This window comes from Moschus berezovskii, chromosome 3 (assembly GCF_049115385.1).
Source record: "Moschus berezovskii isolate FMDL1 chromosome 3, NW_MosBer_1.0, whole genome shotgun sequence".
Classification (NCBI taxonomy): domain Eukaryota; kingdom Metazoa; phylum Chordata; class Mammalia; order Artiodactyla; family Moschidae; genus Moschus; species Moschus berezovskii.
This window is the reverse complement of record NC_142462.1, coordinates 103012068-103249258: the sequence shown is the minus strand read 5'-3', so window position 1 is coordinate 103249258 and position 237191 is coordinate 103012068. Positions and strand designations below refer to the sequence as shown.

Sequence of the window (237191 nt, the reverse complement as noted above, 5' to 3'; positions counted from 1 at the left end):
CGGAGTGAGGGCTTGACTGGGAGACTGGGGATTGAGGGATGGGGTGGGGCGTTCTGGTGCCTTACCGAGTTGTTCCTGACCATCTGCCTTTCTCAGCTGAAGAGGGGTATCTTTCTCCTGGTTTGAGCTAGGGAGTAAATGTTGATTGGAGAGCAAGCCCCTACCCCAACCTGTTCCCCAGTCCTTTCCTTCATTCTAGGATCCTTCCTAAGGGCTGTTACCTGGGGCAGATGAGGCTGTGTGGTTTGCATAGTCTAGAATTCACCTGAAAAACATCTTATTGTAAATATGTATGCAATCTGGGATGGTGATAGAAGCCCCAAATGAGCAGCCAGAGGGGAATGGATGGAATTGGGGGAGGGGGGTTGTTGAACTGCCACTATGTTCCAGACATCGCACTTGACTCTTCGCAGATCTGTCGTATCTCTCTGACAGGTTGTTTTCATTAATCTAATACTACTGATAAAGAAACAAGAACTCTCAGAGACTAAATTACTCCTTGCTTGCAGCTCGCAAGCTCAGCTGCGAACTGAGCTTGTAAAGAATCTGCTGGTTCGATCCCTGGGTCAGGAAGATCCCGTGGAGAAGGGATAGGCTACCCACTCCAGTATTCCCAGGCTTCCCTGGTGGCTCAGATGGTAAAGAATCCACCTGCAATGCAGGAGACCTGGGTTTGATCCTTGGGTTGGGAAGATGCCTTGGAGGAGGGCGTGACAACCCACCCCAGTATTCTTGCCTGGAGAATCCCCATGGACACAGGAGCCTGGTGGGCTACAGTCCATGGGGTCACAAAGAGTTGGACACGACTGAGAGACTAAGCACAATGCAGTTCCCAAGGTATCATATTCTATCTCGTTTCAGTGTCTCTCACTGGAGGAAACCCTGCTCTTCTCTTGGCTAACTTCTTCCTTGAAAATTCTATTTAGTCATCACCTCCTCTTCCAGAGAGCCTATCTTTTGACCCTCCTCAACCCACTCAGGCTGTGCTAGTGTTAGTCAAGTCTGGCTGGATCCACTATCCTCATATTTTCTACTATATCCCCAAAGTAAGGGGCCGAAAGGAATTATCCCCCTTTTGGATCATTTCTCTCCTTCAGACCTTCTTCTGCTAATTAGTAAGTGACAGATCCAGGCAGAGTTGAGAGAGAGCACTCCTTCGAGCTTTCTGAGTTCCTTTCTCTCCCTGGTCTCCAATATCTCCTTACTCTTCCCACTCATAATTTTCCTTTCCTCTCCCCACCTCCCACCCACCTCAACCTCTATATAAGCCCTTTGAGAGTAGCTTTTGTTCATCTGTGTTTGCTCGTTTCTGTGTTTAACACAGGCTTTCCTCTGTACTATCGACTGAACAATGTCTTGTTGTGGGGGGCTGTCCTGTGTGTTTTAGAATGCTTAGCACAATCCCTGGCCTCTCTTCACAAGATGCCAGCAGGACCCTCCCCCTACTTGTGACAACCAAAAATGTCTCCAGATACTGCAAGATGTCCCCTGAGGGGCAAAATCTGTGCTTGAGACCCACTGGTTTAAACAGAATTGAATTGATATGAATTTCCAAGAAAGTCTCTGGCTCAAGGCCTAAACTACTTGATTTTGGATTTTTTTTTCTTCAGGGTCAAATTTTGTTAAGTTCTTAAAGATTCATACTCTGCTTTAAAATTCACAACCCACGCCTAGCTCATCACTGCTTCAGTGTGGTAGGCCTGCCACAGCACAGCCCATTGGGGCTTCTTAATGAAAGAATTAATTTTTCTACCTTCCCTCTTCCCTGTACCTCTCCTCCTAAGCAGTCAGAGCTCTAGCATTGACAAGCCCAGAACTTCACGTTCTTTTGAGTCTAGTCAATCAGCAGGATCCCCAACAGTGATTGCAGACAGGAGTGGCCCCTTTGGAGTCTTTATTCCTTTTCCAACCTATCTTGAGGGCGAAAGGGGCAGAGTCATCTTCAACTGGGAGTAGAATTGAGGACAGCAGTCAGGTCCCCTCTGGCCTCTCTGTAAACCCATTTGCTGAGCCTAGAGCTCCATCTCGGAGAAGGCAATGGCAAGCCACTCCAGTACTATTGCCTAGAAAATCCCATGGATGGAGGAGCCTGGTAGGCTGCAGTCCGTGGGGTCGCTAAGGGTCGGACACGACTGAGAGACTTCACTTTCACTTTTCACTTTCACACATTGGAGAAGGAAATGGCAACCCACTCCAGTGTTCTTGCCTGGAGAATCCCAGGGACAGGGGAGCCTGGTGGGCTTCCGTCTATGGGGTCACACAGAGTTGGATACGACTGAAGTGACTTAGCAGCAGCAGCAGCAGCAGCAGAGCTCCATCTGGCTTCACTTTGGGAGATGGGGTTTTAAAAAGTGGTGCTATGGAGATTACAAAGAATCAACATGGGGAGAGACCTCACTCCAGGATCTTTTCCACACTGCAGTCGAATGGGGGACAGTGAAGATCAAACATCTATCTGATCATTAGAGGCCCAGACTTTTAGAGCTTATTATAAGGAGGAAGATATCTGGAAAAAACTACTGGAAGAAGTAACAAGGAACCACAGATTAACTTAAAACTGAAACTGTAGGCCACGGAATTGGCACACACTCTATTTCTTTTAGCTTATTTGTCAACAAAGGAGTGGTAGCCATCAACATCATTGATCCCAGAGGTGCCCATAAATATACCTTGGAGCTAATTAGGGGCTGGTGTACATCTTGCAGAGATGGCTCCCGTGCTGAGTTATTTTTAAAACTACATTACCACTTTCCCTGTCCTGAAACTTAGGTATTATGAGGCTGCTGGCAGAGGGCTAGAAAGAGGTATAAATAGGTATAGTTACAAGGACCAAACATGACCATTTCCCCCATAAGCACTCCACTTTAATCCAGAGGTTGTATTTGTGATTAAATAGATAACACCCAGCACTGAAAAAGCTTAAAAATAAGATTGCAGGAAGTCATAAAATACCTAGCTTTGAGGATATCAGGCAGCCAGGATAAAATAGTAGGAAAAGGGTAGAATACCCGCCTCGCTCCATCAAGAACACATGTGGCTGTAGTAAGGCAATTGAGGCTGTAGGGCCCTAGACTGAGATAAGGAATTGGTATTTATACCAATTAGGTGTCTGAGTGTCTGCTGGGTTTTAAAAATGAAATCAGGTCATTAAATCTTTAGGAGATAAACATTATCCATTTGACAGGCAAGAAAACTGAGGCTCTGAGTGGTCAAATAATTTCGCTGAGTCACACAACTTGTAAATGGTAGAGTTGGTCAAGTCAGCCTGACCCCAAGCTCTTTCCACAATACTACAAGACAGAGAAACTGCACTGCAGTGGGTAGCCTGGAAGGACCCTGTGAACCTGAAACTAAGACCGAGGCACTCAAGTTTCCATCTTTCACAGAAGAGTCAAACCTTGCTGCAGCAGAGCAAACCCTATAGCTGGCTCACAGGCTCCATTGCTAGCTGCTGCATCTGCTTTGAGAAAGGGTCAGCTTTGAGCTATTACCAATTACCTTACTACGACATCTAGCCAAGGAGAAGAAAGGAACGTGGCAGAGAATTGTCTCTAAGGCAGGTTTCACCTGACTAAATCATAACCAGGGGATGAATCCAACTGCTTGTTCTTTCTCACCTCCCAATAGAGTAGCAAGATGGTTTATCAAGCCCCATGGCCCTTAGTTTAGATACAGAGGTCACAGAGGTGTGAGATTCTGATAGGGAAGAAACCATCTTGCATACAGGATGTAGAACTAGTTTAGGTTGTCAAGTAAAGAAAGTGGCTATCTTTAGTGGCTATTTCTCAAAATGAGAAAGAACAAGTAGCTGGACTGATCCTCTGGTTATGATTTAGTCAGGCAAAACCTTACTTAGAGACAATTTTCTGCTAGATTCCTTTCTTCTCTTTGGTTAGAGGTAGTAGTCAGATCCTCTAGTCAGGGTCTTTTGGTCCCAAGCCATAGGATGCTGCCTTTCTGTGCTCTCCAGCTAAGGGCAGCACAGAGAGGGCTTGGGAAACCAAGAACCAGACTTTATTTAGTTTCTCTGCCTTAAGCCTATATGTCTCAACTCCCCAGAGGGGTGGCTCCAAGAAAACAGGTTCTTTATACACATAACGGGGGGGAAGTGGGGGGAGGGTGACATCTATGACTGGAGTGATCCACCATGGGATAAGGGACTCGAGGCTAAGGCAGCCTATCGGTAAGTGCTTCAGCTTTCCATATCCTTGCGCTGCAGCGGGCTCTCTAGCCCGTTGCCCAGAAACCTCTCTCATCTCTGAATTCCTAGTTTACTGAAGCAAGGAATACTCTCAGTACCAGAATCCATTTTAAGAATATTTTATTTATCTTTTGAGATTACATATTCATTATTGCTGATCTAATACAATCACTTAGACATAAAGATTTCCAAGAGCCTCTCAGAAATGGCAATCATTAGAGGTTTTATTTCCTTTCAGTAAGATGACAATGAGAACTAGATGATTATTTATATATATATGTATGTATATATAGTTTAGAACTTGTCCACATATAATTTGCTGGTGTTGCCTATTTTTTTCTGTAATTTTCCTTTATTAAAAAAGCTTAATGCAACAATGCATTTTGATTTCTTTTTTTTTAAAACCATGACAAAGTTAATTTGGAGAAAACCACAGGAGCAGCAATTTCAGATCTGTTCAGAGAAAAGCAAGCAGCAGAAAAGCTTCGTAGGAGCATGTGGCCATGGGGAGCCATGGCCATGGGGAGCCGTGCTCATATAGGAGGGGAGGATTAGGAGCCAGGAGGGCAGAGGGAAGGTAGACCAGGTACCATTTTTTTTTTTTTAATGAGAAAAAATATTTCTATTAAGAAGCAAAAAAAAATCCTTGAAAACTAGCACAATTCATTGCAAAGAAAATGGTAAGACCTCACAGGCCAGGGCCACATATAAAGAGATTATTGGTCTTCTTTCCCAGGCTTCCATATACCTAGAAATACATTTAAGGTGAGAGCTTAAAATGCATCCAGATATCTAGGATGCAGGGGGAAGAAGACACTTTTGTTCTGATTACCTGGGCAGAAAGAATAATGACCAAATTCTAACACCAAAGTAGAACCCAAATACTCAGGAGGCCTGGGACCTCCTTCTCATTAATGGTTATGACACAGAGTCCCCAGAAAGAAAGGACGAGTGGTTACCTGAAACTCAGAGGCAAACACCTCACCATGGGCAGCAATATGGGCAACCTAATCTAGAAGTCCAGTGTGGCTCCTTTTTCATGTGGAATGGTGTCTTCACTATGGCAAGGCAGAGTATGCGCTGACAGAATCAGCACATGCTTGTGGGTTCCACAGGCAGCTGCCAGGCTTTGCTGAGAAACAGGTTATGACTTTTGGCTTAGGAACATAATAGGCTAGGGTCCAGATATCTGCCTAATGGAATCATCTATGGATATAAGATGAGATACAAATCTCATCTTTTGAATCTTCTGCAATTAATCTGGTTAATTAATACAAAAGCCAGAACTGGGTAGGCAAAAGGAAGAACTGAATGGTCTAGTGGAATTTTCAACATTTATGATCTTCTCCATGAAAAAATAAAGCCACGTATGTAGCATTTTTCCAGTACTTGCTAAGACACATGGCCTCTGAGGAACCATATTCTATGGGTTGAGACTGTATTATTTAATGAGGCAAATAGCCTAACCTAAGGTCCACCTTCCTACCTCCAAAAGGAAGGTCATTACCAGACTAGCTCTGCGGGTATATGTGAAGACCAGGATAAGTTAGAGAAGGTAGAAATCGGAGGGCAGAATTAGGTTGGAAAGGTTATGGTGATCCTGGGTGGTCTGGTGTTTCCTTGAGTCACCCTAGTCTTAAGACTTTGAGGCAGACCAAGATAAGGGAAAAAACAGAAAAACAAACAAAGAAAACTAAGAGTGTTAAACAGGGTTGGCAGAGGGAAAAAGGACTCATTTCATTCCAGATACCTAGGGCCACTCCAGACTTTACCTCTTGGAACCAATCTGGATCCAATGGAACCCTTGAGACTAATAGGACAGTCTCCAAAAGGAATTCAGCTCTTAGGTGGGACATAAATAGGCTGCTCATATTACATTTTCTTTTTGTAATTTCGGAGTTTTCTTAAGAAAATACCTCCAAAACACAGAATCCCAAGATGGAAAAGGGCAGAATATAAAGCGATATCCCAGCAGAGAAGAAAGACCACAGACTAAATTGCAGAGACATTAGATCTCAGTTTCATCAATGGCAATGGCCAAAGGGATGAATATTAGATGAGGTTCAAATTAGTCAGGCAATGGCAAGCCACTCCAGTACTATTGCCTAGAAAATCCCACATGGATGGAGGAGCCTGGTGGGCTGCAGTCCGTGGGGTTGCTAAGGGTTGGACATGACTGAGCGACTTCACTTTCACACATTGGAGAAGGAAATGGCAACCCACTCCAGTGTACTTGCCTAGAGAATCCCAGGGACGGGGGAGCCCGGTAGGCTTCCGTCTATGGGGTCACAGAGAGTCGGACACGACTGAAGTGACTTAGCAGCAGCAGCTGTGATCACATGGATTCAGTTTACAGTGTCTTCCCTATATAGCTTAGCCAGTTAAGCTTCAAAGCCCTTCCCAGGAGACAAATTAATATATTCTGCTTCTTTAGGGTGCTGAGCTGTGGGTTGCATTTCTGAAGCCCTGCACTCCCGGGCCCCTTGGAAAGTAAGCCACTTCCTGCTCAGCTTCAGAAGGAGCTTTAGGCAACTGAAGGAAGTTTCGGGAAGCAGTGTTTCACAACAAGCCTCCTTTATTTCTGAGATAGTGCCAATCTGGAGGGGGCCTCCCGGGAAACTATCCAGTTAAATGACAAGGAAGTAAAATTATGGGCCCCAGTGGGGCTGGCCCTCACTTCCTGAGCAGAGGCTAGGTGGGTTAGAAAGACAGCAAAACAAATGTCTGACAAACATCAGAGCTGCTGAGGAAATAGTAGAGGCACACTCCTCTTGGAACCTGAAAGTGTTAAAATGGACATAAATATTCAAGGGGAAAAAAAGGAGTCCTGGGTAAGGAAGGAGACTCCCAGGAAGCACAGGCACAGCTGAGATCTCGGTGCAGTTTGCCAAAGACGCAACACTCTTTCCTTCCCAGCCACTTTATAAAGAAGGCAGTGATAGCGAGGGTCAAGGCTGGGAACCCAGGCCGTGTTAACTCAATGGCTTCCAAAAGGCCTCACCTGGGGAAGGGCCAAAGCTGAGAAAGGCAGCTGCTAAAAATTTATTCCAGAAAACCTCAGAAAACAAGGAGTCTGGAATCCGCAGACGAACTCCTGGACTAGAAAACGATGACCAGTGCTGAGGATTCCGAGTCAGTGGGGAATGATGCAAAGATGCACCGGGAACCCCATTTCTTACTTCCTCAGCCTGTCCCCTGTGGCTCTCACAGCCCTTGGGACAGCAACCACACTCTGGGCCGAGGAGACAGGCACAGGATTCTAGATTTTAATAAATAAATAACCTAACATAGAGGGTGAGCACGGCGGGCGGCTTATTGGAGAAGCAGTTTGCTGGGTTCTTTCCTGTATAGGAGTGGAGAAAAGACTTGGCGTTCTATTCCTTAAAACTTCTGGCTTGAGTTACAGGAACTTAATACCTATAGGGAAAAAGAAAGATGAGACTGTGATGTTATCAGCTTGTGGGGATGCTGGAACCTGAAGAGACTGCCTAAAGGTGTAATGAGGGGACAAGCACTTTTCTGGAGTGTGTGGTGACGGTAGATAAATGCAGTGCTTTTATCAGACAGGGGTAAATGTCATATCAAGAAGATGAAATGACAAATCAAGAAAGGGAACACTATTTAATCTTTGGACATGGCCTGAAAGAATCCTTTGGGGGTGGCAGTGGGGAGAGTGGGTTTATTTTTCTGAGTTCATGGAAATATGGTGATGGATGCCAAGACCAATTCCAGTACAGGAAGCTCATGACTACCCAGGCTTCCCCATTTCTAGGGAGTTCAAGGTACCTGTAGTAATTGGGCTTGAAGGGCCCATTCTTGTTGAGCCCCAGATACTTGGCCTGTTCATCTGTTAGCTCAGTCAGGTGGGCATCAAAGGTGGGCAGGTGTAGGCTGGCCACATACTCATCTGAAACAGATCACACAAGACCCGGTATAAGCATTCATGCCTCTTGTCTGGCTGTTCTCTCCAATCTTAAAAAGTGGAAAGTGTCAGTCACTCAGTCGTGTCTGGGTCTTTGTGACCCCATAGACTATAGCCCGTCAGGCCCCTCTGTCCAGGGGATTCTCCAGGCAAGAACACTGGAGTGGATTGTCATTCCCTTCTCCAGGAGATCTTCCCAACCCAGGGATCAAATCTGGGCCTCCTGCATTACAGGCAGATTCTTTACCATCTGAGCCAGAGAATGTCCCAAGACACCTTCTAATTCTTGGAGCTCAACTTTTGCTCATTGGACCCCAATTCTAAGGAATGGTTGCTTGAGCTTATGCCCAGTGCTTTTCAAAGGCATAACATTTCTTTCTTACAAGCTATTTCAGCCTGGAGGCTTTCCTTCTCCACAGAAAAGTGAGAGAGAAATGAAAGCAGCAAATCAGCCTGAGAATGCAAAAGAAAGGATGGGAGAGTGGAGGGACTGAAAAACAGGAAGCTCCTACATTAGTTCTGCCCTAAACTTTATACTCTTGGTCACTCAGGAAAACTAACACCTGTGGAGCTCTGAAAAGAGTGACTGAGAAGGATCCTACACTATTGGCTTTGTTTTCAGCCCCCCTAGTTCTTAGGGGTTTCTATTTATATTCTCTTACCTAAATACATATTACTTTTTCAGAATTTTGTGTCACTTCCTATCTGTTGGTTTGGTCTCCCTAGCTTCATTAAGGGACTAGATCTGATAGATAGAGTGCCTGATGAACTCTGGACGGAGGTTCGTGACATTGTACAGGAGACAGGGACCAAGACCATCCCCATGGAAAAGAAATGCAAAAAAGCAAAATGGCTGTCTGAGGAGGCCTTACAAATAGCTGTGAAAAGAAGAGAAGCGAAAAGCAAAGGAGAAAAGGAAAGATATAAGCATCTGAATGCAGAGTTCCAAAGAATAGCTAGGAGAGATAAGAAAGCCTTCCTCAGCGATCAATGCAAAGAAATAGAGGAAAACAACAGAACAGGAAAAACAAGAGATCTCTTCAAGAAAATTAAGAGATTCCAAGGGAACTTTTCATGCAAAGATGGGCTCGATAAAGGACAGAAATGGTATGGACCTAACAGAAGCAGAAGATATTAAGATGAGGTGGCAAGAATACACAGAAGAACTGTACAAAAAAGATCTTCACGACCAAGATAATCACGATAACGTGATCACTGACCTAGAGCCAGACATCTTGGAATGTGAAGTCAAATGGGCCTTAAAAAGCATCACTATGAACAAAGCTAGTGGAGGTGATAGAATTCCAGTTGAGCTATTTCAAATCTTGAAAGATGATGCTGTGAAAGTGCTGCACTCAATATGCCAGCAAATTTGGAAAACTCAGCAGTGGCCACAGGACTGGAAAAGGTCAATCTTCATTCCAATCCCAAAGAAAGGCAATGCCAAAGAATGCTCAAACTACTGCACAATTGCACTCATCTCACACACTAGTAAAGTCATGCTCAAAATTCTCCAAGCCAGGCTTCAGCAATATGTGAACTGTGAACTTCCAGATGTTCAAGCAGGTTTTAGAAAAGGCAGAGGCACCAGAGATCAAATTGCCAACATCCGCTGGATCATGGAGAAAGCAAGAGAGTTCCAGAAAAATATCTATTTCTGCTTCATTGACTATGCCAAAGCCTTTGACTGTGTGGATCACAATAAACTGTGGAAAATTCTGAAAGAAATGGGAATACCAGACCACCTGACCTGCCTCTTGAGAAACCTGTATGCAGGTCAGGAAGCAACAGTTAGAACTGGACATGGGACAACAGACTGGTTCCAAATAGGAAAAGGAGTACGTCAAGGTTGTATATTGTCACCCTGCTTATTCAACTTATATGCAGAGTATATCATGAAAACGCTGGGCTGGAAGAAGCACAAGCTGGAATCAAGATTGCTGGGAGAAATATCAATAACCTCAGATATGCAGATGACACCACCCTTATGGCAGAAAGTGAAGAGGAACTAAAAAGCCTCTTGATGAAAGTGAAAGAGGAGAGTAAAAAGGTTGGCTTGAAGCTCAACATTCAGAAAACAAAGATCATGGCATCTGGTCCCATCACTTCATGGGAAATAGATGGGGTAACAGTGGAAACAGTGTCAGACTTTATTTTTTGGGGCTCCAAAATCACTGTGGATGCTGATTGCAGCCATGAAATTAAAAGACACTTACTCCTTGGAAGGAAAGTTATGACCAACCTAGATAGCATATTAAAAAGCAGAGACATTACTTTGCCAACCAAGGTCCGTCTAGTCAAGGCTATGGTTTTTCCATTGGTCATGTATGGATGTGAGAGTTGGACTGTGAAGAAAGCTGAGTGCCGAAGAATTGATGCTTTTGAACTGTGGTGTTGGAGAAGACTCTTGAGAGTCCCTTGTACTGCAAGGAGATCCAACCAGTCCATTCTAAAGGAGATCAATCCTGGGTGTTCATTGGAAGGACTGATACTAAAGCTGAAACTCCAATACTTTGGCCACCTCATGCAAGGAGCTGACTCACTGGAAGAGTCTGATGCTAGGAAGGATTGGGGGCAGGAGGAGAAGGGGATGACAGAGAATGAGATGGCTGGATGGCATCACCGACTCTGTGGACATGAGTTTGAGTGAACTCCGGGATTTGGTGATGGACAGGGAGGCCTGGCGTGCTATGATTCATGGGGTCGCAAAGAGTCGAACACGACTGAGCGACTGAACTGAACTGAACTGAACTTCATTTTACATTCAGTTATGGACTATTAGACTTTTTTATATTCATCCAAAGTGTCTATTAAAGGGAGAATATATCAACTGCTCACAGTTGCTGTACATCTAATGCTGAAGCAAAACAAAACCAGAAGCTGATTTACTCCCCTGATCTTTGATTTGGGAGTTTATAAACATACTCTTATCAGTTCAGGCGCTTGAGGCAGTATTCTTTAAAAATTTAAGGCAGTTTAATGTTTCTCTTATACGACACAGCCACATAATCAAACTCTTAACAGAAGCTGTTCAGAGTCTTTCCTCTGGCCTGAAATAACAGGGTCAGAGTTAGGAGGTGGGAGTAGAAAAGTTTGGTAGGGGCTATTCAGCAGCCTAGAACTGGAGTAAGTCAGATGTCACAAGGTTTTCCTCTCTCTTCGGGGGAGAGATTTTTTTTTTTTTCCTATGAGATTCTTTTCTTGTATAATAGATACTTTGGGAAAGTTCTGAAAATTCATAGACAGGTAAACTAAATCACAGCAAAATGTCCTGACTTCATCAGGGCAACCTATTTGGAAAATGTGATAAATCAACTGGGGATGGAGTCTAGCTCCTACTTTACAAGATGAAAATATCCTTTTTTTATTCCTAAGAAATATAATGTCCCCCAACTTCACTTAGTCTCTGACTCTGAGCTACTTGGTAAGGAAGAGGATAAAAAAGCTCATGCTTACCCATTTTCTTGGGCAACAAGTAGACATCTTGCTTATAGCGACCCTCGGGAGCATTGTAGAGCTCTATCAAGGCTAGGGCCTAGAAAAGCAGATATGGATGCTGACAGGCCACTCACAGCAACCTACCCGGTATGAAACCCTCATAGGTTAGTGCCCCTCTCCAGCCCACTGCTTCCCTGCTCTGGAAGCCTTACCTGAGTTGTAGCAGTGATTGAGAGCACAAATGTAGGCACTGTGGAGCAGCTTAGGTTCAGCAGACGGCCCTAGAGTGCAAGGGTTAACACACATAGGGGTTGGTTAGATGGAGTCTCTGACTTGGTGCAGTGTGAGAAGAACATGACTGCCATTTTCCAAACACTTCTCAACTAACATGCTGGACAAAAAGCAGTTGTTCAATCAGTGGAAATGAACTGATTGACCTTTGAGTGAAATGTTAAAAAGTTCTGGAAAACCTGATGAAGGTAACAAGATAAAAGATCTCTAGGTTTATGTAAAAAAGAATAGAAAAAAAAAATAGAGGTGGTCACTTGACACAGAGGCTTATGCCAAGGAAGGGTATATTTCCCTTGAATTTTTACTTTCTATTACAGAATATCTTCCTTCTGGGGCATTGCTATTCCTTTGAAAAAATGTCCTAAAAATGATCTGGTCAAATTCAAGGGCAATCTCTCCGGGTTGTGATGGGAGATACTTTTTGCTTTAGGGAGCTGTGACAGTTTCTCTGCTGCTTCTTCAGCCAGGTTCTCCTGAATTCAAGGGCAGTCATGTATTTCCAGTGGGTGATTCAGAGACTTAGAAGGACTAGAACCTTACCCCAATGCCATCCTTTATTCCTTTATTTCCTAGGAAGCTTGACCATAGTTTTTTGCTCAACCATAGTAGCCAAAAACAACTGTGGTGCTAGCTTTTGTCACCAAAATTACAAGACAGAACCTCTCAGGGCAACTAGAAGTAAGTCACCAGACAGTGGGCTGACTTTAAAGTAGTCAGTGAATATTTAACAATCTGCCATCCTCTCCCTGTACATACTCTTGTATATATGTTATAGATGCCCTAAAGTATTTGAGAAGGTGAAAAAAGGTGAAGAGAATAGGCAGAATACTCCAAAATTTAAAGGTCCTTAGGTGAATACAGCATATGTTTTACGTTTTTATATTGTTTCTTTAATTAAGAAATAAGACTGAAGATCAAAACTAAGGAAAGTATTGTATTCTCCTTGTAACCTTGGTATCTTTCCCTGAAGAAGAGAAAAGTGTCATGGTAAAAATAGGGGGCATTGTTACAGCTGTCAGAAATCTAGGATAAGGAAGAGAAGCTGTCAAGAAAGTGAAAGTGGTCAAACACTGACATGGAAGTCTAAGTGGAATGAAAAGGCAGGACTTCCCTGGTGGCCCAACGGTTAAGACTACACTTCCACCGCAAGGGTTGCAGGTTTGATCCCTGGTTGGGGAACTAAGATCCCACATGCCATGAGGTGTGGCCAGAAAAAAAAATGGAGTCGAAGTCAAGAGGAAGGCTGAACTAGAAGTCATGAAAGTGAAAGTCATTCAGTCATGTCCAACTCTTTGCGATCCCATGGACTATATAGTCCATGGAATTCTCCAGACCAGAATACTGGAGTGGATAGCCTTTCCCTTCTCCAGGGGATCTTCCCAACCCAGGGATCGAACTCAGGTCTCCCGCATTGTGGGCGAATTCTTTACCAGCTGAGCCACCAGGGAAGTCCAGAAGAAGTCATAGGGAACTATCAATCACACAACCAATACATAACTGGCTGGCTCAACTTAGGGGAATGGACACTCAGAAACAAGGAATCTATTAGCAAAGACAGGACCTTCCCAGAGTTTGCCTAAGACTGTCTTAGTTACAGTCAGGAATATCTACTTTGTGCCTACTGATTAAACCATCCCACAAATGACATTATCTCTTTGTAAGCATCACTCAAAGTGTCAATGGTTCTAGCCATTATTTCCTTCTATAGTAATGTCATTATCTGACTCAACCTGCAGAGTGACACGGAGAGACAGGATAATTGGTGAAAAGTGGGGAACCAAAATAGTTTTCTTAATTGCTGAATGAAAAGACCTTTCACAATTAGATATAAAATCCATTTGGTAAAGTGGTTAAGCTTCTTCTTAAGAGGAGTTGAAAGTATGAGAGAACGTGAGGGGGAGGAGACCTGGGTACTGCAGTTTCTCCTGCCAGGGGTGAATCTCTCTACCAGCCACAGATCTTACCTCAGCCAACAATACTATCCTCTTGCCGTCAGGCCATATTACATGGTCAACTTGGGATCTCACTCGCTCCCACGTCAGTTCTGGTGTCCGCAGACTAGCCTGGAACACATACAGCGAGCACATCATCAGCTGTGCCAAGTCCCACTTTTTGGATGGAAAGATGTTGACAGGAGCCATTTCAAATAGCAAGTTGAAAGAAGCAACCAACATGCCAGATGGAGAATACCTGTCCTGGGTTGGTTAGGACTGTTCCATTTCAGGGGATATAATCTTAGGCCCAGCCAGGGGAGGGATCACTCAGGATGTCATTCCACAACATATATTGTGCGCCCACTCTCTGCTGAGCACAGTAAAAGGTGCTATGGGAAATACAAAAGAATCCAAAGACATGGTTTCTGCCTTCAACAAGTTTGTACTTTGGTTCGGGACACAAAACAATACATTGGTGAGGGGATAAAAGCCTTTAATACTTATGAAGCAGCATGCAAACAGTGCAAATTAATACAGTGCAAACTGAACACGTAAGTGCTGAAGAGACATAGGAAAAGGAGGGTCAGAGCTGAGTGAGATTAGTTAGAGAAGGCTAAATGCCCTACAAAGAGCATGCGGGTGCCCAGGGTTCTGCCTTCATGTTCCAACGTCCCAGGTTCCACCTTCTCAATGAAGGTGGTTCACCCTAAGGTTACAGAAGCTTTGTGACCTAGGTGCAAATGTGAGGTAGCCTTTAGAGCAATGCTTCATGGTAGAGTAAAGCTCCCAATGGCTCACCCTCCTTCCATTTCTGTATAGTGTATATTCCGAGAACAAGAGAAGAAATGTTAATTTTACTAATGGCAGCAATCAAATAACAGTCACAGGGTTTAGACTTAAGACCACAACTTCCTTCTTCCAAGAGGCAATGCCTAAAATAGAAAGGGAATCTGTACTATAAGACTACCCATTGGCTCAAGTTGGTAACACTGAGAAGTTCTGCCAAATAGTAGTTTTCAGACAAAGAGAAACACTTTAGTTATACAACAATCATTTACTAGAGTATATACTATATTCTAGGCATTTTAGCAAAGAACACTATTATAGATAAGACTGTGGACTCCCCTACTGGACTATGAGCTGTTTATTGACAGAGACTGTATCTTTTCTTTACTAATCTGGTGGGAAATAAAGACATATAATTATATTCAGTATATTTAGGACTTTATTAACGGTCTGGACCATTTCTTTATTAGGTAAATGGGAAATATAAGGTCTGTTGAGATGTCAAGTTTCATAAATTAGTTCAACTTTTCTAGAGGGCAATTTGGCAGTTCAGTTCAGTTCAGTTCAGTTGCTCAGTCGTGTCCGACTCTCCGCGACCCCATGAATCACAGCACGCCAGGCCTCCCTGTCCATCACCAACTCCCGGAGTACACTCAAACTCATGTCCACAGAGTCGGTGATGCCATCCAGCCATCTCATTCTCCGTCGTCCCCTTCTCCTCCTGCCCCCAACCTTTCCCAGCATCAGAGTCTTTTCCAGTGAGTCAACTTGTCGCATGAGGTGGCCAAAGTATTGCAGTTTCAGCTTTAGCATCAGTCCCTCCAATGAACATCCAGGATTGATCTCCTTTAGAATGGACTGGTTGGATCTCCTTGCAGTATAAGGGACTCTCAAGAGTCTTCTCCAACACAAAATTATTTATTTACCTAATCTTTGCCCAATGAAATTCACTTTTAGGGCTTTTTCTTATAGAAATACTTGTTCAAGTTCAGAAATATAAGTGCACAAGAATGTTTAGCCCAACATTATTTGTAATAGCAAAAAATGTATATCAACATGGGAATGGCTAAGTAAATCATGGTAATTCCATACAATGGAATATAATGTAATTCTTAAAAAAAATTAGTAGATCTGTATTTGTTAACAAGAAAACTATACATTATTGTTAAGTGAAAAAAATCTAGTCGTATAAATAATATACTGTAACCTCAATTTTGTAAATTTTTTACTTCTTTAACATATATTTATCAATATATTGCTTGAATTTTAAATTAAGCAAGCATTACTTTAAAATTAGAATTTTAAAGATAAATTTTATAAATAAACACTGTAAGTAGAATTTAAAAAGAATTTCAACAAATAGGCCATTTTGGGAAGTTAAGGATATACAAAGTAACTCCTCAGCTTTCAGAAATGTTACCATGGAGGACAATAACCATGCAGAGATAAGAGATGCTCCCTGGCAACACTAGCAACTTTCACTGAGATAATGGGACTTAAAGTATTTCAAGTTCTTAGTGTGTTATATTCCTAATCTTCCATGGGACAAGAAGTCCTTGTGATTGGAAGTAAAGAGCCGACACAGTGACAATAAGAGGCTCTTGTTTTAGGAAGTATTCCCTGAAAAAAAAGATATGGTGGAATCAAGAAAAGGGAACTTCTTAGGAACATCATAAAATGATCAATGTTTAGTAGAGGTGACTTAAGACAGAACTGGGATGGCTATGATGCAAGCAAAAGACCTGAGGGTTTCAAATGGGGTTTGAAGAGAAACTTGGTTAAGTGACCCCTGGCACTGCCCAGGCAACTCCAATAATCTACTGAAGTCTATTTGCCATTCACACTTCTTGAGAGAAGCACTTAAGCAATCTACAAGGAAAAAGATTCCCTATTCTCACTCCCTTCCCAAACTAGGCATACATCCCACTTTCAAGCCAAGAACAACTGTGGTTCTAGTCCTGTGAAGCATGGAGTTGGTAGCAAGTCTCAGGTGTTAATTCTTTGGTTGGCAAAAACTTTCAAAGCACGTGCACATAATGGTTTAGCTACTTGAACTGTGAAGCTTACAATCATACACGCTGTCTGTGCGACACATATGGGTAAGCAGGTCTCTTTTCAAGAGAAAGGAAGTATGTGAAAGAAAGACTTGGCCAAAAGGCAGCTGAGAGCACAATCTCCATCACAGGTTCCCTGAGTATTCATGGTCTTATTTTTCAGAAAATAACATAGGTTTCCAGCTCTTCCCATGAGCAATTCCATCTTAAAAATGCAGCAGTCAACATTTCAAGGTTAGGTTAACTGTAAATTCTTTCACACAAAAGAAGACCCTTACATTTTTTATCACTAAAATATCTGGATAAAAATTTACCAAGCCACTCTCCTTTGCAGTTTTGCTGAGTTAACTTACAGCGATTCTCCTCCCTTTTTATCACACTCTGCATCCAGTCCATGTAGCGAATCCCATTGCTATACAATATATCACTTCTTCATAATATACTGCTACCTTCACAACACTTCTAACCACCTCCATTGTTTCTCCATCTAACCCAAGCTACTACCTTCTGTTGCTGGAAATACTGAAAAGAATTTTCTATCATCCCTATCACTACTCAAGCCCTGTTAAGTATTTTCGTCATATAACAGCCAAGGTACTCTTTTAAAACATAAGTCAGATTTCATCAGTCATCTGCTCAAAACCTTCCAATGGCTTCTCTTGTACAAAGAATAAAATCTAAAGTCCGAGCCATGGCCTAAAAGCACTACATAACCTGCTACCTCCTTGCTGCCTGCCTCTTATCCTCATCCCCTTATCCATTCTGTTCTTGCCACAGTGGCATCTTTTCTGTTCCTCAAACACACCAAGCATGTTTCTACCTCTTGGTCTTTACTCGTCATCCTCTCTGAACAGTCACTCAAGCTTTGTGCAAATGTTATCTCCTCAAAGAGCCTTCTTTGATTGCCTGAACTAAACAGTATCCTCAATGCACTCATCTTTCTGTTTTACTTCAGTATTAGGCGTTAACTGACATAACTATCTGTTTTGTCACTGTTTCCCACACTAGAACATAAGCTCTAAGAAAGCAGGCATATTGTTCACTTCTACTTCTTTAGCCAATTAGTACTAAGCACAGAGCAGAGCAAGAACTCACACGAATTTGCTAAGGAGTGAATGAACATTCTGGAATCCCTGATTACTTGAGTTTGCTATTTCCTTAAATTTCATTTATGTGGCCTGTGACACTACCGTTGAAGATAGAGTAAACTTTTCCAAAGTGATTCTGAACATCCTCCTTTCTGCACCACTTAGCTGAGTCATATATTTTCTGCTAAGAAAGCACAAAGAGAGTTGAAAGATGGTTCTTGGCAAGTATCAGTGGCAGATACTGGGTCCTACCTAGCAACACCCGCAAAAGTAGCTTGAGTCTCAGTGCAGCAGCTAGGGTGATCCTTTTAAAATAAAAAAAAATATCCTTTTAAAACACAAGTCATAAATCCGACAATGGTTCTCTACTCTCAGAACACATCAGGAACTCTCATAATGGCCTCTGAGGTCCTATAAGAACTGGCTCATCACATCTCTGACCTCATTTCCACTCTTCTCTGCCCCATGCTCTTCTGCTCCAGTCACACTGGCCTTATTGTTGATCCTCAAACAGACTAGGCAACTCATGCCTTAGGGCATTTGCTCTGGCTGTTCCCTCCTCTGGAAATGTCCTTCACCTGAAAGTCAACAACATGGCTAATTCCTTCAGCTTTGCTCAACCATCATCTTTGTGATGAGGCTTACCTTGATCCCTCTATTTAAAATTACAACCTAGCACTCTTGATTCCCCTTACCATACTCTACTTTTTCCTTTTTTTCCCTAGGGCTTTCACATTCTATAAATTTTACTTATGATGTTTATTGTCCTTCTTCTCACAAAAATACAAGCTCTTTGAGGGCAGAAATCTTCTCCTGTTTTGTGCACTGATCTCAAATATCTAGAATAGCACCTGGCATAGAGCAATCACATAATAAATACTTATGATTGAAGGCAAAGAGTCTCTTGGCCTTTATTCTGAGAAATTACCGTGTCTGGAGAGATTACCAACACAATTTGATTAATATAAAAAGCATGAGGAGATAATAGTGTAACACAGAAAAATAGGGAATTCCCTGGTGGTCCAGTGGTCAGGACTTGGTGTTTCACAGCTGGGGCCTGGCTTCAATCCCACAAGCCTCACCACATTACCAAAAAAACAAAACAAAACACAAGCCCAACTAACCAAAAAGAATACCCTAAACAAACAAACAAATACAGAAAAACAAAGACAAAATCACTGAACAAGAAGTTAAAGAAAACCCTGGATTCAGTGCTCCAATTTCATTTTTGACTCAACGTCTATGATTGAACAATACACTTAAGTTTTTAGTTTCCCATCTGAAAATCAAGAATAAGAATAATGCCTTGTGGGGTGGTAAAAGGATGAAATGAAATAAATTAAAAATATAAAACTTACATGACTACACTTGGAATTATCTTTATTTTAGAGCTTCTTAAGGGTTTAGAAGGGAAAATTCCACCCCTTTTCCTTACTCAGAAGGTTCCTCCTCAGGGCTCAGAGTACGACCACTTCCCTTTAAGCTTTTTAATCTGGAGGCTCTACAGGCAGATCAATCCAGAAAAAGACAAACATAGGCTAGACAGTTTAGAAATATTAATATCTTTGACCACTTAATAAAGGGGCTGCTGCTAAGTCACTTCAGTCGAGTCCGACTCTGTGTGACCCCACAGATGGAAGCCCACCAGGCTCCCCCGTCCCTGGGATTCTCCAGGCAAGAACACTGGAGTGTGTAGCCATTTCCTTCTCCAATGTGTGAAAGTGAAAAGTGAAAGTGAAGTTGCTCAGTCATATCCGACCCTTAGCGACCTCACGGACTGCAGCCTACCAGGCTCCTCCATCCATGGGATTTTCTAGGCAAGAGTACTGGAGTGGCTTGCCATTGTCTTCTCCGTAATAAAGGGGCAGTATCACACAAAAGTAAAACTTAACCAAAAACAAAAAACCCCAAAACCAAAAAAACCCCACAAACCTCAAAAATAAAAACTAAACAAATTACTCATTATAAGCAAAATATCACAGTAAGACAAAGTAATGGAGTCACGCCACTCAAAAACCTCAAGGGTAGAAAGAGTCTCCGGTAGGTTGTTTTTTTTCCCAGCTATTTTTAATAATAGAAGAACAGAACACAGAGTTAAAAAGAGAAACCATTTAAAATAGATGTCCAACAAGCTCCCAGTATATCCACTGATCCTTACCTGGCAATGCTGAAGCTCAATCAGAGCAGCCCTCAGTGGAGATGAAAGCATGCTTTGCTTGAGCCATTTACCCAGAGAGAAATATAGCTGTGCCAGAAAAGTGCCAGAAAAATTTAAAACCAGAGGCAAAGTCACACTGAGAGATACTTTGGTAAGTCTGAAAAGAAATAAATAGCACTTCTATTAACTATTACTTGGGCAACTTGGTAGGACCAAGTGTTCTGTTGGATCGGAAAATTTTTGATGACTATAATAAAATTAGAGAATCAAGGTGACAGATTTTCCAGGTTTGAGGAACACATGCTACTGAACTGATTGTGACACCTGGAGATCCAATACTATAGTTTGGAAAATACATTAAGGGAAGAGTTAGCACCATGAACGAGGGAGAGAAAGAAAAGAAACCACAATATTTGAGAGATACAGTCAATCTTAAGCAGTGTTCTCATTCCAGCCTATAGATTTCTCTGCCTTGACTTGTTTCCTTAGACCAATCTACTTGTCTCACTTTTACAGCAAATTCAAATATCCCCCAAATACTGACTAGCATACGGATTCACATTTATTATATCCTTTTTTGCTCTTGATCCTAAACACAAAGATGAAAAGGCTTACAGTACAAGTAGGCATCAAGCTTAGGTGGAAAAACAATCATTTGAAATGATTAAGTTGAGATGAAGAAGCTTTGTAGAATCCATACACAGAGGCCAAAAGGCTGGTGAGTGAACAGACTGAACAGGTCTGTCAGTACAGTCATGTTTAGGATGACTGGTGACACTGCTTCTTCTTCTAGTTTATGTTTCTTGGGAAAGAGAGAAAAAATAAAAGCCCCCAGAGATGAGTCACTTGATCTTACCACATCAATTTCCGTGTTGGAATGTCCCATGTTACAAACGATGCAGCTATTCTTCATACGATCTAAATGCTCTCTGGTTACCACATTCTTATTACCTTAAAAACAGAAGAGATATCCACATGAAAAGGAATGAAGTTCGACTCTTTCTCATAGTATATGTAAACTGAACTTAAAATGGGTCAGAGACCGAAATGTAAGAGTTAAAACTATAAAACTCTAAGCAAAGCATGGGAATAAATCTTTGTGACCTGGGTTAGACAATGGTTTCTTAGATAATAATACCTAAAGCACAAGCAACCAAAGGGAAAAATAAACTGACTACACTGAAATTAAAAACTCTGTGCTGCAAATGATAACAATAAGAAAATGAATTGACAACCTACACAAAGGGACAAAATACTTGCAAATCATATATGATAAAAACTCTTATAGATCAATAATAAAATTTCTACAGAACTCTTACAACTCAAAAATAAAACGACAATTCATTTTTTAAAGAAACTTTTTGGCTGCACCATGTGGCAAGCAGGATCTTAGTTCCCCAACCAAGGATCAAACCCTGCCTGCATTGGGAGCTCCCCTGCATTGGGAGCACAGAATCTTAAACACTGGACCACTGGGGACGTCCCAAAGACAACTCATTTTAAAAATGAGTAAAGGATCTGAATAAACATTTTCAAAAGAATATGTACAAAAATGTGTTGACATGTACATATAAAGATGCAAATCAATACCACAGTGACACAGTACTTCACACATACTAGGATGGCTATAATCTAAAAATCAGAAAGTAACAAGTGTTGACAAGGATGTGGAGAAACTATAACTCATGCATCGTTGGCAGAATGTAAAATAATGCAGTTACTTTGGAAGGTTTGGCATTTCCTCAAAATGTTAAAAGTAGAGTTATCATATGATCCACTTGTAGGTATACATCCAAAAGAACTAAAGACATGTTCACAAAAGCCTGCATACAGTGTTCATAGCAGCATTGTTCATAATAGCCAAAAAGTAAAAACAACCCAAGTTTCCATCAACTGAAGAATGGATATCACTGAAATGTGATACAATCTTAAAATGGAATGTTATTCAGCAATCAAAAGGAATGAAATACTGATACATGCTACAACATGCATGAAAGATGAAAATATTATGTTAGGTAAAAAATGCCAGTCACAAAAGAAAAACATATTGTAGGTTGTTTATATGAAATATCCAGAATATGCAAATCTATAGAGACACAAAATTTAATGGTAGCCTAGGGCTGGGGAAAGGTGGAAGGCAGAAAGATGAGTGACTGCTAATGATGTAAGATTTCTTTTGGGGATGATAAAAAATGTTGTGGAATTAGATGATGGGATGTTGTACAACTTTAGTAAAAATCACTGAACTGTATACTTTAAAAGGTGATTTTTACGGTATGTAAATTACATCTCAATAAAATAATTAGATTCTGATGGTATGACCCTGTGAGTTTGCTAGAAAACATTGAATTCTACACTTAGAGTGGGTATGTCATGTCAATAAAGTTACTTACAAAGAAAAGAGATTGAGGGGTTGATGTGAAACAAGAACAGTTTCTTATGGTCCCTCTTTGCCCCCAGCTCCCCCTTTGGCTATAAATAATAGTTTTATTCTTAAATATTCTGATTTTCCTCCTTTAAAATAGAGTTATAAAAGAAATGCAATATTCCAATGGAAAGATAATAGTATGTATCTCAGTATAAGGAAAGTAGCCATATCTCATATTACTCTCTAAAACTCAAAACCTACCTCTTTGGGAATTAGCACAGCTACCTTGCCCACTTTCTCCAACCATGAGAAATTTTGCTCTAGCCTTGCTTTAGTTATAGGGACTAGAAAGAAATACATATCACTTTTGGAAGTAACAGTTTTTAAAAAATGTACAGATTTAAGATCTGGCTTCCCAAATAAAACTCATTGGTAGCCATCTGCTAGGTAGCTGAGGATGGATAGATATATAAAACAGTTAAAAGGGCTAGAGAGAAACTTTCCTCTAGGGATGACCTAATGGTACACTTTTGGTCAGAGCTCTAAAGAGGTTGGAAGAACAGGAAATAAATATTGGTTTTGTGGACTACTATCTCTGGCTTTCAGAGTTTGGTTTTGTTTAGAGCATTTCCAGCCATTTTTCACCATTCCATGCAAGTGTTCCCAAATGCCATCCCACTGTATGTGTCACAATCATACCTGTACAGGTAATAACAATATCCACTTGTCGGATGACCTCATTTAATTTCACCAGTCGAAATCCATCCATACTGTAGAAATAAATTATGATCAGTTAACCTAAATAGGCAGCTGGGAAGCCTTCTTCCACATAAGCTAGTACCCAAGTTGCTTTGGTACCTACATCACTTTTTGATATGGCTGGACTATTCTTAGCAGTGAAAAATTCAAACTGCTTCCTTAGTTCACAAAGGACAGAAATAAAAGGTTCGTTCTACCACTGGGACCTAATTCTTCCTGATAATAGAGAGACAGGGTTAACTGTGAAACCCCAATCAATTTCCTAGAAAGTGTCATTTTACCTGAACCTAGTACCCCACTGAAACTGCTCTCCCCAAGATCATCAATGATCTCCTGGATGCCAAAAGCAAATTTTTCTTAAGACTCTAATATTACTTGATTTTCTCTGTTACATCAAACATTATTTGCCTTCTTAAAACTCTGTTGTCCTGGAGACCGTGATGCTGTTTTCTCTTGGTTTTCCTACTTTTCTGATTGCTCCTTCTTGAGCTCAGTCAATCCTTAAACGTTGGTACTCTATGGGGTGCTCTCTTCCTCTCTTCTTGCAGCACTTCTCCATTCCTGCCCCTTGGATACAAACGATGCCTCACAGGTGGCTTATTTTCACATTGATATCTTGAGCTTAGATCGCTCCAAAGCGTCAGAGCCACGGATCAAATTATCCACTGGATAGCTCCTCCTCATGTCCCACAAGGACCTCAAACTTACTATCTTCCCCACACCACCAAGCCTATCTGTCTCTTCTTCTATATTTTCTACCAACCCTATCTATTTCTTCTTCTATATTTTCTGTCTTAACCAACAGCATTGCTATTCACCCAACTCTACAAGTCAAACTATAATGTCCTAGCCTACTGCCTCTCCCTAGTTAAAACTGTCACCAAATTCAGTTGATTCTTTTTCTTTAATTCCTTAAAACCTCTTTAATCTATACTGACTCAATAGACCTGAGTTTGAACAAACTCCAGGAGATAGTGAAGGACAGGGAAGCCTAGTGTACTGCAGTCCATGAGGTCACAAAGAGTCAGAAATGACTTAGTGACTAAACAACAATCTATTCCCTCTTCTCTATACATGCAGGCCTAACATTCAGATTGTATTATTCCTTGCTATGGTAGACTCTGGCCCAATCTCATTGCCTCTAAGTTCATGTCTAATTCATTTTTCAGAGTGATTTCCTGAAATGCAGTCTGGATCATGTCACTTGCCTGCTTAAAATATTAATACTTCAGTGAGATTGTTTGGTATCAGGATAAGACAGAAAGACTTAAGTTGATATATGTGGGCAGTTCCATTAAGATACTTCCAGCTTCTTAAATATAAACATGTCATGCTCTTCCTAGGTGACCCTTGAAAATGTTCCCTGTACCTGGAACTTACTTTCAAACTAAGAAGTCACTTAAACAAGTTTCAAGACTCAGCTCTATTGACACCTCTTTCTACCCTGCCCCACCTTGCCCTATCTTTTATTTATTTTTAATGGTCATTTTTTTTAATTGGAAGTTTTTAAATCTCCTGTCCTCCTTTGTGCCCCTACAGAAGCATGTACTGTTTATCTCTGTCATTGCCCTTATTACACTGCATGCTGGTTATTTGTTTTTGTGCTTCTAAAAGCAGGAATTTGCTTCATTCTTCTGCTCATCCTATTTATCCTCACCACAGAGCAGAGTACCCAACATAGAAAAAGTGCTCAATTCATGTTTATAAGGTAGTTTGAATCAGTATCTCAATCAGTATTAAAGCACGTTTAAGTTTCTCTAATAAACCCTGAAAGTGCTAGAATGGTGACAGTTCCCCTTGTGTGCTGGAGCCTTGACTTAGACAAAGTCAACAACTCTCTTGGGGAGAACTGTGGGTTGATGGCTAGCGTGTGTGAGGAGTGGTAGGCTAGGGGAAATGTCATGCCTCATCTATCGTGGGTACCTTCCTTGGGTGGGTTAATGGTAAAGACTGGGTGGGTTATTCAGGCTACAGACATGGCGACTGTGCAGTTGTTTTCAGGGACAGTGGTACTAAGTTGGCCAAAAGGTTCATTTCATTTTTCTGTAAGATTTTACCCAATATTTCTATCCTGTTGAGGGTGGCAAGAGACAATTTTAATAAGTTACCACTGAGTGGGCATTTATTATGTGACAGCCCCTCTACACTTTGCATAGTTATATATTTAGTATATAATGTATGTGTTAGTCATTCAGTCATGTTCGACTCTTTGCAACACCATGGACTGTAGCCCACCATGCTCCTCTGTCCATGGGATTCTCCAGGTAAGAATACTGGAGTGGGTAGCCATTTCCTTCTTCAGGGGATCTTCTTGACCCGGGGATTGAACCTGGGTCTCCTGCACTGCAGGCAGATTGTTTACCATCTGAGCCACCAGGGAAGCATTATCATATGTAATAATTATATAATTATTTTCTGAACTTTCATAATTGAGGTGGATAAGATTACATACAATTTACAGATGAGAGAAGAACTATTTTTTTAATTTTAACTTTGGAATCATTTCAAGCTTAAGAATTATAAGCACAGTACAAACAACTCTTATGTATCCTTCAATCAGAGTTAGTAGATTTTACCCTTCATTTGATTTGTCTGACATTTCTTCCTGATCACACTGAGGTGATGCATCTGGGGGAGGCATGTGACAGAAGTGCTCTTTTAGGTGCATCACTTTGGAAAGGATCTGACGCCAGCCTATTTCTTTTTTGATCATTGTTTTCAAAGGGAGAGGGATGGTACATGGACCTGGGAAGGGGCTACCTGTTTTCTGACTCAAGGCGTCACGTGTTACTGCTTCCACAGGAGTTCCAAATTCTAGCTTCCCTGATAATATCTGTTCTCCCAGAGCAGAGCTCCTAGATCTTTGAAAGACGGGGGCTTACAGTTAACACCAGCCTCTCAGGGTCCAGCCCCCTCCAAGAGAAAATGTTGCGTTAACTAGGCCATTCTTTGAAGGCAGTTACAAGATCACATGTTAGACAGTGCTGCAAAGAAAAAAGCAAATCTCCTTGTGCATGCTTACCAGGCTTGAAGAGCGCAGATGGGGTCGATCTCAGTCACATACACAATGGAGCCCATAGCTTTCAAGGCAGCACAGCACCCCTTCCCGACCTGGAGAGAGGAGAGAGAACACATGATAAGGAAAGTCACGAAGAAAACACTCCTCCACGAAGTGTACCCCACTTTCCGCCCCCAAAGGGAATTTCACTGAATAGGTTCATGCTTGGGAGAAAATAGGGAAAAAAATAAATGAATGCATTTCATAAACAAACTCCTCAGCCCTGCTTAGCACATGCATGTGCACAAGTACACCCACACTCACGGTTTATAATCAAAACACAAGCTAAAAGAACTTCGCAAACAGCGCACTGGAGCCGTCAGAAAATCAACTTAAGGAGAAAACAGCAAAAATGCAAAGGGAAAAAGAAAGGTTTTACTTCAACCAGAGGGCTTCTGAAGTTACTTTTTCCCCATTTAAAATGGTAAATGAATGTAGTTTGATGTCCACAGAAGTGAAAAATTCTAGTATATTTCTGCAAAATACATTTTAAATTTCTAATAACTGAAAGATTAAACCTTACCTCTCCATAGCCACAGACCACCACCTGCTTCCCACCAAACATCATGTCTGTTGTTCTTTTAAGTCTATAGGGGGAGAAAAATTGAATCAGAAAAATCTCTAGTTTCTCCCTTAAGATTAGATTGAGTCCCTTTGTTTTCATAGTGGTTTTTTTTTTTTTTTTGGTTTTGGGTTTTTGTTTTGAATGTTGAAAGTAAGCCTGGTTTCTATTCTAAAGAAACTATTTAATGACTAGAAAGAAAAGTTCAATAAATTATGCATTTTCTTACTCCATGCTATCCAATCAATTCTATCTATATTGAGGGTTTTTTCTTTTTTTCCCCTTGTCCTGGGAGTGGTGCAAAAGGGAAGAAGCTATAGACCCCAAAGTAATTTTTAAACATAAAAGCAATATATATTTATTATATAACATTTAGAATATATACTATTTGGAAATAAAGATACAAAGTAAATAAAAATAATGTAAATTTACTTAGGAGGTGACAAAGCTCTGGCTTAATGTAAACTTTCTAGCTTACTGAATGAGATACATAAAATATAACGCTGATAAATGAGTCCTATATTTAGTAATATCAGAATGGCCAATAGGTCCCACATTAATTCAGGTAGGGTAACAGGCAACAAGGTGGAGAAGAGCCATGAAACATGCCAACATTGACTGCATAAGCAGTGAGTTTTCCGGGCTGAGTCCTTTTCAGACATGTTCTACTTCTTTGTCTCTGAGTCTCTATGAGGCTAGAATAAAGGTCCTTACTGTTTTCAGGTTCTCTTGGAAGAAGTTGTAGGAGCAGTTTCTGGTTTCTCTTTAGGTCTGGTTGATCTCCCTTCTCTAGGAAGCCCTGCCTAGGCAGAAAAAACTTTTCAACTAAAATCTGCCATTCTGAGACACTTCTGCCAAATATCTGTGGGTCTTTCTACTCATCTATCTGGTTAACCTCTCCTGTTGAAAAGAGTCTAAAAATGCCCCAAGGGAAAGTAGAAATCTATCTTTTTAACGACTTGACAACTCCACCCACTAGGAACTAGTATAACTCCATGAACCCCGATTAAGACTCAGTAACTATCAGTTAAGTGCAGAGGCAATTTCTGTTGAGTGATGAGGGTAAGTCTGGCTTGGCGACAACCATATTCAAAAGTCATGGCTTAGAATGGTCCTGGACTGGCTCAGCACCAACAAGGAAATCACTAGTGCCTGTGATGTTCTAAACTGCCTGATGTTCAGACAAGTACTGTGGCCCACAAGCCCTTTCTTCACTTTTCCACTAACCTATATATGATGGAAACCGCTTGGTTTGGCAGTATTCTAAACCAACTTAATGCTTCCATACAGGGAGTTACTGAGTCAGCAAGAAAGAAGAAATGTCAGGACACAAGTGTAGACAGCAACTGGGTTCTAGAAGAACACAGTTTTTGGTGTATCTAAGTAGATTTTTTTCAGACTTGTAGTTCTTACAGATTTGAAAAACTACAAATGCCTCTGGGAAATGACCCTTTGCTCACCACGATTTTCCACATGGCCAAAGAATTGTTATGATGGTTGTAACTTAAGTCATGACAACATGACCTGGAAGAGAAACACCAGGAACCTTTTCCTAAACCACCCAAGATACTTACTTATACTGACTTTAGTTACTGACTTCTAGGCCTGATAGGATGACAAAGTAAAAACTCTGTCACCAAAAGACAGGAGCTGGTCTGATTTTCTAAGTAAAATAGATTCACTTGCAATAGTGATAGCAATGGTAACTCTATGTCATAAAATATTGAGTATTGAGTATGATGTAATAGTGATAGCAAAGGTATCTTTGGGTTATAAAATATTGAGTATGATATGTGTTATAAAATATTGTGTCTGAGATACAACTAGTTTCATCCTATAAGGTATATATATAGCAACAAAGAATACATTTTCAGAGTCTGTATACAGCTTAGAGGTGCTACACAAATCATTTCCAGAAACAACCAAAACCAAAAAATTTAGACCCTCAATTCAACAACTGAAGTTCACTCCAAAGACAACAATCCATTACCCATCAAGAATTGATTCACGGCAACAATAGAGGTTGTCAAATTTCTGTTTCGTGACTGAGTCATTGACATTCATGGCTGGAACACACAGCTTCCCAGCTTTGGATAGCTGGTACAGCCTAAGGATAAAGGAAATAAAAAAGAACATAAAATAATGAGATATTCCAATCCATCAGTTTCATATCAAATTTTACAAAAAAGTTAATTGAGTAAGAATGAGAGCCTGAGACACAACTAGTTTCATCCTATAAAGTGTATATAGAGAAATAGAGAATACTTTTTCCAGAGTCTATATACAGCTTAGAAATAAAGATCTTAATCAAAAGGCACATGGGTAAAATCTTTGACCCACCTCCAACTTTTAATGATTAAAATGTAAAACTTTAAATTGCTTATTAATTTTATTTCTCTTTTTAATTATAAGAGAAACTTTTAAGTCCTGTTTTAATCCCACTACTCTAAAGCAACAATTTTAACTTTCAAATAGTCTCAATTTTATAATTTCAGTATACATACCTATAAATATGTATATCTACATTCATACTAAGTTGCTTCAGTCATGTCTGACTCTGTAACCCTATGGACTGTAGCCTACCAGGCTCTTCTGTCCATGGGATTCTCCAGGCAAGAATACTGGAGTGGATTGCCATTCCCTTCTCCAGAGGATCTTCCGGACCCAGGGATCAAATCCACACCTCTTACATCTCCTGCATTGGTGGGTGGGTTCTTCACCACTAGCACCACCTGGGAAGTCCATATATCTATATATAAGGGTTATTTATTTTTTTTTAATTCAGTCAACTAAAAATTAGAACCAAATGTTTTATTCAAAACTCACCCCTTTCTAAAAGTTTGAAATTTTGGGACAATTCATAGTTTTATATGTTCAAAAAGATCACAATATAATGAAGCAATGATAGTGGCTTATTCAGAATTTATTTCCCTAAAACTTTCATACTTTAGCTCTTTCTGAGTAAATAATAGGAAGCAGAAATGGTTACAATTGTATTCAGGGAATTAAGACTCATTTGAGAAACAGAACCCTAAATACTTGCTCTCTGTGTATGAATGTAAGCTCTCTGAGGGACCAGGATTTTTTTTCCCCACTTCAAGATCCCTAGCATGGTTTTTAGAGCAGTTATTGGTTCAGTGCAGAAGTTCAATAAGTGAATTTGTCCAAAAAAGACAAGCAGCCATTGTATTAAAATGCTAGAAAACATGAGGCCCATACTGTTCCCCTATCCACTCCTCACTATTTTAAGTTTGTTATTTGTGTTGTTAATTTAAAACACAAGTATGCAGATTCGGATCTCACCATTTCAGAGCATCATTTTAATTTTTAACATAATGTAGTCTATAAGTGGGCTTCCCTGGTGGCTCAGTGGTAAAGAATCCACTTGCCAATGCAGGAGACTTGGGTTTGATACCTGGGTCGGGAAGATCCCCTGGAGAAGGAAACGGCAACCCACTCCACTATTCTTCCTAGGAAAACCCCATGGACAGAGAAGCCTGGTGGGCTACCATACATGGACGTGCAAAGAGTTGAACATGACTTAGCAAATAAACAGCAACAACAATTCTGTAAGTAGGTGATTACATGAACATATGTCCAGGCTGCCTAAAGCTAGCACGCCTATGTCAAATCTTACCTATGGACTCCGGTAACACTCTCCTCCACTATGCCCTTGATTTTCTTAAACATGTTGGGATACTTCTTATAAATCCAGTGAGTAAGATCCCCTCCATCATCTAAGATCTGGAATAAGCATCAATAATGTCATATTTAAAATTTTGTAAATGGTTATACAAAGTAATTTACAGTTTTCATTATACAGAAGAAAACGACAGTGAGATGAAAGGTCAACTGTAATTCTCACAGCCAAATGAACTTCCCAAATGACATACCTGCTAGGATCAAACTACACGGCAATGCAATGAGGATTTTCTTATGGACTAACAGCTTAAGTGATTATCTAGACCACTAGCTCTTGACTGTGCTATAGATAATCAGAAAGCTTAAACCTAATAGCATATTTATATTAGTCAAATTCAGGACTTTGAATATAATCAGTGAAAGCTTAGTAAAACCAGATAATTAGTCTTTCTCCCAGAACAATGGCTTATAAAACTGCATTTGTTAATCCTTTACTTCTCCCAAAGTACAGGCATTCTCCTACCCAAAATGCTCAGGCAGCACTGTAGGGTTTTGCCTAGCACAACCTCACACTCTCTATAAACCAAATTAAAAATAACTAGGAAACTGTGCAGTATGTAGGTGTGCAAGCATGTCTCTGAACAGCTCATCACTATTTCAGGTTGGGATTAAAGACAAACACAAAGCTGTGCCCACTGGAGCTTTCATCAGCAGAGGAAAGTTTCTGAATTATAAATAAGCTAAAGAAAGATCAGCTTAGAATACAATTAGGCAGTAGGCTGTGGCATTTCAGCCCTTTACCTAGCTGTCAGAAATGCTTGGCAGGACTTTCCAAATTGTCACATCCACTCTCCCAGAAAGACTCACAGGACTGAGCTGCCCTCTGCTGGCACATGCCCATTTTGCAGTTCCATCAGTTAACTCCACTACAAGTGTCAAAGGTGTCATCCTGGATCCTTGCCTACACACAAGCTCCAACCTTGTGTCTAATACCTGACCTCTTTTTTGCTTCTGCCCTTTTTTTTTTTTTTGTTTTGTTTTGGGCTGCACCACTTAGCTTGTGGAATCCTAGTTCCCTGATCAGGGACTGAAACCCAGGCCCTTGGCAGTGAGAACATGGAGTCCTAACCACTGGACCGCCAGGGAATTTCCAACTCTGCTCCTGCTGTTGATCTATTTTCTCTGATTCCACCAAATCTTATTTGAGAGTAGAGATCCAAGGCTGGACTCACTCTTATACTTGCTCCATACTCTAAGTCAGTGCTCCGTTTTTCTTGCGGTAGAAACCCTCAGAACAGAGTCCCGAAGGAACAGAAAGGGTCCTCTGCATTTCTCTCTCCCTTTTTACATGTATGAAATCACTCATGGAGTTTTTCCTTGCAGCCTCTGACCCCTAGCATACAAAATGTGCTATACAGGAAAGACTATATCTTAGAATAACTATTCTCATCCACTTCCTTTTAACAAAGATTTCAAATACAGGCAGGTGGTTGCTATCCCTAATATTTAACGAATAGAGCCTATAATTCTCTGTCATTCTACTGCAGAAAATTCTTGTCACCCAGGTATCTTTCTGAGGTTGGCGAGCAAGTAAAAGTACTAGATCTTTACAGGATCCAAAAAAGATTATGAGTACTGTTTTCTGGGGTCACAGTTCTTATCCTTGTCTTACTTCATCAACCTTTCCAGCAGTTTGTGCTGATCTACAGTCTATAAATGCTTGCTATGTACAATACCCTGTCCTCCCCATGTTCATGACTATACAATTAATGTTTTATTCCCAGTAGAACCTCTGTCAGTCACACTCCATTCTGGCACTGCTAAACTCTGCTGGAATGAGCTGACTCATCGTGCAGCCAACTCATCTCTCTCTTTGAGGATACAAAGGTTTTAACACAGCTTTCCTCAAATCAACCCTTGGTGCATTGTGACCTGCATCAGAGAATCTAGAAAGACAGGCTGCTTCTCCCTCTGTCTCCCAGGTGAAGCCTGCTCTGCAGTCTTTAGCAGCAAGTAATAGTTGGACTAGAGCTTCAAGGATTCTTGTTTTTAGTTGATTCCCTTAATTTCTCCTCTCACTCCTATCCAGAAAGGTTTGCAAAGTAGGAGTGCATCGTACTTGTGCAGCTCTGTGCTTCCCCTTATGAATCTAATATGCTATCAGCCTTCAAGAACTTACAAAAAAAGTGAAACAAAAATAAAAACTAAGCAAAAATTAAAAGCCTCAATTTCCTAAGGTGAGAAATGAATAAAGAAGAAATTTGAACTTGGAATCCCTTCAGGTTTACTATAAATTTAGCATGTGATTCTAGAGAGAAAGCTATGTACCACAGGAGCTGTGTGTGTTGGGGGAGGTGCTGGTGAGCAGTGTTAGGGGACAGTAACTCATTCATCTTACTTTTTAACCAGTCATGTGTGAACCCGGAGCAGCATTTTAACGTTGCTGATGAATATAAGCGCTTCTAAGATCAGCACTGACAAGTATAAGCACTTTGAGGTGATAAAGAGGTTTAATATTCTTGGGATGTCCGAAGCATAAGCATCTAGTTCTGCTGGAAGCCCAAGTACATCAGATGAAAAAGGAAACATTTTCCTTCCTTCCTGTTGGGAAACCCTCTCCCAGACCACATCCTCCCTCCCTGTACCCCCAGGTCCCAATGAACTGTGCTAACAGCAATCTAACACACCATGTTTGGCTGCCAGCCCTCCACATTCACACATCTATCAATGCACCACCAGAAGTCATCTTCTGACTCTCCTTTCCAGGCAAACACAGGAAATCCTGAGAAAAAAGAACAAAGAGAAACCGTTAAAGCCTGAAAAAAAGGCTGACCCTCAGTTATGGCAAGAAGATGAGATGCTAGTTTTTCCCAGTTCCAAACTTCTTTTGCTGTACTTCTTGGGCTGACATTCTTTACTGATTAAATATTGTCTTCAGCCCCTTTTTCCATTCTTTTGTCTTTGGTGGTCATTTTATTCTTATTAGACCAAAGAGGACAAACAAAAGGGCCAAGAGTATGATGGATGCTAAAAATATGACTAAAGACAAAAAAGAGGAAACTAGAAGTATGTACTTTTTCATCTAGTCCAACCAGAATTCCCACCATTTCCCAACTACATTTTGATCTTTTTTCGCTTCTCTACCTTAGTCATTCCACCTTCTTCATCAGGAAAACTCTTACACTCTTCTCCCTCTGTTCAAATGTTGCTACACTTCACTGGCCAATTAAGTGTCATGTTCCTAATGAAGCCTTATTAACTCAGCTGTAAGTGATCTCTCATGGAATCTGATCCTTTATTAGCCCCATGCTGGTACACTGAATGCGGGTTTATGATCCGTTGTGGCATTATCATATATGTCCTTGAATTATCATTGTTTGTATATGTGTCTTTTCTCCTTAACTACAATATATGGTTCTGAGTGCAAAAACTCTCTTATTTGCCCTTAGAGTCAGTCAATAAGCATTTGTTGGGGAAAAAAAAAAAAGAAATAAATGTATATATACAATTAATTGAACTACATATTTATATATGTGTACCTTCTATACATAATTTATGCATTAATAAAAATTTTACAAATGAATAAATGTAAATGAAAGAACAAAATGTTGACAGTGTTTGCAAAAGGAGAGATATACATACACTATAGAACTTTCCCAGAATTTCTCAAGAGCTCTGAAGCAAATTTTTTGTACCCTGATCTGTGTTGTGCTATCAGAGAGGGAGCACAAGAAACCAGCAAAGTCCAGATTTCTCTATTTCTTTTTTTCTAATGCAGTCATTTATTTTTCTTGCCACTGCCAAACACTCCCCAAATCTTACTCACCAGAAATTAACAGAGATTCTCCATTTTCCTCCCTGACAATCCTCATGAATGGAAAGGGCTTTAAGGGAGCAACTGCCAATGACAATGTTGAGTGGATAGACCGTGTCCTTCGTTTCAAAACTACCTGTTCTGGCAGTATCCCAACCAGGTTTCAAAGCTCCTGTGTTTCAAAGTGGTCTTCACAAAAGCCCACATTCTAAGGCTATGTGGAGGAGCACAGAGAACAATTAATAATGGTAATAGCCTTTTAGATTTTGAAAAGGCAGTAATGGTCCACATCAGGTTTAAGGGTCTCTGGCTTTTAATGTGGTATAAGCCACAAAAATTGGCAATAATATAGAAGACCAATATTTATGGAAAAGGGGAAGAGAATTCAGAAATACAACAACAGAGCTGCTCTAATCAATGCTCCAGGAAAAGCCATCCTGAAGGAGAAACAGCCTAACAGATACTATTGGCTAGGCAAGAGGTTCAGAAAAAGAACTCTTCTTTCCAACTCCAGATAAATATCTACACCTGGTGTCAAAGTGTCAGGTTATAAAGAGCACAGAACACAATGTCTAAAAAAGAGGGTAGAGGACAACATTCTCAGAAAATGCAGAGAGACAGACCTTGGCTAAAGGGAGATACGAAGACTTAAGAGTGCAGACTAACGATCAGGTCAAGTCCAGGGGAGAAGGAATGTACACTTTGGCTACCAATCTTCATGGTAGTACCAGCAATATTAGGGTACTGTGTCAAATATCAGAGGCAAAAGGGTATTACTTCTCAATCCTCAAAACCGCAGGAACAAGATAAACTGCAGCAAAGTTGATCTGCTGCTGCTAAATCACTTCAGTCGTGTCCGACTCTGTGTGACCCCATAGATGGAAGCCCACCAGCTCCCCCATCCCTGGGATTCTCCAGGCAAGAACACCAGAGTGGGTTGCCATTTCCTTCTCCAATGTGTAAAAGTGAAAAGTGAAAGTGAAGTCATTCAGTCGTGTCCGACCCTTAGTGACCCCACGGACTGCAGCCTACCAGGCTCCTCCATCCATGGGATTTTCTAGGCAATAGTACTGGAGTGGCTTGCCATTGGTGGCATTTATTTGTGCTGCTTTCTTCTTTCCAGTCATTTTACGTGAGACATATTTCTCCTAAGGCTGCATATCATGCCTGTAGGTCTGGTTACTTACTGCCACCTGGGACAAAGTATTTCCCAGGAAAACTTGTGTCCAGCGGGTCTAGTTTTATTATTCTAAGTATTTTCTCACTTTTAATCCTAAAACCATAATGAGACAACAGCCTCCATAAATTCTGTCACCCAGGCAGACAGGGGAACTTTATTAAAGGAGTGACAACAGTTCTAGGTTCCAGGCTTGTTATATCACAAATACAAAATCATCAATTGGTATGGTTTTAAAAAGTTAGTTTGCAGAGAAGGGAATGGCAATCTGCTCCCGTATTCTTGCCTGGAGAATCCCATGGACAGAGGAGCCTGGCAGACTACAGTCCATGGGGTTGCAAAGAGTCAGACAGAACTGAGCGACTAACACAACTAAAAGCCCAGCTGACACCACATTCAAAGCTGAGCAGTTCCTTAGGTTCTTTGGTCTGTGGGCTGAGGGATGAAGCTGTTCACATGTGGAGATGTACTGGGTTTAAAATCAGCTTTGTAAAACTGTTCTGGAATAAAGCTCAACTAGAAAAATGAAAAAAGAAAGTTTGGAATCATTTTATAAGATGGATAGATGATGGAGTAACTATGGAATCAATGGCACTTCCAAGAACATTCTATACCTCGGTATGGAAAGGATAATCGAACAGGTTTCTTAGTCTTGTACAGGGCAAGAGGGCCTACAGTGGACCTTATAAGGGGGAGCTCTTTGAGCAAGATGAGAGAAAATAGGGGGACTCCAATGAGAATATCAGGAAAATCTACCAAAAAGAAGATGGGGGTGGTGGTGGTGGAGGGTTCACAAGAATCAATAGAAGAAACAGTGAAATTTACACAGGAGGAAGGAGCTGAGAGTGTCACAGACTTACACAAACAGCTGAAATAGTAAATTTCTCTTCACTCAGCTCCCGTGACTCAGGCCTCTCCACACAGGTCCCTGTGACAATAGCCTTCCATCCACTCTCCCCGGAGTGCTTTCACACTGACTGCCTATTTCTTTCCTCATTTATGACTCGTCTTTGGGGACTTGACTTTCTGGAACTGTGTGGGCACTGGCTCCTGCTCTGATTCTCTACAGTATGTACATCTCTACAGGATGTCGCCACTAGCAGTTCCTCATGATTCCTCCTCTGATCCTTCCCTACTCTCAGACGCGGCTCTGTCTCAGGAAGCTCAACGCCGGGCTGCTGCCGCCACCTTAGAAACCATCGGCTCCTGGGTTACCGCCTCCACTTCTCTTCTTCTTGCTGTCACTGTTTTATCTTCACCAGCTTCTCAAAGCTTTAGGTTGTTGTCGGGTTGACAACAAACCAATCCTCAGAGTGGACAGAGTTGATGTGATACCTGACACCACTCTCTGATACAAATTCTTTCTGTAAGAGAAGATACCTTATTTTCCAGCCACAAACGTTCCCAAGGTACAAGAGCCCAGGTGAGCTTTAAGACCGGATACACTACTGTAGACAGTCTCACAACCCTGGTTAGGACACTGAATGTGATGATACTTTTTGATATCTGACTTCTATTTGTGTAGTACTTCCTGGCTGAAGGTCGGTAGCCCAGGACGAGTATATTTTAACTTCCAATCATCAGGTACCAGATCCTCTTAGGCCATTCCTTGGCCAGTTCAGCAGAAGCCAGTTCCTGCAGGTGGTACACAGCTATCTGCCTCTGAACTCGGCCTCCACTCTTTGACTCCAAGCTCATGTCCTTCAAGCACTCTGGCTGTCCTGACTCTGGGAAGAAGGATATAGGACTATGCTCTGACCTCAGGTGATATACAAGTCCAGTCTTCAATCTACATGGCTTTCCACAGTGGTGACATTTCAGGGTCATCTTCTCCAGCTCAGCAGCCCCTTTGCCACATTTTCTCATATCGTACAGATATCCCATGATGCTGGTGAAGCTACTAGAGCAACTCTCATGCATGCATCTCAGCTTTCCCAGTTTCTTGAGAACTGTTCAGAGATGTTCCCTCTCACTTGGCTCATCTATTTCATCTCCAGCCTTTAAAATGGGGAAGCTATTATGATTTGCCATGACATGATACTTCATCCCTGCTAGTGAATGAAGCTGTTTCCCACAATGATGACAGGTAAACATTTCCTGTTTGCAGTTTCCCTGTGTTTCGTTAAGCCCTCTACGGTCTTTCTCCCCACTGCCTGGCAGGTAGGACAGGAGACACTGCCTTTATCCACAATTTCTAAGTACCACTGCTCCTCTAAACTGCCTGCTGCATAAGCTGGTGGTTCCTTCCAAATACAGTGAGTCTGGGCTTTGGGATAAGGCTGAGCTTTAGGCTGCTGCTTCCTCCCATAAAGCTTATGCTTCTTCTGAGGAAATTCTCTGATAGTTTTCATCTTCTTCCTGCCTGGGTTTCCTTTTTCCTTTGGTTGATACTCCATCTGACCCTTCTACATGGGAAGCAGCAGCTGACTTGATCCTTCTCATGTTCATCCAGTAGGTAGATTTTCAGAAGGATGCTAGAAAATCACTCACTGGTTCACGAAGCAGATGATGAGCCGCTTAAGGAGTCATCATGAGGGATAGTGTACTGGAAACTATTATCCTTTATGGAGCATTGGGTTCTGCTATTCTTAACTTCCATGATCCTCGTGCTTCTCTGCTGCTTAAAGGGTGTGGGTCCTGGGTTAGTGGGTACTGCACCGAGTCTGGAAGACATCACCCCCTCTCCTCGCCTAACAAATTCACCCAAGGGCTCCAGCCAGACCCGCGCCACTTCCGCTCTCCTCTCACTCCCGGATGTGGAGTCGGGGCCGCGAGCCCTCTCTGTTTCTTCTGTCCTTCAAGTGTCAGTGGCTGTTGTGTTCAAATATTAGTCTGCCAGGCCAAGCCCTGTTGAGTGCTAAAGCAGAAGCACCAAACGTTAACTCAGAGCACGCTGCTGAAAAACCAGAAGGACCACAAAATTATATCTGAAGCATTTTCTTTTCTTTTCTAATCCATATGACCTTGAAAGTGAAAGTTGCTCAGTCGTGTCTGAGTCTTTGCAACCCCATGGACTATACAGTCCATGGAATTCTCCAGACCAGAATACTCCTTTCTCCAGGGGATCTTCCCAGCCCAGGGATCTAACCCAGGTCTCCTGCATTGCAGGTAGATACTTTACCAGCTAAGCCACAAGGGAAGCCCCATATGACCTTAGACAGTGAATAGTGTTCACTGGTGCTCTAATATTAGCAAGGCAAGGCAAAGCATTAACTAATAATGGAATATCAGACATAAGAAGATATTTGTGACTGAAAAGCAACACAGTTACCTTGATCATATTTAACAAAAAGAAGTTCAGAAAGAGAGAAACCTCATCAAGAATAGGGACCCACCAAAATATGGAAACAACCTAAGTGTTCATCAACAGATGAATGGATAAAGAAGATGTGGTGTTTATATATATATATATATATATATATATATATAATAGAATATTACTGAGCCTTGAAAAAAGAATGAAATAATGCCATTTGCAGCAACATGGATGGACCTTGAGATTATCATACTAAGTAAATTAAGTCAGAGAAAGACAAATATTAAATGATAGCACTTATATGTGGAATCTAAAAAACAGTATACAGGAACTTATTTACAAAATGGAAAGACTCACAGACATAGAACACAACTTATGACTACCAAAGGGGAAGGTGCAAGACAGACAAATTAGGAGTATGGGACTAACAGATACACACTACCATATATATACATCAGATAAAAAACAAGGATTTACTATGTAGCATAAGAAAATATATTCAATGTCTCATAATAACATATAGTGAAAAGAACTGAAAAAATATATATGTGTGCGTATGTGTGTATACACAGTTTATTGTATACCTGAAACTAATGCGATATTGTAAATCAACTATACTTCATTTAAAAAAAAAGAATATTTCTTCCAAGACAACTTTAAATGTCAACTTTCCTTACAGATTTACATCGAAACAATGGAACTTTTTGGAACCTTTAGCCAGAGACAAAGAGAACGTGCAAAAGATCTCACCACTTTCTGCTAGAGCAGCAGCCACTTCGTTGAGGGTAGAATAGATGTTGCAGGCAGCCCATCGGCACTGTGCTCCCAGAGCTCCCAGAGTTTCCATAAGCACCTGTATTAAAGAGAAAGCAGGAGATGAGCAAGCACAGGCCAAACAGCTGGTCAAGGAATTAAGTTAATATATTTGACAATGAGAAAGTACATTAGGAATAACTAACCAATGATTTTCAACTTGTGCTTTACAGCAACTTCAGCACTTTGAGAATGGGGCAAGGGTTGAGGGTAGGCATGAGGAAGGCTCCCACTGAGCTGTATGTTTTTACTCATTTAACCTATTGGTCCTCCCTATAAGATTCAATTAAACCAAGGATTTCAGAGCCACACATCTTTTTAACAAACCACCAATTTATAATTCTGCTTCTCTTTAGGATGTAGAACACTGAAAGAGAGGCTTCCACTCTAAAAACAAGAAAAAGCTGCATAATCTACAAAACCATAACTTTTCTTGAGATTATCAAAGAGCCGAGGTCATAATGCAACCAAGGAACTCCAGAGAGTGGCAAATCCCTCTAAGGAGAGAGGGAACACAGTTTCATTCTTGTCAGAGTGCAGGAGGAAGAGGTGGCTGTCATACAACAAAGTAAGAAAAAATTAACTAAAATTTTAATGAATTAGTAAAGACTGTGTGCTGATCGCGGAAGAATTGATACTTTTGAACTGTGGCGCTAGAGAAGACTCTTGAGAGTCCCTTGGACTGCAAGGAGATCCAACCAGTCCATTCCAGAGGAGATCAATCCTGGGTGTTCATTGGAAGGACTGATGCTAAAACTGAAACTCCAATATTTTGGCCACCTCATGCGACAAGTTGATTCACTGGAAAAGACTCTGATGCTGGGAGGGATTGGGGGCGGGAAGAGACAGGGACGACAGAGAATGAGATGGATGGATGGATGGCATCCCCAACTCGATGGACATGAGTTTGAGTGAACTCCGGGAGTTGGTGATGGACAGGGAGGCCTGGCGTGCTGTGATTCATGGGGTCGCGAAGAGCTGGACACGACTGAGCGACTGAACTGAACTGAACTGAAAGACTGTGTGGGAAAGTATCAATATGTCAGTTTGGAACTTCTGGTGGCCTGAGCCACAATGAGATTTCATACTAACATGAAAGCTCTTTTCTAGGGGCTTCCAACCAGAGCTCACAAAAGAGACGGGGCAGGGAGCTGATTGCCTGTGCTCAACAATAAGCATGAAATCTTGGTACTTTCCCAGTCTTCTCTCAGAGGAAGCAAAAGTCCTAAACTGTAGCAAGAAGAGCAGGAACTATGCCTGCCATGAGGGATAAGACAAAGACCCACTGCTTCTGGGGGAGGGTAAAAGCAAAAACTCTCTGCTCCTTGGGGAGGAGCTGAAAACCCCCTTGGGCCCAGGACCCTATGCTGATACAAAGTAAAAATCCACTGTCTCTCCAGGAGGGACAGGAAAATATCTCTGCTCAAGACCTACCACAGGAGAACATTGGAACCCACCAAAAAGAGATACCCCACATCCAAGGACAAAGGAAAAGCCACAACGAGACAGTAGGACGGGCTCAATCACATTAAAATCAAATCCCATACCCACTAGGTGGGCGACCCACAAACTGGAGAACAATAATACCAAGAAGTTCTCACATTGTCGTAAAGGTTTTAGGTGCCACAACAGACTTTCCAATGTGGGGATCCGGCAAAGGGACTGGTAGTCTCCAGGGAATCTGACTTTGAAGGACAGTGGTATTTGATTATAGATCTACCACAGATACAAGGAAAAATTTGGCTGTTATAGACAGGATGGGCTGCCGTCTATGGGGTTGCACGGAGTCGGACATGACTGAAGTGACTTAGCAGCAGCTCAGCCGCAGACAGGAGTGGTGGGAACACTGAAAAAGTCCTGTCTTCACAGAGGCCAGCCTAAGACTGAGAGTGGACCAGAAAAATTTAAGAACCCCAATTGCTCTCACTATGAGCCTAGCTCCAGAAAACAAGGAGCAGCAGTCTTCTGCTGCAGGGGGGACATGCACTTGAAGAGAGAGCCCCCCTGTGGCAAGCATGTGCAGAAGCAGTTGACAGCCTGAGGGGGCAGCAGAAATACTGAGAGCCCTCTGGCTTGGAGGAATTTGTAGCCTTCTTACAGAACAGAATTGGAATCCAGACCAATTCATGACAATAATGGGAACTAACATACTACCATTCAATATAAAAGTTCAAGACACACCAAAAAAGTGAAAAAAACCCAACCCATAGTCAGGAAAGAAAGGATTCAAGAGAACCAGACTCTGAGATAAGCCAATGTTTGATCAGACAGGAACTTTAAATATGATTATTATATTTATGTTGAAGCAGTCGAGTGAAACAGATGGACATCCATGAAGAGATAGAGAATTTAAGCAAAGAGATGGAAACTATAAAAAACAAGTCAAATAGAAGTGTTAAAAATTTTTTTTAAGGTATCAGATTTAAGAATTCCTTCATTAGACTTATCATTAGACTTGGCATATCTAAGGATAGAATCAGTGAACTTGAAGATAGATCAATAGAAATCGCCAAACTGAAATAGAGAAAGAAAAAAAGAGTCAGAGAAAAATCAGAAGAGAGTATCTAAGATCTATGGGATGCCATCAATGGTCTAATTTACATGTAACTGGAGTTCTGGAAGGAGGAGAGAACAGGGCAAAAGATATATAGGAAGAGTTAAGGGCAATTATTTTTGAAAATTAATGAAAGAGGATCCAGGAACAATACTATTAACACTCCAGTAGCAAAGAGCACACTAGTGTACAGATTCACTAAAGGAGAAGGAACCAGCGCTCCATGGAGAAGAGGCTGATTCCAGGGATAGGACAGGGAATGTACAAGATGATCTTGGAGCCTCTTGACCAGAAGCAAGGAAGTGCTCAAAGAATGAAAGGGGTATGTCAAAAGGCAAGGCACAGAAGCAAGATTTAAGGGGTTCCTTCTGGCCAAAATTTCAATAATTTTTATCATAATAAATAATGATAGTAATGGATTATAATTCATTAAGTGAAACAGGAAACAATTACTCCATACAAAAAAAAACTGAATGAATAAATGGGAAGTTTGATGAAGAATGGGATATTCACACAGTTTCTTATATCTACCTCACAAAATACTTATTAATTACAAAGGGGGAAAGATAACTTTTACAATAGAAAAGTCTGACAGACACCACTTCCATTAAGGGATCAAAATGAACATCAGTTATGGGACAAATTGAGATCAAGTGCCAACTGATAGGATTAAGTGAGAAAAAAAAAAAAAGGCAGCATCATTTCCTATCAAAGGTACATAACCTGAATCTAATAAGGAGGAAGCATCATAAAAGTCTGAATTAAGGACATACTGCAGAATAACTGGTCTATAATCTTCAAAGTGTCAAGGTCATGAAAGTCAAACAAAGACTGATCAACTGTCCAGCACTGAAGAAGACTAAAGAGAGATGACAATTAAATGAGACATATAACTAGGGACCGGATCCTTTGGTTTTAAAAGTATGTGGATAATTAGTGAAGCTCAAATGGGACCTGAGGATTAGACACAATTATGAATCAGTGTTAATTTCCTAATTTTGAATGGTTGTATTCGTTGTATAGGAGAATGTCCTTGTTTATAGAAAATACACACTAAAGTCTTTGTGGAAGGCACCATCAGGTTGGCAACTTACTCTCAAATGGTTCAGAAAATAAAAAGTTATCTGGTACTGTATTTGCAACTTTTCTATAAGTATATTTATTTCCAGTTAAAAAAATTATTATAATAAATTTAATCCATTGATTTAATCCTGACTTTCCTTCACTTCAATCTGTAAGATGGAGACAAGTAGACGGGTTTCTTTTTGAGAAGGTAGTGTACCACCCCACTGCTTTGATTGAGTTATTTCAACAAGGACAAAGCTTTGGTGAAAAAGTTTTAAAATTTCCTGAGGGTAGTTAACTTTGGGTATTGATAATTTTCATCTTAAAAAATGTGTATTTTCTAATATTTATATACTAAATTAAAACTCTAATTAGAAATATGCTCTAATTAAAAAAGAACACTTGCAAACAGCTCCACTAACGTAGGCGAACATCCTCACAGAATTTATCCAAGGTCACAGAGTAAGTTAACAGCAGAACTACTCTAATGTCTTAATTTCCTTACCTTTCAATATTGGATCCCATTTTTTTCTCTCCTGTTTTGCTTTTCACCTTAAAGAATTTCTGAATTCCTATAACTAGGATTTCTGAGTGTGTCAAACAAAAGATTCATACTGAAACATACCTACAAGGCAATATAAATTAACTGGAAAAGTGACTGGGACCAAGAATACAAGAACTATTTAAAGAACTATGAGTCAAGACTGCTTGCTGGCTATCAGGGCTCAAGCAAAAGTGCAGGCAGGTGGAAGTGAGGGGGACAGAGTTTAGAAGCTGGTTTAACTTGACTTTAAATCATTACTGTTTAGAAAGAGTAGCTAAGAAATGTGATTGGGAAGAACTATAGAAATACACCTAAAAAATATAAGTAGATCCAAGTCTTAATGAAACATGGACAGGAAACTGTTAACTATGATAGTTATTTCTGGAGCATAGGATTATAGGAATCTATCTTTCTACATTATAGATTGTGGTAATGCTTGAATGGGCTTCCCCAGTGGCTCAGCAGTAAAGAATCCACCTGCAATGCGGGGTGGGAAAGATCACCTGGAGAAAGGCATGGCAACCCACTCCAGTATTCTCGCCTGGAGAATCCCCATGGATGAGGAGCCTGGCGGGCAACAGTCCATAGGGTCACGAAGAGCTGGACGTGACTGAAGTGACTTAACACACACACAATGCTTGGATATTGTAAAATGAACATGAACTACCTTAGTAATCAGAAAAAATAAAGAGATTAGAAATAAAACAAAGCAAAATTCCTTTGTAATTGTTTTTTAAAGGATAAAGAAAAACGTGGTGAGGGAACAAGAAAATAATAAAATTGGTAAACTAATTTTGATTACTCCATTCAGGAAAAAAAAATAACCTTGAAGAGTGGTAAAATTCAGTGAGCCGGGGGTAAAAAAGAAACTAGTGGTAATTTAGCAACATGAGACAGGACAGAAGCACTTACTATTTTAAGTCACTACACTGAAGTCTCATGTCCCTGACCGGGGAAGCCCAAAAAAGTTTCCAAGATGATTTCTGCCTTGATTTATCAGTCTACAGTTCCAAAAAGAGTAGCTTTTCAATTTATTATACTAATTTTGGGTCGCCAAGGTACTCTTCCTCAGAGAACATGTAACCCAGAAAAGTCTCACAGGGAAGATGCTAACAGCAGCTGTCTGTGTCTTGAGGAATCTCTGCTGTTCTTAATAAGTAATGTGAATATATAAGTGTTGCACTTAGGAGACAATCTTTCGGAAGTTAATCTAGCCATACAAGTGATCTGGATCTTATAAATCCTATAAAGATTCCAGACAACTTCTCAATACACTAATTTCCTGTAGTGGTCTCATTAGGGTAGGCAACTTATTATGTATTACAGCTTTGATGATGACTCTAAGTCAGTGGTTCTCAACAAAGCAACTTTGGTAGGCTGTGGGGGCATTTTTGGTTGTCACAATAATTGGTAGGGGAGCGTTACTGGCATTTAGTGGGTATGGCCAAGGATCTTGACATTTTGAAAGTGTAGAACAGGGACTTCCCTAGTGGTCCAGTATCTAAGACTCCATGCTCCTGATGCAGGGGGCCAGGGTTTGATCCCTGGTCAAGGAACTAGATCCCACATGCTACAACTAAAGATCCCACGTGCCATAACTAAGACCCCTTGCAACCAAATAAATAAATAAATATTTTTTAAAAAAGAAAAGAAAGTATAGGACAGTCTCCTAGAGCAAAAAAAAAAAAAAACCCATGCCATATCTGGTACCACTTTCAAATTTGCCAATGAAAAGTTCACATGAGTGAGAAACCTATTTATAATAATCTGAGTTTAGAACTTTATTCCACTTTACATATCAACAAAAGTATGGTTGTAGTTTTAATGTAAGAATGCAAGAGTTCTCCCAAGAATGCAACAAATGTATAAATCAAGAGAAAACACATACTTTTTTACTGTTGTTGTTATTCAGAAATTTTACAAAAAGTTGTTTATAATTTCATAAAATTATATAATCTGGCAATATTGCTCTGATACTCTGGAACCAGTAACACATTTCTAGTATATACATTTATATCACTCATTCAAATAATGCTATAAGTACAAATATTGGACTATACTTGTACCCAAGCACTTACATACTGAAATATGTTATTTTATTATAAGTTACTTTCCTTTTATTCTTCTTTCATATTTCAGTAAGGTTTTACATTTATTTTTCAGTATTACATGTACTTACTTAGCTATGTTATGTCTGAATTTCATTTCAAGAAATACGGGGGCACTGCAAGCTGTTTTTTTTAATGAAAAGGGGTTCATTGAATCTGATAAAGGTAAAAATTATGGATCTAAACCCATCATGGGTTTAGTTCCCTGCCAGGACTGGTGGGGCATGAGCATGTGATCCAGTTCTGCTCAATGACATGACAGAGTGTTCTGGAGGACCTCTGGGAGAGGTTTCCTTGCTCTTGGGAGAGAGGAAGAAACGGTCCTTCTTCCTCTTCATGTCCATCTGGGATGGCTTGAAGAGCTGTCACCATATTGCTAGCAGCCTGAGGATAAAGTAAGCACAGAGAGAAGGCAGCTCCAGAAGAATCACAGACAGGTGAAACTGGAGCCCTGAGAGCCTTCCCCTGAAGCCCACCTTGCCGCTGGACTTCTAGCTATGTAATGTAATGAGTTCCTTTATGCATAATCCAGGTTGAATCAGGTTTTCTCTTACTTGCAGCTGAAAGGAGCCTACACAGAGATGTTGGCTAGAAATGACACTGGAAGGGAAGGCAGGGGCAAGCAGTAGAGAACAGAGGAGAAAGAATAAGTTTGGGAATCAGATACGCTGAAGTTTAAATCTTGATTCTGTGGTTTACTAGCTGTATAACGTTGGACAAATTACTTCAACTCCCTGAGCCTCAGCTTCCTCATTTATAAAATGGAAACAGGAATATGTGCTTTTAGAAGGCCATTATGAGGGTTAATGAACTAACACTCATTAAGCTTTTAACCTAATGCTTAGCATGGTGCAAGCCCTCAATAGCTGGTGGCTATTATTAACTGTTGTTACGTGGAGAAAGGAAAAGGACTCACAGCAGTCTGAGCAGTGATGTGTGTGCAACCCACAATCTTGGCTCCAGCCAAAGGTTTCTCTCCTTGAGCTCTCTTCCGCAAAGCCATCAGTGCTGGCATTTCTGAAAAGGCCCAATACATACACAGCAATATTAGAGAGGGGGAATGAAACGCAAAGAATAAACAGAAAAACAGGTACTCTCTTAAGACCCTTCCCGATCAGGTTCTCTGTTATACTAGATTTAGGCTTCTCAAAGGATCAAGACGCTGCTTTTTCTGTTTTAAGGGATTTTCAGAGGTAAATACTGCAGTGTTTGATTCATGTATCTCAGTCCCCTCATCTAATCTCTCCCCTGTTCTTTGTACGGGGGTTCCTTCTAGACCCACTGGAGTTTACTCCCTCGCTACAGTGTTTTTTGAACTCGTATCTCTTTTGTTATAAGTTTCCTTCCAAATCACACTGAAATTTCACAAACTACTAGACCCCAGGACGTAAAAGGGAACTAACATAGACAAAAAGACACGGGCAACTCAAGAAGAAAAAGGCAGTTGCTTTCATTACCTTGCTCAGCAATTTCAATTTCTCTTCGTCCAAACTCTGCCTGTTTGATGTTCTTGACACAGAAGTCACTGTTCCCCTTAGAGTTCTTTTGCTGTTTATCTCTAGGAGAAGTCTCATCATCAGAGCTGTCTGTGTATGAAGCCGCTGGAAAGACAGAATAAAATACCTTCAGAGGAAAAAATGGCTTCCTCCCTAACCCCAAACCATGGAGTGAACTGAGGCTCTTTCACAATCAGCACCTTGTAAATGTACGCGTTTGGGAAGCACTTAAGTGGCACTGAGGAACTGTCTCAGTCATCACCTATCCACAGTCATCACCTGTGGAAAGTGCTATCCACAGGTCAGAAAAGGAAGCTGACAGAGATTGCCAAAGATATTCCCCCTGGGTAGCATTAACTTAAACTCTAGGGCCAACTTGATCTTCAGAACATGCACAGGTTCTTGAAAATGAAGAAAGAGGCTATTCCATGGTAGCAATAGGTTCAAAGTCTTAATTCAAGATGATGGTGATTAACCTATGGGTTTATGGGATCCTAGCTACCCTTCTCTGTTTGCTGCCTAAACACTGATGTAATTTGTGTTTTAGTACAGTAGCTGAACAAATAAGACCTAGAAAACAAGGAACCCATGAGAAAATAATTAAGAACCACACAAAAAGTGTTTGTCTGACAAAACAGAGCTTTCTTTTTCAAGACTGGCTCTGATGAGGCTGTATGCCTGTAGACCCAATTAGACATTGACAATGAAGTATTCAGGGTGCTCTCCCTTCTTGCTGGCCTTGGTGGGTCCAGCATTAGGCATTTGAGATTCCCAAAGAAGCAGATAAATCCTCCTTCAGTATAATTAAATGCTCTAATGACTAAGCCACTTAGCAATATACACTAGAGGGTGGAAGGTCTAAGACTTCTGACTGTGGCTAACAGGCAGCTGTTGCTCTTCCCACGTTTGAGGTCTTTTTAGTCTTCATAGAATTCTGTAGTTACTAATCATTGGCTGGATGAGTTGAAGTAATTTCTTTCTTTGATTTACATTTAAGTTCCTGAGGATTGTTTCTTCCTAAGTAGTCCTCAAGGTTTTGGGGTGGGGGGACATAAAGCACTGTCTATATAATATAAAGCATTACATACTTCTCAATGAGATAAGAAGTACTTCTTTCACTTTTATGGGGAGAAAGCTGCAAAAGTCCAGAGCTCCTAGGGTTGCCTGATCTGCTTATATCCAGAGAATTATGGCATTTCTGGGATTTCTTAGCAAAGGGTCTATCTCTCGGAGGGCTGGAAAAGGCAAGTCTGACCTTGCCCAGTTAATCAAGCATAATGTTTGGGTAGCAGGGACCCAAGTGTCTCTCTTGGAGCTGGAAAACTGCCCTAGGGCAAAGTCCTAACACAAAGCAACAAGAATGAACATGGGCACCAGGGGAGGTGAGAGAATTAGTAAATCCCCAAAGGGATTTTTGTTCTTAAAAGGAGCTAATCTGTACAAAAAGTCTATGTTTCTCCCTCCTAGGGAGTAAGAGCTCAAAGTACCTTTGGCAACAGAGCCCAGAAACAAGTTTCCTGGGCAGTCATCTGTTTCACCAATCAATACTCAGAAATGGCTTATGAGTTAGAAGTTTAAGGGAACCAGGCTTCTGCCCCCTGAGAGAAGAAAGATAAATATAGCCATCCTAATCCTGATCCAAGTGTACAGAAGAGTTGCTTTTGAAAGAAAGTGTTCACATTCACAATATTCTGAAATATCAAATCCTTTTCCAGAGCCATGATGATTGCTCTTTATTTGTTCTGGAGTCAGAGAGATTTTGCTCTGGTTCTGGGTATATAAAGCAGAGGTGATAACAGTATCTGGTGGCTAATTCATTCATGTATTTGGTCACTCACTCAATCAATTTTTATTGTGCATCTACTACGTCTCCACAGTCTAAGTGCTGGAGATACAAGATGGCTATGGATTGCCTTTGCCTTCACAGGGTTTTCAGTCTAGCAGGTGAATATGTGAATATTCACCTAGTCTAATATGTGAATGCAAAATGGCTGGCAGACCTGGACTTAGAGAGGATTATTTTTGCAAACACAGTGGAAAGATTATTCCTGAACTAGCATAACATTAATTTTTTGAATTTATAACTCATTTCTGCCAATATATTTAAAGTAGCATATTCATGAAAATAGTTGAGATAGCATTCAAAATTCTTCCTAGGAAAATTTAGAGAAATTCAACAAACACGTACACACTTGCTTAAACAGTTTCTAAAGCATTTGTAATTGTCAGCACACTCTGAAGCCCAGTGTCATAATTTACTTAAAAATGAACAATTGATAAGATAATAACCTAGTGAAGTACACGTCTGAGACCTAAGCTTTTACTTCACTTCTAATTGGTTAAGTGACCAATTTTCAATTTATCCAACCGCAAAATAGGAGAAATAACACATCCTCTCTCCCATGCTCTCCCTTTCCCCTAACTCCCATCAGAAGAATCTTATGAATAAATGAGATAATCACAAAAGAAGGGTTCAGTTTCTAGGTGGAAAAGTAATACAAAGTACAAAATAACTTTATCATGATATGTTCTGTTTCACGATATCTCAGGACCAAAACATAATTTGGTGAATCACTCATCCACAACTGACCCCATGGAACATGCATATATATGTTCTATGGCTCAGACTGATTAAGCCTTTCCTCCCAGCAGCTGTGATATTGTGGGTTATTGTCAAGAGAAGAAGAGACTCCTAGTCGAATTAGTCCTATTAGACTATTTTAAATCAGGCAGTTCCTCCTGGGCCCAGTCTAGTCATTTGGTAATTGAAAAATAGTAATGACCTGTGTGTCAACGTGCTGCAGATTTCACTGATGAATAACTTTAGAAATATGTGAAAAGCCACGTTAGCAACCGAAATACAGAGCAACAGAACTTTGTTATTTGGAAAAATCTGAAAATACTTCAAGCTTTAGAAGAACCAGTTACTATGAACTAAGGGACTTTAGTCCTCTTTCCTTATCCTTAACCAATTAACTCACTGCAAAGACAGCTTTTTCAGAAATATATCACCGAGAATCATTTGCCTTTTCAGAAAAGTCGCTTCTATTCATTTTTTTACAAGGGTTTTGTGCTTACAGAAAGTTTTTAGAAGTCTTTTTTTATAAAATAATTTCAAGGACTAATACAGCCCTTTTCAACATGGGTTCCACTAGAATTAAGCCCTACTGTCTCGAAGCATCCATTGAATATATGAATAAACTTCTCTCCTGTACCTCTAGAAGGGAACTAGTTATGAACCATCCTTTTCTATGTTCTGCACTTCACAGGAGGAACCCAGTTGAAAAAGCTGGAAGGCGTTCCTAAATTAAACTTAATATTAAGATCATTAGGAAGGGAGAGTGGGCCACAACCTTAGTATCTTCAGCAAAACAAGCACTTTGGATAGGAAGGTACCTTTTTCTGAAATGTCATAAACCTTCTAACTTTTCACATACATGGAGTTTACCAGAGGTCTATTTCCTTTACAGGGATGTCAAGTAGTATAATAAGAATGTCTCTGGACACCCTTCCCCAGTGTTTATTTGTTGAGCACCTCTTATGTGTCAAACACAGTTCTAAGTGGTGGGAAGAGAACAACACAAAAGAGATAAAAATCTCCGCCCTCATGGATCTCATATACAAGTAAGGGAAGAAAGACAGAATAAATTATATGTTATATGATAATAAGTGCTATGGAGAAAAACAGAGAAGGAAAATTTGATGACAGGGCGTATTGGGTGGGGTGACTATACAATTTTAAAAGAGTAGCCAGGATAGGCCTCAATGAGAAGGTGATCTTTGATTAAGAACTGAAGGAGGCAAGATACACAGTGAGGGTATTTTAGAACATTCCAGGCAGAGAAAATAGTAAGTGCAAAGGACTTAAGGCAGGAGAGTGCCCGGCATAACAAATTAACAGTTTCAAAATAACAGAAGGGCAGCACAACTGGAGTGAAAAACTAGCTGGGGGAGGAGGGAAATTTGGAAAATTAGAGATGTGATTAGAAATATAACATGAGGGTGGATGGTATAGGGCCTTGTAGGCCACTGTAAGAACTTTAGCCCTTTACTTAAGAGTGAGACTGGAAAGCCACTGGAAAGTTTTGATCTAAGAAGTGATACGACCTGACTTATCTTTAAAAAAAATGAATCTGACTGCAGCATTGAGAACAGACTGAAGAGGGGCAAGGCTGGAACTCAGCAATTCAGTTTTTAGGACATGGGAGGGTTGAGATACCTGTAAAACATCCAAGTGAAAGGACTGAACGGGCATTTGAATATCTGGGGCTAGTGTGCAGAGAAGAGATTTGGGCTAGAGATAAAATCTGAGTATCAAACACCAATACGTGGTATTTAAAACTATGAGACTGAATGAGTTCACCTGAGAAGAGATAAACAGAGAAGGGAAGAAGTCTAAGGATCAATCTTTGGGGCTTTAACAATGTTAGTTTCTATAGTCAATTAAATTATAACATATGCTGAAAATGAGTTCCAAGTTCTTATTGACATGCACTTGCATATCTTCTCATATTTAGAAAGCTGTGAGTAATTCTGTTATTCCTGGCTTTTCGTCTTATGAGTATGAAGCTTTTTCCGTATCACCTCATTTAACTTTCCCATTGCCTCTGCTACAAGCATTGCAGGCATCAAGAGTTTTCAGGGATCACACAACAAATCACACACTGATCAAAGCCTAGAAACTAGGTCTGTCCTAACTCCCAGTCCAAGACTCAAGGCAATAGGCAGCCCCATCCATAGTTTGTTTAAAAGGGTTTGACAGTTGCTCATGTGGAAACAAGACAAGGTAACAGTGTGTGTGTGTGTGACACGGCTGCAAAAAAAAAAGGAAACATAATCTTAGGTTTCATTCTAAAAGCACTGAGTTTATGGAAATAACATCTATTATAGATTATTTTGGACTACACCTAGAATATTATATTCATAGGCATATATTTTTAAAAGGACACTTAGTCTGGAATATAACCACATGAGGTTAACCAGGACAGAGGGATGCCCCCCAACTCAAGCAACTAAAAATGAGGATTTTTATTTCTAAGTAAAACCTTTAAATCTCAGAGGTTGTATAAGAACTTATTGGGAGCAAAACTACTAGATTAAGCAAGGATCACCCTATGATCTAAAACACTCTCAAAGAGGCTGGATAGCCATTTGTCAGGGACGCCACCAAGGCAATTCCTGCATTCAGTGAAAAGTGAATAACTGATCTTTATTTTCCAAGTTCCAGCATGGTTTGACTCCATGCTCCGGAACTTAGTATCCTTAAAGGGATACATAAGGTTTTACTACAGAAATGGCAATGTCACATAGTTCAACCTAAAAGGTCTGACTTCTCCAGGCTGACATGAGCCAGTATCACTCACCAATGAGCAATACCAGGCAACTATCTGTTCACTTAGAAACTAAGGGGATCAAACTCAAATTCCCTATGTACATCAGTTCAGTTCAGTCACTCAGTCGTGTCCGACTCTTTGCCACCCCATGGACTGCAGCACGCCAGGCCTCCCTGTCCATCACCAACTCCTGCAGTTTACCCAAACCCATGTCCATTGAGTCAGTGGTGCCATCCAACCATCTCACCCTCTGTCGTCCCCTTCTCCTCCTGCCCTCAATCTTTCCCAGCATCAGGGTCTTTTCAAATGAGTCAGCTCTTCACATCAGGTGGCCAAAGTACTGGAGTTTCAACTTCAACTGAAACTACCTACATATAAGTTTTAGCTTCAACTGCAACTACCTACATATCTCTACGTACATAGATACTTTGTAATTATCCTCCCTGCATATGGGGTTCTGTGGGAAGGTTTTCCCTGCAGGAGCATAGTTGGAAATATGGATTCAGTGTGTAGGGAAGAGATTGAGCTGGAGTTAAAATTAAGTACTGTTACTGTTTAATTTCAATTTTTAGATAACATGCACAAACTCAAGTGTTTAAATTGTACATACTCTTACAATTTACATTTTCACAATTATTACAATTTCCAGAGTTTTATTACCTGGTTCATGAATTTTTAACAGCTATTAAAAAGTTATTTACTTTACTTAATTATTTATCATTCTGCTGGTTCTTTCAGCAGAATAAAATAGTTACAAAATTCAGTAATCCCTAGGGATTTACATTCTGTGCTTTATACTATTCAGTTATGTGGGGAGAAACATAAAAATGAAATGCTTATGTTCAGCTAAATAACAATTTACTCAACATGAAAGTTGCTGCTGCTGCTGCTGCTAAGTCACTTCAGTTGTGTCCGACTCTGTGTGACCCCATAGACGGCAGCCCACCAGGCTCCCCCGTCCCTGGGATTCTCCAGGCAAGAACACTGGAGTGGGTTGCCATTTCCTTCTTACAGCGTCTCAAACAAGCTTTCTTCAACTTTACAAACACTACTTTCCTATTTGTGTGAAAAACAAAATTTTAGGTCATGATGAAAATTTTCTAATGAATATTACTATTTATAATGTGAAGAGGTATTTAGGGCAAACATTCAGCTTCCTACCACATTCCTACATAAGATCAAAATAAAATGGCTCCAGATTAGATCAGACACATACTAGGCACTGCTGCATAAATGGTTACTGCTGACAAGGGATTCACAAATTAAAACTCATCTGACATTAAATGGTAATTTAGGCCTAGGATCCATGTATTGGGCTTAACTCACTGCCAAGGAAGGAAGGAGTAACAAACAATACAATGTCACAGTTCAGAAGAAAAAGTGAAGGGCTCTTCACTAGCTACAGTTACTTCACTGTTTTTCAGGGCATTTAAGATTTCCCAGTTGGAAGGATGAAGAAGCCCTCTTTCATTTTCAAAGAGTAGAAAAAACACAAGTGTTCACACATGCTGCTCAGTGAAGGTCAAAGGTGAGCAACATATCCTCACCCTCTGAATAAATCAGACTCAGTTTCCTTAATCACCTTCTTCTGTCTTAACTGGAAGAGCATGCCTCTATTAAGCGCCACTCTGAATCCCCAAGAGAAACCTAAAGATTCCACCTAGAATTTTGGTCTAAATTTCAACTGAGAATCAAATTGTTTATGCCAGAGCACAGGCTTTGATTGTGCTTAATTAGCCTTAGATAGACAGGTCCATTGATCATACTTAATTCACCTCCACAGGTGGGTCCAGAGCAGTTCAGTCCTCACCTGAGCTGTAGCTGTCAGTCGATGACTGGGAAATCGAACGAGACAGAGAGCGACGTCCAATTTTGGTGGGACGTTTATTGAATTCTTGCTTCTGGTCAGCAAATTGGATCTGCTAAGAAAAAGAACTCTAGTTACATAAAGGAAAAGAACATCCATTTTGTGATACCAAATCAATGCTTACCTTCCCTCACAGCTGATCTGTTTGTACTGACCCACATATGGAATCTTAAGAGACACACTGGAGAAAATGATTTTTCATTCTTCTCTGTTTCTATCAAGTTTAAATCTTTGAACCACTCTCTGACTATGTATCTTTTGCGATAAAAGGGAGAATGGGATATTCTGATTAAAATAAATGGTTAGAAAGTTGAGTCATACTCAGCAAACTTTTCTATAGTTTCACTGAAAATTAAAGCTGGAAAGAATCATTGAGACTATATATTCCAGTCTTAAGGCTTCCCAGGTGGCTCAGCAGATAGAATCCACCTGCCAAGCAGGAGATACCAGAGACTTGGGTTCAATCCCTAGGTAGGGAAGATCCCCTGGAGTAGGAAATGGCAATCCACTCCAGTATTCTTGCCTGGAGAATTCAATGGACACAGGAGCCTGGCGGACTACAGTACATGGGCTGCAAAGAGTTGGACACAACTGAAGCTACTGAGCACGGACATACACATTCCAACCTTTTAAGATACGAAACTATAAGATAAAGAAAGGTAAACTGACCTGCCTTAAGAGTCTCAGGAAATAGTATGGTATAATGAAAAAAAAAAGCTTTCTATTCATACAGACCTTTCTGGAACTGCATTCAAACCTTGGTTATGCCACTCATTAGCTGTATGATGTTCATCAAGATGTTTTGTGACCCCCATTCTTCTCATAAATACAACAAAGGTGAAAGTATTTCAAAAGTTTTAGAGAGGGTTATACAAAACAATGTGTGTAAACTGTGAAACTCAGCAGGAGATTCAACTCATCCCTGGCTCCCCAACTCCCACCCCTACAAATTTTCTTTCTCGTAACTCTTGCAGGTAGTCACTTTAGCTTTTCAAAGGCTTTCTAAAATGCATCAATTAGCTTTTCAGTACTAATAAGTATAGTAAACATTAATTTATTATTTTTAATGTTTGGTATCACAATAAACTAAAAGCTACAAGGTTGATAACTTATAAACTATAAAAGATGTAGGAGTAGATAACTAGACTGAATATGTATAAACCTCAATACTCCAGAGGTTGCATTTTGGACAATATCTGATAATGACTTTCTTGCAATTTTATCCCTTTCTCCTACTGTTGGAAGTTCCAGCTGATACTTTATAAAACTTTATAAGTCAAAGTTCATATCATTAAGCAAATATCTTTTCTTTTCTATTTCCCTAACTAAATGTTTGCATAATTGTTTAGATTATTCTGGATCCAACTGGCATGGAGGTGGGGAAAATCAAAGATGTGCCAACTGATTCTGCCTTTCCTGATAAAAAAGATGGTTGCTTACATGAAAGCAACAACTATTGGCTACATTTCCTGCAGTCAGAGGTAACTTGAGTCATTTGAGTATTCAGACCGACGCCAAATCAATTAGCATGCCTTTTCGGGGAATTCATAGCATTGTCATAGCTATTGTTGCTCAGTCGTGTTTGACTCTTTGGACTGCAGCCGCCAGGCTTCCCTGTCCTTCACCATCTCCCGAAGCTGTTCATAGCTTTAACAACCAATAAAGCCTGCATAGTACTTTAGAGTTTGCAAATTGTTTACAGCAACAGGAAAATTCACTAGGTTAGAAGCATTTCCCAAAATGAAAATAGCGAAATTAATTATTTTACTAAAATAGCAATTTATTCCAAAAAGAGAAAGTGCCCTTTCTGTGCACTCCCATGGAATGTACATGAACTCCCATGTACTTCCATCATTGTACAAACTAGGCTCCATAAAGGCAGGAGCTATGTATATTGCTGCTGCTGCTGCGTCACTTCAGTCGTGTCCGACTCTGTGTGACCCCACAGACAGAAGCCTACCAGGGTCCCCTGTCCCTGGGGTTCTCCAGGCAAGAACACTAGAGTGGGTTGCCACTCATCCTTATATCCTCAAATACAAACCCCTGATGTAACAGTCAACCTTGTGTCAAAACATTGAACCTTACCCTATCTTCAGTCTATACTTGACTGAATATTAAGTAACCATAAATCAAGTCTGAAGTTAAAGAATTTTTAAGAGGAAAACAAAAGTCAGGAAGGGGAGGGATGTGAGTAAGAAGATGAAGAGGGAAGTAGCAGTCAAGCTCAAAATCCTGGCTTCCATTTCACCAACCTTGTCAAAACAATGACATATCTTTATTCTTTTTTAGAAGCCCATCAAGGAAAATGAGCTGTCATTGACTTTCCAAAGGCCACGATGAGTCATTAATTTCAGCAGAGCCTACTTTTAAAAAAGTGGAACAGACAGACCCTGCCTTAGATATATACCACCCCCTCCCACCCACACACCACTAGAAGGGGTCACTATACTTTTCTAGATTTGTAGGATTAGAGAGGGTGGGCACACATCCATTTGTTGTTTAGTCACTAAGTAATGTCCAACTCTTTGTGACCCTGTGGACTATAGCCTGCCAGGCTCCTCTGTCCATGGGATTTCCCAGGCAAGAATATTGGAGTAGGTTGCCATTTCCTATTACAGGGGATCTTCCTGACCCAGGGATTGAACCTGAGTCTCTTGTGTCTCGAGCACTGGCAGGCAGAGTCTTTACTGCAGAGCCTTCAGAGAAGCCCCACACTCATTTACCCCAACAGCATAGCCATCTAGCTGCACCATCATCTTAAACCAGTTTCCTTAAACTGAGTTCTCTCCTCTATTAAGCTCCTCACTACTTACAGTACTTTCTCCCACCTAGGTCGTGTTTTGGCTTTTTTCTTTTTTTTTGGCCACACCTTGCATGGGATCTTAACTCCCTGATCAGTGATGGAAACTGTGCCCCCTGAAATGGAAGTGCGGGGCTCTAACCCCTGGCCCCCACCAGCCCACCAGAGAATTCTTGAGTTTAGGCTATTTTTTGACACTAAACATTAGGCTATGTAGGCTTTATTCACTCAGAGACTTAGGGTTCTAAATCTTGTTACTTGTCAGACACTGACCTCAAGTTTCTTTGAGACAGAAGAATATTAGAAAGAGGCTAACCACTTATATATAATAAGCTATATAATTTCCCCAAGAAATAAATGCTTATCTTTTACTGTCAACCCATCATCCCTGGTGCCCACCTCCCATCAATAGTTAAAGTGCCATTACATTTTTCACTCTTACTTGTAATACAGTAATCTCCCCACCCTAGCTGGGGTACCCTGGTAGATTCTACCCCTAACTCTTCTACTTAACTGAAATCAAAAAGTCTTTTATGGGACCCCTCCTTATCTGTTTCAGAGAAGACTAATTCCAACAGGCTTCAAGGCAAGGAAGGGAAAGAGATTGTAGAGGAGCAGCTCACCTTATGCCAGAAGAAGGGACGAAAGCAGGAAAGAAGGGAAAAAGCAACTGGTCTTTTACAATAGTGGCTATAGCAGCAGCAAGACTGGTAAAGAAGAACTTAGCCTCACCTGGGCTTTAATCCCAGAGTTGCCATTGACAATGTATTTCTTCTTGCTGCTCAGCATAATAACATTACCAGCCCTACAGCCACCTCTCCAGTCCAGGGACCCTTGTGGCTAGGCCTTTAAACTTTTCTCATCAGCAATTCTGTTGGCTCTGGTTCCAGCTAGTTTTGTGTGTGTGTGCGTACGTGGTGGTGGTGGGGAGGGGGGGTTTGCCTTCCTTGGAAACCCTGAAGCAGCTCCAACAACCCCTCCAGCAGTAGAGCCCAATTTAATAAGGCATTTCTGTTAGTGGTTCCTGATTCTGGTGGCTGTTTTGCTTTTATTATTTTTTTTCCCCTAAACACCTAATTACACGGATCCTCTGACCTCTAAACCTTAACAAGTCCCTTGACAAGGCCCAACTTGCACGCGCATAACAATAGCTTATTTATATAACTGGTGCACTTTTTTTTTTGCCTGCTATAATTAACTTGCTAATTAGGTTCCTTTTTAACCTTACCTCCTCCTTTTCCAAGTCAGATGACTTTAGTTAACCTAGTCTCATTAGAAAAAAATTAACTACAGAGCCACTAAAGCAGTGAGGAATTTATAAAAACATTAAGAAAAAAAATGGAGCCAAGTACTCAGGCAGGCCCTAACCTACACTCTGTGTCTTTCTGTTGGTCAGACTGGGGACACTGGTTTCAGGTCTGTTACCAGGAAAATCAGCTTCCTCAGACGAGTGCTTTACTCGTAACTGTGCACCTTTTTATGCAGGTTTTGACATCTGGTTTCTAGTCCCATCCTAGGATAGTTGCTGATTAAGTGTCCAGTGATCTGCTTGCCTTTTTCAAAACCTGTTTCGTGGAAGGTGCAACTACAATAGGAAATTTCCTATTTTCTCGGAGCCCCCAGGGTCATAGCGACCTTGTTACATATCAAATAGTCAAATGAAGGGATGGCCCTTCTAGGTACACAGAGCAATATATACAGAGCAAAGGGAACAGGGAACTGCCAGGAGCCCAGGATGACAAAGAACCAAGTACACGTATACAGGGAGTTAGAAGTGGTGGGCATGCAGTTCAAGAAAATACAAGAGCTAGTTTGTGGAGACTTTTATGCCACGATAAATCTGGTAACTTTACAACTCATAAAAATATTCCACAGAAGATATAAAGCAAAATAGTGCACAAAAGTGACTCCCAATTAGTCATGAAAAGATGCTACGGGCTAATGCATATGAGTGACCAGTGCGCAGACAGGGAGCTAGAGAGGTATAGTCCCGGGAAGGCAGATGGACCAGATGAGAAGGGTAGGAGAACAAACCACTGACTATCTATCTAATAAACAATAATGCACCATGCATTTCTCCAGAGACCATTTCAGTTTATTTGTTTATCTGCTTGTTATTTTTAGTAATTTAATATCATTGCTCATCTCCAAGATATGGGAGAGTGACCCTAGAGAGAACCGGTAATTTATTTGTGAATTAGAATAGACGATTAAGAAAGGTGGTTAGTGATGTTGACATCTGCATGGCACCAGATGTGTCCGCAAATGGAGGAGAGGTTCATCATTGGAACGTGACCCTTGGAAGTGTCATATTGACAGTGCCACAGAAAATCACCGCTGCACTGACCAGGAGTGAGGCAATCTGACTGGGTTAGTTAGATCCCAGCAGAAGTCAAAGATCTTTCCACGTCTAGTTTAATTCATTTTCTGCTTATTTCCTCTGGTTTTCATAATAGATTGTTATTATGTATTGTTAATACATACTGATCTCCCCATTAGAAGACAAGTCTTTTGAACCAGGCCTCGGTTGTGAATCATTTCTGTATTCCCCCCAATGTCTCCTAGATGAAAGCGAAAGTGTTAGTTGCTCAGTCATGAGTGACTCTTTACAACCCCATGGACTGCAGTCCAAAAGGCTCCTCTGTCCATGGAATTCTCCAGGTAAAAATACTGGGGTGGGTTGCCATTTCCTTCTCCAGGGGTCTTCCATATAGATGCTGTTATGATGATAGCTTTAGAAATTATTTGGAATTGTTCACCTTCTTTGTAGTTATGCCATTTTAAATTTCCTAACTATACCACTCCAGCATTCTTGCCTGGAGAGTTCCATGGACAGAGTAGCCTGATGCACTACAGTCCATGGGGTCACAAAGAGTTGGATGTGACTGAGCTACTAACACTTTCTCTTTCACAAAATTCCAGATGTGATTTAAAAAATGTGAGTGCTCTCTGAGCACAAGAAAGAATATAAAATGATTCTTTTTTTAAGGATAATCTTTATTTTGAGAGAAAAGGTCCCTGGAAGAACAGAATAAGGGGAGGGGAATTAATATTTATTAAGAGCCTACTGTGCACAGGCCTGTATCTATTATTTCTATTAATCATTATAACAGTCTTAAAAAATTGGCATCATTATCCCCATTGACAAATTAGGAAAACACAAATGTACTGAGGGAACAAATGATTTGCCTGAAGTCTCACAGCAAGCAAGTGGGACTAGAAAGCGAGCCTGTGTTTATGTCAGAGCCGACACTCTTTCTACTACACCAAATTTTGTGATATTTATCTGAAGATCAAAAACTTCCCTGGTCCTAATTCAGGGTGTACTCAGCCCCACCTCATTCCTCTTAATTTATCTTGCTGTGTTGTGCTTAGTCGTTCAGTCCTGTCCAACTCTTTGCAAATCCATGGACTGTAGTCTGCCAGGCTCCTCTGTCTGTGGGGACCCTCCAGGCAACAATAATGGAATGGGTTGCCATGCCCTCCTCCAGGGGATCTTTCCAACTCAGGGATCGAACCCACAACTCCCACATTGCAGGCAGATTCTTTACCGGCTGAGCCACCATGGAAGCCCTAATTTATCTTAAATTTATTTAATTTAAAATTACTCCTTAAATTTACTTTCTTATTGGATTAGGTTTCAGAAAGGATATCATCCCAGATTATCTTGAGGCTCTGATCAAATTACAGTTCTGAAATGGCTAAATCATATAAGAATCTGAAATCTACCAGCCTTTTAATTAGCAGCTCTACCCAATGCGCTACCAAAAATTGAAATGGAAATTAACAGAACTCAAATACAGCTATTCACTGTCATCCATGAAAATCTTGGTCTCTTATTCACAATTTCAGGAAATGAGACGCACCAGTATTTTTCTGCTTGCTTGATGAGTCTCTAATCTGCTCCTCCTAACCAAGGATATGCACCCTAGTACACTCAGCTGGTTCCTCACTCAGATGAAAAGGAACTCCTTCTGGGCCTGAGCAAAGGGAGCTGCAGATCTACACCAAACACAACCAGACGACATTTTAGATTACTATCACTGACAGGAAAAGCCTTACCACTTAACAAGTTTATATCACTGACAGGAAAAGCCTTACCACTTAACAAGTTTATCTACCAAAGTAATTCTCAAATTTTAGATACATCAAAATCACCTAGTGGGTTTATTAAAACGCATTGCTAGGCCCTATTCCAGAGCTTCTGATTTAGTTAATCTGGGTGGGGCCCAAGATTTTGCATTTCTAACAAGTTTCCAGGTGATGCTGATGCTGCTGGCCTGGGGACCACACTTTAAGAACCACTGCTAGAACACTCCAAGCATGATTAAAGTCACCGTAATTCTTAACTCTCTCCGTAACCAACCATGTTATCCTACCTATGGCTGTAACCATGGAGCATATTCATAGGCAAAAAAAGTTATTTCGAAGATTAGAGAAAGGAATGAGGTGATCCTTTCTTTATACACAACATAGGATATAGAGAACTGGATCTAATTCTGATTTCCACAACTGAAGGCTAAGAACAGATGATTAATGCATTAAAAAAAATTAGGACTCATGGGGAGGATAGAAGATCTATTTACCCTACAGAGGAGCACATCAAGAGAAACAAATTAATTCCTTTTCAAATACATAAAGCAGTACTACATACAAAGAATGGTGATCAGCGGTTCTCTCTCTGTATCTCTATTTCTTAACGTTTCCAGTACTGAACATCTGTAACCCTGATTTGTAAAATAAGAACAATAATACCTACTTTGTCTGTCTCAAGTGTGTGCTGAGAAAATAAAATAATGTCTGTGAAAAGGTTTTGGAGGTGACACACTGGTACACAAATATAACATATTAACATTTCTATTTTTTTAGGTTCAAAGGTCTTCACTTAGAGTCCATGGATGTCCAGATGCTCTAAAACAGAATGCAAAAAGTTTGTGTGTCTATTTTCCTGTGGAGTGGGCCACAGTTTTCATCAGTTTCTCAAGTGGGTCTCTGCTTTAAGTGTCAATTCTGATCCAGAGTTATAGTGAAACTACCTCTACTACCATTTAGCAGATACCTTAAAGGTTTTTGTCCTACTTGCAAGTAGATATGGTTCAAGCATTCTTAGAAACATTGCTCCCTTCCAAGCCAAATGAGCTGCTGGAACAAATTCTTCAACTATAAAAGGGATTACTTCTAGCCAAAAGAAAACCAGGTAACCAGTTGGCTGGGTACTCAATCAAGAAAGTGAATCAGATTTCCTACGGAAAAGTACTAGGTACCACAAAGAGCTTAAGTGGGAGGAGGAAGTATTAAGAAGTAGAAACTTAAAAAAAGGTTACCGATGATCTCCATGCTCGTAAGACAGGAGGTATTTTCACCTACCACTAGGGACTAAACATTTCTCAGGGTAAGTGAAAATATATTAATAAGGACAATCTTTAAAAGGATGAGTTTCCCAGCCTTTTAGCAATAAAACTGCCTGAATAAGCTATATGAAAAGAGCTGGGGAGCACAGGCTCTAGCAGAAGTTTTCCAGTGACTGATGGAATAGTAACTTGAAAGTCTACTTGTCAAGTCTCAAGACTGCTCTTCAGATTTCATCTTGGCTTATTTCCCTGCTAGGAGTCAAAGATGTGAGTACTGTCAGCTTCTGTCTGTGGTCTTGAGTCCTATCTTCTGAGGGATATGCCAGTGCCTTTTTGCTACAGATCATTTATAAGAAGGGAGGTATTATAATCCACCCTTTCTGCTAAATTTTCCCGCTGAAAGAAAGTTTGAGAGCCTTGTCATATTTCCTCTGGGGGCAAGGATAGTTCTCAGCGGAAAGTTCATTACGTTAATATGTAAACTGGAACATAAGTCGTTTGTTAAAAGCTTTCTTCAATCGAAATTTTGACCCAATGTGATAACTGGCGCCAGGGTTCCCTCTTGGGGATTAAAAGGTACTCCAACATGTCACAGGTAAGGTCTGGAAATCTATAGGCAGTACGCTAGAGAATGCTCAGTGGCTCATTTTGGTGACTAAGTGGATACTGGTAGCAGCCTAAAGAAGCACTTCCAGACCAGGTCAGAAATGAACAACTTATGTGATATCTGAAAGCAAGCCTCAAGAGGTTAATCTCTGGCAAGGGAATAATTTAGAGGATAAAACTGAGTTATTGAGGCCAAGCCCCTCCCTACTTTGTCTCATTATTGCTAAAAAAAAAAAAAAAAAAACTACTGATCAAAGTAGATCAAAAAAAACCTACTGATCTACTGATACAAATCTTCGTGATTTTTGAGAGAGAGAGAGAGATCAGGAAATTGCTAAATAAAAGAGGTGCCATGCTGAAAACAAAGCAGAGCTGTGCTTTATTAAAGAATATTTTCTAAAAGTTGAGAAGTCTTAGGTCATATCTCTTGAGCAGTAGTCATACTAATTCCTTTAGTACAGTTATCCTGTTCAGATAAATAAAGAGAAGGTGAGTAGGTAAAAATCCAGTAGGAGCTCCTCTTGAGAAGATGTGCTTGGCAGGTAAGACAGCGAGGTATATTATTTATGAGAATAAGAGTTACTGTAAAACTTATGTTGATTGAGTTGACATACTAGTGTTCTGTGAAATTCTTCTGTAATATTCTCATAAGAGAAGTTACAAAGGTTAATATCTTCATGTGGGCTCTCAGTTAAGAAAACCAGAATTCCTATTTCCCCTTCTTGGTATCAGTGAATGGCTGGAAATTCAAACACAAACTTAAAAATCCAACTAGAGGGACTTCCCTGGTGGTCCAGTGGGAACTGGACCTAGGATTCTATGCTTCCAATGCAGGGGGCCTGGGTTCAATGCCTGCATAGGGAACTAGATCCCACATGGTACAACTAAAGACCCAGAGTAGCCAAATAAATAAAAATAAATATTTACAAAGAAATCCAACTAGAATTATTATTTGAATATTTTCCCGTTATTCTAAAACACTATACTATTTGAAATAAGCTTTTGGATGAGTAGGATTTCTTTAGATCAAATATTTTAAAACTGAGTACAAGGTTCTAGAACAACATTAAGAACAACAACAGGAATAACCCTAGCAGAAATAATAATAGTTGGTATGCGAATCAAAATGTGGGCTCATCAGTTGGGCCTTGGTTAGGTCTACTATATACTCAGACTCATTATTGGTGGTCACTTCTCTAAGTCCATAATTCCATAAACACTGAAAAGAACTTGGAATGTGTTGCATATAGTCTAAGCAGTTTTCAATAGGGAAATATATATACATTACACATATTTTATGGGGATCCCCAGGTGGTGCTAGTGGTAAAGAATCCACCTGCCAATGCAGGAGATGCAAGAGACATGGGTTTGATCCCTGGGTTGGAAAGATTCCCTGGAGGAGGGCATGGTAACCCACTCCAGTATTCTTGCCTGGAGAATCCAATGGACAGAGGAGGCTGGCGGGCTAAAGTCCATGAGGTCCCAAGGAGTTGGATACGAATAAAGCAACTCAGCATGCATACATACATATTATATATATATACACCACAGATTGGTATATAGACTGTAAGAAATCAGGCTAAACCTGGAAGAAAGCAGTTAGGAACATAAAGGTGGTTGCTATTTTTATATAAAAAACTAAAGTTGGATCAAAAATACTAGGTTTTAGTGATGGTTCTTATCAACAAATAACTTATTAAAAACATTCATCAAGCAAATAAAGTATTTTAAAGAATAGTACCAAAGGAGCTATATAGGGACTTCCCAGCAGTCCAGTTGTTAAGATTCCATGCATCCACTGCAGGGGGCATGGGTTTGATCCCTGGTTGGGGAACTAAGATCCCATGTGCCATACAGCACAGCCAAAAAATAAAGAGAGAGTTTTATAGTTCCTGCCTTTTAGAAAGACATGTACAAGAATACCTGGGGAAATGTTTTGACTGGCAGGAGAAAACTAGGCAGATAGGGGATAAACTACTTAAATCTTTTCAGACTTGAGAGAGATGGCGAGCACACCATTTCCACAAGTTGTTTTTGTTTTTTCCCTCCTCTCTGTTCTTTTTCTTTACCCCCATGAGAAATAAATTAGCATCTGCTTGTAAACAGAATGCAAAGCAATCACAGTGTAATACAATCCATGCAGTACACCAGGAGCAGTGGGGAAGCTCTAACCCAGTCCAGACAACAGGGCAATAGGCCCTTCCAGCTCACTCATAATTTAAAAATAATTTAAAAAAAAGAAAAAGGAAAGAAAGCAGCAGGAGTGACCCAGGAATTACTCAGAAATTACAGTAATAACTGTTTTCCCAATCACAGCTCTTGGGAGGGACTTCTCACAATGACCCCTATTCTTGTCATTATCAAGAAACAGAGGAAAAAGCAAAGTGACCAAAGAACTCACCATCCACTCAGGCATGTGAAAAGCTGAGGCGCCCTCATTACTGTCCCCATTCTCCATAGTGCAGGCTTGGGTAATCTATGTCCTGAAGCAAAAGGGAAAGCTGGCTTGGAAATGCCCGAGTTTTCTAAATGTCCAAAAAGCAGAGCCAAATCTAGTGATTCAGGAGTTCACAGTATCTAGCAGAAGCTGCATCCCCTTTAAAAGGCTTCCTATTAAAATCAAGATCATTAGTCAACTGCCTGACGAGCCCCTTGACTGGCCAGGTGCAAACCTTCTGCTTCTGATTCAAAATCAGAGCCGATACAAGGTTCTATACCCAGGCAATGAACTTTCCATGTAGTACTCACTAATGCTACCCGAACAGTATCCCCTCCTCCCCGGTGGGGACTTTCTGCAGCAGCAATTAGGCTTCCTCTTTTTCCCTGTGTATAAGGCACTTGTTAACTTTCTCCCGCCCCTCAGGATGCGTCACTGGAGGTGCTGATACCAAGATCAATAAGGATCGAGGTCAAGAAGGCACACCCATTTCTGGAGAGTTGCTTGATTTGGACCTGCACAGTAAACAGGCGTTTCCTTGAAATCGAGTTCCTTATGACTTTCAAGTTTAAACAGTTATACAGAAGCTCCCCATCTGCTCACACCAGGGGTCTGGCACCAAACCCAGGCATATCTCAAGTTAAATTCTTACTGCACAGGAGATTCGGATGGAGCTGGAGAGGATTTCTGGCAAAATCAAAACTTAGAAGCTATAAAGAAAGTTCTAGGACCACAGCTCCCTCTGCTGGCTTGCTGTGCTATGCAAGTATAAGGGCCTTCAGCTACAGAGATAAAGATGCCCACTTATAAATTAGCTGCTTCCCTGAGGCTAGTCAGGAGCTACCACAGAGTAGGTAGGTTTAGGGGAAACCAGCACTTCCAAATCAGACTAGTGCTGTCTCTTTATTTTATGCACAGGAGTTTATGCCTCCCAATCCCCTATCCCTCTTTCTCTTTCCTCACTGGTAACCAGTCCCATCACTTCATGGCAAATAGATGGAGAAACAATGGAAACAGTGTCAGACTTTATTTTGGGGGGCTCCAAAATCACTGCAGATGGTGATTGCAGCCATGAAATTAAAAGATGCTTACTCCTTGGAAGGAAAGTTATGACAAACCTAGACAGCATATTAAAAAGCAGAGACATTACTTTGTCAACAAAGGTCCGTCTAGTCAAGGCTATGGTTTTTCCAGTAGTCATGTGTGGATGTGAGAGTTGGACTATAAAGAAAGCTGAGCACCAAAGAATTGATGTTTTTGAACTGTGGTGTTGGAGAAGACTCATGAGAGTCCCTTGGACTGCAAGGAGATCCAACCAGTCCATCCTAAAGCAGATCAGTCCTGGGTGTTCGTTGGAAGGACTCATGCTGAAGCTGCAACTCCAATACTTTGGCTGCCTGATGCAAAGAGCTGACTCATTTGAAAAGACCCTGATGCTGGGTAAGATTGAGGGCATGAGGAGAAGGGGACGACAGAGGATGAGATGGTTGGATGGCATCACCGACTCAATGGACATGAGTTTGGGTGAACTCCAGGAGTTGGTGATGGACAGGGAGGCCTGGTGTGCTGCAGTTCACAGGGTCGCCAAGAGTCGGACACAGTTGAGCGACTGAACTGAACTGAACTGCTACAGGGACTTTCCAGGTGGCGCTAGTGGTAAAGAATCCATCTGCCAATACAGGAGCTGCAGGAGATGTGGGTTTGATCCCTGGGTCAGGAAGATCCCCCAGAGAAGAAAATAGCAACCCACTCCAGTATTCTTGCCTGGGAAATCCCATGGACAGAGGAGTCTGGCGGGCTACAGTCCATGGGGTCTCACAGAGTTGGACACGACTGAGCACACATACACCGCACATACAGGAATATAGCCAATACTGTAAAATAATTTTCAGTGGAGTATAATCTATAAAAATATTGAATCACTATGCTGTACATCTGAAACTAATATAATATTGTAAATCAACTACACTTCTTTTTTTTTTTGCCACACCACATGACTTGTGAGATCTTAGTTCCCTGACCAAGGGCCCTTGACAGTGAGAGCAGGAGTTCTAGCCATTGAACCACCAGGGAATACTCTATATTTCAATTTTTTAAAAAGATTAGTGCCACCTGTAAGCCCCTATTCAATGCTGTTTTTTATTCACAGGTCTTGTTTCTGAAATAGGATGCCAATACAGTAGTCTTTAGGACGTCAGAAGCTGTTTCCTCCTTATGTCCCCATACCAGTTCCCTCCTCCCTACACACTTCAGAAATGTGGAAATAAGACAAAACTAGAAAAAAGGTGACCTAATCTTTTTTCTGTGTGTGCTCAGTCATGTCCAACTCTTTGCGACCCCATGGACTGTCACCCACCAGGTTCCTCTGTCCATGGGATTTTCCAGGCAAGAATCCTGGAGTGGGTTGCCATGCCCTCCTCCAGGGGATCTTCTCAACCCAGGGATCAAATCTGCATCTCTTATGTCTCTAGTACTGGCAGGATTCTTTACCATTGTGCCACCAGGTAAGTCCTTTCTATTTTACCTTCTTAATTAATTCCTAAAGTATATTATCCAATGAGAGTACCACAGATTTCATTTGGTCCCCTTTAAGAACAAGGGACTCCTTACAGTGTTAAGTCCCACTGCAGAGATAATTTCTCTGGAGTTGACAGTCATAATATTGTGATTAGGATTATAGTTTCATTGCCCTTTAGGGTCTTTCCTGGTTAGGAGAATGGTCCTTTAGATACAGAATGAAGGAGAGGAAGGAAACTTCTAGGGAAGAGATGCCAGAAAGGGCAGAATTCAAATGACTGACCTGGCGGTCGAGACTAGAGAAAAAGGCAATTGAAAACAGAAGGGGACCACTGGACCAGGTGAATGCAGAGGTGTCAAAGGATTAGAGATCACAAGGCAGGTGGAGAGCAGATGCAATAAGAAGAGAAAATAGCAAGGATGGAAGTAAAGGAAGTTGTGGTCACGGAGGAGCTATGGAGTGAAGCAATGAATGACAGCAAGATAAAGAAAGCCAGTGAAATGAAGGCATGATCTGAGGCCAGGGTTTCAGTTTTGATAAGGCCATCTGTGATCAGAGTGTCAGATTTGATAAAGTGGATTAAAAGGAAGACTATTTTTTTAGTGTAAGTTTTTAACTAAAATAGACTTCATTTGAAAACTGCAACCTTCTTTTACCTTATACTTATTACCTTCTTTCTGTAATGACTCTGAAACAAAAATAAAACAGTACCTATTACAACTGAGAACTGAAAGTCTATTAATGGAGTGGGACTGTATAAGGCACAGGGTATAGGTTTAAGTACTATGAATAGTTATAAGGTTGTTTTCATTCTAATTTAATTTTAATTTTTTTAAGGAAAATTTAATTTTACTAAAAGTGCCTTAAAAGATATACCTGTAGCTAGAGCAGGAGTGAGACCCCTGCATGTGATTATCTATAATAACCAGCCTTAACATTTAGGAGTTTGCAACTTCAAAAGGATACACAAACTGCATCTGCTCCTGTGGCCTTCAAGTTTTACAGAAATTGAGTGTGTGAACAGCTCAAAGGAATCTCATTTCCACTCTAAGAAGAAGAGCAACCTGAAGTTCTATGTGCTAGTGGCGTTCCTACCTTGACACTAGTATCATCATGAAATTAATCAGACAACTTGCTGGAGAGAATATATGCTTGAGGCTGGAGAGGAAAGGACAAAAAGTTAATATGTCCAGGGCCCAAAGTCAAAAACAACCAGAAGTAACTACAATGTGGTGAAGAAGTAACTACGATGGCAGAAGAGTTTTAGACAGGGGGCAATAAATCTGAAGCCCGGAGAGTCATAAGGCACAGGGCAAAGAATACAGGAATGTGACCCTGTTTTCTATTCCTGGCTTGTCACTAATAGTTTTATTAGGTTTTGGCAAGTCACCTAGAGTACTCTCTTCTTCAGTTTCCTTATTACAAAATAAGAGGGAGGTGGGTAAGAGGGCACCGTGGAAGGTGAGAACTGGTTCCTTCCAGTTCTGACATTCAGTATTTCTAATCCATCTGTTTTCTCAATGTCATAAGAAAAAGCAATAACTACTCCTTAGTCACCTAAGTTACAGCTTATTGTAGACGCTAAGGTTCCTAACCATCAGAGTCCAAAGTTCCATCTGGTCAATTATGAGACTGGCTGAAATTGCTAGACTTTAAATCTCTTTTGCCCCTTCAAACTTGAAATGCCCATGTAACCTGAGCAACTGGAGTCGTTAAGTCCTCACACCCCCAACTTAAATGTCAGACATTCCACCTCTCAGTTCTTCAGTGATCTTAAGACTCATATCCCACAGGTATTTTTATATTTCATACATGGTCTTAAAGACCACAGGCTTTAAGAGTTGGATTGTTGTTGTTATTCAGCCGCTAAGTCATGTCTGACTTTTATGACTCCATAGACTGCAGTATGCCAGGTTTCCCGGTCCTTCACTATCTCCCAGAGTTTACTCAAACCCATGTCCATTGAGTCAGTGATGCTATCCAACCATCTCACCCTCTGTCAACTCTTGGGTTTAAACACTAGCTCCACTACTTACAAGCACTGTATCTAACTTTTTATAACTTTTTGAGTCTTTGCTTCCTCATCTATAAAACAGGTAATAAAACTCTCCTCACATTGATGTTCAGTTCAGTGTCCGGCTCTTTGTGACCCCATGGACTGAAGCCAGGCCTCCTTGTCCATCACCAACTCCTGGAGTTTACTCAAACTCATGTCCATTGAGTCCGTGATGCCATTCAACTATCTCATCCTCTGTTGTCCCCCTCTCCTCCTGCCTTCAATCTTTCCCATCATCTGGGTCTTTTCTATTGAGTTAGTTCTTCTCATCAGTTGGCCAAAGTATTGGAGTTTCAGCTTCAGCATCAGTCCTTCCAATGAATATTCAGGACTGATTTCCTTTAGGATAGACTGGTTGGATCTCCTTGAAGTCCAAGGGACTCTCAAGAGTCTTCTTCAACACCACAGCTCAAGAGCATCAATTCTTCAGTGCTCAGCTTTCTTTATAGTCCAACTCTCACATCCACACATGACTAATGGAAAAACCATAGCCTTGACTAGAGGGACCTTTGTTGGCAAAGTAATGTCTCTGCTTTTTAATATGCTGTCTAGGTTTGTCATAACTTTTCTTCCAAGGAGCAAGCGTCTTTTAATTTCATGGCTGCAAGCACCATCTGCAGTGATTTTGGAGCCCCCCAAAATAAAGTCAGTCACTGTTTCCCCATCTATTTGCCATGAAGTGATGGGACCTGATGCCATGATCTTAGTTTTCTGAATGTTGAGTTTTAAGCCAACTTTTCCACTCTCCTCTTCCACTTTCATCAAAGACTCTTTAGTTCTTCTTCGCTTTTTGCCACAAGAGTGGTGTCATCTGCACATTGATGTTATATAGATTAAATAATACATGTAATGGGCTTCCCAGGTGGCATCAGTGGTAAAGAACCCACCTGCCAATGATGGAGATATAAGAGATGTGAGTTCAATCCCTGAGTCAGGAAGATTCCCTGGAGGATGTGGCAGCTGCCCACTCCAGTATTTGTGCCTGGAGAATCCCATGGACAGAGGAGCCTGGTGGGCCATGGTGCATAGGGTTACAAAGGACATGACTGAAGCGATTTACCACACATGCATGCAATACATATAATACAAAGCACTCAGCATAGTGCCAGGGAACTATTTTATCCAAAACTAGGCATAGCAGAGTAGTACCAGGTGAATTTGAATCTTGATTCATCTGTTACCAACTGTGTAACCTTAGGCATATTACTTATGCCTTGTGCCTCTGTTTTCTCATCTTTAAAATGGGGACATTAAGAATCTCTTCTTAGAGGATTGCTGATAATATCAAATAAATTAACATATATAAAACACATAGAACAGTGCCTGGAACTCATCAGTGCTATTTAACATTTACTATTATTATTAATAAATATAACACGTACATTCCCCCAACACACTCAAATACATATTTTCTTCTTATACACAGTAAAATCTTTCAGTGGAACCATACTGGGTGCCTGTCATGCACCAAGCAGCACAGAAAGTCAGTCCCTGCCTTCATGGTTCAGGAGACAGGCAATTAAATAATTACCAAAAATAAAGTGTGAAAAGGGATAAAGTAAAATTGTTACGGGAGAATATGGCAAGGGTACCAGTTATGCCTACTGGGAGTGTCACATCAGAAAAGCTCTGTTTAAGCTGAAAGGTAATGGATGAGGAGGGGTACCTGGTGTGCATTGGTGGGGAGGGTGAGTGCAATTCCACACAGAACGAAGAACATGTTCTCCACATACTCCCCTGCAATCTGTCCTGTTATCTTCACACAAGTGTCTAAAGCCTGACCATCATCCTATCCATCTAAATCAGTGCTTCTTAAACTTGAACGTGCCTACAAATTGTTTGGTGATCTTGTCAAAAATGCCAATTCTGCTTTAGTCAATCTGGAATAGGTCCCAAGCTTCTACATTTTTAACAGTTCTCAGATGATGCCAACACTACTCTCCTACACAACAGGGCCTAGGTAACTCCATTGCTGTAACACTCCACTTCAATTCACTAAAATAACTTACTCATCCATGATTATCATCAGCACGATTAAAGTCTGATCACATAATTTCCTCATTCATAATGCCTCAATAGATCCCCACTATCTTCCAAATACATTCCAAACTCCTTAGCATGACATACAAGACCCTTCATGATTTAGCCTCTGCAAATCCCTGAGCCTCACCCCTCAGCTCTCTGAATTCCCTTCATCCCTACTCTGAACACACACACTCTAACTTCCTTCAGCACGTATTACCAGCTCCAGGTTTAGGTCAAGAATCAGTTCTAGGGAATTCACTGGTGGTCAGTGGTTAGGACTCTGTACTCTCACTGCTGGGGGCCTAGGTTCAATTCCTGATTGGGGAATTAAGATTCCACAAACTGCGTGACATGACCATAAAAAAAAAAAAAAGAATCAATTCAATGAGTTATTGAGTAATCACCCAAACTGATCTCGATTACAGCACATATCAGTGCTGATACTATAACTAAACATTTACTTATTTCCACACTAGAACTATAATTTGAAGGAAGAGATTATGTGTCTCATTTCTGTATTCCAAGCACATAGCAACCAATGAATATGCGCTGAATTTTTTTAAAAAATGAACTTACTCAGAGAATGGCTAGCTTAGAGTAAAGCCCCAGATGAATAAAACACATGACAGTCATCCGAAGGGTAAGAGCAAGGAAAAGGGATGCAGGTGTAAGAATGGACAAAGCCACAAACAACATCATAACAAAATTATGCCTAAGTACTCCAAAATATATCTCCTTACCACTGACGAATCCAGTCACTGTTACAATTAAGCAATTCAGAGACTACAATACACTAAATGGTGCATGCTTTCTTTCCCACTCCCTGTTAAGTCCTCTAGAATCTGGGAGTGGAGTGTGGACTTAAATCTTCAACCTCTATGACACAGCTCCTAGGGTTCCATTTAGGTCAGAGTTCAGTTTGCTGCGTGGTTAGCACCTCGAGCTAAAACTAACCTCAAAAAGCAGTCAAGTTTAAACTTGAAAGCTTCTTAAACATGAAAACAAGGAGAATCAGAGCAGACAGGGATGTGAACGCAGGGCTCTGAAGTCTCTCACAGAGTGGAAAGTAGGGGGAGGGTAGGAAGGGTGTAGGATAAGATAATGAAGCGCAATGCCATTAAATAAATGTGGAATTAGACCACTCACTACATTGTTTTTTTACAAATTTTTTCTTACTACATTATTTTTTAAAGATACTTTAAATTGAGGCATAACACCTACAGAAAAAGTACATAGGTCAAAAGTTACAGTTTGATAAACTTTCAAAAGTCAACACAACTCTGTAACCACTATTCAGATAAGGAAACAGAACATTACCAGCACCCCAGAGTCTTCTGCCTGTCCCCTCTCAGTCATCACTCCTCCCTAAAGATAATCTCTGATTCCTATCACCACATATCAATTTTGCCTATACTTGAACCTGATACAAATACCATAAAAGATGCACTTTTTTTCCTGCTCAATATATTTCTAAGAGTTATCTAAGTCTGTTGATTTAGCAGGAGTTCATTTATTTGTGAAGTGAAAAAGTGAGTGTTAGTCGCTCAGTCATGTCTGACTCTTTGCAACCCCATGGACTGTATAGCCTGCCAGGCTCCTCTGTCCATGAAATTCTCCAGGCAAGAATACTGGAATGGAAAGCCTTTCCTTCTCCAGGGGATCCTCCCAACCCAGAGATCGAACCCTGGTCTCCTGCACTGCAGGCAGATTCTTTACCAATGAGTCCCCAGGGAAGCCTAAAATACCCCCATTGCATGAATATTTGTAATTTATTGAATCCATTCTCCTGTTGAAAGTTGGTTTCAGTTTGGGGACCTTAAAAATAATGTTGCTGTGATTGTTTTTGTATATGTCATGTGGTACTCACATGGAAATATTTCTGTAGGACACAGGTACATATGTAGGAGAGGAACTGCTTAGGTTATAGGGTATGCATATGTCCAGCTAGGTAGATGACTTCCCTGGTGGCTCAGATGGGGTAAAGCGTCTAGCTTATAATGCGGGAGACCTGGGTTTGATTCCTGGGTAGGGAAGATACTCTGGAGAAGGCAATGGCAACCCACTCCAGTACTCTTGCCTGGAAAATCCCATGGACGGAGGAGCCTGGTAGGCTATAGTCCATGAGGTCACCAAGAGTCTGACACAACTGAGCGACTTCATTTTCACTTCACTTTCAGGTAGATAATATCATGCAACTTTCCAAAGTACCAGTACTATTTTGTAGTCCTACCAGCAGGATATCCGCGCTCCAGTTGCTTCATATCCTTGCCAGTGCTTAGTATTGTCGACCTTCTACATTTTAGGCATTCTAAGTAATGGTGTCACTCTGAGATTTTTCATCTGCATCTTATCACCAGCACTACCATCGCGACCACAACTGAGCACATTTTTTTATGGCCTTTATTTTGTTGAGCTACATTTCCGCTAAACCCATTTCACTGAGAGTTTTTATCATGAATGGATGTTGAATCTTGCCAAATGCTTTTTCTGCATCTATTGAGATGATCGCCTTCCTTTTGTTAGTGTGGGGTATCACACTGATTGATTTGCAGATACTGAACCATCCTTGCATCTCTGGGATAAATCTCACCTGATCATGGTGTAAGATCCTTTTAATGTCTTGTTAAACTTGACTTGCTAGTATTTTATTGAGGATTTCTGCATCTATACTGATTAGGAATATAGGCCTGCCTGAAACACTGTGTGCATGCATCTGTGCATGTGGTAAAATGGCAAATCTTATAAGATAAGATTTTAAAGTGGACAGTTCAGTGGCAGTAAGTACAGTCACACTGTTGAGCACCCATCACCACCAGCTGTCCTGAGAAATTTTTCTTTATCCCAAACCAAACCCTGTACCCATTAAACAAGCACTCCTCATTTCCCTTCTCCCCTAGCCCCTCGTAATCACTATTCTACCTTTTTTCTCTTGGAATCTGAGTAGGTACATCATATAAGGGAAATCATACAGTATCTGTCCTTTTGTCTGGTTTATTTCACTTAGTATGTTTTTAAAGTCCATCCATATTACAGCATGTATCAGAATTTCATTCTGTGTAGGGCTCAATAATAGTCCACTGTATGTACACAAGACATTTTGTTTATCTATTATTCATCCATTGATGGACATTTGGGTTGTTTGCACCTTCGGGTTATTGTGAATACTGCTGCTACAAACATAGGTGGACAAATATCTGTTAAGAGACCCTACTTTCAGTTCTTTTGGGTATACACCCAGGACTGGAATTGATGAAGCATATGGAAATTTCTGTTTAAATTTTTTAGAACCTACCATATTGCATTTTATAGAACATGCATCATTTTACATTCCCATCAGCAATGCACAAGGGTTCCAACTCGGAGAAACTGGAACTCTCATTACTGCCAAGCATATCTTTATGCTTACTGGCCATTTGGATAGCCTCTTATATGAAGAGGCCTTTCAAGTATTCTGCTATTTTTTTTTAACGGATTGTGGATCTTTCCCTCGCTAATCTGTATAAGTCATTTACAGATTCTGATTCTGAGTCCTTCGCAAACATCTTCCACTCTGTGGCTTACACTCCTTACATTGTCTTTTTAAAAAACTTTTTTGTTTTGTTTTGAAATAACTGTGGACTTAGAAAAACAATTTGTTAAAATAGTGCAAGAGTTCCCATATACACTTCACCCACATTCCTGCGTTAACTGATAAAACCACAGTAATTATCAATGGCAAGCCACTCCAGTACTCTTGCCTAGAAAATCCCATGGATGGAGGAGCCTGGTAGGCTGCCATCCATGGGGTCGCTAAGAGTTGGACACGACTGAGCGACTTCACTTTCACACATTGGAGAAGGAAATGGCAACCCACTCCAGTGTTCTTGCCTGGAGAATCCCAGGGACGGGGGCTTCTGTCTGTGGGGTCACACAGAGTCGGACACAACTGAAGTGACGCAGCAGCAGCAGCAGCAGCAGTGAATTAACATTGGTACAATACTATTAACTAAATTACAGGCTTTATTTGGATTTCAAAAGTTTGTCCAAATGTCCATTTTCAGTTCCAGGATCCACATCACATTCAGTTGTCCGGTCTCCATAGTTTCTTCCAATCTATAATATTTTCTCAGTCTTTCATGACCCTGATAATAGTAGTTGGCTAAATCCTGAAATAAAGCTATGCATTGACTGGATTTAAAATAAAACATCGGTTCAACATTTTTGATTAAATTTTTAGTCCCCTCCCCAATTTTACTGAGATAGGGGCTTCCCAGTGGCGCTAGTGGTAAAGAACATGCCTGCCAATGCAGGAGGCATGAGAGATGTGGGTTCAATTCCTGTGTTGGGAAGATCCCCTGGAGGGAGGACATGGCAGCCCACCCAAATATTCTTGCCTGGAGAATCCCATGGACAGAGGAGCCTGGTAGGCTATGGTCCATAGGGTCACAAAGAGTCGGACTTAGTCACCAAACAAAAGCCCAATATAATCAAAAGCTTCCTTATATTTGGAAGAAGGAGGCAGAAGTACGAGAGCCAGAGAGAGATTTAAAGATGCTATAATGCTGGCTTTGAGGATGGAGGAAGGGGCCAAGGAATCCTGGCTGCTTCTAGAAGCTGGAAAATGCAAGGAAGTAGATTCTACTCTAGATGGAATACAGCCCTGTTGACATTTTGATTTTAGTCCACTGAGACCAATGTTGGACTTCTGACTCCAAGAATTATAATTAAATACACTTGTATTATTTTAAGCTATAGAAAATTAACACATAAGGGCTCTGAAATTTTAAGGGGGAGAGGGAGAGATTAGCTGTTCGGTCTTAAATATCTCATTTGCAACAAACTACTCATGAATGCTCAGTTTGGCTGGCAATATTTTCATAAATGTTAAAATTCTGCACATTACAGTGACTAATATTGTAAAAAGTGCTTGGGAATAGGATTCCATTTTTACCAAATCCTTATTTGTATAAGAACACTGTCAATGAGAGAGAGAGTTAAATGTGACTGGAGAGGTAGACAGGGCTTGACTGACCATGTAAGGTTTACAGGTCACAGAACAGTTTTAATTTTACTCAAAAAATAATAGGAAGCCACTAGAGATTTATGGTTTTAAAAGATCACCATGGCCCCATAAATAGAGAAAAACTAAACAACCATGAATGGAAATGAGAAGAATAGTCAGGAGGTCATTAAAACATATGATAGATGACGGCAGCCTCAATAACAATGACAGCAGTAAATGGATTGAGGACAAATATGGTGGTTGACTCAGCTGGACCTAGTTAACAGACACGTGAAGGGTAAGGAAGATGTCAAAAATGACCATCAGTGGGGACTTCCCTGGTGGTCCCATGGTTAAGCATCCACCTTGCAATGCAGGGAATGCAGGTTTGAACCCTGGCCAAGGAACTACAGATTTCACATGACATGGAGCAACTCAGCCTGCGTGCCACAATTAGAGAGTTCATATGCCACAATGAAGGATTCCTGCATGCCACAACCAAGACCTGACACAGCCAATTTTTTTTAAAGTAATGACCATCCTTTTTCTCGCTTTAGCAACTGGTTAAATAGGGGTGACACTGGTTAAAATGTGGAAGAACAGGGGAAAAACAGATGTGGGAAGAATACCAAGACTTCAATTTTGACCATGTTAAGTTTGAAATGTCTATAAGATATGCTAATGCAATCAAAATAGCAACTGAATACAGTCTGGAGCTCAGAGGAAAGCCTAGGCTGAAATAAAAGAGTTAAGATATCATCCATCTCTGTAATTTAAATCCCATGTATACACAGATATAAAAATTCTTGGGAATGGATAAAAATTGCCTAGAGAGCAGGAAAAAAGCAAGCAAACAAACAGAATTCAAATCTGAGCCCTGATCCATGATCTACCATACAGGGTAGAATAAGAAGAAAAAACAGCAACTGAAATTTAAGAAGCAGCCACCAGAAAAGTAAGAGGAAAAATCCAAAGAAATCAAGAAAGGAGATTCCTTCAAGAAGGAAAGAGTGGTCAGCTATTCAGTTCAGTTCAGTTCAGTCGCTCAGTCGTGTCTGACTCCTTGCGACGCCATGAATCACAGCACGCCAGGCCTCTCTGTCCATCACCAATTCCCGGAGTTCACTCAAACTCATGTCCATTGAGTCGGTGATGCCATCCAGCCATCTCCTTCTCTGTCGTCCCTGTCTCCTCCCACCCCCAATCCCTCCCAGAATCAGACTCTTTTCCAGTGAGTCAACTCATCGCATGAGGTGGCCAAAGTATTGGAGTTTCAGCTTCAGCATCAGTCCTTCCAATGAACACCCAGGATTGATCTCCTTTAGAATGGACTGGTTGGACCTCCTTGCAGTCCAAGGGACTCTCAAGTGTCTTCTCCAGCACCACAGTTCAAAAGCACTGATTCTTTGGCGATCAGCTTTCTTCACAGTCCAACTCTCACATCCATACATGACCACGGGAAAAACCATAGCCTTGATTAGATGGACCTTGGTTGGCAAAGTAATGTCTCTGCTTTTTAATACGCTATCTAGGTTGGTCATAACTTTCCTTCCAAGGAGTAAGCGTCTTTTAATTTCATGGCTGCAATCAGCATCTGCAGTGATTTTGGAGCCCCAAAAAATAAAGTCTGACACTGTTTCCACTGTTTCCCCATCTATTTCCCAAGAAGTGATGGGACCAGATGCCATGATCGTCGTTTTCTCAATGTTGAGCTTCAAGCCAACCTTTTCACTCTCCTCTTTCACTTTCATCAAGAGGCTTTTTAGTTCCTCCTCACTTTCTGCCGTAAGGGTGGTGTCATCTGCATATCTGAGGTTATTGATATTTCTCCCGGCAATCTTGATTCCAGCCTATGCTTCTTCCAGCCCAGCATTCCTCATGATGTACTCTGCATATAAGTTGAATAAGCAGGGTGACAATATACAACCTTGACGTATTCCTTTTCCTATTTGGAACCAGTCTGTTGTTCCATGTCCAGTTCTAACTGTTGTTTCCTGACCTGCATACAGGTTGCTAAAGAGGCAGGTCAGGTGGTCTGGTATTCCCATCTCTTTCAGAATGTTCCACAGTTTATTGTGATCCACACAGTCAAAGGCTTTGGCATAGTCAATGAAGCAGAAATAGATGTTTTTCTAGAACTCTCTTGCTTTCTCCATGATCCAGCGGATGTTGGCAATTTGATCTCTGGTGCCTCTGCCTTTTCTAAAACCTGCTTGAACATCTGGAAGTTCACGGTTCACATATTGCTGAAGCCTGGCTTGGAGAATTTTGAGCATGACTTTACTAGCGTGTGAGATGAGTGCAATTGTGCGGTAGTTTGAGCATTCTTTGGCATTGTCTTTCTTTGGGATTGGAAGGAAGACTGACCTTTTCCAGTCCTGTGGCCACTGCTGAGTTTTCCAAATTTGCTAGCATATTGAGTGCAGCACTTTCACAGCATCATCTTTCAGGATTTGAAATAGCTCAACTGGAATTCCATCCCCTCCACTAGCTTTGTTCTTAGTGATGCTTTCTAAGGCCCACTTGACTTCACATTCCAAGATGTCTGGCTCCAGGTGAGTGATCACGCCATCGTGATTATCTTCATTGTGAAGATATTTTTCGTACAGTTCTTCTGTGTATTCTTGCCACTATTACTGACTACTAAATACTCAGCTATTACTGACTCACTAAATACTCACTAAAAACTGACCAGCTAAATACTGCTGAGAAGTTTAACAAGATGACAGCTGAAAATAGTTTGTAGGACTTGGCAATATGGAAGTTTTGATGACTTGAGGGTGTAATGTGGGTAAAACAGGATTAGGGAAAACTGAGGGATGACTGAGAGGTTAAGAAGCAGAAACAGTTTGAACAGACAAGTCTTTTGAAAAACTGGGCTGAGATATGGAAATAACTAAAGAGGGATTATAAGCCAAAGGGACTTGTGTGTATGTGTGTGTGTGTGTGAAAGAGAGCGAAAGAGAGAATGCCTTTTTTACAAGACAGTTACTCAATCTTGACTGAACTCTGAAAGAAACAGAGGGTGGAAGATAAAAATGTGTGCATCTGTGTGTATGTATGTGAATGTGTGTGCATTTAGAAGTGTAAACAAAGAGAGAGGTACACAGGGTTGCCAGATAAAATTTAGGACACCCAGTTATTTTTGAATTTCACGTAATTTTTCAGCATAAATGTGTCCCAAATATTGCATGGAACATGCTTATACTAAAAACTATTTGTAGTTATCCGAATTTCAAATTTAACTGTGCATTGTGTTGCTGTTTTTTGCCAAGTTTAACAACCTTGGGGGCAAATCAAGAAGAAAAGTCTCAGAATATAAGAGAGAATGGGATCCAGGGCATGAGTGGAGAAGTTATTGGTAAGGATTAGGAATACTTCTTTCTGTGTTACAGAAAGAAAAAAAGAAGAAATGTAGCAAATAAGATGAAGGTAGTAAGAATGAGGGAATTCACATCTAAAAGGTTCTTCCTACCTCCCCCCAATGAATTATGACATAACATCAATTAAGGTTAAGTAGGAAGGGGGAGTTACCTGCTGGTCTAGTGGTTAGGATTCCGTGCTTTCTCTACCATGGCCCAAGTTCAGGGAACGGAGATACTGCCAGTCTTGCAGCAATGGCCAAAATTAAAAAAAAACAAACAGGAGGCAGGGAGGAAGGGCTGTAGGAGAACTGAGACGCATTAGAGACAATGGTTTAGTTGTATCTGACTCTTTGCAACCCAATGGACTGTAGCCTGGCAGGCTCCTCTATCCACAGGATTTCCCAGGCAAGAAAACTTGTCTGAGAAAGTCATTTCCTTCTCCAGGTGATCTTTCTGACCCAGGGATCAAACCCGCATCTCCTGCATGGCAGGTGGATTCTTACCACTGAGCCACCTGGGAAACCCCAAAGATAACTGGTTTATAATAATTTAAAAACAGACAACTAGCAGCCACTGAAAGTTTCTAAGTAGGGCAGTAATATCTCTGCAGAATGACATGATAAAATATGCTAAAGTAAGATGCATCCAAGGGGAAGGTGGCTGAAAGAAATGAGAACAACTTTAAGGTCAACCTTGAAGACGGTTAAAGTCTGGATTTCCAGATTACTACTATGTGAATGAAAAATAAAGGACAAATTTGAGAAATTACATAAAACAAGAACTAGCAAGATGTTGACAAAGATCTGGATGCAGAGTTGAAGGAGAGAGATGTTCCTATTATGTACATAAAAATTTATCTATAGAAAGCCATTTTCAACACAGTACATTCAAAAACCATTCACTCAGCAACTTACACCATTACTGCTTTTATGTTTATGATAATGACCACTATGATTATTTTTCCTCACTTGCCAATTTTCTGTCAGAAAGTTCTAATTGCCTTCCAAAATTCTTTCTCTTCTCACCTTTCCCCATGAAAGTCAAATAGGAAAGAAATATTCTGATGAGTTTTGAAGCAAATCAATTATGCATAACTATAAGGAAACAGCTCTTTTTACATCCAATAGCAAGATATAATATATTTAAAAGATTCCTTACAAGAAACAAAAATTGTCCTAGAATCTGAACATTAAAGAAAACCTAATAAGTGGATTGCTCCCCCTCAACATCTTCCATATAACAAATAAATTACTGTCTAGCAGTGATCTTTAAAAGTTGTGTTGATGACGGGGCTAATGTCTTTAAGATACTCTAAAGTTTTTGAAGGAAAGAATATATAAAATACAGCAGATTCTCACTATTCATGGTCAATCCTGAATCTTCATTGTAAGGACTGATGTGAAGCTGAAGCTCCAATACTTTGACTACCTGATGCAAAGAGCTGACTCATTGGAAAAGAGCCTAATGCTGGGAAAGATTGAAGGCAGGAAGAGAAGGGGGTGGCAAAGGATGAGATGGTTGGAGAACATCATTGACTCAATGGACACAAGAAGATAGTGGAGTACAGGAAAGCCTGGCATGCTGTAGTCCATGGGGTCGCAAAGAGTCAGACACAACTTAGCAACTGAATTAACAACAATATTCTAATAAAGTCACAATGAACACTGACTTAGCCAACACTGAAGCTCTGGTCCTATGGAAAATACAGGGATAGTCTTCAATGAGTCTCTCCATCACATTTTTGTCAAATGATCAACAGATAACCCTGTTTTATATGTTCTGTTTAGACACATTATTTAACATGTATTGTTGATTCATGAACACTGAACTCACAGCCAACAGCACTACAACTCATGGCTAAATGAAGCTAATCTAACATACATTTTTCTCTATGAAGCACAGCACAGCCATTTTTGTGCTTAGGAACACTAGACAGCACTTTGCTCAGTTGCTTCAGTTGTGTCCAACTCTTTGCAACCCCATGGACAGTCACCCATAGTCTCCTCTGTTCATGGGATTCTCCAGGCAAGCATACTGGAGTGGGTTGCCGTGCCCTCCTCTGGGGATCTTCCCAACCAGGCACTTTAGCACTACATTTAGGAGACATTTTAAACAGTGAACTCAACAAGAAAAAAGTACAAAAATGCAAAAATGTGGCACTAAGTAGACCATGTAAAGGACACCTGGATGAGAGCATGAGAGCTTTAAATAAGGAGGCGGAGCATTGTCTTGCTTGACCTCAACTGGGAACATACATGTTCAGTTCAGTTCAGTTCAGTCGCTCAGTCGTGTCCGACTCTTTGCGACCCCATGAATCACAGCACGCCAGGCCTCCCTGTCCATCACCAACTCCCGGAGTTCACTCAAACTCATGTCCATCGAGTCAGTGATGCCATCTAGCCATCTCATTCTCTGTCATCCCCGTCTCCTCCCACCCCCAATCCCTCCTAGCATCAGACTTTTCCAGTGAGTCAACTCATCGCATGAGATGGCCAAAGTATTGGAGTTTCAGCTTTAGCATCAGTCCTTCCAATGAACACCCAGGATTGATCTCCTTTAGAATGGACTGGTTGGATCTCCTTGCAGTCCAAGGGACTCTCAAGAGTCTTCTCCATCACCACAGTTCAAAAGCATCAATTCTTTGGCGATCAGCTTTCTTCACAGTCCAACTCTCACATCCATACATGACCACGGGAAAAACCATAGCCTTGACTAGACGGACCTTGGTTGGCAAAGTAATGTCTCTGCTTTTTAATATGCTATCTAGGTTGGTCATAACTTTCCTTCCAAGGAGTAAGCGTCTTTTAATTTCCTGGCTGCAATCAACATGTTAGGCGACTCAAATTTTTTGCCACTCTGTGCATATACATGAATGACAACTAAAAGGACCATGAGTATTGATTCGGTGGGGTTACAAATAAATTTTACCAAGTAGGCAAATTTCCAAATACAGAATCTGAAAATAATGGGCACCAACTATGCTGGTGTGTTCGCTTGATTCCAAGGCAGGTTTGCTTGGATGGGATTATTGCCCTTCTAAAAAGAAGAGACACTAGAAAGTACTCTCTCTATATAGTACACAGAGGAACGGTGATGTGAGGACCAGGGAGAAGGCAGCCATCTATAAACCAGAAAGAGAGGCCTCGGACGTCCAGCCTCCAGAATCACGAGATAATAACTGTGTTGTTGAAAGCCACCCAGTCGGTGGTATTTTGTTAAGGTAGTCTGAGTAGACTATTACACCACTTAAATATAATCCCTCTAGGGATTGCCCTGGCAGTCCAGTGGTCAGGACTTAGAGCTTTCACTGCTGTGGGGCTAGTCAGGGAGCTAAGATCAGCCAAAAATCAATCAATCTAATCCCTCTAACCATCTGGATCAAGTTCTGTTACCTTCTTAGGAACTCAGTTCAGTTCAGTTCAGTCGCTCAGTCGTGTCCGACTCTCCGCGACCCCATGAATCACAGCACGCCAGGCCTCCCTGTCCATCACCAAATCCCGGAGTTCACTCAAACTCATGTCCACAGAGTCGGTGATGCCATCCAGCCATCTCATTCTCTGTCGTCCCCTTCTCCTCCCACCCCCAACCTTTCCTAGCATCAGAGTCTTTTCCAGTGAGTCAACTCGTCGCATGAGGTGGCCAAAGTATTGCAGTTTCAGCTTTAGCATCAGTCCTTCCAATGAACACCCAGGATTGATCTCCTTTAGAATGGACTGGTTGGATCTCCTTGCAGTACAAGGGACTCTCAAGAGTCTTCTCCAGCACCACAGTTCAAAAGCATCCATTCTTCGGCGATCAGCTTTCTTCACAGTCCAACTCTCACATCCATACATGACCACGGGAAAAACCATAGCCTTGACTAGACGGACCTTGGTTGGCAAAGTAATGTCTCTGCTTTTTAATATACTATCAAGGTTGGTCATAACTTTCCTTCCAAGGAGTAAGCGTCTTTTACTTTCATGGCTGCAATCAGCATCTGCAGTGATTTTGGAACCCAAAAAAATAAAGTCTGACACTGTTCCCACTGTTTTTCCATTTATTTCCCAGGAAGTGATGGGACCAGATGCCATGATCTTTGTTTTCTGAATGTTGAGCTTCAAGCCAACCTTTTCACTTTTCTCTTTCACTTTCATCAAGAGGCTTTTGAGTTCCTCTTCACTTTCTGCCATAAGGGTAGTGTTATCTGCATATCTGAGGTTATTGATATTTCTCCCAGCAATCTTGATTCCAGCTTGTGCTTCTTCCAGCCCAGCATTCCTCATGATGTACTCTGCATATAAGTTAAATAAGCAAGGTGACAATAAACAGCCTTGACGTACTCCTTTTCCTATTCTCTGTCAATTAGCCCCTCTCACACATGGTTCTTCAATGTTCACCCTCCACTAACTTCTTCCCACCAGGACAGAGTATGTTCAGGTTTCTCCAATTCCAAAAATAGATAAATCTTTCATCATCTTCTTTTACTATTGTTCTCTGTACTTAATTTCAGAGCAAAACTTCTTGCTTCCTATGCTTGCTATATCCCCAATTTTTCACTTTTTATTCACTCCTCAATTTACCACAGTCAGGCTCCTTCCAGTCCACTGAAACTATTTGTGCCCAACAGCTTTCTGTTGCTAAACCTAATGAGACTTTTCAGCTTACTTTACTTCACATGACTGTGACACTGTTAACACCTTTTCCTTGAAAGACTCTTTCCCCTCGGCTTTTCTAATATTATACCTATCTTTTCTTTGATCTCCAAGATAACTTCCTTCTCAGTTTCCTTTGTAGCTTTTTTTTTTTAACTTCTGGTCCTTTAAATGTAGGAGTTCTTAAAGATTCTAATCTCTGTTGTGATCTTCACTCAAAACATTCTTTATCCATATTCATGACTTTATGTAATTTTAATATACAGGTAACTTCTAAAACTCTAACACCTCTCTGAATTTTAGTTCTGTGTGGACAATGACCTATTGGGTCTATTTAGTCTGATGCTCCCACAGGCACATCCAACTCAACATATCTAAAATTATTCATTTACTTTTTCTAAGGGAGATAAAAAATAAATAGATGAAACAGTTAAATTTATGGTAAGTGAAAGGAAATGAGAAAGAACCTAAAGTATAAAAGGAAGAAACTATCTTCAACAGAATAGTCAAGAAAGGCCTTTTTATAGGCGGTAACACTTAAGCTAAGACCAGAATGATGAGAGAAAGCTTGCTCTTCAAACAGAAGCAAATAGTAATTCTAAGAGAGACGTTGGTATGTTTAAGGAATAGAAAGAAAGACAATCTGTATAGCAGGAATTTCATGAATGACAGGAAGAATGAATGAGGTTGCAAAGAAAGGCAAAGGCCCAATCATGAAGGGTTTTATAAGCCAAGGTACAAATTTTAGATTTTACTCTAAGTATACTGGATGTCACTAAAGGATTTTAAGCAATATAATGACATGAACCAATTCATATTTACATTTCCTGCCGTATAGAAATGGATTATGGACAAGCAAGAAGGGGAGATTAATTAGAAAGCTGAAGTAGTAGAAAGACACTGGTAAGCTGGAGTAGGCTGATAGCAATAAACATGAAGAAAAGCAGACAGACTTGAAGTAACTTCAAAGGCAGCACTCATAAGACTTGCTAATGGAGAGGCAGGAGGTGAGAAAAAAGAAATAAAGAATAACTTCCAATTCTAGTTTGAACAACTGGGTTGAAGGTGATTTATCAAGATGAGAAAAACCTAGGTGGGGTAAAAGATAAAGTTTTATGGAAGAAATCAATGTCCACTGTGGACAGGTTAAGTGGAACATCTGTGAAACATTTACATGGATACATAAAACAGTAAGCAGATATGAGAATCTGGAGCTCAAGTAAGAGGTCTACACTGGGGGCAGCTTGACTGGAAGCTGTCAAACTTATGGGAACAGACTTGAATTTTCTGAAATTCTAATTTTCATTTGAAAGCTTCAATGTTATCACTGAAACAAATAGTCTATTTTCCTTGAAGTGACAGATCCACTTTGTGATTTTCCAAAAAATATCCAGTGTCTGAATAACTATGGTTTGTCTGTCAGTTGGTTCTTTCAAGCAAAAGTGGTATGCCACAAAAGAAGAAAAAGCTAGTTCAGCTTGCAATTCAAAAACATGAGTGCTTCACCTCAAGACAACCATCACACTCCAGCATGCAGCAGAAGTGCTTTAGGTATACTTCCCATTTCATTAAAAAAATAAATAAAAATAGAGAGAGAGAATTGTACTCTAAGGTTTATATTTCATAAAATAAAAACTTTAATTGCTTCAAGAACATTCTTAAGTGAAGCTAGAAACTTTCAAATTACAAGTGTATGGCAATGAAGAATACAATGACAACTTATAGTTTGGCGCCACTGTTTTGACTCATCATAAGGCACTAGCAGTTTTATCAACCATTGTTAATGTACCATTAGTACAAATATCCAACACAATGAAAACGGTAAATAACATGCTAATATTATTATGAAAATAGCTTTGACCTCACGGACCCTGTGAAAGGGTAGCAGGGATTCCCAGAAATCCACAAACCACATTTTGAGAACCACTGCATAAGAGGTGCTGGGAGACCATTGGGAGATGAACAAAGGCTTACTGTAAGATGGCAACATGAATTTTTTTTTACCTGCTAAGTGTGCCTCAGAAAAGTCTTTTTCTTACAAACTTCCATAACCTCTACCGTTAACAGTGGGGATTTTCTTCTTTTTACCTCCCACCTATTTTATTCAAAGGGCCTTCAGAATCAAAAGTATTTTCATAATACTACTAAAATGGTATTTGTCTTTTTCACTTTTGTTTGTATGTCTTGTCATCACTGTGCTGTCTAATAAAATGTGTGCTTCTATATTTTTGTGTTTTCTAAAATTTACCAAGGAGTTTGGTTTAGGGTATACAAAAATTGTTTTCAACTCATTGCTTCTACTGTGCTCCTACTGTCTATCTTCAGTTACACTGGCTATAATCTCTGCAATTTCATTATCATCCAATAAGTTTTTAATAATATTCTGAAAAAATTATAAAATTTTTTATACTGGAAAAGACTCTGATGCTGGGAAGGACTGGGGGCGGGAGGAGAAGGGGACAACAGAGAATGAAATGGCTGGATGGCATCACTGACTCGATGGACATGAGTTTGAGTGAACTCCGGGAGTTGGTGATGGACAGGGAGGCCTGGCGTGCTGTGATTCATGGGGTCACAAAGAGTCGGACATGACTGAGCGACTGAACTGAACTGAACTGATGAATTGTTTGGTGCTTCCCTGGTGGCTCAATGGTAAAGAATCTGCCTGCTAATGCAAGAGATGCAGGTTCAGTCCCTGGGTTGGGAAGATCTCCTGGAAAAGGAAATGGCAACCCACTCCAGTATGCTTGTCTGGGAAATCCCATGGACAGAGGAGCCTAGTGGGCTACAGTCTATGGGGTCGAAAAAGAGTCCTGACACAACTTAGTGACTAAACAATAACAACAACATGAATTGTTTGCTTTAAAAAAGAAGATTAGAAAACTTCTTGTTCTCAACCTATAGATGTAAAAGTCAAAGTGTTAGCTGCCCAGTCATATCCAACTCTTTGCGACCCCATGGAGTGTAGCCTCCCAGGCTCCTCTCCTGGAATTCTTCAGGCAAAAATACTGGAGTGAGTTGCCATTCCCTTCTCCAGGAGATCTTTCTGATCCAGGGATTGAACCTGGTCTCCTGCATTGCAGGAAGATTCTAAAATAATTAATATATAGTGGACACCATAGTGGAGTTGCTCAGTTGTGTCAGACTCTTTGTGACCCCATGGACTGTAGCCTACCAGGCTCCTCTGTCCATGGGATTTTACAGGCAATAGTACTGGAGTGGGCTGCCATTTTCTTCTCCAGGGGATCTTCCCGACCCAGGGATTGAACCCGGGTCTCCTGCATTGTAGACAGACGCTTTACTGTCTGAGCCACCAGGGAAGTCCAATGTAATCCTGAAAAAGACGAAACTAACGTATCAGAGTTCTCTGACTCACGAAAGAGAAGAATCCACCCTCAAAGAACCTGAGAAATTTTGGAAATAAAAATACAATGAAATCTGTATTTCCCTCAGATTTGTTGATAATAAGTTACTTTATTTTGCTTCAGCCAACAGAATATTTTTGAATAGCATTATGGTGCCAGTTAAAGAGACGGGAATACCAGACCACCTTGCCTGTCTCCTGAGAAACCTCTATGCAGGTCAAGAAGCAACAGTTAGAACTGGACATGGAACAATGGACTGGTTCAAAATTGGGAAAGGAGTAGGTCAAGATTGTATATTGTCACCCTGCTTACTTAACTTCTATGCAGAGTACATCATGTGAAATGCCAGGCTGCATGAAGCATAAGCTGAAATCAAGACTTCTGAGAGAAACATCAATAACCTCAGATATGCAGATGATGCCACCCTTATGGCAGAAAGCGAAGAGGAACTAAAGAGCCTTTTGATGAAAGTGAAAGAGGAGAGTGAAAAAGTTGGCTTAAAACTCAACATTCAAAAAACTAAGATCATGGCATCCAGTCCCATCACTTCATGGCAAATAGACGGGAAACAATGGAAATAGTGACAGATTTTATTTTCTTGGGTTCTAAAATCACTGCAGATGGTGACTGCAGCCATGAAATTAAAAGACACTTGCTCCTTGGAAGAAAAGCTATGACAAACCTAGACAGCATATTAAAAAGCATAAGTATTACTTTGCCAACAAAGGTCTGTATAGTCAAAGTTATGGTTTTTACAGTAGTCATATATGGATGTGAGAGCTGGACCATAAAAAAGGCTGAACGACAAAGAATTGATGCTTTTGAATTGTGGTGTTGGAGAAAACTCTGGAGAGTCCCTGGACTGCATGGAGATCAAACCAGTCAATCCTAAAGGAAATCAGTCCTGAATATTCATTAGAAGGACTGATTCTGAAGCTGAAGCGCCAGTACTTTGGCCAGCTGATGCAAAGAACTGACTCATTAAAAAAGACCCTGATGCTGGGAAAGACTGAAGGCAGGGGGAGAAGGGGATGACAGAGGATGAGATGGTTAGATGGCATCACTGACAATGGACGTGAGTCTGAGCAAGCTCTGGGAGATGCCGAAGGACAGGGAAGCCTGGCGTGCTGGTGTCCATGGGGTCACAGAGTCAGACATGACTTAGCAACTGAACAATAACAACAATGGTGCCAATTAAGTTACAGCATCATTTTGAGACCAATCATTTATAGTTTGAAAAAAAAAGGAATTGAATACTTTCAGTAGAAATAAGATGAGCTCTTTGTGTCACACAGCATGAAAACTGACTCAATACAAAGATAAAATGACACCAAATCACCACTTAAATGACAGTCATCTTTTTTTTTTTTTTTAAAAATGACAGTCATCTTGAACTCTTCCAGAAAAACCACAGATGAAAAACCTGAATAAAACAGAAAGATAAACCTATAGGATTAGAGGTAGAGTCTACTTAGGAGTTACACGTTAATTAGTAGATAGCAATGGGGTATGCTGTTCTTCTAAAAATAAGAATTTCCTTTAATTCTGATTCAGCTAGGTACCTGACAAGAAGAGAAAGAAAAAAATTTACGTGACCTTCATGGTGGAAATCCCAGAACCACTGCAATCTGAAAGCCCAGAGATCCAATGACTGAATTCTGATTCTGAGCTGCTCTGCTGTTTTTTTCCCCCTCTTTTTTAAGGGGTCAAGAAAACAATAGAGGCCTGGGCATTCAGAAACAGATCCCTGCTGAAGGATTTATGCAAAAAAGTCATCTTAGGAGAGAAATGGTTCTTAATTCTGATAGTTAACAATTCTGATAGTTCTATTTGACTACTTATCTGTAGCCTGCCATGTTCCTCTGTCCATGGAATTCTCCAGGTCAGAATACTGGAGTGGGTAGCCATTCCCTTCTCCAGGGGATCTTCTCAATCCATGATTCGAACCCAGGTCTCCAACCCACGTCTCCTGTATTGCAGGTGGATTCTTTACCATCTGAGCCACTAGGGAGGCCCACATATCTACTTGTTCCACAGCTCAATGTGGAATCCAAGGAACTTAGTTTGCTTATAGAAAAACGTACTCTGACCCACCCATCTAACGAGACCCTTTAATTCAAGAAACTGAATTCTGCCTCTCTGACTAACCAGTACAACAAGGGTTATTTCTTGAGGTAGTCATTAACATTATCAAGGATATTCTGACTGTGGGATAATAAGATCATGATAGCTCTCAAAAGAAGAGTGGTGTGAGGTCATCACTGTGCCACCAAACAGAGGGCAAAAAGACAGCATGACATTTTTCCAGCTGCAACCTCACTTTGGGGGGACTAGATTCTCTATGGTAAAAGTTTCTACTTTTGTCAAAATGCTTGGGAAATCTCTGAACTGACTACTGTTTAGAACTCTCAGATAATCTATTATCGTGACTAACATATTCCTAGTACTTACAATGAGGCTGGTTTCAAACATACCACTTCTGAGAGAGTGAAATGAAGAAATGCACAGCACATACACCCAAGAGGAATGTCTAGGGATGGTAATATTTTGTTTATAAAATCCTGGATATCAAATTAAAACATCGACAAAGAATTAAATTCTCCCTAGGTTCAAAAAAGTCAGTTCAAAAGCTCAGTCTTAAGGGGAGAGGGAGGGAAAGCAGAAGAGCTATTGTTCAGCTGTAAGTAGAGAATGCGTATGTAAACTAAATTCAGCAATTACCAGTCTAAGGTAACCTGAAGAAAATAATCAAGAACACAATCAAGACTCTAAGTGGATGGAGTTGTATAAAATATTTTATACATAATCCAAATTCATCCTCCAGGTCTCAACTCAAATGTCATCTCTTCAAGGACTTCCTTGCTCATCCTATCTGGCCCTGATCCCAGGCCCTGCCTCCAAACCACCACTTTATTACCACTATCTTTCTTTGTTTTCTCTTTCTGGAATTTAATATATGGCCTCCACCTTGGAAGGTCTACAGTGCAGTAGCAAGAGAGAAGACAGTAACAACCAAAGAGATGCAGGAACACAGTTCAATACCAGTGAGATCTAGTAAGGCCTCACTGGGGAAATAATATTAGATTCGAGACTTGATGAAATAATACCTAACTCTATAAGTCTCACTGCTTTACATCTTCATGTTTTTTATAGCAACAGCATGAAAAAGGAGACAGGCTATTAACATAAAGAGAAATGACAGCAGACTATTTTTTGGTGTTAACATAAAATAGCAAAATGGCTTAGATTAACGTGTCTTAATTTTTTAGGGCCATGAAACCCTCCTTGGAAAATATGATGAAAGTAACAGACCCTCTCTAGAATCTAGAGTTTGGTGTCTGCTTATACAAAATTTGATACACAATTTCAAGGAGTTCATAGATCTATTCAGATTGATAATCTGAATTCACTTAAGTCTAGGTGAAGAAATAAAACCTACAAAGAGTAATTACGCAATTGGAAGAAAAAAAAACAAGAACAAAGGTGATCATTTATATTTACTATATGCCAGGCAGTACTGCAAGAGATTATATACATTATATAAATGATTACATACATTTAATCCTCAGGACAACCCTAAAAATAGGTTTTTAAAATCTGGATTTTATTTTTTTATTTGTTCTTTTGTTTTAAACTAGGTAACAAAGGTTCATGGCACAAAGTTCAAGAGACATAAAGAGTAAAAGGTAAAGCCTCTCTTTCTGCCCATTTCCTTCCACACCAGATTATCCTCTCTAGAAGGAAAATTCCAGTTCTTGCACATTCTTCTAGAGACATCTCTTGCATATAAGCAAATAGGTGAAGAAGCTGACTCAAGACTATAATGAATATCCATCTACATAGAATATTTCATACATGTGTGAGAACACCTATCAGATAAATGTCTGGAAGTAGTAATTATTCTCTTTTTTGGAAAAAAAAAAAAAGACTTTTGCCATTCCACCCATTCCCAAACTCTGGATGCAATAAGAAAGGAGGGGGAGTGTGTCTACCAGCCAGAAGCTAGCCAATTACTTCACCTTAGTTTTACAGGCTTCCTTGTATACATGGGTATAACTCAATAATACCCCTTTCCCATCTTTTCAGAAATTGTTTTGGAACTCACAGAGGGAAGCAGGCCCTGGTACTCAGAGAAGATTAATGTATAGTATCTATCTGAAAAGATTTCAAGCAGGAAACATCACTTAGATGTAAAAATCCAGACACTAATATCTATACGTTCATTAGGCTAGATCTTTTCAAGAGGTGTAATTTTATTCACTTCCACTGTAAAAAAAAAACTTGATGGAAGTGATGAAGTTGAGGAAGGGAAGCAAAACCCTCCCCTTAAGAAACAACTGAAAATAGAGACCAAGGGATCCTACAGTATTTACCAAGTGATTTGAAGTTCAGACCAGTAGTCCTGAGTTAGACAGACTTTATTTTTTAGAGCAATTTCAGGTTCACAGAAAAACTGAATGCATAGACAGTTCTCATGGAACCCCTCCCCTCTAGCATACACAGCCTCCTCTACTATAAGCATCTAGCCCCAGAGTAGTATGTTTGCTACTATGGATGAACCAATGCTGACACATCATTATCACCCAAAGTCCAAACTTTACATTAGGGTTCATTCTTGGGGTTATGTATTCTATGGATTTGACAAATGCATAATGACATGTATTTACCATCATTATATTTCATTTTCTTGAGCTCCAAAATCAATGCAGACAGTGATGGTAGCCATGAAATTAAGACACTTACTTGCTCCTTAGAAGAAAAGCTATGACAAACCTAGACAGCTATTAAAAAGCAGGGATATCCCTTTACCGACAAGGTTAGTATAGTCAAAGCTGTGTCAAAGCTAATTAATTCCAGTAATTATGTGTGGATGTGAGAGCTGGACCATAAAGTAGGCTGAGCGCCAAAGAATTGATGCTTTTGAACTGTGCTGTTGGAGAAGACTCTTGAGAGTCCCTTGGACAGCAAGGAGATCAAACTAACCAATCCTAAAGGAAATCAACCCTGAATATTCATTCATTGGAAGGACTGATACTGAAGCTGAAACTTCAATACTTTGGCCAGCTGATGCAAAGAGCCAACTCATTGGAAAAGACCATGATGCTGGGAAAGGTTGAGGGCAAGAGGAGAAGGGGACGACAGAGGATGAGATAGTTGGATGGTATCATCGATTCAATGGACATGAGTTTGAGCAAACTCAGGGAGATAGCAAAGGACAGAGAAGCTTGGCTTGCTGTAGTTCATGGGGTCACGACTGAACAACAACAACAAATACTATCATACAGAATATTTTCACTGGCCTAGAAATCTTCTATGCTCTGCCTGTTCATCTCTTCCACCCTCTACTCCTAGCAACCACTGATCTTTTAAGTGTCTCCATAGTTTTGCCTTTTATAGAATATCATATAGTTAGAATCAAAAAGTATGTAGCCTTTTCAGATTGGCTTCTTTCACTTGGTAATATGCACTTAAGGTTCTTCTGTGTCTTTTCATGGCTGGATGACTCAATCCTTCTTAGTGATGAATAATATTCCACTGTCTAGATGTATATTCCACTAGATCTAGATTCCACTATAATTTATCCATTCACTTATTGAAGGACATCCTGGTTGCTTCCAAGTTTTTGCAATTATGAATAAAACTTCTATAAACATCAGTGAGTGGACACAAGTTTTCAACTCATTTGGATAAATACCAAAGAGCACAACTGCTGGATTATATAGAATGCTTAGCTTTGTAACAAATTGCCAAACTGTCTTCCAAACTGGCTGTCCCATTTTGCATTCCTGCCAGCAATGAATGAGAGTTCCTATATTTGTTCTATATTCTTACCATCTGGTATTGTCAGCATTCTTGATTTTGGCCAGTCTAATAGGTGTGTAGTGGCACTTCATTGCTTTAATTTGCATTTCCCTGATACATATGATGTGGGACATCTTTTTATACGCTTATTTGCCATCCATATTATCTTCTTTGGGCTTCACTTGTGGCTCAGCTAGTATAGAATCTGCCTGCAATGTGGGAGACCTGGGTTCAATCCCTGGATTGGGAAGATCCCCTGGAGAAGGGAAAGGCTACCCACTCTAGTATTCTGGCCTGGGGAATTCCATGGACTGTATAGTGTATGGGGTCACAAAGAGTCAGACACGACTGAGCGACTTTCACTTTCTTTGGTAAGGTTTTGTTAAGGTTATTTTTGCCATTTTTTAATTGGGTTGTTTGTCTTCTCATTGTTGAGTCTTAAAAGTTCTTTGCATATTTTGAGAAACAGTCCTTTATCAGATAGGTCTTTTGCAAACATTCTTTTCCAGTCTGTGGTTTGTCTTCTTATTCTCTTGATATAGTTATTTTTAACAAACCAGAAAATTGAGGCTCAGAAATTTACCTGCTGAAGGCATACAGTAGGAAATGGCAAAGCCAGGCCCTAAATCCTGCTCTTATCACCATTCTGTTTGCTAGGGTTTACCTGGAAAAGGAGACAGAATACTGAAGGAAAACAAAACAAAACACCAACAACCACCACCACAACCATTCTGGTTGTGAGAAAAGGAAACCACACACTCCCTCCCCTTCTCGTATCAAACTCCCTCTGATAATCTCTCCTATCACCATGTTTCAGTTATCATCTACATGCTAACAACTCCTAAATCTCTATTTATTTGTTTATTTATTTCATTTTTGGACACACCACATGGCATTCAAGATCTTAGTTCCCCGATCAGGGATTGAACCTGTGCCCCTACCTTGGGAGCGTGGAGTCTTAAACACTGGACTGCCAGGGAAGTCCCCTAAATTTTTATTTAAAGCCTAGATCTCTCAGATTTGTATATCCAAATGCCTTTGGACATCTCCACTCATACACTCCGTAGTTCCTCAAATATAGCCTGTTCAAAACCAAACTAACTGAACCTGTACTTCCTCCCAAATTCGTTCAATAAATGGACTTCTAGTTCAGAAACCTCAAAGTCACCCTCAGATCACTTCCTTTTAACCAGCCGTTTCATGCAGAAGTAGCCATAAAATTCTGTCCTTTCTCCAATGACATCATCATTTTCTCACAATCTGTCAACCCCTTTTTTAGTTACTTCCCTCTTTGTCTAGTCTAGATTTCCTGGTCCATCTTGAAAATAACTCATGAATAACTTAATTCCCTCTCTCCTTTCATTCAAAACCTCAATCCTGATGACTCCTATTATCTACTTCATCTTTGGGCCCAAGCTGCTAAATTTTGCAAGAGATAAACCACATGACCAGGCTGACAGGTTTCATTTTAAACTCATCTTCCCAAAACTCAAATGAATATCAATAGTGCCAGTCACTTTACAAAATTTCTTTAGTGGTACACACTCCCTCTGTCCCTTCCCAGGAAGAATAGTTCATGTTTGTCCCCTCAAACTTACACCCTTACTTTCAAGTGACAGCCTTACCTTACAGAAATAAAAGAGATTAAATAGAAGGGGAAAATGTCTGATATAAACTTACATTCCCAGCACCAGGCCTACCTCATTTGCCACACTTCATCTTCTTCCCCTCTTTTACTGAAATAAGGGTCTCACTTTGTGCTTACCATCCATTCCATCTCAGTTGAGGACTTAACTCTTTCCACATGATCTAGCCCTTATCGATCCAACCCCATCTCCCATCATTAACCCTCTGCTTAAAAATACTCCACTGAAAACCAACCTTCTCTTCCAGTTCAAGGCCTTTGTACATGCTGCCTATGCCTTCCTTGCTTCACAATTTACATTTTTTTTGTTAGCTCAGTTGCTTATTTTGTCTACTTCTTCTGTGCAGTTGACTCACCACCACCACCACCGATGGCCCAAGGCAACCACTGATCTGCTTCTTGTTACTCTAGAGAGACTCGCCTTTTACAGAATGTCATATAAATGGAAACATAAAAAATACACTCTTTTGTGTCTAGTTTATTTCACTTAGCATATTTGAGACCTTCATCCATATGAATCATTCTTTTTTATTCCTAAGTAGCACTCTTTTATATAGGTGTACTTTATCCATTTAATTGTTGATGGATTTTTGGTGTTTTTCCAGTTTGGAGCCATTATAAATTAAACTGCTATCAACATCAGCATACTAGGTTTTGTGTGAACACAGGATTTCATTTTCTTGGGTAAAGACAAAAGTAGGGGTAGAACTGCTGAGTCATTTGGTAAGTATATATTAAATTCATAACAACAAACTGGAAAACTGTTACTCACCAGTAATGCATGACCATCCCAACTGATCCATATCCACATCAATATTAGGCATTGTCAGCCTTTTAAATTTTAGCCATTCTAGTGGGCTTCCAGTATCTCATTATGGTTTTAATTCACATTTCCTTAATAACTCATTATGTTGAGCAACTTATGTGCTTACTGGCATTTGCATAGCATCTATTGAGGCATGTCTGTTCAAATCATTTCTCCATTTAAAAAACTGAACTGTGTATCTCATTACTGAGTTGTAAGAGCTCTTGATGTATTCTAGATACCAGTCCTTTGTCTGATATATGTATTGTGAGTATTCTCTCTGATTCTGTGGCTTTCATTTTTATTTATTTAATTATGTGTTTTGAAATAGGAAATTTTTGCTTGCCCCAAAGTTATGAAGATCTTTTTTCCTTTGATTTCTTCTACAGTCAATGATCCATTTTGAGTTAAATCTTATATATAAAATGAAATAAAGGTAGAATTTCACAAGTGATATTCCAGCATCATTTGATTTTTTTTTTTTAATGCCCTTTCCCCACTGATTTACTTTGGCCTCTTTGTCAGGACTTAATTCACTGTCTATATGTGTGTCTATTTCTGGACTCCCTCTTCTGTTGCATTGACCTACATGTATGTACCCATCGTTTTCCCTTTAGTGTCAGTACCTTTTGTGGAGTAAGAAAAGGTAATAATTGGAGTCCAAAAAGCTCCAAATTTTTTCCCATCTCTCCAAGTCCTCCTTTTCTTTTTCTTCTTTAAACATTTCGCACAAAATAGTCTTCCAAGTCAAAACTGCTAGCACAAATGGTACTATGTGTGAGTGTGTGCTCAGCTGTGTCCAACTCTCTGTGACCCCATGGACTAGCCCCCCAGGCTCCTCTGTCCATGGAATTCTCCAGGCAAGAATACTGGAGTGGAGTGCCATTTCCTAATCCAGGGGATCCTCCCGACCCAGGAATCGAACCACATCTCCACTGGCAGGTGGATTCTTTACCACTGAGCCACCTGGGAAGCCCCAAAACATATACATCATACATAGACTGACCTCAGGATGATGATTTTATGCATATTAAACTTAGAAAAAATAAGAAAAATACATAAATTTTAATTCTAAACTCACTGTAAACAGTCCACTAAAAACAAACAATATTCTGGTGCCCTCTAGTGGGGAGAAACTGGAAGGATATAACAAACAAGTGTTAATAGAAACGGCAAAACAAAATACCATTCAGAGGAATACCGAATACCGACAAATGTGATGACTATTTCATTTATTCTCCTTACTCCCTTCAAAACAAAGAAAGTTTTTACGTAAAAAAGGAAATGTTTAGCTATTTTAATCCAATGTGCATGCAACAAAACGGATGTTTGAAATTTGGTCTCACAGTATACTTTCCTATACAAAGAAAATGGGGACCAGAGGTTAGAGGAAAACAGAAAGGATTTTACATAATTGAGCAAGGATGTAAACTAAACAGTTTCAAGACAGGTAGTTTAAATACACTGTCATGACACATTATGCAACACATAATAATGTACGGGACTGTTTTCTGGAATGGAGCACAAGAAGTGCGGGACCTGGGGGGCACAAGGAGAAAAGGAGGACTTATACATTTATATATTTTAAATACACTTTTAAAAATGTAGGTCAATCATTTTGAAACAGTGAAACAGAACTCTACATACTTATACGTGAGTCCCTCCAAATAGGTGGCAAGAAATACTTTGTTGAGAATAGTTCTAACAGTTGATTATAATTAACCAACTCTTGTTAGGTCCCACAGGGTACCATAGCTACATTAACCTCCAATATTCTCAAACATGCAAAAGTAGAGAAACAATAAATTAAAAGTACTTTTCAATATCAATTTTGTCCAAGAATTTAAACTTTAAATATTTCCATTTCCTCACAAAGCCTCCAGGATCTGAAGGAGGAAATCCAAAATATCTGCTTTCTGCCTAATTCATTCTTGGGCAGATTCTTGCGCTCCTATTAGCTCTAAATTCATTTTTGCAAATAGTATATCTTAGTTTCCCATTAGGTCTTGAAGAATTTCCAGCTGAGCCTCAAAGTCTTTTGCTAATTCTACATATACTTCCACCTCTGAGGAACCCCAGCCTCACTTAGCCAATGAGCCTTATATTTAATCAAAATTTCTTGGTATATTCACCTACTTTTTTCTCCTTCCATCCTGTTTTAAAGAAAAAGGTCTCTCTCCTCATCTCTCCTTTCAAAACACCTCCCTACTGTCACTTTTACATTTTTAATCTGTTAAAAAAATTGTTTTAATCACCATTATTAGTCATATAGGTCAACAGTTGAGTCATTACTCTTCCTTTCCTCTTCCTGAGTAAACTCAACAGGGAGAAGCTTCTCAGGTTTCTGCCACTCTGCTAACAACTGAGAGATGGAAACAAGGACCAGAAATACCTATAAGGCCCTCCCTGTACCTTTGTAATCTCCTCAGTCTAAGACACCTTCTCTGTTTCCTTTCTATATACTCTATTTATTTCTTATCCTCCTTCCCTACTTTTCTTTTAATGCCACAGTGAATGTACTTTTTATCTGATGCTCTACCTTTATATCTTTGGAGATGATTTTTTCTTCTAAATTTCTGTTGTAATTATAGCCCATACTACTTAACGGGCTTGTAACACATGGTTTCTTTACATTGACGTTCTTCCCTTTAAGTACTTGCCAAAGTCTTCCAACTGTTAAATTCTCAAGCTTATAAACAGATTTCATATTTCTTATTTCCAATATCTTGCCCCAAATATGTATTTAAATGATACTCATATGTGTGCCATCCCACCCTAGAAATTCATAGAATTCTACACACTCAGTCCTCCACTTCCTCCCCAGGGGGCCCTACCACCCTCTCCCACAACTGTTACCTCCCTTCCTTTCTATATCTCTTCTCTCTAAGAATTATATGCTATGCTTTCAGTTAATTCTTTCTGAAAGTGAACGTGTTAGTCACTCAGTCGTATCTGACTCTTTGTGACCCCATGGACTGTAGTCTGCCAGGCTTCTCTGTCCATGGAATTCTCCAGGCAAGAATACTGGGGTGGGCTGCCATTCCCTTCTCCAGGAGATCTTCCTGACCCAGGGATTGAACCCAGGTCTTCTGCATTGCAGGTAGATTCTTTACTGTCTGAGCCACCTGGGAAACTCCTCTTTCTATAAGGGTAACTTGGAAAAGTGACTTGTATTTCCAACAGTATGAAGTACTGGAAAAGGTCTGTTTTTATTTCAATCCCAAAGAAGGGCAATGCCAAAGAATGCTCAAACTACTGCACGATTGCACTCATATCTCTTGCTAGCAAGGTAATGCTCAATCCAAACTGGGCTTCAACAGTACATGAACGGAGAACTTCCAGATGTACAAGCTGGATTTGGAAAATGCAGAGGAACCAGAGATCAAATTGCCAACATCTGTTGGATCATAGAAAAAGCAAGAGAATTCCAGAAAAACTTCTGCTTCATTGACTACTCTAAAGCCTTTGACTGTGTGGCTCACAACAAACTATGGAAAATTCTTAAAGAGATGGGAATACCACACCACCTTACCTGCCTTCTGAGAAACCTGTATGCAGGTCAAAAAGCAACAGTTAGAACCAGACATGGAAAAATGAAAAAATGAACTGTTTCAAAGTTGGAAAAGAAGTCAGACAAGGCTGCATATTGTCACCCTGTTTCTTTAACTTCTATGCAGAGTACATCATGCAAAAATGCCAGGCTGGATGAAGCCTGGAATCAAGTTGAAATCAAGATTGCTGGGAGAAATATCAATAACCTCAGATATGCAGATGACACTAATCTAATGGTAGAAAGTGAAGAGGAACTAAAGAGCCTCTTGATGAAGGTGAAAGAGGAGAGTGAGAAAGCTGGCTTGAAACTCAACATTCAGAAAACTAAGATCATGGCATCAGGTCCCATCACTTTATGGCAAATAAATGGGGAAAAAAATGGAAACAGTGACAGATTTATTTTCTTGGACTCCAAAATCACTGCAAATGGTGACTGCAGCCATGAAATTAGAAGACGCTTGCTCCTTGGAAGAAAAGCTATGACAAACCTAGACAGGGTATTAAAAAAGCAGAGATATCAAATGCTGACAAATGTCCATACAGTCAAAGTTATGGTTTTTCTAGTAGTCATGTATAGATGCGAGTAAAAAGTAAAAGTCACTCAGTAGTGTCTGACTCTTTGCAACCCCATGGACTATACAGTCCACAGAATTCTGCTGGCCAGAACACTGGGGTGGGTAGCCATTCCCTTCTCCAAGGAATCTTCCCAACCCAGGGATCAAACCCATGTCTCCTGAACTGTAGGCAGATTCTTTACCAGCTGAGCCACCAGGGAAACCCACAGATGTGAGAGTTGGACCATAATGAAGGCTGTGCTCTGAAGAATTGATGTTTTTGAACTGTGGTGCTGAAGAAGACTCTTGAGAGTCCCTTGGACAGCAAGGAGATCAAACTAGTCAATCCTAAAGGAGATCAATCCTGAATACTCATTGAAAGCACTGATGCTGAAACTGAAGCACCAATACTATGGCCACCTGATAGGAACAGCTGACTCTCTAGAAAAGACCCTGATGCTGGGAAAAAGGGCAGAAGGAGAAAGGGGTGACAGGATAAGATGGTTGGATGGTGTCATCGACTCAATGGACACAAGTTTCAGCAAACTCCAGGAGATAGTGAACGACAGGAAAGCCTGGAGTGCTGCAGTCCGCAGGGTCACAAAACTCTTTGTGACCAACTCTGGACACGACTCAGCGACTGACCACAATATGAAGTACTAAATACACAGAATTATCCTCCCACTGGAAATAACTAAATATAAAGTACAAACACCTACTTAAATTGCTTGGTTGGCAAAAAGTTATGAACTGGCAGTGCTAAGAAAGAGACTCCCAAGTGCAAACAGTCCAGCTGAGCCATTTACATAGTCCTGACCCACAAAACTATTAACAAAGCAAAATGTTTATTTCAAACCTCCAAATTCTGGCAGCAATTTGTTATGCAACAGTACTAACTATGATATTACACAATGCAATAATAGGCAAGCTCTCTATATTATTTGAAGTCAATACAGAATCTTGAAGACATTCTGCTTCACTTCTTTTTTCTTTTCTATTTTCTCTTGCCTTAGAACTTCAGAGATATTTTTGTTAAAATTCCAAACTACTCATTTCATAGGTAAGGAAACAGGCCCAAAGAAGTGAAATCACAGAACAAATTACAGATCAAATTCGCAGTAGAACATAGATCAAAATCCATGCTTCTTAATCCTCAATGTAGTGTTTTTTGTTCGTAACCAAAATGTTTTTGTACCTTGTCTTTCTTTTCTTTATTCCACTCTTTTTCCTCGTGGCAGAAGGGCAGCCAAAATAATGTCAATCAACCAGCTTTTTATGCTTCCCTCCAAAAAGCCCAGACCTATTTCCAATTCAAAGATTTAAACAGTATTTCCCAAATAACACAACATTTTAAATCAACTATATCCCAAGTAAAAATTTAAAAAGAAAAGAGCATTTCCCAGTTCTGCTTGTCTCTAATCTTGTTGAGCCTCTAGCAACGTATGGTGCCAGCTTCCTGGACCAGTTGATAAATCTGTATGGATTATCACCAACAGAATGCAAACTTGCTACTTAGTGTGCCTGGGTAACAAGGGAACAATGACAGAGGGCATTATCTGGGTAATAAGACTTACAGAACTTCCAGCAAAGTGACACACAGAGAATCTCAACCTCACCTGGACTGAAAACTGATATCTTTTGGCAACTGTAAAATGTGAAAGTTACCTGCAAATCTGACAACTTCCTAACAAAGGTCTAAGTAGCAATTAGAGAAGCTGGCATATTAGATCAGGAAGGAACCAAGAAAAGAACATTTTAAAACAGAAAATAAACTAATCGGCACCAGAAAAACAGATGATAATAAAGAAAAAAAGACAAAGTAGGGTGAGGTTGCATGAAGGGAATATAACTATGAAGTTATGCAGACATCTTCACCTAGCCCAGATTAGAACTAGAGCTAGATTTGCAGTTTTTCATTTATAGTCAACTGGTTTCTATGTATTAATTTTTGTAGCCTGGTCTCAAAGTAAGATTGCTAATAAATTGGACTTTCATTAAAATTTACTAAATTTATTTACTAAAAATTCAGCTTAAAACTATTTGAAACCACTCAAATGTCTATCAGTCGAGTTTTGATTACACAAACTGAGGTACATTGAAACAATGGAATGTTATGTATCTGTTTAAAAAGAAGCTTTTTTGTACTTATATGGAAGGTTCTTATTATGTGACCCTTGGTGCAAGAAAGGGGGAGAAGAATGAATAAATGCACTACTTATATTTGCATAAGGAAACAATAAGAAATGATGACTAGATCATGAAAAAAAAGGTTTTGGCTATTTACATGTAAGTTCATTAGCAACCTTGCTGCCTAGATAGAGACTTAAGATCAAAATAATGATACTTCTTATTTAACGTTTGCTCTTTCTAACTTAAGGATGAACTGGACCATCTGGATGAGAATGTTTAAGTTTAGGCACAATAGGACCTGATGCAGATCGATTTTCAGTCTCCTCAGTGTACATAAAACACGACCTTTCCCCTATATCTGGATTAAATGGCTAACTGCCACATTCATTCTCTTTCCACAATAATGTATCACCCTATGTTTACCTCCACTAACCCCTAATCAATATTCACAGTTTATTAATAATATCTTACTATCTAAATTCTTACCTAGTTTCTGGGCCAGTGTTTTACGCTTCAGCTGTTACTGTCCCTCCAATTGTAACTGTAAAGGCTTATAAGTTACTGACCAGCTAGCTACATGTATCTTTGCATAGTGCCTCCAGCATGTTTTATTAGACACCCTGGAATTACGTTTTTATGCCAGTTCCCCAAATATAACTCTGCATAGCCCAAAATACTAAACATTATGTCATGCCAAAAACTTTTCCCTAGGTTTTGCACTCCTGAAAGACAGCAATAATGACAGTTTCCAACATAAAAACAGAGAAAAAGTTACTAGCTACATCTCTCAGCCTCTGGAAAACATGATTAAAGGCCAATACAAATAGCTATAGGGAGCATATTCTAATCTTAGAGACAAAGGGAGAATCAAGAACAAGAATGTAAACACAATAACTCTCCTTCCTCAATTTCTACCCTTCCTTCAAACCCTTCCCAATTACCTTTCCCACCCTTTCCGTTCCTCTAGTGGGGGAGGCTCAGGCAGCAGCTGGTTTATTCACAGCTAGCTCCCTGGTGGCTCAGGCAGTAAAAAATCTGCCTGCAATAGGGGAGACCTGGGTTTGATCCCTGGGTTGTGAAGATTGCCTGGAGGAGAGCATGGCAACCCATTCCAGTATTCTTGCCTGGAAAATCCCCATGGACAAAGGAGCAAAGAGTTGGACACAAACTGAGCAACTAAGTCAGTTGAATGACTGAGCATAACTTTATTTGATTTATTGATATGTGGCAACAGAAACACACAGTAAGTAAGGCCCAAAGGAGAGCTATTCATTTTTGATTGGTTCAAATCCTTTTCAACCAGGCAAAAGGACCCATAAACTAACAACAACAAAAATTGTGAGAAAGGAGAAGTGAAGAATTTTTCTGGTAAAAAGCTAAAAGACATGGGTCTGGGGAATTACTAACTGTGTAAACTTCTAGGCACTGTACTTATGGTTTCTGAATCCTGTTTCTAATGGCCATGGTCCCAGATCTAGGGATCAAACTGAGCAATGGTTACAATGTTATTATTTAAAGACCTTTCATCTGTTCACATCTTGTGGATCTCAGAATAACATTGCCCTTGCAACCTTCCAATTTGTATAAACTAGAGCCAAGAGAAAATTATAGGCAACATCAAATGTGGACACACCCAAACTCAGAAATATATCTCTTCAGAAACAGAAAGGAAGAGGGAACGATTATTTTTTTAACCCACCCCACCGCTAAGCCATGAAATGAATATCCTTTTAAAAGCTTCAAATATAAAAGTTATTTATGTTCATAGTGGAAAACAATAACAAGAGACAAAAATCAATCATAGTTCCAACACTCAGCTATTATCATTGCTGATATGTTAAAATGCATCCTTCTGGTAAATTTTAGTAAGCAAAAAAATGAGAGTTATAACCTTTTTTCATGTAATATATCATTATGTATTTATGTCTATAAAATCATTAAATACTGTAACTGAGAGCATGGATTTTAAAGTCAGACAAATAACTGGGTTCCACCTCTCTTACTGTGTGATTTCATGTAAGTTATAGAAACTGTTTATACCTCACAGGTTTATCCTATGTAAAAATTTTTATCTATTATTAAATAATAAGAGATGAGAAAGAATAAATCTAGTACATAGTAAGCACTCAGCAACATAATATATGCTGCATACATTTTGTACTTTTACAACATTCTATTAAATGTATCCTAGCTGCAGTCCGTGGGGTCGCTATGGGTCGGACACGACTGAGCGACTTCACTTTCACTTTTCACTTTCATGCATTGGAGAAGGAAATGGCAACCCACTCCAGTGTTCTTGCCTGGAGAATCCCAGGGAAGGGGGAGCCTGGTGGGCTTCCGTCTATGGGGTCACACAGAGTCGGATACGACTGAAGTGACTTAGCAGCAGCAGCAGCAGCAGCTTATTAAAAATCCCCTATTGTCAATATAAGTGAAAGTCATTCAGTTGTGTCGACTCTTTGCGACCCCAGGGACTAAACTGTCCATGGAATTCTCCAGGCCAGAATACTAGCATGAGTAGCCTTTTCCTTCTCCAGGGGATCCTCCCAACCCAGGGATTGAACTCAGGTTTCCCGCAACACAGGCGGATTCTTTACCAGCTGAGCCACAAGGGAAGCCCAAGAATACTGGAGTGGGTAGCCTATCCCTTCTCCAGCAGATCTTCCTGACCCAGGAATCGAACAGGGGTCTCTCCTGCACTGCAAGTGGATTCTTTACCAACTGAGCTATCAGGGAAGCATTGTCCAAATAAAGTTGTTTCTAAATACATAATATTATAAATAACAATGCAACAAACACTAAATCTAAATCTTTACATGTCTATGATTTTTTTCTTTAAATTCCTAGAAGTAAAATTATAAATCAAAGGGAATAACATGTTCTTTATTACCAAAGTGCCTCCAGAGAAGTTGTACTACTTTATAATTCCATCTGCATACATAAAAATGTTTTCACTCCTCCATCCAGAGAGATTTTTAAATATTTTAAAAATACCATGCATATCTTTTTATAATCTGCTCTTATGAATTCTAGGGCTTCCCTGATAGCTCAGTTGGTAAAGAATCCATTGCAGTGCAGGAGACCCCTGTTCGATTCCTGGGTCAGGAACATCCGCTGGAGAAGGGATAGGTTACTCACTCCAGTATTCTTGGGCTTCCCTTGTGGCTCAGCTGGTAAAGAATCTGCCTGCAATGCAGGAGACCTGGGTTCGGTCCCTGGGTTGAGAGGATCTCCTGGAGAAGGAAAAGGCTACCCACTCCAGTATTCTGGCCTAGAGAATTCCTTGGAATGTAAAGTCTATAGGGTAGCAAAGAATTGGACATGACTAAGTGACTTTCACTTTCACTTACGAAGTCTAGATTTTATGTCATATTTAGAAAATAACCACTGACAGCTTCTTTCAGTATCTTTATAATCTCATTTTTATTTATGCGTGCTTAAAATATAGAAGTAACTCATGAATATGTTCATTAAAAATTCAAATAATACATAAATATGAAGAATGAAAAGTGAAATTCACCCTCACTCTTTCCCAGCAGTGACTGTGATTATTAAAGTTCATCCTTTAACAATCACAGACCTTTACCTGTGAATTTACAAGGAGATAAATTCAGTTTATTTTTGTTTAATATAAATATGGTCATATATCATCATACTACAAAAACTGGTTTGCTGACTTTTTTTTTTAAGTTACCTGAGTAGCCTGGAGGGCTTTCTATGACTGAATATATAGATCAACATCATTCTTTTTAAACACTGGATAATATTCCCTTGAATCAGGGTACTGATGCTGCTAAGTCACTTCAGTTGTGTCCGACTCTGTGTGATCCCATAGATAGCAGCCCACCAGGCTCCCCCGTCCCTGGGATTCTCCAGGCAAGAACACTGAAGTGGGTTGCCATTTCCTTCTCCAATGCATGAAAGTGAAAAGTGAAAGTGAAGTTGCTCAGTCATGTCCGACCCTCAGCGACCCCATGAACTGCAGCCTTCCAGGCTCCTCCATCTATGGGATTTTCCAGGCAAGGGTACTGGAGTGGGGTGCCATTGCCTTTTCCAGAATCAGGGTACTACTCTCACTTAATCATTCCTCTATTACTCTATTTCCAGTTTTTCCCTATTGCAAACAATACTGCAGTAAAAAAAATTATTATACCAGTGCCCTTGTGGGTTATGTGAGTACTTCTCTAGGAAAAATACTAAAGAACACAATTGGTGAGTCACAGAATCAGTTCAGTTCAGCTCAGTTCAGTCAGTTGTGTCCTACTCTTTGTGACCCCATGGACTGTAGCATACCAGGCTTCCCTGTCCATCAACAACTTCCAGAGCTTGCTCAAAATCATGTCCATTGAGTCGGTGATGCCATCCAAACATCTCATACTCTGTCATCCCCTTCTCCTCCCTTCAACCTTACCCAGCATCAGGGTCTTTTCAAATGAGTCAGCTCTTCCCATCAGGTGGCCAGAGTATTGGAGTTTCAGCTTCAGCATCAGTCCTTCCAATGAATATTCAGGACTGATTTCCTTTACGATTGACTGGTTTGATTTCCCTGTGGTCCAAGGGATTCTCAAGAGCTTTCTCCAACATCACAGTTAAAAAGCGTCAATTCTTCAGCACTTATCTTTATGGTCCAACTCTCACATCCATACATAACTACTGGAAGAAACATAGCTTGGACTAGATGGACCTTGTCAGTAAAGTAATGTCTCTGTTTTTTAACATGCTGTCTAGGTTTGTTATAGCTTTTCTTCCAAGGAGCAAGTCTCTTTTAATTTCATGGCTGCAGTCACCATCTGCAGTGATTTTGGAGCCCAAGAAAATAAAGCCTGTTACTGTTTTCATCGTTTCCCTATCTATTTGTCATGAAGTGATGGGACTGGATGCCATGATCTTAGTTTTTTGAATGTTGAGTTATAAGCCAGCTTTTTCACTCTCTTCTTTCACTTTCATCAAGAGGCTCTTTAGTTCTTCTTTGCCTTCTGCCATAAGAGTGGTGTCATCTGAGTATATCAGCTTATTGATATTTCTCCTGGCAATCTTGATTCCAATCTCTTGAGTCAGAGAATGAGCATTTCTAATCGCTACTTCCAAAGTGCCTTCCAAAGAGGGTGTAGAAATTCTTCCGGCACCCCTGCACAGGGAATGTGGAGTTTTCACTGGACCACCAGGGAAGTCCCTCTCCTGTCTTCTTGATGACAGCCATTCTAACAGATGTAAGGTGATATTTCATTGTGCTCTTGATTTGCATTTCCCTGGTGATTAGTTGTTGAGTATCTTTTCATACATGTTGGCCATTTGGATGTCTTCTTTGGAAAAATGTCGCTTGAGTTCCTCTGTGCTGTGTGCTCAGTCACTAAGTCGTGTCTAATTCTTTCTGACCCCATGGACTGTAGTCTGCCCGGCTCCTGTGTCCATGGGATTTCCCAGGCAAGAATACTGCAGTGGGTTGCCATTTCCTTCGCCAGGGGATATTCCTGACCCAGGGATTGAACTCGAGTTTCCTGCATTGGCAGTGGGTTCTTTATGGCTGAGCTACCAGGATACCCATTTAGTTTCTCTGCCCATTTTTAATCAAATTAATTGGTTTTCCTTTTTGTTATTGAGTGTATGACTTTATATTGGCTATTAACCACTTATCCAATATATAATTTGCAAATATTTTCTCCCATTCTGTAAGATGCCTTTTCATTTTGTTGACTGTTCCTTTTTTAAAAATATTTATCTATTTGGCTGTGCTGGGTCTTAGTTGAGGCCTGTGGGATTTTCAGTTGTGGCATGTGGTATCTAGTTCCCTGACCAGGGATCAAACCCAGGTCCCCTGCATTGGAAACAGAGTCTCAACCGCTGGACCACCAGGGTCCCTGATTGTTTCTTTCACTGTCAAAAGCTTTTAAGTTTTACATAGTTCCACTTGTCAAGCTTTGCTTTCCCTGTCTGTGCTTTTGGTGTCATAGCTAAAAAATTATCACCAAGATCTATGTTGAGGAGATCCTTCCCTATGTTTTCTTCTAGGATTTTTATGGTATTAGGTCTATGTTTAAGTCTTCAGTCCATTTTGAGTTAACTTCTGTGAATGCTATAAGAATATAATCTCTTTTCTCTCCATGTCTTTATGCAGTTTTCTCAGTCCATTTGCTGAAGAGTACTATTGAAAAGTACAATCTTTTCTCCACTGGTGTTCTCAGCTTCCTTGTTGAGTATTTGTTGATGGTATATGAAAGGGCTTATTCTGGGCTCTCTATTCTGTCTCACTGGCCGATACATCTATTTTTACGGAAGTATCATTCAGTTTTAATTACTATACCTTTGCTCTACAGTTTGAAGTCAGAAAGTGTGATGCCTCTGGCTCTGTTCTTCTTTCTCATGACTGCTTTGCCTATTTAGGGTCTTTTGTAGTTCTATACAGATTTTAGAATTTTTAAAAATTTTTATTTATTTATTTTATCTTGGCTGTGCTAGGTCTTCATTGTTGTGCACGGGCTTTCTCTAGTTGCAGTGATCAGGAGCTAATCTCTAGTTGCAGTGCATGGCTTCTCATTGTGGTGGCTTCTTTTGTGGAGCACAAGCTCTAGGGTGGTGAGCTTCAGTAGTTGCAGCACGTGGGCTCTACGGTTGCGGCTACCAGGCTCTAGAACACAGACTCAGTAGTTGTGGCCCACGCTTAGTTGCCCCATGGCAAGTGGGATCTTCCTGCACCAGGGATCAAACTTGTGTCCCCTAAATTGGCAAGTGGATTCTTTACCACTGAGCCACCAGGGAAGCCCAAGAATTTTTTTATTTCTGTGGAAAATGCCTTTGGAATTTTGATAGAGATTGTGTTGAATCTATAGATGACTTATAGAGTAGTATGGACATTTCAACAGCATTCATTCTTTCTGACCCATGAATATGGGATATCTTTCCATCTGTTTGTGTCTTCTTTGTTTCAATGAACTCTTGTACACTATTGGTGGGAATATAAATTGGTTCAGCCAATATGGAAAACAAGATGGAGGTTCCTCAAAAAATGAAAACTAGAGCTATATATGATCCAGTAATTGGCCACCTCATGCGACGAGTTGACTCACTGGAAAAGACTCTGATGCTGGGAAAGGTTGGGGGCGGGAGGAGAAGGGGATGACCGAGAATGAGATGGCTGGATGGCATCACCGACTCTGTGGACATGAGTTTGAGTGAACTCCGGAAGTTGGTGATGGACAGGGAGGCCTGGCATGCTGTGATTCATGGGGTCGTGGAGAGTCAGACACGACTGAGCGACTGAACTGACTGAATTCTACTTTTGAGGATATACCAAAGGAATTGAAAAAGGGTATCAGTAAGATATATGCAATCCCATATAAATAATCCAGCATTATTCACAATAGCCAAGATAATTGAAAAAACTTAAATGCCCATCAACAAATGAATGGATAATAAAGATGTGATATATATGTATATACAACAGAATATTATCTAGCCACGAGAAAGAAGGAAATCCTACCATTTGTGACAACATGAATGAAACTTGAGGTCATTATGCTAAGTGAGGTAAGTGAGACAAAGAAAAACAAATACTGTACGATGTAACTTATATACGGAATCTTAACAAGCTAAACTCATTGAATCAGAGAGTAAATGGTGGCTCCTAGGGGTTGGGAGGTAGGGGAATATGAGAGAGGTTGTTTAATGGTATAAGATTATAACTAGTAGAAAAATAAGACCTGGAGACTTAATATACAACACAGTGATTATAAGCAATAACATTATATTATAAACATCACACTTGCTAAGAGGCTAGATCTTAATTTTTCCCACCACACAAAAAAATGACAATTACATGACATGATTCAGTTCAGTTCAGTCACTCGTCGTGTCTGACTCTTTGAGACCCCATGGACTGCAGCAAGCTAGGCCTCCCTCAGTTCAGTTCAATTCAGTTCAGTCGCTCAGTCGTGTCCAACTCTTTGTGACCACATGAATCATAGCACGCCAGGCCTCCCTGTCTATCACTAACTCCCGGAGTTCACTCAAACTCATGTCCATTGAGTTGGTGATGCCATCCAGCCATCTCATTCTCTGTCGTCCCCTTCTCCTCCTGCCTCCAATCCCTCCCAGCATCAGACTCTTTTCCAGTGAGTCAACTCTTCGCATGAGGTGGCCAAAGTATTGGAGTTTCAGCTTTAGCATCAGTCCTTCCAATGAACACCCAGGATTGATCTCCTTTAGAATGGACTGGTTGGATCTCCTTGAGTCCAAGGGACTCTCAAGAGTCTTCTCCAACACCACAGTTCAAAAGCATCAATTCTTCGGCGCTTAGTTTTCTTCACAGCCCAACTCTCACATCCATACATGACCACTGGAAAAACCATAGCCTTGACTAGACTGTCCATCACCAACTCCCAGAGTTTACTCAAACTCATCTCCATTGAGTCAGTGAAGCCATCCAACCATCTCATCCTCTGTCGTCCCCTTCTCCTCCTGCCTTCAATCTTTCCCAGCATCAGGGTCTTTTCAAATGAGTCAGCTCTTCGCATCAGGTGGCCAAAGGACTGGAGTTTCAGCTTCAACATCAGTCCTTCCAATGAACACTCAGGACTGATCTCCTTTAGGATGGACTGGTTGGATCTCCTTGCAGTCCAAGGGACTCTCAAGAGTCTTCTTCAACACCACAGTTCAAAAGCATCAATTCTTCAGCACTCAGCTTTCTTCACAGTCCAACTCTCACATCAATACATGACTACTGGAAAAAGTATAGCTTTGACTAGACAGTCCTTTGTTGGCAAAGTAATGTCTCTGCTTTTTAATATGCTGTCTAGGTTGGTCATAATTTCCCTTCCAAGGAGTAAGCGTCTTTTCATTTCATGGCTGCAATCACCATCTGCAGTGATTTTTGGAGCCCCCCAAAATAAACTCTGACACTGTTTCCCCATCTATTTGCCATGGAGTGATGGGCCAGATGCCATGATCTTAGTTTTCTGAATGTTGAGCTTTAAGCCAACTTTTTCACTCTCCTCTTTCACTTTTATCAAGAGGCTCTTTAGTCTTCACTTTCTGCCATAAGGGTGGTGTCATCTGCATATCTGAGGTTATTGATATTTCTCCCAACATTCTTGATTTCAGCTTATGTTTCATCCAGCCCAGCGTTTCTCATGATGTACTCTGCATATAAGTTAAATAAGCACGGTGACAATATACAGCCTTGATGTACTCCTTTTCCTATTTGGAACCAGTCTGTTGTTCTGTGTCCAGTTCTAACTGTTGCTTCCTGACCTGCATACAGATTTCTCAAGAGGCAGGTCAGGTGGTCTGGTAGTACCATCTCTTTCAGAATTTTCCACAGTTTATTGTGATCCACACAGTCAAAGGCTTGGCATAGTCAATAAAGCAGAAATAGATGTTTTTCTGGAACTCTTGCTTTTTCGATGATCATGATAGAGGATCTAATATTAGAATGGCAATCACATTGCACTATGTAAATATATCAAATTGACATGTCACATACCTTAAACTTACATAATTTCATATGCCAAACACATAGCAATTAAAAAAGAAATTTAGTAAAGATGTTTCTAAGAAAAAAGTTTATAACAAATAAGTTAATTAAAAGGTACTGCTGAGTTATATGCAGAAATACAAAGGATGGGTAAGGAGATATAGAAGCACACTATTATAAGATTAAAACTCTATGTCAGGGGTCCCCAACCTCCAGGATCTAATGCCTTATGATCTGAGATGAAGTTGAAGTAATAACAACAGAAATAAAGTGCATAATAAATGTAATGCACTTGAATCACCCTGAAACCTTCCTCTCTCCCTCCACTGGTCTATGGAAAAACTCCCTTCCGTGAAACTGGCCCCCGTTGCCAAAAATGTTGGGGATCGCTGCTATATGTGAAAGTCTCATTACATCACACGAATGCAATATCTAATAAGTTAAAAATATGCCCAAAACAACCACTAAGAATAGAAAATAAAGAATTATAGTTAATAAACCAGCTGGGTGATAAAACTAACTTAATTACTACAAAAGAAATAGGAAAAGGGGAACAAAGGGTAAATGGGAAAAACAGAAAACATATAGCATGATGGCAGATTTACACTCAACCACATTAACAATTCCCTGATGGCTCAGATGGTAAAGAAACTGCCTGCAATATGGGAGACCTGGGTTTAATCCCTGGGTAGGGAAGATCCCCTGGAGGAGGTATGACAATCCACACCCTTATTCTTGGCTGCAGAATCCCCATGAACAGTGTAGCCTGGTGGGTTATAATTCACGGGGTAATAAAGAGTTGGACACAACTGAGTGACTACGCAAACATACATATTAACAATCCAGGTGGCGCTAGTGGTAAAGAACCTGCCTGCCAACGCAGGAGATGTAAGAGACATGAGTTTGATCCCTGGGTTGGGAAGGTGTCCTAGAAGAGGGCATGGCAACCCACTCTAGTAGTCTTGCCTGGAGAATCCCATGGACAGAGGAGCCTGGCGGGCTACAGTCCATAGGGTCCCAAAGAGTCAGACACGACTTAGCATGCATGCATAATAACAATCACATCAAAGGTCAATAATCTAAGCCTCTAATTGAAAGGCAGAGATGGACAGACTGGATAAAAACAAGACTGATCTATGTGCTGCCTACAAGAAATACAAATAAATATAAAGATACAAACACACTAAAAGAAAAAGAGTAGAAAAAACATATATGCTAATACTAACCAAAAGAAAGCTGAAATGACTACCTTTTATATACATTCTTCAGTGATTTCAAACCTGATTGTGTGATGATGAGACACTCAATATTCACCAGCTTCCATTTTATTAATCATACCTAATTCACTTCTGAGGATTAAAGGTCTGAGTCATTAAAAATTATATGCCCCATTTAAGCAGATTTTCTGCACACTTTACTCAGGGGAAAATGTTGAATGCATTTTCCCCTATATAAATTATACATTTTGTTTGTGATTTACCAACATTTAAATCTACCATATAAATGGATGCCTCTCAGCCTCACATGCTAGTGTTGCATAATTCCTGAAAACAGCAAACTTAAGCAAAAAAAGACATCCATGCACTGTGTCCCCCACTTTATTCAGGCAATTATTCTTGGGGGTAAATATCTCAGAGTTGTAAATTCCTTTTATAAGCCTATATATTTTAACATTCTTTCATGAAATACAGAAACTAGAACTCCCTCAGTAAATTTAACCAAATGATTGTTTCAAAATACAATCTTGTGACTTTTAAGTGTGTGCATATTTTTAAAATTAAAATACAGTTTAGACCATTCAGATATGACCTCAATCAAATCCCTTATGATTATACAGTGGAAGTGAGAAATAGATTTAAGGGACTAGATCTGATTGATAGAGTGCCTGATGAACTCTGGACGGAGGTTCGTGACATTGTACAGGAGACAGGGACCAAGACCATCCCCATGGAAAAGAAATGCAAAAGAGCGAAATGGTTGTCTGAGGAGGCCTTACAAATAGCTGTGAAAAGAAGAGAGGCGAAAAGCAAAGGAGAAAAGGAAAGATATAAGCATCTGAATGCAGAGTTCCAAAGAATAGCAAGGAGAGATAAGAAAGACTTCCTCAGTGATCAATGCAAAGAAATAGAGGAAAGCAACAGAATAGGAAAAACAAGAGACCTCTTCAAGAAAATTAGAGATTCCAAGGGAACATTTCATGCAAAGATGGGCTCGATAAAGGACAGAAATGGTATGGACCTAACAGAAGCAGAAGATATTAAGAAGAGGTGGCAGGAATACACAGAAGAACTGTACAAAAAAGATCTTCACGACCAAGATAGTCACGATAATGTGATCACTGACCTAGAGCCAGACATCTTGGAATGTGAAGTCAAGTGGGCCTTAGAAAGCATCACTACTAACAAAGCTAGTGGAGGTGATGGAATTCCAGTTGAGCTATTTCAAGTCTTGAAAGATGATGCTGTGAAAGTGCTGCACTCAATATGCCAGCAGATTTGGAAAACTCAGCAGTGGCCACAGGACTGGATGAGGTCAGTCTTCATTCCAATCCCAAAGAAAGGCAATGCCAAAGAATGCTCAAACTACCGGACAATTGCACACATCTCACACGCTAGTAAAGTCATGCTCAAAATTCTCCAAGCCAGGCTTCAGCAGTATGTAAACCGTGAACTCCCAGATGTTCAAGCAGGTTTTAGAAAAGGCAGAGGCACCAGAGATCAAATTGCCAACATCCGCTGGATCATGGAGAAAGCAAGAGAGTTTCAGAAAAACATCTATTTCTGCTTCATTGACTATGCCAAAGCCTTTGACTGTGTGGATCACAATAAACTGTGGAACATTCTGAAAGAGATGGGAATCCCAGACCACCTGACCTGCCTCTTGAGAAACCTGTATGCAGGTCAGGAAGCAACTGTTAGAACTGGACATGGAACAACAGACTGGTTCCAAATAGGAAAAGGTGTACGTCAAGGTTGTATATTGTCACCTTGCTTATTTAACTTATATGCAGAGTACATCATGAGGAACGCTGGGCTGGAAGAAGCACAAGCTGGAATCAAGATTGCTGGGAGAAATATCAATAACCTCAGATATGCAGATGACACTACCCTTATGGCAGAAAGTGAAGAGGAACTCAAAAGCCTCTTGATGAAAGTGAAAGAGGAGAGTGAAAAGGTTGGCTTGAAGCTCAACATTCAGAAAACAAAGATCATGGCATCTGGTCCCATCACTTCATGGGAAATAGATGGAAAAACAGTGGAAACAGTGTCAGACTTTGTTTTTTTGGGCTCCAAAATCACTGCAGATGCTGATTGCAGCCATGAAATTAAAAGACGCTTACTCCTTGGAAGGAAAGTTATGACCAACCTTGATAGTATATTAAAAAGCAGAGACATTACTTTGCCAACCAAGGTCCGTCTAGTCAAGGCAATGGTTTTTCCCGTGGTCATGTATGGATGTGAGAGTTGGACTGTGAAGAAAGCTGATCGCCGAAGAATCGGTGCTTTTGAACTGTGGTGTTGGAGAAGACTCTTGAGAGTCCCTTATACTGCAAGGAGATCCAACCAGTCCATTCTAAGGGAGATCAATCCTGGATGTTCATTGGAGGGACTGATGCTAAAGCTGAAACTGCAATACTTTGGCCACCTCATGCGACGAGTTGACTCACTGGAAAAGACTCTGATGCTGGGAAAGGTTGGGGGCGGGAGGAGAAGGGGACGACAGAGAATGAGATGGCTGGATGGCATCACCGACTCTGTGGACATGAGTTTGAGTGTACTCCGGGAGTTGGTGATGGACAGGGAGGCCTGGCGTGCTGTGATTCATGGGGTCGCGGAGAGTCAGACACGACTGAGCGACTGAACTGAACTGAACAGTTTAAAAAAAAAAAGCTGAAAAGGCCATGTTCCTATCAAGTAAAGTATATTTCAGAGCAAAGACTATTACCAGAAATGAAGGATATCACTTCTTAATCATAAAGTGGTCAGTTCATCAAGAGGACATAATTCAAAGTGGTTCTATATCTTATACTAAGCTTCAAGATACATGAGACAAACACTGATAGAACTGCCAAGAGAAACAGACAAATCCACAATTCTAGCCAGAGATTTCAACAACCTTTCCTTAATTGATAGAACAGCTGACCAGGAAGGATTACAAAGACTTAACACTCTCTCAACCAACTTAACCTAACTGACATTTGTCACTCAACACAAGAACAGCAGAAAATACATTCAAGTGTACATAGAACGTTTAACAAGATAAAACTCATTGTGGGTTTTAAGACAAGTTTAAATAAATTTAAAAGAATTCAAGCCAACAATGTACATTCTCTGACAACAATAAAATTAAACTAGAAAACAGTAACAGAAAGATATCTGGTAAATCCTCTAAACATTTGAAAATTAAAAGAAAAAAATAAGGAAATTAAAATATACTTTAAGTTGACTGAAAACATATCAAAATTTGCAGGAAACAGCTAAACATCACTTAGAAATATATAGCACTAAACACTTTTTTACAAAAAAAAACAGAAAAGGTCTCAAGTGCAAAACGTCAGTTTCTGCCTAAAGAAACTGGAAACAAAAAAGCTAATAAAACACAAAATAAACAGAAGAAAGGAATAATAAAGATCAGAATAGAAATCAATAAAATACAAACTAGAAATACAAAATAGAGAAGATCATTGAAACCAAAAGCGAGTATTTGAGATGAATGAAACAGATAAACCTTTAATCAGTTTGATGAGAGAAAAAAAAAAAGCGACAGAAGGTCCAAATTAACAATATTAGGAATGAGACAGGTGACATCATTACAAAGACAATATTAAAACATTGTGAAAAAAAAGAAAATATTATGAGTAATTTTTTTTCTAACAAAATCAATCAATTTCTTGAAAGACACTAAGCCCACTCAAGAAGAAACAAATAAGTCTGAATGGACCTATATCCATTAAAAAAAAAAATGAATTTGTGGTTAAAAACCTTCCTCCTCACATACAAAAAAACAGGCTCAGATGGCCTAACTGGTAAATTTTACCAAATAATTAAAGAAAAAGTAATATAAATTCTACACAAACTCTACAAAGACACAGTAAGGGAAAACAACTAGAAACTAATTTTTCTAACACAGATTCAAATATTATTTTTTTCACTTAATTTATTTTTTAATTGAAAGATAATTGCTTTACAGAGTTTTGTTGTTTTTGTCAAACATCAACATAGATTCAAATATTCTTAACAAATTTATAGAAAATTAATTCCAACAATATATAAAAATAATAATACATCATAACCAAGTGGAGCCTATCCCATAATAGAAGGTTGGTTTGGCATATGAAAATCAATTGATGTAATTTATCATATTAATAAACTAAAAAAAACTTCATAAATCAACAGGTACAGGAAAGCATTACATACAAGTCTTTATATGTACACATGCTTCCATTTTTCTTGGGTGAGTTTCTAAAAGTAGAATAATCTGGCATATAGATTTACCATATAGAATTACCCTAATAGGCAACTTTTGCTGGGGGATTCCACATCTGCCTGACTGAGATTTTTCTCAGTTGTGCTGTGGTCTAAAGTTCTTCCCACCCAATCCTTCCTTCCCTGTCTCCCTTCACAAGCTGTTAGACCTGGATCACATTCTGAAAGCCCTCCCTGACTCTCCCGGCTCCCCTTCCTCTCTAGTTCACAGGTGCTTCCTCCAAGAAATACTGTACCTCTAAACTGTCCTGACATCTGCATCGTGGAAGAGCCAGACTGATGATATAGGGAATATAAGATAATTTAATGGGTCCTAACTCCACATTCTTCATACCCAACGTTATGTTTAAAATTGCAATATGGATGGCTTCTTTAGATAAGCAGTTAAAAGCCATGGAGCCTAAATATGAGGAAAGAGAAACAAGTTCTTCTGAATCTCAGTATACTGCGGGTTCTTTTAACTATTTCATCTGGACACTCAAATACATCTGCCTCTGGAAACAAAGTGCCTCTGGAAACAAGGTATCTCTAAGTGAATCACCACGTTTTTCCTTGTCCTGTCTTGAACTGAGAAATAACTCAGAGATCTAGCCAGCACAAAACAGAACTGCACCACTCTCTGGCATTTAAGAAGTCGTGAACAACAAATATATTATCATTCCCATCCCTAAGGAAACTCTCAAATCTCACCCCAAGGACACATATTATGCCATCTTGTGACAGAGCACTCATTCAAATAGCATTTCATATGTGTTTCTTCTTTTTTTTTGACGTTTACATTTGGCTTACTTCTACCATCATTCAGTTCCAAAGGGATAGTCTTAAGAAATCGGCCACAGTTTCTAAGTTATTGAAACAAACTGAGAATGCATAAAGGCTGTAACGACCAGTGGTTTTACTTTAGAACCTCAAGAATCATGTTGCTTTTTTGGGTATAGTGCTTGATATACGAGGCATGACTAATAAACGCTAAACCAGTCCTCTGTAATCTGCCTATAGGACAAAACTCTCTTTAATCATAAGATCAAAATATTTCATAGCAATTTCTCAAGGGAAAAAGCTTCTTAAATCTTACATTTTGGCCTTATAGCTTTATACTATAAAAGTTCTGAGGGATGAAGGTGACGCCATTACCCCAAAACTATATCAGGACATTACTTTCAGAAACACAGAAATTCTCCTGCCCTTAGTATCACTTTCTTACAAAGTTTCCTAGTCCAGGCTAAATAATTCCTCTCTTGCTTTAATGTTAACAACCTTCAGATATTTGGGAGTGTATCTCCTGGATCTCACAGTTGCCAGATTTTAGTCAACTCTGCATGCTTAAATTTTTAAATGATCTTTGTAAATTCATCTATGCACTACAGTTGCTCTCAGAACTCACCACTTTCTGCTTCTATCATGCTGACACTGTGCTAAATGTAATACTCCCAGTGGGCTCTTGCCAACTCCCTGTGCTATGGCACAATTCTTCTTTGTCCACTGCCTAGAATAGCATGAGTTTTCCTTTGAGTGCCAGATCACATTTCAAGCCCAAACCAAGTTTGTTATCTGCCATTACTGTCAAGACTCTCTTGCTCTCTGGGGTTTCTCTTTTTTTTTTTTTTTTTCCCTGTCGGATCATTTGTATCTCCTCTTTAGCCTCTGAAACAAGAGTAGAATTGTGCCCTAACGCTAATTTCCCAAAAGAATATTATCCATATTTTGGCCTATTGGTACTAGAAATTGTTATTGACAATGTTCATAACTTAGTTTTTCCTCCCTGTTGGATTCCCACTAAAGATCTTCCTTTGTTAAATCTTCATTCAAATCTACACCCTCCTTCTAGTAACTATTTTAGGTAAAACAAAATAGACTGTATATTTTCCACAGTTCATTTAATTCAATACACTTTTACTAAGCATCTAGTAGATGCAGGTGCTGTGAATAAGGATAAATATATCATTTTTGCTCTCAAACAGTTCAGAGACTTATTTGAAAGACACATGTATCTATAAATATAAAACAGCATAACACAATAATAGAAGATTATACAAACTAAAGAGCCCCTTGAAAGTGAGAGTGAAAAAGTTGGCTTAAAGCTCAACATTCAGAAAACTAAGATCATGGCATCTGGTCCCATCACTTCATGGCAAATAGATGGGGAAACAGTGGCAGACTTTATTTTTGGGGGCTCCAAAATCACTGCAGATGGTGACTGCAGCCATGAAATTAAAAGACACTTGCTCCTTGGAAGAAAAGTTATGACCAACCTAGATAGCATATTAAAAAGCAGAGACATTACTTTGCCAACAAAGGTCCATCTAGTCAAAGCTATGGTTTTTCCAGTAGTCATGTACAGATGTGAAAGTTGGACTATAAAGAAAGCTGAGTGCTGAAGAATTGATGCTTTTGAACTGTAGTATTGGAGAAGACTCTTGAGAGTCCCTTGGACTGCAAGGAGATCCAACCATTTCATCCTAAAGAAGATCAGTCCTGGGTGTTCATTGGAAAGACTGATGCTGAAGCTGAAACTCCAATCCTTTGGCCACCTGATGTGAAGAACTGACTCAGTGGAAAAGACCTTGATGCTGGGAAAGATTGAGGGCAGGAGGAGAAGGGGGACAACAGAGGATGAGATGGCTGGATGGCATCATTGACTCATTGGACATGAGTTTGAGTAAACTCCAGGAGTTGGCAATGGCCTTCTGGACAGGAAGGCCTGGTGTGCTGCAGTCCATGGGGTCGCAAAGAATCGGACACGACTGAGTGACTGAACTGAACTGACTGATACAAACTACAAAGGTCAGAAAACGTGATAACTTTAAAATGAATAGGAATCCATCAGACCCGAAAGGAGAGGACACTCCAGTTAGAAATTCCAAAACAAAGGCAAAGGATGTTGAATAGAGTGGAATGCTTGGGAAACAAGTAACATGGTGTTACACTGGAGCATGAAGGGTGGGCAAGGGGAAAATGACAGGAGACATAAAAGAGGGGAATTAGAAGAGGTACCCTGAAGCACCTTGAAGCTCAAGCTAAGGAGTCTGGACTTAACAATGCAAGAAATGAGCAGAGGTTAAAGAAATATAAAAAAAGGAGGATACATGACCAATGTTTTAGAAGAATCTCAAGTGCAGAGAAAAGAATGGAAGTAGTGGGTATAGAGGCAAGAAAATCTGTCACGTGTTAACTGCAATAGTCCAGGTGAGATGAAAGGGCTTTAAATCCGAAAATTTTCAGAAAGAAAAAAATCAAGATGGTTATTATCAGCTTAACACTTCAGTTCAGTCGCTCAGTCGTGTCCGACTCTTTGCGATCCCATGAAACGTAGCATGCCAGGCCTCCCTGTCCATCACCAACTCCCAGAGTCCACCAAAACCCATGTCCATTGAGTCAGTGATGCCATCCAACCATCCCATCCTCTGTCATTCCCTTCTTCTCCTGCCTTCAATCTTTCTCAGCATCAGGGTCTGTTCAAATGAGTCAGCTCTTCACATGAGGTGGCCAAAGTATTGGAGTTTCAGCTTCAACATCAGTCCTTCCAATGAATACCCAGGACTGATCTCCTTTAGGATGGACTCGTTGAATCTCTTGACACTTACTGAGCATCAGTTATGTGGAAAGTGCTGTATTATAAGATTCCGGTATTTTATCCCATTTAATGGTTACCATAACTCTGTCAGGTAGATACTAGCATCTTTATCCAACATATAAGGGACCTGAGACTCAGAGAAAACAAAGTTCAAAAATGCAACAAATAAACCAACCACCAAAGAGAGTCAAATTTAATAAAATGTCCTCTGTATGGTCAACATGGCTTCTAGAACACTATTTCAGAGCATGACCTTACTGTAGTTACAGCCAGCCTTATTTTCTCAATTTTAATTCATTTACTAAGCAAATAAAAACTAGTACCTAGAATGTGTTAGCACAACATCATACTACAGTGAGTTTACAACCAGATAGGAGAGAGACATATAATCACATAATAAAATCGACAAACTACTAAAGAATTATAAAAAAGTATAGGATATTTTGAGACAATGTAAGTTGCTGTTGTTCAGACACGAAGTCATGTCTGACTCTTTTTCGACCCCATGGACTGTAGCCCACCAGGCTCCTCTGTCCATGGGATTTTCCAGGCAAGACTACTGCAGTAGGTTGCCATTTTCCTTCTCCTGGGCATCTTCTCCACTGAGGGATCGAATCTGTGTCTCCTGCGTTGGCAGCAAGATTCTTTACTGCTGAGTCACCATGGAAGCCCATGAGACAGTATAAGAGGGGAACTTAATTTAGACTTGAGGGAAGGAGATATAAAGGAAGGTCAACAACAACTCCTGAGAAAGTGACATTTAAGACCTAAAGGAAGACTGACTAAAAAGGATGACCTGAAGGTGAAGTTGTTATTCTCTGCCTCTCTCTGTGCTGTTACTTCCAGTCACAGCATCTCAGCGCTGGAAATTCTTACAACTAACTCATGACTCTGGGTCTTCAAAATTCATGGCACAATGTATCTAATCAGAGGCTTGACCTCTGATTCCTTTTTATCTTCTCCAACAGTCAGACTCTGATAAACCTGTCGGTACCTGTAACTTCTACATGTTTGGAATCTAATATTTAAATACCACATTTCATCAAATCTAAGATGCTATCAATTGGAAGACTCATTATTTTACATACCAGTAAGAAAAAGCACTGCCAATTAAACTAACATCTCCACTTCAGAGATAATAAGATGAAAAAAAAAAAACTCCTAAAATCAATTAGTTATGGTATCTTGTGGCACCTGCTAGTCTTTCATCAGTCTCTCACTCTTATGTTTTCCATTATATCTCGTTGACCTCAACTATACCTCTGGAAACTTGACCTTTTCTTACTATCACAATCTGTTAGCTTTTGCCTGTTAGCGAAGACTGAGATTGGAATTCAGAGAGGCAGCAATTCCATCTATAACTTCATAGCACTAGTTGCATAAGCACAGAAAGGAACAGAGAAAGCAAACAACATATAGGAATTTGTGGGCTGGTAGAGGATAAAAGTCAAGCGAGTTGAAGGTATTTACAGGTGACTAACTGAAATGTATAATTCAATGCTCTAAAATACTTATCTCCCAAAATGTAATGTCAGTGGTGTTCCACGCTACTAGCCTGCCCACATCATGTGGTCCATGTGCTCTGGCACCAATACCACATGCTCCTTACCACAGCAAATTATTCCTCATTATAATAATGATTTTTAAAAAATCACTTTAGAAAAATCTCATTATGTGATTGTTTCTCATTTTTAAACTCACATAAAGAATCTTCTATGTATACACTTACATGCTAAAACATCCTTCAGGAAAATCATTCTGGTGTTTTGGATTTAAATTATCTTAACTGTAGAAATACAATAAAACCAGAACAGATCAGATCCCATACTTGTGGATAAGCAATCATCTTCTGTGTATACAAAATTGTGAACCTCTATGCTGTATGGTGAACAGGTACAACATCCACCTGGTGAGTCATAAGAGCATGAAAACACTCCTAAAAGATGGGAAATTCTCATCCAGACGATAACCTCCATGAGATACGAGAACTTACTAGTAGATTTTTTTAAAAATGTGTTTGAATATGAAGCAGGGGTCAGCAAACTATGGCCCACAGAACAGATCTGGCACACTGCCTATATAGCTCACTAAGAATGGTTTCTACATTCTGAAATAATCTTTTAAAACCTTAAGACAAATCATATACCATGGCACATGGAAATTACATGAAATTCAAACTTCAGTTTTCAGAAAGGAAGTTTTATTGGAAGATAATCACGCTCATGTGTTTACATGTTGTCCACAGCTGCTTTTGTGCTACAACAGAAGAGTTAAGTAGTTGCAGCAACAATATGTGGCCTGAGAAGCCTAAAATCCCTACTATCTGACACCTTACAAAAAAAGTTTGCTGACATATAACCTGCCTCCCCCCAAAAAAGCCTTATTTTATTATATAATTTGGTGATGACAATGACAATTATTTCCAGATGGGCACAAGAGCTTAAACCAACAGCAATCTGGAAAATGATAATTTTAGTCAATTAGAATTAACAAAGATTAAACAGTTTAATAAGTAAATTAGTCTTAATTAAGTTGATAGAGTGACAGGTATCTAACATACTATTGCAAATGTGCCACTTACAAGAATTAATCTCTTCGGTTTAGTTCTCATAAGCTGCTATCCTGTTTCTCTTCAATTATTCCCCTTCAATTATTAACCTTTTACAGGAACTCTTCAAATCTCCTCTAGGAGTCTGAGGGAAAGCTACATACAGTATTTTGTCACTGCTACCCTACCTAGGTAACTTGTGTAGCTGGTATACTTCCATGGTTTCAGGAAAACAAGACAAAACAATGTGTCATCATTAAATGTCAAGTGAATTATGGCCAGTAGATGGAGACAGTTTTTAACCAAACTAGAGTAGCAAAATTTGATACCAAGTTGTAGTGGAAATTTAAGCTACTATCTTTAGACTGTTACCTTGAAATATTTAGTTAACGAGATAGGACAAAGTGATTTATTTCCTAGTTCAGCAGGGAAACCAAGCGACCTCCTATTTCTAAAGTCAGATTTCACTAAGGGATCAGAAGTAGAAAGGCTGGATGTCAAACACTCTGTTCCCTGTAGAATATGAATCTACTCTAATCGGCTAGAGTCCAATTTTTTTTCTCTCGCCAATAAAAAAGGAACATTTTCCAATCATTACTCTCAATCAGGTTAGCATCTTTCCTCTCAAATCAAACTTCAGGCCTCCTTTTGTACTACTCTCAAGCTACTTGTTTACATAAACTGAGAATAACTGGCTATGCAACAGGTAACAATTTTGATAAGTGCTCCAAATCACCTTATCAAATACTATTCAACTTCGCTAACAAAAAAAAGTCTTCTCAAAGATTTCTCTCAGTTTATAAGCAAAAAAAGAGTTTCATCTGTATACTAAAAGGAAAGGAACAGAATTGTGATTCTAATTATTGGGCCACTAGTCCAGAGCTATGTGGCTTCCCTGGTAGTTCAGCTGGTAAAGATATACCTGCAATGCAGTAGACTTGGGTTTGATCCTTGGGTTGGGAAGATCCCCTGGAGGAGGGCATGGCAACCCACACCAGTATTCTTGCCTGGAGAATCCCCAAGGACAGAGGAGCCTGGCAGACTCCATGGGGTTGCAAAGAGTCAGACATGACTGAGCGACTAAGCATACCACAGCACAGTCCAGAGCCACAAGGCAATATTTCTAGCAGCAAGCAGGAGAAGGAAGCTGTTTCTATCAGGACCCAGGCAAAAGTATTCTAACCCCAGGCACTCAGTACCTACTATCAGCTCTAAACCACCTAGTATCAGAAGGTTCTGAATTTTTCATTTTACCTTTCAGGTTATGTGAAATATAGGTTGCTGTTGTTGTTCAGTTGCTAAGTAGGGTCCGACTCTTTGTGATGCCATGGACTGCAGCACGCCAGCCTTCCCTGTCCTTCACTGTCTTCCAGAATTTGCTCAAATTCATGTCCAATGAGTTGGTGATGCTAACTAATCATCTCCTCCTCTACCACCCTCTTCTCCTTTTGCCTTTAATCTTTCCCAGCTACGGAGAAGGCAATGGCACCCCACTCCAGTACTCTTGCCTAGAAAATCCCATGGACGGAGGAGCCTGGTGGGCTGCAGTCCATGGGGTTACTACAAGTTGGACACAACTGAGCAACTTCACTTTCACTTATTACTTTCACGCACTGGAGAAGGAAATGGCAACCCACTCCAGTGTTCTTGCCTGGAGAATCCCAGGGATGGCAGAGCCTGGTGGGCTGCTGTCTATGGGGTCACACAGAGTAGGACACGACTGAAGCGACTTAGCAGCAGCAGCAGCAATTTCCCAGCTACAGGGTCTTTTCCAGTGGCTCATCCCATCAGGTGGCCAAAGTATTGGAGCTTCTGTTTCAGCATCAGTCCTTCCAGTGAATATTCAGGGTTGATTTCCTTTAGGAGTGACTAGATTGACCTCCCTGTAGTCCAAGTGACTCTCAAATAAGCACCTTAACCTTTCCATTTTAACAAACCCCAGGCAATTGCTCTCCATCAATCTCATGTATCACTCTAGGAAACCAAAATGTTTAAATCCAATATGTAAAAGCCAACATGACCCCTGAAAATAATTTTGTTTTTCTTTTGTAGGTGTTTCTGATCTTTTGATCAAGTATTTAATTGGAAGGAAAGCTGTGGTTGATGGTATATTAAGGGGTCCAATGGTTCTTCATTGTGTCCTTTATATAGACTCTCCTTTACTCCTCCTGTTAGTTCCTTGTTTAAAGCAGATATCTATTTTGAGTATCTTAAGTGATTCCCCCAAAATGAGAATCCTATAACCACATTTCCAAGTCTCCAATCAGTTCCTTGAAGTGTCTGGAAGTAAAGATGGGAGAAACAAAGCCAAGAGGCTGTCATAAGTTACTAAGAACCCCGGGTCTAAAATTAGTTATATTTATCCAAAATGTGTTTAGTAAATAAAGGCAACAGTATGAATGTAGAGAACCTTTAAAAAAACTGATTAATCTACTTCTATCCTGACTTTATGCAGAGTTCCAAAGAATAGCAAGGAGAGATAAGAAAGCCTTCCTTAGCGATCAGTGCAAAGAAATAGAGGAAAACAATAGAATGGGAAAGACTAGAGATCACTTCAAGAAAATTAGAGATACCAAGGGAACATTTCATGCAAAGACGGGCTCAATAAAGGACAGAAGCAGTATAGACCTAACAGAAGAAGAAGATATTAAGAAGAGGTGGCAAGAATACACAGAAGAACTGTACAAAAAAGATCTTCACGACCAAGATAATCACAATGGTGTGATCACTCACCTAGAGACAGACATCCTGGAATGTGAAGTCAAGTGGGCGCCTTAGGAAGCATCACTATGAACAAAGCTAGTGGAGGTGATGGAATTCCAGTTGAGCTAGTTCAAATCCTAAAAGATGATGCTGTGAAAGTGCTGCACTCAATATGCCAGCAAATTTGGAAAACTCAGCAGTGGCCACAGGACTGGAAAAGGTCAGTCTTCATTCCAGTCCTAAAGAAAGGCAATGCCAAAGAATGCTCAAACTACTGCACTAAGTCATGCTCAAAATACTCCAAGCCAGGCTTCAGCAATATGTGAACCGTGAACTAGAAGATGTTCAAGCTGGTTTTAGAAAACGCAGAGGAACCAGAGATCAAATTGCCAACATCTGCTGGATCATCAGAAAAGCAAGAGAGTTCCAGAAAAACATCTATTTCTGCTTCATTGACTATGCCAAAGCCTTTGACTGTGTGGATCACAATAAACTGTGGAAAATTCTTAAAGAAATGGGAATACCAGATCACTGACCTGCCTCTCGAGAAATCTGTATGCAGGTCAGGAAGCAACAGTTAGAACTGGACACGGAACAACAGACTGGTTCCAAATAGGGAAAGGAGTACGTCAAGGCTGCATATTGTCACCCTGCTTATTTAACTTATATGCAGAGTACATCATGAGAAACACTGGGCTGGATGATGCACAAGCTGAAATCAAGACTGCCGGGAGAAACATCAATAACCTCAGATGTGCAGATGACACCACCTTTATGGCAGAAAGTGAAGAAGAACTAAAGAGCCTCTTGATGAAGGCGAAAGAGGAGAGTGAAAAGCTGGCTTAAAACTCAACATTCAGAAAACTAAGATCATGGCATCTGGTCCTATCACTTCATGCAAATACTTGGGGAAACAGTGGAAACAGAGGCTGACTTTATTTTGGGGGGCTCCAAAATCACTCCAGATGGTGACTGCAGCCATGAAATTAAAAGAAGCTTACTCCTTGGAAGGAAAGTTATGACCAACCTAGACAGCATATTAAAAGGCAGAGACATTATTTTACTAACAAAGGACCATCTAGTCAATGGTATGGTTTTTCCAGTGGTCATGTATGGATGTGAGAGTTGGACTGTGAAGAAAGCTGAGTGCCAAAAAATTGATACTTTTGAACTGTGGTGTTGGAGAAGACTCTTGAGAGTCCCTTGTGCCGCAAGGAGATCCAACCAGTCCATCCTAAAGGAGGGCAGTCCTGGGAGTTCATTGGAAGGACTGATGCTGAAGCTGAAACTCCAATCCTTTGGCCACCTGATGCGAAGAGCTGACTCATTTGAAAAGACCCTGATGCTGGGAAAGATTGAAGGCAGGAGGAGAAGGGGACGACAGAAGATGAGATGGTTGGATGGCATCACTGACTCAATGGATTTGTGTTTGAGTAAACTCTGGGAGTTGGTGATGGACAGGGAGAGGCCTGGCATGCTGTGGTCCATGGGGTCATGAAAGGTCGAGCCTGACTGAGCGACTAAACTTAACTGAACTGATCCTGACTTTGACCAAATTACCCAAACCAATGGCTTTAACTCCATATATGTTCATATACACCCCCAGTAATGCCAACAACTGCCGAGAGAATAAAAGATTGAGCAACCTTCCAGGGATGCCTGTCATTTCTGGAATGCACGGCCATTCACTGACCTCATCTTAGGATAATAATTAAGCATAATTCTATAATTGTTTTTATGAAAACATTCAAGCATTTACTTACTATGTGCCTACTATGTGTTGATTGTTGCGTTTTAATTTTCTTATTTATATAATGGAAAAGTGCATGAATCAGCTCACTAACAAAGGTCTGGAGAAATATCAAATAACACTTAGATGGGTACTCAATTCTACAGTCCCTACAATTGGGCCCCCTACTGTCTATTCTTCTGCTTTCAAAATCTAGGCTTATTTTCAGTATGCTATTGAGGACCGTTCCCTAAGCTTAAACTAGCTTCAGTTTACTGTTCTCAACCTAGGGACATAGACTAATTCATATGTAACATTTTTAAAGCTGCTGCTCTATGGTGGACATCCCTCATAAAACCTTAATCACAATAAATTTGGTTAAATCCTTTAAAACCAGATTGCTCTAGCTTCACAGAAAAAGTCTGACTGCCAGATTCAATTCCCTAGAGAGAAGAGACAGGCTCTACTCTATTATGAAACCAGCTTGCCTAATCAAATTCCCTTTCAGAGAAAGAGGTCAAGGAGAATAACTGCTGTGCTATTTTCAATTCTTCCTTCCAAGAAATGACTGTGATTGACAGATGCTATTTCTTTGAGTTCCAATGGCCTACTGCCAAGATCAACTAATTGTTCCTTAGTTAAAAGAATGATACCAATCCACCAAGCTACACAACTCCCCATTATCATAAGACGTAATACTTTACATTTGTAAAAGTTTTACAATTTTCAAAGCTTATACACACACACACACACACACACACACACACATACACACATTTTCTCTTTCTCCACACCCTCCTGGGAATGTAGAACAGATATTATCCTCATTTTAAACACTTGGAAAAAGGAACAAAGACAATATATCACTTGTCCAGTGTTAGGTGCTGGATCAAGTATGTAATTCTCCTAGAGTCCTGCAATTTTGTACACGTTACGTATCTTTGCAATCTCTTTAGTATGTCTTATTAATTTTATTATCTGCTCCAACTTATTGAAACATTTACCAACAGAAGACAGCATGTTCAGTCATGTTAGTACAAATAGATTTGTGTCATGCAGTAGAAAAAGTGGTTTTTGGAAACTAAGATAGGTTCACAGTCTTACCACTAAAGGTATAAGATTTAGGGTAAATTGATAGCTAGCCTTAATTTCTTTACCTGTAAAATCAGCATACCATCTACGTCACAAAACTCTAAGAATTAAATGAGTTAACACATGTTAAGTGCCTGATATACAAAAAGCACTTAAATGTTAATTCCTTTCCTTCTAACAGTTCTAAACAGATCACCCACCCTTGAAAGAGTCTAACTCATTGGATTTCAGCAACCTCTAAAAATTAAAGGATGGGGATTAGGGAAATTGGAATGTTAACACTTTCCTGGCACTTCCCTTAGACATGTGGGGTTTTTTGGCTGTCAATCTAACGAACAGCTTTTAGTGATGTAGTCAAACCAATTAAGAAAATAATAGGAAAAGGCAAATGTGTCAAATAAATAACATTTATCATGGGTACACAAAGTAATTGTTCTACCAACTAAAAATACACTTGAATGGCAGCTAGAATACATCATTCAGCTATCCAATACAGAAGAGCTGAATTAATGTTACTTCAACTACAACTAACTGGTTGCTGCTGCTGCTGCTGCTGCTAAGTCACTTCAGTCGTGTCCGACTCTGTGTGACCCCATAGATGGCCTCCCCCGTCCCTGGGATTCTCCAGGCAAGAACACTGGAGTGGGTTGCCATTTCCTTCTCCAATGCATGAAAGTGAACAGTAAAAGTGAAGTCGCTCAGTCGTGTCCGACTCTTAGCGACCTCATGGACTGCAGCCTACCAGTCTCCTCCGTCCATGGGATTTTCCAGGCAAGAGTACTGGAGTGGGGCGCCATTGATCCATACAAAAAGATATAATATGAACATTAATCTAAATAATCCTTCTCCACTATGACCAAATAAGCCAAAGAGGATGAAGCACTTTTCATAACCAATAACTGAATAGTCATATTGACAAGTTCCTAAAAGTGAATTAACAGTCTCTCAAATGAATTTCTTAGTTTAGGATAAATCACATCTGATTCTTATTCTCAATAACACATATAACTTCATAGTAAGCCATTTCTCTCCCTGGATTGACTGTATTTGGGAAAACAGTTAAACTATCACAACACTGTTAATCAGCTATATTCTAATAGTAAAATAAAAAGTTAAAAACATTAAAAATAAGAAAAATAAAAATAAAGGTTAAAAAAAACTCCAATAAATATTTCAGTGACTTCAACATGTTAAGTCCCTCACACATAAAAGCTAATATTTGTTGTTACTATCTTCATTATTTTTGTTTGAAGAAAGCTGGATGTGTGCTGGGTTCCCTCAGATGAATTTTATTCTGTGGTCATAATCAATTCATGATTTCAACTAGAACATTTTCAGACACTGATATTAGTTGAAGGGCATACATATATTTGTAAATAACTTTTATATGCTGCAGAATATTTTTCATCTATCAGACATGGTAAATAAGTAACATATTACTTATTAAAATAAATTTAGCATTTTATTTCTTGGTTTCCTTTTCTAGAACTTCCTTTTCCTCAACCATTAAAACTGAGCTTCCCATTTCTGTTTCAAAAACAGAAAGAAAAGAATGCTAGTAGAGGTCTCTGCTATATCAGTTTGAAGAAAAGTGGTTAAGCAATATGCTTCAAGGGTAATGATTCTCCAACACATTAGATCAGATGGACTTAATAGACATACACAGAACATTCCATCCAAAAATAGCAGAATACACAATCTTTTCAAGTACACATGGAACACTCACTGGGACAGATCACATGCTAAGCCCCAAAGCAAGTCTCAGCAAATCTAAGAAGACTGAAATGTCAAGCATCCTTCTGATGCTCTGAGACTACAAATCAAATACAAAAAAAAATAGCTTCAGAAAACACAGGTAATGTGGAGACTAAACAATATGCTACTAAAGAAACCAATTGGTCATTGGAGAATTCAAAGGAAAAATTAAAAAACAAAAACCTAGAGGCAAATGAAAACAATTCAAACTCTGTAAGACTCAGAAAAATAAGTTCTAAGAGGGAAGTTTTTAGCAATAAAAACCTACCTCAGGAAACATGAAAAATCTCAAATAAACAACCTTAACTTTCCACCTAAAAGAACTAGAGAAAGAAAAATAGTGGTGGTCTAGTGGTTAGGATTCCAGACTTTCACTGATATGGCGCTAGATTCAATCCCTAAGTGGGGAAACAGATCCTATAAGCCATATGGAAAAAGAGAAAAAGAAACAAAACCCAAAGTTAGTAGAAGGAAAGAAGTAAAAAATTCAGAATTGAAATAAATGAAATGAGACTACGAAAACCAATAGAAAAGATCAGTGAAACTAAGAGTTGGTTCTTGAAAAGATAAACAAACTTATAAACCTTTAGTCAGACTGACCAAGAAAAACAGAAAGTCCAAATTAAGCCTGAAATGAAAAAGAAGTTACAACCAACACACAGAAATAAAAAAGACCATGAGGGATGACTATGAATAATTCAGTTCAGCTCAGTTCAGTCGCTCAGTCATGTCTGACTCTTCGCGACCCCATGAATTGCAGCATGCAAGGCCTCCCTGTCCATCACCAACTCCCGGAGTTCACCCAAACTCATGTGCATCAAATCGGTGATGCCATCCAGCCATCTCATCCTCTGTTGTCCCCTTCTCCTCCTGCCCCCAATCCCACCCAGCATAAGGGTCTTTTCCAGTTAGTCAACTCGTCGCATGAGGTGGCCAAAGTACTGGAGTTTCAGCTTTAGCATCAGTCCTTCCAATGAACACCTAGGACTGATCTCCTTTAGGATGGACTGGTTGGACCTCCTTGCAGTCCAAGGAACTCTCAAGTCTTCTCCAACACCACGGTTCAAAAGCATCAATTCTTAAGTGCTTAGCTTTCTTCACAGTCCAACTCTCACATCCATACATGATGACTGGAAAAACCATAGCCTTGACTAGACGGATCTTTGTTGGCAAAGTAATGTCTCTGCTTTTTAATATGCTATCTAGGTTGGTCATAACTTTCCTTCCAAAGAGTAAGCGTCTTTTAATTTCATGGCTGTAATCACCATCTGCAGTGAACTTGGAGCCCCCCAAAATAAAGTCTGACACTGTTTCCACTGTTTCCCCATCTATTTGCCATGAAGTGATGGAACCAGATGCCATGATCTTAGTTTTCTGAATGTTGAGCTTTAAGTCAACTTTTTCACTCTCCTCTTTCACTTTCATCAAGAGGCTTTTTAGTTCCTCTTCACTTTCTGCCATAAGAGTGGTGTTATCTACATATCTGAGGTTATTGATATTTCTCCCAGCAATCTTGATTCCAGCTTGTGCTTCCTCCAGCCCATACACCAATAAAACGGACAACCTAGAAGAAATGGACAAATTTCTAGAAATATACAATCTCTCAAAACTGAATCAAGGAAGAAATAGAAAATCTGAACAAACTAATTACCAGTAATGACACTGAATTGGTAATTAAAAAGAAAAAAAATTCACATCTAACAAAAATCCAGGACCAGGCAACTTCATAGGTAAATTCTACTAAACATTTCAGTTCAGTTCAGTTCAGTTCAGTCGCTCAGTCGTGTCCGACTCTCCGCGACCCCATGAATCACAGCACGCCAGGCCTCCCTGTCCATCACCAACTCCCGGAGTACACTCAAACTCATGTCCACAGAGTCGGTGATGCCATCCAGCCATCTCATTCTCCGTCGTCCCCTTCTCCTCCCGCCCCCAACCTTTCCCAGCATCAGAGTCTTTTCCAATGAGTCAACTCGTCGCATGAGGTGGCCAAAGTATTGGAGTTTCAGCTTTAGCATCAGTCCCTCCAATGAACATCCAGGATTGATCTCCTTTAGAATGGACTGGTTGGATCTCCTTGCAGTATAAGGGACTCTAAAGAGTCTTCTCCAACACCACAGTTCAAAAGCATCGATTCTTTGGCGATCAGCTTTCTTCACAGTCCAACTCTCACATCCATACATGACCACGGGAAAAACCATTGCCTTGACTAGACGGACCTTGGTCGGCAAAGTAATGTCTCTGCTTTTTAATATACTATCAAGGTTGGTCATAACTTTCCTTCCAAGGAGCAAGCGTCTTTTAATTTCATGGCTGCAATCAGCATCTGCAGTGATTTTGGAGCCCAAAAAAACAAAGTCTGACACTGTTTCCACTGTTTTTCCATCTATTTCCCATGAAGTGATGGGACCAGATGCCATGATCTTTGTTTTCTGAATGTTGAGCTTCAAGCCAACCTTTTCACTCTCCTCTTTCACTTTCATCAAGAGGCTTTTGAGTTCCTCTTCACTTTCTGCCATAAGGGTAGTGTCATCTGCATATCTGAGGTTATTGATATTTCTCCCAGCAATCTTGATTCCAGCTTGTGCTTCTTCCAGCCCAGCGTTCCTCATGATGTACTCTGCATATAAGTTAAATAAGCAAGGTGACAATATACAACCTTGACGTACACCTTTTCCTATTTGGAACCAGTCTGTTGTTCCATGTCCAGTTCTAACTGTTGCTTCCTGACCTGCATACAGGTTTCTCAAGAGGCAGGTCAGGTGGTCTGGGATTCCCATCTCTTTCAGAATGTTCCACAGTTTATTGTGATCCACACAGTCAAAGGCTTTGGCATAGTCAATGAAGCAGAAATAGATGTTTTTCTGAAACTCTCTTGCTTTCTCCATGATCCAGCGGATGTTGGCAATTTGATCTCTGGTGCCTCTGCCTTTTCTAAAACCTGCTTGAACATCTGGGAGTTCACGGTTTACATACTGCTGAAGCCTGGCTTGGAGAATTTTGAGCATGACTTTACTAGCGTGTGAGATGAGTGCAATTGTGCGGTAGTTTGAGCATTCTTTGGCATTGCCTTTCTTTGGGATTGGAATGAAGACTGACCTCTTCCAGTCCTGTGGCCACTGCTGAGTTTTCCAAATCTGCTGGCATATTGAGTGCAGCACTTTCACAGCATCATCTTTCAAGACTTGAAATAGCTCAACTGGAATTCCATCACCTCCACTAGCTTTGTTCGTAGTGATGCTTTCTAAGGCCCATTTGACTTCACATTCCAAGATGTCTGGCTCTAGGTCAGTGATCACATTATCGTGACTATCTTGGTCGTGAAGATCTTTTTTGTACAGTTCTTCTGTGTATTCCTGCCACCTCTTCTTAATATCTTCTGCTTCTGTTAGGTCCATACCATTTCTGTCCTTTATCGAGCCCATCTTTGCATGAAATGTTCCCTTGGAATCTCTAATTTTCTTGAAGAGGTCTCTTGTTTTTCCTATTCTGTTGTTTTCCTCTATTTCTTTGCACTGATCACTGAGGAAGGCTTTCTTATCTCTCCTTGCTATTCTTTGGAACTCTGCATTCAGATGCTTATATCTTTCCTTTTCTCCTTTGCTCCTTTCCTTTTTTCCTTTTCTCATTTGGCAAAATGATAGGATACTGAATGAGGAATTCCCCAGGTCGGTAGGTGCCCAGTATGCTACTGGAGCTCAGTGGAGAAATAACTATAGAAGGAATAAAGGGATGGAGCAAAAGCAAAACCAATACCCAGTTGTGGATGTGACCAATGATAGAAACAAGGTCTGGTGCTGTAAAGAGCAATATTGCATAGGAACCTGGAATGTTAGGTCCATGAATCAAGGCAAATTGGAAGTGGTCAAACAGGAGATGGCAAGAGTGAACGTCGACATTCTAGGAATCAGTGAATTAAAATGGACTGGAATGGGTGAATTTAACTCGGATGACCATTATATCTACTACTGTGGGCAGGAATCCCTTAGAAGAAATGGAGTAGCCATCATGGTCAACAAAAGAGTCCGAAATGCAGTACTTGGATGCAATCTTAAAAATGACAGGATGATTTCTGTTCGTTTCCAAGGCAAACCATTCAATATTACAGTAATCCAGGCCTATGCCCCAACCAGTAATGCTGAAGAAGCCGAAGTTAATCGGTTCTATGAAGACCTACAAGACCTTTTAGAACTAACACCCAAAAAAGATGTCCTTTTCATTCTAGGGGACTGGAATGCAAAAGTAGGAAGTCAAGAAACACCTGGAGTAACTGGCAAATTTGGCCTTGGAGCACGGAATGAAGCAGGGCAAAGGCTAATAGAGTTTTGTCAAGAGAATGCACTGGTCATAGCAAACACCCTCTTCCAACAACACAAGAGAAGACTCTACACATGGACATCACCAGATGGTCAACACCGAAATCAGATTGATTATATTCTTTGCAGCCAAAGATGGAGAAGCTGTATACAGTTAGCGAAAACAAGACCAGGAGCTGACTGTGGCTCAGATCATGAACTCCTTATTGCGAAGTTCAGACTTAAATTGAAGAAAGTCGGGAAAACCACTAGACCATTCAGATATGACCTCAATCAAATCCCTTATGATTATGCAGTGGAAGTGAGAAATAGATTTAAGGGACTAGATCTGATTGACAGAGTGCCTGATGAACTCTGGACGGAGGTTCGTGACATTGTACAGGAGACAGGGACCAAGACCATCCCCATGGAAAAGAAATGCAAAAGAGCGAAATGGCTGTCTGAGGAGGCCTTACAAATAGCTGTAAAAAGAAGAGAGGCAAAAAGCAAAGGAGAAAAGGAAAGATATAAGCATCTGAATGCAGAGTACTAAACATTTAGAAATAGTTAACACTATCCTTCTCAAATTATTCCCAATTGTAGAGGAATGAATGCTTCTGAACTCATTCTACAAGATCAGCATACCTTGATACCAAAACCAAAGATATCACACATAAAAAATAAAATCACAGGCCAATATCACTGATGAGCATAGATATAAAAATTCTCAAAAAAATATTAGCAAACCAAATTCAACAACACATTAAAAGGGTCATCAGTTCAGTTCAGTTCAGTTGCTCAGTCATGTCCGACTCTCTGTGAACCCATGAATCACAGCACGCCAGGCCTCCCTGTCCATCACCAACAGAGAAGACTCTTGAGAGTCCCTTGGACTGCAAGGAGATCCAACCAGTCCATTCTAAAGGAGATCAGTCCTGGGTGTTCATTGGAAGGACTGATGCTAAAGCTGAAACTCCAATAGTTTGGCCACCTCATGAGAAGAGTTGACTCACTGGAAAAGACTCTGATGCTGAGAGGGATTAGGGGTAGGAGGAGAAGGGGATGACAGAGAATGAGATGGCTGGATGGCATCACCGATTTGATGGACATGAGTTTGAGTTACACCATAAAAAAAACAAGGTAATGCTTCTCAATCTAGAAGTCAAGTGGTAAAGCTGTGTCCCAGACAACCTATTCATAATAATACTTAATATCTTTTTATAAATAAATTAAATTCAAAGGTTTCTCTATTAATGGCACTTTCATTCTCATATTACATTCAATTTTACTGAGAGGGAGAGAAAGGAGTAACATATAGCCAGTCAGTAAGGAATTTTGCACAACCAACAGACTCTATTATATATATTACAGCCTTAGCTATAAAACTGCTGATTATTACAGTCCCTTTGAGTTATCGTCTCTTTCTCATGTATAAATTCATATTAATAGTATGATAGAAGCAAAGAGAGATAAAGAAACTAAGACAACTGCCTCTTTGGGCTCAGGTAGAATGCTGTGAACCTGTAAGTAACAAAACAAGTTATAATTACCTGATCAAATGGAAAGTGAGGGCAACAAATGTTATAGTACTGTTACTCCTAAAAATGTTTAAGATTTCCAAATTCCATAAATCTAACTTCTTATAAATAGAGAATAATAAGAACTTGTCCATGCTTATTTGCTTTAATATAAAGTAAATGAAATGATGACTTGGGGAAAAAATTAAGACTGACTTTGCTCAGTTGGTAAAGAATCCTCCTGCAATGCACAAGACCCTGGTTTGATTCCTGGATCAGGAAGATCTGTTGGAGAAGGGATAGGCTACCCATTCCAGTATTCCTGGGTTTCCCTTGTGGCTCGGCTGGTAAAGAATCTGTCTGCAATGAGGAAGACATGGGTTCGATCCCTGGTTTGGGAAGATCCTCTGGAGAAGAGAAAGGCTACCCACTCCAGTATTCTAGCCTGGAGAATTCCATGGAATGTAAAGTCCATGGGGTCGCAAAGAATAGGCCACGACTGAGTGACTTTCATTTTCTAAGAATCAGTTCAATTCAGTTCAGTCGCTCAGTCATGTCCAACTCGTTGTGATCCCATGAATCACAGCACGCCAGGCATCCCTGTCCATCACCAACTCCCAGAGTTCACCCAAACTCATGTCCATCGAGTTGGTGATGCCATCCAGCCACCTCATTCTCTGTCGTCCCCTTCTCCTCCTGCCCCCAATCCCTCCCAGCATCAGAGTCTTTTCCAGTGAGTCAATTCGTCGCATGAGGTGGCCAAAGTATTGGAGTTTCAGCTTTAGCATCAGTCCTTCCAATGAACTAAGAATAAAGTTACATTAAAAACAAAACAACTGGTTTAGCAATAATTATTTATCATTATAAAATGAAAGATTTGTGACACTAAATAATTTTACCATATGACCATAAAATTCTTTTATGAACATCCTCCCATTCTGCAATAGTCTGCAGTTAAGCCACTAAAGGGAATTGAACAGCCCAAGCTCTGGAGAAAGAATACACAATTTGAATCCTGGTTCTAATATTCACTAGATGTATAAGCCTGGGAAAGTTACTTAATTTCTATTCTTCAATTACTTCATCTAAAAATGGAGAGGATGATAATAATCCTACCTACTTAATATGGTTTTGGTAAAAACAGTGAAGGCCAGAGAAGCCTGGCATGCTGCAGTCCTTGGAGTTGCAAAGAGTCGGATACAACTTAGCGACTGTACAATAACAAGAATAAACTATACATATTCTATTCAAAAACACTCAAACAAGTGCCTAGCAAATGGTCGGTACTTAGTTTTGTGTTACTGTCCAGAAATATTTTTTTTAGAGCTTTGTAAAATAAAAGGGTTAAACCCATGGGGAATGTGTGCTTGATGAAGACGTAAATCTTTGCCATTTATATTAAGGGAAGAAAGAACGGATGGGGCAGGGATGGGGAGGGTGCTTTTTAAATGTTATTTACCTTATAGCAAGAGAAGTGAAAGATTATGATTTATTCCTTTGAACAAAAACTCAGCAAAAAGACTCACTTGAAATAATGGAGTAAACAATTCAATGTCTTCTATGGCAGAAAGTGAAGAGGAACTCAAGAGCCTCTTGATGAAAGTGAAAGAGGAGAGTGAAAAGGTTGGCTTGAAGCTCAACATTCAGAAAACAAAGATCATGGCATCTGGTCCCATCACTTTCTGGGAAATAAATGGAAAAACAGTGGAAACAGTGTCAGACTTTATTTTTTTGGGTTCCAAAATCACTGCAGATGCTGATTGCAGCCATGAAATTAAAAGACACTTACTCCTTGGAAGGAAAGTTATGACCAACCTTGATAATATATTAAAAAGCAGAGACATTACTTTGCCAACAAAGGTCCGTCTAGTCAAGGCTATGGTTTTTCCCGTGGTCATGTATGGATGTGAGAGTTGGACTGTGAAGAAAGCTGATCGCCGAACAATTGATGCTTTTGAACTGTGGTGTTGGAGAAGACTCTTGAGAGTCCCTTGTACCGCAAGGAGATCCAACCAATCCATTCTAAGGGAGATTGATCCTGGGTGTTCATTGGAAGGACTGATGCTAAAGCTGAAACTGCAATACTTTGGCCACCTCATGCAACGAGTTGACTCACTGGAAAAGACTCTGATGCTGGGAAGGGTTGGGGGCGGGAGGAGAAGGGGACGACCAAGAGTGAGATGGCTGGATGGCATCACCGACTCGATGGAGATGAGTTTGAGTGAACTCCGGGAGTTGGTGATGGACAGGGAGGCCTGGCATGCTGTGATTCATGGGGCCGTGGAGAGGCAGACACGACTGAGCGACTGAACTGAACTGAACAATCAGCAATTAAATAGCATTTACTTTTTTAAAAATGCCTTTTTCTTTTACATTCACCCAAAATATTTTTCACTGTTATATTATCTTTTCTCAGATCAAGCAGAGAAACCATATTTGATACTGTCCTCAGTCATGTCTCTAAAATGAATTCCTATTTTAAAATGCTGCTCAGAACATTTATTCATTCATTTAAACATTTATTGAAAGCCATGTGCTAGGTACCACAAGAATAGGGTGCTAGGGTCACAAGGATAACTAAGAAATGTCCTCATCTTCAAGTTCAGTCTGTTAGAGCAAATATGCAAAATTACTAGAAAAGGAATAATGTGTAATTATGACAGCAATGAATTGAAATATATTTTTAAAAAGTTTAAATCCAGGCATTCATAATGATACCAAAGCCAAACCAAACCAAACTAAAACTAACTGGTCACATCTGGCAAATGCCAGTGAACCAATTTCTTATGCTGCAAATAGATGAATAAAAGAAAGAATCAAGTATTCAGGCTGACTTTCTTACATGAACTATATAGACTACTGGGTAAACAAATAGTAGATAAGGGAAAGTTTCTTGTTCTAGAAGTATTTCATCTAATAAATACAGAATAATAGATTAGATTATCACCATTTTGAAGTTATTAACGGTTTAATGGATCTAAGCAAGGGTAATTAATAGCTACTGACACCACAAAAAGAGAGACAGTACCTCCTGATGGAAGTACTTAACCACTCATGAACAAGTCTGAGCAAAGTTCTAAATTTATGTACCAATTTACAGGAAATGCAGAGGGGAAAGGAACATGCTAAAAGTACCACAGAGATGCAATCAGCAAAATTCAGACTCAAGGAAACTCTACAAGACATATGACTCAGAATACTCTTGTTTTTCAACAAGTAAAAACTATGAAAGAAAAGAGAAAGAAATGGACAGTCTTTAAAAGATGAATCAACTACTGTACTGTACAAATTTATTTGCATCTCAATTCAAACACACTGGAGAAAGAGTATGTATATATGATACAATCATGGAAATGCAAAACACTCACTGGGTTCTGATGCTATTAAAGAAATATTGTTAAATGTTTAAGTGCGATAATGGAATTATGGTTATTTATTCAAAGCCTTTATCCTGTAGAAGTATATGTATGTGGAAATGTTTATAGATTATATTATAAAATGTCTAGAATTGCATCCAATAACCTAGGTACGAGAGTAGAGTGGGTAGAGATAGTACTAAGTAAGTGATACAGTACATAGTTGACATTGTCCACTATTAAAAAAAAATTAAAAAGAAACAGTAAAGATCAAAATAACAAGAGAGAGAAACTGTATGTAAAGCACTTGGTCTGTACATCACAAGTACTACTTGTAATTATTACAATGCTCAAGGATTGGATTAGATGACCTCTTGGGTACTTTTCAATTCTGAAAGCTTAAAATTCTACGACTAGATTATTTTCAAAGCTCATTCTTATCTCTCAAATTCTTTGGTGAATCCCCAGGGATATGACTCAAGTTTCTTCTCCCATTGGTTAACAATAGCACACAAAAACACTGAACAATAACTACTTTTAAAAAGCACATGAACTGGGACTGATTCCCAGTTCAGTGCTTGGGGGTTTTGGCGATACCACCCACTTAAGTTCTAGAGTCTGGATGTTATGTTGCTTAATTAGTAGGTTAAACAGCCAGTTCTGATTAAAAATATGGAAATTTTTGCTTTATACAATGGTGATAACTTCTGTGCTTCTTTTTTCCTACAAACTGTCTAGTAAGAATGGTTTGGAACCTGCTGGAGATAGCAAGTCACTTTCAGGAGGTGCCTGAGATCAAAAGTATTTTGGTGATAATACAAAGATGATATTTCCCTTTTTTACTCTCATCATCTCACAGGTGTTTAGTGGAATTTTCCAGATGATACACAACATGTGGAAATACATCAGATCAAATGCAAAAGCAGATATAAAATTCAAGTTATCTTTAATGAAGCCAGATATCAAAGAGTTTGCAAAAATATTAAACAGTGCTTTTCTTCCCACTAAGTATTTGCCTGTTTTGGAAAACATAGTCATTCTGCATGAAAATGTTATTTATGCTAACATGTAATGGGCTGATTATTTCTAAAATAAACTATATAAAAGTGTTGAAATTTCTCAGTTTTCAATACATAGTAACATGATATATTTATTATTTTTATATTAAATAAATAAAACAAATTTAAATTCTCAGTTTTAATTCCTAACACAGTACATACTGATAGATATAAAAACTTACAAAAAAGCTCTTTGGGATCCTCACGTTTTAAGAGTGTAAAGGGGTCCTGAGACCAAGAAGTTTGAGAACTACTGCACTAGAACACACAGAACTCTGATCATGTCTACAACTATACCTTCTTACATTACATTTTATGTTCAGTTTAGTTCAGTCACTCAGTCGTGTCCAACTCTTTGTGACCCCCATGGACTGCAGCACGCCAGGCTTCCCTGTCTTTCACCAATTCCCAGAGCTTGCTCAAACTCATGTCCATAGAGTTGGTGAAGCCATCCAGTCACCTCACCCTCTGTCGTGCCCTTTTCCTCCCACCTTCAATCGTTCCCAGCATCAGGGTCTTTTCAAATGAGTCAGTTCTTCGCATCAGGTGGCCAAAGGATTGCAGTTTCAGCTTCAGCATCAGTCCTTTCAATGAACACTCAGGACTGATCTCCTTTCGGATGGACTGGTTGGATCTCCTTGCAGTCCAAGGGACTCTCAAGAGTATTCTCCAACACCACAGTTCAAAAGCATCAATTCTTCACCATTCAGCTTTTTTTATAGTCCAGCTCTCTCACATCCATACATGACTACTGGAAAAACCATAGCTTTGACTGGACGGACCTTTGTCGGCAAAGTATTGTCTCTGCTTTCTAATATGCTGTCTAGGTTGGTCATAACTTTCCTTCCAAGGAGCAAGTGTCTTTTAATTTCCTGGCTACAATCACCATCTGCAGTGATTTTGGAGCCCAAGAAAATTAACTCTGTCACTGCTTCCACTGTTTCCCCTTGTATTTGCCATAAAGTGATGGGACCAGATACCATGATCTTAGTTTTCTGAATGTTGAGTTTTAAGCCAACTTTTTCACTCTCCTCTTTCACCTACATCAAGAGGTTCTGTAGTTCCTCCCCACTTTCTGCCATAAGGGTGGTATTATATTTGTGTATGAGGTCATTGATATTTCTCCCGGCAATCTTGATTCCAGCTTGTGCTTCATGCAGCCTGGCATTTTGTATGATGACTCTGAATATAAGTTAAATAAGCAGTGACAATATACAGCCTTGACGTACTCCTTTCCCTATTTGGAACCAGTCTGTTGTTTCATGTCCAATTCTAACTGTTCCTTCTTGACCTGCATACAGATTTCTCAGGAGGTAGGTAAAATGGTCTGGTATTCCCATCTCTTGTAAGAATTTTCCAATTTGTTATGATCTACACAGTCAAAGGCTTTCATGTAATCAATAAAGCAGAAGTAGATGTTTTTCTGGAATTCTCGTGCTTTTTCTATGATCCAGTGGATGTTAGCAATTTGATCTCTGGTTCCTCTGCCTTTTCTAAATCCAGCTAGAACATCTGGAAGTTCACAGTTTAACGTTTTATGTTGCATAACCTCAATTCTTTCATTTGTACCCTAAAAGAACACTGTTCTAAAATTAGTTGATTTAATATACCTAAAATTTAAAATTCATGGGAGGGGGTGTCCTAGTTTAAAGAGAGAGGATTACTGCTCACAATTAGAAAAAGAAATGAAGAATTTTAATCACATGGACTCTACAAGGTCAGGAAGAACATTTCCCTTTGGAAGGAGATTAGCACTTAGTCCAAGGACCTAAATTCTTTCCTTTGTAATATTTTTTCCTTTTCATTAAGACTTGCCAAAGTTAGAGTCCTCAATCCCAGTTTCCTGACACCATGGGAAGACTTTGGCAAAATAATCCTTCCTGGTCAGGGTAGGAAAGCTGGTCATCTCAGGACACAGAGAACTGTTCATTTCTTTACCCAGTGAATTCTCCATTAGGCATCTCTAAGCAGTGAACTCTGCCTAATTCTAACAAAGTTTAATTCAGTTAAACAAACCTGGGTGAGCTCTTCAAGGAATGACTCAAAGAAACCGCAGATGGGAGAGAAAAAGAATGCAACCTTAAACACATCTGATGCTAGCTGTAAATACATACATATATACTTATATATATCCTAAGAAAGGCTGTATACATAAATATATCAAGGAGGACATAGACAGGAAAGAAAGGGAAGACTGTAGCCCGAAACAGCTAATGCTGGCTATAAATACATATGTACAAATATACACATAAATGCAAACACCTAGAGCTGGCTGTCCCACCCTCTCATTCACCCTTAAGCAGCACTGGACTCCTCCATATCATGTCTTCTAATCTCTGATACTCCTAGGCATTTTAACTGAATTTCACCTTTATAAAAATACTGTGGGGCTTCCCCGGTATCCTCAGTGGTAAAGAGTTTGCCTGCCAAGGCAGGAGACATGGTTTCAATCCCTGATCTGGGAAGACCCCACATGCCAGGGAGCAACTAAGCTCCTGCACCACAACTACTAAGCGTGTGTGCTAGAGCCCGGGAGCCACAACTACTGAGGCCACGTGCCACAGCTATTGAAGCCTGTGCGCCCTAGCACCTGTGCTCCACAATGAGAAGCCCACACACCACAACTGCAGAGTAGCCCCAACTTGCCACAACTAGAGAAAAGCCTGTGAAGCAACGAAGACCCAGCAAAGCTAAAAAAAAAAAAATTGTGGAAGAAATAAGAAATTTGTCCACCTTCCTAGAGCTGTAATTCTATAAATTGATACAATAAAAACTGCACTACTCCTGTTTGCAAAAAAAAACCTTCAGAAACTAATGATGTGAATTTTCTTTTGTTTTCTTTTTTTTGTTTGTTTCCATGCCATGCAGCTTCTTGTGGGATCTTAGTCCCCTGACAAGGGACTGAACCCAGGCCCTCAGCAGTAAAAGCGCCGAGTCCTAATCACTGGACTGCTAGGGAATTCCCCAAAATGTCTATTTCTTGATATACTTTACTGCTATGGCAAAAATTTATTTTTAAAAAAATTTCCATTCCTACTCCTTGTCAATTAATCAACAACTGCATATTCAATATGTGGTGTGGGGGGAAGCAAGAGTTAAAGTGGTAACCTAGAAGAGAATTCCTCTCCCCCAGAAAGGCGAGAATCACACTGCTCCAGAAAAACCACCCAAAGAGACATTCTAAGCTTTTTCTATCCCAACTAGAAGCTGAATTTTCCTATTCCTCACTTTTGTCAGATGACCCTACTTCCTCTCTGAGAAGACTGGCCAGCTCTCTCATCTCAACTTCAGAATCACTCTCTACTCAAAATCAACCCCAGTCCCTGTTTCTCTTTCTTTTATTAGGTCCACCAACTGAATTCACGTCCTTATCAATTCCCTTAAACTATTCAGCTAGAACACAGGAAGTCTTGAAAATAAATTATTCACAGTAAAACAATAATCCAAATTAAATAATTCATTAACCAGGCTAAATTACTCCATTGTAAAAAAGTTAAAAGATATTTAAACAGATTTAATATTTGGATCTCCATTTTGTTTTTTAAAGCTTCAGGATGTCTTTTTATTCTATTCCTGGGAGGTTTCTTTTCTAAGGTCACAAGATCAAATCAGACCAGATTAGTAAACTGGTTTCAAAGTAAAAAATGACCACCTGATGCTATTTGGAAGCTAATATGAAACAAGATAGTGATATAAATTCAGGCCTCAGGGCCTGTAGTGCAAGAAGTACTGCTCTATTCATAAAGTCATAGAACATAATAAATCTCTTTGTTTTAAAAATAACCAGTGAATGCTAGTAGAATCAAAGCAAAAGGAATTACCTGAAGAACACTCAAAATATAAAGCTTTAATCTCCCGGAATGTTTGATAAAGTTTAACCCAAGTCTGGTAGTTTCTAATCACTACCTTCCGTTCTGTTCCGTCGCTCAGTTGTGTCCGACTCTTTGCGACCCCGTGGACTGTAGCCTACCAGGCTTCTCCATCCATGGGATTCTCCAGGCAAGAATACTGGAGTGGGTTACCGTTTCCTTCTCCAGGGGATCTTCCCGGCCCAGGGATCGAACCCGGGTCTCCCGCATTGGAGGCAGACACTTTAACCTCTGAGCCACCAGGGAAGCCCTTTGACAAATATACTTGTTTGGCTTATATATTTATCACAAAATATCTTAAGTATATTAAGAGGTATAAAATATAGGGGACTTCTATTTCCTGCCAATGTGTGGTAACATGTAAAGGACTGACCTATCTGCCTCAAAGAACACACAAAAGAACAAAAACATACCACGAAAGGTTTTGAAGACACTGCTCATCACACAATGAACAAAGGACAGTGATGCCTGAGAGACAAGAAGGTGAGTTCTAGGAATGCCTCAACTTACTTCCTTGAGACTATTTTCAGGTCACAGTCAGGGAGCCCAGCAGATTTAGTTGAGAGATGAAGTTGAGATTCAGCAGGACAGAGTGCTGGAAAAGAGGGCTGTAGAGAGAGAATACTCTGAAGACAAGTGTTCAGAATCTCCTTAAGTATTCAGATGTGTGGAAAACCCCATAATTTATAGAGTACTGGGTAGAGAATAATTACCCCAGAGGGAAAACTGCTCTGGCTCTACCTAACAAATCTTAAAAGCAAGAACAGAAAGGATCAAACTATCAATAACTTAACTGTGATACAAAACAAAGATAAAGACTCAGTACTCAACAAGGTAAAATTCACATGTTTGGAACATAAAAAACGGCTGGTAAAGAAAAGAATCGGCCTGCCAGTGGAGGAGACACAAGAGACTCGGCTTTGAAACCTGGGCTGGGAAGATCCCTGGAAGAGAAAATGGCAACCCACTCCGGTATTCTTGCTGGGAAAACTCCATGGACAGAGGACCTTGGTGGGCTACAGTCCATGGGGTCACAAAAAGTCAGACACAAATGAGCACAGCATAGTAGAACCTGAGCAAGTTTGGTGGTGGTGGTTTAGTTGCTAAGTCATATCAAACTCTTGCGACCCCACGCTATAACCTGCCAGACTCCTCTATGGGATTTCCCAGGCAATGCTGGAGTGGGTTGCCATTTCCTTCTCCAGGGCTAAGAAAGCTTACCAGACATGTAAAGAATCAGGAAGATATGACCTCTAAAATGAGAAAAATTGGGATTTCCTTGGCAGTTCAATGGGTAAGACTGCATTTCCACTGCAGGGGGCGTGAGTTCAATCCCTGGTCTAGGAACTAAGATCCCAGCATGCAAAAAAAACAAAAAAAGGAGAAATATCAATCAGCTGAAACCAGCACAGAAGTGACACAAGTGTTCGAATTATTAATAGCAGACAAGGGGATTAAAACAGTTATTATATCTGTATTCTATACTCAAAAAAACTATGTAGAAATATGAGAAAGGTTTTTTAAAGGTCTACATCAAATTTCCAGTGATAGAAACTATGAGATGAAAAATTCACTGGATTGAATTAACCGAAGATTTGACAAAACCAAATTAAGAGATGCGTAAACTTGAAGACACAACAAAAGAAACTATCCAAATGAACCAGAGAGGAAAAAAGGGTGAAAAAGACCATCAGTGAGTGTAACCCTTTAAGCAGCTTACTATACATGTAATTTGAATTCCCTGAAGGAGAGGGAAAAAGGACAGAAAAATATTTTTAAAATAATAATGGCCAAATTTTTCAAATTTGATAGAAACAATATATCTATAGGTCTAAGATGCTCAATGGACCCCAAGAATGAGAACACAAGGACAGTTAAATCAGTGACATATTAATCAAATTGTCCAAACCACTGGTAAAAAACCAATCTTAAAAAGCAGTCAGAAAAAAAGAGAAACAAAGATAAGGATGGCAAAAGATTTCTCACAGAAACAGTGCAAGTCAACAGTGAAGAAACAGCTTTAAAGAAAAAAAGAAAACTGTCAACCTTCAATTCCATAGTCAGCAAAAAATATCTTTCAAAAATGAAGATGAAATAAAAACGTTTTCTGATACACAAAAGAATTACTTAACAGTAGGGCACACTAGAAGAAATGTTAAAATATATCTTTTAAGTAGAAAGACTACACCAGATGAAAATTTCAATCTGCACAAAGAAATGAAGGGTATCAGAAAGAATAACACATGGATATTTCATGAAATTTTTTTCTTATTATTTAGATCTCTTTCTAAGATAGTTTATTATTGGTTAAAAATAATCAAAAGAAGGCATGGGGCTCATAAGGAGAAAATATATGACAAAAATTGCATAAAGGCTGAGAGGGAAGAAAGGGGAGTTTATCTTCTATTGTATAAGAACCACTGTAAACTTTAACTTTTTTAGTTTGTTGTAAACTTTTTATACTGTAGGGGAGAACACAAGGAAAACAACATTTAAAGGCAAACTGTGATAAGATGAAGACGTATACCAGAAGTCAAATTTTAAACAACTATTACAACGAAAAAAGAATGATAAAAAATAATTAATGCAAAATATGACAGAAAGAAAAAAATGGAACTAGAACAGATGAGACATATAAAACAAACAGCAAGACAGTAGATTTAAATCTAACCATATCAAAAATAAGTTTAAACATCAGTGGTTCAAAAAAGTCAAACAAAAAACAGACTCTCTGGATAAATGTATATGGACAGCTGAGTCCCTTTGTTGTTCACCTGAAACTATCACAACATTGTTAACCAGCTGTACCCCAGTACAAAATAAAAAGTTTAAAAAAAAAAGCCAAAAAAACAGACTGTCAAATGAATTAAAGCAAATCCAACTGTATGCCATATACACGTACTGTGCTTAGTCACTCAGATGTGTCCAACTCTTTGCGACCCCATGGACTGTAGCCTGCCAGGCTACTTTGTCCACGGGGATTCTCCAGGCAAGAATACTGGAGTGGAAAACCTATCCCTTCTCCAGGGGATCTTCTGACCCAGGAATCGAGCTGGGGTCTCCTGCATTGCAGGTGTATTCTTAACCAGCTGAGCTACCAGGGAAGCCCCACATAAACTTAGAATGGCTAAAATAAAGACTTCTGATACCAAATGTTGACAAGGATGTAGAGGAACTCAAAACACTGCCAGTGAGACTATAAAATGTCAAAACCACTTTGCAGTTTCTTAAACATACACTAATATGATCCAACTATTACACTCCTAGATATTTAACAAAGAGGAATGAAAGCATATGTCTACAAACACTTCTACACAAATGTTCACAGAAGCATTATTTATAATCACCCCAAGCTGGAAATAGCCCAACTGTCTGTCAACAAGTGAAAAACAAAGCTAAAGCTTTTCTAGCCATACAATGGAATACTACTAAGCAATAAAAAGGAACGAGCCTCTGACCACTAATAATATGAATGAATCTCAAAACAATAATGCTAAGTGAATGAAGTATAACATCCCCCACCCTCACAAAAGAGTATATATTGTATGGTTACATTTAATAAAATTCTAGAAAATGCAAACTTATCTATTACAACACAAAGCAGATCACTGATTGCCTAGAGATGAGGTGAGGTAGTAGGAAGGAGCAGAAGACTTGAGAGGTGATATATTCTTTAACTTAATTGAGGTAACAGTTTCATGGTTGAATACCAATGTCAAAACTTTTCAAGCTGTATACTTTTTAAGTATGTTCAGTTTATTGTTTGTCAATTATATTCCTATAAAACTATAAAAAATTTCATATGTGTCTATTTTCTAGTAGGTAGATATTTATTTATAATTCAATATGTCTAAGAAGATTTATTCAGGTTTTTATTCCTTCCAGAGTCAGTTTTGATAAGTTAGTTTTATTTCTAATTTCTATTATTATTTCTTCTTTGATCTGAGTTATTCAAGGCATTCATTTAAATTTCCAAATAAAGTTACTTTGATCATCTTTTGGTTTAACTTCAATAGCAACTGAAGTAAGAGAACATAGTCTGCATAATACCATTCACTGGTTTCGTTGAGACTTGCTTTACGAATTCAGTATATGTTCAGGCTTTTTTAAGTTACTTAAAAAGAAAATATATTTTCATATATTAGATGCAGGGCTCTGTAGAGGCCCACCAAATCTAACTTGTTGTTTTTCAACTCTTCTCAAATTTGGCAGTTTGACCAATTATTGAAAAAGATGTTCTTTATAGATCCATCTTTTTCTTATAATTTCTATAATTATCTTCCTATATTCATTCTTTCTATATATTTAATATTCTATCTGTATTCTACCTATATAAATTTTGAGGCCATAATATTGAATGCATACTGATTTGGAGTTAGAATAGCCTCCTTGTAATATTTTATGATGATTTTTAACTATAATAATAGTTTTTACCTTCAAGTTAATTTTGCCTACTATTACCCTGCTGTACTAGCTTTCTTTTATAAAATGTTTTTCCATACCTTTACTTCCAGTCTCCCTGATTCCTTATATTTTATTAAATATGCCTCCTATAAACTGCATAGAGATGGATTATTTTCTATTTAATCTGACAATGTTTCAACCATCTATTACTGTATTAAAAAAAAGAGAAAACTACTCCCAAACAATGGTAAATGATGATTATTTATTATGATTCTGCGGGCCAGAAATTCTAGTAGGGCACAGCAGAGACAAAGTGTCTCTGATCCACAATGTCTGGAACCTCAGATGGGATGGCTGACTTGAATGGATGAAGATGGCTGGGATGTCTCAAGAGGAGCTATTTGGTTGGGACCTCAGTTCTTTTCTCCAGGTGATGTTTGCTAGGGATGGACTGTCCAATATGATTCCTTCACACACTCACATGACTGACAGTTAGTTGATGCTGGTTGTTTGCTGGTAGCTCACTGGGGCTATCAACCAGTGCCTACACATGTCCTCTCCATTTGACTTGGGCTTCTCATAGCATGGTGGCTGGTTCTGAGAGCAGGTATTCCAAGAGGCTACAAAGGCAGAAGCTGCTCGCCTTCTTATGACCTAGTCTTGGAAGTCCCATTCAATCGGTCACACAAGCCACTAAAGCCATCCCAGATTCAAGAGAAGAGAAACAGACTTCACCTCTGAATGGCAAAAAGGGAAGAGATTGATAACAGCCACTCTGGAGAGAAAGTTACCACAAACCACCCTCTGGCCCCAACAAATCCCTCCCACATGCAAAATACACTCACCCTCTCCTAAGACCTCCAAAAGTCTCATCTGATTATGGCATCAGCTTGATGTCCAGAATCTTGATATCTAATTCAGGTCCAGATGTGATTGAGGTTCCTCAGATGCAGTTCCTCAGGTACAGCTACTGGAGTATTATTCCTCTTGATCTGAATAAAGAGACAAATTATCTGCTCCCACACACCCAACATTAATCGCTCAGTAGTGAGACTGACTCAGGAAAACCACAACAGACACTCTCATTCAAAATATGAAGAAGTAACAGGAGATACATAGCAGTTTTTTTTTTTTCACAGCAATTGTGAAATTTAATCAAATATCACCAGTTTCTTTGTTACAGCCCAGCCATATTCCCTGAGAGTGATTCTTCAAAATTTGGCTCCACCCTGAGTCATCCTTCCTTTTACATAAGAGGTGGTTAATATCTGCAGTGGAGTAGCCTTCTTACCCTGCTTCCTGCCTGTAGATGGTTGGGAAGTTCAAAGGCCTATTTTCATTTTTTATTGTCTCTGCTCCTTTTACTTCATGCTGAAGTTGCTATAATCAGTACATACAGTCTATTAAAAACCCTTGCAGATTTCCTATGACTCTTATAGGAAGTTCACTTCAGTAGACAGAGCTATACTCATTTTCTCTATTTTAATTTTTATGTGAGGCTACTATAAGAAAATACCCTTAAAATTCTTAGAAGCCCTATTGTTTAATTAAGAGAATCTAGGATGTAGTCCCTTTAGATCTTTAGACTTTTTTTTTTTGGTAGCTGACAAGTTCTATGAGGTACTGCCTTAAATCTTTCAGAAGTCTTATTAACAAAGGGATTTACAGTTGCATCCTTGAGATCTTTACTTTGAGGTGAAGTTTTATTGGCATCATGTTTAATTTAATCTTTGCTCTGAAGACATTTCTTTAGAAATCATTGGCTATCTGGAGCAACTAGGAATGAGAAAAAGTTTTATTTCCTAACATAACAGAACTTGGGTTAGAAATATTTTCCCTCTAAATTCTGCTTGAAAACTGAATAGTTCATTTTTTAGCTCATTCATCTCTGTATTTTCACCTTATCATGAGAAGTTAGGTAACACTTTTCAACCTTCTGTCTAGAAAACTTCTTAGATAAAATGAATACATTAAATACATTTTCTATCTTCCATGCGCCCACACGTGTCAGTGTTAATAAACCTTGTACCACCATCACCACTTAACAAAGTTTCCTTTTTATCCAGCCTCTAGTAATACTTTTTTGTTTTTCAAAACTTCACCAACAGTCTCCTCAAGGTCCCTCCAGCCTCTGCCCACTGCCAAGTCCCAAAGCCAATCCATATTTTAGATTATAACAGCACTTCACTTCTAGGTACCAAATTCTATTTCAATTATCTATTGTTATAAACAAACTACTCCAAAGTCTACTGGCATAGAACTACAACCATTTTATTATGTTCATAATTCTGAGGGTTAGGAATTCAGGCAAGGTCCAGTAGGAAGGGCTTATGTCTGCTCTGTGACCTCTGGGACCTCAGGTAGGGTGACTCTAATGGCTGATGATGATGACTAGACTAGGTCCATATGCCTGGCATCTGGGTTTTTCTCCATATGATGTCTGCTGGGTCTAAAATATCCATGATTCCTTAACTCACTCACATGGCTAGCAGTTGATGCTGGCAGTTGGCTGGGAACTCAGTTGGGCCTCTCCATCTGGCTTGGGCTTCTCACAGCACGACAGCTAGGTCCCCAGAATGAATATTCCATGGGAGAACACTCAAAAAAAGAATGTTCAAAAAGGCTAGATAGAAGCGGCAAAGTTTCTCATGTCCTAGCCTTGAAAGTCCCAGGATGTCACTTCTGGCATATTCTATTGCTCAAACAAGTCACATAAGCCAGCCCAGATTCAAGATGAATGGAGGAATAAACACACGTCAACCATCTTGGAAACATGATATAACAGACAATCTGTCTTTTAACTGGTAAGTGTAATTCATATACTTAAGTAGATTACTGATGGATTTGAACTTATTTCTACCACCTTTTACTGTACTTTTAATTTATCCTATCTTTTCTGTGATATTTATCACATTTTTGATTCCTGCTTTCTTTTAGATTGAACAAGTATACAAATCATAAGCTCAATAAATTATCACAAAGTGAGACAATCATGTAACAACCACCAAGGTCAAGAAATGTAATGTTATTGGCACTCCAGAAACCTCCTTCTTGCCCCCTCCCTAATCACTAACCCCTCCCTCTTCCTCAAAGATTGAGTCATGACTTCTAACATACGTTAGGGTTTTTAGCTGTATATAAATAAAATCATATAGTATGTACTCTTTGTCTGGCTTCCCTCATTCAGCATTATCATTATTCAAACATGATCTTATACATGCCAGCAATTTATTCATTTCCATTGCTTTACAGTATTCCATTGCATGAATATACAATCTATCCATTCTACCATTGACAATGTTCATTGAGTTTTAAATTTCAACAACTATATTTTTAAAGTTCCACTTTTCAAAAAAAAAAAAAATCTGTAGGACACCTTTAGCTGTGGGAATCCTGTGTGGCCTACACTGAAGATATTCCTATAGAGAAGTTTTACATTTGCTCCATCCTGATATCATGGGATTGTCACTAATTTAGGACTACTTTATACATTAATTTCTCACCTTTGGGTTCCCCAAACTGTAGAGAAAAAGGGACACTCTAAACCAAGGTTACAACAGAAGTTCATGGTAACAAATCCTCAGAGCTCACACAGTGTGGATGAACTTCCTTGACATCTATAGCACTGGAGAAGATTTTTTTTCTATATCAACTTTTCAACAATATGGCAAACTTTTGAGGATCTAGTTTTATGGAAGGAAGTAGAAAAGTCCCTTTTTCCTGTATGGCCGTTAAAACTGAAATCTTTTATTTAGCTAGGGCAGCCATAACTTTAGCGTATGTACCTACAAATTTGGTTTTAAATACCCTCTTCACTTTTCCCACTAAAGATTTTCTTTCTTTCTTTTTTTTCACAAGCTCAGCTACTGGATTTAAAATAACATTTATTAAATTCTATCTGGCACTTGACGAGGAATCTTTAGTGTCCTTTTTGTCTTTTGTCAAATGTAAAACATATGACAGGGAAAACAAAAACAAAGGCAACAGGAAGCAAAATTCAAAAAGATAAAAAAGAAAAAAAAAAATTCTGCCTTTTATCACAAACAGGACAGAGCATTCACAGATCCAAGGTTATTTGCACTAAGAAGATTCTAACTAAAGGAATATATGAAAAAATAAATAAAATAAAGGAATGTATGTACATACTATCTTATCTGAATCTCTTTGTGCTCTAGTGGTTAATGGAAGAGGACACCATTCAAGCAGGTATACCAAGGCAGTTCTAGACACAACTGACATTACATTTGGAAGGCAGAATCCTTTAATTAAGGTAATACAGATTATACACTGAGGAAAGGTCTAAGGGAAATGAAAAATGAACTGTTAAGATATACCTAGCAGTTTCCTAATGAGCTGCATCTTCTTTTCAGTAAACTACTGACTTCTACCAAGTACTGTATAATTTATTCTGCAGGAATAAAGAGGACCGAGTAAAACACTTTTCATCAGTAGTGTAAGTAAAAACACTATTCAGCTAGAAAGTGAGTAGTCAGGGGAGAAAATGGAAATAAGCAACAGTAAATAAAATTCAGACACTAGGAAAATTATCCACAAAATATATATCTTTTAATATCCATTAAAAAATCCATGTAATCTACAAATTATTTATTTGCTATATACAATGTACAAAGCATTGTATTAATGACAGAATACAAATATAAATTAAGAATCAAGTCAATTTATCACACAAGATATAGCTATAAATATCATAAACTTTAAAGTGACCGCTAATATGGGACACAAAAGAAATCATTTAGGAAGGGAAAAACTTTAAAAATTAAGACGTCTACTCATATTGTAAGTATACTACTTATTTTAAGTATTTCACTTATATGAAATGTTCAGAACTAGAAAATCTATAGACATAGAAAATAGATTAACAGTTGCCTGGAGATGGCATGGGGGTGTAGTGGGAGGAGTAGGGAATAACTACTATGAGGTTTCTTCTGGGGATACAGAAAATGTTCTAAAAGTAGACTATGGTGATTGGTCACACAACTCTGTAAATATACAAAAGCACTCAACTGTATACCTTAAATGAATGAACTTCATGGTATAAAATTTTACTTCAATATAAAGTTATTAAAAAGGAGGGGTCTATTTATATTTCAAAAACTAGAACATCCTACTAAAAGAGAAACTCAGAACATGAAGCAATATTCAAACTCCTTTTTATGTTTGTTCTGTTTAAACAAATGAAAGACTGAAGCCCAGCATTAACGTTGCCTCTAACTTTGCTTTGTACCAAAACTCCCTAATGCCTCCTTCAAAATTATACCATTTCCCCCCTTTAGCATGAGGAACTTCCCAGACCAGGGATGGAACTTGAACCCCATGCAGTGGAAGCACAGAATCTTATCCACTGGACTGCCTGGGAAGTCCCTAAAGTCATAGTTTTTTTTTTAATATATAGATCTTTCTACCTGGTTATATCATAAATACTCTGGTCAAGCTGAATTTCTTTAGGGTCAAGCTGATGAAAAGAAGATCCTCAAGATAGCATAGGGATTTAAAAATCATCCCACAACTGCCAAAATTCATACTTGGAAATTACCAATTTAAATTAGAACTTAGAATAAAAGGGGAGTAGACTGGAACAGCAAATTTGTCTAAAAAGTCTTCAAAAGAAATTATTTCTCATTTTCACTCTCTCTAGACATTTCCCTCATCAATTTTTTCTTAAAACAGGTAATTTGATACTTTCAGTACTTATTCTCTTATGTTTAAAGGACTGTGAAATAAACAGAAAGAGTTACTACCATTTATTCAATTATACAAAACTAAAAAATGTATCATCCTCTCATAACACAGAGCATCCACCTCAACACACAAATGTCACCAAATTCCATCATTTCTATCATCTTATTATTTCTCTTATTATGGTTCCTCTTCTCTATCTCCTGCCTTAGGTAAGGCCCTTATCCTCTCTTACTTAGATAACCACAACAGCCTGACTATTTTCTTTGTCTTTAATACTAGCCTCACCTCCGCCTCCAATGTATTATCTACTACCATTCAAATCTAATAAGGCAAAAGTGAACTAAACTGGAGGGTGCACACACATACACACTCTCTCTCTCCATCCCTCCTTCCCTCCCTTTAAACTAAATTGATATTTTAAATTAAATTGCTATTTTCTGTTCATGTTACTTTATAACCCATTTTTTTTCCACTTAAAACTTAATGATCCTTTCCCTTTCTTATTAAGTAAGCTTGTGCACACAGTTTCTGATGGCTGAATATTATTACATAGGCTCAGATGGTAAAGAATCCACCTGCAATGCAGGAGACTTGGGTTCGATACCTGGATTGGGAAGATCCTCTGGTAAAAGGAATGGCTACCCACTCCAGTATTCTTGTCTGGAGAACCCCATGGACAGAGGAGTGTAGCGGGCTACATTCCATGGGGTCTCAAAGAGTAAGACATGACTGAGCAACTAAGCACACACCGTATTTTACCATATCTTCACAACATAAATAATATATTCATGCTGTGCATGTTTGCGTGCTCAGTCACTTCAGTCATGTCCAACTCTATGCAACCCATGGACAGTAGCCCACCAGGCTTCTCTGTCCATGGGATTCTCTAGGCAAGAATACTAGAGTGGGTTGTTATGCCCTCCTCCAAGGGATCTGCCTGACCCAGGAATAGAACTGGTGTTTCCTGCGTCCCCTGAATAGTGGGTGGATTCTTTACCCACTGAGACACCTGTGAAGACCCCTAGATAATATAATGGACATATTTTTTATTAGGGTAACTCTATCTGGATATATCACTCATTATCACTGAGTAAATGATACATTCTACTTCTACACAGAAGCTTTCAGAGAAATGCATGGTTCTATCAAGTCTCATTTTCCTCCACCACAAGGGCAACATCTCAGATAAGAGCTGCATCTCTAGCCTTGGTTCTGGAACAGAGCCACATGACAGATATGCAGTGTGAGCAAATAATAATCTCTTGTTATTATAAGCCACTGAAATTGGGGAATTATTCGTTACCACAACCTATCCTAGCCTAAACTGAACTGATACTATATACTATATCACAAGGAAGGACTCTGACCTGGTTTTGAAGATATACTGTGCTTAAAACCCTTTAAGGGCACTCATGTGCCTACCAGAGTCAAAATTCCAACACAGTTATCAAGGCCCTTTCTGATATGGTCCTGCTTGTCTCTCCAGTCTCATTTCCTGAGACTCCCCTTTATATTCCATATTCTAATCATAATGGCCTATTTTAAGATTTCTCGACACATGATGTTGGCCTTTAACTTATCCCACCCCAATCAACCCAAAACTACACTTTCTTTAAGGATCTACTTAAACAGAATTTCCTCTGTGAAGGCTCACATCAACATGCCTCCATTAAACACAACTGGTTGCTCTTTCCTGAGTACCATCACAGGATTCTGAACATCCTCCAGCAGTCCTTACTTAACTATCCTATAAAAATTTATATTTATCTTTCCAACTACACTGTGGCTTCCTTTAAAGAAAAGATTTCATTTTATTCATCTTTGGAGTCCAGATCTAATGCAGTGTTTGGCACATAATAGAGGGTCAATATAAGTTTATGAAAAGTGCTAACACACAGTCTTTTTCCAGCAAAGCTGGACACAAAAAGATGAGACAGGCCCTTTCACCATCCTAAAAGATAAATACCAGTATCTGACCTATTCTACTCTCATTTTGTTTCCACTTTCTTTATTAAGAATAATCTTCCAGGTTGGGAAGAACAGTATACATATGGTTAAGTGAAAACTGAAGCCTGAGACAGAAGAAAAGATAATAAGAGAGCATCCAGTAGCTCAAGTTTTTGTACAGAGAAGAAACTATAGATAGAATAAAAAGACCGCCTATTGAACAAGAGAAGATATATGCAAAAATATATATCTGATAAGGGATTAAAATACATAAAGAACTCATACAAGTCATTTGTGGAAAAGAAAAAAAACACCGAATTAAAATTCAGACAGAGGACCTGAAAGACATTTTTACAAAGATAACATACAGATAGCTAACAGGTACATGAAAAGATGCTCAACATCACCAATCATGAGGGAAAAGAAAATCTAAGCCATGATGAGATACCACCTCACACCTGTCAGAAGGACAACACTGAAGACAAATAATATGTGCTGGTGAGGATGTAGAGAAACGAGAACCCTCCTGCACTGTGGGAAAGTAAATTGGTGCAATCATTATGAAAAACAGTATGGAGATGCCTCCAAAAACTAAAAACAGAACCACCATATGATCTATCAATTGCATACCTGTGTATTTATCCAAAGAAACAAAACACTATTTCAAAAATATACAAGTACCCCTATGTTCAATGCAACATTATTTACAATAGCCAAGATATGGGAGCAACCTAAGTGTCTCAACAGATGAATGGAAAAGAAGATATATATATATATATATACACACACAAACAATGAAATATTTTTTATCCATAAAAAAGAATGAAATCTTGCCATTTGTGACAATATAGATGGATCTAGAAAGAACTACACTAAGTGAAACAAGTCAGAGAAACACAAATACTGCATTTCACTTATATGTGAAATCTAAAAAACAAAACAAGTAAACACAAATAACTAAACGAAAATAGTCAGAGATACAGAGAACAAACAGATGGCTGCCAGAGCACAGGCGATGGGGGAAGGAGAGAAATTAGGTGAGGGAGATTAATAGAGCAGATTTTCAGTAACAAAATAAATGAGTCAAATGTATTTGTGTGGGGAATATAGTCAATAATCATGTTTTATCTTTGTATGATGAGGACAGACAGTAACTAGACTTGACATGATGATCACTTTGAAATGTATAAAAAGAGCAAATCATTATGCTGTGTACCAAGAAATAACATAGTGGTGTGGGTCAATTATACTTCAAACATATACACAAAACTAACAAATAAACTTACTCATAGAAGAAGAGATCAGATTTGTACTTACCACAGGCAAGGACTGAAGAGGGTGATTTTGATGAAGACAGGCAAAAAGCACAAACTAAGATAACTAAATTCTAGGGATGTAACGTACAACATGATAAAAATAATTAACACTGCTAAATATTATATATGAAAGTTGTCAAAAGAAAAAATTCTAAGAGTTCTCTTCACGAAAGATAATTTTTTTTTCCTATTTCTTTAATTTTGCATCCATATGAGGTACTGGATATTCACCAACTTACTGTGATAATCATTTCATGAGGTATGCAAGTCAAATCACTATGCTGAACACCTTAAACAAATGGTATATATCAATTATATCCATATAAAACTGGAAGGGAAAAAAAAGTTTCACAAGGATTTCCAGCAATATTCTATGTCAGTCTATGACAGAATAGGGAAGAGGTAAAGAAAGCACTAGAAGCCAGAATGGGTTCAATTAGAAAAAAATCATGCTAAATGGGGTCGCAAAGAGTCAGACACGACTGAGCAACTGAACTGAACTGAACCTAATTTAAAAACTACTAGATTGAGAGATCAGAGAAATAACATAGAGTAGGTCAAATACTCGGAGAAGGCAATGGCAAGCCACTCCAGTACTCTTGCCTAGAAAATCCCATGGGCGGAGGAGCCTGGAAGGCTGCAGTCCATGGGGTCGCTATGAGTCAGACATGACTGAGCGACTTCACTTTCACACACTGGAGAAGGAAATGGCAACCCATTCCAGTGTTCTTGCCTGGAGAATCCCAGGGATGGGGGAGCCTGGTGGGCTTCCGTCTATGGGGTCACACAGAGTCGGACACGACTGAAGTGACTTAGCAGCAGCAGGTCAAATACTTCTCGTTGAGATCAAAGTAAAGTTTCTTATGTTTGTTAGGTGACAGATTGAGAATAAGCTGAACCATCTCAGATTATTCATCAATGGCTTGATATTGAGAAATGGAATAATTTCCTACTATATCAGAAAACAAGGATGTCACAGTCACAAGCAATTGCAGCCACCAAGGATGGTCAAGCTAGTGAGCCCTGAGGGAACTCAGGAAGGAAAGAATACATGTCTTCTAGCAGCCATCAGACTGCAGCCACTCCCCATGACCCCTGAGGAAACTTAGGGTGTGAAAACACAGGACACTGTCCCCAGATAGGAAGATGCATATCAAAGGAATGATTCCAGTGAGGCCAGATTCTACATTTTCCCATACACAGAAAAGCAGCTAAATTCCTTACTTTGACATTTCTGGTTTACTTAATCTCGTGACTTTCCAGATTACCTGCACTTTGTAGCAAAACTCCTACATATCCTAGCTCCTCCCCTCACCCCTTGGAGCACTTTCTCAGAGCTGTCTGAAAGCTGTCTGCAGTCCTCATTTGACCCAAATAAAACTTAATTCCCAATTCTCATATCGTACAAATTTTTTTCAACAGTATCAATCTGGATGGAAGGCTCTCAGGTTATCTCAGGGCTCTGTATTTGACCTTACTTTTTTCAGTGTTTATCAACACCTTGAAGATTCAAGTGGTAGCTTGTAAATTTTCCTAGTGATAAAAAACCTGGGAAGATTAGGTAATACCATGAAAGTCATAATTGAAAATCAAAAGTATCTGAACAGACAGATTGAAACAATGGGCTGAAAATGTAAAATGGAATATATCAAGGATACATGTAAATGCATTTGTCTAAACAAAAGTATGCAACTAGTAAGAAATCAATTTTTAAAAATTTATTGCAAGTTACATAAGTAATTTAAAATATTCTAGTATTTTCATTTTTTTTGGCTGCACCAAGTGGCTTGTGGAGTCTTAGCTCCATGACCAGGGATCAAACTCAGACCCTTGGCAGTGAGCCTGTAGAGCCCTAACCACTGTATCACAAGAGAATTCCCAAGGAATCAATTTTAATACTAGTTGATAATTAGTTGAGAGTTTATTTGACTGTAAGCTAAAGATGAAGCTTTGATGTGTAGTGTCAGCTTAAAAACTCTACACAAATTCAGTTAATAAAATAACAGTCTAGTGACTGATGGGAGAAGGAAATGGCAACCCACTCTAGTATTCTTGCCTGGAGAATCCCATGGACAGAGAATGGCAGGCTACTATATCCATGGGATCACAAGAGTCAGACATGACTTAGCAACTAAACCATCACCACGAGTGACTGAACAGAGAAGAAAATCACTACAGGTCAGGCAACTTCCTGAGAATTGTAATTAGAATATAACTTCTTAAAAGTGATAACTCACTAACAATGAAAAATCAGAAAGAGAAGTTAAGGAATCAATCCCATTCACCACTGCAACAAAGAGAATTAAATATCTAAGAATAAACTTACCTAATCACTGCGGATGCTGATTGCAGCCATGAAATTAAAAGATGCTTACTCCTTGGAAGGAAAGTTATGACCAACCTAGATAGCATATTAAAAAGCAGAGACATTACTTTGCCAACCAAGGTCTATCTAGTCAAGGCTATGGTTTTTCCAGTGGTCATGTATGGATATGAGAATTGGACTGTGAAGAAAGCTGATTGCCGAAGAACTGATGCTTTTGAACTGTGGTGTTGGAGAAGACTCTTGAGAGTCCCTTGGACTGCAAGGAGATCCAACCAGTCCATTCTAAAGGAGATCAATCCTGGGTGTTCATTGGAAGGACTGATGCTAAAGCTGAAACTCCAATACTTTGGCCACCTCAATCAAAGAGTTGAGTCACTGGAAAAGTTGAGTCACTCAACTCAAAGAGTTGAGTCACTCTGATGCTGGGAGTGATTGGGTGCAGGAGGAGACGGGGATGACTGAGAATGAGATGGCTGGATGGCATCACTGACTCGATGGACATGAGTTTGAGTGAACTCTAGGAGTTGGTGATGGACAGGGAGGCCTGGCGTGCTGTGATTCATGGGGTCGCAAAGAGTCGGACACAACTGACCGACTGAACTGAACTGAAGGAGACAAAAGAACTGTACACAGAAAATTATAAGACACAAATGAAAGAAATCAAAGATGACATAAACAGATGGAGAAATATTCCATGTTCCTGGATAGGAAGAATCAGTATTATGAAAATGACTATACTACCAAACATAATCTACAAATTCAATGTGATCCCTATCAAATTACCAATGACATCTGTCACAGAACTAGAACAAAAAATTTCACAATTCATATGGAAACACAAAAGACCCCGAATAGCCAAAGCGGTCTTGAGAAAGAAGGATGCAGCTGGAGGAATCAAGCTTCCTGACATGAGATTATACTACAAAGCTACAGTCATCAAGATAGTATGGTACTGGCACAAAAACAGAATTATAAACTAATGGAACAAGATAAAAAGCCCAGAAATAAACCCATGGACATATGGGTACCTTATTTTTGATAAAGGAAGCAAGAGTATACAATGTGGCAAAGACAGCCTCTTCAATAAATGGTGCTGGGAAAACTGGACAGCTACATGTAAAAGAATGAAATTAGGACATTTCCTAACACCATACACAAAGATAAACTCAAAATGGATTAAAAATCTAAATGTAAGCCCAGAAACTATAAAACTCTTACAGGAAAACACAGGCAGAACACTCAATGGCATAAATCAAAGCAAGATCTTCTATGACCCACCTCCTAGAACAATGGAAACAAAAACAAAAGTAAACAAGTAGGACCTGATTAAACTTAAAAGCTTTAGCACAGCAAGGGAAACACTAAGCAAGGTGAAAGGACAACCCTCAGAATGGGAGAAAATAATAGCAAATGAAAAAACTGACAAAAGGATTAATTTCCAGAATACAGAAGCAGCTCATACAACTCAATACCAGAAAAACAAACAACCCGATCAAAAAGTGGGAAAAAGACCTAAACAGACATTTCTCCAAAGAAGACATACAGATGGCTAACAAACACATGAAAATATGCTCAACATCACTCATTATTACAGAAATGCAAATCAAAACCACAATGAGATATCACCTCACATTGGTCAGAATGGCCATAATCAAAAAGCCTACAAAAAATAAATAAATGCTGGAAAGGGTGTGGAGAAAAGGGAATTCTCTTGCACTTTTGCTGGGAATGTAAACTGATACAGCCACTATGGAAGACAGTATGGAGATTCCTTGAAAAAATAGGAATAAAACCACCATATGACCCAGCAATCCCATCCTAGGCATATACCCTGAGGAAACCAAAATTGAAAAAGACAAATTTATCCCACTGTTCACTGCAGCACTATTTACAATAGCTAGAACATGGAAGCAATGTAGATGTCCATTGACAGATGAATGGATAAACAAGTTGTGGTACATATACACAACAGAATATTACTCAGCCATAAAAAGGAACACTTTTGAATCAGTTCTAATGAGATGGATAAACCTAGAACCTATTGTACAGAGTGAAGTAAGTCAGAGAAAGATAAATATCATATTCTAAGGCATATATATGAAACCTAGAAAAATGGTACTGAAGAATTTACTTTCAGGGCAGCAATGGAGAAAGAGACATAGAAAATAGACTTGTGGCCATGGAGAGAGGTGAGGAGAGGGTGAGATGTATGGAAAGAGTAACATGGAAACTTACTGTATGTAAAATAGATAGCCAACGGGAATTTGCTGTATGGCTAAGGAAACTCAAACAGGGGCTCTGTATCAACCTAGAGAGGTGGGATGGGGAAGGAGATGGGAGGGAAATTCAAAAGGGAGGGGAAATATGGATACCTGCAGCTGATTCACATTGAGGTTTGACAGAAAACAACAAAATTCTGTAAAGCAATTATCCTTCAATAAAAAAGAAATTAATTAAAAAATAAAATAACTCACCACTTATAACAGATTCAGAAGAGGATAATCAAGATGGTAGTACTGGGGCTAGCAAACTAAACCAAATGAAAGAAAGACCTGAGAGAATCAGGAATGATATCCACAGAGATGAGAAGATCTGAGATAGTAAAAGCAACATCAGAGCTGTTTCCCACTTCTTTGAATGACTGTTATATTGAATGGCACAAATTATGTTTTATACATTTTGTACTTATTTCCCATGCACACAGTTCCAAACATGTGTGTGTGTGTGTGAGTGCATGTTCAGCTGTGCCCAACTCTTTGCGACCCCCTCGGCTGCAGCCTGTCCATGCTTCTCTGTCCATGGGATTCTTCAGGCAAGAACAATGGAAAGGGTTGCCATTTCCTTCTCCAGGGGATCTTCCTGACCCAGGGATCGAACCCACGTCTCCTACATTGGAAGGCAGATTCTTTACCACTGCACCACCTGGGAAGCCCTAACTTGGCATGTAATAAATGCTCAAGAATTTAAAGCTCAAAAATCAACTCAACTGTTGATGGCTAAGCCAACAAAGAGTTGTTACACAGGAGTAACTACTGTGATCTCAATGACAACTCAACAAAAGGATAAAGCTGAAGGAAAAAACTTAAAAACAAAAGTAGAAAGCCTTAACTGAAGCAAGTACATAGGCTATGTGAGGAATATTACCCTGAAAGTTAGAATTTCTGTCTTCTATCAGATGATATTCTTGATCATCAGTTCAGTTCATTTCAGTCGCTTAGTCGTGTCTGACTCTTTGCGACCCCAAACTCATGTCCATCGAGTCGGTGATGCCATCCAGCCATCTCATCCTCTGTTGTCCCCGTCTCCTCCTGCCCCCAATCCCTCCCAGCATCAGAGTCTTTCCAGTGACTCAACTCTTCGCATGAGGTGGACAAAGTATTGGAGTTTCAGCTTTAGCATCAGTCCTTCCAATGAACACCCAGGATTGATCTCCTTTAGAATGGACTGGTTGGATCTCCTTGCAGTCCAAGGGGCTCTCAAGAGTCTTCTCCAACACCATAGTTTAAAAGCATCAGTTCTTCGGCAATCAGCTTTCTTCACAGTCCAACTCTCACATCCATACATGACCACTGGAAAAACCATAGCCTTGACTAGACGGACCTTTGTTGGCAAAGTAATGTCTCTGCTTTTTAATATGCTATCTAGGGTGGAGAAGGCACTGGTGACCCACTCCAGTACTCTTGCCTGTAAACTCCCATGGACGGAGGAGCCTGGTAGGCTGCAGTCCATGGGGTCTCTAAGAGTCGGACACGACTGAGCGACTTCACTTTCACTTTTCACTTTCATGCACTGGAGAAGGAAATGGCAACCCACTTCAGTGTTCTCGCCTGGAGAATCCCAGAAACAGGGGAGCCTGGTAGGCTGCCGTCTATGGGGTCACACAGAGTTGGACACAACTGACATGACTTAGCAGCAGCAGCAGCAGGTTGGTCATAACTTTCTTTCCAAGAAGCAAGCATCTTTTAATTTCATGGCTGCAATCACCATCTGCAGTGATTTTGGAGCTCAAAAAAATAAAGTCTGACACTGTTTCCACTGTTTCCCCATCTATTTGCCATGAAGTGATGGGACAGGATGCCATGATCTTAGTTTTCTGAATGTTGAGCTTCAAGCCAACTTTTTCACTCTCCTCTTTCACTTTCATCAAGAGGCTTTTTAGTTCCTCTTCCCTTTCTGCCATAAAGGTGGTGTCATCTGCATATCTGAGGTTATTGATATTTCTCCTGGCAATCTTGATTTCAGTTTGTGCTTCTTCCAGCCCAGCGTTTCTCACGATGTACTCTGCATATAAGTTAAATAAGCAGGGTGACAATATGCAGCCTTGACGTACTTACTCCTTTTCCTATCTGGAACTAGTCTGTTCCATGTCCAGTTCTAACTGTTGCTTCCTGACCTGCAAACAGGTTTCTCAAGAGGCAGGTCTTACCACTCACTACTTACATTTCAGTTCCTCTTGTATTAATAAATATTTCTACAATAGAAAGTCATTTTTTCACTATTCTTTTACAAACAGAAAGCTGAGGTTGAGAGAAGCTATTTACTTGGCACTAAACCGCATGACAATGGTTAAACCTGAATTAGAACTCTGAGCTTTTTACTCACAACCTCTTTGTTAAAACTGCTAGACTGTTAGAAAATGAAAGTCGCTCAGTCTCGTCCTTGTGACCCCATGGACTGTATAGTTCACGGAATTCTCCAGGCCAGAATACTAGAGTGGGTAGCCTTTCCCTTCTCCACGGGATCTTCCCAACCCAGGGATCAAACCCAGGTCTCCCACATTGCAGGCAAATTCTTTACCAGCTGAGCCACAAGGGAAGCCCACTAGACTCATTAGGGACACAGTAAACAAGTATAGTATTACACTTATCAACCCAACTCCAATTTGGTAATACTCTGGCTTCACTTTTATTACTTCCTCCAGCCATCCAACGGAGAAGGCAATGGCATCCCACTCCAGTACTCTTGCTTGGAGAACACCAGGGACGAGGGAGCCTGGTGGGCTGACGTCTATGGGGTTGTACAGAGTCGGACACGACTGAAGTGACTTAATAGCAGCAGCAGCAGCCAGCCATCCAATCTCTAAATCCACAAAGTAAGCCTGCATTAAAACTGTACAACATTTACAAATTTTTATTTCTTAAAGCTTAAATGCTAAAACAAAAAAGTAATGAAATTTGAAACCAAAGATTTGTCTCTTTCATGTTGCTTAAGGAGTAGCCATGGCACCATTGGTTCTACCACAAGCAAATCTTGGCCAACAGGGTCTACTAAGCACACACCACGTTGTTTTTCTGGAAACCTAAGTGGCTTCCTTTGGGCACTACAGAGCTGCAGCAAAGTCAGTAACAGAAGACAGTGAGAACAATTTTAACTTCAGTAGAGGAAAAAGAAGTGTTCATGTGTATGAAGAAGATAAGCACATGAAAGATTCATTGTGTTTTCTATACATGGGGCTAGCTTGTCAAAAAGCTATAAAACAAAGCTGGAGAGGCACAGGACTTAATGGTGTTCAAGAAGGAGTTACACCGGGCTTTTAATAGCAAACTGGTGGTCAGCTCTAGTAGTAAAATCTCTAAAGGAATGCCCTAGCAAGTGCCCACGCCCTCAATTTCCTTCCCAAGGAGACTTATTTACATTGTAATGGTTGCCACGGTTACTTTAATTCCATCACAGCTCTTTTCTCCAGTTGCTAACCTGGAGCTCCAGCCTGGGTGGTACCCATTCACAATCAAAAACCTCAACTGAAGCAAACTCAAAATTCAGGCTACTCAAAAGTTCATGACCTACAAGAGGAGAGTTCTATTAACAAAAATTGCCAAAAGGTAGGGCTCTTTGTTTCCTGGCTTTTTTATACTCAAAATCTTACTGCTACCTCAGGGAACTCTCTAGGAGTCAATATTTTTACCGGCCCTAACCAGAGATTCTTAAAGGAAAAGCAAGACAAATAACATGAATTTCATAAAGAGTAATGGATCAAAGCTGTGATTCCTATATTACCAGTTTCTCTCCCCCTTGCTTTAATCAAAAAAAGACCATTATCTAAAAAGACATTGAAAAGTCTCTCACATGACTCATCACTATTATCCTTTTTTTAAATAAGATTTATTTACTTGGCTGCACCAAGTGTTAGTTGCAGCATGTAGGATCTTCGATCTTCACTGTGGCATGTGGGATCTTTAGTTGCAGTGTGTGGGATTTTATTTTTAGTTGCAGCAAGTGAAACCTAGTTCCCAGATCAGGGATTGAACCCATGCCACCTGCACTGGGAGCGTGGTGTCTTAAGTCATTGAACCAACCAGCAGGGAAGTCCTATCTTCTAAGAATAACAACACATAGTACTGGCTATACAAGCAGTACCTAAACTAGATATAAACAATGAGGTCAGTATATTCTGTACTAAAGCAATAACCAAACAGAACATATAGTAACAGAAAAAGGAAAGAAAGGGGAAGTGAAGAACAAAAAAAGAGCAAGATTTCAGAACCACGAACTCCAAATAATCACTTTAAGTACAGTTAATTAACAACAACAACAAAAAAAAAATGTTCCAATGATAATGAGAAACATTACTCTCAAAGATAGCAACAATGAAAGACACATAGGTAGTGGTCTGTAGATACCCACCTAGTCAGCCATCAGCGGCTTCAAAGACTACCCACAGGAAAAGTGAAGTTTCACATTTCTACATTTATTCTTGTATCCCCATTCTCATCATCCTCTCAACTTAATCAATCACTGTAATGTACTTAAAGAGTTTCCGTTCCGTTCAGTCGCTCAGTCGTGTCCGACTCTTTGCGACCCCGTGGACTGTAGCCTACCAGGCTTCTCCGTCCATGGGATTCTCCAGGCAAGAATACTGGAGTGGGTTACCGCTTCCTTCTCCAGGGGATCTTCCCGACCCAGGGATCGAACCCGGGTCTCCCGCATTGGAGGCAGACGCTTTAACCTCTGAGCCACCAGGGAAGCCCAACTTGTTTTCTAATAAACTGCGTAATGTGTTTTACTTACATACCTTTTAAAAATTTATATAGATGCTATTGTTACATATCTCAATCTGTTTCTGTTTTTAATTACCAATATACTTTTAAGGCTTCCCTGGTGGCTCAGAGGTTAAAGCGTCTGCCTCCAATGCGGGAGACCCGGGTTCGATCCCTGGGTCGGGAAGATCCCCTGGAGAAGGAAACGGTAACCCACTCCAGTATTCTTGCCTGGAGAATCCCATGGACGGAGAAGCCTGGTAGGCTACAGTCCACGGGGTCGCATAGAGTCGGACACGACTGAGCGACGGAACGGAACGGAACGGATACTTTTAAGAGGGCTTCCCAGGTGGCGCTAGTGGTAAAGAACCGGCCTGCCAATGCAGGAGACATAAGAGACACAGGTTCGATCCCTGGATTGGGAAGATCCCGTGGCAGAGAGCATGGCAACCCACTCCAGTATTCTTGCCTGGAGAATCCTATGGACAGAGGAGCTTGGTGGGTTGCAGTCCTTAGGGCTGCACAGGGTCAGACATGACTGAAGTGACTTGGCACGCACACATACTTTTAAGGTCCATCATGTTTCCGGGCATACATCTATTCACCACTTCAAACAGCTAGATAGTACCCTGTGGAATAAATCTATCATAATTTACTCAACATTGGGCAAAGAGTATGGACAGTAAGATTGCTTTTCATAAGCACAAATAGCAAGCAGTGAATGACCAACCACTTATGGACCTATGTGAGAGTTTCTTTCAGGTATACAGCTACGAAAAGAACTGTTGGATCACAGTGTATCTGGGTAACTACCGTTCTTCAAAATAGTTAGACAAGTCTACACTTCTATGAAGAGTCTCTTGATGAAAGTGAAAGAGGAGAGTGAAAAAGTTGGCTTAAAACTCAACATTCAGAAAACTAAGATCATGGCATCTGGTTCCATCACTTCATGGGAAATAGATGGGGAAACAGTGGAAACAGTAACAAAGTTTATTTTCTTGGGCTCCAAAATCACTGCAGATGGTGACTGCAGCCATGAAATTAAAAGACGCTTACTCCTTGGAAGGAAAGTTATGACCAACCTAGATAGCATATTAAAAAGCAGAGACATTACTTTGCCAACAGAGGTCCGTCTAGTCAAAGATATGGTTTTTCCAGTGGTCACGTATGGATGTGAGAGTTGGCCTATAAAGAAAGCTGAGTGCCAAAGAATTGATGCTTTTGAACTGTGGTGTTGGAGAAGACTCTTGAGAGTCCCTTGGACTGCCAGGAGATCCAGCCAGTCCATCCTAAAGGAAACCAGTCCTGAATATTCATTGGAAGGACTGATGCTGAAACTGGAACTGCAATACTTGGGCCACCTGATGCGAAGAACTGACTCATTGGAAAAGACCCTGATGCTGGGAAAGACTGAAGGCGGGAGAAGAAGGGGACGACAGAGGATGAGATGGCTAGATGGCATCACCAATTCAACAGACATGAGTTTGAGTGAACTCCGGGAGTTGGTGACGGACAGGAAGGCCTGGAGTGCTGCAGTCCATAGAGTCACAAAGAATCGGACACGAATGAGCAACTGAACGGACACTTCTACCAACAAGGAACCAGGGTACCTGTGCAGCCACTGCTTACCAAGCACTGGGAGAGACACTCCAGATCCTTTTTCTACTATAAACCTCATCCTCTTCAGCTAGTCTTTGCCCCTTTGCTTTTCACATCAGCAGTCACCATGTCAGAACTATGAACATAAGGGTTTCCTCCCTTGCTTCTCCCTGACCAACAAGTTCCATATTCTACTCCAATGATGCCCTGGGCTGCCAAGGCTTCCACTAACCATGAAACTTATGAAACAAAATCAAACAGCCAATGTTATTTTAACAAGTTTAACTGTAAAAAAGTCATTAATCGAAATCTGCCCATTATACTAAACACCAAGAAATTTCTTTGTCTACATTTTAGACCATTCTATAGTCCATTTTCTTTCCCTTTTCAGGGAGTACTTGGAGAAACAGAATCATTTATTTGGAACTCTTCATACATAAAATAAGGGGAGAGCTGTATTACAATCCGTGTTTTCAATCTAAACTCTGGAACTGAGGACTCAAGATGATCATGTCAAGACAAAACAGGGTTACCTATGCCTCTTCAATTAGAACAGCACAATAAAAAATTTTTTAACCTATAAATTTTGTTTCCTCCTTAGATTCAGTATGGAAAATTGGTTCAATAAGAAAAAGATTTATTCACACATAACTAGTTGGGAGTATTAACTGGTACAACCTCTACTGTATTTGGCAATATTCACAAAATAAAAAATAAATACATTCCTTTTGAATTAGAAATTTCACTTGTAAAAATTTTTCTATAGACATTCACATATCTGTCCAGACACATACAAGTATATTCACTATAGCTATATTAATTTATATATAGCTATCTATAAGACATTTTCATTTGGAGCTTATACTAATATTTCAAACACAAAGTAAAAAGCTAAACTTGAGTTTTTATTCTGCAGTGCTTTAACTAAATACTCATAATTTAGTCAAGTATTTGGTTGAAGTATTATAGAATAAGTTTTTTTATATTGTATTTGACTTGACTAAATCATAATATTTAAGCAGAAAAGATACAACTATAAGTTTGTTTATTGTTTTCTGACTTTTTAACCCTCTGAAAATTAATGAAACATAAAAACCTAAACAACTGTGTTCTGAAACATTCTAATTTCTGCTCAAGAATATTTATTATAACTCTGGAATTATTTATATTTACAGATATATTAATAGAAACTGAGATTCTATCTTGGCAAAATGCAGCATTTGTTTTTTCCATTTATAGCTGTCTGCTCTGGAGCCTGGACAAGCACTAAGTAGAGTGCTTAATGGCATTTAACATTTATTTTATTTGGCCTTCCAATTAGTAAACTATAATTGCTTACCACAGAGCTATTATAAGAACTAATTCATATTTATAAGTGCTCTAAAGAGAGTATTCTTTGATACTCTGCTACATCTTGGCAAGGACCAAAATTTTCTGGGGTACTCTTCCTTTTCTTCCCAAGATTGGGTTGGGGGGGGCTTCAGGAGTCTAACTGTGAGTCCCCAAATATCCATCACCTTTGCTTTCTTTAAGCTGACAGACCTCCTGCTGAGTCCCATTGAAAAAGATCCTGATGCTAGCAAACATTGAAGGCGGGAGGAGAAGGGGACGACAGAAGATGAGGTGACTGGAAGGCATCACCGACTCGATGGACTTCAGTTTGAGCAAGGTCCAGGAGTCGGTGATCGACAGGGAAGCCTGGCATGCTGAAGTCCATGGGGTTGCAAAGAGTCGGACACTACTGAGCAACTGAACTGAACTGATGAAAACTCAAAAGACAGTGGCAGAAAAAGAATTTAGGATTAGCTAGATTAATTAATGGGTATGTTCAAATAATGTAAATAATTATTTTTGGATATCACCATGTCAAGCTATGTGAGTTATCATTACTGATGGGGTTCAGAACATGTTACCTCAAAATATGGCACCTTGAATATTGAGGGTCTTGCTAACTTTCCCCTAGTTTACTACCGTTAGCTCCTATCATGTTCTGTTTTTTCATCAAAACTAGTATTAAAACATTCAAGTTTAACCACTTCTTGGGCTTTTCATTTTCTAATGAAGGCTCTTGTCTCATGTAAAACATACTAAATAGCTTCATATGCTTTTCTCTTGTTAACCTGTCTAAGATCATAAAGGGAGGGCCAGGACACCCCACTCACCACAGAGGATATAGCTAAAAACCTGGGACAGCTGACAAAAGGTTAAGAATTCTTAACCAAAATCAGCCTCCCAGATTTTCATCCACAGTGTTGGTCAAGAGAAGGTAAACTTCTCCTTGTCAGATTAGCAGGAGAAAAGCATTTCTAAGAATTAATTCTTCGGATTGTAACTCTTGTGAATTTGGATTTGCATACTCATTGGTTATAGATCCCAGAAACAGTCATTGTTTTCCCATGTCTCTGTCTTTTGTGTCCTCTGTCATAGGAGGTTCTTCATCCCACCTGCAACTATAACAAGTCTACTCTCCCAGACTATCTTTCGGAGTAACTCTGGATCTTGGGGTGTGGGGGAGAAGAGGTATGCATCTTTTGCACCCTCTTTCAGCTTAGTTCAGTCGCTCAGTCATGTCCGACTCTTTGCAACCCCATGGACTGCAGCACACCAGGCCTCCCTGTCCATCACCAACTCCCAGAGTTTACTCAAACTCATCTCCATTAAGTCGGTGATGCCATCCAACCATCTCATCCTCTCTCGTCCCCTTCTCCTCCTGCCTTCAATCTTTCCCAGCACCAGATCTTTTCAAATGAGTCAGTTCTTCGCATCAAGGGGCCAAAGTATTGGAGTTTCAGCTTCAGCATCAGCCTTCCAATGAATATTCAGGACTGATTTCCTTTAGGATGGACTGGTTGGATCTCCTTGCAGTCCAAGGGACTCTCAAGAGTCTTCTCCAACACCACAGTTCAAAAGCATCAATTCTTCGGTGCTCAGCTTTCTTTATAGTCCAACTCTCACATCCATTCATGACCACTGGAAAAACCATAGCCTTGACGAGACAGACCTTTGTTGGTAAAGTAATGTCTCTGCTTTATAATATGCTGTCTAGGTTGGTCAAACTTTCCTTCCAAGGAGTAAGGGTCTTATAATTTCAAGGCTGCAGTCACCATCTGCAGTGATTTTGGAGCCCAAGAAAATAAAGTCTGCACTGTTTCCACTGTTTCGCCATCTATTTGCCGTGAAGTGATGGGACCAGATGTCATGATCTTAGTTTTCTGAATGTTGAGCTTTAAGCCAACCTTTTTAAGCTCCTCTTTCGCTTTCATCAAGAGGCTCTTTAGTTCTTCACTTTCTGTTATAAGGGTGGTGTCATCTGCATATCTGAGGTTATTGATATTTCTCCCAGCAATCTTGACTCCAACTTGTGCTTCATCCAGCCCAGCATTTCTCATGATGTACTCTGCATATAAGTTAAATAAGCACAGTGACAATATACAGCCTCGACATACCCCTTTCCCTATTTGTAACCAGTATGTTGTTCCATGTCCGGCTCTAACTGTTGCTTCCCGACCTGCATACAGATTTCTCAAGAGGCAGGTCAGGTGGTCTGGTATTCCCATCCCTTTAAGAATTTTCCACAGTTTGTGGTGATCCACACAGTCAAAGGTTTTGGCATAGTCAATAAAGCAGAAATAGATGTTTTTCTGGAACTCTCTTGCTTTTTCGATAATCCAACAGATATTGGCAATTTGATGTTGGCACCCTCTTTGGGGATGCCTTTTAAATCCATAGTTAAGCTATAAAAAGGCTTATAGGCTTTGAATCACATTGAAATAGGTATACCATTAACAATTTGGATTTTTCTATCTAAAAGGATTTTTAGAGAGCATTCATCCTAAACAAATGCCTTATAGGTACCTATGGAAAAAAGATTTCAAAAAAGAAAGAAAAGAAAAAAGAAAATAGACCAGAGAATGCCTTGGCTGGTCTGAAGGTCGAAAAAAATTCCCTTAACAAGATTAGGAGACAAGATCAGACTTAGACCAAGACTGAGATTTAAGTTAACACTGATAGCCAGGAAATAGTTTTGGCAAAGGCCCAGAGAATGTACAGGCCTTGTCATGCTAAGTCCATTGCAAATATATTTTGGAGTCCTACTGCAAAGAATTCATTGAACCTTTATTTTTTTTAAAGAAAAAAACAAATAATAATTATCCCAGAATTCTGATAATAAGCAAATATGCTCCTGAAATCCTTTTAGAGAAAATTTATATCCTTTCTCTGTGCCTTTAAGATGTAAATTTTCTACCTTATCTTCTCTGGGACCTAAGAGCCATCTCTCTGATGACTTTTTCTTTTATTGTAGTGCAGCACACAGTGGGGGATCTTAGTTCCTGAATCAGGGATCAAACCCTCACCTTCTGCAAGGAAGTATGCAGTCTTAATCCCCAGGCCATCAGGGAAGTCCCAGAAGGGACAATTTGGTGTTGGGTTATCCCCCACCCACCCCACCCCCCGCCCCACCACCTTAGAGAGCCATCTCCTTGAAATGCAACTTCCAAAGGAATAATTTTTTTTTTCTGCCTTCGGATTGGGAAGTAAAACTTAAGAAGGCTTTATGGAAACATACTACTAATTCGTTTTCACATTCTCCTGTGCCCAAAATTTAGTCAACAGCCTCCATAAGATTATTTATCAAGGAAAATTCTAAAAGTCGTCTTCATAAGTATTGATTTTAAAAATAAGCTTTATCAGTCATTAAACAGGAAACCTAACTTGTTCCATCTTCTAGAAACATACGTGGATTAGAAAAAACTAATAAAGATGAGAATCAACTCAAATAAATTAGTGAATCGTGTATTTATCTATCTATATATAACTCTTGGCTAAAACTGGAAGAAGCACAAGCTGGAATCAAGATTGCTGGAAGAAATATCAATAACCTCAGATATGCAGATGACACCACCCTTATGGCAGAAAGTGAAGAGGAACTAAAAAGCCTCTTGATGAAAATGAAAGAGGAGAGTGAAAAAGTTGGCTTGAAGCTCAACATTCAGAAAACAAAGATCATGGCATCTGGTCCCATCACGTCATGGGAAATAGATGGGGAAACAGTGTCAGGCTTTATTTTTTTGAGCTCCAAAATCACTGCAGATGCTGATTGCTGCAATGAAACTAAAAGACACTTACTCCTTGGAAGGAAAGTTATGACCAACCTAGATAGCATATTAAAAAGCAGAGACATTACTTTGCCAACAAAGGTCCGTCTAGTCAAGGCTATGGTTTTTCCCGTGGTCATGTATGGATGTGGACTGTGAAGAAAGATGATCGCCGAAGAATCGATGCTTTTGAACTGTGGTGTTGGAGAAGACTCTTGAGAGTCCCTTGGACTGCAAGGAGATCCAACCAGTCCATTCTAAAGGAGATCAGTCCTGGGTGTTCATTGGAAGGACTGATGCTAAAGCTGAAACTCCAATACTTTGGCCACCTCATGCGAAGAGTTGACTCACTGGAAAAGACTCTGATGCTGGGAGGGATTGGGGGCAGGAAGAGAAGGGGACAACAGAGAATGAGATGGCTGGATGGCATCACTGACTTGATGGACATGAGTTTGAGTGAACTCCGGGAGTTGGTGACGGACAGGGAGGCCTGGCGTGCTGTGATTCATGGGGTCGCAGAGTTGGACACAACTAAGCGACTGAACTGAACTGAAGCTATAGAATGAAAGTTTCAAGACCTCTGTTTACATCTACATGTTTTTATACGTTTATATGTATGTATATGTGTTATGCATACATATTTTTCTACCTCCTGATGGCATTACTCATTTATAAAATTCAAAGGAGTTCTATTATAATTGGCCTAGAAATAAATGAGCGCTTCCATAAATTGTTTCCAAACACTCAAAAATTATGTAAAATTTTTGAGATTCTATAAAAAAGAAAAACCAAACCAAATGCTCTTTTCAAATTCATATGATCTGGGATAATCTCTAGTAAATAAGGCTAATTTAAAAATTGGGGGTTAATAAAAATATATCTCCAGAGTCATCAGTATTAAAATATAGATAGATGCACAGTTTTTCCTACCCAGTTCTACTAGTCAAGAAGCTTATATTATCCCTATTATTATATTATCCCTATTTAGGGTTACAAAACTATAAGCCCAAACTAAGAACAAAATGTACAATAAAAGTGAATTTTTTAATATATGTCAAGAAATATGTCCGTTCAGTTCAGTTGCTCAGTCATGTCCGACTCTTTGCGACCCCATGGACTGCAGCATACCAGGCTTCCCTGTCCATCACCAACTCCCAGAGCTTGCTCATGTCCATCAAGTTGGTGATGCCATCCTCTGTCATCCCCTTCTCCTCCCACCTTCAGTCTTTCCCAACATCAGGGTCTTTTCAAATGAGTCAGTTCTTCTCATCAGGGGGCCAAAGTATTAGAGTTTCAGCTTCAACATCAGTCCTTCCAAAGAATATTCAGGACTGATTTCCTTTAGGATGGACTGGTTGGATCTCTTTGCAGTCCAAGGGACTCTCAAGAGTCTTCTCCAACACCACAGTTCAAAAGCATCAATTCTTCAGCACTCAGCTTTCCTTATGGTCCAGCTCTGACATCCATACATGACTACTGGAAAAACCGTAACTTTGACTATACAGACATTTGTTGGCTAAGTAATGTTTCTGCTTTTTAATACGCTTCCTAGGTTTGTCATAGCTTTTCTTGCAAGGAGCACATGTGTTTTAATTTCATGGCTGCAGTCACCATCTGCAGTGATTTTGGAGCCCAAGAAAATAAAGTCTGTCACTGTTTCCATTGTTTCCCCTTCACTTCATCTATTTGTCATGAAATGATGGGACCGAATGCTATAATATTAGTTTTCTGAATGTTGAGTTTTAAGCCAGCTTTTTCACTCTCCTCTTTCACCTTCATTAAAAGCCTTTTTAGTTCCTCTTCTCTTTCTGCCAAATAACTAATGATTATTTAACCAAATAACTAATGATTACTTAACCATTAGTAAAAGGTTACAAATGATTAAAAACTATAATGAATATGCGGAAATCAGACTACTAGGACGAAGAGTTTTAAAATCTGTATGTAAGACATGTAAGGAAAGTAAGATGTATTTTTGATAAGGAAAGGTATGAAAGATGTGTTTTTACTAGGGAAAAAGAGAGTTTTGTCTCAAACTAGAACAACTGGTTGTTCCAGAATAAGAAAGATGAACCAAAAAACTAAACAGACATTTTAAAATGTAAACATGTGCTTTATCACATGCAGAACATTTGTGGAAAAGAAATTTCCATGCTCAAACTGCTAAGATTGAAAGGATTTATTCATCAATTAAAAAAGCAAAACAAAAATGAGCCTTGCAATCAAAAGTGTATTAATGCAAAACTAGAATGACAACGTTTTAATGGATTACTGACTGCTCTTATTAAGAAACTGTATAGGTTTTCTTTACTTTTTAAGAAATATGCTAGAAACAAAAGTTTTACATCTTATCAAAATAGTATCCTGTATTTCATGTCATCTTTATCATCTTTTTGATCACTTAAAAAAAAAGTTTTCACAACACTGAACAAGTTAAAGTGGTTTTTTTTCTTTTCTTTTACAGATATATTACTTCTCATATTTGCCTTTAAAATCTTTTATTATCACTTTGGTTAAAAGGACAACTAAGTATTCTTTTATAGTGACCTGACCCTATATAATCAAAATGTCCAAACTTTTCAAGATTTGTGACAAACTTCCTAAAATCAAATCCTAAATGAAGTCTTTTCTCTTTTTTGGCCACAACATGAGGTATATGGAATTTCTCTGACCAGGGACTGAACCCGTGTCCCCTGCAGTGGACACATGAAGGGCTACTAGGAAAAAAAAGATTTGTTCTTTTACCTTGTAAAAAGAAATGTTTAAAAATAATATTTCCCTTTATTTGATATATTAAGTTGCACACAAAATGCTGTCAAATAAATAGGGATGCTTCAGCTTCCCTAAGTTATATTTATATGGGTAACCATGAACAGAGGAGCCCAGCAGGCTATAGTCCATGCTCTCACAAAGAGTTAGCCATGACTGAGAGAGCAAGCACACACGCAGGTTAATAATGTAGGTATTCCAGAAACTGCATGGAGTTCATAGAAATCTGTCAATACCTTCATTGTCTTAGTCTTATGCCAAAATGCTGTATGCTATAGAAATATCCAAATTTCCTTATCAAATGAACTCTCATCAAATCTTAACCTCAAAATGTTTTGTTATGCAGACAGTTTTTGTTTTACTCAGATTCTTCTCTGAAAATGTTTGGAACTGCTAATCAAGATCAAGCAGAACAAGAATTAATCACATGGGACTGAAGGAACTGATGAAGAATTATGACTTTTTATGGCCTTCTTGTTTGAAATTTTGCTGCCTCTTTAATGTTCTGCTCTTCCTTTCCCTTTTCTCTTAAGCTATCTATAACAGCAGCTTAATAATTATACCTTGGTAAACAAAAATGTAACAACTGTATTTTCTCCTAGGTGATTCCTCCAGAATTTGGAACACTTTTAAGTGTTCTTATTTTCATGGCAATATAGCTATTTATGGGCTTCCCAGGTAGTGCCAGTGATAAAGAATCCACCAATACAGGAGACATAAGAGACACAAGTTTGATCCCCGGGTCAGACACAGGTTCCTCCCCTGGAGGAGGGCATGGCAACCACTCCAGTATTCCTGCCTGGAGAATCCCATGGACAAAGGAACCTGGGGGCTATGGTCCATAGGGTCTCAAAGTGTTGGATACGACTAAAACGACTTAGCACATAGTTGTTTTAATACGTTAAATAAGAACCTGTTCTTGTAACAGGTCATAAGATGCATAGTATCAGATACAGTTAGACAGTTTTATGGAACTAAGGTTGACTTTTTGGTGCCAATACTTACAAAGCCTTCTTGGAAAAACCAGCCTGTACCTGGCAAACAGAGTTTCCAGGCTCACAGGTAAATAAGGAAGATCACTTCCAGCCAGGTCCTTGTGAATGAAAAATGTTGCCTGCCAAATCAGTAAACAAAGGATGTTGTAGCACCCCACAGAGAGCCCTGAGGGAACTCCAATGCTTCCCCGGTGGCTCAGCTGGTTAAGAGTCTGCCTGCAATGCAGGAGACCCAGGTTCAATCGCTGGGTTGGGAAGATCCCCTGGAGAAGGGAATGGCAACCTACTCCAGTATTCTTGCCTGGAAAATTCCAAAGACAGAGGAGCCTGCTGGACTACAGTTCATGGGATGGCAAAGAGTCAGACATGACTGAGGGACTCACACTTTCTTTCTTTCCAAGTCTTTAGCCTCCAAAGCCACCGCCAATGGTGCATCCTGAAGGGGCTCAGGGTGAGAAAGAACAAGATGCTGTCCCTAGATAGCTAAGGGGCATATCAAAGGAATGATTTCAATGAGCCCAGACTCCTGTATCTATCTACCTTCAAGTAGAAAACTGCTAAATTCATTAACTTGAGATAACTGGCTTTCTTTAATTGATGGCAATTTTTTGATGTTTCACTACTTGGTCTTTGTTGCAAAAACTCCTAATACAGTAAGCCCCCTACAACTTTCAAAGGTGCAAACGTGCATTCCATCAACGTGAGACCTGAGTGAAATTGCAGCTTGTTCTCAGTCTGCTACAGCTGAGGATCCACCAGCTCTTCCTCCTTCAGTCGGTAACTCTTCTTGCCTGTTTGCGCGATGCAAGCCCCTGTATGCCAGCTGCTATACTCTCCTACTGTACTTTTCAAGGTACTATACTGTAAGATTAAAAATGTTTCCTTTATTTTTTGTGTTTGTTTTTTATGTATTATTTGTGTAAAAAGTATTATAAACCTATTACAGTACAATATATAACCAACAGTGTTAGTTAGGTACCTAGGCTAACTTTCTTGGATTTACAAACTGGATTTAAATATGCATTCTGAGAACAGAATTTGTTCGTACGTAGGGGATTTACTGTGTATCCTGGCTTCTCCCTTACCTCTTCTTCAGAGCAATCCCTCAGAGCTATCCGAGAGACTGTTCTGGGCAAATCATCCTCATAAAATTTTCAACTACTAGGTCGTGCAATTTTTCTTAGTCAACCCAAGAACCTACCAACAACTAGCTAACATCACACTTAATAGTAAAAAGCTAAATGTTGTCATCATGCTGTGCTCAGTCACTCAGTTGCGCCCAGCTCTTTGCAATTCCATGGATTATGGCCCACCATGCTCCTCTATCCATGGGATTTTCCTGGTAAGAATACTGGAGTGGGTTACCATTTCCTGCTCTAGGATCTTCCCAACCAAGGGAGCAAACAAGTGCCTCCTATGTCTTCTGTACTGGCAGGCAGGTTCTTTACCACTAGGGCCACTTGTTGTTGTTGTTCAGTCCCTCAGTCATGTCCGACTCTTTGCAACCCCATGGACTGCAGCACACCAGGCTTCCCTGTCCTTCACTATCTCCTGGAGCTTGCTCAAACTAATGTCCATTGAGTAAGTGATGCCATCCAACCATCTCATCCTCTGTTTTCGCCTTCTCTTCCTGCCTTCAATCTTTCCCAGCATCAGGGTCTTTTCTAATGAGTCAGTTCTTCACATCAGGTGGCCAAGTATTGGAGCTTCAGCTTCAACATCAGTCCTTCTAATGAACACCAAGGACTGATCTGCTTTAGGATGGACTGGTTGGATCTCCTTGTTGTCCAAGGGCCTCCCAAGAGTCTTCTCCAACACCACAGTTCAAAAGCATCAAATCTTCGGCACTCACCTTTCTTTACAGTCCAACTCTTGCATCCATACATGACTACTGGAAAAACCATAGCTTTGACTAGATGGACCTGTGTTGGTTAAGTAATGTTTCTTCTTTTTAATACACTGTCTAGGTTTGTCATTGCTTTTCTTCTAAGGAGCAGCGTCTTTTAATTTCATGGCTGCAGCCACTGTCCACAGTGATTTTGGAGCCCAAGAAAATAAAGTCTGTCACTGTTTCCATTATTTCGCCATCCATTTGCCATGAAGTGATGGGACCAGATAACATGATATTAGTTTTCTGAATATTGAGTTTCAAGCCAGCTTTTTCACTCTCCTCTTTCAGCTTCATCAAGAGGCTCTTTAGTTCCTCTTCACTCTTTGCCATAAGGGTGATGTCATCTGCATCTGAGGTTATTGATATTTCTCCTGGCAATCTTGATACCATCATCCAGCCTGGCATTTCACATGATGTACTCTGCATATAAGTTAAATAAGCAGGGTTACAATATTCAGCCTTGACGTTCTCCTTTCCTAATTCTGAAACAGTCCATTGTTCCACGTCTGGTTCTAACTACTGCTTCTTGACCTGCATACAGGTTTCTCAGGAGGCAGGTAAGGTGATCTGGTATTCCCACCTCTTTAAGAATTTTCCACAGTTTATTGTGATCTACACAGTCAAAGGCTTTAGCGTAGTCAATGAAGCAGAAGTAAATGTTTTTCTGGAATTCTCTTGCTTTTTCTATGATCCAACGGATGTTGGCATTGATCTCTGGTTCCTCTGCCTTTTCTAAATCCAGCTTGTACATCTGGAAGTTCTCGGTTCACATACTGTTGAAACTTAACTTGAAGGATTTTGAGCATTACTTTGCTAGCATGTGAAATGAGTGCAATTGTACAGTAGTTTGAACATTCTTTGGCATTGCCCTTCTTTGGGATTCGAATTAAAATTGACCTATACAAAAAAAAAAAAATCTCAGTGACCTGGATAACCACGATAGTGTGATCACTCACCTACAGCCAGACATCCTGGAGTGTGAAGTCAAGTAGGCTTTAGGAAGCGTCACTACAAAGCTAGTGGAGGTGATGGAATTCCAGCTGAGGACCACTTGGGAAGCCCGAAAGAATAAATACTTTTCCTTTAAGATTGGGAACAAGGCAAATATGTCAGCTGTCACTATTTCTATTTCAACACTGTACAGGAGGCTCTAGGAAGTGCAATTTGGCAAGAACAAGAAATAAAAGGTATTAACATTAGAAAACATGAAGTAAAGAAGTCATTTGTAGATGACAGAAGTCTGTATATAGAAAAATTTTTAAAATCTAGTAGAGTAATACGAATAGTAGTAAAACAAGTAGATTAATAAACAGGTTTAGCAAGGCTGCAGAATACAAAATTCAATTAAATATATATCAAATTGAAAACAGGGATTAAAATAGATATGTATATACCCATGTTCATAGCAGTATTATAACAGTCAAAAGGGAGAAACAACACAAATGCCCATCAACAGAGGAAAGGCTTAAAAAAAAAGTATATAGATACAATGGCATGTTATTTAGCATTAAAAAAGAATGAAGGGAATTCTCTGGTGGTCCAGTGGTTAGGACTCCATGCTTTCACTGCCAAGAGCAGGGGTTCAATCCCTGTTCTGGGAACTAAGATACTGCAAGCCACATGGTGCAGCCAAAATTTTTTTTTATTTTTCAAAAAAAGGAACGACAATATTAAAAAAAAAAAAAAAGGAATGAAATCTAGATATATGCTGCAACATGGATGGATCTGAAAAACATTATACTAAGTAAAGTAAGTTATATACAAAAGGATAAATATTGTATGATTCTACTTATATGAGGTACCCAAAGGCAAATTCATAGAGACAGGGGCTAGGAAGAGGAGTGAAAGGGGACTTATTGTTTAATGAGGTACAGAGTTTTTGTTGGGAATGATAAAGTTTGGGGTATAGATAGTGATAATAGTTCTAGAACACTGTGACTGTACTGAGTGTCAATGAACTGCATACTTTAAAATTGTTATGGCAGTCCAGTGATTAGGTCCTGGTGCTTTCATTGCCACATCTGGGTTCAACTCTTGGTCAGGGAACTATAATCCCACAAGCCCCTCTGTGTCCCCAAAAATAAACAAACAAATAAAAATTAAAAATAAACTAGTTAAAATGATATATTTTACCACAGTAAAAAAAAACAATTATATTTTTATAACTAGTAATAAAAAAATCTGAAAATAAAATTAAGAAAACAATTCCACTCATAATAGCATCCAAAAAAAAATTAAACTTAGAAAAAAAATTTAATAAAAGTAGTACCAAGCCTGTACACTGTAAAGTACAAAACACTGCAAAGAGCAATTAGTAAACAGCTAAAAAAATGGAGAGTTGTTTCACATTCATGGGTTGGAAGTCACAATATCATTACAATAGGAATTCTACAAAAATGACCTATAGATTCAACACAATCCCTATGGAAATTCTGGCAAGCTTTTCCACAGAAAGTGACAAACTTATCCTAAATTTATATGAAAATTTAAAGGACCTAGAAAAATCAAAATAATGTTGAAAAAGATGAACAAAATAGTACCCAATTCCAGTACTTATTATAAAGCTACAGTAATCAAGAAAGTATAGTATTGGCATCAGCATAAATAAGTAAATCATTGGAACAGAATCCAGAAATAAACCCACACATCTACAAACAACTAATTTTCAACAATGGTGTCAAGACAATTCAACAGGGAAAGAATAGTCTTTTCAACAAATGGCACTGAGACAACTGTGTATCCATATGAAGGGAAAAAGATTAGGCCCATAACTCACCCCTTACAATAAAGTCAACTCAGAATGGGTCACAGTTCAGTTCAGTTGCTCAATCATGTCTGACTCTTTGTGACCCCATGGACTGCAGCACGCCACAGGTTTCCCTGTATATCACCAACTCCCAGAGCTTACTCATTGAGTCTGTGATGCCATTCAAACATCTCATCCTCTGTCATCCCCTTCTCCTCCCACCTTCAATCTTTCCCAGCAACAGGGTTTTTTCAAATGAGTCAGTTCTTCTCATCAGAATTGGTCACAGAACTAAGTAAAAAATCTAAAACTACAAAACTACTAGAAGAAAACAATAATTTTGTGATCCTGAGTTACTAATTTCTTAGCTATAACACCAAAAGCATAATCTCTTTAAAAAGTATTACACTGGACTTCTTCAAAATTTAAAATATTAGCTCTTCAAAATACAGCATTAGGAAAATGAAAAGACAACTCACAACCTAGGAGAAAATATTTGCAAACCATGTACCTGATAAAGGATTTATATTTAGAATACTGAAAGAATTCTTACAGCTTATTACAACTTAATAAGAAAACAAACCAATTTAAAAATGGACAGGACTTCCCTGGTGGTCCAGCAGTTAAGACTCCACGTTTCCACCACAGGGGGCATGGGTTTGATATCTAGTGGGGGAACTAAGATCCCACATGCATGTGGTATGCTGCTTCAGTCGTGTCTGACTCTGTGCGACCCCATAGACGGCAGTCCACCAGGCTCTACCATCCCTGGGATTCTCCAGCCAAGAATACTGCAGTGGGTTGCCATTTCCTTCTCCAATAGCCAGAAAGTTAAAAAAAAAAGTCAAACGATCTGAAAAGACATTTCATCAATGCAAATATATAAATGACTAATACAGACATGAAAAGATGCTCAATGTCACTGCTGCTGCTGCTGTTGCTAAGTCGCTTCAGTCGTGTCTGACTCTGTGCGACCCCATAGACGGCAGTCCACCAGGCTCCCCCATCCCTGGGATTCTCCAGGCAAGAATACTGGAGTGGGTTGCCATTTCCTTCTCCAATGTCACTGCTGCTACTGCTGCTAAGTCACTTCAGTCGTGTCTGATTCTGTGTGACCCCATAGATGGAAGCCCACCAGGCTCCCCCGTCCCTGGGATTCTCCAGGCAAGAATACTGGAGTGGGTTGCCATTTCCTTCTCCAATGTCACTAGTCATGGGGAAATGCAAACTCAACCATAACAAAATAACACTACATAACCACTAAAATGGTTACAATGAAAAAAGACTGATAATGCCATGCATTAGGATGTAGAACAAGGTATTCAGGTCATATTCCCTGTGTTATACATATCCCTGTACAGCACAGGGAACTATATTCAATATAGTGACTTAATCAGGAAACAGGGCTGGGACAACTGGCTATCTATATGGAAAAATAAAATGAAATAGATCACTATCTCACACTATAAACAAAATATAAATTCCAGATAGACTAAACTGTGAAAAATCAAAACTAAACATGTTAGAACACTTATAGAAAAGAGTATGTGAAATATGGAGAAGTTTCTAAAACAAAACTCAAAAAGGACAAACTTCACAGAGGGAAAAAAAAAGTTGGTCAACTTTACATTAAAAAATTTAACTTCTGTATAAAAGTTCTAAGTTAAAGAAAAAAAAAAGTAAGACACAGACTGGAAGATATCTGCAACACATATATCTGATAAAATAAAGGATTAGAACTAATACATATAAAAAACTTTTACAAATCAATAATAAAAGCCAAAGAGATCTCAAAAAAAAAATCAGAAAATATACAAATACAGACCATAACTTACAAAAAAAAGGAAATCCAAATGGACTATAAACATATTAAAAGATGCCAATCTCCCTTATATCCAAGAAATGCAAATTAAAACAGACAGAGATTCCATTCCACAACTACCAGACATTGGTAGATCAGCTGAACAGAAGTTCACTGTTTGATAATTGTATTTATTAGTGAGGATTCAGAAAACAGGAATTAATAAAACTAATTTAGAAAGCAATTTAAGATATAACTTAAGCAATTTTGCATATAGGGATACACCCTAGAGAAATGCTCATAAAGAAGTGTGCATAACACAATTACAAATGCTCAAACCTCAGCAAGAAGAAAAAGGGAACACTAAAGAGGAATGGGTAAAAAGTGGTATTTTCATACAGTAAAGTACTATACAGTAGTTAAAATTAATCACCTGGAAAATCTACATGTTCCAGACTAGTTAAAACTCAAAGTTGAGAGAAAAAAAGTAGGTTACAGAAAAATATCTGATCTATAATATCACTTACATTAAATTTATAAACACATAAAACAATGCTATATATCCTTTACTGATATACAATTTATACTAATAAACAAAATGAAGCAAAAGTATTAAAATGTGAAGGAGAATTACAAACAGCAAAGTTTGAACAGCAGTTACCTCTGAGTTGGGAGAAAAAGAAGGAAAGAAAGGAAAGGAACAGAGAAGAGGTACAAGGGGGTCTTTCATTTTATCTACAATGTTTTATATCTTTAAAAGAACATCTACAGAAAATTTTGCAAAATGCTAACATTTGTTAAATTGGGCAGTGACTACAGTTTTCTCAGTACTCTTCCATATGCTTGGGGGAAAAAAAATTGAAGAGTTTTTTGGTCAAATGAATATATACACATGTACCAGGAAGCAGGAAAAAAATATCTATCTCCTTTTGGAACCCACACTTGTAAACCTATTCTACTAATGTCTCTCTGGTGCTTTACTGTCTCAGTGTGATAGAAACTTCTAAGTGTTTATGCATAAACACATTGTACTATACTGAATCTCTTTTTACCTAACAAGATGCCCCCCAAGCCAAATCCCTGGCGATGTTGATACCAATGATCTATCAACCAACACAGTGTGCAAACTCCAGCCCACATTTGTACAGTTTTAAAACCTTTTAACTTACAACTGAGGCTGAAGCTGAAGCTCCAATACTTTGGCCACCTGATGTGAAGAGCTGACTCACTGGAAGACACTGATGCTGGGAAAGATTGAGGGCAGGAGGAGAAGGGGGCAACAGAGGATGAGATGGTTGGATGGCATCACTAACTCATTGGACATGAGTTTGAGCAAACTCCAGTGGAGACGGTGAAGGACAGGGAAGCCTGGCGTGCTGCACTCCATGGGGTCACAAAGAGCTGGACATGATTTAGTGAATGAAAAACTTACAACTAAATTATTCCCGAGTCATTCTTGTCATTAAGCTTCATCACAGATCTTTATGCAAACCTATACCGTGAATGATCCAACAGGTTATAAACTCCCAAACGACACCTCTTTCTAGTTTTAACATAATCTTCCCTATCCACCCTACATTCTGCAGTCCCACACACCCACAGAGACTCACAGCCTTCTACATAGGTGCAGTGTTTCTGGATCTTCCCATTCTGGGCAGATGTAGGTGACTCAGATAGCAACGAGGGCACTGAGCATGAAACCCTGCTTAACCAGAAATCTGCACGCAAACTCCTGACAGAAACAGAATGACTTTCCATCCAAGCATGGTAAGTACATCAGGCTGAAAATGATGCCCAGGAACAAACAGTTCCAAAAACAAGAATTCAAATAAAACTGGCTTTAGCACCCACTGTTCTGTAGACCCAGTGGCAGCCAATCTATTTTTGCATTATTTTCTGGCTCAGTTAAAAGTACCTTACAGAGTATACTCATCCCATCTCTTCAAAATAACTATGGAGAACACAACTTAAGTCCTACAAAAATCTGAGTTTCACACATTACCTATTGGGAGTGTGTGCATCTCTCTCTGTGCTGAGGCAGGCTTCAGGGTATCTCTGTGGATCTAAGTTCGGGACTTTATGGAGGGGTGTGTGTGTGTGCTGGGGCAGGCTTCAGGGTATCTCTGTGGTTATGGAGGGGTGTGTGTGTGGGCTGGGGCAGGCTTCAGGGTATCTCTGTGGGTCTAAGTTCGGGACTTTATGGAGGGGTGTGTGTGTGTGTGTGTGTGTGCTGGGGCAGGCTTCAGGGTATCTCTGTGGGTCTAAATGGAGGGGTGTGTGTGTGTGTGTGTGTGTGTGTGTGTGTAAGGGGTGTGTGTGTGTGCTGGGGCAGGCTTCAGGGTATCTCTGTGGGTCTAAATGGAGGGGTGTGTGTGTGTGTGTGTGTGTATCTGGGCTCTAAGTGGAGGGGTCTTGAGGGGTTCTATGTATGTGGGGGAATTCGGGACTTTATGGAGACCCGTGTGTGTGTGTGTGTGTGTGTGTGTGTGCTGGGGCTCTAAGTGGAGGGGTCTTGAGGGGTTCTATGTATGTAGGGGAATCTCTGTGTCTGTCTTTGTGTATCAGTGCCCATCGAAGCTTCTGTCTCTGTTTATCAAATATTGCAAGTCTTACAATGTTTCACTATAAATTTCCACCCTACCACAAAATTCGAAAATTACTTTCTTGCCTCTCTACTCTGAGACTGCATAAAAGAGAAAAAGAAATAAGCCAACTGCTAAGCCAACCTTATTCAACAATGAATAAAAAACTAAGGTTCTGGTGGGTACACACTAAGATGAATCAAACTGCCTCAGACTGCATTTCTAACAACTCCTAGGTGATGTCAATGATTCTGGTCATAGATGGGTTTGAGTAGCAAGGACCTAAAAGAGTCCAAACTTAATAAACGGCCTTTAACTATAATTAGACTTCCCATGTAGATGTTCCAGAGTCTCCTATAATTGACATGTATTTCAGATTAGCTTGAACGCTATCTTCTGACCAAAAATTAGAAGTTATTTTGTTTTAAATGAGTCTCTGGTGAGTGTGATTTGAATGAACCAGTCCTAAGAAGTGGAAGAACCAGACTTAAGAGGTGAAGTGTACAAAAATATGAATTTCTAGATTTGTAAAGCTGGAACATGGAAACCTCACAAAGGTTCTGCTACATTGTGAAGCTTCCTGGGTGGACAACTAACTCCTTTTCTAAGGTGACAGACCTCAGTTTCAATGCTGACCTCTGCAAACTGCAAACATTCCTGCTTCTAGTAGTGCTCTGAAAAAAAAAACTCACCAATCTGACTGCATGACAATATTTAATATAAACAAAGTTACAAGTCAACAAGAAACAGAATAGGAAAAAATATCTGCAGCATATATATAAAGATTAATATCCAGGGGCTTCCCTGGCCACCCAGACCTTAAGACTTGGTTAAGACTCCATGCTTCCACTGCAGCAGGTGCAGGTTAGATTCCTAGTTGGGGGAACTAAGATCCTACACACTGTAATGCAGGAGACCCCGGTTGGAAGATCCACTGGAGAAGGGAGAGACTACCCACTCCAGTATTCTTGGGCTTCCCTGGTGGCTCAGCTGGTAAAGAATCCACCTGCAATGAGGGAGACCTGGATTTGATCCCTGGGTTTGGAAGATCCCCTGGAGAAAGGAAAGGCTACCCACTCCAGTGTTCTGGTCTGGAGAATTCCATGGACTGTATAGTCCATAGGGTCACAAAGAGTTGGACACGACTGAGTGATTTTAACTTTTCTCATAGAAGATGTAAAAATATCCAGTATTGTTAAAGGTATAGTAAAAGGGTTTCTATATAATTGATGTGTAAAATGGTACTATAATTTTGAAGGCAACATGATATTATGGATTAAGTTTAAAATGTGAATATCTTTCAACTCCAAAATTCTACTTTAATGTGTCTATCCCAGAGAAACACTAACAGATTTACACAGACAGAATGCATACAGATAGTTACTACAGCATATAAAAATTACAGTAAATGTGCATCAACAAAAAAGTTTAATAAACAACAAAGCTACAGACCTTGAAAATCAATTCAGCAGTCAAAAAGTATGAGATTCATATACATGTACTGATATATAAAAAGCTCCAAGACATTCTGTTAAGTGGAAAAAGCAGCCTGTAATACAACATATATACATAATGTGCTTTTATTTATGTACAACTTATTATAAAACTATCAATTTCTCTATGTACAATATGAATGTAAATCTGAGAAAGATAAATTGACAGCAAAAGTCTCTGGGGAGGGGAAAAGATTGCTCGACAGCCAAGGAAGGAGTCTGCCTTCATTAGATTGAATTATTTTACAAGAATATATTCAAACATTACTTGTGTAATTAAAAACTTTTTTTAAAAAGGTGAAAAATAATGTAAATACCATTTTACTGATATGAAGAAAACAGGAAGAACACATTATAAGGACCAGACAGGAGATAAAAGTTCCATCCTTGACATTAGTTCAGAAGTTCAACTGCAAGTAGGCAGTTGTACACACACACACACACACACACACATACACAAGACTGGCATTCCGAAGAGGGGTCGTGACTTAAAGAAATAATTTGGGGAGTTGTTGGTATATAGATGATACTCAAAGGCACTGGAATACTATGGTTGACAGGGAAAAAACACAATGGGAAGAGCAGAGGGCCCAGGACCAAGGAGAAAGCGCCCATAAAGAAGACTGAGAAGGAGCAGCTGGAGAAATAAAAGGAAAACTTGTACAGAGGAGGGTCATGGAAGAAAACAGAGGAGAGTGTTTTAATAAGAAGTTGGTGTCAAATGTTGCCAAGAAGTCTGATATGAAGAGGGATGAAAAAACAGATGGCCACGCTGTTCAATCTGATGGACATTAGCAACTTTAGCAAGAGGGCATTGTGTGAATCAGGGTATCTGAGTAGGAGTGAGTTAGGGTCGGAGAATAGACTTCCTGGTGGTGGTCCAGTGGCTAAGACTCTGTGCTTCCAATGCAGAGGGTGCAAGTTCTACCCCGATCAGAGAACTAGATCCCATATGCCACAACTAAAGATCTCTCAAGTTGCAATGATGATAGAACGTCCATGTACTGCAAATTAGATCTGGCTCAGCCAAATACATACATATATTTTTTTAAAAGTCTGTACGGGGCTTCTCTGGGGATCCAGTGGTTAAGAATCTGGGGACACGGATTCAATCCCTAGTTCAGGAAGATTCCACATGCCTCGGGGCAACTAGGCCGTGAGCCACAACAACCAAGAAGGTGCTCTAGAACCTGTAGTCCACAAGAGAAGCCACTGCAATGAGAACAAAAGAACATGCATTACAACAAAGAATAGCGCCCACTTGTCGCAACGAGAGAAAGTCCGTGAGCAGAAATGAAGACACAGCACAGCCCAGCCTCCAAAAAATTAATTTTTAAAAAGTCTTTGGAAAGGAAAAAAGTGAATATAGCATACATTGAAAACTTCTTTAAGAAACTTAGCTGGGCAGTGGAACAAAAAGATAGGTCAGTAACAGAAAGCAGATACAGGGGTCAAAGGACAGGGTTTTCAAAATGGGCGAGATTACAGCAAGGAAATCTGTAGGAAAGGCTCTGGTGGAAAGAGGAAATAACCAAAAGAAGTTCTTTAAGAAAACCGAAGAATGTGATTAGAGTACTTATGGAGGGACTGTTCTTTGACAAAATGAAAGACATGTCATCCGCTATCATAACATGAGAGGAGAAAAAAATGAACCCCAAATGCAGGCAGGTTTGCAGATTTGGGAGGTACAGAGATGAAGGAATTCTCTTTTGGTGAATTCTGTTTTTATAACAAGTAGAGGGTATATCACTGTTTTTAAAACACTTGAAATTAGAAGTAAATAGATACCATATTAAATAATTATTTGCAGTGAGGCTTAAAGTGAACTTACTAGAGAATGTATGATGTTACTAGGCAACGCTGATTAAGCATATGAGGCTGATGATTACGAATTTATAGTGACATCGATCTGTCTGGTTCTCTGATTTTCTCTAGCAAACATTCAGCTCCATAGATGCAGGCAGCTAAAAAGGCAGATGGTTAGGTTCAAGCAGTGTACCTCTCAGAGTTCCATAAAGAGCAGAAGTCAACTCTGGATAAACTGGACAGAAAAAGAATGTATAGGAAGGACATGAGGTAGCTTTCAGAGCAGAGAACCTGCTCCAGGGCAACACAGCTAAAAACACCACCACAGAATGGGCTTAGGAAACATGTCATGCTTGCTTTAGGCCAAGCAGGAGCTGCTGCAGCTTGGGCTGCGCAGTTATAGCTCAGGGTGCCAGTTGCCACTGTTGCCCTTGTAACTTGATACTGTTGCTAAAGGCTGATGCTACAAGAAGATATGCTGACAATAGATGGGCAAGTTGTTCAGAACATAGTGGAAAGGTTTGGGAAGACTGGACTGGCTGAGAGGATGAAGGGAGTGGAAAGGGAATGAGTATTAGGAAGACAATGGCTGACTGGGCATCAGGTAGTGACTGAGGTGGGCACCAGATAATGACTGAGGTGGGCATCAGGTAGTGGCTAAAGTAAACAGGGAATGACACTTCCCCTCGGAAAAGGATAGATCGTGGAGTCCAAAAGGTTGCAGAGCAATCTAAGCAGCCCAGGTGGAGTAAGGAGTTTAATCAGAAACGTAAAGGGCTGGCAGAGTGGCAAAGCCTCCCCACTACTGCTGTGGGCAGTGCTTCATCTCACTAATCCCAAAGGCATCAAGGACTGGCAAAGCCCTGGGCAAGTTAATCACTCTCTTTGAGCCTGCATTTTCTAATCTGTAAAATAATAATATTATTTTCTAATAATATTCATCTGATGGTCGTTATGAGGATTAAATGAGATGAGATAGAGAGATGCCTGCTGCTGCTGCTAAGTCACTTCAGTCATGTCCGACTCTGTGCGACCCCATAGACGGAAGCCCACCAGGCTCCCCCTTCCCTGGGATTCTCCAGGCAAGAACACTGGAGTGGGTTGCCATTTCCTTCTCCAATGTGTGAAAGTGAAAAGTGAAAGTGAAGTCACTCAGTCATGTCCGACTCATAGCGATCCCAGACTGCAGCCTACCAGGCTCCTCCATCCATGGGATTTTCTAGGCAAGAGTACTGGAGTTGCTTGCCATTGCCTTCTCCTAGAGGGATGCCTGGAAGAGAGTAAATATTCAGTAAATGGTAGCTGTAAATGAGTTATAACTGAAGATGATAAAAGTTTCCAAGAAAAGGTCGTCAACAATATCAAATCAAATCTTTTAGAATGAATAGAAGGATCCACATTGGAGCACAGTAGGAGATAAATCTATGGGGAAGATGAAACCAGTTTAAGTGTCAGCGTACTTAACTTTCAATGAAAGCTTTGTAGTATTCAGAATGGCTTTAAGGAAAAGCCTGATTTGTACTCAGAGAAACTCAACTAGCCAATCAAGGACCTTTATGCACTTCCTTATTTTAAGTTCATACCCTTCCTTAATTTAAGTTCTAAGCTAAGAAGAACTAGGTGCTCCAAACCAACCCATTTCTATTGATAGACTCCTGGGGGAAAAAAAAGAAATAAAGAATAGGAAATCACCAGCTATTAACGCAGTGTCCAAGAGGGAAAATGGTCAACTGAACTGTGGCAGAATACAGTTACAGAAGAAGGGACTGAAAATCATACAAGTCATTTGGCTTCAGTGATTTAATCAAAGTAGTTTTACTCACAACTATTATAGAAGTTGTATTATATACAACTATTACAGAAGTCCACTGCCTTCTCCTCTGCTCAGTTCAGTTCAGTCGCTCAATTGTGTCCGACTCTTTGCAACCCCATGAATCACAGCACGCCAGGCCTCCCTGTCCATCACCAACTCCCGGAGTTCACTCAAACTCACCTCCATCGAGTCGGTGATGCCATCCAGTCATCTCATCCTCTGTCATCCCCTTCTCCTCCTGCCCCCAATCCCTCCCAGCATCAGACTCTTTTCCAGTGAGTCAACTCTTCGCATGAGGTGGCCAAAGTATTGGAGCTTCAGCTTTATCATCAGTCCTTCCAATGAACACCCAGGACTGATCTCCTTTAGAACGGACTGGTTGGATCTCCTTGCAGTCCAAGGGACTCTCAAGAGTCTTCTCCAGCACCACAGTTCAAAAGCATCAATTCTTCACCAATCAGCTTTCTTCACAGTCCAACTCTCACATCCATATGTGACCACTGGAAAAACTACAGCCTTGACTAGATGGACCTTGGTTGGCAAAGTAACGTCTTTGCTTTTTAATATGCTATCTAGGTTGGTCATAACTTTCCTTCCAAGGAGTAAGCGTCTTTTAATTTCATGGCTGCAATCAGCATTCACGGTGATTTTGGAGCCCAAAAAACTAAAGTCTGACACTGCTTCCACTGTTTCCCCATCTATTTCCCATGAAGTGATGGGACCAGATGCCATGATCTTCGTTTTCTCAATGTTGAGTTTTAAGCCAACTTTTTCACTCTCCTCTTTCACTTTCATCAAGAGGCTTTTTAGTTCCTCTTCACTTTCTGCCATAAGGGTGGTGTCATCTGCATATCTGAGTTTATTGATATTTCTCCCAGAAATCTTGATTCCAGCCTGTGCTTCTTCCAGCCCAGCATTTCTCATGATGTACTCTGCATATAAGTTAAATAAGCAGCGTGACAATATACAACCTTGACGTATTCCTTTTCCTATTTGGAACCAGTCCGTTGTTCCACATCCAGTTCTAACTGTTGCTTCCTGACCTGCATACAGGTTTCTCAAGAAGCAGGTAAGGTGGTCTGGTATTCCCATCTCTTTCAGAATTTTCCACAGTAACAGGCATATTTGACCTTGGAACATGGAATGAAGCAGGGCAAAGGCTAATAGAGTTTTGCCAAGAAAACGCACTGGTCATAGCAAACACCCTCTTTCAACAACACAAGAGAAGACTCAATACATGGACATCACCAGATGGTCAACACCGAAATCAGATTGTATTCTTTGCAGCCAAAGATGGAGAAGCTCTATACAATTAGTAAAAACAAGACCAGGAGCTGACTGTGGCTCAGATCATGAACTCCTTATTGCCAAATTCAGACTTAAATTGAAGAAAGTAGGGAAAACCACTAGACCATTCAGGTATAGTCTAAATCAAATCCCTTATGATTATACAGTGGAAGTGAGAAATAGATTTAAGGGACTAGATCTGATAGATAGAGTGCCTGATGAACTATGGAAAGAGGTTCATGACACCGTACAGGAGGCAGGGACCAAGACCATCCCCATGGAAAAGAAATGCAAAAAAGCAAAATGGCTGTCTGAGGAGGCCTTACAAATAGCTGTGAAAAGAAGAGAAGAGAAAAGCAAAGGAAAAAAGGAAAGATATAAGCACCTGAATGCAGAGTTCCAAAGAATAGCAAGGAGAGATAAGAAAGCCTTCCTCAGCGATCAATGCAAAGAAAGAGAGGAAAACAACAGAATAGGAAAGACAAGAGATCTCTTCAAGAAAATTAGAGATACCAAGGGAACATTTCATGCAAAGATGGACTCAATAAAGGACAGAAATGGTATGGACCTAACAGAAGCAGAAGATATTAAGAAGAGGTGGCAAGAATACACAGAAGAACTGTACAAAAAAGATCTTCACGACCAAGATAATCATGATGGTGTGATCACTCACCTAGAGACAGACATCCTGGAATGTGAAGTCAAGTGGGCCTTAGGAAGCATCACTATGAACAAAGCTAGTGGAGGTGATGGAATTCCAGTTGAGCTATTTCAAATCTTGAAAGATGATGCCGTGAAAGTGCTGCACTCAATATGCCAGCAAATTTGGAAAACTCAGCAGTGGCCACAGGACTGGAAAAGGTCAGTCTTCATTCCAATCCCAAAGAAAGGCAATGCCAAAGAATGCTCAAACTACCGCACAATTGCACTCATCTCACACGCTAGTAAAGTCATGCTCAAAATTCTCCAAGCCAGGCTTCTTACGTGAACCGTGAACTTCCAGATGTTCAAGCAGGTTTTAGAAAAGGCAGAGGCACCAGAGATCAAATTGCCAACATCCGCAGGATCATGGAGAAAGCAAGAGAGTTCGAGAAAAATATCTATTTCTGCTTCATTGACTATGCCAAAGCCTTTGACTGTGTGGATCACAACAAGCTGTGGAAAATTCTCCTCTGCTCAGCTCTCATCAAATCTAGGGCCACAGGTCATTCAGACGGTAAAAAGCTCCTACGAATTCTACAGAAACCTGACCAAGCTAACTAAACCTCTTATTGGGGGAGTGGACTCTCAGCTGCTGTAATTCTGCATACCACCTGAACACAGGGGCGGGAGGGTGGACTGGGGCAGGTGCCAAGATGTACTATTCTCCCATCCATATCAGTTGTCTCTCTGTGGATTATTTAAGCAAGGACTGCCTAGGACCACCAAGAAAGAAAATCCGAATGAAAATCCCAACAAATCTCTTCCATTTTTTTTTCTTTTACCATGGAGAAGGGGAACACTTTCAAGGAAATGACAAAGAAACTAACTCTCCCTTTTCAAGGAATTCTCCATTTCTTCTATTAACTGGACGCTAGGACCTAAGTCGTCTTCCTCAAGACATTACACAACTGCAGCTTCAACTCTGAACAACCTCCTGAAACAGCTCTTAACATTCAATCTTTCCCAGGAAAAGTAGAATTCAGAAATTATACTAATACAAAATATAGGCCGCGTTGTCAGAAAATTCATAAATGTTGACATAGATATACGGTAGATCATTAAACAAACTCAATAAATAAAAAGAAATGGCCTGTTAGTGAAATAACTGAAAATCCACAAAAATATACAGATTAACTAAGATTTAAAAGTGCCGTCTAAGCTTTAAACAGAGAAATACTTCATGGAGTTTGGGCATGAGAGTCAAACAGATTAGAGTTCTGTTGGCTCATATCAGTTACTAAATGTGTAACCTTAACACAAAATCTCTTCAACCCTCAGTTCCCCCAATAAAACAAGGATAATACAACCTATTTCTGACAGCCCTTAAAAGACTTAAATAAAATAGTATGTGTAAAGCTCTAATACAACGCCTGGGACACAGCAGGAATACATAACAGTATGCTTCCCCTTTTAATTTTCAAAATGTTTTTCACTACAGATCAATTCATAAAGAAGGTGAAACTCAAAGAACAAGGAAAATGTTAGCTGGACAGGAAAGAGGAGCATAGTCCTCTAGCACTCCTGATTTATTCATAACTTTAAAAATAAGAATACATCTCTCTAATTATCACTCAATTACTAATGTGAAAATGCATCATTGATCTTGAAACACTTTTTTATACACACATATAAGATCCTCTTCTCCCACTCTCATAATTTTATAATTGTTTGAGATTCTACATTTGTACAATTTTTTCCCATTCTCTTCCTAAAACCCTGACTGAGATCCTCTTTACTTCGGTTTTACTCCTTACTTAGGATGACCTAAGCCAGGCTTCAGCAATATGTGAACCGTGAACTTCCAGATGTTCAAGCTGGTCTTAGAAAAGGCAGACGAACCAGATATCAAATTGCCAACATCTGCTGGATCATCAAGAAAGCAAGAGAGTTCCAGAAAAACATCTATTTCTGCTTCATTGACTATGCCAAAGCCTTTGACTGTGTGGATCACAAGAAACTGTGGAACATTCTGAAAGAGATGGGAATACCAGACCACCTGACCTGCCTCTTGAGAAACCTGTATGCAGGTCAGGAAGCAACAGTTAGAAATGGACATGGAACAACAGACTGGTTCCAAATAGGAAAAGGAGTACGTCAAGGCTGCATACTGTTATCACGCTTATTTAACTTATATGCAGAGTACATCATGAGAAATGCTGGGCTGGAAGAAGCACAAGCTGGAATCAAGATTGCTGGGAGAAATATCAATAACCTCAGATACGCAGATGACACCACCCTTATGGCAGAAAGTGAAGAGGAACTAAAAAGCCTCTTGATGAAAGTGAAAGAGGAGAGTGAATAAGTTGGCTTGAAGCTCCACATTCAGAAAACTAAGATCATGGCATCCAGTCCTATCACTTTATGCAAATAGATGGGGAAACAGTGGAAACAGTGTCAGACTTTATTTTGGGGGGCTCCAAAATCACTGCAGATGCTGATTGCAGCCATGAAATGAAAAGATGCTTACTCCTTGGAAGGAAAGTTATGACCAACTTAGACAGCATATTAAAGAGCAGAGACATTACTTTACCAACAAAGGTCTGTCTAGTCAGGGTTATGGTTTTTCCAGTGGTCATGTATGGATGTGAGAGTTGTTCTGTGAAGAAAGCTGAGCGCCGAAGAATTGATGCTTTTGAACTGTGGTGCTGGAGAAGACTCTTGAGAGTTCCTTGGACTGCAAGGAGATCCAATCAGTCCATTCTAAAGGAGATCAGTCCTGGGTGTTCATTGGAAGGACTGATGCTAAAGCTGAAACTCCAATACTTTGGCCACCTCATGCGAAGAGTTGATTCATTGGAAAAGACTCTGATTCTGGGGAGGGATTGGGGGCAGGAGGAGAAGGGACAACAGAGGATGAGATGGCTGGATGGCATCACCGACTTGATGGACATGAGTTTGGGTAAACTCTGGGAGTTGGTGATGGACAGGGAGGCCTGGCGTGCTGCAATTCATGGGGTCGCAAAGAGTCGGACATGACTGAGTGACTGAATTGAACTGAACTGAAAGTCTTAAATCAGAGAGACATAACTTAGAGTTCACTGAGTATTTTGAAAGACTTCTGGGAGAAAGCCAGAACCCAGCAACTAAGAAGTTAGAGTCAGTGTGGCATAATAAAAAGAAATGGGCTTTGGAAACAAAGGCTTAAAACAGGGATTTCAAGTCCTACCTCTGCCCCCCTCTATAAGTATAACCTTGGTCAAGGCATTTTGACTTCTCTGGACCTCATTTCCTTATCTGTGAAATGGAGATAATGCCACTTATATCTTATTGTGTAGCTGTCAGGATTAGAAAAATGCTGATGACAATTCCTGGTACAGAAAGGGCCAATTAGAAAAAAAAGAAAAGAAAGGGCCAATTAGTGGTAACTGTTATTAGGGTCAATCTGCCAACTGCCTTACTGAACATTCTGCAAGGCTGTACTTTCCTAACTGGCAAAAGGAATAAAACTGCTCTTGCATTCCCATGACTATATCCAAAAGGTTCCATTTTAGTAATCCATAATTAACCAAATAAAGAGCTTAAAGAATTCAGGACAAGAAGGCACTAGCATGGCTGAACTCATTCTCTGCTGACAGCAACAAAGCCAGCACAAGGTGGATTCCCTTGCCAAAAAAAAGAATCTGCTTGAACATGGTCATTACTGATATTGATGTAAGCACAAACTAGTTGTGGTTCTTAAGCTCACAGATTGATCATCAGAAAGTTTTACCTTTTCTGAAATAAATTCTCTCCCACATTGCTTTCTCTACTGTAGTATGACATTCCTATTACCCCGTTTTCAAGAACACGGGAAAGAAATCCTCTCAAATATTTCTACTGCATTCACAGTGGACCGTAGCGTCCTATTTCACAGATCACTTCTTACAGAGATTTTTGGTTTGTTGAGTTCACTTACAAAGAAAGACATTATATACAAATATATGACAGCCACGGTGACAAGATCTGTCCCCAGAGCACCACAAGTTACAGGATGGAGGTAGGTGCCAAAGATAAGACAGGACTGAGTAACCTGCACACCATATGTTCACTCTCACTAAATGCTGCACTTGGGAATTCTGACTCTTATAAAAAAGTTTATTTCCCTCATGTGACTGAACAGAGTAATGGTACTAAGAAAACTAATGACAGATACACAAATAGAGTAAGGGAAACCATCAATGAGGGGAAATAAGCTTAAGATAAATAAGCTTGTATGTGACAGTTAAAAAATGAGAGCAACAGTCATCAATTACATATTCAAAGGCAGCTATTTCAATCCTTAGTACCTCCAGTCCCTCCCTACACTAAATAAAAGCAAAAAGGAGTGAAGGTCAGAATGATTATTTAAATAAACTAAAAAAGCAATCAAGAAAGGTTCAACAAATCAAAATCACTCTGCAGTCCCTTGGGGAGGTGACTTTCAACTTTAAGAAAGGTCAGTCTCGCGTACTTGTTTTAACTGAGCTACTTCAATGTCAAGAAAGTTAAAGATTCTACCTGCTAAAAGTCACTCAGAAATGCCTGCAGTTGTGTTACAGGGCTGCATCCTTGTCCAGAGCTTCGCCTGTTTAACTTCCAGTGGAGAAGCTGCTTTTTGGTTGCAATTAACATTGTAAGGCAAGCTCAGCCCTGTCTTTCATAGCCTTGAGGCTGCTGAGTAAATCTAGAATCACGGGACCCACATTTTAACGCTGGAAAAACAGGAAGAAGGTGGTTCAGCAACAAGGAAAATGGTCAAGAAACACATCTAGAATTAGGAAAAACAGACTGATATGCTGGCCTGTCATGTTCACTGCTTTACATAGAAGCCACTGAATTGTATATACCTTTTAAAGGAAGCCATGGTGTTGCACTTAAGCCAAGATTAGAGGAAGAAAAAAATAAAATCAACTCTTAACAATGGCTATAATTTCTTAAGCCCTTATTATATGTGCCAAGTTCAACAGTAAGTCCTCTACAAATATTTCTAACCTTCAATCATATCAGTAACCTCATTTTGTAAAAGAGACAACTAAGACTCCGAGAATTTAGAAATTACCCAAAAGCTAGCTCGTAGGGATACTAGGCATCACCGACTCTGTGGACATGAGTTTGCGTGAACTCCAGGAGTTGGTGATGGACAGGGAGGCCTGGCGTGCTGTGATTCATGGGGTCGCGGAGAGTCGGACACGACTGAGCGACTGAACTGAACTGAACTGAACTGAGGGGTACTAGGATTCAAACCCAGGTCTGCTGGACTGTAAATCCCATGTTCTAAAGGCCATTTGTTGGGGAACTCCTTGGCAGTCCAGTGGTTAGAACTCTGAGCTTTCACTGCTAGCACCCAGCATTCAATTCCTGGTAAACTAAAGATCCCACAAGCTGCATGGCAAGGTCAAATAAATAAAGGCAATTTGTGGAACACTATTATGCTCGAGACTTAATCTGTACATCTTACACAAAAAGACCCTTAATCACAGAATTTGGCCAAAGTTATAAAGCTAATTACAAATGTTTCAGATTTCCAGACTCATATCCAGGTACTAACAGCTTTGATGCCCATGTGTGTGTGAATGTGTGAAAGTCGCTCAGTCATGTCCAACTCTTTGTGACCCCATGATTACACAGTCCATGGAATTCTCCAGGCCAGAATACTGGGATGGGTAGCTGTTTTCTTCTCTGGGGGATCTTCCCAACCCAGGGATCGAACCCAAGTCTCCCGCATCACAGGTGGATTCTTTACCAGCTGAGCCACCAGGGAAGCCCAAGAATACTGGAGTGGGAAGCCTATCCCTTCTCCAGCGGATCTTCCCAACCCAGGAATTGACCGGGGTCTCCCGCATTACAGGCACATTCTTTACCAGCTGAGCCACAAGGGAAGCCATGGTGCCCATGCTGCCTCTCTTTCCCAGCAATAATTCTGCCCAGAGGAGTTTCATAATGCAAATGAGAAAGACACTGTCCTAAAGCATCATTAAACAAATTCCTTTAGTCTTGCTTCTGATGTTATCACTATATTTTAGTAATTAGAATGCAAGAGTTCTCTGATTTACACCTTAATAATGGGCTGCCGTCTATGGGGTCACACAGAGTCGGACACGACTGAAGTGACTTAGCAGCAGCAGCAGCAATGAGGCTATTACAATCAAAGTTAGGCTGGATACAAGGTTTCAACTCAGCTGAGTACTGCACAGTGAAACCAATGCAGATTTCACATCACTTTCTTGCTGTTCTGACAAATCATTCACAAAACGAAAAACCCGGTATATCACTATGTTCGCATAATACCTCAGAAATTACAGCGATAATCCACAACCATTTTTGCAATATCTGCCATTTTTCTCTGTACTGATTTGCTTTCTGAGAGAACAGACACCACAGACAGCCATTGCAAGGGTAATACAAAGAATATCAAACATTCAGGCGCATCTGCTTCTTGGTGTTCTGAGACTACTGCCTCTTCAAAACTATCTGAAAGAAGCTGGCAGTTGAGACAAAATCTAACAGTGATCGCCTTTCCCAAAAGTAGAAGCGTTTCTTCCTAACACTTACGGACCATAATAAAAGAACCAATAAAAACAATCATTCTCTTCATACACAGTCTAATAATCCTGGTGACCAACTACTGAGCTGAGAGGACAAACCTCTGAAGAGTGAAGTGAATCTCTCCATTACCCTATTACCCTTCTACTTTCAGAGAAAACCTAAGGATCTTGCAGTATGTGGAATGAAAGGCACGGCATCGGTACTGCTAGATGGAAGCGCCTGGCCACAGAAAGGCAGACAGTCATCTTCTGTACAGAAACCAGACAACTGAGGATCTCAACGCGAGGTAACTATTCCTTACAGAAAAGATGTCCAAATGGAAAAGCTCTTTCAACCCTTATTACTGGGTGAACTCTCAGAAGCAGTAAGGCTTTTCTACACCATCGGGGTCTTCTCCCCGACAGTCTGGAATATACACACGGGAGTAGGTTAGGAGTACAGAGAGGCGTAATACGAGGTGCCTCTCCTCTCCCAGCCTATGCCAAGTAGTAAGGGAGGGCGCTACCTCCATGTTATTCCCAGCGAAGACCACCTGGAGTCTTGGCCCCCCCAGCACTGGGGCCCGGGTGGGGGCACCTCTGAGAGAGCGGGTTTAAGGGGAAAAGAGATGTCTCTACTTCCAGCATCAGAAGGGAGGGCGTGGAGAGTGGTGCCGCCCCGCCGAGAGGACCTGCGGTTCCCCACCACCCTCCCTCTCCGAAAGAGGCAGCCCGGCCCCAATACCTTCTTGACTGTGCGCGGCGCCTCGGTGACGGTGCCGTCGGGGCTGACCAGGGCCTCGCCGCCGTCGCGGTGCCTCTGATGCTGGTGATGAGGGTCGCTCCGCTTCATGGCCGACGCCTGAGGCACTTTCCCAGCGGCCGGGCTGAGAGCCGCGGCGGGCCCCGATCCCGGACCCGGGGCCGGGGGCCGCTCGGCCGCCGGAGCTGGAGCTTCAGGGTCCCCACCACCCGCTGGGGGGGCCATGGCGCTCACGGCCGCTGTGCTCAGTCCCAGCTGCGGCTCCGCCTCGGAGGGGCTCAGGTCCTTCAGCTCCACCTCAGGCACCTTCGCGGCAGCAGCTGCTGACACGACCTGCACCGACATCACCGCCTCCACTGCAACCGCCGGCTCAGACTCTAGCTCCGGCTCGGCCCCGCCTCCCGCCTCCCTTTCCCTTCCCTCCCCCATTCCCCCACTCCTCCCCTCCATCGCCTCCGCTCCCGCCCCCTTCCTCTGCCCGCCCGCCAACTCTCCAGCCAGCCCCGGCCTCTCCCCGCCCCGCCCCGCCCCTCCCCGCCCGACCCGGCGAGCTCGCGCGCGTGGTGCCACGGAACCTGTAGTGCGCTTGCTCAGGGCCGCACGCGGCGAAAACACCGTGGGACCTCAGCCCCCGACCACCACTGCGCGCTGCCGAGGGCGGGGCCGTGATGCACCCTGGGAATTGTAGTCCCTGTCGCCTTCCGGCTAGCAGGATTCTGTAGTAGTAGTGAACCTCTAGTCCAGGAGACTAACGGAAAGGAGTGAGAACGCCTCACACGACAAAGGACATGAGAAAGAGAAAATCTCCAGAGGAACTGGGGCTTCCGGGGAGACAACGCTAGAAACCCTCCGCCTGGGAAGGTGGAGAAAGAAAGGGCTCTCTACCCTGACAGCGTACATTTCCTCCCCGTGTGCTAGTCTAAGATCACGTAAGCAGGCATTTAAAGGAAAAGCGGCATCACTAGGGGAGAGCGCCGGCCTCAGGCTTAAAGTGACTTGATTTTTCTGCCTCAGTGAAAGGGAACCCTAACACCTTTCTGAACTTTAATGGCTTTGTTTTTAGAAAGAATAAAATAAGACCTTACGTACTGTGGTGATTTCTAGAACATTCTGGGCTTAGAGTTTACTATCAGTCCAAAGAAATAGAAGTTCGGTATTACTAGGTAGGAAATTTTAAAGCTAAAGTGTCAGACACCACTTAGCGACTAAACAACAACGACAAAAGAATTACACGTTGCCTTAAGCTTAATTCTTTTGCCCTGTTAATTCTCTTCTTTCTTCTCCTTTTTCTCTTTGCCCCTCCATTCAGCTTGTGGGATCTTAGTTCAGGAATTGAACCAGGGGCCTTCAGCAGTGAAAGTAGTGAGTCCTAACCATCCAACCACCAGGGAATTTCCATTCTGTGAATTCTCATAGGTGTCCAACCTAAGTTTGCATGCCAGTGGCACAAAGAAGTAAAATAAACCAAAATGTCAGAGTTTGGAGCACGGAAAAGTTTATTACAGAGTGCCAGGCACAAGAGGGAGCTAATGCTCAAGAAAACCCAAACCCAGATTCAGACAAAATTTGGGGTGAGGGCTGCCAATGTGTGACTATTCTGATTGGTTGGTTGATGTCTGGATGTCTGGGAAATCTCAACCTTCTGTTTCCAACGTGTCTAGGGTACACATACTTGTGGCCACATGCACGCAGTCACCATCATCTGCCTGGGTAGGGGGTTTTAGGTTTTGTAGAAGAGCTCAGAGATAAGTATCAGATTATTATCTACATCTCAGGGAGGAACTGTGAGTCCTGTGACTCTATTGTCCTATTAAATGCTTGAGCCTGCTGTTTGGAATTTGGGGAATACCTAAAAGTTTAAAGTCTTTTTTTTTTAAATTACAAACAAGAAACAGAGGACATGGAAGAGCTTTTGTTCCGAAGAGGGTCCCACAGTCTTGCTTGGTTTCAGGGATATAATGTAAAATTCAGATAAATATATCAGCAAAGAGGAATACTAACTAAAATATGAATAGTGATTTCCTTAAGTGATGGGATTTAGGGTGAGTTTTTTTTGGTTTTTTCCTTTGTATTTTTCTGTATTATTTTTAAATTTAAAATTTATTTTAAAAGGTGTAAACGTAAAGGCATTTATGGCAGTTTCACTTTTAATAATGACAAGGTATCTGAAACTAATGTCCAACAATAGGTTGTTATTTAGTCGCTAAGTCATGTCCCGACTCTCTTGCAACCCTATGGATTGTAGGCCATCAGGTTCCTCTGTCCATGGGATTTCCTAGGCAAGAATAGTGGAGTGGGTTGCCATTTCCTACTCCAAGGGATCTTCCCAACCCAGGGTTCGCACCTGTATCTCCTGCCTTGACAGGCAGATTCTTTACCACTGAGCTACCAGGGACAGAGCTACCAGGGACAGGGACAAGGAATGGTTTCTGTTCTGTTCAGTCGCTCAGTCGTGTCCGACTCTTTGCGACCCCACGGACTGTAGCCTACCACGCTTCTCCATCCATGGGACTCTCCAGGCAAGAATACTGGAGTGGGTTACCATTTCCTTCTCCAGGGGATCTTCCCGACCCAGGGATCGAACCCGGGTCTCCCACATTGGAGGCAGATGCATTAACCTCTGAGCCACCAGGGAAACCTTTAAAAAATTAAGTTGGCTGGGCCAAGACCTTTTTTTTTTAATGATAAAGGGAAATAAATGCTTGTGATAAAATAAGTTAAAAAGCAGGAGACAAATTGCATGTTCTATTAGATTTTAACTATGTAAAGAAGACTTGAAAAAAATAACATATTAAAATACAGTTGACTCCAACAGATTATCGGGTAGGTCATTTCTTCTCTATTCTCAGAGAAACTGAAGCAAAGGGGATCTTATGGTTTATGGTTGTTCAGAGAGTAAGTGATAGCCCTGACTACCCCAAAAGGCCATTGGACATCTAGATTTGGAGTGATTATTTTTTCCCCTGACAAAAAGGAGAGGGAGAAATCACCTGCCCCGATCTCCTCCCCAGTGCTACTACTATCTTGGAAATCTGTTTATTTGTGGAGTTGTCCTACCCTGAATTGAATCTTTTGTATCCTGGCCTTCAAACTTTGTAAGTAACACTGAGTTAGAAGGTATTTGAGCACTGCCATTTCCACAAAGCTCACAAGTCCACCAGACACAAGGGCTTCTTAAGCTTTCTCTTCACACTCTGGCTTTCAGAATTTCCTTTCTGTTATAAAGAACCAGCTCAGAGCTTCATCCCCCAGCTGTCCGAGAAGAGATTAGCAGCTCTGTAACTGATTTCTTTCTTCCCCCTAATGCACAAGGGAGCTGTGGTACAGCCACCTGGCATGTGTTGAAGCTCTTAGGCAGCAGCTGCCTACCTGGAAGACCACTAGACTTGATTACTGAGGGAATGAACTAATTTTTCAATGGGATGTGGTTACAAAACATAAGAAGTTGGAGCACTGGAAAGAAACTGATATTCATCCTTTATTTATCCAGGCACCATCCTCTTCTTGAGGCCACACATAAGGGCACATTCCTCACCCATTCTCAACTTCATACTACACACCTGCTTCCTCCATCTTATTACTGAGGGACACTAGGCACAGCTGAAGGTGGAAATACCATAATGAAAACAGGATGACTAAGCGCTGGAGAAGACTCTTGAGAGTCCCTTGGACTGTAAGGAGATCCAACCAGTCCATTCTGGAGGAGATCAATCCTGGGTGTTCATTGGAAGGACTGATGCTAAAGCTGAAACTCCAATACTTTGGCCACCTCATGCGACAAGTTGACTCACTGGAAAAGACTCTGATGCTGGGAGGGATTGGGGGTGGGAGGAGACGGGGATGACAGAGAATGAGATGGCTGGATGGCATCACCGACTCGATGGACATGAGTTTGAGTGAACTCCGGGAGTTGGTGATGGACAGGGAGGCCTGGTGTGCTGATTCATGGGGTCGCAAAGAATCGGACACGACTGAGCAACTGAACTGAACTGAACTGAAGCGCAGGTTTATGAACTATTTAGTTTATGATAAGGAGTACATCAAAGCTGTATATTGTCACCCTGTTTATTTAACTTATATGCAGGGTGCATCATGCGAAATCCCGGGTTAGATGAAGCACAAGCTGGAATCAAGATTGCTGGGAGAAATATAAAAAAACCCAGATATGCAGATGACGCTACCCTTATGGGAGAAAGCAAAGAAAAACGAGCCTCTTGAAACTGAAAGAGGAAAGTGAAAAAGTTGGCTTAAAACTCAACATTCAAAAAACTAAGATCATAACATCTGGTCCCATCACTTCATGGCAAATAGATGGTTAAACAATGGAAACAGTGAGAAACTTTATTTTAGGGGGGGCTCGAAAGTCACTGCAGATGGTGACTGCACCCATGAAATTAAAAGACACTTACTCTTTGGAAGAAAAGCTATGACCAACCTAGTCAGCATATTACAAAGCAGAGACATTACTTTGCCAACAGTGGTCCATCTAGTCAAAGCTATGGTTTTTCCAGTAGTCATGTACAGATGCGAAAGTTGGACTATAAAGAAAGTTGAGCGCCGAAGACTTGATGCTTTTGAACTGTGGTGTTAGAGAAGATTCTTGTGGTGTTAGAGAAGATTCTTGAGAACCCCTTGGGCTGCAAGGAGATCAAACCTAAGGAAATCAGTCCTGAATATTCACTGGAATGACTGATGTTGAAGCTGAAACGCCAACACTTTGGCCACCTGATGGGAAGAACCGATTTATTGGAAAAGACCCTGATGCTGGGAGGTTGAGGGCAGGAGGAGAAGGGGACGACAGAGGATGGTTGGATGGCATCACCGACTCAATGGACATGAATTTGAGCAAGCTTCAGGAGTTGGTGATGGACAGGGAAGCCTGGCAAGCTGCATTCCATGAGGTCGCAAAGAGTTGGGCATGACTGAGCAACTGAACTGACCTGAACTGATAATTTGACTACAGAACTTCTTCCTGGCTCATTCAGCTTCCAGACCCTGACAGGCAGAAATGTATCTTCCATGCAGGAGACTGGAAGAACTTCTGTAAGGTATCTGACCAGTCCAATAAAGAAAACTTGAAGATAAACATCGAGAGTTCCCCCAAGGAAATAGGCCAGCCAGATCACCCTTAGTGAAGACCACACCTACATTCACAGTTTCCAGAGAACTACTTAGTGCCACACTCTTAGTATGAGCAGATAAAGTCACCAGAAATAAAAAGAAAACCTTTAATATGGAAGACAGAGACCAACATAAGCAAACAGAAAAAAACAACTGGGAGAAAACAGAGGCTATGCATCAGGAAGAAATCATGACCCCCTCAAAACTCATTAATATCCTGAGAGACTTAAGATACTGTATTTGTGAAAGAACATGATGTTTCAAGAAGTGAACATTCAGAAAACAAACATGAGACCTTTAAAATGAAAGCATACTAACAGAAAATATTTAAAAATAAATAAAAAGAGGGAGAAATTGGGAATTCCTTGGTGGTCTACTGGTTAGGACTCTGCACTTTCACTGCTGAGGACCCTGGTTCAATCCCTGATTGGGGAACAAAGATCCCATAAGCTGCACTGACCCAAGAAAAAAGATAGGAAAAAATTAAAAATAGGAAAGATGCAGTTTATCTTTCTCAGATTGTTGAATAATGGTGACTTCTTTCTTTTTTCTGTTTTTGAAGTATAGTTGATTTACAATTTTGTGTTAGTTGTGTCTAATGCACATTTTAACATGATAGGTTCAATGGATTTCGTAGCCAGTTTTCTGGAAAAGTCCATCTCTTATGAATTGTTTTTCAGATCTTCAATACATCTTTTTCTCTAATTCAAAGAAATAGAAAAGAAAATGAATTAGAGGATCAGTCCAAGAAGACGAAATAATACAAGTGCCAGAAAGGTAACAGAAAACTAGAGGTGGGGGAGGGAAGATTCATCAAAGAAATAACTCAAAAATTTTCCCAAAGCTGAAAAATGAGAATTTCCATAATGAGAGGGGCCTCCAGGTGCCCAACCCAATGGATAAAAATAGACCTACGTTAATATACATCATTGTCTTTTTGTTTGGTTGGTTTTTTGATTTATTTTTTTTTTTGGCTGGGCCATGTGGCATGAAGGATCCCTGACCAGGGATCAAACCCACACCCTCTACAGTGGGAGTGTTAACCACTGGACTGTCAAGGAAGTCCCCATATACATCACTGTTAAATTTCAAAATTCTGGGGACAAAGAGACAATCCTTCAAATGTCTGGAGTGGGTCAAGGAGCATTTTTCCAAAAACTCAATAGAAAGATAATAAACTTCTTAAAGTGAACTTCAGGAAGCCAGAAGATACTGCCTTCAAGTGCTGGAGACCCTCTGTTTGCCTTCTCTAGAGAATGTACTGACAACCATCCAGATTTGGGAAGGGCGGTCATCAGAATGTTCAGAGTTAGACAGGGGGTCAGAGACCAATCTTTTTGCTTTCATTTCTACCTTCTGAAGTAACTGCTGCCTCCAGTTCAGAAGCTTTTAGGGGTGCTGCAATATAAGTTTTCACTACTGCTGGCTAAAACTTTTAGTTTTTCAAGTCTGTCAAATATCACTCATTTGCTTTCCACCTTTCAAAACGGTCACTGCTGACTCCTACCCACTCCACCTCTTTTTTCCTTCTAGTAGGAAGAGTGAAAAAGAGCTAAGTCCTTATCCTCCATATTGGAAAGGTGTAGAACTATTTGACTTTTCAAACTATATCATGCATATAACTGAGATGAAAATTCAAACTTTAAAAGCAGGCAAAACTCTATTGTACAGAACAGGGAATTATAGACATTTTGTAATAACTTGAAATGGAGTGTAATCTATAAAAATGCGAATCATTGTGGGGTTTCCCTGGTGGCTCAGTTGGTTAAAGAATCCACCTGCAGTACAAGAGACCCGGGTTTTATCCTGGGTCAGGAAGTTCCCCTGGAGAAGGAAATGTCAACCCACTCCAGTAGTGCTGGACACCGAAATCAATATAATACTGTTCAGTTCAGTTCAGTTCAGTCGCTCAGTCGTGTCCGACTCTCCGCAACCCCATGAATCACAGCACGCCAGGCCTCCCTGTCCATCACCAACTCCCGGAGTTCACACAAACTCATGTCCACAGAGTCGGTGATGCCATCCAGCCATCTCATTCTCTGTCGTCCCCTTCTCCTCCCGCCCCCAACCTTTCCCAGCATCAGAGTCTTTTCCAGTGAGTCAACTCATCGCATGAGGTGGCCAAAGTATTGCAGTTTCAGCTTTAGCATCAGTCCTTTCAATGAATGCCCAGGATTGATCTCCTTTAGAATATAATACTGTAAATCAACGATAAAACTTCAATTAAAATATAATTTAAAAAATAAAAAAGCTGTCATAAGCAGTACATAGTTTATGAATACATAGCTTCATTTGCACATATGAAAACATAAAAATGGACTGAAAGAAAACCCACTAAATGCAGACAGTTGTTTTTTGGTTGAGGAAAGTGGGAGGAAAAATGGAATGGGGTGTTGGTCAAAGAGGACTTAGCTAAATCTGTTTTACTTGATTTCTTCATAAATGTAGGTTGGAAGAAAATATGGTAACATTTTTTTAAGTTTTTTTTTAACGTTTTAAAATTTATTTCTGAGTAGTGGGAATATGGGTGTTTATTAGGTTGTTCCTTGTGCTTTTCTGTACCTTCTCAATTTCTCAGATAAAAAAAAAAAAAAAGACTCACACAGGCAGAGGAAGGGTTGGAGCAGTGGACATACTGCTTACAAGAATCTGGGACCAACAGAGGCGGGTCTTACAACCTGGGAAGCTGGATGACTGAGTTTGAGAGGGGTAAGGGGGGGCCCAATTGAGCTGTTGAGGGCAGAGCCAACTTGAGGGGTAAAAACACGTTGACCTCAGGACAACAGGACAGCCACAGGGAATCCCCCAAACCAAGTTCCTCTTGGACCCTGAGGCGTTTCTTTCAGGAGTCTAAATCAAGAGTTTTGATAAGAAAGTGGCCACTGTGGCTCAGTCACAAGATTTTGCACTCCTATAAAAATACTAAAATATACAACTGGTCTGTGGGAGTGTCCACAAAATTTCAAATTTCCAGCAGCTACCTGGCCAGCGTTCACAAAAGGTAGGCTCACGGTGTCCTCTAGTGGTCACAGAGTCTATCAGCCTCCACAGACAGGTAACATTTCTCAGCTTTTTAAAACCCAAAATAAACTCCTCCAACACACCATTATATACAACTAAAGACAAAAGAGATGGAGGGGATGTACATGTTATCATCATCATCATTATCCTTATACACATGTAAAGCACATGGTAGATAATCAGTGTAAGTTCCCTTTCCTCTTCCTTTGGAATTTTGCTCTGGGCAAATTACTTGTGTCCCCATCACTTGAGCGACACCCATAAACAGGCACACTTAATACTGCACAGTAGCCTCTGAGTCGTCCGTGGGTACCACCCCCTTTCCTCCACCCCTTCTTCCTTTCCACAGGATCCTGAGTCCAGCTCCCAGTTTTCTACTGACATCTTTCTGGAGGAAGTGGGACTAGCAGGCTTCCCTCAGAGAAGCCTGAATTTCTGACAGCCCAAGGGGAGGAAGCTGTGGATACAAATGCACCTGGTCCTACAGACATCCTTGTAGAGGCAAGAGGTTCCCAGAGGGGGCCTGAGATTGCCATGAGGATCCATGCCCACCTCCACTCCCCAGCACTCCCTACTTGCTTTCTGCAAGTGTCATCACTGCAGGGACAAGCTGCATGTCCTTTGCTCATTCATCTCATGATCAATGTGCAGTGAGGCAGCTGTGGCCAGAGCCTTTGTCCATATATAGAACCAACTGGCCAGGAAGGACAGCCACCACATTAAGCTGACATCGGCCTGACATCTGTCAGTGGTGACCTCATTAGAACCGAGCTCTTGGCCTTGCAGAATTGTTTGCAAAAGAAATGAAGGACAAATGAGATCATGACCAGGTAAGTGGGTCAAGACGGGGCCTATGGAAAGAAGCACATCAATAGATTATACAAAAACCTTTTATTTATTGTTTATATTTTGTCTCCTTATCCCTACCCTCTGATCTGGAACCCAGCCAGCTGCTAAAGCTCCCTGCTGTCTGGTTCTTGACACTGGGGCCTTGGATGGGGGTTATGAGAGGTGGGAACCTCTTTACCCACCGACCGTGGAAGTTGAAGGAAGTGTTCCTGCCTGGCTGAAGTGTCAGCAGCTTCCCAAGAGTAGCTCCTCAGTCAGAGGATCCATCCCCTGAGAGACAGAATGCATCTCTCTGAGGCCCAGAGGCTTCCCATCGCTCGCAGCTTCTCCACCATGCCAGGCTCTATGGCTGAACCAACCTCTCACCTGGAGATGGAGCCCAGCGGCAAAAGGGTAGGGCGTGGGGGCAGGGTGGAAAATGCTGCAACTCTGGGTCCTAATCAACAAACAGGAAACAGGAAGAGGCTGGCCTGGTGGAATCAAAATGGGAAAGGGGAAAGGAGGGTGCTACAACACCCACGGTGGGTTACTGGCCTAAGGTGGAGCCAGCTGGACACTTTTAAGAGAGGTTACAGCCCCTATGGGAGTAAATACTCCCAGCCCCACAACCAACCAGAAAGGGGAGAAAGGAGCTCTGTCCTCAGGTAACAGGGATAATGACCCAATGAACACTTTTGGTCTGAGAGTGCCAGGGAAGGGCGCTCATTGGCACACACAAGGGCAGCCAGCCCTCACCTGCCAGACAGGGGCTGGCCACCACAGCCCATGCAAGTATGCATGCAAGCCCATGCAGTCTTGCTTGCACCTTTACTGCCACACTAGGAGCTCTGCATACCCATGACCCTGCTGGAGACTGACGCTGCCAGCCAGGTGGGGCAGAATCAAGGACCCTAACCTCCAGGGCCCTGCCCCGGTGAGGCCTATCCGTGGAGATGTCAGGGCTCCTTCCTGCAGTCCTGGTGCCGTGAGCCGTCCACACCGAACTCTCCCGGGAAGGCACTGGGCCCTCAGGTGCTCAGGAAGATGAGATCCTGGAGAGAAGCACTCTCAGGGAGGAAGAAAAGCCTTGGAACGGTATTTGTTCCTCCTTCTTGTCGCAGGTCCTACTCTCCAGGCTCAGAAGTCGGAGTCTGCATCCATGAGTTCCACCTCCATCAGGTTGGTGCGGGAGTGAATGGGCCCCAGTCCCTGCCGGCGGCCCTGCGCCCAGGCCACAGGGACTGGGGCGCTGGGCTCTGGGCAGAAGGGGTTGGAGACCAGGGTCCAGGCTCCAGGTCGGCAGGACTCCCCAGGTCCCCAGGCACCTGCGGCCACCAGACACTTCTGTTGGGGCAGCTGTGGCAGCCGAGGGACCGCACTGGGGGCGGGGGCAGGGCCGAGGGCGGGGAGGTGAAGCTCCGGGGGTGGCACCAGCGGGCACACCTCCTTCTTCCTCTTCCTCCGCTTCTTCTTCCGGCCCAGGCGCTTCTCCAGCTCCGGGGAGATCTCTGCCTCAACCAGCCACAGGTTGGCTTTTTCCTCCGGGGGCACTGATGGTGAGAGAGAATGGGAGCCTGGGACTCTAAGCCCCATGTGCGTGGCACCTTCTCTCTCTGGGCCCCTACTCTTGGAGCTGGGGACCCATGCTACAGTTCTCCAAGGCCTTCCCCTCCCTCTCCCCTGCCGGCAGCTCCTGGCACTCCACTCCCAGGACTTTCTTCCAGCCTCAACATCCCCCACCTTCCTGCAGGAGTGGAAACCCATACCTGGCGTTGCCACCGGGGTGACAGATACATCCTGGGGCAGTATGGCACCTCTCCGGGCCACCATCTTGGTGACGTGCTGGGCCCAGGCAGAGGACACATCAGCTGAGGGCTCATTGAGGTCAAAGGCCAAGCCCGCTGTGGGGATGGAAGGAAAGGGCGAGGTACCATGACGGCCCAGGCCCTCACCATGACTGCTCCTTCTGTATTCAGTACCATTCATCTTCCCCCAGCCCTTGCTCCCACTCAACTTAGCACAGAAAGCCAACCCTGGTGGGCACAGCCAGATCTCTACCCATCCCCAGTCTGAAGGGCATGGGGGCCTGATGACACACCAGAAACCCAGTGCCTGAAACCTGACTTCCTGTAGCCCAGGGAGAACAGCTGCAGAAGATGGTTGAAGGTGAGGGAGATGAGTCCTTTGGAACCAAATCACCAGCAAGCAGACCCAGGGGCAGAAACGAGAAGGGAGAGTAGCCTGGGATGGAGTGGTGGGGGGATGGAGGGTGGGGGGTTGGAGAAGAAGGAGTATGTGAACAGAAGAAAGAGCGCCATTCCTCACAGCCTTGCACAGACCATGAAGCCACACCAGCCTGGAAGGGAACTGGGAACGGGCTCCAGAGGAGAACAGAGTGGAAGCTCACCCACAGGCCCGTCGTGGGAGACGGTGTGCATGCTGAAGGAGAGCTCCTGGCCCGGGTTCTGCAGCAGCTCCCGCCGCTTGGAGAAGGCCTTGGCGATCATCTTGCTCTTCTTGATCCGTTTGGGTTCATCATCACTCTGCCCCGTCAACCTAAGGGCAGAAAGAGTAGGGGAGTGGACATGGAGGAGCAGCCGCTTCCCCTCAAATCTTGCAAAAGACCAGCAAATCCATTCCCTCCAGGAAAGGAGCCTCCAGAGGGCCTCAAGGGCCCTGAAGAGTAGAGGCCTTCTCTGCCAAAAAGGGAGGCTAGAATGCAGGGCTCCTGTGCCCAACCCTCGAATCACTCCTCTCTTAGAAGATGCGCTGGCGCAGCCCTTGGCCCATCCTCTCAAGGACATGAGATGTCACCAGGGGGCAGTCGTGAGCCACAGGAAAGGCCGCTTTCGGCTGCTCAGCCCCTTATAAATCACACCTGCTCAAGGCTGCGATGGGACTTGTGAGACCTGACCGAGCCTACAGGATGCTGAGGCTAAGAGAACGAGGCAGCCAGGTCAGGACGGGCTGCTGCTGACCCCACCTGCACCAGGTGCGCCTCCAGATGAGCAGCGTGGCCTTGGTCCAGACCCAGGTGCTCATGGAGATGCCAGTTCCAAACATGGCAAATAGGTTGATCTTCTCCACCAGGAGGCTGGGGCGGTTCTTGATCTCACAGTCAGGGATAGGCTTCTTGGTGGGCAGCCCGATGGTCACATTGGCCTGGCATCTGTGGCAAGAGGTAGCAGACAGGTGAAGCTTTCTGAGTCTCCCTAGTGGTTGCCCAGACAATCAATCCCAGCACTAGAAAGAGTGAAGCCCACATCAATGATCTGCAATCCTAGGTGATCATTAGAGTCACCTGGGAGCTTTTAATGACTCGTGATGTTTAGGCCACACCCCATTCAATGAAATCAAATTTCTGGGGGAGGGACCCAGGCATCAGGTCTTCCCACACACTGGAAGCTGGAGTCTTTAAGGAAGAGTCTGAAGCACTCAGGATTTTAAGAATATATTTATTTATTTATTTGACTTCGAAGGGTTTTAGTTGCAGCATGTGGGATCTAGTTCCCTGACTAAGGATCAAACCCAGGCCCCTTCACTGGGAGCATGCAGTCTTAGCCACTGGACCACCATGGAAGTCCCAAGAAGCACTCAGGATTTTAATGAGCATTTTAACTCCTATTCCTGGTATCAGTATGGACTGCACTTCCTGCAGTAGCTGAGATGCCTTACCCTCGCAGGGTATCATCATGTGACACAAAAAAAGCACAGGCAAACCCAGAAAGCATTAATGGGTTGTTAACCTATTGTAGAGTGATAACTATTTATATGCAGGGATTTGCAATATGCTCTGTAAAGAGTCCATGAGAAATAGAGAGCGAGCTCTGTGGCCAACGCAAGAGGTGGGGAGAAGCCAAAACACACAATGGCTTAACACACCAGCCAGGCAGCCTTGGGGATGAGAGGGAAGGGCAGGGCTGGGCAGGGACCCCAGGGCTGTTGGCCATGTCTGCAAATTACAGAGCAACTAACAGTGTGAGCACCCGGAGCAAGATGGGCAGTTTCTCTTGCCCTCTGAGGTTGGAACCTAACAGACCCCTGCTGGACCGCAGAGAGGGGTCTCCAGTGCCCACCACTGCAGCCCCCCAGCCCCCAGTCCCTACTCACAGCACGTAGTCCCGGAAGCTGCGCTCCCACTCAGCCTGGTTGAAGAAGTCGTAGAAGTGGCAGCTGAAGGTGATAAGCACAAAGCCAAAGGCCAGGAAGCCAAAAATGCCTGTGGAGGGTCAGGGGTGGGGCAGGGCGTCACCCATCCCAGGTGTGGGAGCAGCGGTGGGGAGGAGGGTGTTCACCCCACATGGGCCTGAAAGACTCTGGGATGACTTCGTGCTGGGCTCAGTTTAAGAACTGTTTTCTCTATAGACTTAAGGTTAGGGCTCAGTTTAAGAACTGTTTTCTCTATAGACTTATCAAGGTGGGGGAAGTGGAGCAGAGATAAATTGGGAGTTTGGGATTAGCAGAGAGAAACTACTCTATATAAAATAGATAAACAAGGTCCTACTGTATAGCATAGGGAACTATATTTAATATCCTGTGATAAACCATAATGAAAAGAATATGAAAAAATATCTATCTGTAGATATATATATATCTCAGATATATATATCTGAGTCACTTTTCTATACACTAGAAATTAACCTTGTGATTCAAGTACACGTCAATAAAACATACTAAAAAATTGTTTTCTCCAAAATAAGAAATTAGAGACACTTAAGGGCTCTAAATAGGCCTCAAGTGTTGACATGAACTTGAATTCTTCCAACTGAGAAGGAAGGTACCTTCCCTTTTGAGCTGCTACCACCAGCATCACCGCCAACACACACACATATACACACACAGCCTAGTCTTGCCCCTTGGCTGCTAACTGCTAACTTCGGCCTCCAGTGCCCTTCCCCAGTGGGCGTGGTGATGGACTGACCCAGACGCAGCATGGTCTCGTTGATCTTGCTGGCTGCCTTCTCGCTCAGCAGCCCAGGGTGGTTGCTCTTGATGGAGAACAGGGTCATGACTCCTGAACATAAGGGAAATGAGACATTATTGGGAGCCAGACCACTCTTCTGGGAGGGATGGGTGTGTGGCATCCTAGGAGGGTCCTATGGCCCTGGAGTCCCAGGTCTGATGACTCTTGTGCTGATTTAAAGCTGGAGGAACTGGAGACACTGGAGTGCAGCTGGTGGCAGACATGCTATGGACTGGAAAGGCTGGAGCAGGGCAGAGAGACAGCGGAGACCAAAGATGCCTCACTCCTGGTCCAGCCTCCCCAAGAAAGGCAGTGGGTCAAAGTTATTATGATGAAAAAGGCTAAAGAAGAGACCCCAGGACAGTGTTATCCAAGAGAAATATAATGTGAGCCACACTCGTAATATCAAATTTTCCAGAGATGGCTGGATGGCATCATCAACTCAACGGACACTAGTCTAAGCAAACTCTGGGAGATAGTGAAGGACAGGGAATCCTGGCATACTGCAGTCCATGGGGTCACACAGAGTCACACATGACTGAGCAACTGAACAACAACTCATAATCTCAAATTTTCTAGAAGCCACCTTCAAAAGGTAAAAGGACACAAATGAAATTAACTTCAATACACCTTAAAAACAATAAATCATTGTCTACGACATTATCATTTCAAAGTGTAATCCATATAACAAGCCGTTAATGAGACTGTTTACTTCTGTGTGTGCTTGAGTCTTTGAAGTGCAGTTTGTATTTTATGCTATGACACATCTCAACCTGGACTAGTTTCAACACATGTGACTGGTGGCTACTGCACAGGAACACACAGATACAAAACACACATCAGAGGCCCAGCCACTGCCAAGGAGACGGAAACAAGGTGGGCTGAACAGGAGCTGGGGGAGGAAACTGAAGTTTACAGAGAACGCTCAACAAAAATGAGCTCAGACACGGAGGCTCATTGTGGAGGCGGCATACTGAAACAGGGAAATGAGGAAACAGAGAATCTGTGTGTGTTGTGAAAACTCTGAGTGTGTGTGCACTGTGGGCAGAAAGGAGCTGAGAAACCAAGCTCCAAAGACTGAGCGTGATGTGAATTCAGGACACACACACGATGGAAGGCCCCCAGGTGGCCCACGTGGGCGAGGTAGGTTACTCAAGGTGTTGATAACACAAGGGCATCTGGGCAGAGCCCAATCTCCACTCAGCAAGCCGTTAGCCCTCACACAAGGCTGGATCAACGGCAGCATTTTTCTGGCCAAACAAAGGTGCTGCCCCACCCTAAGCATCGTGGTGCTGTGTCTGTCTGCGGTGCTGTGTCTGTCCTTCCCCTTTACCCCAAGGCCCCAGTGAGCCAACTGAGGTCCTGCCTCAAAGGGAGCAGAGCTGGCAGCTCCTGGCTCCTGCTGACACAGAGCAGGTGGTCAGCCCAGTCCTCACTCACCTCGGATGAGGAAGTAACCTCCCACGATGAGCACCAGGCCGATGGGGGCCAGCACGAAGCCAGCGCGGTATCGGTAGTTCTTATAGCCCACAAAACAGATGCCGCTCACAGAGTCCCCATCTACCTGCAGGAGGAAGGGGTGGGGGACAGAGTTGGTCACTTTCTCCCTCACCCAAGTCCACCCAACAAGGGTCCCCACCCCGTACCAGTCACTAGACCTGGGCGACGGCGAGGATTGCCACAGTGAGGACAAAGGGGAGTGACCAAGTGAGCAGGTGGAAGTAGGAGGTCTTGCCCGAGAGAGGCTGGTAGGTGGTCCCCAGGGCTTTGAAGGAGGTGTGCCAGGCGTAGGTGAGGACCACAAACCAGACGACGCCGGCCATCAGGGCGTAGTACACGATGACAAAGATGATGACGCAGGACAGGGTCTCATTGGAGCTGTGCAGACAAGTGGGGTGTCACTTGGGGCGCTCATTCTGTATTCCATCTATCAAGTCTCCCCCCCTCTGGCCCTGTGGTCCCGACTCCTGGCTTCTAAGGTCTGAAGTTTCTTCTAGGAGTCAGGGCTTGGAGACTGGGCTCAGGTCAGAAGTGAAGAGGATACAGAAGATGTGAACGGTCCAGGCTCTAGTGCTGAAGACCTTGGGTGCAACAAGGCAGAGCTGACTCCCATGCTGAAATCTCCATTTCCAGTCCAACCTGCCCCTTTTGTGGAAAATGGGCATCAGCCTCTTCCCCTCGCCCTTGCCTCTGGGAACCCAGGACACCTACGTGGGCTCCCCGAGCCTCATGGTGCCATCGGCACGGCAGACGATCTCCCGGCGGGCCCCATCCATGAACTGGGCCAGCCAGCCAATACTGCCCACGAAGAAACATGCATTGACATAGAAGAGGATGACAGCGGGGTAGCGATTGGAGTTCCGCCAGTCAGCCACAAAAGTGGCCTAGAAGAGAGAAGAGAGGCCCGTTCCGTGAGGTTAGGGCTGTTCTGCCACTCTTATGGGAACTCCCAACCCCTCTAATCACCACCCTTCCCTGAAGACCCCTGTCAAGTTCTCCTCCCTCCCAATTCCCAGAGCCCAGCCTCCCACGGACCATAGGCTCCCTCCTATTTTATAGGCAGCCTGAGGGTCCCAGGCCCCGCCTCTCCCTCTACCCTCCACCCGGGGCCTGCCCTCCGCTGACCAGGGTGAAGAGTGTGCAGAGGCCCGTGACAGCCCCGAAGGCCGCGATGTAGCCGTGCATGTCCTGGTGCTCAGCCTCGGTGAAGAGCGGGTTCTGACACTGGATCCCACAACCCTCCACGTCCTCATACCAGCTCTTGGGGTTGTCGGTCCGAACCAAGGGAGCCTCGCATTGGCCAGAACTGTTGAACTTGATGTTCTGCACCTCATTCTGGCAAGGAGAGAAGGGGAGAACACAATACAACGGAAAGCAGTAGGCTCGAGGTGACCTTTCGTTTATTAAGAGGTGCAGGGTTAGAAAGTTATATGACCTCCCTGTTGGCTCAGTTTTCTGATCTATAGGACAGCAGTACTTACTTCATGGTGTGATCTAAGGGTTAAATGAATAAATAAATGTAAGATGTTTAAAATGTATTTGGACAGTAATAAATAATGATTACTATTATTATTATTAATGTGCTCTCCTTCACCCCAGAACTATATCCCATCCCTGGCTTAGTGTCTCTTGCGTTTTACATGTGCAAGCCTTGACTCCCTGAATAAACGATAAACTTTCTGAGAATAGGTTCATCACTCATGACTCCTGTAAACTCCCCATTGCATAACAGAGTGGGTGCTCAAAAATGTTTTATAGCTAGATAAGATAATCCCTGATAGACTGGCCCAGTTTTGGTTTGGATCTGTGGCTCGCTGAGCCCATGGCTTGGGATCTTTCAGCACAGAAGTCTCTGAGCTTCCCTGCCTCTGCTGGGCCCTGTCCCCATGCCCAGCTCAGCCCTGGCCCCGCAGAGCACTCACCGGGCAGCCCTCGGGGAAGTGGTCGGGGGTGCAGCGCAGGAAGTCAGGCCAGCCCCGCTCCCTCTCCACGATGGCACAGGGGCCGCGGGTGGCCTGGCAGAGGGTACGGCTGGGCAGCTCCACCCGGTCGTTCTCACACTTAGGCATGTACACAGCACACAGTAGGGGCTGGATCACTGCCCAGCAGCGGGGGGCGTTCCGGAGGCCTGGGGATGTAGCCACAGTGTGGATACATTGCAGTGAAGACCCCTCCTCACTCTGAACCACGGACCCAGCTGCATCCCTGTTCCCTGGGCCTAAGGCATCTCTCTTGGCCACGCTGCAGCCCATGACTGCTCAGCACTGTCAGGCACAACATTTCTCAGCCGGGCATTTGGGCGGGACTGTTCTTTGTGCAGGACTGTCCCATGTACTGCAGGACATTTGGCATCCCTAGACCCTGCCCACTAAATGCCAACAGAACCCCTAAGTCCTGGTGACAACCAAAAAAATGCTCCCCACCCCTCCCACTCCAGGGCTGGGACTGGAAGAGACTTGAAGAGGACTTCTGGGACACTGGTGATGTTCTATTTCTTGATCTGGTACCAGTTACACGGGTATATTTACTTTGTGAAAATCAATCGGTGCCCTTTTCTCCATGTATTAATATACTGCAGTTCAATTAAAGTTTTTAAAAAGCAGCCCCCATTTCAAAACGACCCACTAAGGGAATGTTGGCACCTCTGGCTGAGAACCTTTTACTTTTTCAGGGGCATTCTTAAACCTTCTACAGTCCATGGGGAAGTACAGTCCATGGGGAAGGAGGGCTGTGGGACCCACCCCCACAGCGCACCAGATCCAGGAGGTGCTTCCCCTTGCCCAGACCCCCGGACCCTTGTTCCTCTTACCAAGCTGAGGTGGGACAGAGAACAGGTAGGAGCTTAGGAAGAGGTAGTCAGGGGAGCCAGGTACTCCAAAGCCAGAAGAGGAAACAGGAAATCAGATGGAGAGAAACAGAGGAGGCTGTATCCAGTGCAGGGGGAGGAAAGGTCTTGTCAGCAAGACGGACGCAGGTGGAGGTCTCCCAGCACCCCTGCCCCAGCCCAGGCCTCTACCCTGCTCCCCGCTGGCTGAGCTCACTCAGCACTCCATCCCTTTGCTCCTCCTGAATCATCCCTCCTGCAGGAACACCTATTTCCCAAACAAGACGTTGTATTAGGAGAAGCTTCTGAGGAAGTGAGAGCCAACATGGGGAACTGCCCAGGCTGGAGTTGGTGGGGGCAGGTAACTTCTCTTCTGGGGAGGGAGGGATAAGGAGCATGGACCTCGAAATTTGACCTGCCTGAGTCCAAATTGTGGCTCTACCATTTCCTGGCTGTGTGATCTTGGACAAATTACTTAATCTTGAGCCTTAATTTCCTCATCTGTGAAATGGGGATAATAGATTTAGTGGAACTATGGCGCAGAGTGAGATAATGTGCCAAATGCACATAGTGCAGTACCTGTCATATACTAAGCACTCAAGAGATATTAGCTGTTACTGTTAATTATCTGAGGCCTCTGACCACTCACAGCTCTCACTAGCAAAGCCTATTCTAAAAGTGCAAAGCAAATTCCTGTTGCTTAATAGGCAATATGCTTGGGGGACTTCCCTGGTGGTCCAGTGGCTAAGACTCTGCCCAGGTTTGATCCCTGATCAGTGGACTAGATCCCACATGCCGCAACTAAAGATCCCACATACAGCAACTAAGACCCAACGCAGCAAAATTATATATACATATATAAATTTTTTTTTAAGTGACAGACTTTATTTTCTTGGGCTCCAAAATCACTGCAGATAACTGCAGGGATGAAAGTAACTGCAGCCATGAAATGAAGATGCTTGCCCCTTGGAAGCCTGGCGTGCTGCAATCCATGGGGTTATAGAGTCGGACACGACTGAGCAACTGAACTGAACTGATATTTTAAAAGAAGACATGTCCCCAACAACAATTCTCAGACCTGACTCAAATCAGAATCACCTGGGGGACCTTTATCCCTCTAGATGGAGAACCGAGTCTCCAAAATTCTGGCTGCCTGGGTATGGGTGGAGGACACAGCAGTGGTTGCCAGGGGAGGGAGTAGGAGAGGACTTTGCCTACCAAGGGACAGCACGAGGGAACATTTGGGGGTGATGGGGCTGTTCTCCATCTCGAATGCAGTGGCTGCATCCAGCTATGCCTTTGTCTAAACTCAGAACTGTGACAACAAAGAAAGTGAATTTTACTGGATGTTTATTAAATAATACATTTTAAATAGGGAGGAGGTCCCTAGAGTAAAATGTATTTTAGAGGAGAAACAGATAGACGTTTAATATACTGTGGAATATGGGTGGTCTTAGTGACTTGCTCTACCAATAAAATGTGGTGGCAGTGATGTTCTCAGACTCTCAAGACTAGATCATAATAAGAAGCCATTCGGTTTTTGCCTGGGTCTCTTGGAACCCATGTTTTTGGAGCCCAGCTGCCATGTAATCAGATTAACTATCCCAAGGCTGTCCTGCTGAAGAGGCCTGGTGGAGACACTGCATAGACAGACCCTGGGGCCAAAAGAAGAAAGGGAAAGTTCAGTTCAGTTCAGTGGCTCAGTCGTGTCCAACTTTGTGACCCCACGGACTGCAGTACACCAGGCTTCCCTGTCCATCACCAATTCCCGGAGCCTACTCAACCTCATGTCCATCGCGTCAGTGATGCCATCCAACCACCTCATCCTCTGTTGTCCCCTTCTCCTTGAAAGAGAAAGAGATGCTGCATTTTTCAAGTTCCCAACTTTTCCAGTTATCCCAGTGAAGGCCACAGACATCTGGGAACAGAAACAAGCCATCCCTGCAGCGTGCTGCCCAGATTGTAGACTCATAAGCAAAAGGAATGGTTCTTGTTTTAAGCCACCAGGTTTTGGAATGCTTTGTAATATAACAATAAATAACTATTAATAGAATACATGCACACACACATACATACAATATCCTGTTATTTTTCTGGATTTTGTGATATTTGTGGTAATTATCAGCTTTAAATATATATATATATGTGTGTATATATAGATATATAATTTGTTTATATATTTGGCTGCACCAGGATCTTAGTTGCAGCATGTGGGATCTAGTTTCCTGACCAGGGGTTGGACCAAGGCCCCCTACATTGGGAACTCAAAGTCTTAGCCACTGTATCACCAGGGAGGTCCCAATTATCAGCTTTTTAAAGTGTGCAATTTGCTTTTCTTTTTTTCGTTTTAAATATTGTTTTGTACTTTAAAAATAAAATCCTCAGGGAAAAGATAGATTATTAAATAAATCTTGAAAGACAATTGAGGGGACTTCCCTGGCAGTCCACTGGTTAAGACCCCAAACTTCAATGCAACGGACTTGTATTTGATCCCCTGGTCAGGGAACTAAGATCCCCATGCAATGCAGTGCAGTCAGAAAAAAAGAGAAAAAGAAAAAACAAACCTACTGCATAGCACAGGGCACTCTATTCAATACACTGTAATGATCTATAGGGAATAGAATCTGAAAAAGAGTAGATATATGTATATGTATAATGATTCACCTTGCTATACAGCAGAAACTAACACAACATTGTAAATTAATTTAAAATAATAAAAAGTAATAAAATTAATTTTAAATATAAAATAAAAATTAATTTTAAAAATAAAAACTCACTGAAAAAAAACAACAAAAAAAAGAAATTGCTTTAAAAAAAAGAAAGACAACTGATGAGGCAGCTAGGGGAAAAAATAAGTTGGATCTTTACCCCATTTCTTACATAAAAAATAAATTCCAGATGAATCAAAATAACTATATTATTTTTAAAAAATTAGACTACTAGAAGAAAAAGTGGAAAATGATTTTTGAAAACCCTAGAGTGGAGAAGGCCTTTTGAAGTATGACACAAAAATAGAAATTTTGAAATAAAAGATTTGAAGAAAAGACTTCAGAAAAATAGATAGTGGCTTCCCAGGTGGTGCTGGTGGTAAAGAATGAACATGCCTGCCAATGCAGAAAAACAGATAAATTCAGTAGGGTAAAAAACAAGATCATAAGAAAAGCAACACACTGAGAAAATATATTTCCAATAAACATCACAGATAAAGAAAGAATTACTTTCCTTATGTGCATAAAGCTCTTCTAAATCAATAAGAAATTCATAATCCTATAGAAAAATGGGCAAAAGATAAACAACAGATAACACATAGAAAATACAAATGGCCTTTAAAAACATAAGGAGATACTCAGTCTCACTCAATAAATGTGAAATAGAACTATAATGACATATTTTTTTAATCTTTAGAAGGATAAAGATCAAAACATTTGAAAATGCTATATTGGTAAGAGCGTAAGGGACACTGGCAGTTTTGTACATTATTAGTAGGAATAAAAATTATTAAATACTTGTGGAGACTATCTGATACCAGCTATCAAATATACTGACAATTCCACTTTATATGTTCACAAAAATCGTATATAAGATTATTTATTGTAATATTGTAATAGCAAAAGAGTAGAAACATCCTTAATATATATCCATCAATAGGAGACCTACTAAATAAAATGTCACACGTCAATATAATAGAACACGATCCAGGCTTGAACTATTTGTGATGAACTGAAGCAGGCTCCACTGTGTCCTGTTAAATGGGTGCAGCTGAGTATAGGACAGTCTGGAGAGCCACGACTGGCTACGGGAGGGAAAATAATACATGCGCGTTTGTACACATGTCAGATTCACAAAAAGACACACAAACAAGTGGTGGCGGCTGCCTGTGGGAGGGGAAATGGGAAGCAGGAAGCAGAAATGGAAGGATTTAACTTTGGTTACTTTTCAATTTTGTACTACCTATTTTATTAAAGTAATTAAGCTTAAAAAATAAATATGCAAATTACTGGGATGGGGGAAACTTCCCAGAGAAGAGAAGGAAATGCAATTGTAAACAAGAAGAAAAGGGGACATCGATTTTATCTATTTTTTTTCTTTTTTTTTTTGGCTGTGAGACTTAACCACTGGACTGCCAGGGAATTCCCTTGTTTTATTTCCTTAATAAAATACGAAACAAAAAGAAAAAATATGAACATAGGTATTATAATAGTTTCTTCATTTTTTCTATATTTATGTACTTTAAAATAATATTTGCCACAATTTAAACTTTAAAAAAGAATTTGTGTGATTCTGATGATCAATCAAGTTGAAAACCATTGTGCTAAGGATGGTTCAGCATTAGAAAATTTCATCAATGCAATTTACCACATTGACAGAAAATAATCATATGATCATCTCAACAGAAGTGGTTGATAAAGTTCAACATCCATCCATGATAAAAATAATAATCAGCAAATTAGGAATAGAAGAAAATTTCCTTAATCTGATAAAAGATAACTACAAAATTCCTATACCAAATATCACATTTAATGGTGAAAGGTATAAAAGCTTTCTCTTCAGAATGAAGAAAAAGTCAAGGATGAAGACTGCTGCTACTATTATCACTTCTATTTAACCATGTTAGGAGGTGTTAAGTAGTGCAGTAAAGCAATAAAGAATACAGGACATATAGCTTGAAAAAGGAGAAACAAAACTCATTCACAAATGAGATGACTTTGTATGTATATAAATTTAGTTAGTTTACTGGATTTAAAATCAATTGTATTTCTATGCAACAGCAACAAACAAAATGAAATGTAAAAGCACAATTTATAACAGCATTAAAAGGTCAAATACCTAGGAATAAGTCTAACAAATGGTATTTAGAACTTTTTGCAGAAAACTGCAAAAAATACTGAGAAAATTAAAGATCTACATAGAATACTTAATGAAATGATTAGAAGGCACAATATTGTAAAGATGTCATTTTTTCAAATTAATCTATATACTCAATGTAATTCCAATCAAAACCACCAACAAATACTTTTACATGAAAATACAAAGGGTTAAGAATAGACCACACTGTCTATTAAATAGTGCCATCCTCTAAAGCAGAAGTTCTTACTTAGCCTGGAGGTCACAAAGAGAATTTAGGGGTCCCTGAACCTGGATGGGAAAAAATTATATCTAACTGAAATTTAGTCTTTCCCAATTATGAATGTGAGCAACAAACCACAGAGATGTTAGCAGTACCTGTGGCTTTGTCACAAATGGAAATTAGATACTATTTTTGGAAACACCTCAAAATATTTTTACTGCTCATCACTACCTTGACATTACAGGGCTTATTAAACCCACACTAAATCTTGGAAACAGTGTCAGGTTTTATTTTTTGGGGCTCCAAAATCACTGTGGACGCTGATTGCAGCCGTGAAATTAAAAGACGCTTACTCCTTGGAAGGAAAGTTATGACCAACCTAGATAGTCTATTAAAAAGCAAAGACATTACTTTGCCAACCAAGGTCCGTCTAGTCAAGGTTATGGTTTTTCCAGTGGTCATGTATGGATGTGAGAGTTGGACTGTGAAGAAAGCTGAGCGCCGAAGAATTGATGCTTTTGAACTGTGGTGCTGGAGAAGACTCTTGAGAGTCCCTTGGACTGCAAGAAGATCCAACCAGTCCATTCTAAAGGAGATCAATCCTGGGTGTTCACTGGAAGGACTGATGTTGAAGCTGAAACTCCAATACTTTGGCCACCTCAAGCGACAAGTTGACTCACTGTAAAAGACTCTGATGCTGGGAAGAATTGGGGGCAGGAAGAGAAGGGGACCACAGAGAATGAGATGGCTGGATGGCATCACCGACTCGATGGAGATGAGTTTGAGTGAACTCCGGGAGTTGGTGATGGGCAGGGAGGCCTGGCGTGCTGTGATTCATGGGGTCACAAAGAGTCGGACACGACTGAGCGACTGAACTGAACTGAACTGAAATCTTATCTAGTGTACTAATAAAGAAGCACACATACATTAGATTGAAAACTTGTTTTTTAACACTTGATAACTATATTTCAATATAATTCATTTCTTTTGTAATCCTATATGCTTTTCAATTCTATGTGTTCCACTTTATGAATTAAAAATATTATACTGAGAAGGGGCCCATAGGTTTTATCAGACTGCCAAAAAGGTTTATAGCTCAAAGAAGGCAAAGAACCCTGCAATACTGAAACATATACATTACCATATGTAAAATAGGTAGCTAGTGGGAAGTTGCTATACAACACAGGAGCTCAGTTCAGTACTCTGTGACAGCCTACAGGAGTAGGATGGGGACTGGGGTGGAAGGGAGGTTCAAGAAGGAAGGGATATATGTATACTTATGGCTGATTCATGTTGTTGTACAGCAGAAACCAATACAACATTGTAAAGCGATTATCCTCCAATTAAAAATAAAATTTAAAAAAAGGACCATGCTATAAAGATATGATAATTAAAGGAATTTCCTTGGTGGTCCAGTGGTTAAGACTCCAAGTTCCCAAATCAGGGCACACAGATTTGATCTCTAGTTGGGGAACCGAGATCCTGCATGCCCAGAGGCATGGTTAAAAAAAAAAGATATCATAACTAAGATGGTATGATAAGAGATAGACAAATAGACGTATGGAATGGAATAAAGATCCCAGAAGCAAAAACATATTTGAACACTTGATTTATGGCAGACAAGTACAGAAAAGAATTTTTTTAAAATAAATGATGTTGAGACAATATATATGAAACTGGAGTTCTAAAATAATCAATTCCAGGTGAATTATGTATCTAAAATGAAAGGAAAGAAGGTAGGTAACAGAATGAATTTTTGACTTTGTGTTATGAAAGGACTTAAAAGTAAGACACAAAAAGCACTAATCATAAAAAGTGTGATAAGTGACTACCATAAAGTTCAGAACTTCTGTCCAACAGAAGACACTGACAGAATGAAAAGGCAAGCTGCAGAACAGAAAGTATTTTCAATACTTACAACCAATAAAGGACTCATGTATAGCGTATATAAAGAACTACAAATATTACAAATGTGACAGATAGTCTTACAGAAAAAATGGGCCAAAGATCTGAACAGAGGCATCACAAAAGAAATCTAAATGGCCAGTGAACAAACATCTGAAATGGTGCTTAACCTTACTAGCAATCAGGGAAATGCAAATTAAAAGCACAAATACATACAACCACACAGCCACTAGACTGGCAAAAAAATTTTTTCTTTCAAACTTTAAACTTTTTATTTTGTCTTGGGGTATAGCCGATTCAGGTGAACAGCGGAAGGGACTCAGCCATACATATACATGTATCCATTCTCCCCCAAACCTCCCTCCCATCCAGGTTGACACATAACATTGAGTAGAGTTCCATGTGCTATACAGTAGGTCCTCGTGGGTTATCCACTTTGAAAACAGCAGTGTGTACATGACCTTCCCAAACTCCCTATCCCTTCTCCTCGGCAATCGTAAGTTTGTTTTCTAAATCTGTGTCTCTTTCTGTTTTGTAAGTTCATTTGTAAAATTCCTTTTAGATTCCACATATAAGGGATGTCATATGATGTTTCTCCTCTGTCTGACTTACTTCACCCAGTATGACACTCTCTAGGTCCATCCATGTTACCGAAAGTGACATTATTTCATTCTTTTTTGTGTGTGATAATTGTTTATTTAAAATGAAAACAAATTTGCAACACTGTGTTGGTTTCTGCCATACGACAATGCAAATCAGCCATAATTATACTACACCCCCTCCCTCTCAAGCCTCCCTCTCCTCCCCCACCCCAACCCTCCAGGTCATCACAGAGCACCAGACTGGGCTCCCTATGCTACACAGCAATTTATCACCAGCTTACAGCTGACAGTGTATATATGGTGATGCTACTTTCTCCATTCATCCCACTCTCTCCCTCCCTCATTGTGTCCACAAGTCCATTCTCTACACCTGCATCTCCATTCCTTCCTGCAGATAGGTTCATCAATATCAATTTTCCTTTTAATGGCTAAATAATGTTCCATTGTATGTAAGTAACATATCTTCTTCATCCATTCCTCTGCTGATCGACACTTAGGTTGCTTCCATGTCTTGGCTATTGTAAACAGTGCAGCAATGAACACTGGAGTGCATGTATACTTTTGGATCATGTTTTTCTCCAGATATATGCCCAGGAGTGGGATTGCAGGGTCATATGGTAGCTCTATTTTTAGTTTTCTAAGGGGCCACCATACTGTTCTCCATAGTGGCTGTACCAATTTACATTTACACCAACAGTGTAGAAGGGTTCCCTTCTCTTCATCCAGCATTTGTTTGTGGATTTTTTGATGATAGTCATCCTGAAAGTATGAAGTAATATCTCATTGTAGTTTTGATTTGCATTTCTCTAATAACTAACAATGTTGAACATCTTTTCATGAGACATCTGTGTGTTCTCTTTGGAGAAATGTCTATTCCGATCTTCTAGATTGGCAAAAATTTAAAACACTGACAGTACCAAGCATCAGAAAAAACATGGAGCCATGGTGACTCTTCTACAGGAATAGTGAGTGTAGAAGTTGGTACAATCATTTTGAAAAACGCGTTATCTAGCAAAGCTGATATGCGTGCCCTCTTACCTAGCGATTCCATTTCTCTCAGTATGTACCTAGAGAAATTTGACTCAGGGGCACCAGGATATATAGAAAAGAATATTCACAGCAATGTTATTCATAGCAGCCAAAACCAGAGATAAATGTTTAAGAACAACCAAAAGGGGACTTTCCTGGTGGTCCAGTGGTTAAGAATCCACCTGCCAATGAGGGGACATGGACTTGACCCCTGGTCTGTGAGGACCCACATGCCAAGGAGCAACGAAGCCTGTGCACCACAACTACTGAGCCCGTACCAGCAACTACCGAAGCTCGCACACCCTAGAGCCCATGTAATGCAACAGGAGAAGCCTGTGCATTAAGAGTAGCTCCCGCTCACTGCAACTAGAGAAAGCCCTAGAGCAGTAACAAAGATCCAGCACAGCCAAAACCAAAAACAAACAAAAAGAACAATAAAATAGATAAACTGTGGTATATTGTACAATGGAGTACTATTCAGCAATGAAAAATAAGTTGCAACAACATGCATGAATTTTACAAAATAACATAGAGCAAAAGAAATAAGACATAAAAGAATACACACAGCTCAGTTCCATCTGTTTAGAGGTAAGAAACATGCAAAACTGAAATATACCATTCAGAAATTCCAAAACTAGATGGTAAAACTATGGAGGAAAAAGGGAATGATCATCAAAAACATCCGGGTAGTGGTTACTTCTAGAAGAGGAGGGAAGGAGATGTGATTGGAAAAGACAAAGGGAGCTCCTGGGTGGCCTGCCATCACTTGACTCAGGTGTCACTTTATATTTATTTATTATTTAGTACCTCTGTGTCGTATGCACCTTCTGTATACAGGCTCCATTTCACAATTCAAAAGGTAAAAATCTGAAGCAAAAATGAAAACTTGAGCCCGTGGGTGTTTCTCTGTATTTTTATACTTTCCAAAAATATATATTTTAAAAATGATTCTGCTCATCAGCCAGGTTTGGGAACAGCTCTAAGGAAATTCTTTCTGGTCTGCCTTTGCAAATAACAGACATCCTCTCAATCTCTCAGCTAGATGTCTGAGTAGCAAACGAGAAATTCCTCCCAGCTTCTCCAGTTCCTTCCTACCAGCTGCCCCCAGCTGGGGGACAGGGCTGCACACCCCTGTGCACACACAGAACACAGCAGTGGTCAAAGAGGCTACGTGCTGGTTCTCAGGGACCGATTTCCCCTGCCAGCCGCAGGTCTCTCTGCTTTCTTGCCCCATTTACCAAACCAACCAGGTCTGGCCAAAGGTGGGCCATGGCCTGGATAAGTATGTTTGTCTGGTCAGCTTGGAATGCCTGCAAGGAGACATTTCAAACTATCCTGGGGTAAGATGCTGAGTGCCTGAAGAAGTCCAAGTCCACAGAGTTGAAAGATATAGGAGAGAGAGAGACCTGAGTTCTCTATAAACCTACATAGTGGCCCAACCGGAGATATTGACGCTGCTACTGCTGCTAAGTCGCTTCAGTCATGTCCGACTCTGTGCGACCCCAGAGACAGCAGCCCACCAGGCTCCCCCATCCCTGGAATTCTCCAGGCAAGAACACTGGAGTGGGTTGCCATTTCCTTCTCCAACGCATGAAAGTGAAAAGTGAAGGTGAAGTCGCTCAGTCGTATCTGATTCTTAGCGACCCCATGGACTGCAGCCTACCAGGCTCCTCCATCCATGGGATTTTCCAGGCAAGAGTACTGCAGTGGGCTGCCATCGCCTTCTCTGACCTCAGATATTCCTCACTTCCAAAGGCTCAGCAGTCTAGGCTGAGGAAGCTCATAGTGGTTACCTCTCTTCAGCAACTCCTATTCTAGGTTTGGCTGAGCACCAAAGACTTGATGCTTTTGAATTGTGGTGTTGGAGAAGACTCTTGAGAGTCCCTTGGACTGCAAGGAGATCAAACCAGCCAATTCTAAAGGAACTCAGTCCTGAATATTCACTGGAAGGACTGATGCTGAAGCTGAAGCTCCAAACCTGATGCGAAGAGCTGACGCATTAGAAAAGACCCTGATGCTGGGAAAGATTGAGGGCAGGAGGAGAAGGGGGTGACAGAGGATGAGATGATTGGATGGCATCACCAACTCGATGGATATGATTCTGAACAAACTCGGGGAGATGGTAAAGGACAGGGAAGCCTGGCATGCTGTAGTTCATGGGGTCGCAAAGAGTCAGACACAACTGAGCGACAGAACAATTCTAGGTTTGCTGGGACTCTCCACACAGATGGCTTCCCTGGTGACTCAGCTGGTAAAGAATCCTCCTGCAATGCAGGGGACCTGGGTTTGATCCCTGGGTTTGGAAGATCCCTTGAAGAAGGGAATGGGTACCCACTCCAGTATTCTGGCCTGGAGAATTCCATGGACTCTATAGTCCATGGGGTCACAAAGAGTCAGACACGACCGAGTGACTTTCACTTTCCACACAGATTTCCAATGAGCCCCTCTAATTCACATGATCAAAAAGAACTCAAACTTTCTTCCTAAACCTCCTCCTCCTCTAGCATTCTCCAGCTTAGTGAGAGGGAATGATACCACCTTCCATCCAAGCCTGAAACTTAGGTCCTCCTGCTCACTCATCAGCAAGTCCCATTGGTTCTACTTCTGAAATCCCAGGATCTGTCCACTTCTTCTAGGCTGTCACCCCAGTATTGACCACCACCATCTCTACTTCAACCATCCCTTCAACAAGCAAACCGGCTTCAGGCTTCCCTTCCTCCCATGGCTTCTTCACACAGTACTCAAGGAGATTGGTCTGAAATGAAAATATGATTCCATCTCTCTTCATTAAAAGCCTTCAGTGCCCCCTTCTTATTTTCCGGCAAACATCCCAACTTTCCAATATGGGATATGAATCCCTTTATTTTCTAATTCTCTAGGTCTTATCTCTTAGAATCCTATCCCTCACATGCTTTGATTCAGTTCTACTGAAATTCTTATACTTCCTTAAAAGTATCAAGCCCTCTAGCCTCTACACCTTTGTGCGTCTATATCCTTTTCCTCTGGAGAAGGGAATGGGAAACCACTCCAGTACTCTTGCCTGGAAAATTCCATTGATGAGGAGTGTGGTATACTACAGTCCATGGGGTCGCAAAGAGTTGGGCACAACTGAGCAACTTCACTTCACTTCACTTCATCCTCTTCCTATCCCTTCCCACGCAAATCCTCCTTGGCCCCAGAAACTCCTACTTATTTCTCAGGTTGTAGGTTAAATGTCAGTTCCTCCGGAGGTCTCTCCTTGTTTCCCAAAGTCCTCTGTGTTCCTTCAGCATTCTACCAGGTCACAATACCTCGTAGAGGTGTTGCTAAAGCCTGGTTTAATTGTCTGTCTTCCCTTGACAGCAGGGATCCTGTCTGTATTCTCCATCTTTATCTGCCCCAGAAACTGATCCAGGATGACTTGTAGCCAGCACCCAAACACCTAACTGAATGACTGAGTGGATAGCTATGTACTCAGAACTCTGAGATTAAAAAAAAAAAAAAAAAGGAAAGAACAAGTCTTTGCTTTCAAGTTTACAGACACCCTAAATCATTTCCACCTACAAAAACACCTCCAAGAGCCAGATGACACTGAGTATGTCTTAAGCCAAATCAAGTCTACTAGCTCAGGACAGGACAAATCACTAGCCAGAACTCTTAGCTGAAGGCTTGTCTGTGATTCTCACTTTTGGCTCTGGTTCACTCTACCCACTTACTGACCCAGCTCATACCTATACCTACTTCTGGCTCTACTTCACATAACACATCTAGCAGAAAGACTAGACATAGAAAAGGAACATCCAGAAAGCATATGGGAATGGGACTGAGCTGAGGGATGAAGGGTGACGGTAGAGAAGAGCTCAGAGTAAACTAAGGACCAGGGCTCAGTGCCAGAACCCCTGCAGGACTGTGCCCCACCAGAGCCACAGCTAGTGAGGTTCAAACCTATGCAGCCAACAGATGGTTCTAGCTCTTAAACTTTTCTGCCAAAACCATTTCTGCCCAGCAACTGCTTTCAGGAACTTGGGCTGGAGAGAGGTTCATACCCTTCCTCCCTGATTTGATGATAACTACAGAAGGGCAGCATCACACATGCATTTAAGTTAGGGGAATTCAACCATGAGTCCCTGTAAAATAAATAAGAAGAGAGAGAGATGGGAGGAACATATCCTTTCATAGTGTGAGCAGCTCAGAACTGGGTGAGATTCTAGTTCGGAGACATTTAGATTTTCCATATAACTGGCTCCTAAACTCAAAGATGGAGAAGGAAATGGCAACCCACTCCAGTATTCTTGCCTGGAGAATCCTATGGACAGAGCAGACTGGCAGGCTATAGTCCATAGGGTTGCAAAGAGTCGGACATGACTGAAGCAACTTAGCAAACTCAAAGAAACCTTGTTGCTACCTTTCTTTTGTGTTCAGTTCAGTTCAGTTCAGTCGCTCAGTCGTGTCCGACTCTCCGCGACCCCATGAATCACAGCACGCCAGGCCTCTCTGTCCATCACCAACTCCCGGAGAACACTCAAACTCATGTCCACAGAGTGGGTGATGCCATCCAGCCATCTCATTCTCCGTCGTCCCCTTCTCCTCCCGCCCCTAACCTTTCCCAGCATCAGAGTCTTTTCCAGTGAGTCAACTCTTCGCATGAGGTGGCCAAAGTATTGGAGCTTCAGCTTTAGCATCAGTCCCTCCAATGAACATCCAGGATTGATCTCCTTTAGAACGGACTGGTTGGATCTCCTTGCAGTATAAGGGACTCTCAAGAGTCTTCTCCAACACCACAGTTCAAAAGCATCGATTCTTCGGCGATCAGCTTTCTTCACAGTCCAACTCTCACATCCATACATGACCATGGGAAAAACCATTGCCTTGACTAGACGGACCTTGGTTGGCAAAGTAATGTCTCTGCTTTTTAATATACTATCAAGGTTGGTCATAACTTTCCTTCCAAGGAGCAAGCGTCTTTTAATTTCATGGCTGCAAACAGTATCTGCAGTGAATTTGTGCTTTTTAAAAAAAATTTATCACTTCTGCATTTATGTAATTTTAAAAACTAAAATTATATTTTCTATGTATGCCCCTTCTTATATACTGTGCATTACTATATGTGGCACATGCATACAAACATATTACCATAAAAGAGGATATGACACAAAGTCAGAGACCTTACGTTGTGGCCCTTTGTGAATTTTTCAGAGCTACTATTGATTACACATGGTTTCTGCCTACATGTTGACTTTAGAACCCAATATCCACAAAGGATGTGGCTCCACCATGGGTACCATCCTCCTCCAAGTTCTTCCTCTGACATCTGTACCAAGCCAGGAATGACATGGCTTTGTTCAACATCCAGCAAAGACTCAGAACTCCAGCGGTCAATGTGACAATGACAGGCAGCCTACAAACACTTCTCTATCAAGATGCTGGGGCAGAACAGACATGCGGGACATCCAAGACCTATCAAAAGAAGGAGGTTCCCATGTCTGCTCCTGGTTTCGATTTTAGTTTCTGTTTCTTCAAGGGCAATTTTGGAAACACACTAGCTACAAGCAAAGGGTGGCAAGGCAAGCTCCCTTCCCTTATCTTTAGGTCCCCAGCCCAGAAGAGTGACAAGCGGGGAGCTAATCCACTCCACACTGCTAAAGAAGGACCTGTTTGGATTTAGTCCGCAGTTTTTCAGATCAGGTCATAATCCCAGCATGAGGTGAGGCTTCTGGGACTTCAAGCCAGCATGTAAGTATCCAAGGGCTCAGACACCCCAGTCGACGCAGACCAGTCTGAGAACCCAAACTTCCCAAGAACACACAAATGATGGTTAGAAGAGTCTCCTTCACAATTTCGGACAGGAAAGAGTCCCCATTTTTCAGATGAGGAAACTGAAATCTCCTGTCAAAAGCAGGACAAGATCACAATCCTCTGGACTTCTGGCTTCCACAACAAGATTTCTGGAAGTTTCTGATTACATTTTAATTACTCATTACCAGGGGTTTCTTACCTTTCACAAATTTCACTCAATTTTTTCTCCCCATCTTCCCTCAATGCCTAAATCTTCTACCCCCATCTTTCCCCTTTCCCGCTCCAATTTGATTTCCTGGTCTCTGCTCCAAGGTCTAAACACCTTGCATTCCCGAGGACCCCGCTTCCAGAGTGGTACCTACGTGGAGCATCTCATCTTCAAAAAAAAGAAGTCCTTTCCTGTGGCTCAGAGCCCCCACCCCTCGCTCCCGGGGGCCCTCATTCCCCCTCAGCCTTTGCTTCCTACCCTGCTCAGGCCCTTTGTGACCCACTCGCTCAACTTCCTCGCCCTCCCTCTTCATCACCCGAGGGTCTCTAGCCTGCCTCCCAAGTTTCAGACTCTGTTCCTCCAGCTCTCTCGGGTACTGCTCCCACCCTCTCACAAGCTCAGGCCCGAGCTTATTCTTTGGGAGAGTCCCCGCAACCCACCGCCACGGCCCCCAACCGGGCTCCGGCTCCCGCGCGCTTACCCGACCAGAGCACGAGCTTGCCGTGCGCCTCCTCCTGGGAGTCCGAGTCCCCGGCCAGCAGCGTGGAGGTGGCCCCGTAGGGCAGCGCCGAGCCCAGGCACACGTTGTAGCGCAGCGGCTCGCAGGGGGCGGCCCGGCCGCAGTGGCTCAGCAGCGGCGGAGGGCCGGTCACGGCCGCGCTCCTTCTCGCGCTCCCGCCCGCGCTCCAGGGCCCCGGCCGGGTCGCGTTCCCGCTCAAGGCCGCCCCCCGGCCCGGGCCCCCCAGCAGCAGCAGCAGCCCCAGGAGCAGGAGCTCCGGCCCCCGTGCGAGGCGGGCAGCGGCCATGGCCAAACCCGCCAACTCAGCAGAAGCCCCGGCGCCCCCGCCCGCTCTCCGGAGCCCACCCCCCTGGCCACCCGCGCCACCCTGGGGACCGCAGACGCGGCTCAGGCGACCAGTGCGCCCCGAAAGTCCTGTGCCGGGTCCCCCCGGACGCCCCGCGCGCCTCGGGCCCTCGGCGCCCAACTTCGCAAACTTTGAAACCCGGGGCCCATGTTGGGCGGCGGAGGCCCAGGCGGGGATGCACAACTCTCTACCCCTTCCTGGCAATCCAAGTTATCTTCACCCCCGGGAGCCCCCTGGGCCCCCAATCTCCAGCCCCATTCCTTCTCCCACCATTAAAACCACCTCCTGGCCCCGCGATGGAGGCCAGGCGCGGGCCGGGGGTGCGGGAGTGGGTCCCCGGCTCCGCCCCCGCGCCAGCCCGCCTCCCAGACGCCCCCTTCGCGTTACCGCCCCTCAGCCCCCCGACTTCTCCCCGCCAACTCCCCGGCTCCTTTGTTGCTCTAGCTCGCCTGGCTCTCTGGAATGCACGGGCCTCGCCGAGCCAAGCCCGCGCCCCCCCCACCACCCCAAGGCTGGGGGAGGGACTGGCCGAGGGAGGGAAGAGGAGGGGACGGATGCGAGAAAGGAGGAGCTGGAGCTTCAATGTCCCCGGCGCCTGGAGAGGCCCAGGCCAGGGGGCTCCGGTGACCTCGCTGCCTCGGGGCACAAGATGGGTGGAAATCGGAAATCGTTGCCAGTAGTTGCCACAAGACTCAGCGGGCATCTTGACTGGCCTGAGGATCGTTCAACTTGGCCGTCTGCAGAGAGTGGACTCTTCTGGTTTATGTGGGAGAGACAAGGGATGCCTGAAGTCAGCTGAAGCTTCTGCTGCATCTACAAGATCCCGCCCTGCTCCCCAGTTCGCCAGTCTTTTCTGCTTTTGGTTAGATCTTTCAGCTTGTTCCAGAGCTCCATGGAGAGGACCACCGTTGCAGTCTCCGCTTGTCCAAGTCCTTCCAGCTAGGGACCTGTGTGAGAGATGACCTCAGAATCACTCCAGGCAGCTGCCCCTGCATTCAGAGAGCATTCAGAGAGCATGCGTCTGGAAACCAAAAGTGTGGGCATCAAGCCTTTATTGCTACAAATGTGTGAAACTCTGAACTGTGGTTGCCAACGGCTGGCCCTGGCATGTCTTTGGTTATGGCCGAAGGAGGCTAGTCCCTCTCTGATGGCCCTTTGCTGCTCATAGGCGACTCCTAGGCTGGCGCAGGAAGTTTAAGCTGCTCTGCCATTTAAGTTTACTCTGCCATTCTTTACATTTTCTCACTCTTTTGCTTGTCAGTCACAGAATTTGATTTCATCCTGCAGTGGTTTCCACCTCTAAGTAACCAATGAATGAAGGGAGTGGACTTGCAGTGAGCAATTCTTCCCGTTGCACAGGAAGCACACTAGGGTGGCTCTTCCTTTCTCACCACAACCCCTACCCCTTCAGCCTAGCCCAGGTGGACTAGTTTTGTTAGGCTTGGCCATTTTAGAGCAGATTAGCTTTTGCACTTCAGTTACCATCCTCAAGTAGTGCATAAGCCCGAGAGGATTAATTCAATTTAACAAGTCTTTTTCTGAAATTCTAGGATGTACATGGCACCATGATAGGCATGACATACTTGAAGAACTTGATTGGATTTTTACCAAGTAAAACAAACAG

At 40.8% G+C, this 237191-nt stretch overlaps 2 protein-coding genes and 1 pseudogene across 3 annotated transcripts; all 3 read right to left on the bottom strand.

The window, feature by feature from the left end:
• Nucleotides 1-4304: 4304 nt before the first annotated feature.
• AHCYL2 (adenosylhomocysteinase like 2) lies at nt 4305-202307 on the bottom strand. 2 transcript variants are annotated; one of them, XM_055421245.2, is made up of 17 exons: nt 201840-202307; nt 54232-54343; nt 47050-47193; nt 46509-46609; nt 39259-39361; nt 32949-33043; nt 30257-30363; nt 28610-28726; nt 26581-26644; nt 26022-26110; nt 22940-23010; nt 20729-20823; nt 13817-13915; nt 11774-11842; nt 11580-11658; nt 7988-8108; nt 4305-7618 (listed from the first exon to the last, which is right to left on the bottom strand). In XM_055421245.2, the coding sequence occupies exons 1-17, from the start codon at nt 202305-202307 to the stop codon at nt 7612-7614; spliced, it is 1941 nt and encodes a 646-aa protein (XP_055277220.2). In that variant the 3' UTR covers nt 4305-7611. The 2 variants fall into 2 exon arrangements, with proteins under 2 accessions (XP_055277220.2, XP_055277221.2); XM_055421246.2 differs by having other exon boundaries at nt 54232-54340.
• Nucleotides 36234-38363, bottom strand: LOC129552635 (zinc finger protein 512 pseudogene; annotated as a pseudogene).
• A 6941-nt stretch (nt 202308-209248) lies between the features above and the next one.
• SMO (smoothened, frizzled class receptor) lies at nt 209249-236002 on the bottom strand. The gene is given in 14 exon segments (XM_055421244.2): nt 209249-212377; nt 212594-212728; nt 213235-213383; nt 213811-213996; nt 214938-215046; nt 215749-215841; nt 217231-217354; nt 217449-217668; nt 218002-218174; nt 218416-218625; nt 219213-219418; nt 220100-220160; nt 220162-220214; nt 235183-236002. Coding segments are annotated over 14 exon segments (2457 nt in total). The 5' UTR covers nt 235508-236002; the 3' UTR covers nt 209249-211964.
• Between the last annotated feature and the right edge of the window lie 1189 nt (nt 236003-237191).

What these genes read in the sequence shown, in the direction of transcription:
- AHCYL2 (XM_055421245.2), bottom strand. Translation starts at nt 202,307, where the DNA reads ATGGAGGGGAGGAGTGGGGGAATGGGGGAGGGAAGGGAAAGGGAGGCG. An exon ending in CAATCACTGCTACAACTCAG is followed by an intron (nt 11,659 to 11,773) that starts GTAAGGCTTCCA and finishes CTGCTTTTCTAG; the next exon opens with GCCCTAGCCTTGATAGAGCT. An exon ending in CTTGTTGCCCAAGAAAATGG is followed by an intron (nt 8,109 to 11,579) that starts GTAAGCATGAGC and finishes GATCTGTTTCAG; the next exon opens with ATGAGTATGTGGCCAGCCTA.